This window comes from Lynx canadensis, chromosome E1 (assembly GCF_007474595.2).
Source record: "Lynx canadensis isolate LIC74 chromosome E1, mLynCan4.pri.v2, whole genome shotgun sequence".
NCBI classification, from domain to species: domain Eukaryota; kingdom Metazoa; phylum Chordata; class Mammalia; order Carnivora; family Felidae; genus Lynx; species Lynx canadensis.
This window is the reverse complement of record NC_044316.2, coordinates 23933952-24219645: the sequence shown is the minus strand read 5'-3', so window position 1 is coordinate 24219645 and position 285694 is coordinate 23933952. Positions and strand designations below refer to the sequence as shown.

At 46.6% G+C, this 285694-nt stretch overlaps 6 protein-coding genes across 19 annotated transcripts; 5 read left to right on the top strand and 1 right to left on the bottom strand.

Moving 5' to 3' along the window:
• The first annotated feature begins 45845 nt into the window (after positions 1-45845).
• On the top strand, positions 45846-63559 carry ZNHIT3 (zinc finger HIT-type containing 3). Of its 4 annotated transcripts, none has more exons than XR_003964534.1 (7): positions 45846-45968; positions 48077-48203; positions 49118-49196; positions 50651-50713; positions 51591-52527; positions 59245-59734; positions 63307-63559. XR_003964534.1 is itself a non-coding variant. In XM_030294871.1 (2 exons), the coding sequence occupies exons 1-2, from the start codon at positions 45883-45885 to the stop codon at positions 46278-46280; spliced, it is 270 nt and encodes an 89-aa protein (XP_030150731.1). In that variant the 5' UTR covers positions 45846-45882; the 3' UTR covers positions 46281-46298. The 4 variants fall into 4 exon arrangements, 1 of the variants encoding a protein (XP_030150731.1); XR_003964535.1 differs by lacking the exons at positions 59245-59734; positions 63307-63559 and adding an exon at positions 54493-54641 and having other exon boundaries at positions 51591-51648; positions 52493-52527; XR_003964536.1 differs by lacking the exons at positions 48077-48203; positions 49118-49196; positions 50651-50713; ... (1 more) ...; positions 59245-59734; positions 63307-63559 and adding an exon at positions 46305-46439.
• Positions 51296-83304, bottom strand: MYO19 (myosin XIX). Of its 6 annotated transcripts, none has more exons than XM_030294866.2 (26): positions 83145-83304; positions 82364-82502; positions 80983-81135; positions 77023-77161; positions 76420-76568; positions 74553-74666; positions 70326-70458; positions 69580-69649; positions 68923-69025; positions 68183-68279; positions 67965-68041; positions 66218-66308; positions 65628-65799; positions 63553-63626; positions 62749-62870; positions 62467-62580; positions 62031-62207; positions 61563-61715; positions 60405-60512; positions 59504-59574; positions 57615-57718; positions 55881-56047; positions 55625-55754; positions 53777-53862; positions 53015-53317; positions 51296-52083 (listed from the first exon to the last, which is right to left on the bottom strand). In XM_030294866.2, exons 3-26 carry the CDS (start codon positions 80992-80994, stop codon positions 51955-51957), a joined length of 2895 nt encoding a protein of 964 aa, XP_030150726.1. In that variant the 5' UTR covers positions 80995-81135; positions 82364-82502; positions 83145-83304; the 3' UTR covers positions 51296-51954. The 6 variants fall into 6 exon arrangements, with proteins under 6 accessions (XP_030150726.1, XP_030150724.1, XP_032447031.1 ...); XM_030294864.2 differs by having other exon boundaries at positions 66161-66308; positions 83145-83302; XM_032591140.1 differs by having other exon boundaries at positions 70326-70475; positions 83145-83299.
• Positions 83305-83323: 19 nt separating this feature from the next.
• On the top strand, positions 83324-87114 carry PIGW (phosphatidylinositol glycan anchor biosynthesis class W). Of its 2 annotated transcripts, none has more exons than XM_030294870.1 (2): positions 83324-83978; positions 85207-87114. In XM_030294870.1, exon 2 carries the CDS (start codon positions 85221-85223, stop codon positions 86724-86726), a length of 1506 nt encoding a protein of 501 aa, XP_030150730.1. In that variant the 5' UTR covers positions 83324-83978; positions 85207-85220; the 3' UTR covers positions 86727-87114. The 2 variants fall into 2 exon arrangements, with proteins under 2 accessions (XP_030150730.1, XP_030150729.1); XM_030294869.1 differs by having other exon boundaries at positions 83324-84163.
• Positions 87115-94229: 7115 nt separating this feature from the next.
• Positions 94230-128377, top strand: GGNBP2 (gametogenetin binding protein 2). Of its 3 annotated transcripts, XM_030294951.1 has the most exons (14): positions 94349-94418; positions 95691-95721; positions 103570-103650; positions 104895-105148; positions 108027-108125; positions 112125-112238; positions 119727-119936; positions 120992-121166; positions 122846-123040; positions 124835-124982; positions 125276-125401; positions 125484-125632; positions 126164-126412; positions 127732-128377. In XM_030294951.1, the coding sequence occupies exons 3-14, from the start codon at positions 103570-103572 to the stop codon at positions 127933-127935; spliced, it is 2004 nt and encodes a 667-aa protein (XP_030150811.1). In that variant the 5' UTR covers positions 94349-94418; positions 95691-95721; the 3' UTR covers positions 127936-128377. The 3 variants fall into 3 exon arrangements, with proteins under 3 accessions (XP_030150810.1, XP_030150809.1, XP_030150811.1); XM_030294950.1 differs by lacking the exon at positions 95691-95721 and having other exon boundaries at positions 94230-94418; positions 119727-119930; XM_030294949.1 differs by lacking the exon at positions 95691-95721 and having other exon boundaries at positions 94309-94418.
• A 1455-nt stretch (positions 128378-129832) lies between these two features.
• DHRS11 (dehydrogenase/reductase 11) lies at positions 129833-139004 on the top strand. Its single transcript, XM_032591186.1, is given in 7 exon segments — positions 129833-130634; positions 130637-130725; positions 133395-133604; positions 136626-136720; positions 137121-137250; positions 137873-137965; positions 138167-139004. Coding segments are annotated over 7 exon segments (981 nt in total). The 5' UTR covers positions 129833-130492; the 3' UTR covers positions 138389-139004.
• An 830-nt stretch (positions 139005-139834) lies between these two features.
• On the top strand, positions 139835-169956 carry MRM1 (mitochondrial rRNA methyltransferase 1). Of its 3 annotated transcripts, none has more exons than XM_030296290.1 (5): positions 139835-140615; positions 140839-140932; positions 142607-142739; positions 142841-142960; positions 169154-169956. In XM_030296290.1, the coding sequence occupies exons 1-5, from the start codon at positions 140053-140055 to the stop codon at positions 169174-169176; spliced, it is 933 nt and encodes a 310-aa protein (XP_030152150.1). In that variant the 5' UTR covers positions 139835-140052; the 3' UTR covers positions 169177-169956. The 3 variants fall into 3 exon arrangements, with proteins under 3 accessions (XP_030152150.1, XP_030152151.1, XP_030152149.1); XM_030296291.1 differs by lacking the exon at positions 169154-169956 and adding an exon at positions 158275-158649; XM_030296289.2 differs by lacking the exon at positions 169154-169956 and adding an exon at positions 143393-146381 and having other exon boundaries at positions 139836-140615.
• Positions 169957-285694: the final 115738 nt, after the last annotated feature.

Below are 285694 nucleotides of genomic sequence, written 5' to 3'. Positions count from 1 at the left end.
ATGCTTGTGCTTCCTACATTCTGAGATACTAACAGTTTGTCCATGCAAAGTCCATACCTTGAAGAGGTGAGGATAGAAAAACTCCATAACTAAAAGACCAGAGCCCATTTCCACAGATGTAGGTGTCAGCCAGGATCCAGACAAGAGCCCCCAAATCACCACTGCTCTATTCTTGAAGGAAAGCAATGGAAAATAGTGATAGCCCTTTTGCACACAGGGCTCCTAAGTGTAGGTAATGGATGTTCACCTTGGACCTGGCCCACTGATATTGATGCTGACACCAACCTTACCCACGGAAAAGTGTTGTGACTTCTTTTGAAGCTTTATACCATTTTTTTTTAATTTTTTTTAACGTTTATTTATTTTTGAGACAGAGAGAGACAGAGCATGAACGGGGGAGGGGCAGAGAGAGAGGGAGACAGAATCAGAAGCAGGCTCCAGGCTCTGAGCCGTCAGCCCAGAGCCCCACGCGGGGCTCGAACTCACGGATCGCGAGATCGTGACCTGAGCCGAAGTTTGATGCTTAACCGACTGAGCCACCCAGGCACCCCCCCTTTGCTCACTTTTTTAAGTAAGTCCCCACTGTGGAGAATTCAAGGTGAAACCTAAAAACAATGTCCCTTCATTTAAATTGGGGTGCCTGGCCAAGTTACCCTGACTCTGGCATCGGTTGGGCAAAAAGTCCCGTGCTGACTTGCCTTTTAGAAATATTTGACAATGAAAGACATAGGGCATTTGAAGTTTGCCAGACAAAATATTGGTGTGTAGGCAAAGCCAGAGGAATTGGGAGGAAGCACCTTCACTTCTGGAAAGAAAAGAAACAGAGCTTGTCACTTTCTTCTCAGTTTTATCACATTCTCTGCTGCCCATCATGTATCCATTCTTATCCCCTAATTGATTTTCTAATGAGGTCATGAGGCACATTGAAATGTGATAAGGTTTTCACTCACACAGCAAGTGCCTAGCGATTGGTGGACAGTTCCCACTCCGTTCCTATGCTAACCTAGAGCAATAAGTTTCTGTTATTCCCAGATAAAGATTAACTACCTGTTACTGAGCTTGTGGGGCTTGGCATGTTTGGGTAGGCACAGTGATGGATACCCAGTTTATTTCCCTCCCTTGGTTGCTTGAAATGACTTCCTACTGAAAAACAAATGGTTTCCAGATGCGTATTTAGTTCCCAGATCTGGTCAGTGTGTTGCCCAAAGAATACTTCTAAAGAGCCTGATTCTAAACACATAAGTGTCAAACCCATTACACTAAAACCACTAACGATGGTATCTGCTGTAGGTCAGGGTAAGAAATCCACTCAGTCCCAGAGGATTCTCATCCCTTTTTGAAGTCCCAATAAAGAATTCTTGCAAATCTGGTTCTCAGGGTAGCCAATAGAGGTTTTCTTTGCCCCAGCCAAGAGGTGTTCCTTATTCTCAAGATAGCCAGCTTTCCAAACGAGTGTCCTAGTTACTTTATTCTCAGATTTATCCCATTCTCATTTGATATGGAGAACTTGGGTGCTCCGTGTATCCATTTCCATCATTGATTTGCTCTTTTTCAAACTAGGTCTTCCCTGTGAAACATTCATGACCAGCATCCCAGAGAGATTTCCTCATCTTTTTACTGGACAGTCTTGTTGAGTTCACCATACCCAGGAATAGGTTGAGCAATGAGACTTGCCTTTCATAAATATGTTACGGAAGGTGCCCAGCACAGAATTTCTGCATATAGGCCAAGACCAGAGGAGCTGAAGGGAGCTGGTCTCACTTCTATGGCAAGAATAACCTTAGCTACTCATTTACTTCCCAGTCTTATGATATCCTCATCTGCAGTGAAGAACTTGGGCCATTGATGTATTCCTTCCCATCCCCTTGTCTTTTTCTACCTAGGCACTCACTGTGGGGATTCAGGGCCAGGATGTAAGAGCAATTTCTTCTCATATCAACTGGGGAGACAGGCCAAGTTCTCCCAACTAGGAGAAAAGTTGGGCAACATGGGCCAGCCCACAGGGCTTGCCTTTAAGTCTTACGTTGGTTACAAAAGACTTAGGGCATTTGAAGGATCCCAGCACCATATGTTTGCATGTAGGCAGAGACAGAAGAGTTGGATGGAGCCAGCCTCAGTTCTGCAGCAAGAGGAAATGAAGCTAGGCACCGCATTCTAAGTTATATAACATTCTCTCCTAAAATTAAGAACCCTGGCCCTCCATATGTTTCCATCTACTTGCGGATTTTCTAACGATTTCTTGAGTCACACTCAGGAGAAATAGGGTTGTCACTCACATAAAAAAGCACTCAGGGATAAATGGAGAACTCCCCTTCACCACCTGTGCTAACCAAAAGCAATTCATTTCTGATATACCAAAGGAAAATTGCTCTCCTTTTACTGGAAATGTGGTACTTGGCAGGCTGCAGGTGGTATGGTGATGTTTGCCTTGATTGTGTCCCTCAATTGGCTAATGGAGCTGCCTTCATTCTGAAAACCAGAAGTCTCCCACGTAGGCACTTTGCTCCAAGAGATGGACCAGAGCAGAAATAGCTAATTCAAGGACTCTTGCATCAGAGCCTGTTTCTAAATAGTTGAAGGTCAGCAAGGAGACTGACCCTGAAACACTGAATGAATGTTGCATCTAGAATTGATGGAAGGGTCAGGAAAAAGAAAAATGATCAGAAGAATTCCTGTCCTACTAAAGTTCTGGATGAACATTTCTTGCAATAGGTGCATCAGGTACACTCAGTGGATGTTTCTGTTAACCAAAACAATTGGTGTTTCTTACTCTTGAGTTTATGCTAGTCATTGGACTCTGGAATATGGGGCCTCTCACCATTGTTGTTAGAACTATGTACATCAGAAAGCTAGGGCATTTGAAGGTGTCCAAGAGAGAATGTTTCCATGCAGGCAGGCCCAGAAGAGTTGGGAGAAACCCAGTCCTGCTTCTGGAACAAGGAAACACTGAGCTGTATACATCTATATACATTCTTAGTTTTACCTTTTCTCATTTGAATTTCAGATGAAGGCTTCCTCTGGACTGGGCTCCCAGCTAGAACCAGTGGTGTTTTTCCCTTTCTTAGTACAGAGATGCTTCTTATGCTGAAGACAGTCAGCTTCATATAGATTATACTAGTTACTTTATTCTCAGCTTGATTCCACTTTCATAGGAAATGAAGAACTTTGGCCATCCATGTGTCCCTTCCCATTCCCTAGCTGTTCTTCTTTTTTAATATTTAACATTTATCTATTTTTGAGAGAGAGTGAGGCATAAAAAGGAAGACCATCTGTCTGTGAGTACAATGCTGTGAGTACAAAATTCGATGTGGGGCTTGAACTTACAACCGTGAGTTGCTTTACCAACTAAGCCACCCAGGCGTCACATCTCTTGATGTTTTTCTAATTATATCTTGGTTCCCACCAGGTACTGTGGGCCTCTCAATAACTCAGTGAAAAACCAGGGATTGGTGGAGAGCTCCCACTCTGCTCCCATGCTGAGAGCAATCATTTTCTGACATACAAAAGGATAGACTGACCTATCACTGACGACTTGGTACTTGAAAAGCTGGACATGGCATGGTAATAGATAGCATAACTCCAACCACTGGCTGCTACAGATGCCTTCATTCTGAAGAACAGGTAGTTCACCAATTTGCAGTATTCTTCAGGACCTGCTATGTACAGAAAGCCTGTTCAAGGACTAGTACACCAGAGCCACTTTCCAAATACTTGAGGATCAGCCACAAGCCAGAACCTGCTAACTGTGAATCATCACTGCCTCAAAGGATGGGGGGAGGGGCAATACCAGAAACTTTCCATCTCTTTCTGAAGAGCAATGCAGGAGGTTTTCATCTGTCCTAGCCCACACATTGTTCTTACTCCTAATACAACCATCTTGTCAGGAGATTGTGCTAGTAGCTTCAGTTTTTGATATATCACATCCTCTTCTGTAATAAAGAACTTTGGCCTTCTGTGTATCCTTCTCCATCCTGTTGCTCTTTTTCAAGCTACATTCTCCCTTTTGCCCATTCAGGGACAGTGTCTCAGAGCCATTTTATCTAATTTTAACTCAGGAGTCTGGCCAAGTTATCACTATGGGATATGTAGGTCCACAATTTCCCTCAAAAATTGACTTTCAGTACTATGCTCACAAAGGTAAGCACAGGGCAATTCAAGGTGCCCAGCAAGAATACTTGTGTATAGTTAGGGTCAGAGATATTGGGAGGGAGCTAGCCTCACTTATAGGATAAGAGGAACATGGAGCTAGGCATTTCATTCTCAACTTTATCCCATTCTCTGATGAAATGAAAAGCTTTGGCCCTGTGTATAGCCATTCCAATTCCCTGGCTGTATTGATAACTAAGTCTTGGGTCCCAGGCAAAGGCAATGATGCTGTCACTCACATAGTGAGTGCCCAGCCATTCCTAATGAGCTCTGACTCTGGTCTGTGCTAATCAAGACCAATCAGCTTCTGATATCCCAAAGGAAAGATTGCCTTCCAGTGAATACTTGGTGTTTGGCTGGCTGATACAAGAACAGATAGCCAATTTGTCTCTGTAGTTGGCCATTAAAGATGCTTTCAATCTGAAGACCAGTTGGTTGCCCCATGTGCAGTATTCTAGAAGCCCTGCTTGGCACAGAAATAGACCATTCAAGAAGTGCTGCACCACAGCCCAGTTCCAACCACTTGGGCGTTAGCCTGGAGAACAAACCCACTACCCTTGAATCACTGCTGCCTCTATCCACTGATAGGGGGAGGGAAATCAGTGAACTCCAGAAGCTTTCCCTCTCTTTCTGAGGGCTCCCACTATAGATGATGGAGGTGTCCTTTTGCCATAGCCCATAAGTATTTCTTATTCTTGAGACAGTCATGTTGCCAAGAGATTGTATTAGTCACTCCATCCTCAGATTTATCCCATTATCATCTCTCATAAGGGACATTGACACTCTGTATCTATTCCTATTCTTTTACTCATTTAAAAAAAGTTTATTTTTATTTTTGAGAGAGAGAGAGAAAGAGAGGGCATGAGTGAGCACAAACAGGGGAGGGGCCCCAAGAGAGGAACAGAGGATCCAAAGCAAACTTTGTGCTGAAATCAGAGAACCTGATACAGGGCTTGAACTTGCGAACCACAAGATCATGACCTGAGCCAAAATCAGATGATTTACTGACTGAGCCACACAGGCACCCCATCCTTTTACTCTGTAAAACTAGAATCTCCCATGGGACAACCAGGGCCAATGGTTCAGAGAAGTTCCCTCTGATTTCAATTGTGGTTTCTGGATGAGTTCTGTTGGCAGCAGTCACAGGAGACCTGTGGGCCACAGGAGACCTGGGAACTTGTCTTCCAGATCTTTATTGACAACATTAGATCAGTGGAAAGTTCCCAGCACAGAAAATTTGTGTGTCGGTAGGGCCAAAGGTGTTGGGAGGAAGCTGTCCTCACTTCTAGGGCAAGGGCAAATGGGATGAGATATTTAGCTCTCAGCTTTATTCCATTCTCTATAAAATAAAAACTTTGGCTCTCCATAGAGTCATACCCATCCCATTGCTATTTGCTTACTAGGACTTGGGTTCCAGGCTGGGGCAATGAGGCTGTCAATCACACAGTGAGCTCCCTGGGATTGATGGTGAGTTCTCACTCTGGTTCTCTGCTAACCAAGGGTCATTAGTTTCTGACAACTTAAAGGAAAATTTGTCCTGCTGTCAGAGAGCACTTAGTGCTTGGCTGGCTGGTATAAGAGTAGTGATGGTTAGACAGGTTTCCTTCCTCACCTGGCTGATTTAGATGACTTCATTATGAAGAGTGCACAATCTATGCATATGAGGTATGTTCTAGGACCTAGCAGCAGAAAGTGGCCATTCAAAAGCTAATGCGCCACAGGAAAGTTTCCAAACACTTGAGGAACAGCCTGGAGCATGGACCCAACCCCTGAATCCCTGCTGCCTCTATCCCCTGATGGGAAGGGCAGGAAAAACAGCTAAGGCCAGAAGCTTTCCTTCTCTTTCAGAAGGAAATATGCAGACCTCCTGCAGTCTAGGCTTTAAAGATGTTTCCCTTTTGAGGTTTATTTTGTCTCTGACCACAGGTATTTCTTACATCTTAGACAAGAACTTGCCAGGAAATTGTGCTAGACACTTCGTTCTAATCTTTGTTTCATTCTCAACTATAATGAAGGACTTTAGCCTTCTGCATTTCCATTTCAATACCTTTTTCTTTTTTTCAAAGTAGTTTCTCCCTCGGTGTCAGAGCCAAAGTCTCAGAGAAATATCCTTTCCTTTAAGTTGGGGAATCTGTCTAAATCCTCAAGTCTCTGGCATCAGTTAGGACAAAGATGCCTCATTATTTACCTTACAGAACTATGTTGACAATAAGAGGCATAGGGCACTTGAAGTTGCCCAGGAGAATGTCCATGTGTAGGTATGCCAGGGTTTGAGAAGGAGCTGGCCTTACTTCTGGTTGAAGAAGAAACTGTGAGACACTTAATTCCCAGCTTTATCCTAATCTCTGCAATGTAGAACCTTGGTCTTCCTTATAGCCCTTCCTTTCAATTTTCTGTTTACATAACTAGGTCGTGGATCCCCACAAGGACGAATTGATCTATCAGCCATGCACCCAACATTCAGGATTTGTGATGAACTACCACTCTGGTCAAAGAGGTTGTTTCCTGCTTTCTCCTCTAGGGTTTTGATGGTTTCCTGTTTCACATTTTGATCTTTCATTCATTTTGAGTTTATTTTTGTGCATGGTGTAAGAAAGTGGTCTAGTTTCATTCTTCTGCATATTGCTGTCCAGTTCTCCCAGCACCATTTGCTAAAGAGACTGTCTTTTTTCCATTGTATGTTCTTTCCCACTTTGTCAAAGATTAGTTGGCCATACATTTGTGGGTCCAATTCTGAGTTCTCTATTCTATTCCATTGGTCTATGCATCTGTTTTTGTGCTAATACCATACTGTATTGATGATTACAGCTTTGTAGTAGAGGCTAAAGTCTGGTATTGTGATGCCTCCCACTTTGTTTTCTTCTTCAATATTACTTTGGCTATTCAGGGTCTTTTGTGCTTCCATACAAATTTTAGGATTGTTTTTTTCTAGCTTTGAGAAGAATGCAGATACAATTTTGATTGGTATTGCATTGAATGTGTAGATTTCTTTGGGTAGAATTGACATTTTACCAATATTAATTCTTCCACTCCACAAGCCATGGAATGTTTTTCCATTTCTTTGTGTCTTCTTCAATTTCCTTCATAAGCTTTCTATAGTTTTCAGCATACAGATCTTTTACATCTTTGGTTAGGTTTATTCCTAGGTATTTTATGATTCTTGGTGAAATTGTAAATGGGATCAGTTTCTTTATTTCTCTTTCTGTTGCTTTATTATTGGTGTATAAAAATGAAGCTGATTTCTGTACATTGATTTTGTACCTGCGACTTTGCTGAATTCATGTATCAGTTCTAGCAGACTTTTGGTGGAGTCTTTCAGGTTTTCCATGTAGAGTATCATGTCATCTGTGAAAAGTGAAACTTTGACTTCTTCTTTGCTAGTTTTGATGCATTTTATTTCATCTTGTTGTCTGATTGCTGATGCTAGGACTTCCAACACTATGTTAAACCACAGTGGTGAGAGTGGACATCCCTGTAGTGTTCCTGGTCTCAGGGGGAAAGCTTTCAGTTTTTCCTCATTGAAAATGATATTAGCTGTGGACTTTTCATATACAGCTTTTACTATGTTTAAGGATATTCCTTCTATCCCAACTTTCTTGAGGGTTTTTATTAAGAAAGGATGCTGTATTTTGTCAAATGCTTTTTCTGCATCTATTGAGAGGATAATATGGTTCTTATCCTTTCTTTTATTAATGTGATTTATCACATTGATTGATTTGCGAATATTGAACCAGCCCTGCAGCACAGGAATGAATCCCACTTGATCATGGTGAATAATTCTTTTTATATGCTGTTGAATTTGATTTGCTAGTATCTTGTTGGGAATTTTTGCATCATTGTTCATCAGGGATATTGGCCTGTAACTCTCCTTTTTTGTGGGGTCTCTGTTTGGGATCAAAGTAATGTTGGCTTCATAGAATGAGTCTGGAAGTTTTCCTTCCATTTCTATTTTTTGGAATAGCTTGAGAAGGATAAGAATGAACTCTGCTTTAAATGTCTGGTAGAATTCCCCGGGGAAGCCATCTTGTCCAAGATTATTATTTGTTGGGAGATTTTTGATAACTGATTAAATTTCTTCACTAGTTATGGGTCTGTTCAAATTTTCTATTTCTTCCCATTTGAGTTTTGGTAGTGTGTGGGTGTCTAGGAATTTGTCCATTTTTTCCAGGTTTCCAGTTTTTGGCATATAATTTTTCATAGTATTCCCTGATAATTGCTTGCATTTCTAGGGATTGGTTGTGATAAATCCATTTTCATTCGTGATTTTATCTATTTGGGTCCTCTCTTTTTGAGGAGTCTGGCTAGGGGGTTATCAATTTTGTTTATTTTTTTCAAAAAACTAACCCCTTGTTTCATTGATATGTTCCACTGGTTTTTCCAGATTCTATATTGTTTATTTCTGTTCTGGTCTTTACTATTTATCTTCTTCTGCTGTGTTTGGGGTGTCTTTGCTGTTCTGCTTCTAGTTCCTTTAGGTGTGTGGTTAGATTTTGTATTTGGGATTTTTCTTGTTTCTGGAGATAGGCCTGGATTGCAATATGTTTTTTCCTCTTAGGACTGTCTTTGCTGCATCCCAAAGGGTTTGGATTGTTGTGTTTTCATTTTCACTTGTTTCCATATATTTTAAAGTTTCTTCTGTAATTGCCTGGTTGACCCATTTGTTCTTCAGTAAGATGTTCTTTAACCTCCATGCATTTGGAGGTTTTCCAAACTTTTTCCTGTGGTTGATTTGAAGTTTCATAGCATTGTGATCTGAAAGTGTGCATGGTATGATCTTGATTCTTTTGTTTATTGAAAGCTGTTTTGTGACCCAGTATGTCATCTACCTTGGAGTATGTTTCATGTGCACTCAAGAAGAATGTGTATTCTGCTGCTCTAGGATGAAAAGTTCTAAATATATCTGTCAAGTCCATCTGGTCCAGTGTATTGCTCAAGGCCATTTTTTCTTTACTGATTCTCTGTCTAGATGATCTGTCCATTGTTGTAAGTGGAGCATTGAAGTTCCCTGCAATGACCACATTATTACCAATAAAATTGGTTATGTTTGTGATTAATTGTTTTATATATTTGGGTTGTTCCGAATTTGGTGCACAAACATTTATAATTGTTAGCTCTTCTTGATGGATAGACCCCATAATTATGATATAATGCCCATATTCATCCTTGTTGCAGCCTTTAATTTAAAGTCTTGTTTGTCTGCTATAAGTATGGCTACTCCAGCTTTCTTTTGTCTTCCAGCAGCATGATAGATGGTTCTTCATCCTCTCACTTTCAATATGGTGTCCTCAGGTCTAAAATGAGTCTCTTATAGGCCTGGATTGCAATATATATAGACAGCACATAGATGGGTCTTGGGGGTTTTGTGTCCATTCTGATACCCTATGTCTTTTGATTAGAGCATTTAGTCAATTCCCCTTCAATGTTATTGAAAAATATGGGTTTAGAATTATTGTATTATCTGTAGGTTTCATGCTTGTAGTGATGTCTCTAGTCCTTTATTGTCTTTGCAACATTCCACTCTCAGAGTCCCCCTTAGGATCTCTTGTAGGGCTGGTTTAGTAGTGATGAATTCCTTCAGTTTTTGTGTGGGAAACCTTTATCTCTCCTTCTATTCTGGATGACAGAGTTGCTGGATAAAGGATTCTTGGCTGCATATTTTTTCTGTTCATCACATTGAAGATTTCTTGCCATTCCTTTCTGGCTTGCCAAGTTTCAGTAGATAGGTCTGCTACTACACTTATGTATCTACCCTTGTATATTAAGGCCTGTTGATCCCTAGCTTCTTTCAGAATTCTCTTTCTTTGTATTTTGCCAGGTTCTCTATGATATGTTGTGCAGAAGATTGATTCAAGTTATGTCTGAAGGGAGTTCTCTGTGCTTCCTGGATTTCAATGTGTGTTTCCTTCCCCAGATTAGGGAAGTTCTCAGCTTTGATTTGTTCAAGTACACCTTCAGCCCCTTTCTCTCTCTCTCTCTCTCTTATTCTTCTGAAACTCCTATGATATGGATATTGTTTCATTTCATTGAATCCCTTAGTTATCTAATTCTCCCCTCATGGTCCAGAATTTTCTGTATCTCTCTTTTTCTCAGCTTCATCTTTTTTCCATATTTTATCTTCTGTTTCACTTAATCTTCCCTCTGACTCTTCACTCCTCGCTGTCACCACCTCTACTTTATTTTGCACCTCATTTGCAGCAGTTTTTAATTCATCATGACTATTTTTTTAGTTCCTTGATCTCTGCAGCAATAGATTCACTGCTGTATTCTATGCTTTTTTCAAGACCAGGGATTAATCTCATGACTATTATTCTAAATTCTTGTTCAGTTATATTGTTCATATCTGTTTTGATCAATTTTTAACTGTCATTTCTTCCTGGAATTTCTTTTGAAGAGAATTCTCCCATTCCATCATTTTGGCTAGTTTTCTGTCCCTTATGTGTTTTTAAAAGCTTGTTATGTGCCCTTCACTGTGAGCACTACTATATTAAAAAAGAGTCATACACTGTCCAAGGCCTGGCCCTTCAGGAGGTTTTTGTTCTTCTTTTTAAAATTTTTTTTAATGTTTATTTATTTTTGAGAGAGAGAGAGAGAGAGATCAGGGGAGGTGCAGAGAGAGAAGGAGACACAGAATCTGAAGCAGGCTTCAGGCTCTGAGCTGTGAGCACAGAGTCCAATGAGGGGCTTGAACTCATGGACCATGAAATCATGACCTGAGCTGAAGTCGGATGCTCAAACTGACTGAGCCACCCAGGCGCCCCTTCTTCTTCTTTTTTTTTTTTTTTTGAGAATGTTACTTTCTCTCTGTTGTTGTCACTTTGGTTACTTTATCTCCCTACTCGTAGTGATGTTTTGGACCCTCCATCAGGTGTTCATTGATTTCTTTGTTGAAGTAGCCCTGGAAAGTAAAACAGAAAACAAGCAGAAACAAGCAGAAAACAAAAACATGCAAACACACAAAAACAAAAATGTAAAAACAGTAACACCAGCTACAAGTAAACAACAGGGTGGAGGCAGTGCTGATGGAAAAGACCTTATCCTACAGAAAGAGAGAAATGACAGGGGTGGGCAAAAAGATAAAATGAAAATTGACCGGACAGAGAAATTTTACGGCTTAATCCAGAGAGAGAGAGAAAGAGAGAGAGAAAGGAAAATAAAGATGGAGGTGGAAAAAAAGAAAAGAAAAGAAGTTGTCCAAACTATACAGCTTAATCCAGAGAAAGAGAAAGGAAAAATAAGGAGGTGTAGAACATGTATCAAGAGAATAGATTAAATATGTCTGCTTAAACAAACCAACAACCCCAGGAACCAGACTAGAGGAGGGAAGAGATAAGAAGGAGAAAAGGAAGGAAGAATATATTGATATAATAAGAATTGTCCAAGAATTAATTCGGGCAACACAATAATGCTGGTCTGGAGGAGGGGCTGTCTGGTTCATCAGTGTCAAACCCAATCCAGTAGGTACCGAGTTATCAGGCACAGAGTAGTGTGTTTTGCTGTAGGTGGGCCCCCCCTCCTGCTGTCTGTTCCCTGAAGCCCCACCTTCTTGGTGATGGGGAGAAAAATGGTAACACCCCAGTCTCTCATCCACAGACCAGGTGTCCCAAGCCACTGTTCAAGCCGTCCTCACTGTGCTGCGTGTGCAAATGAGATGGTTTGCGCTGTTCCACCAACTCCCATGCCTCCCTGGCCCTTGGCTGGGATTTAAATTCCTGTTCCATGTGTCCTAGTACTGGGGAAGTGCCCCTCCACACCGCCCAATATATGGTCTCTGGCTGTTGGGCACAGGCAGTCTTTGTCCTCGGAGCAGAATTATACCTTCTTCCCACAACACTCCAGGGAGGAAATCACTTTCTCCTTATGTGGGCCAAAACTCTGACCTAGTTACCAAGCCCAGGGCTGGCTCCCCTCCTCTCCAGGTGGGTGATCAGGGTGGCTGGCTCCAGTATGAAGAAAGCCCCTCAGTTAGAGATTGGATCTTTGTCCAGGTCCATGTTTTTTCTCTTGTCCATATACAGTCCTATGCTTCCCCAGCCTTTTTCTTCCCTTTGTCTCTCTGCAGAAGGGGATGCCTCCCCTCCATTCATTTTTCTCTCTCCCAGTTCAAAATCACGCACCTATGGCCTGTCAGTTTGTCCTTGTGGGTCCCTGGAAGCGACTCTGTCACTGTGCCTCCAGGACTCTTGGAGTTCAAAGTCCTTTGGCCTCAACACTGCTTTGTTTGAAAGATGAGGGAACTTCAGATCCCCCTACTTCTCCACTATGTTGCCCATCCATCCAAAGTTCTCGTTTTAGATAAGACTGGAAGAAAGCTGAGAGTTAAATGTCTCACTCCATTTGCTCTTGCCCCAGAAGTGAGGACACCTCCCTCCCAATGCCTTTGGCTGTGTGGCTTTCGGTACACACAAATATGCTGTACTTGATACCTTCCACTGACCTCCATCTAATGTTGTCAATATTGATCTAGAGGCAAGTTCCCAGGGCGTCTATAGCCCAACCTATTCTGTTGTTACCAGAACTCATCCAGAATCCCCAATTAAAATCAGAGGGAATGGCTCTGAACCATTGGACCTGATTGGTCCACGGGAGATGCTCATTTTACAAAGAGTAAAAGGATGGGGCACCTTGGTGGCTCAGTCGGTTAAGCATCTTATTTTGGCTTGGGTCATGATGTTATGGTTTGCAAGCTCGAGCCCCACATCGGGTTGTCTGCTTCAACACAGAGCCTGCTTTGGATCCTCTGTCCCTCTCTCTCTGTCACTCCCCTGCTTGCATTCACTCCCTCTCTCTTTCTTTTTCTCTCTCTCTCAAAAATAAAAATAAACATTAAAAAGAAGAATAAAAGGATGGAAATAGATACACAGAGGGACAATGTTACTAATGAGAGATGAGAATGGGATAAATCTGAGGATGAAATTACTAGTACAATCTCCTGGCAAGCTATCTCAGGAAAAAGAAGCACATATGGGCTAGGGCAAAGGAAAACCTCCATCATCTACAGTGGGAGCCCTCATGGCAACATGCCTGTATTCTTACTTTAGAAAGAGGGAGAAAGCTTCTGGAATTCACTGTTTTCCCTTCCCACTCTATCAGTGGAGTGATTCAAAGGTAGCAGGTTTGTGCTCCAGGCTAACACTCCAGTCTAACGGGACTGGGCTGTGGTGCAGTACTTCTTGAATGGTCTCTTTCTGTGCTAAGTAGTTTCTCAAGAATACTGCACGTGGGTGAACCAACTGCTCTTCAGAGTGAAAGCATCTTTAACAGCTAAGGAGGGAGACAAGTTGGCTAATCATTATTTCTTATATCAGTCAGCCAAACACCAACTACTCATATGAAGGCAATATTTCCTTTGGGATATCAGGAACTGATTGGTCTTCATTAGCACAGACCAGAGTCAGAGCTCATTAGTAATGGCTGGGCACTCACTATGTGAGTGATAGCATCATCGCCCTTGACTGGTATCCAAGACATAGTTATCAATACAGCCAGGGATTTGGAATGGTTACACACAGGGCCAAGTGTTTTCATTTCAGCTTAGAATGGGATAAAGCTGAGAATGAAATGTCTAGCTCCATGTTCCTCTTGTTCCATAAGTGAGGATAGCTCCTTCCCAATCTCTCTGACTCTGACTACACATTAACATTCGCTGGCCACTTGAAATGTCCTGGGATTACTTTTGTCAACATAATTACTGAAAAGCAATTATTGAGGGACTCTGTGGCTCAATGTATCCCAGAGTGACAAGAACATGGACAGACTCCCTAGTTAAAGGTAGAGACAATGGCTCTGAAACACTGTCTCTGAATGGGCAACAGGGAGAACTTAACTTGAAAAAGAGCAACAGGATAGAGGATACACAGAAGGCCAAAGTTCTTTATTACAGAAGAGAATAGGATATAGCAAAAAATGAAGTGACTGGCACAATCTCCTGGCAAGATGGTTGTCTCAGGAGTAAGAACAATCTGTGGGATAGAACAAAGGGAAACGTGCATTGTTCCTTCAGAAAGAGATGAAAATTTTCTGACATTGGTTTTTCCCCTGTCCTTTGAGGCATTAATGATTCATAGTTCACAGGCTCTGGTTTGTGGCTGACCTCAAGTATTTGGAAAGTGGCTCTGGTGCACTAATCCTTGAATAGGCTGTTTCTGTGCATAGCAGGTCCTGAAGAATACCGCAAACGGGTGAGCTGTCTGCTCTTCAGAATGAAGGCATCTGCAGCAGCCAGTGGTTGGAGTTCTGTTTAACTATTACCATGCCAATGCCAGTCTTTTAAGTACCAAGTCTTCAGTGACAAGAGGTCAATCGATCCTTTTGTATATCACAAACTGCTTTCAGTTAGTATGGGAGTAGAGTGGGAGCTCTCCACCAATCCCTGATTTTTCACTGAGTTATTGACAGTCCCACTCTGCCTGTGAGAACCAAGATATAGTTAGAAAAACAGCAATGGGTGGGGCGCCTGGGTGATTCAGTTGGTTAAGAGGCTGACTTAATTTTGGCTCAGATTATGATCTCACGGTCATGAGTTTAAGCCCCACATCAGTCATTGGGCTCACAGCATGGAGCCTGATTCAGATCCTCTGTCTCCCTCTTTCTGGCATTACTCCACTCATGCTCTCCCTCTCTTTCTTTCTCAAGAATAAATGTTAAAAATTTTAAGAAAAAGAAAAAGAAAAACAAAAACAACATGGGAATGGACCCATGGAGGGACAAAGTTCCTCCTTTCCTAGGAGAGTGGGATCAAGTTGAAAATAAAGCAACCAGTATAATCTATTTGAAGCTGCGCCTTCAGAATAAGAAGCACTTCTGCACTGGGGAAAGGGAAAAATACTACTGGTTCTACCTGGTAGCCCAGTACAGAGGAAACCTTCATCTGAAATTCAAATGAGAATGGGATAAAACTGAAAATGTATAGCTCAGTATTTTCTTGTTCCAGAGGCACGACTGGATTTCTCCCAACACCTCTGGGCCTGCTTACATGCAAACATTCTGTGTTGAGCAACTTCTAATGTCCTAGGTTTCCTGATGTACACATAGTTCTAAAACACAAGTGGTGAGAGGCCCCAAAGCCCAATGTATTCCAGAGTTGACCCAACTCCTCAGTTAAAATAAGAGTGAATTGGTCTTAAATTCTGACCATGAATGCCTACCAGAGTAAACCTAGTTTGAAAAAAAAAAAGATTGAAAATATGGACATGGATACACAGAGGCCCAAAGGTCTTTCTTACAGATCAGAAGAGTATAAATCAAAAAATAAAATGACTAGCATAATCTCAAGAGTAAGAAACAACAATGTTTTGAGTGAGGGGAAATGTCCATTGACTACTGCATGCCCCTACTGCAAGAAATGTTCATCCAGAACTTTAAGACAGGAATTATTCTGGCCATTGTTTGTTTTCCTGCCCTTACCATCAATTATAGATGCAATATTCATTTAGTGGTTCAGGGTCAGTCTCCCTGTTGACCTTCAAGTGTTTGGAACCAGGATCTGGTGCAGGAGTCCTTGAGTGGGTTCTTTTTGCACTGACCCATCTCTGGGAGAAAAATGCCCATCTGAGAGCCTTCTGGTTTTCAGAATGAAGGAAGCTCAATCAGCTGATTGAGGGACACAATCAGGATAAACATCACCATTCCACCTACAGCCTGCCAAGCACCACATTTCAGTAAAAAGAGAGCATCTCTCCCTTTGGGATATCAGAAGCTGATTGTTCTTGGTTAGCACAGGAAGTGAGGGGGAGCTCTTCATTAATCCTTGAGTGCTTTTCATGTGAATGACAACCCCCATTTCTTCTTAATGTGTAACCCAAGACTTCGTTAGAAAATCCACAAGGGGGTGGGAACACATGGAGAGCCAGAGTTAATTATTTTAGGAGAAAATGGGATATAACAGCTTTATTTCCCCTTGCTTCAGAACTGAGGCTGGCCCCATCCCACACTTCTGTCCCTGCCTACATGCAAAACATTCTGTGCTGGGCTCCTTCAAGTGCCCTACATCTTTTATAGCCAATGTAAGGCTGAGAGGCAAGCCCTGTGGGCCCGCGTTGCCCAACTTTTCTCAAAGTTGGAAGAACTTGGCTTGACTCCCCAGTTGACATGAGACGAAATTGCTCTTACATTCTGGCCCTGAATCCCCACACTGAGTGCCTAGGTAGAAAAAGTATAGAAGGGCCAAGATGGATGAACAGCATGGAAGTTTTTTGCATCTCTCATCCCTGAAGTGCAGCCAGATCAACAATAAACCATCTTGCATACCTAGGAAACTGCGTTGAGGATTAATACAACAATCTGCACAACCTGAACCACAGAACTTGGCAAGTATGCAGCATGGAGAGGTGAACCAGGGGAGAGAAAAGCCGTGGAGGGCAGAGAGCTGTTTCTGCTTGAGGAGAGAGGATGGAGATAGAGGGAGAGAAAGGGGGAAGCACTCAAAGCAGCGGGGGAGAAAAAGCCAGAGTGGAAACACCCACCAGAGAATGAAAAAAAAAAGAAAGGAAAAAGGAGAGGGCTTAATTTCATAAAGACTATACAAACAGGGGAGTGCAGTGTCTGAAACTCTGCAGCTCAATACCTGGTGGTGCTCTGGTGGGAAGGGCAAATCCCCAGGAGCAGAGAGCAAGGTCTGAGGGGTCCTTGGGCCACACGGGGAGAGGTGTTTCCCCTGTTGGGAGGACATTTGTTAGACAGTGCAGACCCCAGAGAATGGCCACATTCACTGGTGTTGAAGCAAGGACATTAAGGGTGAAGCCTGGTGCCAGATGTGTGTTGTGGTTTGTCATAATCCCTGAAATGCTGCAGTTACATGACCATGTGAACTTTTTCTGGGATTGGCTGGCACCCAGCTGCAGATTCTGGGCATCAACAGCAGCACAGTATCCCAAAAGTTCCTGGGGGTGGGCCAGCACCCAGCCATTGCTCAGCGAGACCATCACCCAGAGGGTTGGAACAGGTCAAACCCACAGTCCCTCAAAAGTGAGGGGTTGGATAACAGCCTCATCTGAGATAAAACTCAGGAGGGTGGTGCTGCCTGGAAGCTTGACAGCTTGGTCATAGTGTAGAAGCAGGGTGTGAATGGAAACCAGAAACAAAGGAGAGGTGCTTTATTGCTGGACTGGGAGAGCAGAGTTCTGATACTAGAGACTGGGTAGCTCGGTGATGCCATTTTCACCCCTCCCATGCATATACATACATGCCTAGGTGTGCCACAGCAATCCACCCCAGTAAGCTAAGCAGCGCCATCTAATGGAGTATGGAGCTGTCACGCTAAGCCCCGCCCAACTGGGCCAACCACATTCTTGAAGAACACCACAAGTGTCTCTGTCTGCTTGGTTAAAGGACTATAAAGTGCTACATACTTTGACTTCTAGGGGAAACCGAATGTAATTTCAATCATATTTGATTCTGTTCGCTGGTCCATCTATTCAATTTTTTTCTTTTCTTTTCTTATTCTTGAATACAGAAAGAGAAAAAAATTATTTTTACTTTCCATTTTTATTGAAAAGATTTTCTTTAAAATTTTTCTACTATATTTTTCATTTCTTTGTAAATTTTTTAAATTCTATTTTAATTCCATCAATTCATTTTATTCTATTTTATTGTATCCATTTTTTCAAATTTCCAACCATTTTCCTTTTTTTCCTTTTTTCCCTTTTAAAAATTTTCTTATCTTTACCTTTTTTTCCTCTAAGTTTTTTCAACAACCAGATAAAAACATGCCTGGGATCTAGCATCCTTTATTTGACTTTTTTTGTGTTTTTTTTAACTTTAATTTTTTTAATTTTATTAATTCCTTTTCTTTCTTCAAAATGATGAAACAAAGGAATTCATTCCAAAAGAAAGAACAGGAAGAAATGAAAGCCAGGGACTTAATCAACACAGATACAAACAAAATGTCTGGACCAGAATTTAGAGTCACAACAACAATACTAGCTGGGGTTGAAAATAGATTAGAATCCCTTTCTGTTTCTATAAGAGAAGTAAAAGCTAGTCAGGATGAAATTTTAAAAAATGCTATAACTGAGCTGCAATCTTGAATGGATGCCACAGCAGCAAGGATGGATGAAGCAGAGAAGCAAATCAGCAATATAGAGGACAAACTTATGGAGAATAATGAAGCAGAAAAAAAGAGGGAGACTAAGGTAAAAGAGCGTGATATAAGAATTAGAGAACTCAGTGACTCATTAAAAAGGAATAACATCAGAATCATAGGAGTCCCAAAAGATTAAGAAAGAAAAATGGGGAGAAGGTTTATGTGAGCAAATCATAGCAGAAAACTTTCCTAACCTGTGGAAAGACACAGACATCAAAATCTAGGAAGCACAGAGGACTCCCATTAGAATCAACAAAAACCAACCATCAACAAGGCATATCATAGTCAAATTCCCAAAATGCTCAGGCAAGGAAAGAATCATGAAAGCAGCAAGGGAAAAAAGTTCTTAACCTACAAGGGAAGACAGATCAGGTTCGCAGCAGACCTATCCACAGAAACTTAGCAGGCCAGAAAGGAGTGGCAGGATATATTCAATGTGCTGAACTGGAAATATATGCAGCCAAGAATTCTTTATCCAGCAAGGATATCATTTGAAATAGAAGGAGAGATTACAAAGTTTCCCAAACAAAAATTAAAGGAGTTCATGACCACTAAACTAGCCCTGCAAGAAATTTTAAGGGGGATTCTCTGAAGGGAAAACACACACACACACACACACACACACACACAAGACCAAAAGCAACGAAGACTAGAAAGGATCAGAGAACACCACCAGAAACTCCAACTCTACAGGCAACACAATGGCAATAAATTCTTATCTTTCAGTATTCACTCTAAACATCAATGGACTGAACACTCCAATCAAAAGACATAGAGTAACAGAATGGATAAGAAATAAAGACCCATCTATATGCTGTTTACAGGAGACTAATTTTCTAAAGACACCTTCAGATTGAAAATAGGGGTATGGATAACCATCTATCATTCTAATGGTCACCAAAAGAAAGCCAGAGTAGCCATACTTATATCGGACAATCTAGATTTTAAAACAAAAACTGTAACAAGAGATGAAGAAGTACATTATATCATAATTAAGGGGCTTATCCAACAAGAAGATCTAACAATTGTAAACATTATGCTCCAAACGTGATAGCACCCAAATATATAAATCAATTAATCACAAACATAAAGAAATTCATTGATGATAATACCATAATAGTAGGGGACTTCAACACTCCACTTACAACAGTAGACAGATCATCTAAACAGAAAATCAACAAGGAAACAATGGCTTTGAATAACACACTGGACCAGATGGGGTTAACAGATATCTACAGAACATTTCATCCTAAAGCGACAGAATACACATTCTTCTCCAGTGCACATGGAACATTCTACAGAATGGATCACATACTGGAACACAAATCAGCCCTTAACAAGTACAAAAAGATCGAGATGATACCATGCATATTTTCAGACCACAATGCTATGAAACTTGGAATCAATCACAAGAAAAAATTTGGAAAGATAACAAATACTTGGAGACTAAAGGACATCTTATTAAAGAATGAATGGTCTAACCAAGAAGTTAGGAAATTAAAAAGTACATGGAAGCCAATGAAAATAATACCACAGCCCCAAACCACTGGGACACAGCAAAGGTGGTCATAAGAGGGAAGTATATAGGAATCCAGGTCTTCCTAAAGAAGGAAGAAAGGTCTCAGGTACACAACCTAACCTAACCTCTTAAAGTTGGAAAAAAGGGCAGCAAATAAAACCCCAAACCAGCGGAAGATAGGAAATAAAAATCAGAGCAGAAATCAATGCTATCAGCCTCATGCCTCATGCCTCCTGAATTTGACCCTAGTCCTTGCTCTGGAAATGAGATCAGATCCTTCCCAACATCATCTGCCTCTGTGCACAGGCAAACCTCTTGTGCTGAACAGTTTCAAATGTCCTGGTGACTCCTTTTGCCAAGGTTTGTCTTGCAGCAGAGTTTCATGGACTCCTGTTGCCCAGCCTATCCCAGATTACTGGGAACTAGTCAAAACTCCATGATTAAAATCAGAAATGCTCCCAGATTATGTCTGTGAATGTCCCCTAATGAAATCTTCATTCATTAAAGAGCAAGGGAATCTGAAGGGATGTACTGAGGACCAAATGTCTTCCTTTCACATAAAAATGGTATAAAGCGGGGCGCCTGGGTGGCGCAGTCGGTTAAGCGTCCGACTTCAGCTCAGGTCTCTGTCTCTGTCTCAAAAATAAATAAATGTTAAAAAAAACTTTAAAAAAAGTGAGCAAAGGGATGGGGATGGATACACAGAAAGTCAAAATCTTCATTTCAGATGAGAATGGGATAATTCTAGGAATAAGCAAATAGCACAATCTCCTGGCAAGTTCACTGTTTTCTGAATGAACAAACACATATGTGTTGGGTAAATGGGAATCATCCATCTGCTAAACCTGAGAGCCCTGTCTGCAAGATCTGTGCATTCTTACCTCAGATAGGGCAAGGAGTCTTTTTGCCCTCACCTTTTTGTCCAGCCCTTTCCTTCAATGGATAATGGCAGTGGTAATTCGGTGATGGTGGTGTTGGCTCTCAGCTAACACTTAAGTGTGTTGAACTGGACGCTGGTCTTGTAAACTCCAATCCATCATTTTCTTTGTTGAATAAGCTCAAGGATTGCAATGAGCATGGGCAAAACTTCAGCTTCTAGGAATGCAGGCATTTCAGGCAGGTAAGGTCTTAGCAGGGTGACCATTCTCATGCCACCACAGCTTGCCAAGCACCATATGCTCAGTAAGAAGGTGACAGTGTATCCTCAGTGATATAAGAAACTGATTTGTCCAGGTTGGCACAGGAAGGGAGTAGGATCTTGCTGCCAATTGCTGGGAGATTGCTCGCTAGGTGACAGCTGCATTGCCCCTGACTCCTTACCACTGATATATTTACTTTGCGCTAGAAATAAGGCAGGCTGTTTTCAACGCTGCCCTTTTGTCCACAGGAAAACCTCTTGTGCTGAACACTTTCCAATGCCCTATGGCTCCTGTTTCCAGTGGGCAAAAGTAGTGGTGATCGGAGGGAAAAGTCTCAATACAGGCTAATGCCCCAGTCTGTGGGACTGGGCTCTTATTTTTTCAGTTTTTGAGTTTTCTACCTTCACCTGCTGGGGAAATGGACTGGGCATGCATAAACACTTAGAGTCTCAGAAAGCAGGATGCTTAGGCAGTCAATGTTGGGGGCAGAGAGCACAGTAATAGTAACTGCACAAACATAAGACTTCAATGCCCCAAGTTTTTAGAAGGGCAACATTTTTTCCCTTGATATCAGAAATTATTTATTGTGGGGGTAGAAAACAACCTTCATGTATACAATACTCAATGGGAATTAATCAGACCTATCTGTGTGACTTTTTTTTTCACTTCTGACTGTAGCCCTGAAGTCCACATCTCCATCAGCTTTTGCCACAGAAGTGAGACCAACTGTCTCCAGTATCACCTGCCCCAACCCACAAGCAACCAATCCTCTTGTGTGTAACACAATCAAGTCCCCAAAACCTCCTGTTCCCAAGTTAGATCTGGCAGACACTCCAGGGGCACCTGTTCCTCAAGCTATTCCAAATTTATGGGAGCTTGGCATGACTCCACAATTAAAATTGGAGAAAAGGCTGCCAGACTCTGGTATTGAATGTCTCACAGTGCACACACAGTTAGGGCAAGTGTAAGAGAATGAAAAAGATACACCCAGGGCTAAAGTTCTTCATTTCAGATGATAATATAATGAAGCTGTAGATAATGTTACGAGAGCAATTGCCTGGGCAAGTTTGGTGTCCAAGGAGTAAGAAAGACCTGTCGCCTAAAGGGAAGTGGAACATCCACTAGCTGTACCAGGGAGTTGTATAGGCAAAAGTTATGCACCCCAACTTCAAGAAGGTCTGGAATGTGCCAAGCCATCACCAGTGCCCAAGTGCTGCCTCTCTGTGGAAAGACACAGTTGTGACTTACAAGGTAGGATCTTGATCCTAGCAAGTCTGCAGAATCGGGCTCTGGTATTTTAGTCTTTGAGTATTTTTGTGCCCTCAACTGCTCAGTGAATGGACTTTACATGCACGAACCCTGAGTGTCTCAGGATTTCCTGAAAGGTATGGACAGAGAGCAGGGCAATGGTCCCATGCCAAGAGAAACACAGTTCTTACTGGCAGGAGGGAAACCTTTACTTTTTGATATCAGAAATTAATTGTTATGTGATGACACACAGTGTGAGTGAAGGCTCCCCAGGAATTACTGGGTGCTGTCTGAGTGACAGCCCTGTAGCTCCTGAATTTGGCCTAGGCCCTTGCTCCAGAAACGAGATCAAGTCCTTCCCAACATCATCTGCCCTTGTGAGCATGCAAACCTCCAGTACTGAACAGTTTCAAATGCCCTATGACTCCTTTTGCTAAGGTGGGTCTTGCAGAAGAGTTCCTTGGACTCCTGTTACCCAGCCTATCCCACATTACTGAGAACTAGTCACAATTCCTTGATTAAAATCATAAAATGCTCCCAGATTATGTCTGTGAATGCCCCATAATGAAATCCTCATTCATGAAAGAGCAAGGGAATCTGAAGGGATGCACTGAGGGCCAAATTTCTTCATCTGAAATGAAAATAGTATAAAGATTCAAATGAAGTCACTAGCACTTTTCCCTAGGCAAGGTTGGTGTCATCACTAACATCAGTGGGCCAGGTCTAAGGGGAACATCCACTATCTACCCTTAGGAGCCCTGTGTGCAAAAGGCCTATCACTATTTTCCATTCTCTTCCCTCAGTGATAGAGTAGTGGTGATTTGGGAGCTCTTGTCTGGTTCCTGGTTGACACCCAAGGCTGTGGAAATGGGCTCTGGTCTTTTGGTTATTGAGTTTATTTTTTCTATCCTCACCTCTTCAAAGTATGGACTTTGCATGGACAAACTGTTAGTATCTCAGAATGTAGGAAGCTCAGGAATTCCAGGAGGTTTGTAGAGAGTAGGTAGCAACCATCTGGGCCAACACACTCCTGGCAAGCACTGAATTCTCAGTAACAGGACAACCTTACTTCCCCAACATCCAAAAACTAATTGCTGTGTGATAGCATACCACCAGAATGGAGCACACCTAGAGTTTCTTGTCACTGTCTGAGGACAGACCAGTCACTCCTGATTCTGGCCCCTGATCTCAATCTCTTCTTGCTCCTTAAGTAATGCAGGCTCTTTCCAGAACCACCTGCATTGAAGTGCCTTTGGTTTCTATATTCCCTACTTTATTTAAAATCTAACCTGATTACAGCATGATACATTTCTTTGGATTGTATTAACATAGGGACACATCACTCTTTGTTTTTATGTCTTTGGCTATATGGACATTATAACACTTTTGACTAAAGCGGGAAGCCTTCCAGCTGTTGAGCTTTGAGTAATTCTGTGTGATCTCCAAACAGGTAACTGATATCTTTCACAAACACAGAAATATCTAAATTCAGTCTGTCATTCGTGGTTCGTGGATTTTGTCAAATTCTACTAAATAGCACCTTGGAATGATGAGATTGAATATTTTGAAACACTTCTGATTAGAATATGTCATAAAGAAACATTGAAACTTCATGATAACACATTCTGCTCTCATATTTTTTCTTTATTTATTCTAAATATTTTAGTAGAAAACATTTGATTTTATTCCACTACTGCTAAAATATAAGCATAAAGACAAAATAAAAACAAGCATTCTTGGGGGCGCCTGGGTGGCTCAGTCGGTTAAGCGTCCGACTTCGGCTCAGGTCATGATCTCGCGGTCCGTGAGTTCGAGCCCCGCATTGGGCTCCGTGCTGACTGCTCGGAGCCTGGAGCCTGTTTCGGATTCTGTGTCTCCCTCTCTCTCTGACCCTCCCCTGTTCATGCTCTGTCTTTCTCTGTCTCAAAAATAAATAAAATAAAATAAAAAAAAGAAGCATTCTTGGAATAAGTGAGTTGCTCAGAATAAATCATTAGGCATTTTTTTTAAAGTGCTCTTTGGAATATGTTCAACCATGATGCCTCCACCTTTGCTTTTCTTTTTCAGGATTACCTTGGCTATTTGGGGTCTTTTGTGATTCTATAGAAATTTTAGGATTGTTTATTCTACCTCTGTGAAAGATGTTGGTGGTATTTTTTTGTTTGTTTGTTTTTTTAAATTTTTTTTCAACGTTTATTTATTTTTGGGACAGAGAGAGACAGAGCATGAACGGGGGAGGGGCAGAGAGAGAGGGAGACACAGAATCGGAAACAGGCTCCAGGCTCCGAGCCATCAGCCCAGAGCCTGACGCGGGGCTCGAACTCACAGACCGCGAGATCGTGACCTGGCTGAAGTCGGACGCTTAACCGACTGCGCCACCCAGGCGCCCCTGTTGGTGGTATTTTTGATAGGGATTGCATTAAACGGGTAGGTTGCTTTGGGTAGTACAGACATTTTAACAATGTTTGTACTTCCAATCCATGAGCATGGAATGTTTTCCCGTTTCTTTGGTCACTTACATTTCCTTCATAAGTTTTCAGAGTACAGATCTTAGACCTCTTTGGTTAGGTTGATTTCTAGGTATCTTATGGTTTTTGGTGCAATTATAAATGGGATCAATTCATTGACTTATTTTTCTGGGCTAGATGGGTGATGGGTATTGAGGAGGGCACTTGTTATAAGCACTGGGTGTTGTATGTAAGTGATAAATCGCTGATTTCTTATCCTGAAACCAATATTACTCTGAATGCTAACTAATGAGAATTTAAATAAAAATTTGGGAAAACAAATAGAAAAAAAATGAGCAGATAATTTGGTCTTGCTATTTTTACACCTCCATTTTGACCCTGCTATCCTGACTCAGACATTTTATCTTAGAGAACATTGATCATACACACGAAAAATTTTGTTTTGGTTCTGTGCTTAATAAACATTGAAATAAATATACTAACATAGAATGTTTGTGGATAAAGTGTTTTTCAGGGAAAAAACAATAAAACATTTTAATTACTTGATCAATTTTTTAAAAATATAGCTCAGTGTATCAGTTCTAGTTTATCTGCATTTATTTTATACTTAATGAAATTTTTTCAGGACCAATTAATTTGTATGTAAATGACTTGATGTTCTATCCACACCATAGTGCATTAAGTATAGACTCGGCTTTTTTAAGTTTTTGAAAGGGAAAACATATACTAAGATATTAGAGCAGGGAGACCAATGATGTTATCTCCTATGGTGGGCAATCCATAATCAGTTATAGACTAGCCATGTCCAGGTTTTATTTATATGTAAAAGAAAAAACATCTGTATCCTGTTTGTGCCACTATTCCTTTGACATGGTGCCAAATATAACACTAACCAAAGCAAGAACTTTACCATTGGATCACTGCGTGACTTTGGAGAAGATCTACGTCCTTCTGAAGGCCAGATCTCTGTATGCTTAGCAGCAAGGGCAGGTGTGGAAGCAGACTGTATGATTCTGAGATATAGTGCTTCTGCCTGATTGATATCCAAGCCCTCTCTACTGGGAACAGTAGGTGGTAGTGGGGTGGGGTTATTGCTTCAGACCTCCTTCTTGAGCAGATTTTGCTACATTATCATGCCTCATAAGGAAGGGAGCACATTCATTCACTGTTGGGTTAGTGATGTCTTGCATATCCTGGTGGTGGACACAGATCTGATTTTTCTTCATTGCCTCCAAACATTTTCCTGTTTTATGAGTTTTTTATGCTTGTCTAAAGTAAACCGGTATCCTTTATACCTGCATAAAGTATATGGGTGCGGCTGAGCACTCCCCACTTGACACCCCATCCAGTGTTAGTGGAACCTAACATCACATCCTCTTGAGAACTTGCTTGTATAGTTATGTATCCAAACTCTCATTGTACAATGGGGTGACTAATCTGATCAAGAGAATAGGACTAGCCCAGGTCACAGGAGGTAGGAAGAGTCCAGTGGATAAGTCTCAGCTCTGCCTTTTTAGGCCATGGTTCAAACCCCTCCCATCATATTTGCTTTAGAAATGAGAGACTCTAATATTCTGGGAAGAATCATGCCTACTTGCTCTCCATTTGGGGTCATTTTACTATCCAAATTCCCACATATGCACTGGCACACACATACTGAAATCATGTGCAAGAAAGAGCGGACACTGGGAAGTGACAAGAGAGAAAAAAGAAAGAGGTTAGAGAGAGCTCTTCCATGGGGCAGCAACACCCATTTTCATAGTTGCATGCTTAAAGACCCGAAGATGGCCAAGAGATTCCTGAAGTTCATAGGTTTCTGCTAGACCCAGGCCATCCTTTGCCCAGTCTTCAGAGGAAAAGACTAGGGTATTGCAGTCCCAACTCTGTGGGCACCAAGATATGATGAGCTAACTCCCTTATTTTATACAATAGCTACAGAAGAAAAGGCTTCAGTGTTGTCCTGTATAAGGTTGTGTTACCAGTGGGTTTCTCCAGAGTTCCATATAACCATAAAGTGTCAATTGGCCTTGACTCTTTATCAATGACTCACTATGTTCTGAGATATTAGAGCAATGCTTTATACTTGCTGGAAGCTTTTTAGAGCCTAGAGAGGCTTGGTGACTTGGGATGGTGAGGACTTGGGATAGGGAAGGACATGTCAGAGCACTGTACACTAAGTCTGGAGTTTAAGTACAATACCAGTCCTTGTTGGACCCTGAGGGTCTTCATTTGGAAACGGGGGGTCAGGAAAAAACTGAGAGATTTTCCCCTAAGGTCAGGAACACGACAGGGATGTCCACTCTCACCACTGTTATTCAACATGGTATTGGAAGGCCTAGGCTCAGCAATCACACAACACAAAGAAATAAAAGGCATCCAAATTGGCAAGAAGGAAGTCAAACTTTCACTCTTCACAGATGACATGACACTCTATGGAAAACTCAAAAGATTTCACAAAAAAACTGCTAGAGCTGATCCATGAATTCAGCAAAGTCTCAGGATATGAAATCAATGCACAGAAATCAGTGGAATTTCTATGATCAATAATGAAGCAGCAGAAAGATAAATCAAGGAACTGATCCCATTTACAATTGCACATAAAACCATAAAATACCTAGGAATAAACCTAACCAAAGAGATGAAAAACATATACACTGAAAACTATAGAAAGCTCATGAAAAAAATTGAAGAAGACACAAAAAAATGGAAAAATATTCCACGCTCATGGATTGGAAGAACAAATTTTGTTAAAATGTTGATAGTACCCAAAACAATCTACATATTCAATGCAATCCGTATCAAAATAACACCAGCATTCTTCACAGAGCTAGAACAAACAATCCTAAAATTTATATGGAACCACAAAAGACCCCAAATAGCCAAAGCAATCCTGAAAAAGAAAACTAAAGCTGAGGCATCACAACTCTGGACTTCAAGATGTATTACAAAGCTGGATCATCAAGACAGTATGGTACTGGCACAAAAACAGACACACAGATCAATGGAACAGAATAGAGAACCCAGGAATAAACCCACAAACATATGGCCAACTAATCTTTGACAAAGCAGGAAAGACTATCCAATAGAATAAAGACAGCCTTTTCAGCTATTGGTGTTGGGAAAACTGGACAACAACATGCAGAAAAATGAACCTGGACCACTTTCTTACACCATACACACACAAAAAAAAACCTCAAAATGGTTGAAAGACCTAAACAGAAGACAGGAAGCCATCAAAATAATAGAGGAGAAAGCAAGAAAAAAATCTCTTTGACCTTGGCCGCAGCAACTTCTTACTCAACATGTCTATGTAGGCAAGGGAAACAAAAGCAAAAATGAACTATTGGGACCGGGTCAAAATAAAAAGTTTCTGCACAGTGAAGGAAACAATCAGCAAAACTAAAAGTCAACCAATGGAATGGGAGAAGATATTTGCAAAATACATATCAGATAAAGGGTTAGAATCCAAAATCCACAAAGAACTTATCAAACTCAACACCCAAAAAACAAAAAATCCAGTGAATAAATAGGCAAAAGACATGAACAGACACTTCTCCAAAGAAGACATCCAGATGGCCAGCCAACACATGAAAAAATGCTCAACATCACTTATCATCAGGGAAATACAAATCAAAACTGCAATGAGATACCACCTCACACCTGTCAGAATGGCTGAAATTAACTACTCGGGCAATGACAGATGTTGATGAGGATGTGGAGAAAGAGGAACCCTTTTGCACTGCTGTTGGGAATGCAAACTGGTGCAGTCACTCTGGAAAACACTGTGGATGTTCCTTAAAAAATTAAAAAATAGAACTACCTTACAACCCAGCAATTGCACTATTGCACTATTAGGTATTTATCCAAAGGATAAAGGTATGCTGTTTTAAAGGGGCATATGCACCCCAAAGTTTATAGCAGTGCTATCAATAATAGCCTAAGTATGGAAAGAGCCCAAATGTCCATCAACTGATGAATGGATAAAGAAGATGTGGTATATATCTACAATGGCGTATTACTCAGCAATCAAAAAGAATGAAATCTTGCCATCTGAAACAACATGGATGGAACTAGAATGTATTATGCTAAGGGAAATCAGTCAGTCAGGAAAGACAATTATCATATGACCTCACTTATATATAGAATTTAAGATACAAAACAGATAAGGGAAGGGAAGCAAAAACAATATAAAAACAGGAGGGGGACAAAACACAAGAGACTCTTAAATATAGAGAACAAACAGGGTTGCTGGAAGGGTTGTGGGTGGGGGGATAAGCTAAATGGGCAAGGAGCACTAAGGAGGACACTTGTTGATGGGGTGCCTGGGTGGCTCAGTCGGTTAAGTGTCTGACTTCAGCTCAGGTTATGATCTTGCGGTCCGTAGGTTCAAACCTCATATCAGGCTCTGTGCTGATAGCTCAGAGCTTGGAGCCTGCTGCAGATTCTGTGTCTCCCTCTCTTTATGCCCCTCCCCCACTCATTCTCTGTCTCTCTCCATCTCTCAAAAATGACTAAACGTTAAAAAATATTTTAAAAAGGACACTCATTGTGATGAGCACTAGGTCTATAAGTAGGGGATGAATCACTAGATTTTACCCCTGAAATCATTATTGCACTATATGCTAACTAACTGGGATGTAAATTAAAAAGCAAATTAAAAAAAAAGTCCTATTTAACAACCAAAAACAAAAACAAAAAACCAAAAGGAAATGGGGGGGGGCGTCATTTTCCTGGCTCACATGAGGATGCCTCATGAGCGAAAAATATACACTGGGGATGGACAGAGAAAGGAGAATGACAGAATCAGGAGCCTGTAGGTCCTGAGCTTTATCCTGGGACTTTAACAGGCCACTGCTTTCATATCAGCCACATAAAGGTCCTGATTGTGTTTGATGGTCTTCATGTCTGTGACTCCAGTGCGAGTGCTGGGCACCAGGGAACAGGCAGCCTCCTGTGTCAGTGTTGCCCACTGAGTTTTGCTGGAGGAACTGAACCAGGGAAAGGTCATGCAGTGGTCATTCTGGATTTCCCCTGCCTCAGATACAACATGAATGTCCTATTACTAGCAGTTATCACCACAGGATAAGCTGATCAAAATCTAAATGGAGTGTTCCACGGTCCTTCTATTTATTCATTCAGTAACTGCTCCAAGCACTCACCTTGTGCTAGGGGATCTGGTGGGCCTAAGTGCAAGGCTTACAGTGACAAAATGGTCCCTGCCTGCCAGGACTTCACAGTATGGAGGGGTGATGAACAAAGGTATGAAAGACAAGAAATGTGGGGGGGGGGGAGAGGCAAGAACTGTAATAGTGAAAAGAACGAGTGTGCTGTGAGGATAGGCTGGGGAGTCACTGGAGGATATAAGAGGCCTCACTGAGGTGACATTTACTGGGGCCAGAATGACAAAAGAGAACCACCTGTACATGTCTGCAGTGTGTCAGGGAGAAGATATTTCTGGTTCAGAGAATAGTAGACAGAATTGAGTTTGCCCAGAAAACATTAGAAAGGTGAAAAAATGTAGTGGTGGGATCCTGGGAGGGGAGAGGCAGAGAGGAAGCAGAGGATAGACCAGATGTTGGGACTAGTAGACTGTTAGTTATCCATTCCTCTCTGACAGCATTATCCACATACCTTGAATTATAAAACTACAAATATTTAATAGCTCACAATTTTTGTGGGAGAGGAATCCAGGCACAACATAGCTGGGTGACACTGCTTCAAAGTCTCTATGAAGCCAGGGCTGTGATCTCAATTGAGACTTAATGGGGTGATACTTTACTCCCAAGTTCACTCACATGGGCAATGTCAGAATTCAGTTTGAACTGAGAGCCTATTTCAATCTTTTGACCTGGTAACTTCTTTGTCTTTGTCCTACATAGAGTTTTCATATGGTAGCCCCTAACTTAAGTGCTTGATTCCCAGGGGTAGAGGAGAGACAGAGGGAGGACATGAGGACAGAGAGTGGGGAGAGAGAGAGAGAGAGTGAGAGAGAGAGAGAGAGGAGAGAGAGAGAGAGAGAGAAGGGACAGAATGGGGGGGTGAAAGAGGAGTGGAGAGATGTAGAGAGAGATGGAGAAAGTGAAGAATTTGTGTCATGAAACCTTGAAACTGACCTCCCATCACTCTGACTGTGTTCTGTTAGTTAGAAGCCAGTCACCAACAGCTTAGTGGCTCACTTAGTGGAGTGAAGTTTACTGACTGGACATGGATCACAGTCTGCATCCCCTGGGGAAGTCCAGGAGAGTGTGTTCAGCAGGATCACCCCAGAACTGAGAACGGTGGCTACATTTTGGAAATGGCTGTAAGTGATGAGCATCCAGCCTCACTCATCATTAGAAAAGTGAAAATAGGACAATGGATTTGGTGTCATTTCTCATCCACCAAACCAGTAAAAATATTTCACCAAACTCCTGAAACTAGAGGCCATGTTGTGCATTAGAGATAAAGGCAGTCATTTTTCAGTAGTGAGAGGGATCTCAGCTCTTTTACTGGAGCATGATTATTGCTGTGATTTCAGCTGCCATCACCTTTGATTCCAGGGGGGAGGAGTCTGCTTCTAGAAACCAAAGACAGTGATTAGAGATCTGCACAAAGAATTCACATAGACACGTGTCATCTCTGCTTTGACTCTAAGAGCCCTGAATGGGATACCTCCTTCTCAGATGGAGAGGATCTGTTTCCTCTGGTAGCAGGACATAATACAGCCATTTAAAATGATGGTGTCAGAGAGAGCGTCTCATACTGTTGTCAAAACCCTTTAATGGACCATGACCAAGTAAGTGGGCTGTTAAGATTTTTTTTCTTTGTTTAATTTAAATTTTAATTAGTTAACATATTGGTTTCAGAAGCAGAATTCAGTGATTCATCACTTCCATATAACACCTAGTGCTCATCACAATTGCCCTCCTTAATCCCCATCACCCATCTAGCCCATCTCTCACACACCTCCTTCCATCAACCCTCAGTTTGTTCTCTATCATTAAAAGTCTCTCTTTCTTCTCTTCGCCACCTTCCCATATGTTAAATTCCACATATGAGTGAAATTGTATATTTGTCTTTCTCAGATGGACTCATTTCGCTTGGCATAATACATTCTAGTTCCATCCACATAGTTGCAAAATGGCAAAACGCCATTATTTTTGATGGCTGAGTAATATTCTCTTCAAGATAAAAAGTATCTGCACAGTGAAGTAAACATCAACAAAATTAAAAGCATCCTACGGAATGGGAGAAGATACTTGCAAGTGACATATTTGATAAAGGGTTAGGATCCAAAATCTAGAAACGACTAATCAAAATCAACACCCCAAATTCAAACATCCCACTTATGAAATGGATAGAAGGCATGAATAGACACTTTTCCAAAAAAACAGACACATGAAAAGATGCTCAACATCACTCATCATTAGGGAATGCAAAGCAAAACCATGATGAGACACCACCTCACACCTGTTAGAATGACTAAAATTAACACAAGAAACAACAGTTGTTGCTGAAGATATGGAAAAAAAGGAACACGCTTGCACTGCTGGTCAGAATGCAAACTAGTGCAGCCACTCTGTTATGATTTTTTTAAAGGAAAATGTTGGAGAGCACTCCTTCTATGGTTACTTGTTCTCATTTCTGTGTACTATTTAGGGCACTGTCAGCAGGTGAAGTTTATTCCCTATTATGAGTATAGTAAAGAAATCTAACTGGACTTCACACCATCAGCCAAGCCCCTGCACTCTGACACTATGGCTGACCCTCAGCCTAACCCTCACCCTCAAATGACCTCCCCAGAGAGGGCATTGTGTCCTGCTGGTGGATCGGGCCCTTACTGTCTCGTGGGCCTTAACCCTAACCCTTCCCATGGATGTGGTCCTCCCAGGCCTACATTTCAAGCCTCAGAAAACAATGTATTTGGGATGCAAGACTGATTGAAGTTGATGTAACCAGGCACACAGTGGGAAACTGTGCCATTTGTCATAAGGATGGAGCTAGGAAGTACGATTTTGTGCAAAAACCTGACCGTAAGCCACACACCCTGCCTAGTTCCTGAGGCCAAAAACTAAGCTTCACCCTAACCCTTAGTGTTGCCCTCAGCTGAGCTCTCTGGGGAGGACTGGACACTGCTGGTGGATAGGCCCTCCTATCTCCCAGGCCCCAACCCTAACCCTAGCCAAGCTCTGTCCCTATCCAAGACACAGGAAGAAGGAAACAATGGATTTGGGACAAATGACTGATTCAAGATGGCTCAGCCAGATCCATAAGAAGAAATGGTGCCAGTTGCAAAGATCAGGATGGAACCAGAGAGTATGATATTGAGTGAAAACCTAAACCTAACCCACGCCATTAGACTTCCCCTGAAGCAGACCCCAAGGCTGACCCTCACACTGAAAGTAACCATCAGCTGAGCCCTCTGTGTACATCTTTGCACTGTCAGCAGATAATCCTTTACCATTTTCCTCACCCTAACCATAATCCTAGCCATGGCCCTGGCCCTACATGGGCCTGAATGCTTGGTCTGAGGAAAAAACAGATGTGGAACACATGACTGACCCAAGATTGCTCAGCCAGGTTCATAAGAGGAAATGGTATCATTTGCAAAGACCACGATGGAACCAAAGAGTATGATTCTGGGTGAAAACCTTACCTTAAACCACAGCCTGGCCCTTCACCCAAACCAAACCCTGATGGACATCTGGAAACTCCATCTCAACTGAGCCCTCTGTGTAGGTTTTTGCACTGCCAGCAGACAGGCCTTTACCATTTTCCACATCCTAATCCTAATCCTAGCCATTGCTCTGGCCCTGCTTGACCTGAGTGCTAGTTCTGAGGACACAACCAATTTGCAACACATGACTGATACAAGATGACTTGGCCAGGAACAAAGAAGGATACAATGCCATTTGCAAGGACCAGGATGCAGCCAAAGAGTAGGATTCTGAGAAAAATCCTAACTGTAGACCATATAATCAGCCTAGCCCTTGAACTGAAACCAAAGCCTGTTGTAAATCTTGACTTTTGCCTTCAACTCAGTCCTCCAGGGAGAGTTCTGCACTGCTGGTGAATTGACCCCCATAAACTGCTGGGCCCTAACCTGAATCATAGTCATTACTCTGTCCCTACATGGGCCCAAATCCCAGGTATGACCAAACAATGAATTTGGGACACAAGACTGGTGCACAACTACTCAGCCATGAATAGAAAAGGCAGTTGTGTGTTTGCAATGACTAGGATGGAGCTTGAGCATAGATTGTGGGCAAACACCCACCCTAACCCACAACATCACCCTAGAGGCCTAGGAAATACAATCCATAAGCCTCACTCTCACCTAACACTTGCCCTCAACTCAACCCTTTGGGGAGTGCTCCACATTACTGGCAAAGAGGTCACTACCATCTTCTGTTCCCTAATGCTAACCCTAGCCATGGCTCTGTTCCTACCCAAGCCAGAATACCAGGACTAAGGAAACAATGGATATGGGACACATGACTGATTCAACATTGCTCAGCCAGGCCTATAATACAAAATGGTGACATTTGGAAGATGGTGGTGTAGGAGAACGCTGGGATCACTGCGTCCTGCTGATCACTTAGATTCCACCCACACCAGCCTAAATAACCCAGGAAACCACCAGAAGACTAGCAGAATGGATTCTCCGGAGACAAGCATAGACGAGAGGCCCACGGAAGAGGGTAGGAAGGGCAGAGAGGCGGTATGTGCTACACAGACTGGCAGAAGGGAGCCAGGGCATTGGAGGGGCAGCCCGCCCAGCAAGACAGAGCCCCAGAGTCTGGTTTGCAAAAGCGGAGGGGCTGGATGTAGTGTGTTCTGACAGCCAGCGGGACTTAACATCTGGAATGTTAAGTCAACAGCTCTTCTCGGAGAGCGGGAGGGCTAGAGGACAACAGGAGGGAGAGGTGTTGAGCCCCGGAGGACAGAGTTCGGCTAGGTGGGGAACAAAGGCACTGGGAAGCCCCATCTACCTTGCCCATCCCCCAGCCAAAATCCCAAAGGGAACCAGTTCCCGTCACGGAACTTGCTTGCACTGCGCAAACACCCAACGCTGTGCTTCTGTGGATCCATCCCTCTGAAGGGTCTGCCTCCCTCCCAGTGCTGCAGGGCCTCTCCTGAAGCAGATCAACAAGGGCAAAGCGAGCTGAGGCTGCCCCTCGCGCCCCTGTGCACCTTGCGGATCCACCCCAGCTAATATGTCAGATCCCATCGACATATTGCAGTACCACAAGACTGGCAGTGTGCAAGTAGCCCAGACAGAGGCCACACCACTCCACAGCGAGTCCTGACCCTGGGAGAGGGGAAGATAAGGTACACACCAGTCTGACTGTGGCCCCAGCGGTGGGCTAAGGGCAGACATCAGGTCTGACTGTGGCCCCTCCCACCAACATAAGTTACTCCAGAAAGCACAGAGGAAGAGCCCTGCAGTTCTGCACCACTCCAGACTATCCAAAATGACGAAACGGAAGAATTCTCAAAAGAAACTCCAAGAGTTTTGAACTGATCAAAAACGATTTAAACAATATAACAGAAAATGATTTTAAAATAATAGTCATAAAATTAATCGCTGGGATTGAAAAAAGTATAGAGGACAGCAGAGAACCTATTGCTACAGAGATCAAGGGGCTAAGAAACAGTCAGAAGGAGCTAAAAAATGCTATAAATGAGCTGCAAAATAAAATGGAGGCAACCACAGCTCGGATTGAAGAGGCAGAGGAGAGAATAGGTGAATTAGAAGATAAAATTATGGAAAAAGAGGAAGCTGAGAAGAAGAGAGATAAAAAAAATCCAGGAGTATGAGGGGAGAATTAGAGAACTAGTGATGAGATAAAACGTAATAACATGCACATAATTGGGATTCCAGAGGAGGAAGAGAGAGAGAAAGGGGCTGAAGGTGTACTTGAAGAAATCATAGTTGAGAACTTCCCTGATCTGGGGAAGGAAAAAGGCATTGAAATCCAAGAGGCACAGAGAAGTCCCTTCAGATGTAACTTGAATCAACCTTCTGTATGACATATCATAGTGAAACTGGCAAAATACAAGGATAAAGAGAAAATTCTGAAAGCAGCTAGGGATAAACATGCTCTAACATATAAAGGGAGACCAATAAGACCAGTAATGGATCTATCTACTGAAACTTGGCAGGCCAGAAAGGAATGGCAGGAAATCTTCAATGTGATGAACAGAAAAAATATGCAGCCCAGAATCCTTTATCCAGCAAGTCTGTCATTTAGAATAGGAGAGATAAAGGTTTTCCCAAACAAACAAACAAACAAAAAAAACTGAAGGAATTCATCACCACTAAACCAGCCCTACAAGAGATCCTAAGGGGGATCCTGTGAGACAAATTACCAGAGACATCACTACAAGCATGAAACCTACAGACATCACAATGACTCTAAACCCATATCCTTCTAAAATAATACTGAATGTAAATGGACTAAATGCTCCAACCAAAAGACATAGGTTATCAGAATGGATAAAAAACCAAGACCCATCTATTTGCTGTCTACAAGAGACTCATTTTAGACCTGAGGACACCTTCAGGTTGAAAGTGAGGGGATGGAGAACTATCTATCATGCTACTGGAAGTCAAAAGAAAGCTGGAGTAGCCATGCTTATATCAGACAAACTAGACTTTAAATTAAAGGCTGTAACAAGAGATGAAGGAGGACATTATATAATAATTACAGGGTCTAGCCATCAGGAAGAGCTAACAATTATAAATGTCTATGCACCAAATACAGAAATCCCCAAATATATAAAACAATTATTCACAAACATAAGCAACCTTATTGATAAGAATGTGGTAATTGCAGGGCACTTTAATACTCCACTTACAGTAATGGATAGATCATCTAGACACAGGATCAATAAAGAAACAAGGGCCCTGAATGATACATTGGAACAGATGGACTTGAAAGATATATTTAGAACTCTGCATCCCAAAGAAACAGATATACTTTCTTCTTGAGTGCACATGGAATCTTCTCCAAGATAGATCACATACTGGGTCACAAAACAGCCCTTCATAAGTATACAAGAATTGATATCATACCATGCATACTTTCAGACCACAATGCTATGAAGCTTGAAATCAACCACAGGAAAAAGTCTGGAAAACCTCCAAAAGCATGGAGGTTAAAGAACACCTTACTAAAGAATTAATGGGTCAACCAGGCAATTAGAGAAGAAATTTAAAAATATATGGAAACAAATGAAAATGAAAATACAACAATCCAAACGCTTTGGGATGCAGTGAAGGCACTCCTGAGAGGAAAATACATTGCAATCCAGGCCCATCTCAAGACACAAGAAAAATCCCAAATACAAAATCTAACCACACACCTAAAGGAAATAGAAGCAGAACAGCAAAGACATCCCAAACCCAGCAGAAGAAGAGAAATAATAAAGATCAGAGCAGAAATAAACAATATAGAATCTAAAAAAACTGTAGAGCAGACCAACGAAACCAAGAGTTGGTTTTTTGAAAAAATAAACAAAATTGATAAACCTCCAGCCAGGCTTCTCAAAAAGAAAAGGGAGATGATCCAAACAGATAAAATCATGAATGAAAATGGAACTATTACAACCAATCCCTCAGAAATACAAGCAATTATCAGGGAATACTATGAAGAATTATATGCCAACAAACTGGACAACCTGGAAGAGTTCCTAAACACCCACACACTTCCAAACCTCAAACAGGAAGAAATAGAAAGCTTGAACAGACCCATAACCAGTGAAGAAATTGAATCAGTTATCAAAAATCTCCCAACAAATAAGAGTCCAGGACCAGATGGCTTCCCAGGGGAATTCTACCAGACATTTAAAGCAGAGATAATACCTATCCTTCTCAAGCTATTCCAAAAATAGAAAGAGAAGGAAAACTTCCAGACTCATTCTATGAAGCCAGTATTACTTTGATTCCTAAACCAGACAGAGACCCATTAAAAAAAGAGAACTACAGGCCAATATCCCTGATGAATATGGATGCAAAAATTCTCAGTAAGATACTAGCAAATCGAATTCAACAGCATATAAAAAGAATTATTCACCATGATCAAGTGGGATTCATTCCTGGGCTGCAGGGCTGGTTCAACATTCTCAAATCAATCAATGTGATACATCACATTAATAAAAGAAAAGATAAGAACTATATGATCCTGTCAATCAATGCAGAAAGAGCATTTGACAAAATTCAGCATCCTTTCTTAATAAAAAACCTCGAGAAAGTCAGGATAGAAGGAACATACTTAAACATTATAAAAGCCATTTATGAAAAGCTCACAGCTAATAACATCCTCAAATGGGGAAAAACTGAGAGCTTTCTCCCTGAGATCAGGAACATGACAGAGATGTCCACTCTCACCGCTGTTGTTTAACATAGTGTTGGAAGTTCTAGCATCAGCAATCAGACAACAAAAGGAAATCAAAGGCATCCAAATTGGCAAAGATGAAGTTAAGCTTTCACTTTTGCAGATGACATGATATTATACATGGAAAATCCGAGAGACTCCACCAAAAGTCTGCTAGAACTGATACATGAATTCAGCAAAGTCGCAGGATACAAAATCAGTGTACAGAAATCAGTTGCATTCTTATACACTAACAATGAAGCAACAGAAAGACAAATAAAGAAATTGATCCCATTCACAATTGCACCAAGAAGCATAAAATACCTAGGAATAAACCTAACCAAAGATGTAAAAGATCTGTATGCTGAAAACTATAGAAAGCTTATGAAGCAAACTGAAGAAGATATAAAGAAATGGAAAAACATTCCATGCTCATGGATTGGAAGAATAAATATTGTTAAAATGTCAATACTACCAAAGCTATCTGCACATTCAATGCAATCCCAATCAAAATTGCACCAGCAGTCTTCTCGAAGCTAGAACAAACAAAAAATTTGTATGGAACCACAAAAGGCCCCGAATAGCCAAAGTAATTTTGAAGAAGAAGACCAAAGCAGGAGGCATCACAATCCCAGACTTAAGCTTCTACTACAAAGCTGTAATCATCAAGACAGCATGGTATTGGCACAAAAACAGACACATAGACCAATGGAATAGAATAGAAACCCCAGAGCTAGACCAACAAAAGTATGGTCAGCTAATCTTTGACAAAGCAGGAAAGAATATCCAATGGAAAAAAGACAGTCTCTTTAACACATGGTGCTGGGAGAAATGGACAGCAACATGCAGAAGGATGAAACTATACCACTTTCTCACACCATTCACAAAAACAAACTCAAAATGGATAAAGCACCTGAATGTGAGACAGGAAACCATCAAAACCCTAGAGGAGAAAGCAGGAACAAACCTCTCTGACCTCATCCGCAGCAATTTCTTACTTGACACATCCCCAAAGGCAAGGGAATTAAAAGCAAAAATTAACTATTGGGACCTCATGAAGATAAAAACTTCTGCACTGCAAAGGAAACAGTCACCAAAACTAAAAGGCAACCAATGGAATGGGAAAAGATATTTGCAAATGACATCTCAGACAAAGGGCTAGTATCCAAAATCTATAAAGAGCTCACCAAACTCCACACCTGAAAAACAAATAATCCAGTGAAGAAATGGGAAGAAAACATGAATAGACACTTCTCTAAAGAAGACATCCAGATAGCCAACAGGCACATGAAAAGATGCTCAACGTCGCTCCTCATCAGGGAAATACAAATCAAAAACACACTCAAATACCACCTCACGCCAGTCAGAGTGGCTAAAATGAACAAATCAGGAGACTATAGATGCTGGTGAGGATGTGGAGAAACAGGAACCCTCTTGCACTGTTGGTGGGAATGCAAACTGGTGCAGCCGCTCTGGAAAACAGTGTGGAGGTTCCTCAAAAAATTAAAAATAGACCTACCCTATGACCCAGCAGTAGCACTGCTAGGAATTTACCCAAGGGATACAGGAGTGCTGATGCATAGGGGCACTTGCACCCCAATGTTTATAGCAGCACTCTCAACAATAGCCAAATTATGGGAAGAGCCTAAATGTCCATCAACTGATGAATGGATAAAGAAATTGTGGTTTATATACAGAATGGGATACTACGTGGCAATGAGAAAAAATGAAATATGGCCTTTTGTAGCAACGTGGATGGAACTGGAGAGTGTTATGCTAAGTGAAATAAGTCATACAGAGAAAGACAGATACCATATGTTTTCACTCTTACATGGATCCTGAGAAACTTAACAGAAGACCATGGGGGAGGAGAAGGGGGGAAAAAAGTCAAAGAGGGAGGGAGCCAAACCATAAGAGACTCTTAAAAACTGAGAACAAACTGAGGGTTGATGGGGGGTGGGAGGGAGGGGAGGGGGGGTGATGGGTATTGAGGAGGGCACCTTTTGGGATGATCACTGGGTGTTGCATGGAAACCAATTTGACAGTAAATTTCATATTTAAAAAAACAAAATGTTGACATTTGCTAAGACTGTTATGGAATCAGAGAGTATGATTCTGAGTGAAAACCTAATGCTAAGCGACATCATCAGCCTACCTCTAAAGTCTACCCTAATTCTGATTGACACTTTAAATGAGCCTTCCCTATAGATTTTTCAACTGCCATCAGATAGGCCTTTAATGTTTTCCTCACCCTAACCATAACTCTAGCCATGGCCCTGACCCTACTTGGGCATAAATGCTAGTTCTGAGGACACAATGTATTTGGGACACATGACTGATGCAAGATTACTCAGCCAGAAACAGAAAAGGATGTTGTGACATTTGCAATGACTGGGATAGAATTCAAGTGTAGGATTGTGGGCAAACACCTAATCATAACCCATTCTATCAGCCTAGTCCTGAACACAATCCATATGCCTATCCTAACACTTGCCCTCAACTCAACCCTTTGGTAGTGCTTCAAAGTACTGGTGGACAGGCCACTACCATCCCCTGGTCCCACTGCAAATGGCACAATTTCTGGGGATTTGGGCCCAGGTAGGGTCAGTGTCATGACTAGAATTAGGGTTAGCACCTAGTCAGATGGTAGTTGTCAATCCACAGGCAGTGCGGAACCCTCCACAGAGGGTTGAGTTGAGGGCAATGGTCAGGGTGAAGGTCAGGCTTAAGTCTAACTGAATAGCATTTGGGCCGTTCTTCCATTGTCCCAGTGTTTTTTGAAGAATAGAGCCTGGCTTCCACTGAGATGACTGATCCACATCAACCTCCTGGTCAAATGGTGACTTGGTCTCACCACTAGTGTCTCTTTTTTTGCAGTATGTGTAGGCTGAGAATCTTTAAGTTCTGCTCTTGTCTGCTCAGCAATTCCACCTTTAAGTCATTTTTTTTTCCCACATTTCACCATTAGCTATTAGGAGGAGCTGAGCCACACCTTCCACACTTTATTTAGAAATCTCTTCAGCTAGGGGAGCCTGGGTGGCTCAGTCAGTTGAGCCTCCAACTTCGGCTCAGGTCATGATCTCACAGTTTGTGGGTTCAAGCCCTGTGTTGGGCTCTGTGCTAACAGCTCAGAGCCTGGAGCCTGCTTCAGATTCTGTGTCTTCCTCTCTTCCTGACCCTCCCCTGCTTACGCTCTGTCTCTCCCTCTCTCTCTCTCTCAAAAAATGAATAAACATTTACAAATTTAAAGAAAAAGAAATTTCTTTAGCTAAACATCCAGTTTCATCACCTGCAAGGTCCACATTTCATGAAATATCAGTACACAAACACAATTCAGCCAAGTTCTTTGCCACTTTACAGCAAGGATCACTTTCCTTCAGCGTTCAACAACAAGCTCTTCATTTCTGTGTGCCATCACCAGAATGGCCTTCACTATCCATATATCTACCATTTATGACCACTAGGGGTTCTCTAAGAAGATGGAGGCTTTCTCTATAGCTCTCTTGTTTTCTTTCTGAACTCTTACCAGAATTATTTTTTAAAGGTTCATTTGTGGAAATGTAGGCATCTCATTTTCTAGCATGCATCTCAAAACTCTTCTAGCCTCAACCCATTGCCCGTTTCCAAAGCCACTTCCACATTTTTAGGTATTTATTACAGCAGTGTCCCATTTCTTGGTACCAATTCTGACTTAGTCTATTTGGGCTGCCATAGACTGGGTGGATTAAACAACAAATATTTCTTTCTTACAGGTCTGGAGAGTGGGAAGTCCAAGAACAAGGCACAGGCAGATTTTGTGTTTGCTGAGAACCCTTTTTCTGTTTCACAGACCGTCATCTTCTCACTGTGTCCTCACATGCAGAAAGACAGCAAGAGAACTCTCTGGGGTCTCTTTTACAAAGGCACAATCCCGTTCATGAAGGCTGTATCCTATGACCTTAACACTCCCCAAAGCCCTACCTCCCCATACCACCACGGGGTTAGGAATTCAACATATGAATTTGGAGGAACACAAACATTCAGACCATACCAGCCTCCTTGCCATCACTTGGTATTACCAGGCTTCTAAATTTTAGTCATTCTTCACAGTGTGTGGTGGTATCATATTATGATTTTAATTTCTATTTATATTATTTTAGTTTGCCCTGAATAACTTTCTTATTGTGCAGATCTGCTCGTGAAGAATTCTCATGGTTTTTGTTTGTCTGAAGTCTTCGTCTTTAGTTTTAAGAGAGGGGAAAGGTAATTTGGGGCCTCAGTTCCTCTTACCTACTTCTCACTAAGCAGAGCTCCTATGCATCTCTGCCACATGGTTAAGAAGTTTGTGCAAAGCCCCAGATGCACTCCCTGTCCTTAGAGGCTTCTTGGAGAATCTGGCTGGGAAGTCCTGATTCCTTTGATCTCTGTTTGTGTTAGTGAATATAAGGTGGGATCTATGTGGGTTTGCAAGTGGGAGAGGGTATGAAAAAAGAAAAGTGTGGAGTTTGGGTGGTAGGATGAGTGTGTTCATAAAACAACAGTGACTTCTTTTGTCTGTGCTCTCCTAATGGTTCTGGGACAGGGAATAATACAATTATTCTTTATCCCTTTTGTTTTGGGGTTTTCCTTGAAGTCTAATTATAGGTCAGACTGTTATTGTCTAGAATTGGGGAATGAATATCATTTCACTGTTATAAAATAACATGCAAAGAGCTGGAAACTGATTACTCCACCTGAACCTTAGGTCTCTTTTATTTGACTCCCACCGACAACCCTAATCACTTTAACAACTGAACTACTTCAATACCAGAGGAGAAATAAAGGGGAGCAGATGAGAACAAGGCAGTAGGTCACCTAAAAACACCAATCTCAGACACTTCTGGTGCTGGCCCTGGGACCCCATGCCCTGGGGAGGGAAAGAGGTGTTAGGGCTGCAGCAAGAAGCTGAGATTTGGCAAAGCAGCAGAGAGCCCAACCTTTATGAATCTCCCGCCTCTCACAATTGCAACACGTAGCTCATGTTGGGCGATTAGATCCCTCTGCCTGCCCCATCATGGCACTGGAGAAGGTGCAGGGCAGTGGCTCAGGCCCTAGTTAGTAACCCCACGCTCCCGAAGTACAGTTAAGCTTTCATCAGCTAATGTGGGTGGTCAGTTTGTAGCTGGAACTCCATCCACTAGGAATGCCAGGAAGCGCGGGGCAATAGGTATCCTGGAGTTGTCCCCGGAGAGCTAGTTGCCTTTGGGGCCCCCTGCGGATATGCACCTTGCTTTTGTGCAGGAGACACTCCCACCTCGCTCTACACGCTCTTTCCTGCCTCTTGGCGGTGTTCGATGTGCGGGCCAGCTTCTTGGGTTTACTTTTCCTGGCACTGCGAGACAGCCTTGTCTCCAACCAAGAATGGGGTGGAGTTTACTCCAATTCCGCTGAAGCACACCTACTCCAGGACCAGTCTGGGCCTGGAGCGCCCTCTGGCGGTGCTGGGTGCCGGGTCTGGACCTCTGCGCACAGCGCCAGCCTTTGGGTTTGGTCTTCTGAATGCGCTGGACAGCGCCTGCCCGATGGTGGAGCTCTGAAAACCTTTCTGCCTTGATTATTACCTCACCCCTCTCCAGGTCATACACGGGGAGGCGCGACGCAGCCTTAGACAGCTGCTAGGATGGGCGTGGTGGGCGTCCAGGGAGAACCAGCGTGCTGCTAAGCATAGCTTCGTCAGTGTGGACATGTAGTTGCTGGGCCTGGAGTCATACCTGTCATTTTTCTCTCAACTGACCACTGCCAAGAGGGCTTGCTTGACTTCTTGGTGTTCCCCAGCCTCATCACCATCATAGCTGAGTCACTTCTTTTCCTGGACATTGGAGCAGGAGGGGTGTGGCTGTCTGGGGGAGCTGGGGGGGGTCTCCCAGAGTAGAAGGCTATCTTTACTGCGAGAAGTGTGCATGGGAGAAATTCCAGAAACTTTCACTTTTTGCTGATGTCATAATCTCTGGACCCAAAGGTAGAGGAATCAGCATGGTTTGGATATGGGTGAGATGGGGTTGAGCCCTGAAAATTGTGGAGACTTTCCATGGTCTCAGCCTCCAAACACAACTCACAGGAAAAGTCTGGATTGGGCAGTGGTGATGTCCATACACAGAGAATTTCTACTGGGTGCCAGACAGGGCACAGGATTCAAGTGTGGCCGGGACAAATCACTGACCTTCTCTGGCCTTCCCAGGTATGCGTGGACCTTCTGGAATGGCTCTGGTATGTATGCCAGAGAATGCTTCTGAGTGTTGGGTCAGGGTAGACATGTCTTAGATTTCAGGCCAGTACTGGTCTACACAGGGGCAACTGCATGCCAAGGCAGGTAGGGACCCATGCTACTTCAACACTAAAGACTGGACAGCATCCTAGGGACAGTTTGGCAAAGCCAAGGGAGGGATGGATAACTGTTCTGCCCACCTGATTGTGGCCCATAGAGGCTGATGGCAGAACCCTTTTGGAGGGGACTGAGTTTTGGGACCCTGGCCTTGAGGGACCTGGGGCCTGACACCTGCACTTATAGGGTTCGGACCCAAGTTCCAGGAATTACAGACTCTGGATATCACATAAATAACCCTCTGTAGTGCTTCAAGTTACAAACATTTTTACACATGGTGTTCTCTCTGCTTCTCAACAACTCAGGAAGATAGACCTGAAAATCCACACTAACAGGTAAGGATCCTCAGAGAGGGTAAAAGTCACATAGCCAGGGAGAGGTTTGAACCAAGACTTAAACAGCTACCTTAGCCATAGCAGATTTATCCACAAAGACAACGACAGTCATGTGGGGCCCTTAGAGTAGTGGGATCCTGTGTGCTGATGGGCCAACACAAAGGAGGAGGCACTTAGGAGTGAGAATGACTTATGGCCCTAGGTGGGCACAATGTGGGGTGGGAGCCCTAGTTAGGCTGGGCAGTACTGAGGGCTTCAAGGAGACATAGGCTGTCAATAAAACACGACCGTCTATTCCTAAAGCCTGAGGTGCCACTCAAGGCCTATCACAATTCACCTATCCAGACTTATTAGGCCAGGTCCCCATCTTTGGGCCAGAGCTCACTCATCTGTTCCCTGACCAAGATATCCCACGCAGGGCTGTGACTTGGGTGAGTCAAGTGAAGAGTGTATGTTGTGAAATTTGAAGAGGCACTCTCTCAGGGCTGTGCAAGTGCAGGCTAACACCGGCAGGACCCTAAGACAGAGTCTCTTCTCTTTCACCTCTCTCTCCTGCCTTAGGTCTAAGCTTTGAACTCCCAGAGGGAAGAGGCTGTGGCTGCTACTGCCTGGGTGTCCCCAACCCAGCCTCTGGGCAGTGCAGTGATGTCACTTGGAGCTCAATAAACATTTGGCAGTTGTCAAGTCTCATCTTTCTTCCCTGAGAGAAAAAGGGCCTATGCTGGGAAAAGCACATGTACACCACTCGATCTAACCGATGGATCTAATTGGCCAGGGTCTGGACTTCTCATTTGCTAGACATAAGCAAATGAGATGTGGGGGGCCAGGGTAGGGGTGAGAACCCAGTGCCCTTGCAAGATTCAGAAAGTCCAAGCCAGAAGGTAAAGGACATTTAGTCCCACGTATTCTTTTTACATGTGGGGCAACAGAGCTGGAGAGTGACAGTGACTTGCTCCAAGCCACAGAGTACCTTAGAGACAGGGACAAGGCTACATAACAAGTTCTCCGACGACAACCGTGACCTAATCCTGGAAGCCAAAGCAGCTATTGGATGCACATCGAGTGTATCGACTGTCTACTTATCAGGACTGGAGCAATGAGCAGGATCGATCCATTGCTTTTGACTGCCAGTAAGTGCTGCTCGCCGATTGGTCCGGTTTAAGGAAACGGGGGGGGGGGGTGGGCGTGCACGTGGTACCCTCCGTCAGAGACTGGCGCTTTCGGGTGAGAGTGAGGCCGGGGAGCGACCATGGCGTCGCTGAATAGTAGCGCTGTCGTCTGCGTGATTTGCTTGGAGAAACCCAAATACCGCTGCCCCGCCTGCCGTGTGCCTTAGTAAGAGTGGGGGTCGTGGGGGAGGAGGCCGGGTGGGGCCTGCGGGGCGGCTCGGGGACCCGGCGGGGGCTGCGGGAGGGTCCGCGCGGCTTTCCGGGCCGACGAGGTCGTGGCCTCTGTTGTTGCAGCTGCTCCGTGGGATGCTTCCGGAAGCACAAGGTCAGGCCCTGCCCGCCCCCCCCCCCCCCCCCGAACTCCCGAGTGCTGGCAACCCCCGTCAAGCCCTGCCTCGCCCCAGGGGGAACCTCTACCTGTGAATGCTTCCTCGGGTTTCGAACAGTGAAAACTTTTGCTCTGCCTTTTCTTTCATAGACTTTTTTTTTTTTTTTTAAACAGTGAGTGGACTGCTTTGGCTGTCAGAGTCGACCCTGGTAGTTTCTTCATTTTAGTATTCTGACGCAGAAGCTGCTCTTGCTGAGGTTAACAAGAACGTTTTCTTTCCTTTAAAATGTTTTGTTAGTGGGATGCCTGGGTGGCTCGGTCGGTTAAGCGTCCGACTTCGGCTCAGGTCATGATCTCACGGTCCGTGAGTTCGAGCCCCGCGTCGGGCTCTGTGCTGACGGCTCAGAGCCTGGAGCCTGTTTCAGATTCTGTGTCTCCCTCTCTCTCTCTGCCCCTCCCCTGTTCATGCTCTGTCTCTCTCTGTCTCAAAAGTAAAAATAAAACGTTAAAAAAATTTTTTTTAAAATAAAATCTCCTTTAAAAAAAATAAAAAAATGTCTTGTTAGAAACGAGGTAGATCTGTTCACTGTAAAGAGTGATTAGTCTACATTTTAACTCCAATTCGGGGTCTCTTAGCCCTCAGGGACCCTTTCCAACGACCTTATGCTGGGTTGACTCTTTTGTTAAAGTTCCTCATTGGTTTCTTGCCTCTAGTGTCCTCCCTTCCAGACTCGGACTCAGTGGTCTTTTTCAAGCTGCTTCCCTCCCCGTTTTTGTTTTTTACCCCTAATGTCCCTGGAGCATTTTCAAAGGAAACTTTTTGGTTCAAGATAGACAGGAAAGAAGTAGAACTGCTTTGCTGGAAATACGGTTGTGGAGCCGGGATGGGTAGGCTTTGCTCTGGCTGTGCAGCCCAGGGTGGCCCAAGAACCCCTAAGGCAATCTGAGGTAATCTGGAGCTTTTAACTGTGTGGCCCTGCTGCTGCCAAGGTTTTCCTGAAGTGCACATTTGAGTAATTCATTCCCTTGAAAACTCCAGCCACTCTAGCAAAGGAAATTAGTTGGTGGTTCTTAACTTGGGTATTGCTCTCCCTAGGGAGATGCACTGTTACAATGTTTCTGTTTCACAGTAGCTGATGAGGGTTGGGGGCACTTCTGGCAATTGGTATTGACTCAGATAAACACCCTGTGGTGTGTGAGACTCACACCATTTCGGCCCTGAATACCACAGTGCCCTTGATGAGGGAGAGACACTGGTCTTGGGAAGAAAGGCCAGTCTTCTGTGTGGCATTCTTTTGTTCTTCCTCCACTTGTGTGGGCCCCAGCCTCCTGCCAGTCCTGCCCTCTCAATCAGCTGGTAGTTGCTTATCACCATGTCCTTGCACCTGACCCTATTCTTTCAGGGGTCTGGTCCAGCCATAGACCTTTCCCTCTGCCAGGAATGCTCTTTCCACCTGGCAGTGCCTCCTCTTTGTCTCCCAGCCCTCTCAGGTGACGTAGATCAGACTCTTCTCCATCTCTCTAGCCACCATCCCTAAGACTCAGCCCATTGAGGTGGGCCTGATGACTTCCATCTGTGTAATCCCAGTGGCACGTGGCACATGCAAATTTGGTATCTGAAACTGCTGAGAAAATAGTTTGGTAATTGAAGTCAGTGTGCCACTTGATCTTGGTGAAAGCCCTGTTAAGTTCAGCAGGGTAAGGAGTATGGGGATGGACCCTCGGGTGCATGAGGCCTATTTCCTCCACCCTCTGCCAAGCTCAGGGTTGCTTGTTTTCTGGATACTGCCCTTTGATTTGAACCCTCACTTCCTTTGCATCCATCCGTCTTCATCCCCACCCACATCCCTTACCTGGAACATACCTAGGTGCTGCTGGCTTGGTGGAGAGATGTGGCCTTGTCGTTAAAGTACGAGTGAGGTGCATCTGATTTGTGTCTCTTTCAGAGCAGTACAACTCTAAAACTCTTATTGAGAAAAAAAGATCAGCTGTTACTGCAAAAACTATAAAGCCTGCAGAAGACAAAGGTGGATTGGTTGATTTCAAACCAGCCAACCTAGGAAAAGGTTTCAGGTAAAAGAAGCCGAAAGGAAAGAGATGTGGGTTAGGGCAGGGAGTCAGGAATGATGGCACCTTCCTTAGCCTGGAGCACCAGGAGTGGGGCACCTGTTATGTATTATAGAGCAGCCTGAAGGTATTGTTAAGGACAAGAAACAAGGGGGGCAGAGGGGATAAATGCTGTAGCTGTAGTTTGGGAATGAGGGGTGGACCCTGCTGGCAGGATCCTTCTCCAGTCATGGCTTCAGTTCTCCCTCCACAGTCCTGGCTGGAGCTGTCAGTTCACCTGAGCTAGGCTCAGATGGGCGGCTGCCTTTGGCATAGGTCACCTTCCTGCTGCTGGGGGCTCCTTGGGATTTATTGGGAGAGTGGGCTGTCATCTCATCCATCTGTCCAGACTTCAGTATCTCCTGGGTGTCATGCCAGTCTTTGAAAGCAGTCCCTCCTGGTGCCTGAATATTCACAGCATGGGGATAGCCTGTTTCTGCCCTTTGAGAAACTTCTTTGTTGGGTTCAGGCAGTGCCAGAAATTTCTGGCCATGCTGAAAGCACAGGGCATTCATGTTAGCAGGTTTTTATAGAACACCTAGTTTTTTGGCCCCTGACAAGGCTGGAGCCATAGTGAGGGGAACTGGGTGATAGGAATTAGAAAATCAGGCTCCTGGCCTAAAGAACACAGAAACATGTAGAACAATATGTGAATACTAGGATGTATTTATTAAAGTCACTAATTCTTTGCTTTCACTTTCATTCCCTTTCTAAAAAGAGGAATGTTGGTACAGTTATAAATTCCAGAAAAAATTACTTTTGTCTACACCTACTTACTCCTGTCACTTGTGTGCACATTTTTAATCTACTGCAGTAGTTGTTAAAATCTGGCATCTAGGTTTTGTTTCTAGTCCTAATTAGTTGTGTTCTGTATTCCTTAGATGATGATGACTCTGTAGATGATTTTCTCAATAGTGATGAGGAAAAGGACAGTTTCTTTGCAGAATTTCAAGAATTTAGGTATGTCTGTTCTGTGTTTACTTCTTTGTCAACCACTGATATATTTAATCCAATGTGTAGAATGTGATTTTGTTATTAATAAGTAGTTGATCCTTGAACTGTGCAGGGGTTGCATGCCCCCCTCCCCCCCCAACTATCATGCAGTTGAAAATCTATATAACTTTTGACTCTCCTAGAATTTAACTACTAATAGCCTAGTGTTGACTGGAAGCCTTACCAATAACATAGTTGATTAACACATTTTGTATATGTATTATATGCTGTCTTCTTACAATAAATAGGAAAAGGAAATGTTAAGAAAATCATAAGGAAGAGAATACACTTACAGCACTGTATTTATGGGAAAAAAATCTGTATAAGTGGGCCTGTGCAGTTCAAGCCTGTTGTTCAGGGTCAGCTGCACTTGAGTATGGCATGCAGAGCCCTTCAGTTGCATGATTCTGTGAATATTTACTCAGGGCTTCAACACCTCCCAGCCTGCCTACAACTCTCTTGCCCTGGAATCCTACTGGGTTTGTGGGTTAGCAAAATTCTCTTCCTTCAAGCCTTGGTTCAGGTTACCCTTCCTTATCTAAACTTCACTTTTTGTCTTTCTCAGAAGTAAGCATTTTTTCACCTTTCCATGGGGCCTTGTAATGTACCACTTATTTTATAGTAATTTCTCTCTCCCACACTAATTTGTAGGGCAAGGGCCTGCATTTATTCCCATGTCCCCAGTGCTCCGTATATAGTCTAGCCATTAATGTGGACAGGGCAATCCCAGGATCTGGTTTTTCAGAGGGATGTGGGTGTTAACAGTGCCCAGCATTTGTGTAGGACTGTGCGGTCAGCCCTTATAGCAGTTCTGTGTGTGATTAGTGGACCAGTGTAATTCCTAAAGATAGATGGGAGTTTCATTGTTCTCATCGTAGGCTGACTCTGCTTGGCACCCACTCCCATGGTAGTGATTAGTTATACTGAGAGTGAAGCGGAGATATGAGGGTAGATATGAAAAGTTGTGTAAACTGCAAAAACACGCAGATATGAGTGTCCGTTCATTGCTACTGATCCTGCTTTGTGAGGATCAAGCACTTGCTTAAACAACATTCAGGGTATGTAATGTAACTGTCCTTACCCAGTGAGAACCTTCAGGCCTATGAAGAACAAAAACACGCCAACAGCTTAATGCTATTGTTTTCTGTATTTATCCCAGTAAGCTATTTTTTCCTAGTTGAAATGGCCTAAAGTTAAACTATTTACAGAGATGTCATGAACAAGAATCTGTGATGGCGTTTAACTTGGAAATCGTCTGATAGGCTGATCTCACCTTATTTATGTGAAGCATTGGTTCAGTTCTTGGTTTTAAAGGTTAAAGGGATACAGTTCTTGATATTTATTACATTAGATACATTTAGCTTTTAACTATCTCCATCTGTTCCACTGAACTCACATTGGCTTTCTTGTTCATTTTTAAGGGGAGTCTGCAGCATTAAGAAGCCTACTGTTCAGGGGCGCCTGGGTGGTTCAGTCGGTTAAGTGTAAGTGTCCGACTTCGACTCAGGTCATGATCTCGCAGTTTGTGAGTTCAAGCCCCACATCGGGCTCTGTGCTGACACCTCAGAGCCTGGAGCCTGCGCCTGCTTCAGATTCTGTGTCTCCTTCTCTCTCTGCCCCTCCCCCACTTGTGCTCTGTCTCTATCAAAAATAAATGTAAAAAAGAAGCCTACTGTTCAGTCCACACCTTAGACAGTTGATGGTCAGCCTCAATCAGGGGGACAAGGCAAAGCTCATGAGGGTCTACATGCAGGAGCCCTTGTTTGTGGAGTTTGCTGACTGCTGTTTATGGATTGTGGAACCATCCCAAGATAAGGATTCTTAAGATAGATTATTGTGTTGCTTGCTCAATCATGTGCATAGCACTCAGAACCTGCCCACTCCTCCTCCCAGGAGAACAGCTAGTGTGGGGCCCTGAGCAGGAGTGTGACTTCCAGGGTATAGGCCAACTGACCTAGGGTAGGCTGCACAAGTCTTTATCTCAAGTCCCATGGGCGTGGATTTCAGATAAGATGTGGATACTCAACATGGCAAACCCTTTATGGAGAGAGAACTTGACATTTGGGTGGTTGTCTTTAAATGTTTTAATTTGGGTACAGGTTAGACATAACATACGATACTGTTTGTCAAGTTTTATACCCATTTGAGTTAAAACTTGCTCACTGTTGCTAAATAAAATCAAGATATGGTTATTCTCTGGTAAATTGCATTGTTCATCCTTAGGTCATAAATGCTTGAAATTACATTAAATAAACCAACGTACTAAATAAGGTTTTGTTCTTTTTAAAGGAACTAAATGCAAATAACCCAGTCGAAATTTTGGGGTTAACTTCAAGCTGACATGGCCTGTTCTGTTTGCAGGGAATTGCAAGTGCCCCGGTGCAGTGATGAACCACACCAGTGAGTCGGATCTATGAAGGTAGTAAAATGTGGGAAGTTCTCTGTGGCCCTGAGGTTTCTTAGTCCTGGTTTGGTAACCAACCCATGACACCTGTCAGGGCTTGAGATGTAGATGGGAGCCCCATGCCACTGGTGGCTGTGGCAGCTCTAGGTTGCAGGCGGGAGCTGTCACTTGTTCACGTGTACTTAATGTTGCTGTGGGAGTAGTTTGGCAGCTTAGTGTTGATCGAATGTCTTTGGCAAGGCAGCTGGCAGGAAAAGGCCTTTTGGACACAAAGGCACTGAAGGATTGCTCAGCCTAGTGAGGCTAGGATGTCAGAATAACTCACATGTGGCCCAGGCTGTGTCTTTCCAGCAGAATCTGATTAAAGCCAGTAACACTGTGGAGTGAAGGTTCAGGGCAGATGTCAGCATAAGGCAGTGGAGACTTCCTGCAGTGGAACTTGATCGAGCCCTAGGGAGAGAGATACAGCTTACCTCTGGTTCCTAGGAGTGCCAGCTGTACGGGTGCCTAGAGCAAATGCTAGAAATGCAGGTATGGACAAGTACTGGTATCATTCAGTTAACGTTCTTTTCTCATTCTAAACCAGCGGCAAAGTCCAGAGTCCAAATATTTAATTTTATATTAAAATACAGAATTTCACATCCATTCTGTGTGATGCACAAGGGAGCTCTCCCCTACAAGGAGTATTTATTAACTGTCATACTCGTAAAACTGTTTACAACTGGAAGAGCAAACAGTTACACTTCTGTTTATACTCTGGCTAGCCTGCATGCTGTCATGGGAGATTTCATCCAGATTATGCCCTAGAGTAATTCCTCTGGTATGGAAATTCACTGTTTCCTTCTGTTTGCCTTGTCAGTGTCACTTAATCCTTGCTGTGACCCCATGTAATAGGTGAGTATTAGCCCATGTTCTACGCTGGCTGACTTTTACTCTGGCTGCCCATACTATAGAAACAGAGCTCTTGGACCACTGACTTACCTGCTTGTCATTTGCTCTGCTGGAACAGGAGATAAACCAAATGATAATTTGACAAAAGTGTTAAACCCAGTGCTATTTGAGGGAATAAGCTATCATCATAACCCAAATTTTTAAAAAGTGGGACTAATTAAGTGGAGATTCAGAGGAGATGCTAGAACACTCAGAGGCAGTTTTTAAAAAGTTGAAAGGGCTCTGGAAAATTCCTAGTTGTAATGATGGTAACAACCCGCCTGCAGCCAGCTGGGAAGCGCAGGCTTCTGGTTTCCTGAGCAGCATCAGGATGGCTCTGGTCCTAACATTAGTCCTGTTCCCACTGGGGACTCAAGGGCTTTGCCTCCTGCTTTCTACAAGGGACCCAGAGCCATGGTGGACAGGACCACCATCCTGTCACACAGCTTACCTGAGGCAGTGCTCGGATGGATGTGACACCAGCTTGTTCTTGTGCCGTCTGGACTGCGTAGCTACTGGGGTTGCCCATGGGGAGCTGGAGGCAGGCCCAAACCACCAGCTTCCTCTGAAAGCCACGTACACCCACAGCTGCATTGGCCAAGACCAGGCCCAGGGGCCAGAGGCGGATTATTGCTTCCAGGAGGCTGGTCTGTGCCTGGGGCAGCAGGAGGGAGCCCAAGGGAAGGGGAACTTGAGACACGTGTTTTTCTTGCACACCATCCAGTTCTTTAGAAGCAAGGAAGGCCATCCTGATCTTAAAAAAAAGAATGCCACTTTATAGCTTTCAATTGATTAGCTCTCTTAAGGGAAACCAAAACTATCTTTAATAAAACAGCTTAACAAGGTAAACTGAAGGGCACCTGGCTGGTGAACAGCTAGATACCTTCAACTAGACTGGCACCATGTGGCAGAACTTTACATCCAAGGCAGATGTACTTAGGTCTTACATGTGCTACTTTAAAAATAATAACCTTAAGATCTAATTGATATGCCACAAAATTCACCCCTTTAAAGTGTATATATAATTCCGTGGTTTTTAGTATATTTCCAGAGTTGCTTATGCCACTCTGTGTCCAAACCACCCTGCAGTGTCGGTGGTATTTTATACAAGAAAGCATACCAGTGTGCAGTGGCAGGGTCAGCATTCCACCCTGGGGCCACCTGATACCAGACTACCCACTGCCCGTCCTGACTGCTGGAGTCAGATACTCACCCTCCATTTCTGCCATGTGCGTTTGATGGCTGTGGCAGCTGCGTGCATTCTCTGGATGTGTTTCCGAGCTAACCAAGAACGAATGGCTAAGGTGTTTTGCCCAGAAACAAAGAAGTAAATGAAATGTTTAGAACTGTTAGTAGCCTGGCTCTGCAGCAACACCCAATCTGCTGAAGAAGTTTGGAATAGATACTTTTTCAATGAATGGCTACCTTGTGCCACTATGTAGGGTAAGGAGCTAATAAAGAGAATACCTCAAGAAAACCTGGCTCTGAAGAACACCCCTCACACTGTTTAGACTGGGAGAGACCCTACCTGCAAAGGCAGCTGGGAGGCTTACCTGCCTCAGGCTTTGGCTGGGGCAATGCCCAGGGGAGAAGAAGTGTCTCTTATCTGGGGAGTCTTCAGTTGAATTTGTTTGCTGGCTTTATGAATTCACAAATGGTGACCCCACCATGCACCCACATGTTGGTAAAGGTAATGACTACTGGATGGCAGACTGGTTGGCAATTTTTGTTTCCTTCTCTTGCAATTTCAGCATTTTCTGGTTCTTTATGGTACCATCATATTCAGAAAAAGGACCATTCCATTAAATATTAATATTTGGGTTCTAGAAAACTAAAAAGTTTAAAGACCAATCTAAATCTTGTTATTTCACCAACCCTGACGGTTCTATAATGTTTCCTTATGCAATTGTTTTATGCCTATACACACAGAAACACGCCTGAGGAAGGTGGCATCGCCCTTGACGTGTGGTTTGGCATCCTGGTTTGAACGGAATGCTAGAAGTAGTTTTGGTTAAATTTAAAATATTATTCAAGGGGCGCCTGGGTGGCTCAGTCAGTTGGGTGTCCGACTTCGGCTCAGGTCACGATCTCGCAGTCTGTGAGTTCGAGCCCCGCGTCAGGCTCTGTGCTGACAGCTCAGAGCCTGGAGCCTGTTTCCGATTCTGTGTCTCCCTCTCTCTTTGACCCTCCCCCGTTCATGCTCTGTCTCTGTCTCAAAAATAAATAAACGTTAAAAAAAAAAAATCTTAAAAAAAAAAATAATAAAATAAAATAAAATATTATTCAAAAAGACTTCTTAGCTGGGGCTCCTGGGTGGCTCAGTCTGTTAAGCATCTGACTTCAGTTCAGGTTATGATCTCGTGGTTCATGAGTTCGAGCTTCGCGTCAGGCTCTGGGCTGACAGCTCAGAGCCTGGAGCCTACTTCAGATTCTGTGTTTCCCTCTCTCTCTCTGCCCCTCCCCCACTCATGCTCTGTCTCTCTCTCAAAAATAAAAAACATTAAAAAAAAAAAAGATTTCTTAGCTGCATCATAAGAGCGGTCTATAATAACAGCTGTCAGATATTTGGGTTGTTATTCTAGTATTTTTATTTTCAAAATAAGACTGCTGTGAACATGGTTCCTATATCTCTTCCTTTAATGAATCAAAACTGAAGGTCAGTTTTACCTTCTTACACTCAGCAGGTAATGATTTATCATATAGGCAAAGGAAGACAGCATAAACTGCTCTCTAGGTCTGGGAAAGGGGAATTAAAGGCAAATTTTTAGCCTCTGCTGCCTACAGAGCACCCCACCCTTATTTGTGGTGTGACCTGGCTTCCATTAAACTGGAGAGACACTCTGGGTGAGGTGAATCAGGATTCAAGTCCCAGGGTACCATAGGCTTGTGCTGTCAAGGTCTTGACGCTGGGACACAGCTTTAGTATATGGGGGTTCAAGCAGCAGCATTTCAAAGGAAACCTGTAGTGTGCAAGGTCTGCAGCAGCTGACAGGGACTGCATCCAGGTCCGTCTGCTGGCCTGGAACCGTGGCTGTGTGCCCAAGAGCCCCACCCCTCCTACCTGCCTGGATGAGCGTGGCGGCCTGCCTCTGCCTCTCCTGCTTGCGGTGCCGGTGTCGCCTCCAGCTTCCCTGGATGCAGCAGGCACACTGCTCTAGCACCTGGGCACGCCCACATTCCAGAAGCTCCAACTGAGAGGAGGGGTATCCACTGAAGTCTGCAGCCTCTCCTCCCACTGCCCTGAGGTGAACCCACACTCTGTCCTGCTAAGCAGAGCATGCAGCTAGTGAACTACCCTCCTCATCACATCAGCTTACCATGGAGTCAGTCATAAACACTTTGGTCCTGCCACAATGCACTGGGACTGGTGTGGCCTCGGCTGGGTCACCAGGTGTGGCTGCTGCCTGAGTTAGAGCTGGAAGAGTATGGAGGATGTCCTGGAGAAGAGGTTGCAGTGTGGCTCCCTTGGTATGTGGAGACCATTCTATGGGATGGGAGACAGAGGTCTCATCAGCTCTTGGTCATCTACACGCTTCTGTGGACTTAAGAAACTGGTTCTGGTCTCCCCATACTCCATAGGCTTCTTTGCTGCTGTTCTTGCCTCTAACCACTTCCACCTTTTTTGGGGGCAGAAGTGACCCCTCTGTTGTTCTTCAGGCCCCTGGCTATTCTGAGGAATACCGGAAACCCCACTTGTGGCTGGCCCACAGCCTCCATTTCTGTGGGTCCCCCAGGCAAGCTGGCAAAGGGCAGCTGGTGCCTGGATTCCAACCTCCAACCAGCCAGCATCTGTTCCAAGGCCCCAAATATGCCGAGGGCCAAGCAGGGCAGGTGGACCACTCCCTAAGCCCCTCACCCCTTAACTCCCTGCCATGTATGGGAAAAGGGAGAACACCTCCCAGTCCCAGGGAGGCCCAGCAGGTCCCCATGTCACATTGTGCATAGCTGGCTCTTGCAGAGGGAGGATTTACCTGAGGGCTCTGACCACCTTTTGCTGCCCAGTGCCTCTCTGGAGACAGAGGCTGCCAAAGAAGACGCCGCAGACGAGAAATCCCAAAATCAACCAGGGGCGAATGGGGCTTTGGGCACAAGACACAGAGCAGTAGAGCAAATCATGAGAGGAGAAGGAAAGAGGTGGAGAAAAAGAATGAAAGGAAAGTGATAAAACTAAGCCCAAGAGAGGAAGGAAATCAGGACTGTCCCAGGCCTGACAAGCCCCAAGGTAAGGCTGTGTGGGTGCAAGCAGATGCTGCTGGGCTAGGGTCCTACTGGGCATTGGTCTCATACTCTGTCCTTGGCCTCTTCCTCCTCCACCTATGCCAGGGTCTTACCCTACATGCTGACAACCCCCAAACTGGGGCCAAGGTCCAGACCTTTCCTTTGATATTAGGGCTTGCTGAGTGCCTGGCAGACATTTCCACTGGATGACTGTAGGGACCTGGAGCTCAAGTCAGTCCTGCAGAGCTCAGCAGCTACCCCCAAGCCTCTCTACCTTCTCTCAACTCTAGTCAACCTAACAACCTCACTCCCAAGGCCTGCCATGGGCCCCCTAACAGTGGTCTCCAGAAAGCATATGGCTGACATCACTCCCTTCCTCCTCTGAGATGTCCTCATCTGCCCAGAGAATAGAGCTCTGCTCCTGTGACATGGCCTGCCTGTTACCCCAGTCTCACCTCCAACTGTTCTCTGCCTTTACAAGTTCTACACACACAGTGTTGTCTCCTGCCTGCAGGCCTCTGTTCAACTACCTGTCCCGTGGAATGCCCTTCACTTGGCTAATACCACTGGTCTTCAAACACCACTTCCTCCAGGAAGCCTTCCCTGATTCATACCTCCCCAGCACTACCCACAGCATTCTGTTCCTAGCTCTGCCTATCATCTTTCTCCACTGTCTTCTTTTAGTCTGTTTCCCCCAGTGAACCAAGAACCTCGAGGACAGGGCTGTGTTTTACTCCTCTCTGAATGTCCAACCCCCTAGCCCTGAGATGGCCCAGGACAGGTGCTCAGTAAACTGTGCTTGAACAAATGACTAGCAAATGGGCCCCACTCACCTGAATGTCTTTCATCAGGAGATGGGCTATGGGATCCAGGGGATGTGCGAGTACAGAGCCTTCTCAGTAATTCATATCGTTCCACGAAGTTCTGGTGAGGGATTCTAGAAGCCAGAGCAGGCAGAAGAAAACAATGAAGTGACAGCTGTGAGCCTGGGACAGCACTTGGGGCTAACGGGAGTTACTCTATTTAATCTACTCAACAACCGAGTGAGGTGCTACCATGACTGCCCACTGAATGGATGAGGTTGTGGTTGTGGAGAGACTACACAGTGGAGACCATTTTAAACTGGACCTGCTCTTCTACAGCCTTGGTCTACCTAAACAAAGCTTCTCACTCTTTTAGTAGGGGATTTTTGGCCTGCCTCCTTCCAAACGGGCTTGCTGGCTCCTCCCCAACTGGATCACTCATACAGTCAGCCACATCTGTTGCTTCTCTGACTCCACAGCATCCCCTGCTTCCTCCTGATTTTTCTGCTCCCCTTCACCTCAACACTTAAACAGCCGATGACACCCTGTATGTATTTATACCTCCTCCTCCCGAGTCTGGCTTCTGTCCCCAACACTGTTCCAGTGTGACTCTTGTTGCAGCCATCAGCAAACACCATGCCACCAAATCCAGCAACTGGCCTCTGGCAGGTGCCCGGCTGACCCCTGTCCCCATACAGCTCTCTCAGCCCCCAGGACCCCTGTGAGCTTGGCTTCCTCCTTCACCCACAACTCCCAAGTTGCTGGTGCTGGTTTCTCGTCATCTACCTACCCACTCTCTAAATGTGAATGTTGCTCAGTGAATGGCTTCAGACCCCTCTTCTCTCCCCACTGTGATTTCCTCCTTGCTCATGGTGTTACAACCCACCAAGGACAGATCCTCATGTACCCTCCAGTTCCTAAAGCTCTGGGCCCCAAGCCTGTCTTATAACCACTGCAAACCTGACAAGGCCACATTCCTGACTCCCCTCCTATCCCACCTCCAGCCTGTGCCTTCCCCAGACATCCTATCTCAGGGACAGGATTTCCTGATTCATCCACTTGCCTCAGATAGAAGCCTGGGAGTTATGTGTGCAACCTGGAAGCTGACTGCTCCCCTGCCCACATCCCATGATCAATCACCCTACAGTCCTGATTCTATCACAAACCACAGTCCAATTTAACCCATGTCTCTCCATTTTTCATGGTTGCCACCCTCTTGTGGCCACCATCTTGCCTATACACCTGCGCAATAGCCTCCTCACGCATCTTTTCCCTTCTCTTCTGACCCTGTGTCCAACGTCCACACGGTAGCCACAGAACATGAATGAGAGCACAGCACTCTCTCCTCACAATGTCCAGCAGCTTCCCAGCCCTCTGGAAAAACTGCCAAGTCCTCATGGGACTTCTGAGGCCCCTCTCCCCCCATTTCTCTATGTGCAGGCACTTTAGCATCTCGGTTCCTAAGCTCGAGCTTTGTGCTTGCTGTTTCCTCCCCCAAATCTTCCCAGGTTGGCCCCTTCCCTCCCCAGAGGCCTGAGCTGCTTAGAGGGGTCCATCCCCAACCAGCCCAAAGATCCTCTTCCCCATTAGTCTACCTAGCAGCACTTTGTCTCTTTCCTAGCACTGATTAACTTAATACTTCTTGTTCTTGACTCCACAGGAATGTAAGCCCCAAGAGGCAGAGGCTCACCTTCCTTTTTCACTGATGCTAGCAACAGTGCCTGGTGCAAAACAGTACACAGAAAGGGAATGGATAAATGAACAAGTGAAATCTCTTGAGTTCCAGGTTGACTTCTGCAGACCTGCCTCTTTCTCTTCACCTCCACATCCTGCTCTGGGCTGGGCAGGTCTTGTCACGCCAGAGTCCCAAGCTCCACCCCAACACTGGCCCTGCCCACTGTGGGGCCTGGCCCACTTACCGGATGGGGAAGCCAGCGGCACTGATGTGAATGGTCTCCACAAGGCCACAGGCCTCCAGCTGACTGAGGACCTGCATTGGTGAGGAGACAGGGTGGGCACCTGTGGTGTGGGACCAGCAGACCAGAAATACCACTCCTCCTGCCCTCTGAGGCTCTGGTCCGTGTGAACCTGCAGGCTGTCCTCATGCTTGACTGATGAGGGTATACTCTCCTGCTTCTGATACCGTGGAGGTAAGTGCTGGTCCTACTTCTGTCTCACCACTCCCAGCTGTGCAGAGACTCTGCCTTATGATGCAGCCTAACCCAATTTGTTTATTTATTTTTATATTTTGTGGGCAGTGGGGTAAATCATAGCTGAGGAGCAGGAGAGGTTAAATTGTAAAGATTAATTAGGACCTTAGTGGAGAAATCCTGGCCGTAAACCCTAAGGCCAGTTGACTGTGGGACACTCTCCAGCATCCAGCACTCATGCCTCATCCCCATCACAGCCCAGTACCCTGAACAAAGGGCAGCTGCTGGCCATCAACTTTTGTGCAAATTAGAAAAAAACTCTACCTCTGGTCAGAAGTGGCCACACTGTGCACAGACTGCAAGATGATTCAGACCCTTCAGCTAATCACCCAATCCTCCGGGCAGCTTCAGTCTCATCAGGGCACATGGACTGGTGAGCAGAATGTAAGATGCAGTGGAGGCTTCCTGGCTAGCTCACTGTGCCATGCACAGACCACAAGAACATACATGACTGCCCTGCCAAAGCAGGGGCGCAAGATGCCCTAGTGTCAAACTCAACCCAAGAGACTCGCTCTGGTCACTCCACTTGGGCCGAAGTTCTGCCTTTCGTCCCTTCAGGGCCTTGGCCAGATAGGGCTCCCTACAAAGCAGCTCTGGCCCAGTGAATTACCTCCTCCTGGAGAAAGGTGTGCGCCTGGCCCTGGCTGTTGGGCTTGATGCAGCGAATGTAGTGGGGCGTGGTGCTATGCAGAACCTGCAGAAGCTGCTCCAGGGAGGCCTGCAGCGGGGAGAATGAGGAGCCAGACAGATTGAGGCTGCCTGTGGGCATCAGTGGGGCCCTGGTTAGTGACGGCATCAAACATCCCCTGGCAGTCTTCACAGCCCTGAGACGGATATCCTCCCAGGCCCTGGGATGATTATGGGAGGTGCTCACTGAGTCCATGCGCCCTCCTTGCCTGAGCTCCCAATGCCCCTCACCTCCACTTCTAGGGACCTTCCTCCTTCCTGACCTGTGATCTGTACCTGGTTGGTCTCCACTCCCCACAACTACCCCCCCCCCCCTCCGCTCACCAGAACAATCTTCCTGGAAGAGAACAATCTCAGAAGCCATTCATTCAGGCAACAATTGTTCTCATTAAGCCCAGACATAGTCAGTCTGCTGCTCAGAGCCCAGGGTCTGATGGGGTCACACGAATGTGTGTCGTGCACCCCCTCAGTAGCGTGTCTGAGGCTAGGCAGGAAAGAGCTAACCAAACCTGGGCTCCACCAAGTGGTTCCACTAGGAGGTAATGATTAGGCTGAAATTTGAAGGACTAGAAGGAATCAACTAAGACAGGAGGTGTGGAGGGTGGGAGTCTGGGATGGGGCTGGGGATGGGGTGGGGAGTGGTACAGGCAAGGGAGGGGCATCCCAGGAAGGTGGAGCAGAATGTCAAGGGTTGAGGGCAGAAAGCATAAGGTGCTGGAGGAGGTTGACAAATCTGCAAGCCAAGGACAGGGCTTGAGCAGGAAGCCGGAGAGCTAGGAATGGACTGGGACACAGAGGTTCATGTAACTATTGTTCCTCCATGACCACCCTATTGGCCGTGGGTGAGAGGCCCACTGTGCCACCCATTAAGCCCCTAGGCTTCCTGTCATGTCAGTTATGTCTATTTGTTGGTTTTCTGTTTTGGTCTTCCTCATGAGGCTACCAACTCCGTGCAGACTGGGACTATGTCTACTCACTTGTCAACGTTCCCCAGCAAACCACCAATCCTGGGAGGTGCTTGGTAAATATTTGAGATTGATGAGTGAATCAAGCACATTCTATCAGCACCCCCAGCACCCACCTTGAACTTGGACACCACAGTCAAAACAGGGGCTCTGCTCTGGCCAGAGGGCTCTTCCTGGGACTTCTCTTCAGGGTCCATAGGAAATAGCACCTTGAGTAGGGGGTCCTGGGATTGCTGTAGGAGCCTGGTCAGCTCAGGGGGGACAGGGTCCTATTAGGAAAGGACAAGGACAGCAGGTAAGGGCAGGTGGAGTGCTACCAGGGTTGTCCCCAGGTTTGCCAGCCCTGCTCACCCAAGCCCCAGAAGAAGGGATTCTACGGGAGACCCACTGTGACATGGGTCATTTCTGGGCAGCTTATGCCTGATTAGCAGAGATGTCAGGCAGGTAGGCCAAAGAGGTGACTTGGATTCTGGGAGGATATTCAGGAGAGAGAGAATGCAAGACAAGAATCTTCCATGTATATGCAGCAATGACTCAACACCTCATTTCACGCAGGCCCCCACAGGCTGTGGTTCAGCCCCCACCTTGTTCTTCTCCACCAGACCTGCCGTGTGGTACTGCACAGGCCCTGCATAATGCACCACGATGAAGCTGGGCTCCCGGCTGAGCTTGTTGTGGCCCAGGCAGGGACTGCCTGCCAGGGCACTCTCGATGCGTGTCTGGAGCTGGGCTGCACTGCTTGGCCGATTAAGGCGGCATTCCTGCATGGGATGCAATGGACACTCAGCCACAAATATGAGACAGGCTCGCCACAACCATCATGGATCCCCCCCGCCCCCCACCAGCAGCATAGCTGTCACATAGGCATCATAGTGACCCTGAGAGGGAAGGAACATAGGGATTAGCAAACCCATTTGGCAGATGGGAAGAGAGAGACACAGAGAGGGCCTAGTATGGTCTCTGAAGCCCCAGAAAAGCCCAGAGACCAACTCTGGTGCTTAGCATACTAGTTGACCCTACCTCATTTATGAGGGAGCAGATACTGATGGGGCTTCCCTCAATGAGATCCAAACAGGCCTGGTTGTCCTGGTAGTTGACAAAGGACCAGTCCAGGCCCTCAACTGCATATTCCTCCTAGGGGACCAAAGGTGGCAGTTGGGTGGCAGGAGAAAGCATCTGTGATCTGAGGCCCAGATAGGTCATCCATGGCTGGCCTCAGTACCACAGGATATTCCAGAACAGCATCAAATAAGGAACTAAAGGCTCTGGGTCAGACCCTGGAAGGAGCACTCCACTTCTCACCTGCTGAGCCCTCAGGTAGTGAGCCACAAAGTGCTGTTGTAGCTTCTCGTTGGCATAGTTGATGCACAACTGTTCCAGACTGTTATTGGGAAATGATTCAAATCCATATACATCCAGCAGGCCTGAGAGGATGGGGCAGAACCCATGGGGCCACTGCAGGGAGCAGGGGCAGGGGTACTACAGGAGTCCAGGGTGAAACCTCATACTTGGTACCCTGGAGAGGTTGAGTGAGCAGGACACCCAGCAGTGGGCACAGTAAACACAATGCCCTGGGATGGGTCGCATCTCCACTTCATGGCCCCTCAGAATTCAAAGCAGGAAGAAAGGCTGAATAAGGTGTGAGGGGCAGCCTAGGGAACATTTCGTGTCCAATCCAATTTAGAGGGCTTTGATCTCACCAGCCCTGTTGGTATCTAGAATTCCACTGTCTCTTGAGCAAACCTCACATCTTTGAGCTTTACTTCCTCCTCCACCTGACTACCCCACCCCAGTTCCAACCATGTTACCATGTCCCCCAAAATCCCTTCTAATCTAGCCATTGTGCCTATCCCCTCACAGTTCTCCTGAGGCTGGAGCTGTTTCAGGGGAGAGGAGGGGCCCTCACAGACAAAACACCATCTGAGTCTGCCTGGAGAGCTACAGATGGCTCAGATGTGGGCACCGAGAACACACAGACACCCTTGCCCAGACACTGGTGGACGAGGAGATGGGGGTGCAGAGAAGGGAAAAGAGCTGCCTGGAGTTGCACACTGGACTGGACTGTTTTTTCGAAGGAGTGCTCCTAAAAGGGTGAGCCCCTGCTACCTATGAAAGTGGTCCAGGAGTCAGGGTCTGCACAGATGCTGCTATTGATCACGGATACCAGCCAGTCAAACAGCCTGTTGGGGTGGGGGTGGAGGGAGAGAGGACTCTGGTGAGAGGTCAGGTAAGCCTGAGGGATAGCAAAACTGCTCCTCCAGCCAGGATGCCACACTCTGAAGGGCCTGTATTCCCAGCCAGACAGGCCAAAGGATCAAACCCTTTCCTCCCATTTGCTGCCCATCCCATTTTGCCCCACTACGAATGCAGGCTTGTGGTCATGCATGTTCCTAGGATGCACAAACCCGGCCTGTCCTCCCAACAAGACTGAACACACGACCGGTAGACTCTGGGGCTAGACAGGGAATGGGACTCCATCAGTCACTTGGCCGGACACCCAGCTATTGTCTTAACTGGAAGGGAAGGGGTGAACGGGAAGGCCTAGGTGGAGTTTGCAAAGAACTGAGTTCACTGGACACCCCTGAAAACTGGACCTGTGGCACCTAGAGCTCAAGACCCTGCCACATCTCTTAGTCCTGCATAAGCAGGCCCCGAGTCACCTGAGGCCAAGGGGTACTCTGCACTCTGGAGCACCCCACCCTGAGACGGTGAGGCAGTTACTATGCTGGTGACATGTACAATACTATTAAGGAATTTCTTTCTTACGATTTTTCTTAAAGTGACTGCTCTGCAGTTTATTGCAATTCAGTCAGTTAAGGGTTTCTGCTTTTGTACCAGGGGCTCCAAGTACCTGTCTGAGGCACTGAAAACAAGTGACCTAGTGTTACAATGATCTGATGTTTATTATGTATGAAGTGCTCTATGGTTAGAGGTTCACACGATCTATGATCATCATATTTTATTTTACCGATTTTACAGTGACTTGACACAGGCTTTAAAAGTCTTTGGCATGGGGGCGCCTGGGTGGCGCAGTCGGTTAAGCGTCCGACTTCAGCCAGGTCACGATCTCGCGGTCCGTGAGTTCGAGCCCCGCGTCTGGCTCTGGGCTGATGGCTCAGAGCCTGGAGCCTGTTTCCGATTCTGTGTCTCCCTCTCTCTCTGCCCCTCCCCCGTTCATGCTCTGTCTCTCTCTGTCCCAAAAATAAATAAACGTTGAAAAAAAAAATTTTTTAAAAATAAATAAATAAATAAATAAAAAAAAAAAAAAAGTCTTTGGCATGAAATTAGCTTCAAGGCAATGGGAAAAGAGTCTCTTCCTGAATTGGGATCTGTCTGAGCCAAGCTGCCCTAGGCAATGTTCAACTCAGCAGATCTTCCCTCAGTAATGCTTCTCAAGCTCTTGACTCTTCAAGAAGTTCATGAACATGGGGGGGACCCTCTCCCCAGGTGCCCAGGTTCCCATGAGCACACACGCATGCACACGCGCACACACACGCACACACATACACATACACACGTGTTCTGACCCATGGTTCTGGAGGATTCTGGGTCCCCTGACTCCTTACTTGGTACCCAAGGCTCCCTTACTTAGAACCCAGGGTGAGAAACCACCCTTAACCACATGGCCAGAATGTGGAGCTGCTCAAATAACCCACCAGGAAAAGGCCAGGACCCCCACCTTCACCCTGTTGTGGACTCCCATTTGCTGCACACTGTGTTGTCTGAGACTGTGGGCCACACTACTGGCCCTACCATCTATCAATTTCCCCAGGTAACATGAAGAGATGAAGTATAAGGTCACGTGGAGATTGAGGACCCTATTCACCCATAGGTCTAAACCTGGAACTCTGAGAACCCCAGATCAGCTTGGAGGCCTGATGTGCCCATGAAGACCTAAGCAGGCTTTCCTCACCCATGGCCAAGGGCAGGGCAGGCTCCTATACTTTATTAATGAGCTGAATCTAGCCCAGAATGTGGCAACTTCCCCATGCAGAGTACTCTGGAATTAAGGTCAAAGGCCATGCCCGGGGAAAACCCAGAAGCCATTCGTTCCCTGCTGTCCATTCATATGCTTTATCTGGAAGCCCTCACCATGGGCCTGGGCCTATTGCATGATGGTGTCTGATCCAACTCCAGAGAGGGGGAGAACTTGGAAGGAGGGCAGGGCCCAGAGTGCTTACCGTGCGTAGACTAGTTTAGCCAGACAGTCTCTGCGAGTGTCACACTCGGCTCGGGAGCAGGGCTTCTGGAATACCTGCTGCTGCCTGCCTGCCCTGATGGTTCTAATCTGCAGTGTCTCCAGCAGTGGGTCTTCTGGAAGCTGCAGCAGTGAGGCTGATGTCCTGATAGAGCCTGAGAGGGACAAATCACCCTCCATCCAAAAAGGCCTCTTTACAAGACACTGTGAAGTCACCCAACTGGACAGAATAAACCTAGGTTCTGGTGCATGAGGACACTTGCCCAAAGCAGAGACTGGACTTGAACCCAGGACTTATATGTCCCGGTCCACACTGCCATATGTGGGGCAAATCACTTTATAAACCCTCTCTTGTTTTCTCACCTGTAAAACAGAGATGATGCTGTTTGCCTCACCAGAGATGGGGTAAGTAGTAACTTCCATGGTTTCATCAAGGGCATCCTCACATTCCAAATTTCACCCTCTGGCCTCCCACCAGGTCCCACCAGTGTTGGCCCTTTTCCAGACAGGGCATACCCTGCTCCCTGGGTGTGTGACCAAAGCTGATACACAGACCCCCATCCTTGTTCTCACACTTGGCATCGTCCATCAGCTGGCAGGACTGGGCTTCATCCTTAGAGTCAGCAAACCAGATGTTTCCGAGATGCAGCAGTCCAGCCAGGACCTGAGCAGACAGGAGACGACATGACAGGAGCACCTTCTCAAGGGCTGAAGCCTAGCCTGGGAGAGGCCCCTCTCCTGATGAATATAATCATGAGAACAAAATAGTAACAGAAACTCCCAATTGATGCCCATGACAGAAATGACACAGGGAAATGTTAAATTACAAACCTATAGGGATTTCTGGCTGGCTCAGTGGAGCATGTGCCTCTTAATCTTGGGGTTGTAAATTCAAGCCCCACGGTGAGTGTAGAGATTACTTAAAAAAATAAAATCTTTAAATCACAAGCCTATAGGCAACAGACGTGGTAAAAGAGAAAGGCAGGATGAGAATCCATGTAGTCTGACTTCAGATGTCTCCCAGGGCAGCCAGTGGGCTCCTATGTCACCCACTGTCTGTCCTTGTGCCTCCCCTCCTCCAGGAGCAAACTGTGAGAACACCACTCCTGTTACTTGTGGACCAGGCTCTTTCTGTGTGGCTGGTGGGGGTTTGGCCCTGGTTCCCTTTGGTCCTTTCTCAGCACTGCTAGGCAGCTGACAGCACAGTTCAGGATAGGATCTGTGATCTTGGTCTCCTAATAGTGGGTGCTCCCTTGCCTGTACACATGCCATAAGGATGAGTCTCCAGGGGCTATAGAGAGGAGACTCATATGTCCAGCAGCTGGGGAACCCTTAGACCCTTATGGGGAGAGCAGAGCCTCTCCTACCATCCCTGTCTGGTCCCAGGCAGGGTATCTCCACATGATACCAGCTTTCAGGCCACAATCTACCTTGGAAGAAGACTGCTGTGCCCAATGGGTAGAGGGTCATGATACTGTTAAGCCAACACTCCTGTCCAGACCCCTGGTGTTGTCCACTTGTCCTGGGCTTGTTCCCATGTGCTGTCCCTGTGGCCAAACCTGATGGTGCCCATACTGGCCATGATCCCCTCCCTGCCTCAGCAGCCCCAATCCAGAGGTAGAGGTCAGTTTCCACTGTACTGCCATCTCCCTGCAGGGGTTTCTCTGTATCTGCTGCCAGCCTATCCTATGTATCCCCCAAGATGGCAGAGGGAGGTAGTGAGCCCAGTTAGCAAAGACAGAAGGGAGAAGAGAGGCCACTAGTGGGATGAGAGGCGCCCAGGTCACATGGGTCAGCACTCCATCCAAGAGGAGGGAAAGAAAGCAGAAGTCAGAATTACTACACCTGGTACAAACTGCCCTATGGTGATGTCTGACCTTGGGGAGGTTACTTTACCTCTCTAGTTTTCTCAAGCACAAAATGGGAAAAATCTCCATATACACAGGACTGTTAAAAAAAAAACAAATAACTAAGAGGTATGAGGATGATTTTAAAATCTGAATACACTGGATGAACATGTGGTGGCATCACTTCTCTATTTGGTCACTGCAGTGATAACTGACCCAGGCACCTCGTCCTGTCCCCCGGGCCACTGTGCTAGATTTTATAATACAGTACTGTGCACTTCATCACTGTCCTCTATGCTCTGTCCACCCTGACTCCCTGTCCAGGCTCAGGTGCACAGAGGATAGTTGACTCCTTAGAAATTACACAGTGGGGCCTAAAGTCCTAGATCCTCAGAGTTCAGAGAAGGGCCTATGAAAGGGGCTGCCCATCCATCACATCTACCAAACGTAAGAGGTATGCCTTTTCTTCTCACCTGAAAGATGTTGTTCTGAGTGGGGATGTCAATGCCCAAATGAAGCATGGCCTCTCTGGTCACCTGGAAACAATCCTCTGAAAAAGAATCCAAATCACAGCCCAGTGTCAGCACCCGAGGTCAACAGGGGCTTCAAGGAGTGAAGAAGGCAGGCCCTATGCAGAATGTGAGTGGGTACTGATGGGCTAGCCCAGGGTGCTAGGCAAGACTCCCCCTACCTTCCAAGGTCCTCTCTGGGTTAGGTAGCCAAGAGAAGGATGCTCCCTCGGGGAGGTGCCACTGGAGCCTCTCATCCACGCTGGCTCCTTTACAGATCTGTGGGGAGGGGTGGGAGGGTGGCTGAGGTGGGGGTGTGAGGAAGACCAGGCCTGCATAAGCCTGGGGTTGTGATGAGGAGAAATGCTTCGACATTACAAGGCTGAGACGTCAGGGCACAGAACCCAGGGCAGGCCCAGGGGCAAAAGCCGCAGTAAATATTCTAAATATCTCTGATGCAAAAAAGCCTGCTGAGGCCTGTGGTCTGATGAGGAAAGCACTCCTGTCTAGAGAGCCCCCAGTCCCCATCTGAGAGCAGGGAGATGTACTATCCATGTTCTAGGGAACCCCCAGTCTGATGGAAGACACATCAGACACAGTTCTAGGGAAGCCCTCATTCTGTTGGAAACAGTTGCCATTCTAGGAGTCCTCAGTTTGGTGAGGGTGACACAGTCCCAGTCTCAAGGACCTTTTGGTCTGACAGAGAAAGCAAATGCATCTCCATGTCAAAACCATCCTGGGAGTGGAGGTCCAACATGAGGCAGAAGTGTTGCATAAAACTTCCAGGAATAAGGGGTGGCATCACTGAAAGCCAGGTAATGAGGCAGGCCTGGAGCATAGTGGGGGTGGAGGGGAGGGTTTGGACACTCAGACCCATCTCCATTCTACATCTGGGCAGCTGTGGGCCCAGCCTGACACAAACCTGGTAGAAGATGTGGAAGTTCCTCTCACTGGAGGCCTGGCAGGTCACTCGAGTTTTCTCTAGGAGGTACGTCTGGACTGCAGCTCCAGTCATCTGCTGGGCACTGGGCACAAGCAGGCCAGAGCCCATTAGTGGTCTGTTCATTCCATAGCCATTTATTAGGTACTATCTTGTCCCAGAATGCAATCTAGCCACTCCCCCCAAAGCTCTTTCACTTAAAGTGGGTGTTGAGGACAAGGACCACTCAGCAGGTCCTTAGCTGTTCTGGAACTTTCCCCTGCGACCAGCTCAGTGGACAGGACCAAGCCCTCTATATGTCATTTTGTCCCATCCCAAACCAAGAACAGAAGCCCCAGTTTCAAGTGTAGGGGTGTAGTCCAGAAAGGTGGTAGTTTAACTCAAAGCCCCCGAGCAAGGGTGAAGCCGGGAGGAACTCACAGGCCATGACAAGAATACTGCCTCTGGGTCCCTGAGGCTGGAGTAGCTAGAAGTCTCTAGGTTCAAAGATCACCCTCAGGCTCATTTAGCCCACAAACATTACATGCCAAGAGGAGCAGGGTTCTGCCCATAAGGGTAGCCCAGGCTGGAGACTGCCCCCGTCACTTGCAAACTCCCCACCCCAGTCCTCCCATCAGCCAGAGTGGCAGCAGCCATTACCTGTTCAGCTGTAGCTGGATGAACTTCCCAAAGCGACTGCTGTTGTTATTCCTCAGTGTGCACGCATTCCCTACAGATCACACCTATGTTTATAACACTCCCCCGCGTTTATAGGGTCCTCATGGGCCAAGGTGGGGGCCATCTCTACCTGCAAGTCACCTGAAGGCCCCTTTGTGGGTTTCCAGGTCACAGGGGACTGGACTAGAGAATGGGCACTCGGGCTTCAGCAAGTGTGTTTCAGGAGAGTTAGAACTTCCTAGCAATGAACTAGAATGAGCAAATCTCAGTGGTCGGGGACTGTCTTCTTTGAAGGGAAAGGACCAAAATCAACAAGCTGTCACTACTGAGTTAGGTAACATCTAGGTACAACAAACCTATCTCCACCCTACATCTGGGCAGCTGTAGGCCCAGCCTGACACATCTAGGCTCGAGTCCCAACATGGACAATAACTGATGAGCATTCTTAGACAAGTCCCCTTCTTCCCTGAAGCATCAGGAAACTGTATGTAAGAACAGGATTTGAACTAGGAGAGCCACAAAGTCCTCTCCAGCATACTGTTACATCTACCTAGGCTAGAGGAGAGGATGACTCTAGTGGAAGGAGGCCAAGGGTACCTGGAAGGAGGTTGAGGGTCCAAGGCAGTGAGTGATACACTCTCCCCTCAAAGCACTACCCCTCTCCCTGGGAGATGGCAAATCCCAGAAGAAATGGAACCGAGGTACTATGCACAGGACACCAAGCTCACCAAAAGCTTCCATGACAGGGTTGGAGTTTAAGATGCGCTGTTCAATTCTCTCTGCAATTTTGTGACTCTCCAAAGATGTGGGTGAGGCAGCCACCACAGCGTAGAACTTCATCAGGCAGCGGGATGTCCATGTCTGCAGCAGAAACAACCCTGTGGGAGACGAGTCCATGTTCCCTCCCACCAGACCTCAGGATATGGTGCCCACTAGAGCCCTCTTCTCCACCAGACATGTTGCTGACCAAATGGGGGAATAGTGAATTTAACTATGTCCTTGGACAAGGCACTTCACCCATCTGTGAAATGGGAGGGTTGCTCACTTCTGCTGCTTCTAGTTCCAGAGGACACCTTTAAGAAATGAAGGAAGAGGCACCTGGGTGGCTCAGTCAGTTAAACGTCTGACTTCGGCTCAGGTCATATCTCATAGCTCATGAGTTCGAGTCCTGCATTCGGCTCTGTACTGACAGCTCAGAGCCTGGAGCTTGCTTCAGATTCTGTCGCCCTCTCTCACTGCCCCTCCCCCACTTGCGCTAGTGTGAGCTCTCTCTCTCAAAAATAAACAAACAAAAAAGGTATTTAAAAAAAAAAAGAACTGTTAGAATTAACCTTTTTTCAACACAATTGCAAAATTCAAATGAACTGTAAGGTAGAGAATAGCTCCCAGAAGGTAGAACAAAATATTAAGAGATGGAAGAGTAAGTGAGAAAAATAAGACTATTAAACAATTACTCAAACTTCCTACTAACAGAGAAGTTAAAGAAAGAAAAAACAGAAGGAGGAAATTATTAAATTATTAGCATAATACAAATTTCCCCAAAGAAAAGAACATGAGTTTTCAGGTTAAAAAGACCCACACAAAATATCCAGCACAATAAATGAAAAACAAAAAACAAAAAACAAAAACCATACCAAGATAAAGACTGAGTTTTTAACACCTATGGATAAAAACGAAGATTCTAAAGGCTTTTAGAAAGAAAAAACAAATCACCATTATGGACTGGGACTCTCTATCACAACACTCAAAAAATATAGAAGAAAAAAACCTTATAAATTTGGAAAGAAAATGATTTCCAACCTGGAATTATATAATCCAGCCAACATATCAAGTTTGAGGCAAAATAAATATTTTCAGATCTGCAACTCAAAAATTTGCCCTCCACACACTTTTTTCAGGAAGCTACTGAAGAATGTGCTCCATAAAAACAAGGCTGTTAAAGAAGTTGAAAGCCATGGGTTCCAGCAAGGGGGTTTGTCATAGGACAGAGGGCAACTGGGGAATCCCCAGAGCGAGGCAGAGAAGTTCCCAGGTAGTAATTGCATGGCAACAGCCCTTGGCAGTCCAGGCCTCCCACCAGTCCAGGTCGGAGCAGGAGATCTGGGAGCTCCAAAAGAATACCCCCATGACAAAAAAAAAAAAAAAAAAAAAAAAAAAAAACCTGATATACTTGCCATCAGGTGAGTCCAGCTTTGGTGACAAGTTTAGTAATAATAATAGGTATACAGAAACTAAACAAGTGAAAAAAAAAGGGCAATCATTAAGTAGAGGGAAAGTAAAAATTATATAAGAAAGGATAGTATATTATACGGTTCTGCTGTGAACAATACATACATGGCTGTAATACTGCATATTAATTAAAAATCATGAGAGGCGCCTGGGTGGCTCAGTCGGTTGAGCATCCAACTTTGGCTCAGGTGGTGATCTCATGGTTCCTGGGTTGAGCCCCGCATCGGGCTCTGTGCTGACAGCTCAGAGCCTGGAGCCTGCTTCAGATTCTGTCTCCGTCTCTCTCTGCCCCTCCCCTGCTCACACACAGTCTCTGTCTCTGTCTCTCTCAAACATAAATAAACATTAAAAATAAAATCATGACATAATTACTTATGTATTTGGGGGCAGAGAAATAGGGCTAAGTCTTTTTTTTTTTTTTAATTCTTTTCATGTTTATTTATTTTTGAGAGAGAGAGAGTGTATAAATAGGGGAGGGGCAGAGACAGAGGGAGACACAGAATCCGAAGCGGGCTCCAGGCTGTCAGCACAGAGCCCAATGTGGGGCTCGATCCCACAAACCATGAGATCATGACCCAAGCCAAAGTTGGATACTTAACCGACTGAACCACCCAGGCACCTTAATCATAGTAGGAAGTGAACAGATAAGGTCAAAAACTGAAAAATTAACAATATAAGCATATTGTTTAGAAATACAGATGCAAACACCCAAATAAACTGCTAGAAGATGTGAAAGTAGTTGCCTCTGGAGAGAGGGAATAGTCTTGAGAGATATGGGGTGGGGTTGCTATTTTTCTTTGTAAGCCTTGCAGTACACTTGATTTTTGAACTATGTAACTATGCTACTACTTATTAAAAATAAATGAAAAAAAACATACAGACCCAGCACATGAACATAGTGGCTGCTCAATAAAGGGCTACAGTACTTTGGTTGCATGGGTTTCAGGCCAGGTACAGCCTCAGCGCCCCACAATTGCTCTGGAGGACAATGAGCTTTCTCTAGGAGCTGGGTATGAGCTATTGTACTGGCTACCTTGATGGAGCTCTTAAAGATCCTCTCCACATCCAAGTCCAAGCTGCCTTCCCTGCAGCTTACTGTCTTCACCTGTTTCCTTGCCTATCTTTCCCAGTGGACTGAGCCCTCTAAAAGCTATATTTTGCATTTTCCATCTCTTTCCTCCCCCTGCCACTCTTCAGTGGCTAGCCCACGGCCTAGAAGCTGCCAGGTACTCAGTACTCAGCAATTCTCTCATATGTGAGTATAGGCAGAAGCAGTTTATGTTCTAAAGAATTCTTTGTGGGGATGCTTGGGTGGCTCAGTTGGTTAAGCATCCAACTTGATTTCAGCTCAGGTCATGATCTCACAGTTCATGGGATCAAGCCCTGTGTTGGGCTCTGTACTGACAGCATGAATTCTCTTTCCCTCTCTGCCCCACCCCCGTTCATGCTTTGTCTCTCAAAAATAAACAAAAAAAAAAAAAAAGAATCTCTTGTGAGGGTAAAAGCATTGTGGAAAGGGTGGGGTGGCTAGGTGAGGCTTGGCAAGAAGGTGGTGAGGCCTGGCCCATTGGCCTTCTCTGACCAGCTGTGCAACTCCTTAACCATCCCTGTGCAACATTCTGTCTCATTTGTGGTTCTGCCACCTAGGGGGCCAGTTGATCATATCAAATGCTTCTGTCCTTCGCCACAACTGGCCTGATGCACTGCCCTTGCCATCATGGGGGACCCGAGGATGCAAGTGGGCTCCTCCAATAAACCCTTTCCCACAAGTCACCCCAGCTACTTTAGAGGAGTTCTGCCATGTGCCAAACATGCCACCAAGTGCCGATGTGCACTTGTTCATTTAACTGTCATTGGAGTCCCAGGAGTTAGGTGTTGGTCCTCCTGTCCTTATCATTTTACAAGTGAAAGAACTGAGGTTTGCAGAAGTTAAATTCCTTTCTAATGTGCTCTTAACCACTATTCTGGAATCCCAATAGCTGACCTCTGTTTCCAATGGTGTCAGAGAGGAGACCTTTTTTTTGTTTTTAACATTTTTGAAGTTTTATTTATTTTTGAGAGAGAGAGAGAGGCAGAGAGAGAGGGGTACAGAGAATCCAAAGCAGGCACTGTGTGGACAGCAGAGAGCCCAATGTGGGGCTTGAACTCACAAACCATGAGATCATGACCTGAGCCGAAGGCAGATGCTTAACCAACTGAGCCACCCAGGTGCCCCAGAGCTGAGACTTTTTTTTTTGTTTTGTAATTTTTTTTTAACATTTATTTTTGAGAGAGAGACAGAGTGCCAGCAGGTGAGGGGCAGAGAGAGAGAGAGAGAGAGAGAGAGAGAGAGAGAGAGAGACAGAATCTGAAGCAGGTTCCAGGTTCTGAGCTATTAGCACAGAGCCCAACATGGGGCTTGGACCCACGAATCATGAGATCATAACCTGAGCCGAAATCAGATGCGTAACCAACTGAAACACCCAGGAACCCCAAGGGCTGAGACATTTGATAAGAAAAGGAAGACTGAGAAAGAAAGTATCTTACCCAGGGTTACATGGAAGAGCCTGGACTAGAACCCTGTCTCCTGACTTCCTGCCCAGTGCTTGCCCACCGCTGCACAGTGACTTTCTGTTTGAGCCAGACTATCTGCCTATCTGGACTAGGCAGCAAACAACTCCACTCCTTCCTTTCTACCACCCCCACCAGTCACGAAATTGAGAGGGTGGGAAAGAGGCCCTCCTTACCTTTCCAGCACCACTCTCTCCGCTGACAATGATAGACTGGTTGACTGGTTCGATCAGGCTCTGGACATTCCTATAGGTCTGTTCACCCACAGCAAAGATGTGAGGCCTCAGTTTCTAGAACATCAAGGAGTAAAAGGTCACATGAGGGAATGACTGTCTCCAAATAGTGGCTGATCCAATGATGGCTGAAATGGGGAGGCTGCCAACAGCAGTACAAGGAGGCTTCCTCTAGAAAAACTTCCTGGCTGTAACAGTGTTAGACCAAACTATGGGACCCCTATGCTGGCTATAATTACCCATCTTCTCTCAGACTGGAAGCAGTGCTGGCCTTGACCAGTCTATGACCTTAACACTCTGTCCTCCCATCTTATCTTAATAGTCTTTTTCTGCTATTTATTATTTTATGTTATTGTACTTTGTAGCATGCAAAGAATTTTCCTACAAGTTACTGCCTAAAAAATCTATGCATTAGGGGCACCTGGATGGCTCAGTCGGTTAAGCATCCAACCCCAGCTCAGGTCACGAGCCTGCAATTCATGGGCTCCAGCCTCACGTCATGCCCTGTGCTGTCAGCTCAGTCTGAAGCCTGCTTCGGATTCTGGGTATCCCTCTTTCTCTGCCCCTCCCCTGCTCGCACTCATCTCTCTCTCTCTCTCTCTGTCTCTCTCTCTCTCAAAAAGAAAAAAAGCATTAAAAATTTTTTTAAAAAATCTGTGCATTAGTTACATAGCTAATCCTATTGTATAAATGAGAAATCTGAGGTTTGGAGGGGCTAAATAACCTTTCCAAGGTCTCTCAGCAAGTAAATACAACCATGTGATTTAAATTCCAAGGCCACTGTTCTTTCCATCAACAGGTATTTAATTATCCTCAATGTGCTGGGCATTACACCAGGCACTGGGGAAATAGGTAACCATGACATGGCTTTTGCCTTTGAAGAAGGAGTCAGTCAGTGAGATATGGGCTCTCAGAGCAGACTTCCCAAGGAGTCCACTTAACCACACTTGGACACTTGGACACTTAACCACACACGAGCTTCAGGAGGGCGATGCCATCTGCATGATGCCTAGCCAGCCCACCACTGCCCGCCTAGCAATTACCACCTACCCACAGCTTCCTGAAGGGAAAAGGCACCATTCTGGATGGTGTCAGTGCCATCCCTCTGCACCTGCCCCTGCCACCTCTTGCCTGAACTGTTAAAAGCTTCCAACTGTTCTCCCTATATCCTGTTTTACTTTCCTGAACCTAACTCCTCCAGCTCTAGTCAGTCCCTGGGGACAAAGCACTGTAGATTCACTCTGCCTGCTTCAGACCCTTCTTATCTCATCTCCCATCTCATCTACTACTTCTCTCCTTGACAGCAGCCCTCCTGCCAGCACATTTGCTCTTGCCTCTCCCTGAACACATCATGCACTTAAACACCAACTAGCAAATTCCCTGCCTGTACCACCTCCATCCCATCAGCATTTACTCCTCTCATTTTTCTCAGCGAAGAGGAACACATGCAGAGTTTTCTAGGGCAGTCCTAATCACATGTAATTTTCTTCTTTTCAAAAATGTGGTTTATTAAATACACAAATATACCTTTGTAAATTCTTTCCTATTAATAAAGTCACACATAAGACAAAAATCTATTATCCCATACTCTTATTTTAGGTTCCAAACTCAGTTAAACAAGTATTTATCTCCCACTTTGCACCTACTGTCATGTGTCCAAAATTCAATCTCCTGGTGGGCAGGGCCATGGCACCAGCAGACTCTGAACTACTGCATGGCTGGTGAATAGGTGGATAACGATGAAGATGCTATAAGGAGGCCCAGGGGGACATGGCAGAGCCCTGAGGCCCAGGAAGTGGCTGAGGCTTACCTGGGGCTGAGGAGCAGCATGGTACTCTCTCATCAGTGCTGGTGAGTAGAGCTGAGGGACAGGCTTGAAGGGGTTCAGAGCCACCAAGGTGCAGCCAGCACTGGTGTAGAACATGTCCGCTGCGTACCGAGCCTGCAAACACCTCAGGACTGAAGCAGAGGCACCTTTAGCAAACTGTGGCTCAAATACAAACATAGACAAACACTAGCCTAACAGCGCTACCTTTGCAATTAGCCAAGTGCCTTTAGATTCCAGCAGCTCCCTGATGAATAGGTCCAAGATCTAATTAAGATGAGACCCAAATCCAGAGCAAAGTCTGCCCTGGGGAGCCTGGGTGCAGCTGCCAGACAGAGGTCTGGAGCAGCCCATTTGGCTCCAGGTCAGGAGTCCTGTCTGCCTTGTTCTGACCAGGGGAAGCTGGCTGAATCCCCACATCACATCTCCACCCTCTTGGAGAGGGCACTTTTTTTTTTTTTAAGATTTTATTTTTAAGTAATCTCTACGCCCAACATGGGGCTTGACATCAAGAGTCATATGCTCCACTGACTGAGTCAACCAGGCACCCCTTAGAGATGGCACTCTTAAGGACAGGGAGGCCCATACCTGTCTCCAGCGTCACAGGATTCACCTTGGTGAGGTCATCCAGCTCGTGCAACAGGGCCTCCCCGCCCAGGAACTCCTGTAGGTCTTCTCTGAGGGATTTTCCTCCTTGGGCATCAGAGCCTGACCTGTGGCCATTAACCTGAGAGGCCATGAGAAGAGGGCCATGAAAGCTGGGACTGAGACCAGCTGGCAGCAATGTAGGGGTAGGGGCCTATATAGCAGCAAGAGAACAGGCTTCTAGTTCTACTACCTCAGACGCTAATAACATAGGCTGGCTGGGGTTCATATTTCAGGTCTCCCACTTACTAAGCCTATGAACCTGGGTAAGCTACTTAACTTCACTGAGCCACAGCTTCTTCATTTGTAAATAAAAGAAAATAAAACCACTTCACTCACAGGGCTACTGGACAGAAAAAAAGGAAGAGATAAGGGCACCTGGGTGGCTCAGTCAGTTGAGCGTCCAACTCTTAATTTTGCCTCAGGTCATGATCCCAGGATTGTGTGTTGGGATCTGCGCTGACAGCGTGGAGCCTGCTTAGGATTCTCTCTCCCTCTGCCCCTTTCCCCAGCTTGCACACTCTCTCTAAAAATAATAATAATTTAAAAAAAGAAGAGATACACAAAGCATTTAGTGCCTGGCACATAGTGTGTACTCAATAAATGAATAAATTCTATCCCCTCTCCTCTGGATGAGCTCCAGCTTTCAGGCTGGCCAGCTACCAGCCTTACTAGGCCTGGCAGGGGTGGGGCCCAAGGTTGGGGGCTACTGTAGGGGGACACACAAAAAAAGAATCATGGTTTGGGCCTTTTTTGAAAGAGACCATTTAGCTTGTGATAAAAAATCAGCTGTGAGGTAGCCCCACACCTTCATCACCTGGCTCTTGGGGCTTAAATTTAGCCTGGCTATTTAATTAGTTTCCTCTGCCCTAGGTCTTTTTGAGAGGGAGACTGGCTTGGAAGTTGGATGAGGTTAAGAATAGGTACCAAGAGGAAAAGGCCCTTTCTCCTTCACCCTTGCTCATCCTTTATGCCTACACTTTCCACATGTTTTCTCTTTCCATTTTCCTCTCATGGTCCCATTTCTCCTCCTATCTCTCTGAAGACTGCAGGAAAGATGGGGTGGAGAATATAAGGTAGTAGCACCTGGCTGAAATCTGCTTTTGGAGAAAGGAGTACATGATATGACCTGTGTAGGTTTCCAATGAGATTAGTGAACATTAAAAGTTCAACCCCCTCTAGCCAAGGTGGCAAGTGTCATCTGAGAGGCCCAGCAACAAGTTTCCTTCCAAAGATATTGCCTGTTTTCTGAATTTGGGCCCACCATAATCCACAAAGTAGGCTCTTGGCCTCCAGGATAAATGCTGAGGTCAGAGCATGGCTGGATCCATGCAAATCCCTCTGTTCTAGACGGGTAAAAATCACAATCTGAGCCATCATTTATGATCAGCTCTGATCCAACCAAGGAAGTAGCTAAGTATAACGGTCAAGAGCCTGGACCTGAAAGCTAGATTGCCTGGATCTGAATCCAGATTCTACCACTGCCTAGTTGTACAATGTTATGTAAGTTCCTTAATCTCTCTGTCCCTCAATTTTCCTCATCTGTAAAATGGGAATGGTGGTAGCACCTACCTCAGACACTAATAAGCACATCAAGATTTAGAGAAGGCACCTGGCATATGCCCCAAAAGTTAGCTATTATTATTCTTTTAAAAGCAGCTCTTCTTTAATTAGGCAATAATATGTCAAGGCCTAAAAACTACACATGCCTCTTAAGCCTGCAATTCTGCTTTTAGAAAACGATCCTATGTAAAGGCCATAAGAAGATTCAGTATATATTCAGCTATTTGTAATTGTAAAGCAAACTGAAAACAACCCAAATGACCAAATGGTAGACAATTTATAGTAAATCCTTACAATGAAGTAAAATAGGTTACAAAAAAGTATGATAGCTTCAGATGTTTTAAATATATACATTTAGGGAAAAAATACAGGATATTTTCTAAAATGTTATCTCTGGGTAGTAAAATTATGGGTAATCTTAAGGTTTATTTAGAGAGCGAGAGAGCAAGAGCACATGCATGCATGAGTGGGGAAGGGGCACAGAGAGACTCCCAAGCAGGCTCTGCGCTGTCAGTGCGAAATGAAGCCCAATGCGGGGCTTGAACCCATGAACTATGAGATTACGACCTGAGCCGAAATCAGAAGTTGGACACTTAACCAACTGAGCCACCCAGCCACCCCAATTAAAATTTAATGTTCTTTTTGCTTATATTTTCTACACCGCTTATAGTGAATGTGACCTTGAATAAGTCACTTAACCTCTCTGAGCCTTATCTCCAAAATGGGGATACAGTAGCACTGTACATATAACATTGTAACTTGTTTGAGGACTAAACAAGATTATACATGTAAGATGCTTAGCATACTATCCACTACATAGCAAGGGCTCAACACAGAGCAGCTTGCTAGTATGGTTGTGATGAACATTACTGCTTTAAAAAAAAAACAAAAATGTTTATATATTTTGAAAGAGAGAGTATGGGGGCGCCTGGGTGGCGCAGTCGGTTGAGCGTCCGACTTCAGCCAGGTCACGATCTCACGGTCCGTGAGTTCGAGCCCCGCATCGGGCTCTGGGCTGATGGCTCAGAGCCTGGAGCCTGTTTCCAATTCTGTGTCTCCCTCTCTCTCTGCCCCTCCCCCGTTCATGCTCTGTCTCTCTCTGTCCCAAAAATAAATAAACGTTGAAAAAAAAAATTTAAAAAAAAAAAAAAAAAAAGAAAGAGAGAGTATGCTCGAGAGCTGGGGAGGGGCAGAGAGAGAGGGATAGAGAATCCCAATGCTGTCAACACAGAGCCCAACCTGGGACTTAATCCCACAAACTGTGAGATCATGAGCTGAGCCAAAATCAAGAGCTGGACGCTTAACCAACTGAGCTACCCAGGCACCCCATTACTACTTTCTTAATAAGAAAAAAAAATAAAAGTTAAAAACAAACAGAAAAAGCCCAGAGCAGACAACTGTCTCACCGACTTCTCTGCAGTCTCAAGCCCATTTCATGACACAAAAGTCTGGAAGATGATCAAGTAGTAGTGTCTATTAGGGCTCCCTTGAGGCTTGCCTGGCTTCACACTTGGTTATCCTGATTAAGTCTCAGGCACTCACCTGCCTAGGAGTCCACTAGACTGTGAGCTCCTAGAGAGCAGGTATCACCTTAAACATCTGCCTCAGCCCAGTGCCTGGCAACATTTTGTAAAAACTCAGCGAATATCTACTGGCATTCTCTGGACAGAGAGGTGCATAGGAAGGATGATATGGACAGGAGATGGGTGATTTGGAATCCTGCAAGGCTGAGGCCATAGTAGCCTTTTTAAAGAGGCAGAGGCCTGGAGTAAGGGCAGGTTTCATGTCACAATAGCAACCCCTCACTCATGATCCATTCATCAGAATTCTTCTATATTTCCACACAGACATCTTCACCCACATTTTTGCACAAGCTGACCTCTTTGCCTGGACTACTTATTTCCCTTCTCCCCCGTCTACTTCCTACATATTCTTTAAGGTTCGGCTTCAAAGAACACCTCCTCTTGGAAGCCCCAGGCTTTCATTGTACCTCAACAGTTCAGGCTGGCAGGGACATTTCTCAGGACTCCCTCACTGGTTCAGGCTTATGAAATCATCAAAGTGCCCTCAGGATTCCCCTACCAATCCCATCTTACCATTCCCAGGAAAAAGAGCTAAAGACCATAATAAGAGAGATTCAAATTAGGTATCAGGAAAAGATTCTCAACGACAAATGAAAAGTGACTGGAGTGACTACATGAAAAGAGAAAAGAAGAAAAAACCTCTAAGGGATCTTTCCCTTCCAGGTCAGGGCAAGTGGAAATTTCACTCAGCCAAGTGACAGATGGGAAGGTGCCTTAGGTGCTTCAGGGCCTAGGTTACCTAAAGGTGAGGTTTTACCTGCTGGAGCATCCTGCTTCAATGTGGTCAGCCAGGGTTCTGGGTCATAGACACAAGGAGTTCTATCCACCTGGTCATGGGGGCACAGGCTGGAGCATGGGTCCAGCAAAGGGCTTAGTTCCAGAGGAATCTGAGAAGAGTCACCCCCAGAGCCTATGACATGAGAGAGAAAACAAGGGCCACACACAGGTAAGGGCTTCTCCAGAGTGACTCACTCTTGCTCCTCCCACCAAGCATGAGGAACTGCAATGAGAACCAGGGCAAGCCTGGGCAAAGAGGAAAAGTCTGTCCTATCCCTTGCCAATTAGGGAACAGGGAAAACTTTTATGAGAACCTCGAGAGGCTCCCGGGGCTCCTTCAGGGCCAGTTTTACTACAGGGGTTTGAGGTAGGGCTACGTATGTTCTGAGTCAGTGTGCCAGATGAAGACACTAGGAGACAGAGAAGTCTCATGTCCTATCCTCTCCACATCCTATTTTAGTATAGTCAGTAACTGATAGAGCAGGGAGGCTGGAGTCAATTCCTGATCCTCTAGGAAAGTTGTTGTAAGGGAGCAAAATCACAGCTCAGTCATTCATAGAACAGCCACATCACCTTCGTGGCCCACCTTGATCCCTCATCTTGAAAATGGGGATAGTAAAGTCTACCTTACAAGGTAACCTTCAGGTGGGTTGTGAAGGTCATTGATGTCATGGGAGTACAAATGTGAATATTCACTCACAGGGGGAATATTGTTAGTACTACTCAAGACAGATAATCCATTTGGGGACACTAATCAGGTAGAACAGTCCAGTGTCAACGTTAAGAAGGCAAGGATTTCAGAGGAAAATCTGTCTCAGAGACAGAGCGTTGTGAGGCTGTACCCAGGCCAATTTCTGAAAAATTGTAAATGACCCTCAGACTCAGAATTTCCCAGATCTCACACCTCCCTAGCAAGAAGGGATGAGGATGAGGGGTGTCTGTAATGAATTAACCCTGGCAGAGGCTTTTTTGAGGCTCTGAATACATCCAGCATTTGAAAGAACTCAGGGATAAGGACTTCACGGAAACTGGAAAAAGGAGAGAGGGCATCAGAAATGTGTTGGGCACATTCACCTTGGACACTAACCATATGCTGTCCAAGAGAGAGCCATGAGGAGGCCAACCAAGACTCAAGGAGAACAAAGCTCCCTCAACTCGAAGCTCATTTTAAGAGAGGATCAAAGGGGGAGCATAATAGGTTGTGTGGAGTTAGAAACGAAAGACCACAACTCCTGCAAGGCAGATCACACTAGCTCTCTAAACCTTATTCCACTTACTCGTTGGCAAAAAGGAATACAACACCTTTGAGGTGTAATATCTACACCTCAAAATGCTGAGTTAAGGATCAAATGGGCTAGTACCTCAGAAGAAGCTTTGCAAAAGTTGTTTATTACGATGCAGCGTTCGTTCACAGCCAGAATCAAGTCAGATGAGAGCGGTTTTCTCCAGTTCTCCCAGTTCTTGCTCTCTCCAGTTTTCGCGGTTACCAGCCTAGAATTTCTGGAAAGGGTGTGACCACCGTGGGTAGAACAGCGATGGTAATGAACAGATGAAACACAAGGCAAGAAGCAACCTGATCACTAGGCTCCTCCTCCCCAGCCTCAGGTTCCTCCTGGGCTTAGAGGGCAGTGGGAGGGCAGACGAGAAAATCTGGGTGAGGGTCCTGGGAACCCAAGGGGGGCCATCCCCAGGTTCACGGCGGGAACCAGGACTTCCTCTCTGGACGAGGTGCCGCTCCGGAAGCACCTGGCACGGGGAGAGTACGTCCTTCCCAGGAAGGTGGATGTGACCCTAGCCAAGGGCGCGGCTACCTTGACGCTTCCCGGTACCAGCCGCCCCTTCCCTGTCCCTAGGAGGACGAGGAGAGGGGCAGGAGCCGGGACTCAGCCTACCAGCTGAGACCTTTCCCCTACTTCGGGCTGCCTCCTGCCAACAAGGTGGAGAGGTGGAGGGTGACCATGGAAGGTTCTTGTTCTTGGCAGGGGCCAGGAGCTGGGCTGCCCTCTCCTGAGATAAGAGACGGTCAAAAAGGAAATGGGAAAAGGGAGAGGAAGACGCCCCCTGTTCCTCAGCGCTCCATGGACAAACCTGCCCCTTCGGGGTCGCAAAGCGCTTCGGATCTGGGCTGGGGGTGACACTCACCGGTCCCACGGCTTGAGCCGCCAAGCCGACTGCGAAGGCGGGCGGGCCGGGAGAGGCGGCGGGAAGAGCCTGGGAATGAAAGGGAAGAGGAAAGGGCGGGAGCGAGCCGGGGTGGAGAGGAAGCCTGGGCGGCCGGAGCGCACGAGCTGGCTGCTGCAATGACACAGTGGCCGGAGCGGGCCGGCTCCTCCCCCGAGGCGGGGCGCGCACCGGCGGCGCGGGGCGCACGTGGCCCGCTGGGGATGCCGGGGTCTGAGTTAGGGCTTCAGGTGGGACAAACTATTTTGAGAAGCTGGGGTAAGATGGGGATGAGCCGCAGGCCTCCCGTGTTCTGGCGGGAGAAGCAGGGCTTCCGGGGCCTCACAGGGCCGTGGGGTCCTTCAGTAGAGGACGCCGTGGTTGAACACTGAGCCGGGGCCTCAGACCCCACCACTCCGACAGAGCCCCGTCAAAGGGTTCGAGAGGGTGCGGTGAGACGCGTGACGCGCCTGCTCCGCTCGGGGCTCCTCTGACGGACCGGGACGCAGCAAGCCCACCACCGGAAAGAACAGGCATGGGGAGACGTCGGGGCCGGGAAACTGGCTCCAGTCCTGGGGGCGGGGCGCGCGCGCAGAATCCACCCGCCGGGAAGCGCAGGCGCCCCACGTTGGCCGGAAGCCGGGCTCGGGAGGCGGAAGCGGGTTGCTCCCAGGGGGCTGTGCGGCTGCGGTGGGAGCCTGGCAGCGGGGCTCATAGAGGGCTAAACTGCCAGGGCGCCGAGACACCGAAGGCACGTGAAGTGTAAGGGCCGCCACAGCCGTGTCAGACGGGGAAAGGACTCCTTTATTTTTAAAGGCCAGTTTTTAAAAATTTTTTAATTTGAGAAAGCAAGAGAAAGTGCACGTGAGAGGGTGGGGGGACAAAGGCAGAGAGACTCTCAAGCTGGTAGAGTGGAGCCAGCCACAGGGCTCGATCCCACCACCCTGGGATCATGACCGGCCTGGAAATCGAGTCCGAGCTCAACTGACTGAGCCACCCAGGTGCGCGCCCCCACTAGTATCGGTTTGTTACAGTGAGATATTGTTGTTGGCTCAGACCATCAGGCATGTATGCATTCATTTGTTCAACATGGTTCTGGTTTAGTCAACAAACTTCTTCCTGTGTGCCACTTTTCAGACACTGATACATGACAGAAAGGTGTTTTACATCCCTTTGAACCACTAACACTAGTGTGTGCCATACACCCATGCCTCCCTGCCCTCGCCCCTTTCCCCAGTATTAGCATCCATTCTACCTATCTACACCTTAACCTGAAAACTGGTTAAAACTGACTGTAGGGGCGCCCAGGTGGCTTTATCGGTTGGGCAGTCAACTTCGACTCAGGTCGTGAGCTCGCAGCTTGGGAGTTCCAGCCCCACATTGGGCTTTCTGCTGTCAGAGTGGAGCCTGCTTCAGATCCTGTCTCCTTCTCTCTCTTCCCCTCCCTTGCTCGTGCTCTAAAAAAAAAAAAAAAAAAAAAAAGTATGTAAATGAGGTAGGGAGACTCCTGGAGCTCTGGATGTCACTGGAGAACTAGTATTTTGTACTGGAGGCAATGGGTTCAGAGAGGCTGTTCACACAAACCGAAGTACTCCAAGGTGTACTTAAATGCCTTCTCTCCCTGTCCCTCTTGGCTTTGACTTGAAGTCATTAGTTAGGTGTATTCAATTTGTATTACAAAATCTTAATGACTTATCCTATACTTTGTAATAGGAATTCCTAGCTGACTGCTAACATTTTCAGGGGTTATATCCGAAATTGCCTTTTGAGTCTGCCTTATACTGAGAATAGCTAAAGGTTTTTAACCAATAATTTCATACTAGTAGTATGACATTCTTTTCCTGATGTGTTAGTGTTAGGTTTCTTCCCACAATCTTTGGAAGGAAAATCACAAATTCTAGTTTCTGCTCTGATTTGAAATCATTACAGCCTAAAGTTCTGCTCTGAAACCTAAGAATAAGGGTAAAATCCAGTAAGGTTCATATATATGTCAATTCCACAAGAACTTTGCTTTTCCAATGCATCCCTTTGCTCATTTTCACAGGAAGAAGGAAAAAAATGTCTCAGAAGCAGATGAAGGAAGCTTTTGTCAGTGACCACAATGGAACCAGCGTGCTGGAAGTCACCCAGGGCTTGTGTTTGCCTGCACTCTGTATCGTGTGCAGAGGGCTCCTGATCATTCTCTCACAGCACTTGTGTTCTTCACATACCTGGAGAACTAGATTCTTCATTGACTTTGTTTCCCTAATAATTCCCCTGGTGGCCACTTTGACCATTTTGTCTTCATTTGTCCTCCTTGAGCACCTTGCTGTAATTATCTGTGGGGCAGGGCTTTTCTATCAAATATACTGCAGGAGAACTTGTGCCAGAATGCCTGTCCAGAAAATGCTTGAAAAATTCTTGAAAATCAGTCTAGAATCTGAATACATTCCAGCCATCTCTTGTTTCCGTGTAATTAACAGTGCATTTACTGCTATTGCCATTTTGGCTGTGGACTTTCCACTTTTTCCCAGAAGATTTGCCAAAACTGAGCTCTATGGGACAGGAGCGATGGATTTTGGAGTAGGAGGTTTTATTTTTGGGACTGCAATGGTTTGTCCAGAAGTTAGGAAAAAATACACAGAAGAGTCCAGATTTTATTATCTTACAAAGTCATTGTACTCTGTTTGGCCATTAGTCTTCCTAGGAATAGGACGATTAGTCATTATAAAAGCCATAGGCTATCAGGAACATTTGACTGAGTATGGAGTTCATTGGAACTTTTTCTTTACCTTAATCGTTGTGAAACTGATAACATCATTGCTTTTGATTATTTTTCCTCTCAATAAATCCTGGATTGTGGCAATCAGCATTATTGTGTTATACCAGCTGGCCCTTGACTTTACCCCACTGAAAAGGTTAATTTTGTATGGCACTGATGGTAGTGGCACAAGGGTTGGTTTATTAAATGCCAACCGAGAAGGAATAATTTCTACCTTGGGGTATGTGGCAATTCATATGGCTGGCGTGCAAACAGGGTCATATATGCTTAAAAAAAGATCACATGTCAAAGACTGGATAAAAGGAGCCCACTGTATTTTGCTGACAGCTATTAGTCTCTTCATATCTCTCTACATAGTTCAGGTAAATGTAGAAGTAGTATCTCGGAGAATGGCCAATTTAGCCTTTTGTATTTGGATAGTTGCTTCTAGCCTGATCCTTCTTAGTAGTTTATTACTGGGTGATATAATTTTGAGTTTTGCCAAATTTCTAATTAAAGAGGCTGTGGTACCATGTTCTTGGAAACTGATCCATTCGTCTGTCACAAATAAAAAACATTTAGAATCTCTGGTCTCTGAAGCTGAAAGAAAGGAACCCAGTCTTTGTTTAATCACAGCTATGAACAGAAACCAGTTAATTTTTTTCTTGCTGTCAAATATAACTACTGGTCTGATCAACCTGTTGATAGATACATTACACAGCAGTACTTTGTGGGCCTTATTTGTGCTCAATCTCTATATGTTTACCAACTGTTTAATTATATATGTGCTACACTTGCAAGATAAGACAATAAAATTTTGGTGATCAGTATGGGTAGGAAGTACCTGTGTTAGAGCAATATTTTAATGAGGAAGAATATTAAATGTGAAGAAAATGGGCTTTTGGCAACCCAGTGTTAACCATATTTTTTTCAACCCTCTATAAATGATGCTTAATGTTTTAATGTGTCTCAACACTATACAAAACAAACCAATAGAGAAACAAGTCTTGTGAGTCGTTAGAATATTTATTAAATTTCAGTATTTTAAAGAAACTGCAGTTGTGACACTGAAAGATTGGAGGGTGAGGGGGATTTTTACTTTCTATCTTCTTACATACCATTCTGTATTTATTGTATGACATAACATTTACATGAAAACATCTCAATGTGAATTTATTGTATGACTTTTATAATAAAATTTACGTGAAAACATCTCAGTGTGAATTGTGGAATTGTCAACACTTCTTTACTTGCTCAGTTTTAACCTTTTAAAAAAGCCTAAGTATGTGAAAGCAAGTGTTTATAATCAAATACTTAAATACTACAAAGTCAGAAAACAGTTAAATGCTCCAAATGGAATGAATTGTATGATGCAGTTTACATGCCTAGTAATTATGAGACAATAGTTTTACTTTGGGACTGATTATTTTTTTAGCCAACTCTATGCTAGGAATGATAAGCAGGTTTCCTGATATCTTGGAGCTTGCAGTCTAGTGGGGAAACAGACACTGAACAACAATTATAAACTGTGTTAAGTCATGAAGTATGGGTTGCCAAGAGTGTCAAACCAAGAACTGACCTAGTAGAGTCAAAGTTTTTCCCACAGATGGTATTTCTTTAAAGATTTCATTTTTAAGTAGTCTCTACACCCAATATGGGGCTCTAACAACCCTGAGATCAAGGGTTGTGTGCTCTACAGACTAAGCCAGTTAGGTGCTCCTAGATGGTATTTTTTTGAACTAGAGTTGATGGATGGTCTGAGGACCATGTTTGTGGTTAAGGGAAGGGGTAAACAGTATTCTAGGTAGAATGTATCCTTCAGCAAAGGTCCTGAGTTGGGAGGATAACTAGTACATCTTGAAACTTAAGGCTGGAGTTCAGAAAACAGGAGAAAGTAATAAGCTAGAGAGGCAGGCAGGGGCCTTATCTACTATGTTAAAGGGAAAGAGAACCAGTGAGAAAATCATGTACTAGGCTGATTTAATACAACTAAGCTATATTAAAGTTTAATATCCTACTGAGAATTTGAGTCATTTAAAAACTCTTAAGTAGATATTTGAACCAGCTGTTCAAAATGTTAAGATTTTAAAAATATAAAATTCTTAGTTTCTGATTATAATGTTCCCTCTATATTGTTTAAAGTGGGGGGGGAAAGGGGCGCCTGGATGGCTTGGTTGGTTGAACGTCTGACTTCGGCTCAGGTCACGATCTCAGTTCATGGGTTCGATCCCTGTGTCGGGCGCTGCGCTGACAGCTCAGAGTCTGGAGTCTGCTTCACATTCTGTGTCTTCCTCTCTCTCTCTGCACCTCCCCTGCTTGCACTCTCTCAACAATAAATAAATGCTAAAAAAAAAAAAAAAAAATTTAAGTGGAAAAAAAAGAACTAAAATCTGCCTATTGTTTTCTATTTTCAAGTAGAAATCTAATCATTATAGAAATAGGCAAGGGTCAGAATGCTCAAGTTAGTTTTATATTTGGTAAGCAACCTGGATTATTTTTGTAGTATGGGTGGAACCTCCTCTAACATTAAATTTTCAATTTTCTGTTTTGATCAGCTGCCTCTAAATTAGTTAAAAATTTATTCCTTAAGTCGTTAAATATGACTATTACACTAATTGGTTTACTTCAATTTATTATGTTAATGGCTAATTTAGTATTTATGTGGCATTTTTGCTAACTATAATCAATGATATTTGGAATTAATCTATTATTTTTTTTAACTTTTTAATGTTTATTTTTGAGAGAAAGAGAGAGACAGAACACAAGCAGGGGAGGGGCAGAGAGAGAGGGAGACCCAGAATCTGAAATAGGCTCCAGTCTCCAAGCTGGAGAGCTGAGGAGACTCTAACAATATTGTTCTCTCATTAAAAAAAAAAAGTAATTTAAATTATTTGATGACGGGGCGCCTGGGTGGCGCAGTCGGTTAGGCGTCCGACTTCAGCCAGGTCACGATCTCGCGGTCCGTGAGTTCGAGCCCCGCGTCGGGCTCTGGGCTGATGGCTCGGAGCCTGGAGCCTGTTTCCGATTCTGTGTCTCCCTCTCTCTCTGCCCCTCCCCGTTCATGCTCTGTCTCTCTCTGTCCCAAAAATAAATAAACGTTGAAAAAAAATTAAAAAAAAAAATTATTTGATGACTAAATGATCACGTTGTCTAACTGGTCTGCTGCTTCTTGTCAGTAACTGCTCCTTCATTCTTTTCCGGGTCTTAAATATCTCTCAAGTTTATGTCTCACAATTACAGATAATGAATCATAACTTAAAAGAACAAAGTGTACTCTATGTTTTTTCCACCTCTAATTATGAAAGTCATGTAAGAGAAAGCTAATGAAATAGCTTAATAAAAACAAAACAATTAGTAAGAAAAGACCATGCTGACTTGGTTCTAGTTTATAGAAGAGAAAGAGATCGTTCATTTATTGAGCTCCAATGTACCAGGTATAGATACAGGGGAAACGAAAAGTAAGACAAAGTCCCTGCCTTCGAGGGGCTTATATTTTAACTTGTAGACATTATTTTCCCTTTAAAAAAATTTAAGTGGAGGAAATGTGTCTTTTTTTTTTAAATTTTATTTATTTTTGAGAGAGAGAGAATGTGTGCGAGCAGGGGAGGGGCAGAAAGAGAGGGTAACAGAGGATCCAAAGGAGTCTCCACCCTGACAGAGAGCCTGGTGGGGAGCTGGAACTCATGAACCGCAAGATCATTACCTGCATAGAAGCCAGACAATTAACTGACTGAGCCACCCAGGCTCCTTGTGTGTCTCTATTTTCAACAGACACAACAAAACTTCCCACTGTCAGCTCATGAAAAAGAAAACCAAATTCACAGATCCTCAGATTTGGACAACCACGGCAATTTAAATAAATTTACATTCTGCTATTGATTTTACTACCACATAAAACAATGTGGTTATTATCACGAAAACAACGATAAGTTATTCTAATTAGCTAATTTTAAAGTCAATTTTTTTGAATATTTTTAAGTAATCTCTATACCCAACATGTGGCTTGAACTCACAAACCCAAGATCAAGAGTCCCATGCTCCACCAACTGAGCCAGCTAGGTGACCCTCAACTATCAATTTGTGGAGACAGAGAAGGAAGGGGGAAAAAGAAGAGTATAATGTGGTCTAGGACCTTATTCTATCGATGATCTTAAGGAATTGACTCATTCCCATGACTTTATTTTTTTTTTTTTCAACGTTTATTTATTTTTGGGACAGAGAGACAGAGCATGAACGGGGGAGGGGCAGAGAGAGAGGGAGACACAGAATCGGAAACAGGCTCCAGGCTCTGAGCCATCAGCCCAGACTCATTCCCATGACTTTAAATTACCCAACTTAAACTGGAGATACCTACCAATATGTATCCATAGCTAGCTTGTGTTTGGAAGATAGCAACCAGTTTTATTTTTATTGAGCATTGATGTCCAATATGATGCATAAATCATACAAAGTTTTATTTTGCTCCCCAGGAATTTATGTGTGGTCTATGAAGATAAGAAATAATATAAGGAAAAATTAGGTCCTCTTCTTTCTCTTAAACCTAAGTAGCTTGGCAAATAGTCATATCTCATTCATGCTTGAGTTTTGGGGCTGGCTCTCACACATTAGGGACCAAATAAGAAAAAGAATGGTATTTTGTTGATGATTTATCACCTCTCCATCACTCCAACTGTTACTAGGTACCAGCAAAATGTCCTCTGCTGTTGACTGCCTACTTTCCTGGCCTTTCCAATCCTTCAACCTTGTATTTCACAATGCCTATATTGAAATTTTAAAATAGGCAACAAATGGCTTTTTTATGTAATAACTTATTTTGTCAGAGTTAAGTTCTCTAAAGGTTCTTAGGTTCTAAAGGCTCTCTAAATTCTCTAAAGGCTCTCTTCATGACTTAAGTCATGAAATATTTGCTGCAGCAGTATTGGTTTTAGCTGAAGCTAGACCAATAGTGAAAATGAGTGCCTGCTCTAAAATTAAGAAGATACATAGTTAAAACTTTTTTATTAAAATTTTTTAATGTTAATCATTTTAGAGAGAAAGAGCATGAGTGGGGGAGGGGAGAGAGAGAGGGAGACAGAATCCCAAGCAGGTTCAAGGCTCTGAGCTGTCAGCACAGAGCCGGAAGCAGGGCTTGAACTCACAGACTGTGAGATCATGACCTGAGCTGAAGTTGGACGCTTAACCCACTGAGCCACCCAGGCGCCCCCCCAATAGATAAAACTTCTAAAAATTGTTTTCCAGTGAAATAATTTTTAATTTTGTAAATGTTATTTTATTATTTTTGAGAGACAGCGCACATGCACGCATGAGTGGAGGAGGAGCAAAGAGAGAGAGGGAGACAGAGAATCCGAAGCAGGCTCCAGGCTCCGAGCTGTCAGCACAGAGCCCAACACAGGGCCCGAACCCACGAACCATAAGATCATGACCTGAGCTGAAGTCAGATGCCCTACCAACTGAACCACCCAGGTGCTCCCAGTGAAATAATTTTCTAAGCATTTCCCCTCAAATATTGATTTTATCATATTTGGAGCACCCAGGCTATATCACCTTACTTGCTTGAGAAAGAACAACTTATCTAGCAAATTATCTACCTTTTTAACCTTATAGTAAGTATTCACTGACTACCTAAAAGTATGTGAAACACTGTCCAAAGATACTAAGCAGTGTGTTTAGTGGATTTAAAAGACAAACCCAGGAGCACCTGGATGGCTCAGTCAGTAGAGCATGGGACTTTTGATCTCAGGGTTGTGAGTTTGATCCATGTTGGATGCAGAGATTAGTTAATAAAAGACAAATCCAAATCAGGGAAAGTAATCGCAGATGGAAAGAGACTGTTGTGGTCTCATCATGTTTTATATTTGGGTTTTAATGCCTTTTTAAGATTTAAATCCCCAGGGTGAATACTCAGTTCTTTGCTAGTACCCAGTGTGTGCTCAATAATGAAAGTAATTAAAATCAGCACCTATATATTGAGCTTGTCATCTTCAATGTCCTTTACTAACTACAATCCAAAGGAAGCTTAAAAGGTATAAAGCCGGTGGGGGGGGCAGGCACCTGGGTGGCTCAGTAGGTTAAGCATCCGACTCTTGGTTTCGGCTCTAGTCATGATCTCTCGCTTTGTGAGATCAAGCCTGAAATCAGGTTCTGCGCTGACAGCACACAACTTGCTAGGGATTCTCTCTCTCCCTCTCTCTTTGCCCCTCCCCCACTTGTGCTTTTTCTCTCTCAAAATAAATAAATAAATAAAACGAGGTATAAAGTAGGTACATTAATTTAGTCTTTATAAGAGCACCTTTAGATCTTAAAACCCACAGTATTTTTTCCTAAGAGGAATGTTTTTACATGAAACATCCAAAAGTCCAGATTTTGGCTATGTAATCTAACCTGTCAAAAGGTGCACGCACTTCCTATTTGTCTATCGGATCCAAGCTATCATATTGTTCTGCTCTCCCAACATGGCCAAAAGACATAAATAATACTCACTGAATAATCACACCTTTGGGACTGAACAATGATTCTTTCCGTTTATTATGTCACCTACCCTAACAGTGACAACACAATGTCATAAGTCAACATGGCTAAAGATGCACTGTGGGGTTTTTTGTTGTGAGTCTCTAAGATTTCAGGTGATGACCAAAATACTTTTTAAAGATCAGTATCACTGCTCTAGCATACTCTACCAGGAAATATAGATCTGTCATCAGTATTAGTTTTAAGAGCAGCAAATGGATTTATCCTTAAAATCGTCAAGACTTTAATAGGCAAAATACTTCCCAACAACTATTTTGGTTTTACAACAGGCCTCCAAAGCCTTCAAGGTAGAAAATGAGTACGTGGTGGCACGCAGAGTGTAGATGAATCGTCTTTACAACGGATCTGCTTCTCAGAAGAGGGTCGGGGGAAGGGCCTTTGGCCGGTACCAGTACTTTGCCCAAGGGAATCCGTGTCCTGAGTCCCTGTTAATATTAACCGGGCCCAAGAAGTTTCTCTGGCCAGGCTGCACACAGGCCACTTTCCAGATAGTCTCCTAGTTGCCTCTAGTGTAGCAACTAGAGCACTAACCTATCAGCACTCTAATAGTTTCCCTCAGTGGGATCTTGACGCAGTCTCAATCAGGGAAGCAGTGATGCGGCAGGCCCCTGGTCAATCAGGGTGTCAGGGAAAGCGGCGTCAAGTGCCTGGAAACCAAGCTCAGAGTTTGTCTCTTACTGTCCAGACGCTCGTCTCCCCTTCCCTCACTCTCGCTTATCTGCTACCGCTGACTGCGAAAGCCTCAGCTCCTCCCCACTTACCGAAGTCCTCCCAGGGCCTCGACCCTTGGGTCGGCCCTGAGTCAGCTCGGTTCGGCTCCTTTCGGCCCTCGGGAGAGCCGTTCCCAGGCCCCTGCGGCCAGGGACAGAGGTTTGGGCCTACTCACTCCTGGCAACCCTACTTCGGATTTATTCGGGTAGCTAGACTCGGGGGAAAGGGTCGGTAACACGTTCTAGGTACCCTGGGGAGCACCCCACCCCCTCCACCAGAATTTCGAAAGGGGCGACCCGGGAGCGTCGGTCTACAGTATCGCGAGAGGAGGCGGGGCTCCGCCCAGCGTTCTCGGCCCCTCCCTGCCCCACCCTCCCCACGTCCCCCGCCCTCCCTCCCCCACTCCCCGTGGCGCGAGCGGCTGACTGAGCCTGGAGAGGAAACGGCATTCGGAGCCGCGCTCCCGCCAAGGCCGGCCCTGACGCGGGCCTCGTCAGCCGGTAACGGGGAGCAGAGGTGGGGGTCAGGGAGGCGACCAGGAAAACGGTGAAGGTCAGAACCGAGAGGTCTCTTCCGAGGAGGGTGAGGAAGGGGTCTGCGCCTCCCTCTACAGACTCCGCAGAGCTGAGGCGGGGTCGACCCCTCCCAGGGGCGGGGTCGTGCCGGGCAACTGCAGCCCTGGGGACTGATTGGGCGGGGCGCTCCAAGAAAGGGGAGGAAGGGGTCCCCGGCGGCGGAAAGCAGGAGGTGGGCTGTGGTGCTGAGGCCGTGGGTGGGGTCCTAGAGCTGGGACTCCGGTGACGGGCTGGGGAAGCCCCGGGGCCGATGGGTCCCTTCCGCCTCTCCTTTGGACCCTGACTGGAGGCCGGCGGGGGTGGGGGCTGGGGAAGGCGAGAGGCACGAGGGGGCGGGTCCCGGCACTGCTCGGCGCTGATTGGCTGAGCGCGTGTGGAATCGGGTGATGGGAAACGCAGTCCCGCTTTCCCGTGCCCTCCTGCTCTTCTCCCCCGCCCCCCCCCCCCCGTGGCGAAAGTGCTGCGCGGCGGCGGGTGCTTACGCTCGCGGGGTTTGGCTGTTGCAGGCAGGAGCTGGGAGGAGGCGGCAGCGGCAGCAGCAGGAGCAGCAGCAGCGGCGGCGGCAGCTGGGAGGAGGTGGTGACGGTGGCAACGGCAGCGTCGGGAACGATGGCGCGACTGGTGGCAGTGTGCAGGGACGGGGAGGAGGAGTTCCCCTTCGAGAGGAGACAGATTCCTCTCTACATAGACGACACTCTCACGGTGAGCGGGCCGGGCCGGGCCGGGCTCGCAGCTCCCCTGGCAGCTGTTTCCCCTCCTCCCCCTCCCCCAGGCCGAGCGCTGCGCACTGGAGAAAGAGTGTGTTGCAACTCCTAGGCGAGGCCTTCTCTCCGGCAGGCCCCACAAACTCGCCTTTGCAGTGTGTCGCACGGTAACCTCTGCGGGCTCCTAGCCCAGCGCTCCGTAAGCATTTCGAGCCTCTCTCGCCAGGTTTTCCTTCCTTTTTGAACCCTCTTCCTTTCCCCTGCCCCTTTATGAGACGCTGCTTTTGCCAAAGCATGCGTCTCGGAGAGGGGTTGAAGGATCCTGGGCGTTTAGGGCCTGTCCTTTACAGAATCCACCTACCCTCGGGGAGTCTTAATTATCTGGAAATGTCGCAGCTGCACTGCTACCTGTATATTTTCTGTCTCAATACTGTATGTAGCTCACTACAGAAGCATAATTACTGAGGGCAGAGTGACATGCTCTTGTACAGTAAAGATTCCACTAAAATGATTTGGTTTCATTGCAAATAGTCTCATATCGCCCAGTATATTAAAACTCTTTGAAATGATTGTATTGCTAAGCCGTGACTCTTCAAAATGGGTTTTCTTGGCAATAGTTATTTTTTAGTTTACAAGTAATCTTTTCTCCTTTTGTTAATGAAGCAAAATTATTGAATGTGTAAGAGCATTATAAAAAGCTGATTGCTCATCTTGAGTGTCAAAACCCACTCAGGGTAGTTTTGTTTTTTAGAGTTGATGATAGTAGAGCATTACTGACCCTCTGCCCTGTGTTGCTGTACTATTTCCTCTGAAAGGAAATGGCAGAAATTTGAATTGAATCAGAACAGGAAATGAGTGCAGTTGCCACTATTTCTTAAGAAATGAAATGAACCTTTTCTAAATATTTTTGAAATCTGCATTTTGATGCTGCTGAAGCTTTGTATTATACATTTGCCTGTTTTGATAGGTGTAACTCAGTCTTTTCATATTATCACATTTGCCTTATTAACTGTACCTTTCTGTTTTTCAGAGGTAGTTCTGTTTTGTTGTTGAATTTTTTGGGCAAATATCGAAGTTTTTTCAAATTTTATATAAAATGCAAGTCATTGTAGAGCTGCCACTCTATGCCTTTCTGTTTGCCAGTCTCAATTAAAATTTGATTGAGCTGCAGTACTTTTAAAAGGATTAGAAGGATTCAATGACTTGATTTGTTAGAACTTTTTAAGTGAAAGCATCTATACTTACCCACGTATATATATTTTTTTCATAGAAAAAGGTAGAATGATTTGGCCTGACATAAGGTAAATAGAATTTGTGTTGGTGCATTTGAAAGTGCTTGTATATCTTGGTTATGATTTCTGCATTTTTTGCATTAACAGTGTAACGGAATTGTATTTTAAGTTAGGAAAAAAAACAAGCACTCTGATCAAATGAAGTGATGGAATTTTTCAATTTGAAAAATAATAGATGTTCATTTGTTACTTTTTTCTCTTCCAACTCTAACACAAACACTTTTTCTAGAGCACCATAGTTTGGTATCAACCTTCTATGATTATTGTCCCAGAAAGTCTTTGATGTTTAAAAAAAATCTTACGGGTTTAGACATAAGATTACTTTTGAGTGTATGATATCAAAACATAGGGGAAACCAACATAAATTTGAGTTTTTATAGACACTGATTCTCTCCTTATGTCACATAACCACCTTTTGTGTGAATGCAGCTTTGATACATCTGTCATATAGAACTTTAAAGCAGTGGGTGTTTTTATATTCTCTGTACAGTGGTATTAATTTCTAAAATTTTCCATAGAAAAAGATGGAACCTTGCACTGTGGTATATTATTGTACTTATTTCTCCAGAGAAGTTGGGATTGGATTGAACCTGGTAGTTGAGTTTTGCTTTTATTGTATTGTGGACTTGTGGCCAAAGCAAATAAAATTTAGGATTATTTAATTTAAATATCTTACAATAGCATTAATTTAGCAAGAGGTACAGTTTTTCTTGGCTTTAGATTGGTTTTTGTCACTAGGAATGAGTGGGACTATTAATTGTTTTGTCTCAGAACTTGTGCATAGTCCCTGAATGGTGGTTAGTGAAAATTCTTGTCAAGAATGCATTATATTTAAGAAAATAAGTTTCTTTCAGAACTGTTCTACCAAATACTACTTAAAAGAAGAATGCAGAGCAAACACCTGTTGGGGAAGAAGGAGGGAAGATGCCTGTAGCAGAAGTTTATGCTCTCACTGGTCCACTGATAGTTTGATGGCAGTGTATCCCTGAAGTTAACGTTTGGTCTGGTCTTTGTTCTTAGGGTCCGTAGGTATTGAAAAAACATTGTGTGGTCTTTAAAGTGGTTTTAGAATTTTGTTAGGACCTAGGTGTTAAGCCTGGTTACAACTTTCACAATTCAGTTACAGATGTCGTATTGTTTTGGTAACAGAAGCTGAAACTTCTGTCCTTAGTTCAACCTGTGATTTTACCTTAGGATTTGTAAAATAAAATCGAGAAGCTTGTATATGAGGAAGTAGCCTCCTCTTATGTGGCATGTTGAATCCACATTTAAGACTCGTTTTGTAATTTTGTGGTTTGAATACTAGAGTACAGTGCTGATATAAGTGTATTTAAGAAAATACCAAATAAGTAAGCTAGTGGAATATTTATAAAAGTGGTATGCTATATGGCCAAAATTCTTTTTGTGTTACTAGAATTATAAAATAGCAAATGGACAGATTACAGATTTTATTTTAGAGACATTTTTGAAGAATTATAGTTTTCAAGTGAGTAGTTTTTAAAAGAATAGTCAAAATTTATATCCTTACAAAGTAGTCTTTAAAAATTACCATATAACAAAAAAATTCTCCTTAATTCTGCTTCCCAGAGATAACTAAGGATATAGCAGCATTTGCTGTAATTCTAGTCAAAGACACATAGATACAGAGTTGAGATGTATTGTCTACTAGAACACTTTATATCTCGCTTTTTTTGCTGAATGTAATACTGAGGACATTTGCTCTTCTCATTCTTAAGCACCCTTTTTTTTTCTCCAATGTTTGCTTATTTTGAGGGAGAGCAGGCATGAGCAGGGGAGGTATGGAGAGAAAGGGAGAGAGAGAAAATCCCAAGCAGGCCCCACACTGTTAGCAAGGACCCCAGTGCAGGGCTCCATCTCACTGCCTGAGGTCATGACCTGAGCTGAAATCAAGAGTGAGATGCTCAACCAACTGAGCCACCCAGGCACCCCCAAGTAGCTTTACTGACCATGTAGTAGTTTGTTGTGTAACATTCCATAATTTAATCATTTTTCCTTTGTGGATATAGGGATGATTCTATTTTTTACTATGAATAATGCTATAGGGATATAAATAAGGCATAAATTTCTCCACTAAAGTTTTTTTTTCCTCAGGCTTTGGAACTACAGTTACTGGATCAAAGGATAAGAACCTTTTATAAAGTTCTTGACACATGCTGTCAAATTGCTACAATATTGCTGGGATGCAGTTTACTCTCCTAATTCAAATAATCTAAGTGGACTAAAGACTTAGATAATATTTTTTTAAGCTTATTTATTTTTAGAGAGAGAGCATGGGGGGGGGAGGGGAGGAGAGAGAATGAATGAATCCCAAGAAGGCTCCACACTGGCAATGCAGAGCCCTACGTGGGGCTCGAACCATGAGATCATGACCTGAGCCGAAATCAAGAGATGGACGCTTAATGGACTGAGCCACCCAGACACCCCTGATAATTTTTTTAAGTATATTTATTTATTTTGAGAGAAAGGGAGAGCAAGCAGGGGAGGTGCAGAGAGAGGTGGAGAATCCCAAGCAGGATCTGTTCTGTCAGTGCAGAGTCCTGCATGGGGCTCGTTCTCAAGAATTGTGAGATAGTGACCTGAGCCAAGATGAAGAGTGGGATGCTTAACCAACTGAGCCATCAGGTGTGACCTTGATAATGGTTTTTAACAAAGACATTAAAACATAATAAATGGTGGCATATCCACTTGGGGATTAGGTGTTTAGCATTTGTTAAATTTAGTACTTAGTGTTTTCTTACAACTCTTAGGTGTTTAATTGATTTTACCAGAGGCAATAGATGTTATAAATATCTGTGAGGATGAAGTAAAAAAGTAAAGCTAAATAATAAATAAAAATTTAATAATGTTGGTTAGAGCTTGTGAAAATATGCTAAAAACAGATTATTTATGGTCAGGACAGATAATTCAAGAGTGAAAGTGGGTAATGGATTCAATAAACTTTATAAGACAGTAATTGCAGGACAGTGACTGGTTCTATTTTTGGCTAGCTAGGGATAGGCAACCTCATCATGAAGCAGAACACTAATGATGCCTCTGTGAAACCACACCTGAAATATTTTACATGACTGTCTTCCTCTAGGTAACCTAGAAACTGAATATTAAGTCAAGGAAGTGGTTTTAAAGAATGGGGAAAAATAGTGCTACTATCCTCTTTGCCTTCTCTTTTTCCTTTTTTCTTACTGTCTTCTCTCAACATTAAAGAGCATGTAGTGATTGGCCAGAAAACAGCAAGGTAAAAAGCCATTACTGTAAGTTTGAAAGGCAAGGACACTTAAAATATTAAGTGCAGAGTTTGTAACCAGGGTGGTATAGATTAAGTACAAGAGAAAATTTAGTATTATCCAAGCCAGTGAAACACAGGAAAAACACGGTAATAGACCCAGTCTTGACATTTATCTTTACTAGTTTGATGAAAATGAAATGATCTGAAATGCGCATTAAGAAATTTTTTTTCACCCTGTCCATTGTTGTACCTTTTAGAAAGGATTCCCAATGCAGGTATTATCCCATTAAATAATACATATTTTTATTTAAAGTTTATTTGGAGAGGGGGTGGGCAGAGAGGGAGAGAGAGAATCCCAAGCAGGCTCTGCACCATTACCACAGAGCCCGATGTAGGGCTCCATATCATGAACCGGGAGATCATGATCTGAGCTGGAGTTAAGAGTTGGATGCTTAACTGACTGAGCCACCCAGACACCCCTACACTATATATATTTTAAAGGTCAGCTGGTAGGGCTCAATATGTTAGATTTGTTCTTTGATCTCTGCCTTAATTATTAAAACAATAAAACATAGTTGATAAGAATAAAAATAATTCATTTATACGGAGAATTTAGGATTTCATCTATGAACCAAACAGGAGAGACCTTGATTTGGTTAAATAAGAGGCATTCTTTGTTCCTTAAATTGGCCGCTTTGATCTTAATTTTCTTTTTTATGGTGGCAATAGATATGTAATTGTTTGATACATTTGTACCAAACCGGTGAGAATGCAAATCAAGGTGTTAGTTGCTTACATGGTAGATTTTGAGTGTCCTGCAGTGTTCTGTTAAGTTACATGACTTTGAAAGTTTATCCTACACCTTGACTTGACAGTTCAGTTTGTTTGTGTTTTAAACCGTGTAGTGATTCCAGATAACATAATGTGAGTTAACTGTTCAGTACTATTAACTATTTTTTATCTTCTACCAGTTTTCATGGATCTAATAATTGGGATTATTAATTTTTTTAATTTAACTTTTTAAATTTACATTCAAATTATCATATAGTGGAACAGTGATTTCAGGAGTAGATTCCTTAATGCCCCTTACCCATTTAGCCCATCCCCCCCTCCTACAACCCCTCCGGTAACCCTCGTTTGTTCTCCAAATTTAAGAGTCTCTTATATTTTGTTCCCCTCCCTGTTTTTATATTATTTTTGCTTCCCTTCCTTTATGTTCATTTGCATTGTACCTCTAATTTCGCTTAGCATAATACCCTCTAGTTCCTTCCATGTAGTTGCAAATGGCAAGATTTCATTCTTTTTGATTGCTGAGTAATACTCCATTGTATGTAGATACCACATCTGTATCCATTCATCCATCAATGGAAATTTGGGCTCTTTCCATACTTTGGCTGTTGTCGTAGTGCTGCTCTAAACATTGGGGTGCGTGTGTCCCTTCAAAACAGCATACCTGTATCCCTTGGATAAATACCTAGGAATGCAATTGCTGGGTCATAGGGTAGTTCTATTTTTAACTTTTTGAGAAACCTCCATACTGTTTTCCAGAGTGGCTGCACCAGTTTGCATTCCCACCAATAGTGCAAAAGAGATCGTCTTTCTCCGCATCCTCGCCAACATCTGTTGTTGCCTGAGTTGTTGATGTTAGGCATTCTTACAGGTGTGAGGTGGTATCTCACTGGTTTTCATTTGTATTTCCCTGATGGTGAATGATGTTGAGCATTTTTCATATGTCGGTTGGCCATCTGGATGTCTTCTTTGGAGAAGTGTCTATTCATGTTGTTTGCCCATTTCTTCACTGGATTGTTTTTTGGGTATTGAGTTTGATAAGTTCTTTATAGATTTTGGATACTAACCATTTATCTGATATGTCATTTGCAAATATTTTCTCCCATTCTGTCGGTTGCCTTTTAGTTTCACTGATTGTTTCCTTCACTGTGCAGAAGCTTTTTATCTTGATGAGGTCCCAATAGTTCATTTTTGCTTTGGTTTTCCCTTGCCTCCAGAGACGTGTTGAGTAAGAAGTTGCTGCGGTCAGGATCAAAGAGGCTTTTGCCTGCTTTCTCCTCGAGGATTTTGATGGCTTCCTATCTTACGTTTAGGTCTTTCATCCATTTTGAGTTTATTTTTGTGTATGGTGTTAAGAAAGTGGTCCAGGTTCATTTTTCTGCATGTTGCTGTTCAGTTTTTCCAGCTCCGCTTGCTGAAGAGACTGTCTTTATTCCATTGGATAGTCTTTCCTGCTTTGTCAAAGATTAGCTGGTCATACATTTGTGGGTCCATTTCTGGGTTCTCTATTCTGTCCCATTGATCTTAATGTCTGTTTTTTGTGCCAATACCATACTGTCTTGATGATTACAGCTTTGTAATTCAGCTGGAAGTCTGGGGATTATTAATTTTTTTTTAATTTGAGTAAACACTGCTAAATATAATAGTATGGATCATTAGACTTTTTTGCCCATTTATTTCTGTCATTCTCACCAATTCATTTAGGGCCACCTAAAGCAGACCAGTGACCAGTTTTACTTAGTACTGTTGGTAAAGTTAACATATGAAAGTGCTTAGAACAATACCCAGTGTAAATGAAGCTATGCTAAATGGCTTCCCCTCTTACTACTACTCTTTGGAGATATTAATAGTAATTAATTAACACTCTTGGAGACATTAATAAGACTATGAGAGGGAAAACTAGAGAGAAGTCGATAAACCTGAAATTCGATAATTGATCCTTGAACCTATGAGATTTGGATATATAATCTATATGAGGGAAGAAACTTCCAGAACAGTAAAAGCTATTGAGATGGAAGCATGTCTCTTGAGTACAGTATAATGAATATAGAATTGGAAGCAAGGAACACTAATTTTTCTCCTCGATAATAAACAGTATATGTGCATTGTAATAAATTTGGGAAAGGTAGGAACACATAAAGGAAAAAGTCCTCTATCTTTTCGCTGCCTAGAGATAGGTCACATCTAATATATCATGTATTTTCTTTTTCTGTAAGAAAATGCACACATACAGTCATTTGAATCATATTGTACCTGGAGTTTTTCGTTTTGTGAAATATAGTGGAGTCCTGGAGTGTTGAGTTGTTGCTTGCATCATTGTCCATCCTTCGTATCCGGTTGTCTCTACTTCACATATCCTGTACTTCCCCCCCCCCCCCCTTATCAAGTCAAGAAAAGATCAATCTATTGCTTACACTTGTCTTTGTTGTTCAGTCTTTAGTTTATTGTTAGAACAAGCATGTTTTAGGGCTCTCATGTCTAACGTGGAGGAAAAAGAATGGTTACCACTATTAAAAAAGCAGGTCTTTGTGGTGCTGGTTGGTGCAGGAGGAATTAGTTTTAAGATCATGTTCAACTGGTTGGGGTATTTGTAGTGTTTTGTTTTTGTCTCAAATGGGTCTTTTATCATGACTTCACTCTGTGAGTATGTAGGAGTTTGTGGTCCTTGTCATCTAGAAATAGAAGTTTGTCCTAGCACAGTATGTTTGATACCTTTAACAATGTTTTAGTTAAGATATAAATGTGTTACTTTATTTCATTGTTTTGAAAGGCATACTTTATTTGCCCCCACATTTTAATATCTCTGAAATTGGATGTTTCTTTCATTTGCTGACAGCTAACAGTTATAATGGCTCTTTCTCAGTGGTATGTGACTATGGTACTTCTCATAATCAGTGGTATCAGAGATCAAGTGACATGTGCTAATTAGTAATTCTCCATGATCTTCCTCTGGTAGGGAATTTTGACATTTGAATAAATACCTTATATCCTTTTTGTTCATAATCAGAGCAGACATTTAGTATGTCCCCGGTACTGTTCTGAGTATTTCATATATTGTGTGTATGGTTATTTACATTATAAAAAAAACAATTTTTTTTTTTAGTGTTTATTTATTTTTGAGACAGAGAGCCTGAGCGGGGGAGGGGCAGAGAGAGAGGCAGACATAGAATCTGAAGCAGGCTTCAGGCTCTGAGCTGTCAGCACAGAGCCCGACGCTGGGCTTGAACTCATGAACCCGTGAGATCATGACCTGAGCTGAAGTCAGACGCTTAACCGATTGAGCCACCCAGGTGCCCCATGATCATTTACATTATAAAATTTACCCTATTTTGTAGTTAAAAGAAATAGCTAAAAATATGCTTGTCTAATGTAAGATATCAGGTTATTTTACTTATTAAGTGTTATTATTGGGCACTGCAACAAACACTTTTAAATGTAATTTAATCCTCACAACCTACTCTATGAGATCTTAAACATTATTCCTTAAACTCATTTTACAAATGAGGAAGCTTAGAATCAAACAGGTTAAGTAACTTGCCAGAGTTACAACCTAGATTGTAAGTGGTAGAGCTGGGAGTTGAACTCTTGTTTGCCTGACTTTGGTGTCCTTGCTTCTAATTACTATACCATTTCTGGCTTTAGAAATGTGGATAACTTGAGTTTTTGTTTTGTTTTGTTTCTAACTTTTTTTTGACAGGGGGCAGGACCGGGATATGCAAATCCTGCTTTAGGGGTATATTTCTGTCCTAGGAGTTTATAAAATAGTTTGTAGCATGTGTTCAAAGAAGATAAAATAATTGATTTTCATTCTTTTGCATATTAAGATGGTGATGGAATTTCCTGACAACGTACTAAATCTCGATGGGCATCAAAATAATGGTGCACAACTAAAGCAGTTTATTCAGGTAATTAATGTTTTAAATGGTGTATGTGTGTGTTTTGAAGAGTCATTTAAAATTTTAGCTTTAAGTATTAATACCTAGGACTCTCTAGGCCTTAAGATTGCACTGAAATTGCTTTCTTTCACTAGTGCAACAATGAATATATTTATGTTGCTGTTATGTGAAAGAGATTTGGTGATGTTATCATTTTCTGTGTCCCTAAGGCCTTAGTTTCACCAAGCCATCTTTGCTTGTTTTTGAAAGGTAAAGTATATAACTTTTCATTGAGAACTTGTTGTTTTTCTTCTGTAGTGATTGATTGTTTGTTCAAGTAAAAAAAAGAAAAAAATCCTGTGCTGCAAATTTTATGATTTTTATTTAATTTTTTTGATTTCTATTTAATTTTTAAACTGTGATATTTTATAAAACCCTGTATGTAATCAAGATAATGGAAGGTAAATTGTTACTTCAAAATTCTTTTTCTACTTTGGAAAATGAAAGGTTGATGGTAACTGTGAGAAAATTCTTAGGAGTATCTTACTTTCCCATCCTTTTTTGGTAAAGCTGGAAGCATTATTTGTAGTATAACTAACTCCATCCAGGTAAAAGTTATTTACTAGAGTTTTGCCCGTTTCTCTACAGCTGTGGTGAGATTCTCAGTCATTTTTCTACCTTGTCATAACCAACAGATAACATTCATATGCTGCACCAGCATTTTAGTTACTCACTGTAGGCTCCTACATGGGTAAAATAGGCCTTGTTCTTTCCTACTAATCCATAAAACACCTGCCCATACCTCCAGGTTGAGAATTGCTGCTGTACATGATCATCATCCTAACCTGATTCCTGTAGCTAAACATAGTGTGTTGTTAAAAGTTGAGAGGAAGACATGGCAAAGCTGTGTTGTTCCTTTATTTTCTGCCTTTTAAAATTTTTATTTCAAGTGAGCGTACTAAGCTTAATACTCAGTGAACAAACACTAAATTTCCAGATCCAGGGCTGCTTTTCACCATGCTGGGGCACATACTGTTTAGTCCTGACAGGCTAAGCAGAGTTTTTTATACCTTAATTGCCAAAACAGGAGCTTTGTGGAGCAAATTCAGTACACCATGGGGAAAGCCGACTTATTTTTCTGACTCCGTTGCAGATAGAGATCACAAGCCCTTTCCAGGTTGTACTTACTACACAAAAATAGGAACCAGAAGTAGTCAAGAGAAATTTTATGTCTCAAGGACTGTTCTTCAATTTTCTTTCTTTCTCTCTTTCAGCGACATAGTATGCTTAAGCAGCAAGATCTAAGTATTGCCATGGTGGTGACATCACGGGAAGTATTGAGTGCACTTTCTCAGCTTGTCCCATGTGTTGGTTGTCGTCGCAGTGTGGAGCGCCTCTTTTCCCAGCTTGTAGAGTCTGGAAATCCTGCCCTTGAACCCCTGACAGTAGGCCCCAAGGGAGTCCTGTCTGTAACTCGAAGCTGCATGACTGATGCAAAGAAGCTTTATACCTTATTTTATGTACATGGGTAAGTATAATCAATGTGGGGAAGATGACTTTGTTGGTAACACTGGTAGCTTTTTTACTAAATTTGGTAGGGGCAAAGGTTTGAGCTCAACTTGAACAATTTATTGAGTATCTTTTGTGTGCCAATGACTATATGGTTTTTGTTCTCTTATGAAGAAAGGCAGGCAGTAAGCAAATATATGATCTGTCAGGTAAGTTACAAGTAGAGGAGATGGGTGGTTGGATGGATTTAATACGGAGGATGATCAGGGAAGACCTCTCTAATAAAATGACATTGAATGTAGACTTGAATGAAATGAGTAAGTAAACCATGTAGATATCCAGGGGAAGGAAGAGAAGGAGCCAGCAATTGTAAGGGTTCAGAGGTTGAAGTTTTCCTGGCCTGTTTGAAGAACAGTAAGGAAGCCATTGTGGCTGGAGCCAGATGAATGAAGGGAACAGTAATAAAAGACGAGACCGGGGTCACCTGGGTGGCTCAGTTGGTTAAGCGTCCAACTTTGGCTCAGGCCGTGATCTCACCATTTGTGAGTTCGAGCTCTGCATTGGCTGCCTGCTGTCAGCACAGAGCCGGCTTCAGATTCTCTGTCTCCCTCTCTCTGTGCCCCTCCTCCGCTCGCACATGTGCACACGTGTTCTCTCTCAAAAATAAACATAAAAGGGTGAGCTCAGAGGAATAATAAAAAGCCTACTTATGTAGTGCCATCCTGAGTTTTTGTTGTTGTTGCTTTTTTAATGTTTGAGAGGGAGAGGTGGGGTGGGGGAGGGGAAGAGAGAGAGGAGAGAGAATCCTAATCAGGTTCTGTGTTGCCAGCACAGAGCCTATCTTGGGGCTTGATCCCATGGACCATGAGTTCATGATCTGAGCCGAAACCAAAAGTGGGACAGTTAACCAACTGAGCCACCCAGGTGCCCCTTTTATTGTTTTTCACTCTAAGTAAGACTGGAAGATTTGGGAGTGTTTTGAGTAGAGGAGTAATATGGTCTGACTTGAATTTTGGTTTACTTTGATCTCTGTGTCAAGAATAAGTGGAAGGGTGGTTGAAGGGCAGAGAAATAAAAGCTGTTTAATAGTCCATGCAAGAGATAATGATGACCAGTATGGTGGTCACAGAGGTAATAAGAAATGGTTGGATCCTGGATATATTTTGAGGAATGAGCCAGTAGGATTTTTTGGATAGAGTGGATATGGAGGAAGGCATCAAGGATGATTCTCAGATTTGGGATCTAACGAATAGGACTGGGGTGCATCGGTGGCTTCGTGGGTTAAGCATCCAACCCTTGATCTCAGCCTCAGGTCTTGATCTCAGGATCAAGAATAAAGAACAGGACAAATGGTTTCCATTACTGAGAAGGGTAAGACTAGGAGGAGCAATTTTGCAGAGCTCACTTTTGGACATGTTAAGTTTGAGATACCAATTGGACATCCAGGTAGAGTTTAGAGAGGTCTGCTCTAGAGATAAAAACGGTGTCATCAGCGTATGTATATCATATTTAAACTATACATACAGTATTTGAGCTATATGTATGCATACGTACATAATTTAAACCCATAAGATCAGATGGTCACCAAAGTGTGAGTATAAATAGGAAAAGAGAAGAGGTCTGAAGACCAAACTCTGTTTAGAGGTAGTGGTAGAGACTTTGGAATTTTACTCTGCCTCAGAAAAGCGTTGGGACAGAGAAGCGTTTTTGAACAGAGAAGTAACATACTGTGATTTTTGTTTTGAAAACATCACTCCAGCTACTAAGCCTCGAATGTAAAGGCAAAAGGTGGAAGCAAGGAGACCATTTGGGAGGCCAGCTGTTGCAGTTGGCTGGGTGAGAGAGACGAGTTGGACCAGAGTGGTAATGGTGGAGGTGATAAGTGATTTGATTCTGGATATATTCAAAAGTTAGAGTTGACAGGCTTTGCTGATTGGTTGCATGCAGGGTGTGGATATTAGCTGTACGCATTTCTATATTTGCACAAAATTTTTGTTGATGGCTTTTCTTTTTTTTTTTTTTTTTTTTTTTTAGAATTTTTTAAATTTTTTATTCATTTTTGAGAGAGAGAGAGAGAGAGACAAGAGTATGAGCAGGAGAGGAGCAGAGGAAGAGGAAGACACAGATTCCGAAGTAGGCTCCAGGTTCTGAGCTGTCGGCACAGAGCCCGATTTGGGGCTCCAACTCTTGAACTGTGAGGTCATGACGTGAGCTGAAGTCGGATGCCCAACCCACTGAGCCACCCAGGCGCCCCCTATTGATAGTTTTTTTCTTATCAAGGATAGTGCTTATTTAGATAATGTTTGCACAGGGGAAGATGGTTGAGAAATAGCAATCAGTCATAAAATATTTGAGTGTTAGGCACACTGCTGGATTCAGTGCAGATGCAGGGGTGAATGAGACAGATACAGTCTAGGGGAGTGAGTACATTGAATAGGACAGGTCTCTTCCAACATACTGACAGCCTGGGAATGGAATGGAGAGGACAAGTATACAGACTCTTCTGGGTTAGCATTTGTTTGATGAGAAATTTTCAAGGTAAGGGATATGTCTACAATACTTCAAATATACTTCTCACTAAAAGGTAGTAAGTAGAAGGGGTGCCTGGGTGGCTCAGTCGGTTAAGCATCCGACTTCAGCTCAGGTCATGATCTCGCAGTCCATGAGTTCGAGCCCCACATCAGGCTCTGTGCTGACAGCTCAGAGCCTGGAGCCTGCTTAAGATTCTATGTCTCACTCTCTCTCTGCTTCTCCCCCGCTCATGCCCTGTCTCTCTGCGTCTCTCAAAAATAAGTAAACGTTAAAAAAAATTTTTTTAAAGGTAGTAAGTAGAGATTTTGAAAATTCTAAAGACAAATGAATGTTAATCAGACTTTTAATGATTTATTTTTGATTAGGTCCAAACTAAACGACATGATAGATGCTATTCCAAAAAGTAAAAAGAACAAGAGATGTCAGTTGCACTCCTTAGATACACACAAACCAAAACCTTTGGGGTAAGTAGAATCAACTATTAAGACGCTTTGTGATTGTTAAGATTGTAAATGTTGATCGCATTTAGTAGAAAGAAAAAATATTCAACTAGTTTATTAGTTACACTATAACATAGGTTAAAATAAATCTGTCTTCTAATTCTATACAGCCTTTTTGCATTGAGACTGTGTAGGGTAGGGTCTCAATATAGGTCTGATTTTTTTCTTTTGAAGTTTTTTTTTTCCTTCTGTTAAATATATTACAGAGGAAGGAGGTTGGAGATCTTTATGGAAATTTATTTAGTTAATACTTTTTTCAAAGTAGTGATATATCATTTTTTGATCTATATGATAGTCATAATGTGTAAATTATTTTTCTTGTCTTTCTTATCTCTAGGTCTCCCTAATAATTTATCAAGGATTAAAAAAAAGCCTTGGATTAGTTATAATCATATGTATTTATGCAATTTGCAGTTTTCTTCTTTTCTACAATGCCCAGGGCTGCTTTTGCCCCCATCTCCCAGCACGTTGTCACATTTACTGCTTACAAAATTGCTTGAGGTTGAGAGTAGTGAAAGCCATGAAATTTGAAGGAGGTTTCTAAGAAGGAACTTTTGTTTTGAAGTGAATGGGATGGTATGAAAACTGTATTTCTGAATTACTTAAAAAAAAATTAGTTTTTTAATATCTTGTTGGTATTGTTGATATCACTGTTGTGTAGATATTTTTCTTCCTGATAAAAAGACCTGAAAGACCAGGTAGTGGTATGTTAATAATCTATTAAGAATTTTTTTCCCCTATACTCAGAAACAAATTTTTTAAAAATTTTATTATGAAAACTGCCAAACATATAGGAAAGTAGAGAGACTATTTAAGAACCGCTGCCCCCACTTCCCAGATATCTTCACCCAGATTCAGTAGTGTTAATCAAGATTTGTCACATTTGTTTTATTTATCCATCTTTTTCTTTGCAGAAGTATTTTAAAGTAAGTCCCAGGCATCATGCTATTTTACTCCTACATATTTCTACATCCATCTCTAAACACGTGGACATTTTTTTGGTAATGACAGTGCCATTATAACACTTAACAAAATTAACTATAATAATCTAATACCCAGTTTAGATTTTCCCAGCTGTCTCTAAAAATGTCTTCTTACGTGGATTTGTTAGAATCAGGATCCTGACAAGAATCACCAAGTGCATGATATCTCTGTGAGAGTTCTCTGAACTCAGGAAAGCTCTGTACAACCTAAAGTGGTTATCTAAAGAAAATTGTTATTTTATGTACCTTGTTTACCAATATCTTCATAGAGATTTCCTGACTCTTTGAAAGTAAAATTCAGTCTAATTTTCTCATGAGACAGTAACCTTTACCTGAATGTCTTGTTAGCCAAAGCCACAGAGTTGTATTGTATTATAAAAAGACTGTCTTCTGGGTTTTTTTGTTATGAATATTCTTCATTGAGGAACCAAAGATCAATAGACATCTCAATATCTTACATATCTGCTCATTGCCACCTTCCTTCAAAGATCAGTTCTTCTTTTGCTCTGGATTCCATCTCCTCTTGTTCTCAATGACTTTGCTTTATCATTAAGTTTATTATTAAGTTACCTACTTTTGTTAAATTGGCATACAACTATGTTTTCCTGTCGTTTGGTTTAAAACAAAAACCAAACCTCCACAAACTTCCTCACATTCTCCTTGAGCTATCACCCTGCTACATCAGAAGCCAAATGTTTTAGAAGGTGGTTATGGAATCACTATGAGTTGATCTTGAGCAGTGTCTCCTAAGGTAGCTTCAGTTATTCCCAGAAGTATGGATAGCAGGCCAGGGAGTACAATGTACTTAGCCAAGACTCCCTCTCCTCCACTTTGGATGGTTCCGCCATTGTATGCTACCGTGACTCCATTTTACATGTTTGCATTGTTACCCACCCCCCCTCTTTCTGTTAGACTTTCTCCAGGGAAGTGTTAACAGTTGATTAGGTTATAACCTAATCAGTGGCAACAATCCAGCTCAGCCTTCCGGAGAATGTTCTTGTATCCATGCAAGTAACCCCAAGTTATTGTCTGGCTGGGAGTAAGTTTGAGATCCAAAGGAAAAGTTTAGGCTACACTTGTAGGCCTGTAGCTGATGACTGAAGATTATCTTAGCGGTATTTATAAAATCTACCTATAGAGAGAGTAGAGTAAGAGAGAAAAATGCTGAGGAATTTAGTTTATTGGTAGAAAAGAAGCCAGTAAAGAAACTTGAGAAAGAGTAGCCATAGAGGTAGGAGGAAGCCAGAGGAAAAGAGTGTTTCAGGGGGACTCTGGTCAGTTGTATTGAGTGCTGCTGAGTCATCAAGGACCCAGAAGTGTCCATTGGATATAGCAACACCGTAATAATTGGTGATCTTGATGAGCAGATCTGCAGTTGAATGAAAACAATCCAGATCAGAATGGGCAGAACAGTGAATGCAGTCTAAGGTGTAATGGATTAATCTGTGAGTGGAAAGTGTAGGAGTGCAAAGATTTCTTTCTCAGAAAGCTTGATCTTGAAAGGAAGAAGTGATATAAAGACATTAAGCTGAGAGAGACTGTGGATAAAATTTTGATTTGAGCTGTGGCATTTTTAAAAAGTATTTTTTAGATTAATGCTTTCATGTTCTAATATAATAGTCATTCCCCAGCCTCTGATTTCATGAGCCTTTTTCTCAACTGTGAGAACTTGAGTTTGAGGGTTAATCAGTTTTAGGAGATTATGGGTCACTCAAGCACAATTAGAAAAAGAGGAAATATGGAAGTCAAGAGTGGAAGGATGGAACATGGAAGGCAGAGCAGTGGTTGAGGTTTTTGTTTCAAGTTACATTGCTGAACCTTGCCTGAGCCCTTGTGACAGGGAATAGGGAGCTGCATTGTACATACGACCTTAGATGGTGGGCAGGGAGTTGAGAAATACCTATTTAGCTATATAGAGTAGGTTAAGTAAAGATTCAGAGGTTTTTCCATCTCAGGCATCCAAGGTAATGAATTCCTAGGACTGTAGTGAGACCTGCAGAACAGGCAGGAGCCAGTTGTTCAGAATCATGAAATACCAAGAAGACTGTCATTGAATGGAATATAGACACACATTTCTCCTGGACTGTGCGTCTGTAACAAAGCAAAATGCATGACCAGCACTATACTGAAACCTGTGGGGGAAGGAGAGTCTGGGAAATTTTTAGTAATTTTTAAATTATTTGTATAGTATTTACTGATACAAGTTGTATAAAGTGGTCATCTTCGTGTGCTATCTTTATTTTAGTATATGTAAAAATTTGTTTACTGTAATTAGATTAATCTGTGATTTTTTTTTTACCCCCAGCTACTTATAAATGTGAAGGTAGATAAGAGTTTTGTTGCCATGGGTTAGCTATAAAATCACATTAAGTAGATCAAAACTTGTTAGAATTTATAATTTTTGGAAGATTGATCCATTTTATAGGTGAAAATGTAATATTTTCTTAGCCCTGTTGACTTTAAAGCATTCCAAGTAGATTTGCTCATAAAATGCTTAGTATCGTAATGAGATGTATCTTGATAAATGTAAATGTTAAGTTGTGTCAGATAAATTTAATAGTTGAGCAAAAATTTATATATAAAGATATGAGCATATGTTTAAATAACATTTTAATTTGGTTAAAATTAATATATAATTATATACAAATTTGCAAACTTAATCTAATAAGTATTAAAGAGTTCTTGATTTTAATTTAGACTATAGAAATTATTCCTTCAGATTATCTCAGTGTCACTAAGCTTTGTACTATACTGTACTACAGTGAAGGGAGCAGTAGCAGTGTCAGTTCAGAGAAGTTAAGTACAGATAAGAGAAGTAGTGAAGACCACAGGAAGGACAGCAAGTGTAGGATCATTTTCCATTATGGACCTTTCCAGGGAACAGCCAGGTAAAATCAAGCAATCCTTTACTCTGCCTTTTTTTTTAATGTTTTACCCTTATATATTCCTCCTTTTCACTAATACTTGTTTCTTTCTGCAGAGGTTGTTGGATGGACGTCTGGGAACTAATGTCCCAAGAATGCAGGGATGAAGTAGTTTTAATTGACTCTAGTTGTCTCTTAGAAACACTAGAAACGTACCTGCGAAAACACAGGTAAGTCTTGACCTTTAGGTCATCACAGTATAGTTGGAAGGTGCTTTAATGCCCTCTTGGTCATCCAAATTGACCTGTCGCCTCTTCATATAATATCACTTCAGTCTTCCCATTAATACGTGGTACTAAGCAGAGCTTAATGTTAGGGTAAGCAGTTCCTTTATGGGATGCCTCTTAGTGTTATGTTACCCTTCTTATGTTGAACCAGCATCTCCTCTTTCTGTAATTTTTACTTTTAAATTTTATTGGCCTGTTAGTTCCAAGCCAGTAAAGTGTGCCTAATTGAGTAAAGTGTACTTAATCACTTTGGAAACTCTAGTATTCCTTGTTTTTATGATAGAAGCATTTCATGTTGTCATTTTAAAAATCAAAGTTTAATTTAGCAGCTTTCATTTAGTAATATTTTGAATTATTTCTTCTATAATTATTTGTCAAGACCTAAAAGTAGAGCTGGAATTTGTGTGCTTCATGTACTAAAAAAGTAACTTCAGATTTTTCTTTTTAGAATACTACTTTACACGGGGCACCTGGGTGGCGCAGTCGGTTAAGCGTCCGACTTCAGCCAGGTCACGATCTCACGGTCCGTGAGTTCGAGCCCCGCGTCGGGCTCTGGGCTGATGGCTCAGAGCCTGGAGCCTGTTTCCAATTCTGTGTCTCCCTCTCTCTCTGCCCCTCCCCCGTTCATGCTCTGTCTCTCTCTGTCCCCAAAATAAATAAACGTTAAAAAAAAAAAAAAAAAATAGAATACTACTTTACAAAGGAATTTTCTAAGTGTCATTAACATTTGGAAATTCATAGGGAGGGAGAGTGCAGTAGGAAAGGAAACTGGTAAGGGAACCATCTAGAGATGGTGTTCTTGGGGGGAGTTGTACTCTTTTTAGATAAATTTGTCACATGTATGGTGTATGGTTGTGTGTTTTTTGACATGAGATATATATATATATATATATATACACATATAATTAAATGTAAATGATAAAAAACTGGCATTTATCAAGACTGGTGTTTATATGGCAATGAGGTAATGACTTAACCTACATACTAAGGTGTTTTTTCACTTACAATATTTCTTGTGAATTTGCCTTTTTGCTTGATTATACCCAAGAGAGTAGAGAATATGTCAAATATTTGGAGTTTTGTAGGAGAGGGATTATAGAGACACAAAACATACTTAAATATATAGGTCCATATTAGAGTCTTTCTTTCACTATGAATTGATCATTAAATATTAATTGGTCCATCCAAAAGATAGCTTTTTGGGGTAGTATATTACTAGTTATTAGAACTAATCTTTTGGAGTTTCCTGTAATGGTTGTATATGTTTCCTGTATCTGGATGGCAGTGTTTTGTCTAGAAGAAGGTGGAGTCTGTTTTATAAATATCTGAAGGGTGGGGAAAAGTACAATTAAGAGAGATTGCTTTGAATCCTGGGTTATACTGATTATAACTTTGTACAAGTTACTTGACTTTTCTGTACCTCAGTTTTTTTCTTAAGACAAAAATAATGATAGTACTTAATTAATTGTAGGATTAAATTTGTCATGGGGACAGATGATACATAGTCAGGCTTACTTAGAACAGTATCTGGTACATAGTGTAAGCACATTAGTGAATGTTTGCATGCAAGATTTGCAAGTTCTTATTCCTCTGTATTTAGTTCTTGTTTTAGGTACAGTTTGAGTTTTTGAGATGTGTAGAATCAGTTGAGAATGATTTCTAAATGTCTAAATAATGTACTTTTTTTGGCAGTTCTATTTAGTGGACTTTTCTGAACACTATAACGTGCTCAGAAGATTTGGTAACGCAGAAGATTTGATAAGATTTGATAACACTAGCCATTTAGGTATTAGGGTAGCATGTTATTAGAAATGAGGTGTTAAGAAACTGTGAAACCTCTGCCTTAAAATGTTTTTTACATTTATGTGCAAGGTTACTTTTGAAAACGGGAAAAGTCACTTTCATTCTTACAGCTACCATATAGTATTTTTAAATTGCTCTTTGCTTGTATTAACTATGGTTATATGCATACATACATTAATCAACTATGAGAATTTAAAGCAGTAAAATATGGGAGAAATATTTCAAGTTTTATTATTGCTGCTGAATGACATTTAATCATTTATTTACCTGAAAAACCATTCATTTACCTGAAAATCTTTTATAACCTGAAAACATGGAAGTGTTTGTTATTTCTGCATTTAAGTCTATTCTCTCCCTCAAGGGGAAGACTTTTTAATTGTGGTTAAAAAAAAAAAAACATCACAAATTGACTTCTTAAACAGTTTTTAAGTGAACATTAAGTGGCATTTAGGTTGTTGCCCCTGTATCTTAGCTATTTCTAATAATGATACAATGAACATGAGTGTAGAAATATCTCTTTGAGATCTTGTTTTCAGTTCTTTTGGATATATACTCAAAAATGGGATTACCAGGTCATATGATACTTCTGTTTTTAATTTTTTGAGGAAATGCTATACTGTTTGCTATTATTGACAGCACTATTTTACAATTTCAGCAGCAGTGTAGTGTGCAAGGGTTCCAGTGTCTCCACATCTTTGCTAACACATGTTTCTTATTTTTTGGAGTGGCCATACTAATGGGTGTAAGGTAGTATTGTGTGGTTGTGATTTGCATTTCCCTAATGATTAGTGATGTTGAACAACTTTTCATGTGCTTGTTAGCCATTTGTATATCAGGAGAAATGTCTATTCATGTCTTTTGCCCAGTATTTAATTTTTTTGTTGTTATTATTGAGTTGTAGGAGTTCCTTATACATTCTAGATATTCCCCCCTTATCCAGTATGTGGTTTGGAAATATTTTCTAAAAAAATTTCTTTTAGTGTTTATTTTTGAGACAGAGAGAGACAGAGCATGAGCGGGGGAGGGGCAGAGAGAGGGAGACAAAGAATCTGAAGCAGGCTCCAGGCTCTGAGCTGTCAGCACAGAGCCTGACATGAGCTCGAACTCACAAACCGTGAGATCATGACCTGAGCGAAGTCAGACATTTAACCGACTGAGCCACCCAGGCGCCCTGTTTGCAAATACTTTCTCTGTGGTTGTCTTTGACTCTCTTGTTTCCTTTGCTACACAGAAGCTTTTAAGTTGGATATAGTCTCATTTGTCTGTTTGCTGTGCTTTTGATGTCATCTCCAAAAAATCATCACCTATTCAATATGAAATTTGGGGGTGGGGCATCTGTGTGGTTTAGTCCGTTAAGTGCCCGACTCTTGATTTTGGCTCAGTTCATGATCTCACAGTTCGTGAAACAAGCTTCATGTCCAACTCTGCGCTGACAGTGTGGACAGAGCCTGCTTGGATTCTCTCCCTCTCTCCTCCTCCCCCACTCGCACATGCTCTCTCTTGCTCGCTCTCTCGCTCTCTCTCACACATTCTCTCTCTCTCTCTCTCTCTCAAAATAAATGAACATTAAAAAAAAATTTTTTCCAGGGCGCCTGGGTGGCTCAATCGGTTGAGCATCTGGCTTCAGCTCAGGTCATGATCTCACAGTCCATGAGTTCAAGCCCCACGTCGGGCTCTGTGCTGACAGCTCAAAGCCTGGAGCCTGCTTCGGATTCTGTGTCTCTTCTCTCTGCACCTCCCCTGCTCACACTCTCTCTCTCAAAAATAAACATTTAAAAAAATTAAAAAAAAATTTTTTTTTCTTCCTGTGTTTTCTTCTAGGAGTTTTGTAATTTCAGATCTTAGTATTTAGGTTATAGTCTATTTTGTGTTAATTTTTGTATATTTCAGTGTTTTTGGAGCATTAATGAAAGTGCGATTTGACTTGTCAACATTATTGCCTGTGTTTACTAAGTGGACTTAGAGGGGTGCCTGGGTGGCGCAGTCGGTTAAGCATCCGACTTCAGCCAGGTCACGATCTCGCGGTCCGTGAGTTCGAGCCCCGCGTCAGGCTCTGGGCTGATGGCTCAGAGCCTGGAGCCTGTTTCCAATTCTGTGTCTCCCTCTCTCTCTGCCCCTCCCCGTTCATGCTCTGTCTCTCTCTGTCCCAAAAATAAATAAACGTTGAAAAAAAAAATAAGTGGACTTAGAGCTTCTATTTTAACATCTATTCATTTCAAGAAGCATACTTAGAAAGATGTGTGTATCAAACAACTGCATGGCAGTGTGAGGGTAAATACAGTAAGAAGAATAAATCACAAATATGGGAACACAGAGGAAGGCTAATTCTAGTTATGGGAATTACAGAGGGCTTCTTTAAGGATGGACATGATTTAGGCAAATGGAGAAGGATGTGGAGAGGAGTGGGGAGGAAGCAGAAGAAAAAAAGACTAAACACATAAGCTATGTTCAAAAGTAGTCCATTGTCTGTACAGTATGTACAGAAAGGCAGGGTAGACTGGGAGAAGCATGAGGGAGATGGGAGTCTTGGGAAATAAGTCTGGAAATAGGTGGGGTAAGAGAGGAAGTCACTGAAGGGCTTAATAAGGAGTTGGAACTTTATTTATAGACGGGAGGGGTCTTGAAGCTGAGAGTGAGATAATCAGATTTGTTTTAAAAATTTTGTTACGAGAGATGCATTGGAGCTAGAAAAAATGCAAGCAGGGAAGTCAGGAAGCTTTTTAAAAAATTATCTAGGCAGTTTAAAACAGGGCAGGGGCGATCAGAAAGAAGGGGCTGATGAGAGATGTAAGAAATAATACTGGTGTGCCTGGGTGGCTCAGTTAAGTGCCACTCTTGACTTCCGCTTGGGTCATGATCTCATGGTTTGTGAGTTTGAGCCCCAGGTCAGGCTCTGCTCTTGGGATTCCCTTTCTCTCCCTCTCTCTGCCCCTCCCCTACCTGCAATCTCTCTCAAAATAAATTAACATTTTTAAAAATACTAAAAATAATAATAATACTTGATGCCATTTTGGCTCCACCCCTAAAAGAGGACCTGAGGAGAAGTTGGTAGTTAACTAAGGTTTTCTTCCTGGGTGACTGAATGGTGGTGTTCTCAACAAGTTTAGAAGGGAACAGTGTCGCCCTTAGTATCGGACAGGGAGTTTAACTTGTTGCCTATTACATATCTGTGATGTCCCCCCTTTTTCAGTATGAGTTTGGCCCTGAGGCAAGGGCAGAGACTTGAACAAGAGCTGTAGAGGTGAGAGGCACACATGTTGGCTGAAGCCATGGGAATAGAAGTCACCTAGGGAGATGAATTTAAATTAAAGAGATCAAAATTTCTTCATTCCACTACAGCTGATCTTCCCAGAGAGGCAACTATTTAATATTATGAGCCTGGCTTTTTTTTTTTTTTTTTTTTTTTTTTTTTTTTTTTAACCGGACCAAGTTCTTTCTTATTCAGGAAATCAAAGATAAAGAAACCAGAAATATGTCATCATCTTCTACATTCACACTCTCTTGTACACCTTTTTTTTTTCTCTTCTATACTTTTGCCACATTATAAACACTTAAGTTTGGACCACATTTTATTTTATTTTATTTTTTTAACGTTTTATTTATTTTTGAGACAGAGAGAGACAGAGCATGAACGGGGGAGGGGCAGAGAGAGAGGGACACACAGAATCGGAAGCAGGCTCCAGGCTCTGAGCCATCAGCCCAGAGCCTGACGCGGGGCTCGAACTCACAGACCGCGAGATCGTGACCTGAGCTGAAGTCGGCCGCTTAACCGACTGAGCCACCCAGGTGCCCCTTAGACCACATTTTAAATAAATGTTTATTTGTTTATTGGGGTGGGGGAATCCCAAGCAGGCTCCATGTTCAACATAGAGTTCAATCTCAAATGCACAGGATCACGACTTGTGCCAATATCAGGAGTCAGACACTCAACCAACTGAGCCACTTAGGTGCGTGCCCCTAAACCACATTTTTATGTATATGTTGTCAATATTATGATTGTGTATTAAGAACATACTTTTTTCTTCAGAAATATGGGTGGCTCAGTCTGTTGAGTGTCTGACTCTTGATTTTGACTCAGGTCAGCTCTGTGCTGACAGCATGCAGCTTGCTTTGTATCCTCTCTCTCTGCCCCTCTCCTTCTCGTGCTCTTTCTGTCTCTATCAGAATAAATAAGTTTTTAAAAAAAAGAAGGAAATGGGGTGCCTGGGTGGCTCAGTCAGTTAAGTGTCTGACTTTGGCTAAGGTCTTGATCTCGCAGTTTGTGAGTTTGAGCCCCGCATTGGGCTCTGTACTGACAGCTCAGAGCCTGGACCCTGCTTCAATTCTGTGTCTCCCTCTGTCTCTGCCCCTCCCCTGCTCACACTCTGTCTCTCTCAAAAATAAATAAACATGAAAAAATTAAAAAAAAAAAGAAGGAATTTGACCTTTTGGAAATTATTAGTAACTAAAACTCCATGTGCCACTTTCCTATTCTTTTTGCCCCCCCCCTCTTCCCAATGCTTATTAGCTAGTGAGGTGTTAAAATGTTGTAGCAGAATTTCAAATCAAGTTTTACTGACTGAAGATAGCAACTATTTTCAGAGGCTGAAGGGAGAGTGATTCTTTGAGTCATTGGTTTGTAGCTTCTTGTTTTATTTCTGACCTGTATGAATTGCTCTTGAGGAAGTGATATGCTAGTCCTTGGCAACTATTTTCTGGAAATGTATGTTATGAACAGTGTATATCTGCCTCATTCTTTTAGGTCCGTGTGTCTCTTGTTTAAAAATCATTTGCAGGGCACCTGGGTGGCTCAGTCGGTTGAGCACCTGACTTCAGCTCAGGTCATGATCTTACAATCTGTGGGTTTGACAGCTCAGAGCCTGGAGCCTGCTTCCATTCTGTGTCTCCCTCTCTCTCTGTCCCTCCCCTGCTTGCGCTGTATCTCTCTCTAAAATAAATAAACATTAAAAAAAACTTTAAAAAATCATTTGCAAACGGGTGCCTGGGTGGCTCAGTCGGTTAAGCATCAGACTCTTTATTTCAGCTCAGCTCATGATCTAAGGGTTTGTGAGTTAAAGCCCCATGTTGGGCTCTGCACTGACAGTGTGGAGCATGCTCGAGATTCTCTCTCCCTCTCTGCCCCTCCCTCCCTCCTTCTCTCTCTCTCTCTCTCTCTTTCTCCCTCTCAAAAATAAATAAGTATTTAAAAAAATCATTTGCAAGGGTGCCTGGGTGACTCAGTCGGTTAAGCATCTGACTCTTGATTTTGGCTCAGGTCTTGATCTTGAGGTTTGTGATGTGAGATTGAGCCCCACATTGGACTCTGTGCTGACAGTTTGAAGCCTGTTTGGGATTCTTTTTCCCCCCTCTCTCTGCCCCTCCCCTGCTCATGTCTGTCTTTTCCTCCCTCCCCCCCCTTCAAAATAGACATTTAAAAAAATAAAAATCATTTGCAAATGGAAATCTAGCTGTACTCTTGTAATCCCTAAAATTGTATATATCTTACATGTGTATGTTTTAAATGTGTGTTTGGAGGATTTTTTTTAATGCGCCATATGGGAGGGAGTGTTATTGTCTAGTACACTGTTACATGCTTTACGGAATAATTATGCAGCCTTTTCTTAATTTTGAAGTATTTCTTTTCAACAGGTTTTGCACTGATTGCAAAAATAAAGTTCTCCGAGCATACAATATCCTTATTGGTGAACTTGATTGCAGCAAAGAGAAGGGCTACTGTGCTGCACTTTATGAAGGTTTGCGGTGCTGTCCACATGAACGGCACATACATGTTTGCTGTGAAACAGACTTCATTGCACATCTTTTGGGTCGTGCTGAGCCAGAGTTCGCAGGAGGGTATGAGTATGTAATTTGCTAGAATGGGCTATCTAGCGCTTTGCTTCATTTTATTACTGAAAGTTTTATTTCCATCACCTTTTGCATTAGTACATATATATGTATAAATTCAGGTGTGCTTGTAAAGAGTTTGCTTTCTTTAAAATATGCATTTCTTAATTGACTGAATAAAAATAGAAAGTGATCTGTGGTGTTCATTTCAGTCCTCTGCTCCTTGTTGCTTGAAGTAGACAGGCTTTTTTTTTTTTTTTTTGGCTTTCATTATTATAGATTATCATTTTCACTTGAAAATGATTCGAGGGATTTTTTTCCCCCCTCCATCCATGCATTTCCATATCTAAATTTTGTTCATTATGATGGTTTTTGCATAGGAAGAGGTCTTTGCAGCAAAGTGTTAAATATTTTACTGAATGTAATTAATGAATTGTGTATATTATCACTGAATTATATAGGAACCTAAAATTTTATCTCTGGCTTTTTTGTGAAAATAAAATCAGAAAAGATTCATAGAATAAAATGAACCCATTTTGTTTTGTGTTTTGTGTATCAGCTCTCATTTGAGTGCCTATTTTGTGCTAGGCACATAGAACACAAAGACTTACCAGTGAAGTTCTGTGAACCCTACTACTGAAAACTAGCCTAGAGGGCTTTTGTCCATGATTGAATCACTTTCGCACTGCCTTTATCCATTACTCCTCAAAAAAAAGAAACCTACAAAACCCAAATAGGCATTTGTTAATAATTGGAAGGTGAAGGAGCTATCATGCCTCCTATGAGCTGGACACGTTATATTAGACTTCTTGTGCCCAAAAACCATCTCTTTAGAGCCCCAGTTCCTGAATTATCTTATTTTTAGCAATATTAGGACTGAGTTCTGCCTGCATGTGTATTTCTCATTGGTTATGTACATGTATGCTTGTGTGTTTTTATGTACATTTAATTTGAATGTATAACTGGCTTCTTCAGGTATGCAAATTGTGTTTAAACCCTGAACCCTCTTATCTGTCTTTTACTCTTTCAGCAAAGGGTACTAGGAATTATGTGTGATTTATTCTTTACAGACGAAGAGAAAGGCATGCTAAGACAATAGATATAGCTCAAGAAGAAGTTCTGACCTGCTTGGGAATTCATCTTTATGAAAGACTGCATCGAATCTGGCAAAAACTACGAGCAGAAGAGCAAACATGGCAGATGCTTTTCTATCTTGGTGTTGATGCTTTGCGCAAGAGTTTTGAGGTAAGAATAGTGACCTGCTTCATTGTCTGAGATTGCTTGGTTAGGTTATTGGACTGAATGTTAATATAAGCTAGCAGTCTGATTTTGTCTCAGAGGGCTGTGATTCACTGATACTGGCATGGATTTGGGGGTGGATTTAGGGGAAGGGAATTAGAATTTAAGTTTGTGGATTTTGGGGGTGCCTGGGTGGCTCAGTCAGTTAAGATTCCGACTTTGGCTCAGGTCATCATCTCGCGGTCCATGAGTTTGAGCCCTGCGTCGGGCCCTATGCTGACAGCTCAGAGTCTGGAGCCTGCTTCGGATTCTGTGTCTCCCTCCCTCTCTCTCTGCCCCTCCCCTGCTTATGCTGTGCTTCTCTCTCTCAAAAATGAATAAACGTTAAAAAACATAAAAAAAAAAATTTTGTGGATTTTCTTTGATTTTAATCCTGTTATTCTGCCAGCTTTGATATTTAGACTTTCTCAGAGTGGAAAACTGAAGTTGATTATTTAGCAGCATGTTGCTATGAAGTATAGCTAATGAAAAGGTAAAAGCAACCCAGAGTAAATTTGAGACTTAATTCGTGAGTCTCAGTTTGTCTGCTGATATCCAGTAGCCTCTTTATAGTGCTGGTTTTGGGTTTAGTGCTTGTGACCTTCTCCCCCCCCCCCCCAAGTTCTCTGTAGCACATAAAATTTTGGCTAGTGAACATTTTGTTATATTCTGAGGCATGGTTGTAACCCTTTAACTGGGTCACAGATCCCTTTTGTGAATTATATGAAAGCTATAAACCTTTTTTTTCAGAAGCCCATCTGTGAACTTTAAACATTGTTCTGGGGAGTCTGAGGAGATTTGTACTAGTTCTTGCTGAACGCTTTTTTTTTCTTTTCTTTTTATATGTTTGTGACTTCAGAAACTAGATCATCTAATCAGGTTAAATAGTCTTCTGTTGTGTTAAGAAATGAATGTTTGCTGTGTTGGAATTGAAATTTGAAACTAGAATATTGCTGGTTTGGAAGAGGAGTGTGTGTAATAAGTCTGCCTTCTCTGTAGGGATTGGTGGTATATTCACTTCCTGTAGATTTTAAGTTGTCATCATTTAAAGTGTTAAAATTTAGGGGCATCTAGGTGGCTCGATCAGTTAAGCGTCAGACTCTTGATTTCTGCTCAGGTCGTGATCTCACAGTTTGTGGGTTCGAGCCCTGCATCGGGCTCCGTGCTGATGGCGCAGAACCTGCTTGGGATTCTCTCTCTCTCCCTCTCTCTGCCCTCCCCCTGTTCATGCTCTCTCTCTTTCTCAAAATAAATAAACTTAAAAAAATAAAGTATTAAAATTTAGGGACACCTGGGTGGTTCATTCGGTTAAGCATCCAACTCTTGATTTGTCTCAGGTCATGATTTCGTGGGGTCATGGGATCAAGCCCCATGTTGGGCTTTGTGCAAATGGCACAGAGACTGCGTGGGATTTTCTCTGTCTTCTCTCTCTGCCCCTCCCCTGCTTGTGCTCACTCATGCTCTCTCAAATAAATAAACATTAAATAAAGCATTAAAATTTAAGATTCTTTGTAGGAATGCTCTGGTAAATTGCAACATGAATTATTTGTGTGTGTGGTATCATGTAAAATTAGCAATTGAGAATTTCCAAGGAAAGTAAAGGTAGTTTTGACCAGTATTCATTCTCAACTTTGTTTTTATAATAGATGACTGTGGAAAAAGTACAGGGTATTAGCCGATTGGAACAACTTTGTGAAGAGTTTTCAGAGGAGGAACGAGTAAGAGAACTCAAGCAAGAAAAGAAACGCCAGAAACGGAAGAACAGACGAAAAAATAAATGTGTATGTGATATTCCTACTCCTTTACAAGCAGCAGATGAAAAGGAAGTAAGCCAAGAGAAGGTAGTATTCCTTAATTTTGATTCATAAATATGTAGTATTGCTTTTTGCTAGATTTTTGGCATTTTTACTATGCTTTTCCAGAATATGAGGAGCTGCAGCTTGTATATTGGCTTTTTTCCTACTATAATTGGTACAGCCAAAAATTTTAATGTCTTGTGTTTGTTTTATAATATTCAATGATTATCTTTTTACCTGATCTTAGTATGTTGTTAGATCAAAGTCCAAATATGGAAAGTTAAGTCCATGTATGACCTAGAGCAGGTCTTCTTGGTCTCAGGACCCCTTGGAATTTTTAAAAATTACAGTGCTCGGTGTGCTTTTTGTTCATGTAGATTATACATACAACATTTATTGTATTAGAAATTAAAATGGAGAAATTTTAAATCGTTAATTCTTTTTAAAAAATAATAAGCCCATTATATGTTAATATGAGTAACTTTTTTGAAAACTGTTCCAAAACAAAAAGAAGTGAGAAAGGTGGCATTATTTTATATTTTTGCAGATCTTCTAAATATTTGGTTTAAAAGGAATCAGATGGATTCTCATATCTGCTTCTGCATTCAGTCTATTTCCATATGTTGCTTGGTTGAAACATTTGAAGAAAGTCTGGCCTCACACAAAAAAGGAAGGAGTATTTTAATATAAACTTTTTCAGATAGTTGTGGATATTCTTTGGCATTACAGTTCAACAAGTGGTAGTTTCTTAAAGATTAGTTACAATGTGGAACCTGGCACCTGTGAATGACCTTTTCGTAACTTAGTTAAATTAAAATCCACTAGTCAGTCTTGCACTTTGAATGGATCTTTAACTCATGCATGATTTTGTAACATCATGAATTGGTCATTTGAAAGTTACTGGTTTACTGAGTTATGCAGACCTTGCCAGATACTGACATTTCATTATATATATTATCACATAATCGTGTTAAAACCACTACTGATCTCATCAGAAGGGTCTTTAAGTATTGGGAAGCTTCAGGCACATTCTGCTTGTTTATACAAGTTTTCAAAATTCTGATTGTAGTTTGAAAGTTTGAGTTTTATCACAACAAATACCGTCCATTGTTTTCCTTGAGGTGATGGGCTGACTTCTTTTCTGAGAGAATGGCTTTTAAATATCCCAAGTCTGAATAACCAAAGTTTGTCTCTTCTTTCAAGCAAAATTTATGTTCCAGGATAAAAAACAGCTAGTTCAGCTTGTAACTCAAACAAGCTTCAAGTGCTTTTCCTTGAGACAGCCATTGTATTTTGGTATGCAGCAAAAGTGCTTTAAGCATCCTTCCTATTTGTCAGACATCTACTCATGAGCTGATACTTAAAAAATATTTTTACTGCTTCATCGAAGACTTTCATAAGTGAAGTATCTATTTCCTGAAAGTGCTTGACAAGTAAAAAATACACTGTTAGTACAGTGTGATTGCCACTGCTGTGATTTGTGCGAAAGTACCAGCAACTTTTCCCACCATTGCTTTCGTATCATCAGTGTAAGTGTCAATATATGAAAAAGGCAAGTGACATATTAGTATTCTGATGAAAATAGTTTTGATCTAGGGAATCCCTGGGGTCAGCAAACTACACTTTGGGAACTTCCCTCCTAAATTTTCCTGATACGATTAACTCTTAATTTGCTTTTAGTTGTTTCATAGTCTTAATGTGGGTTAGTGATTTTTCATGAGAATAATTTTTTCAGTTGGTAACCTCCTAACTCCTATTTAATTGGTTGATGTTAAGGAAAGTAAATGTAACCATATGAAGGTAAGACTTTTTACCGTCTCTCAATGTTGACCCTTAAAGGAAACAGACTTCATAGAAAACAGCTGCAAAGCCTGTGGCAGCACCGAAGATGGTAATAGTTGTGTAGAAGTAATTGTTACCAACGAAAACACATCATGTACCTGTCCTAGCAGCGGCAATCTTTTGGGGTCCCCTAAAATAAAGAAAGGTAACTAAATACAGTTTTTTCTTAAAATTAAGTCTTAAGTTTATTCTTTTTTCCTCTTAAATGGAAGAGGTTTTAGAGATCCTGTAACTTTGACACTTAATACTTCTTTTTTCTTTATGGTATTTGTTATTATTTGACAAAAACAAAAAACTATAAACCCCTCATCATATTTTCATTATTTAGTTTACTTTCTACTTTTAGTAAGCTATCAATTTTGAAATTTTTATGTTGTCTCCAGTTGGTTCCTTCTTTGTTGGTATGTTAACTATAAGTCTCAACCGATTTATTTTCAGGCTTATCACCACACTGTAATGGTAGTGATTGTGGATATTCATCTAGTATGGAAGGGAGTGAAACAGGTTCTCGGGAGGGTTCGGATGTTGCTTGCACTGAAGGCATTTGTAATCACGATGAACACGGTAGGTTCAGATTAAGCTTCCCAATTATTTCTACTACATGGCTGATTAAAGCACATAAGTAAGAGATTATTGATTTCTTCAGGTGATGACTCCTGTGTTCATCACTGTGAAGACAAAGAAGATGATGGTGATAGTTGTGTTGAATGTTGGGCAAATTCTGAAGAGAACAACACCAAAGGAAAAAATAAAAAGAAGAAAAAGAAAAGTAAGATGTTGAAATGTGATGAACATGTAAGTATCAGAGTTCTTAAACCTTTGCAGTTGAGGGGAGAACAACCTATTTTCTTTGGAGTGGCAAGTCTGCAGCTTAGTTTCTGGTATTTATTATTTTAGAATGAGTACCTTTAGAATGCAGTTCTGTTAGCTGCTCATCTTGTGATTTGTGTGTGTGTGTGTGTCTGTCTGATGTGGTCACTTGTCCAGTCATCTATGTGAGTCATAAATCCAGTTCATTCTTTTCATAATACTTTTAAATGAATTAGCTGTGTAATCTTGAGCAGTTTGCTTGATCTTAGTTTTCCCATCTGGAAGGAAATTAATAGTCCCTATCAGATTAAGTTCTGTGAAGATGAAAGAGATTATATCGATGGGTTAACACAGCATCTGGTGTGTAGTAAGTGCCTACTAAGTGCCAGTTGCTGCTGTTGTTCAGTATTCCTTCTAAAAACTTAACACACTATCAGGGCCTTTTTTTCTTTCTCTAAAGAATAATTGCTCTTATTCCCTGCCTTTTTACCTGGGTAATCCTTTGCTTGGTTTCAGATCCAAAAGCTTGGAAGCTGTATTACAGATCCAGGTAATCGAGAGACCTCAGGAAATACCGTGCACACAGTGTTTCACCGCGACAAGACCAAAGATGCACATCCTGAAAGCTGTTGCAGTCCTGAAAAGGGTGGGCAGCCACTGCCTTGGTTTGAGCATAGGAAAAATGTACCACAGTTTGCAGAACCTATAGAGCCATCATTTGGTCCTGATTGTGGAAAAGGTGCCAAGAGCTTAGTTGAACTCCTTGTAAGTAAGGATATCTTATTGATTGGTAGATGTGGGAGGGGACAATATTTGAGAATTTAAAGCTAGGAGTTGGGGAAGCTTTTAAGAAATTAAGGTCAGTCTTTCATTATTTTTGGTCTTTTCATTTCTGCTCTTCCACACATGGTTTATGCAACTGCTCTACAGCACATTTCCTTGTCCTCCTTTGTAGAAGAGAAGAGAATAGTTGGGAAAAAGGGATAGAGTTAGCATTGTGTCCAGGAGTCTGCCTCCTTGAAGAGGGTTATTGTAAGCAAACTGCCTTTCTGAGTGGCAGCTTATGGTGTCCAGCCTTCCATACCAGGAAAAAATGTAGAATCTGAACTAGAGCCCACTTTTTACTTCCTTTAGGTTCATGTAGGATAAAAGCATAACTAAACTTGCAAAATCTTTTAAGATTGACTGTAAGTCTTGGTACTTTACACGAATTATGCCTGATTCCAAGCAACCCAGTACATAGTTTGTGTGGGGGCTTAGAGGAGGGGGAAGGAAAGAGAAGGGTGGTATATTCTCTTTAATAGTTAGGCTCCCAGTGGAAACAAATCCTTTAGAATAGTTTTTTTTGTTCTGTTTTTTATGTGGTGGTTAAGTTTCTTAAATTTTAAAAAGGTTTTATTTTACTTAATTTGTAGAGATAAAAGTTTCAACACAGGACCATCCAGTTAATAATCACATCAGTCTGGTTAAAGTTTGGTAACTAGTTGTAACCATCTCTAGTTAGTCGTTTGTTTTGCTGTAATCAGAAACATTGTTATTTTTTTAATTTTAAGTTTCTATTATTTTTTTAAAGTTTATTTTTTTGAGAGAGCGCGAGCAGAGGGAGGGTCAGGGAGAGAGGGAAACACAGAATCCGAAGCAGGCTCCAGGCTCTGAGCTGTCAGCATAGAGCCCAACGTGGGGCTCAAACTCACAAACCACAAGATCATCACCTGAGCTGAAATCGGATGCTTAGCCTTAAGACTGAGCCACCCAGGTGCCCCTCAAGTTTTTATTTAAAGTCTAGTTATCTAATTAGTCATTTTCTAAGGCAAAGGTTGGGAGTCTCTTAGGCTCATAGGTCTTCTAAGACAAATTATAGATCCAGAGTTTCAAACTGAGTTAAGTTGGATTTTATTCTTACTTTGTACTTTCTAAGATGGAGTGACATTATGCTTGTTCTGTAAACAGTTCAATGAAAGACTTCATGTGACTGAATTGAAATTAAAAGGCTAGTTTGCCTGAGTTTTTAGCTGTCCTCCATCAGCATAGCATTTTGCATTCTTAATTTAAGTCATAATCTTAACTACTGCTTTAATTTGCAGGATGAGTCTGAATGTACTTCAGATGAGGAAATCTTTATCTCACAAGATGAAATACAGTCATTTATGGCTAATAACCAGTCTTTCTACAGCAATAGAGAACAATACCGACAGCATCTGAAGGAGAAATTTAATAAATACTGCCGCTTAAATGATCACAAGAGGCCCATCTGTAGTGGCTGGTTGACAACGGCTGGAGCAAATTAAATAAATAAAATAGCTCTGTCTTTCAATGAAACACTCAAGATGACTACTGCGCCTTCTCTTTCAAAAAAAAAAAAAAACTCTTAATTTAGTGACTTATGGCAAAATTTTAAATCAATGTGATTCTTTCTTGTTTTGGGAGACGGTGGAGGTAACCTCATTAGTTCTTTCTTCAGGCTTGTGTCTTTAGTTGCGTGGCTGCGCAGGCCTGCCATATGATTTAAGCCATCTCTTTTCATTAAATGTTTCTCTTCCTGTGAGACTTACTAAAGCAACTTAGTGGCAAAAAGTAATGTTGTACTTATACTTCTGTACAGAAATGACAATGAGCTGAATATATGGTTTTACAAAGTAGACATCCACTTGCAAAATGTTTGGATGTAATGTTAAAGCGCAATGTGCAAAATTTAAAATAAAGAATATTTATTAATATGCATAGTAAAAATTGGTGTACATGTTTCTACTTAATGTGTGGCAGTATTTTCATATTTGCCACTTCTGAACTTGGTATTTGACCAGTGTTGATGTTAGGATGAAGAGCAAATGAGGATAGAGATACAAATTGTTGAGGACAAAACTCTTCCCTTGACTAGAGCTGAGAAAAGCAGTTTTCAATCTTTTGTTTTGAAAGAATAAATTCGCTGCAATACCCTTAAATACTGGCTAGCATCTTTCTCATGAGATTAATTGCTATTATTTAAAATTCCGTGGTATCACTTAACATAAAGTGCCTTAAATTCAGAGATTCATACTGAACTGGAAGAATGAAAACAGAACTTGGCAGAATTTCAACCAAGGGTTGTCTGAAAAGTAATTACTTTAGCATGTAGACCTGGGACCAAAAGACTGCGCCTAGAGCTAACCACGTTGCAGTCCATAAGTGCATGCTCCTTATCTGGTTTCCAACAATAAAGTCACTGGCATTACAGTTTACTGCTTTCATGAACTGTGAGTACTGAAGGAGAGAAGAGATTCCCCCAGGAATAGCACTTGGCTGCCATTTAAAAGGTTGAGTCAATAGTTCGATAAACATGTGCTCAGAGCTTTGTGTCTCAATGTTGGTAATATTGGTGGGCAGCAGGCAAGTAGTGGGACAGTCAATACCTCTGTGCAGTGGGGATGCAGTGAATTTTATGGGCTGTGTACCACTTAATCAGATTTCAGGTGGGCAACAGCAAAAGCTTAGATTTAATTTTTATAGTTGGTGGCATTTCTTTGATACACCTCTTCAGTTGTCTTTTCAAATCTAAGTGTTGCATAGGGATGGGGCAGAGGTAAAAATGAGTCATGACTCCTCTCTGGCCTTTGTTTACTTTCATCCTGGAATCCATAAAAAATGACTAAGGGCCCCCCAGAGCCCTTGGCTCTGAGCTCAAACCTTTCTTAACCACTTGTTGTCAAGTTTTCTCCTGAGATCCCTAAAAGCAAGGACTGGTTTTATTTTGTTTTAATCTTTATCCTTGGGCCAAACACATGAGTACTTGGTGAATGAATAAACCAGCCTCACATACTGCTTATGCCATTGCTTGCAGTGGAGGGATCCCAGTAGTTATGCAGAGATGTATTTTTCTTTGGAAGATAGCTATATTAAGGATGCAGATGTAAGGCAGTTTTCAGAGTTTTGATGGAACATCCTGAGTGGTCAGAGAGCAAAACCAACAACCCAAGAAGAGACAAAAGGCAGAATGGATTGAAGGCAGTTTAGGAGCACATCCCCTGGACCTAAGACTGCATGGCTTAAAGTCCAAACCATGCTTTACCCCTTTCTGTCTCAGTCACTTACAAAATGAAGCCTAATACGTAGTATCTTAAAGAGTTTATGTGCATATGCTAATATATTTAAAGTGCTTAGAAGTGCCAATTACACAGCATTCAGTAAATGTTAGCTTTTGCTTTTAATCTTTGGTACACAGTGATATATTTTTTCACTGGGAGTGGGAGGGTCTAGGACAGTTGGAGACAGTAGGCCAGTAGGGATACAATCCCCTAACACACGTGTACTGGAGGGTGTTTCCATTTTTAACCTTGAGTTGTCATTCTAGTAAAGCCAAGGGATCAGGTAGGGTTGAGAGGGTAACTCAGGGATGACAGCTGAGGCACTCAGCCTTTTCTAGGCTGAATCCTTCGCATCAGCCAGAGGGCGGGCGTTGGAGTCACCTTAAGAGCCCGTAATTTCTCCTTCTTGCCATAGGGGTCAGGAACTGGGAGGGGAGACTGAACAAGGGGGCAAGAATACGAACGGCCTCGGGCCTGGAGCAAGCCCCCCCTAAACCTCGGTTTCCCTGCCCCTAAGGGAAGAGCTCACCAAAGCAGGACCACAGGCCACCCGGGAACCCTCTGCACCCGCCGGCACAGAGGAAAGCACAGTTTCCCACCTCCCGTCAGGCATGGGGCGGGGCCGGAAGAGGCGGGAAGGCCGCGACTGATCCCCGCTAGATGTGGTCGGTCGCGGAGAAGCGGTGGGTGGAGCCCCAGCCCGGGCCGGGCAGAATGGAGGCAGGTTCAGGCGCGGCTCCGAGGGGGGGGCAGATCGGCAACGGCGGCCGCGGTGGTGACCAAAATGCGTCCGAGCCCTTGCGACCCGGGGAGGAGCTCCGCGATCCAAATGTCCGTATCGCGGAGCGAGGTGGGCGGGCGGCTGGGGACCATGGCCAGGACCGGCATGGAGCAGTGGCGTGACCGGCTGGCACTGGTGACAGGAGCTTCGGGGGCATCGGCGCGGCTGTGGCCCGGGCCCTCGTCCAGCAGGGACTGAAGGTAGTGAGTTGGGCCCGCCCCGTGAGCAACATCGAGGTAAGTCCCCGCCGGGGAGAGGGACCTTCTGGGAGGCGTTGTTTCCGCTGGTGTACGGTCCGGGAGGCGCAGTGGTCTGACCTAGGCTGCGACGCTGCCCCCACTTGCTGCTCCCCCAAGGCCATTTGCAACCGGATCAGACTATGAGGGATGAGATGCCTAGTAGGGCAGGCCTCTACCTTCCCTTTCATGAAGTCCCTTCTTTTAAGGAGACCCTACTCCTAACAGCCTCTACTCCAGTGTACCAACTCCTTGGCATATTTCTCCGTGCCTATCTGCCTGCCCAGGTCGGCTGAGGAAAAGGGAAGCCAGAGATCAGGGCTAGCTAGGCAGCCAGGGAGAAGGAAAGAAAGCTTTCTGGCCTCAGTGGCTAAATTGGCTACTAGATTGTTTCCTCTAGTCCCCAGACTAAGTCCACAAAGCCAACCAAAGTGGCTGGCCAGCCAGATGAACAGGAACTAGAGGTTTTGATCATGATAATTTTTTACCCAGCACTGAGGGTGGGGTTGGGGTGGGAATAGAGCTTTTCAGAAGAAACTCACCCTCTCCTTCCCCAACCCCCAATTTGAGGGTTAACCCTTACCAAATGGGCCTAACAGACCAATGGGATATTTACAGATCGACCTTTCTCCAATTGCACTGTCTTGGGTGGGACTGAGGGGTGAAATAGAGCATTGACTATGTAAGCCCTGAGGGGACAAAGCAATATGGAACTGGAACTACTGGTTTTTCTCTTAAACTAGGGTTGGGAGCCCCAAGTTGTGAGCAACAAGAGCTCAAAGAAAAATGAAGTTTGCCATGTTGTAACAGGAAGGAAGAAGATGGGAAATTTTCATCATAGGTCATCTTTGGATTTGCACCTGACAAGATCACTCTCAGGGTTTGGGCTAGCGATTAGCTGCAGGGCTTTATCTCCACCATTGTTCAAAATCCCTACACCAGGAGGCTTTGAGTGGGGACAGAGGGAGAAGGTGTACCAGAAGGAGGGCTTTCCCCTCCCCTTCTGCTGACCAAAGGTACACTTTATAGCCACCTAGATAGTCCCAAGGTCACCCAGCTGTACCACTGCCCTACTCTCCTCCTCCCTTTCTCCTATTCTGAGGAGTTCAGGGCCCAACCCTAGCCTTGGAGCCTAGAGGATCAGACCAGGGCTTAGACCACTGGATTCCTTAAGTCTAAAGTCACTCTTGCCTTCTCTTCCTACTACCCCAAACCAGCCAGGAAAGGGGGTCCCTGAGCTTCAAGGGGGATCCTCAGGCTGTTCACTCAGCCCCAAGATGACTCTTTTAATGAGGGGGAAATGCCTGTTCTGTGAGGGGACTGACATGGTTTCAAGTCATTTCTGAAGATAGATGAGGACAGGTGGGACAAAGAGAAGGCAGCGACAGGGAGAAAGATGTCCCCAGGCCCTTCATTCTGGCTTTCTTGCAGGGATTTGAGTCTGGAGGTGGAAGGGACAAGTTGCCTGCCAGGGAAGGGGAGAATCCCAGGCTTCCTTGTGCCTAGTTTGCTTTTATTAATTGATACTAAAACAGAGTTTGAGTTCTGGCCTCCGACAGAGAGAAGCCCTATTTCCTGAGGTGGTTGTGAATAGGTGAAATTGGGTAAAGGGGGCCTTCTAAGTCCCAGAGGACCATACCTTTTGAACTCTTGGAAAGTTAAAGCAGAAAAGAGTTTCCTAGGTCACCTGAGCCAGCCCTTTATTCCCATCTTGACTTGGCAGGGAGGGAAGGGTTCCAGGCCAAGGCAACTGGCCCAAGCTGGCCTTTCTCTAGGGCACCCCCTACCACCCAACTCTCTCCCTCCTATACATGTACAGTCACCTTTATGAGGCTCAGATGCCCACTCACTGGCCTCTAAGGCCACGGAGCTTGGTTTCTTTCTGCTTCTGAATGTCTGCATCCCTCACAACCACCTCCCAGTGGCTCTGTATTCTCAGGTCTTTCCATCTCAGGGCTCCTCCGTGTGCTGAGGTCCCTGTCGATACACTAGGGCTTCCCAGTGTCACCTGCCACCTAACTTGCTTCATCGTATCTCAAGAAATTTTGGGGTAGAGTATGGTACACTGTGGGACAGAGAGAAAGAATCTGTCCTGACTTCCTGACCTTTCCTATAGGTAGGGCAAGGGGAGACTGGCAGTTGGGCCCAATCTGAGAGCCAACTGGCTGCATTCTGTGGAGGGAGGGTGACTGTTCAGACATAAGCCCTCTGGAAGGAGCTAGATGAGGCAAGGGGAGGGGAGAGAATCCTGGCATAATCAGCTCAGTGATTCCTGGTGCTGGTAGAAGAAGCAGGGGGTGGGGTGAGAGGTGTAGCTTACCTATAAGCAGAGAAGGGGTTCCTGTTGGAGGAGAGGCAGAAGAGATGGAGATCATGCTATGCCTTGGACCACTGGCTCCCTACTCTCTTCTCAGAAATGAAGATTCAAGTTTATTGTGAGAGTCTTCCATTGACGATTTCAACTCCATTCCCATACTCCCCTCACTCAGGGAGTGCTCTTATCCCCTAGACTTTGATCAAAGAGGACAAGTAGTCCCAACAACTATATGGCTGGAAGGTAACTGTCAAAGGAGAGAGTTCTCTGAGTGGTGACAGCAGAAGAAGACTGTCTCTGGGTGGGAAGGTGTGGGAGCCGCTCACCCCAGTTAGCCCCTTGTTGGGTTTCATAGGAGCTGGCTGCCAAATGTAAGAGTATAGGCTACCCCAGGACTTTGATCCCCCACAGATGTGATCTGTCCAGTGAGGAGGACATCCTCTCCACGTTCTTGGCTGTCTGCTCTCAGCACAGTGGTGTGGACATCTGCATCAACAATGCTGGCTTGGCCTGGCCTGACACTCTGCTCTCAGGCAACACCAGCAGCTGGAAGGACATGTTCAATGTAAGGGCTGCAGACCTGGAGTGGGGGGTTGGTTGGAGAATGGGGAGCCAGGGCTTTGTGAACCAGAGGGCTGCTCAGGATAGGACATGTAACAGGAGGGAACTTTGGCTTCATAACTGGGGCACCTTGACTCTCCCCTTGCTTCTTTCCCTACCAGAGGCATAGTGAGTAGATGAATGGCCATATCTTTTCCATTCTTCTTTCCTCTGAGTCCCTTAAAGGGGCAGTTCTTAAAGTCCAGGCTGATTTCCTTCTACTGGAAGAAAGACTGGTAGGGAAGAGAACTGCTATTTGTTGAATGTTCCCATGTGCTGGCACTGTGCTGAGTGCTTGAGAACATGGTCTTACAAGAAAAGGAACCAAGAGACAGGAGATGAGGTTCTCACCCAGCCCTGCCAGTCATGGTGTGGCTCCAGGCAGGTGGTTATTCTCTATCAGCCTTGTCACATTTAATTGGGGTGAATACACATCAATATCTGGGGCCACAAACCCCAGTATCCCCTGGGGCCAGGTAAATAGCTAAATGAGTGAGGTGAGTCAGGGGAGTCTGCAGTAAGTGGGAGAGCACATGGCCAAGTACAAGGGTGGCTGCTGAAATCCAGCATCCCTGCTGTGGAGCACTGTGGGTCCAGTGTGGCCAGATCTTATCATTTCTTTGAGAGGAGTGGAGAGCCTGGGTTTTTATGTGACATCCTACCCCTCCCATTTACCAAAACCTCAGCTCCACAAGGGCAAGGATTTTTGTCTGGTTTATTCTCTGTTATGGCCTCAGCCCATAAACACTCAATAGATATTTTTTGAGGGAATGAAAGCTTCCAATGCACATTGGGAGTGAATTACAAATGTTTTAAAACTTTGTACAGACCAAACACAGCCTTCAGGACATGGGTTTTCAACTTCTAGACTATATTATGGGGCAATATTAGGGTATAAAAGTATCCTGAGAAGTTGAAAACAGTGTGTACATGGGATGGATCTTTTTCCCACAATCGATTTAGCACCTAAAAGTTGCTTGGGCCTAGAAATGAACAATGAACATTGAAACAGTGAACAGTGAAAATGAAGCACTATCCCTGCCCTCAGACAGCCTTCTGGGAGATCTGAGATCTTGCACATCTGTAAAATGAGGGACATATATTGAGTCCCTAAGGCCCTTTCCAGCTTCAACACTATGTAATTCTATTAGGATCGTCTTCTGAGACATCTCCACCCTCCACCCCACCAGCCTTAGGAGAATCACTCCCCTGGTCTCAGGGACCTGTTCCTCTTATTCCATCTGTCCTCAGAGTTGAGTTTTCTGCCTCATAAATACACATTGCTAAGCGGGCCAGAAAAAGGTCCTCGTGTCCTTCTGCTATGAATGCTGAGGCAGGTTCATGGCGAGGGTGTTCTGTCCTGATGCCTGGCTCTGACACCTGATAAAGAGAAACATCTAATATCCTGGCTGGTCTTGTCTCTTCTCAGGAGGAGAGACTTGAGGACCTGCTGAAAGCTTTATCTGTGCTTGTCCTCATGGGGCAGGGGTGTGGCTTGGCAGGAGCTTTGGAGCTGAGATACTTCTTCAGGCCTTTGTTCGATGAAGGGTGGGGATTTTGGGTCACCTCTGGCAGAGGCCAAGGAAGGCAGAAAGCCCCCATGTGCTTAGGAGGTCCCCTGCCATCTTCTGACCAGCTACCCCACCCCCATAAAGAGTCTCTGTGCCTAATCTTGTAGATGGAACAGAGTCTAGAGGAAGGCATGGAAGGAAGGAAGGTCAGGCCTTCTCTACTTATAGTCTTAAGGGAGGAGATAGGAAAGGAGCAGAGAGTAGCTGGGTAAGGCAGAGAGAGGCTAGGGTCTATACTTGAGGAGAGAGATTTTTTTAATTAATTTATTTATTTATTTAAAGGTTTCTTTCTTTTTTTTTTTAAGCTTATTTATTAGGGGAGAGAGAGAGAGCGAGAGAGAGCGTGCTCGCATGAGTGAGGGAGGGGCAGAGAGAGAGAGACAGAGAGACAATCCCAAGCAGGCCCCGAGAGCTGTCAGCACCCACCCCAGTGTGAGGCTGGAACTCATGAAACATGAGACCATGACCTGAGTCAAAACCAAGAATCAGACCCTTAACTGACTGAGCCACTATTTATTTATTTTTTTTAAATGTTTATTTTGAGAGAGAGAGAACACAGGCAAGCAGGGGAGGGAGGAGGGGCAGAGAGAGAGGGAGACAGAGAATCCCAAGCAGGCCCTGCACTGTCAGTGCAGAGCCCCACATGGGGCTTGAACACACAAACTGTGAGATCATGACCTGAGCTGAAATCAAGAGTCAGATGTTTAACCTACTGAGCCACGCAGGCATACCAAGGAGAGAGATTTTTAAAGCCATTTTGGAAGGATTTTAGGCTTTTTATCTTTATTTTAATTTTTTTATTATTTTTGAGAGAGAGAGAGACACAGAGCGTGAGTGGGGGAGGGGCAAAGAGAGAGGGAGACCCAGAATCTGAAGCAGGCTCCAGGCTCTGAGCTGTCAGTGCAGTCCCCCATGCAGGGCTCGAACCCACAAACCACTAGATCATGACCTGAGCTGAAGTCAGACGCTTAACTGACTGAGCCACCCAGGCGCCCTGGATTTTAGGCTTTTTAGAGAGCAAGGCCAGGGAAGCTGACCCAGATAAGAAAGGAGAGGGTATTTGAGGAAGAAAAGGAGATAGTTCTCTAAGGCAGAGGTTCTGTTGTTTGTAGAGGAGACATCCAAGACAGGGAGGGTTCCTGGGTCATGGATGAGTTTGGGAGTTTCCCACTGCTGTTTGCAGAATCCTGGAGGTGGGGGTTACCTGGGGAGAGGAATTAGCACTGCTCTCAGCTGGGGCTGGTGGCTTTAGGGGGAGAGGCACCTAAGGCAAGTTACCCTGGAACCATTGTTGGTCTCAGGTAGGACCTGGACACTGTTTTGGAATGCCACTCCCCTGGACGGGCTCTGTGGCTCTATTACCTGCTCAGATGGGCCCAAGCTAGAGATACCCCACTGCCCTCCCTGGCCTGCAGGTGAACATGCTGGCCCTCAGCATCTGCACACGGGAAGCCTACCAGTCCATGAAGGAATGGAAGGTGGATGACGGGCACATCATTAATATCAACAGGTGAGGCAGGTGGACAAGGGCTAAAGCTCAGATCATCACTCACCCTCCAAGCTGAGTGATCTGTTGCAGTTCATTTGACCTCTTTGGACATCAGTTTCATTGGTGGTGAAATAGGGACTTAATACCCAGTTAACAGCCAAATGGCACAATTATGGCGAGAGAAAGAATAGTGTATATCAAGTGCCAGCCCCTAGTTGGACTTCTAGGAAGAGCAGGACTTACAGGAGCTGCTTGAATAGCTGGAGCTACATCAGTGGGCCACCAGGATGGCCTGTAAAGAGGTCCCCTTGAGAAGGCTTTCCTGCAGCATCTAGGTGGTGGGGCTGACTGGTCCAGCAGGGGGCACTGCTGGTCCATCAGCAGCTTCACTCTCTTCTTTCCCCTCCTTTCCTCCACCCAGCATGTCTGGTCACCAAGTGTCACCCCACTCCGTGATCCATTTCTATAGTGCTACCAAGTATGCCATCACCACACTGACAGAGGGACTGAGGCAAGAGCTTCAGGAGGCCCAGACCCACATTTGAGCCACAGTGAGGGTGAGGCCTGGCCCTGGTGGGGACAGGGTAGGCACAGGCCTTCTGCACCCCACACTCATACTGTTCAGGATGCCCTGCTGGGAGTGTGAGGGGCACAGAGCTCCTGGGCTCTGTTGCTGCTGGCATGACCCTGAGTAGCCCTTTGAGCTTCATGTCACTGACTTTGAGATGGGAGGGGGCTGACCAGAAGGGAACACAGTAGGTGAGACTGAAGGAGAGCAGGGGCTGTGGGAAACCGTGGCTGTAAACCCAGACTCTGGGCTCTTCCCTGAAAGGCCACATGACCTTGGGCAACTCACTTAACCCCTCCAAGCCTCAGCCTTACTCATTTGTAAAATGGAGATGGTGATACCAACCCAGTGATGAAGTCTTAAGGGACACCATTTTGTAAAACACTTACCTGAGAAGGGCTCCATAGGTGATAGGTGTCATTGTGATCATTGCTAGTGGCAGCTTTGGGAGGAGGAGGTGGCTGCTGGACATTGGGCAGCCATCACTGTGAAGCAGGGTGGGGGAGCCGTGTTTTCCATCCTGTCTCTCCCCTAAGCCTAGCTTCTGACTGGGATGGAGGCAGGGCTCAGCTCAGCTCCTGAGCAGGCCTTCTCTGTTGGTCCAGTGCATCTCTCCAGAAGTGGCAGAGACACAATTCTCCTTCAAACTCCACAACAAGGACCCTGAGAAGGCAGCTGCCATCTATGAATGCATAAAGGTGAGGCCTCACTCTGAGGCCAGTGAGCCACTCACTCCCTAAGTGAATGCAGAGGGAACCCTGGCCTTTAGACCACACTCTTCTAGCCAGCCTGTCGCCCCTCCTGGAGGGTTGGGGTGAGGATGAAGATGTTGGAGAGGACATCAGAGGTGGGAGGTTCACTCTGCCCTCACCATCCCTCTTTCCTCCCATACTCTCCAGTGTCTCAAACCTGAAGATGTGGCTGAGGCTGTCATCTATGTCCTCAAGCACCCTTCCACGTGTCCAGGTGAGTCTGGCCTTGACTGTCCATCCCCTGGAAGAGCCCAGCCATCCCAGAGGAGGACAGCAGGGAGGCCTAGCGGGTGGGGAGAGCATCCTGTCTGCCTCAAGCCTTGTGCCTTCCAGCAGATTGGAGACATCCAGATGAGGCCCACGGAGTAGGTGATCTAGTTTCCTATGGGGAGTTCTGTCTTCCATCCCCACGCCTCACGGCTTAGCTCCTGCCTCTGGATTTTAGGTGTTGATTTCCAGACTCCTGGATTCTGCTTCCTCTCTCCAACCCACCAGGGGCTACAAATTTTTGGAAGTTTTTATGTCTTATCAAATTACGTCCACCACAAATATGAACAGTGGGCTGGGGAGAGGTTAGGTGTCCCTGATTGTTTTACCTGTTAACTCATTATTGGTCTGCTTCTTAGTCTCCTTGGCCTTTGTGTGCTCTCTTTGGTCTCTTCCTTTTGACCTAGGGAAGGAACTGTGGCCAAAAGGGGGGCTTCCCCCTATCTTCTTGTACCCCAACCCCTGTCCCTCAAGGAGGAGGTGGCAGAGAGAAGCCCTGACCTCCTATCTGAATAGCTTTCCAAGGCCCTAGGCTTCCTCCTCTCCCTGCCCTACTGCCCCCATTGCCTCTTCTCTTCACCCACCCCTGTTCTCCAGCCCAGGCTTGGCTTCTCTGCTCCCAGTGGGGTCATCACTCCACACTGACTATGGCAGCTGAATATCAGGCCCTGCCTCCCAACTGGGTTTCACTGTGATAATTAAAAAAGAAAAATTGCAACAACCTACCTTGGCTTCAGGAGTATCTTTCTGTTCTTTCTCCTTTTCTGTGATCAGGGGTGGTTGTGCCTCAGAATTTCTTCCAGGTGAGTGGGAAGGTGGGCGCTTTGGGGCATCACTCCTGGAGTGTGGATTACCTTAGGTAGCAGATGTGGGTTTGGGTTGAGTCTTGAAAATGGGTAGGAGTTTGCCAGCCAGGAAAGAGGACAACAGTGGATACAAGGCCGGGAGGCCAAAAAAGCAGGCAATGTCATGGGAACAGCACAGAATGTAGTGCAGGAGTGAGATGGGGCCGAAAAGGAAGCTGCTGCCTGGATCACCAGAGGTCTGTGTGCTGAGCAAAGAGTCTGGTGATTACCTATGGGCCAAGGACATCAGTTGGCTTGTCAGCAGGTGCAGGAGAGGCACAGAGCTGTCACTTGGAGAATCAGCCGCCACGGGATAGGAAGTTACTGCTGGCGTCCTGTTGACTGATGCTGAGGGTTTGACAAGGCAGTGGAGGTGCAGAGGAGGGGCTGGATGCAGAAGCTTCTGAAGAAAATCCCCAACACCTGGTGGTGGACTGGATGTCGGGGGGGCGAGGGGGAATCACCACGACTGACCTGGTTGGAACACATCCCTTTTCAAGTGGCTTTTGCCGGTGTCTGGGTGAATGTGGCCCTCCAGCCTTCTGGGACCTCGAAAGGCACAGAATGATGCCGGTAGTAGGGGGCAGCCCAGCAGGTCGCGGTACAGAGAAGGCTGCGGCTCAGCTAGTCCTGCAGGAGGCGCTGTGGGCACCGCCTGGCGGTCGGGCATGCGCAGTGCGTCAGCGGGCAGGGGGCGGGCCGCCCGAACCCGGAAGCAGAGTAGCCCACGTGGGAGCCGGGGAGGGGCGGCCTTGGTTAGGCTACCTGGTTGTGGGTAGTCTAAGTCGAGAATCCAGGCTATTCGTACTCTGAGGGGGCGAGGTAGAGACGGCCATCGGGTCTCCTTCGCCAATGTTGGGGACCCGGAGCGGTCCGCGGCGGGAGTGACCAATCCTGATGACGTAGCAGGGGGCATCGACCATGGCACTGCTCTGGGCCGTCAGGGACGCGACCTCGCGGTTTTCGGGTCGCCTGCTCGCGCGTCATTCCTCTCAAGCGGCGAGGCGTGGGGAGCGGCCCGGCGGGGAGGAGCTGAGCCGCCTGCTACTGGATGACCTGGCGCCGACCCCGCGATCTGCGGAGGGACTGGAGCGTCTGTTTGGCCTGTCCCCTTGTCTCCTGGCTCTGCGAGCTGCTCGTCGCCGCGTGGCCAGGCTTCTGCTCCAGGCCGGCAGGTCAGGGTTGCAAGGGGAGCGGGCCGAGCTGCTCCGGGCGGCAGAGGCGCGTGACATACCAGTTCTGCGGCCCAGACGGCAGAAGCTGGACGCCCTGTGCCGCTACCAGGTCCACCAGGGCGTCTGCATGGAGGTGAGCCCGCTTCAGCCTCGGCCTTGGACTGAGGTCGGGGAGGCGAGGCCAGGCGACGACCCCCGGCAGCTGTGGCTTGTCCTCGAAGGGCTCCAGGATCCCCGGAACCTTGGGGGCGTGCTGCGTTCTGCTCATTTTCTCGGAGTGGATAAAGTCATCACCAGCGGGAGAAACAGGCATGGACATCCCTTAATCCCCATGTGCCCCGCTTTGGGGCACAACCGAGTTTCTAAGCACCTTGACCCTTGATCCCTCGCCCCATCGTCAGAATTCTCACCCTTAACCCTTGGGGGCCGGGGCCAGGGCCAGGGAGGCGGGGCGGGGAGGTGGGGGTTGGCTAGGGCAAAGCACCGGGTTTGAGATTACCCAGTTTAATGCAGGGCATGGGGAAATTTGCAGCTGCCCACTCACTCCAGTAGTCAGCAAAGCCAGCGCGGGGGCTATGGAGGTGATGGACCTGTTCTCCACTGATGACCTGGCCGGTTTTTTACAGGTAATGGCGGGGAGGCGGACGGTGGGTAGAGAAGAAACGAGACAAACTCAGTCTCTCCAAGGGCACTCATCCAGCAGTTGATGAAAGAAGGGGAGAGAAAGGGGAATGTTGGCATCGTTTCCTACGTCCTTCTAAATCCCTTTTGGAAGGGAAGGATTCTGGAATTTTCAAAACCATAAGTAGGGCAGAATCTGAAGTTAAAGACTTCCTAGCTTCATTCCCTTTACTGTACTCCTTCTCCAGGCATACCTCTTTGCCTTGGAGGCTAGTATACCTCAGATCCTCGCTGCCTACTAAGTAGGTTTTCAGTAAATGGTGTGATGGACTGTGAGAAGCTGGTTGGCAGGAGTCATGCATTCTGAGTGGGGGCACAGCCTGAAAGGCTCTTTGAACAAAGACAGATTCACTTATGCCTTTCTCCCGCCCACCCCCCCAACCCTACAGAAAACCAAAACCCAAACAAACCACCACCACCACCACCACCAACTTTGATATCCAGGAAGGGGTAGACCTAAGTAAAGAAACCCCTTTCCTGGTCCAGGTTTCTGTCTTCAGTTGTGCTTCTACTGATGGACACAAGGGGGCAGTCTTGCCTTGCATTTGACTGCTCCCATGACCATCTGCCCCCCTAGGTCTCCCAGGCCCAGTCCTTGGATCTCTGTTCTGTATGTGTTCATTTCTTGGTTTCATCCAGTCTCAGGGCATTAAATACCACCTATGCTTGGCTGCCTCCCAAATGTATATGCTAGCCTGGATCTGACTTCTCAACCCCAGATTCATATTATCAAGTTGCTTACTCAACAGCTTCTTTTGTGGTCTGAGGGGCATTTCAAACTTCACATTTTCGAAGCCAAGCACTTCCTTCTGTAGACTTTGCCCAACTCGATCGATGGCATCCGCATCCCTTTATTTAGGCCCAGTGCTGTGGTGGCCTTGATTCTTCCTGCTTGCCATGGCCCACCCTATCCACAAATTCTTTTGGTTTTACCATGAAGGTATTTTTGTATTCCCACCAATCCTCCCCATCTCTGCAGCTCCCACTCTGGCGCAGGCCTCCATCATCTCTTGCCTGCATTATTGTGGGAATGTCCCATCTCTTGCTATTGGCTCTCAACCCAGCAGGCAGAGTGATTCTGTTGAAACATGTTACTTCTCTGCTCAGAACTTTTCAAAGCCTTCACATCTCTCTCAGAGAGCAAAAGCCAAAGTCCTTCTAGTGGCCTTTGAGGTCCTACCTTATGTGGCTCTTTGTTCCCTCTCCTGTCTCCCTCTCGTCCTCCCTCCCCACCCGCCACCACCTTGCCACTCCACTGTTCCTCCCATGTGTCACATAAGTGCCAGCCTCAGCCTTTGCACTTAACTCATTTCTGCCTAATCTGCCCCCAGATGTATGCTTGGTACTCCTTCATCTCGTTCAGGTCTCCACTCCAGTATTGCCTCAGTGAGGCCTTCCCTGATCACTCTTCCACTGGGTAGCTGGGATTTGGGCCCATTTTGTTCTCTGCCTTGTCCCCATCACTTAGAACAGAGCCTGCCCATTCTAGAGGCTTAATAACCGTTGATGAATTGAATGGATCAGCAAGGGAATGACTATATGCGCAAGACCAGCTCCTCAGCTGGGGCTTGAATGAAGGTTTCGTGACCTAGAACTTGATTTCTTCTTCCTCCTTTCAGGCCAGAGCCCGGGAGGGCTGGCTTGTAGCTGGCACAGTGGGCTGCCTGGGGCCTGAGATTTCCTCGTTCTCTGAGATCCCTGTCACTAGCTGCTTGGAGTTCCTCTGGGACCGGCCTACTGTCCTAGTGCTGGGTAGGTAGATGTCCCCACTTTTCCTTGTTCAGATGTGCATGTCCAGAGTGCCCATGTGTCCAACTGGGGCATCCTTAACCCTCTGCCTCTATGCCCTGCAGGTAATGAGGGCTCTGGTCTGTCCAAGGAGGTACAGGCCTCCTGCCAGCTTCTCCTTACAATCCTGCCTGGCCGGCAGCTGCCCTCTGGACTTGACTCCTTGAATGTCTCCGTGGCTGCAGGTGAGTCTACTGTTGCCTGACTTCTTGCCCTCTGACCACACATGTGTAGGTGTTTTACCCTCAACAATTTTCCCTGTCTTTCTGTGCCTCAGTCACTTTATGTGCCAGATGGGGAAAATGCATCTTTTTAAAAAAAATTTTTTTATGTTTGTCTTTGAGACAGAGACAGAATGTCAGCAGGGGAGGGGCAGAGAGAGAGGGAGACACAGAATCTGAAGCAGGCTCCAGGCTGTCAGCTTAGAGCCTGATGTGGGGCTTGAACTCATGAGACATGAGATCATGACCTGAGTTGAAGTCAGATGCTCAACCGACTGAGCCACCCAGGTGCCCCAAATGCATCCTTTGAGGATGAGAAGAGGGAGTGCTGACACGTGGTCCTTCCTCTTCTCCATCCTCTCTCTTCCCCTTTTGTCCTTTTGTCTGTCGGTGCAGGAATTCTTCTTCACTCCATTTGCAGCCAGAGGAAGGGTTTCTCTGCAGAGAAGAGAGAGCAACTTCTCTAAGACCCGCAAGGAACCTCAGCCACATCAGCAGGGCCCAGAGTGGCTCAGCACCCAGGACTGTCCTCAGAACCAGAACAAGAGAGGCATAATGGGGGCTGACTTGGACTGTCTGAGGTGTGTGTGCTAGAGGGCACACACATCCACATGATCGAATATTACTGGAGTCTCTTGCCTGAGAGTGCACCCAGGCCCCTGTTTACTAGGCACTATCTTGTAGGGCAGGAAGCTCTGCGATGGAGACCAAAGGAAAGTTCAGTTTCCTGTTTTGATTTTGGACTTGCGGTTGGAAGTGGCAGCTTGTTAGTCTCCAAGATTGTGCTGGGATAGAGGGTCTCTTTCCTCCTGGGCCCTGCCTGGAAGTCAAGACATACAAAGGGAATTGGGCAGCCTAGTCCAGGTGTCCTATTCCTCTTGAACCAGTGTGAGAATGTAGAGGAAGGCCTCGTTCCTCTTGTGGACTAGACGGGTACAGATCCAGGCTCCAACCCTGCCTGCCCCAGTGGGGGCCTTGAGCACGAGGCTTCATCCTGCTGTCCCTCACAGGGCTCTTTGTGAGGATCCAATAAAATGTCACCTGGGCCATTCTGTCCCATTCTTCCACTAGATGGCAGCCTTGCTCTTTGATCCGTAGTCTCTTCTGGAAGTTTTTGCAGCCACCTCTGGAGATTCCTGGCTGCGGCCCCCAGAGAGGCAAGGGAAAGATTAGCAAACACCTCTCACCTTACTGGCCTTCCAGACCTCCTCACCAGTGACTCATCAGTCAGTGCACCTCTGAGAAAGGAACCAATGAACCAGAGCCCTGGCCTTTGGTTCTGTGGAGTGGTGGGGTCAGTGTTGCTGTTTATTGTACAACCCACATGGATTTGGGGCTCCTCCCACAGGGTCCCACAAATGGAGCAGAAGCCCCCGGTATAAGTAGTTTAGAGCAGTCTTGGCTACCCATTGGAACCACCTGGCAATCTTTCAAAAACAACTCACACTGGGGACCCACCCCCAGAGAATCTGATGTAATTGGTCAGGGGGCAACCTGGGTATCAGGAGTTTGAAAGCCCCCCCCCCTCCTGCCCCCAAATGAGTCTAATGTGTAGCCCAGGCTGAGAACCACTGGAGTAGGGGCTCCAGGACCTCAGCAGTATTGACATTCTGGGCCAGATAACTCTTTGTTGGATGGCTTGTCCTGTGCCTCATAGGATGTTCAACAACATCCCTGGCTTCTACCCACTGGATGCCAGGAGCACCTCCTGCCCCCCCAGTGTGACAACCAAAAATGTCTCCAGACGTTGCCACATGTCCCCTGGAGGACACAATCGCCCTCGTTGAGAACCACTGCTCTGGAGTATGGATCCTGGAGGACAGCAACCTAAGTTAAAGTCCTAATTGCTCTGTCACCTTGAACAAGTTCCCTTCCCACCCGAGCCTCAGTCTCCTCATTGGTGAAGGGGGATCACGAGCTCAGTGCCTTCCACACAGTAGTGCTCAGTAAGAGGTACCACTCTTTTCTCTTTGGAATGAAATTATCTTGGGATTCCCATTTAAAAAGACATTTGAATTTGTTTTAAAAGGGCCCAAGATTGCACGGGCGCCTTGGTGGCTCGGTTGGTTAAGCATCTGACTCTTTACTTCTGCTCAGGTCATGATCGCATCGTTCGTGAGATTGAGCCCCACATCAGGCTCTGTGCTGACAGTGCGGTGCGTGCTTGGGATTCTCTCTCCCTGTCTTTCTGCCTGTCCCCCCACTTGCTCGCTCCCTCTCAAAATAAATAAATAATAAAATAAAAGGGCCTAAGATTGCTTTAAAGTCAAAGTTTTTCCTCTCAAGAAAGAAGAAGAACCTTTTCATAAAACTCCATAGAGATCTCTACCACATTGGTACCCTTGAGCTGTCTGTCCCCAACTGCCACACAGATTCTGACCCTGGCATGTGTCAGCCTTGGGCATATCACACTGCCTCCCCTATCTATGCTGCACTCTTAGCCAAGATCCTAATGTGGTTTTGAACCTTGGCTACACCTTAGGTGGGGTTGGGGGTATGTGTGGTGGTGCGGAGGGGGACAGCTTTAATATTCCAGCTGCCCAGAGGCATCAGAATGATTAGATCAGAATCTCTGCGGCAGGAGCCAGGTCCCATGTTTTTTAGAGCTCCCGGTTGATGCTAGTATGCTGCCAGATCTGAGAATCACTGGTCTTCAAGCCACCTTCTCATGTCCAAGAAACTGCTTCCAAATCATTCATACCTGTACTTTTGAGTGCATGCCTAAAAGTTTGGGCCAGTCGGCCTTTCATCTGTCCCTAGGTTCAGAAGATGGTGGGTCGAGCCCTGACTCTATTGGCTTCTTACCTGGATGCCTTCTCAGCCTCCTCATCTATAAAATGGGGATAGTGCCTTCAGTACCTGCTCCAGCCAACCCCTCCCCAACAAAGATTTGTAAAAACAAAATGAGAGAGTATCAGTAAAAAGCATTCTGTAAACCTAGGCACTGTGCACCCCAGGACTAGCACATGATAGTACAGACATGGATATAATGGCTCAGTTTATGTATCAAGTTGCCTGGGCCACAGAATGCCCAGATAGTTGGTCAAACCTTATACTCAGTGTTTCTGTGAGGGTGTTTTTGTATGAGATTGACATCTAAATTTGTAGACTGAGTAAGCCAAAGTGCCCTTTCCAGTGTGGGTGGACCTCATCCAATCAGTTGAAGACCTGAATAGAGAGAGGGAAAAAAAAAAAAAAAAAAAAGCTTCTCCCCTAAGAATTCTTCCTGCCTTTTGGAACTGAAACATGGGCTTTTTCTGGTCTCAAGCCTGCTGGCCTTTAGATGGGAACTGCGTCATCAGCTCTCCAAGGTCTCCAGCTTGCTGTTCTCTGCAGAACCTGGACTTGCCAGCCTCATAACCACATGAGCCAAGTTCTCATAATAAATAAGCATTATATGTGTGTATATAGATAAGTATACAGATATATATATCACCTGTTGGTTCTGTTTCTCTGGAGAATCCCAACTAATAGACTTGATGGAAATGAACTGAGATGTCCTGGTGTTCCCTCCATGTGGCAGTAGAGAATCGAGCTCTGCTCTCTGGGAACAAACCCATCATGGAACCTAGAAGTTGGGGTTTGGGGTACTCGGGGTTCAGAGCCTGCTTTCCTGCCCATGGACTCCTATGTCATGTCTGTAACCTTATCTAACTTGCTTTGGGCATGTTGTTCAGTTTTCTGGGTCCCAGTAGTCCGAGCCATCTAGAGGGCCACTCTCGGTGCTAAAAGCCAGGCACAGGGGCTCCTCCCTGCTTCATCCTATGGGCAGCAAGTCAGCTGACCTCTGGGAAGGCAGGCTCACTTGAACTAAAAGGTATTGAGGCCGTAATTACCTGTCATGCACACAGGTATGTAGTTAGGTCGTGCAAACCAGGCATTTCCAAAACGAAGCACCTGAGGCCCTAAGGCAAAGGATGAGGTCTGAATTTCTTTGTGGTGGCCTGATGCATACAGGCTGCTCAGCAAGTATGGTTAAATACACAGGAGCTGGGGCAGCTGTGGCTGTGGGTATGAAGGCAGAGGCAAGGTGGAGGTCCATCCTCTGCAGGGCAGGGTAAGGATGACCCTGAAGAGCCACATTTAAGAACGTGAGACTGACTGTTAAGTAGCTCTTGCTTTGAGTTCCAATTCTGACTTGCTGGTAGTGTAAATATGGACATATCCCTTAACTTTTCCAACAGCCTCCACTTCAGAGGATCAGAGTGCGGATTAAATGAGCTCACTCATGTAAAGCCCTCAGCCCAATCCTGGAGGAGCATGGCAGCTGTTTTTGCAGCACCTGAGCTGCATGGGCTCTGCTGTCCTGCCACCCTGGCCTCAATTTCCCCATAGACTCTAAGACATATTTCAGCTGCAATACACAAGGAGATGTACTCCTGAGAGCAGCTGGAGGGGGTTGGAGAGGGGAGGGGGTTGGAATGACATTGGCAAGATCCTCCTTTGTCAGGCCTCCCCAGCCAAGAGGGAAAGGGTCTCAGAAGGTTGGTATTCCAGAACAGCTGAATTGTGGCCAGCACCCCAGTCCCTTGCAGGGCTGGAAATTTGTTTGTTTGGTTGGGTTTTGGCAGGAGGGGAAATTGCCAGCTCCTTTCCCGAGGCTGAGGTCCTAAACTAGACCCTCCCCCATCACTCTTGCAGGGCCAGGCGCCAGGGATCCCCACAGTTTGTAAATGTAATCAACCTTGAGGTCTCCGGCTTCCACAGGTGTAATTAGCATGCCCATCTGCTAATCCCTGATTAATGATGTTTACAAACATGGGACTCCACTCACAGAGTTGCTCAGCCCCTCCCTCTAGGACCTGGAGGCAGGGCTCTTCCTAACACACACCCCTCCGTAAACACACATACTCTTTCAGGGCTGTGCTCCTCTCCCTCCCCTTTCCCAGGCAGGGGGCAGAGCTGGAGTCCCTCCTTGGAGTCACCTGGCCCAACTCTCATTGCACCCATGGAAAGAAGACCCAGAGAGAGCACACAGGGAGACCATGAGGTTTGGTGGTAGGGCTAGGCTCCTGTTCTTCCCTCTTTCTTACCCGTTCTGGAACCTCTGGGTACATGGGTGGGCCCGCTGCCTTTATTCACCACACCGGCTCCAGCTCTGGGGCTACACGTACATGTCTCTCTGCATGGAGGGTCCCAAGGGTTGGGATCCTCTACCTGTTCCCAGACAGAGGAACATTCCCACTCCGCCCACCTTCCCGCTGAGGACTCTTGCGGGCCCACGCCAAAAAGCACAGTAGCAAAAATATTAAGAATGCAGACTTCTGAGTCAAGAAGGTCCTGCCTCCAAATGTTGGCTCTACCTCAGGCCAGTCACTTAATCCAATTGAGCCTCAGTTTTGTCACCTATAAAATGGAGATAAGGATAGTAGGTACTACTACTACAAACATAGTTTGTGATGATTCATTACTGGATTTAGGAAATTGACTTGGCATAGTGCACGGGACATAGTAGGTGCTTAATAATACAAGCTTTTTATTGTAGGGAAGATGATGATGATGATGAAAATGAACAGAAGCATCTGAAGCTACAAAGATGCCCAGGGACTTCCTCTTCTCCCCTCACCCTCCTCTCTGGGGAGAAGGGCAGGTCCCAGCTCATTACTGGTGGGGGCTAGGGTGGAAGTGTCAGATTGGAATCACTCCTGGGTCTGTTCACAGCTTCCCTGTTTCATTAACACCTCCCTGGTGGTCTTCAGCTCATCCTCCTGGGGGAGGTGCTCCAGAAAGTTCTCACTACCCCCTACTCAGCCAGAGCTCAATGTGCCCCATTCCTAGGTCTGGAATCAGATGCACATAGAGAAGGTTTTATGTGGCAGAGAGGTGGCCACTGGCCAGGAGGCTGTCACTATCCCCTCCCCTCAGGGTCCTGGAGGCCTGGTCAGGAGACATAGTACCTGGGGCTGCCTCTTTCTTTTTCCTCCCCATCAATCTCTCATCAGTAAATTCTAGTCACCCAGCCCCACTGCATCCCAATCTGGACACTTCTTCCTTTCAAATCTGTGACTTGATGTGAGCAGCACCAGCTTGGGTTCTAATCCTGGTTCACCTTTTCCCAGCTGGATGACCTAAGGAAAATCATTTATTTTCCAGGACATTCAGTTGCTTCTGTAAAAACAGGGACACCATACCTATAGCAGGGTAGCACAGGGCTCAGAAAATTGTAAATTCTCAATAATGCAGCCATTGTTATTTTGCAGGCACAACAACTAATCTCTGAATTATATTTTTAAATCACAGAGCTCTGTTTAGCCAACCGGGGTGGGTGGGGGAGCAGAGCCATGTTTAGAGAAGCTCCAGTTAATTGTCCCAGTTTCTTCCCCAGACTGGGAAAAAGGAGTGGGGCTGGGCAATGAATTAGGACCAGGAGATTACTATCTTGGGCTCTGGGAAGGCTGCTTCTAAACAATGTTCCTCTCCAGACACTCCAAGAAGGATTCTGATGGAAATACTATGCCCTCTCTGTCACAATATTCCATTTCAGAGGAGACCCTTCACCAGCTGTGGGCCAGGAAGGAGGGGCTGGGCCCAGCTGCCCCCTGCCCCAACCCTGCAGCTGGCTGAACTTGGTGGCCCTGCTTTCTCCTGCCACCTCTGTACTTCCTCTTCCCTTCAGGCTCCCAGCTCTTTTGCTGAGGTTTGTGGGTGTCAGAAGAGAGACTCCATGAGAAGTGTCACCTTTTGTGGTTGATCTGTAGTCTCAAAAAAAATGTCAGTTGACTGAGCAGTTTCCTCCAGAAAGAAGAAACCAAGGCACAAGTCTGCATATAAGGGAGGCGGCAAGACAGTGGGCTTTGTCCCTTCTTGCAAGTAACCCCCAAGCCCCCACAGGCCTCTGTGGAGCAGACATGAAAGTCCCTCCCACCTCTAGGAATCCCCACTCCTGTCTTTTACATAATCAAGGCAGGAGTTGGCTTCACTCCTTTTATATTCCCAGGTCTCAGCCCAGGGCCAGGCACATACTGGGTATTTAAAAATCACAGATAAGCACATAAATGGGTCCTGAGGTTGGAGACTAACTGCCTCTCCCTCCTTTTCCCTATTGTGGGTTGGAGGCAAATAGCTCAATTCCAGCTGGCCCTCCCCTTCCACTTTTGGAGAAGACAAGACACAAATGATTCCCTAGCCACAGCTGCTCTTGATTCTCTGCAACAAAGGAGCTAATCGAGAGTGAGGGGATGCTCTGTAGAACCCTTCAGCCCTCGACCCTGCTGAGACCCATCTGTATCCAGGCCCTGCACAGATGCCCTTCCCATAGATGGGGGGACTAGCTGGGGGTCAGGCACAGCAAGGGGCAGGATCTTGTTTGAATCAGAGCCCTGATACCAACACACATACTTAGAACAGTCTCACTGCAGTGGGTATGGGACCTTGAAGCCATGTGCACAGCAGGGTGATGGGTGATGATGATGATGGTGATGATACTAACATTTATTATGTACTTACCATGTGCTAACGGTTTTATGTGCCTTGTCTCATTTAGTCCTCATGATGCTTTGGGGTAGGCACTGTTATTACCTTTCGTTTATAGATAGGAAACTGGGGCCCAGAAAGGTTAAGTAACTTACCTAAGGTCATGCTGTGACAATCAGAAGGGTTTGTAGGGGGTGGGGGATGGAAGGTGGGGAGCTGAGCTTAGAAGGAGAGAACTTCCAGCTCAAGCATCAGCTATGAGGCCTTCAGTTGAGGAGGCCAAATCTGCACACAGCCACCCTCCCCCCACCCCCACAGCACTAAACCCTCCCCCATGTAATACCCCTAGCCCCTCTCTCCACTCCACTTCTCCTGAACCATCCTGACAATCTCTAAGTGGGGCATCCTGCAGAGGGGGGTGGGGACCATGTCCTTCAGCTTGCCACGTGGCTGTGGGTGGTATGCCCAGGCTGGAGGTCAGAATACACAGCTCGAGCTACTGTGGGGTGCAGTAAAGAGCCTGGACTCCCAGAGACACCCAGATTTAGGTTTAAGTCCTGGCCCTGCTCCCAAACCAAGGCTCAGGCCTTGGTCCAGTTTCTTAACCTCTGAGCTTCATTTTCTTTCTGTAAAATGGCACCAGTAATCTTTCTCCCAGGGTTGTGCTGGGGCCTGAAAAAAGGTGCTCACAGCACATGGTAGGCCTTCAAGAACTCTTCCCAGCCTGCCTCTTCCTTCTTTCTCGGGGCTTCCGTCTGTGTCTGTCTCCTTGCCTTCCTAGCTTGGGGTCTGGTGCCTCCCCTCTCTCAGCTCTGCCTGTTTTTTGATGATCTCTGTCATGTCTGCCTGTCACTGGGGGCTCCCTGTTGCTGCTCCCTTTCTAGGGCTCTGTCTCTATACCCTTTCTGCCCCTCTCCTCTCCTCTCCCTTGGCTCCTGATACCCTGGGGGCTGATCGATGGCAGCCGCTGGTTATCGATTGGAGTGGGCGTCCAAGTGTGGCTGCTGGAGGCCGGTATTGATGGACAGGATTGGTGCCCAGGCTGGGCGGAGTGGCAGTTGGGGAGCCTGGGGCTGCAGGGGAAGTGGGGCTCCCCCTCCCCTGCCAGGACCTGGGATGGGAGTCCTTAAAGCTGCAGACCCTGCCACTAGCATGGGGGTAGAGGATGGGACAGAAGGTCTCTGAGGACAGAAGGCCAAGGCTTGGCTCATGCTGTCACTTAACAAGATTTACTGAGCACCTACTATGTGCCAGCTGGGGATATTAGCAGTAAGCAAGTCAAAAATCAATAAGTAAAATTATGTAATGTGTTATGCAAGAAATAGAGCAGAAGGAAAAGGGTATGGAAGTGCAGTGGTTGGGAGAAGGTGCTGTTTTAAATGGTGTAGTGAGGGAGCGGCCTCCTTGAAAAGGTGACCTTTTAAGTAAAGACCTGAGGAGAGTGAAGGTGCAAGCCATTTGAGAGCATTCTGAGCAGTAGAAACACCAAATAAGTGCAAAGACCCCCTGTCGGGGGCCATGCTACATATGCTCTAGGCTGGGGGTATGGTGTGCCTGGAGTGGGGTGAGGGATAAGGAGAGCAGGAGGAAATGGGTAGGAGAGGGAATGAGGGCAGGGGCCCTATAGGGCTTGGAGTGGACAGTCAGTCCGGGGATGACAGTTGTCCCAACTCCAGTCTGAGAGGCCTGAGCAGCTTCCACCAACGGTAGCTTCCAGAACATGGTTCTGCTGCTTCTGAAACTCCATGTGTGGAGTTTCACACCAATATCCCAGGCCCTTCACTGCTTGGTCAATGAGATAAATGCTCACAGGTTGGATTCTGTGGTTGAGTTGAGAACTCAGAGACATTTGGCAACTTGCCCCAGGTCATGAAGGAAATAGCAGAGCTGGGACTCAAATCCAGTTCTGTCTGACTCCAAAACCATTGCTTTTTCCTTCTTTCCTGGTTACCATCTTAACCATTTTTAAGTGGATAATTCAGTAGTTAAGTTTACTCACATTGTAGTACAGTAGACCTGCAGATCTTTTCCATCTGAAACTGAACCAAAACTCTGTACCCATTAAATAAGAACTCCCCACTCCTCTTGCCCCAGCCCCTGACAACCATCACTGTATTTTCTATGTATCTATGTATGTGACCTTTTTTTTTTTAATGTTTATTTTTGAGAAACAGACTGCAAGAAAGGAAAGGGCAGAGTCGGGGGGACACACAGAATCTGAAGCAGGCTCCACATTTTGTTTATCCATTTATTGGTTGACTGACACTTGGGTTGCTTCCATGTCTTGCCTATGGTGAAAAATGCTGCAATGAACATGGACGTACACATATCTCTTTGAGATCCTGTTTTCAGTTCTTTTGAATATATACCTAAAAGTGGGGTTGCTGGATCATATGGTAGTTCTATCTTTATTTTTTTGAGGAACCTACATACTGTTTTCCATAGCATCTGTAACCATTTTACCCTCCCAGCAACAGTGCCCAAGGGTTCCAACTTCTTCACATCCTCACCAACACTTGTTATTTTGTTTTGTTTTTTGATAGTAGTCATCCTAATGGGTGTGAGGTGATATCTCATTACTGGTTTAATTTCCTTAATGACTGATGATGCTGAGCATATTTTCCTATGCTTATTGGCCAAGTGTATATCATCCTTGGTGAAATGTATATTCATGTCCTTTGCCCAAGTTTTAATTAGGTTATTTGTTGTTGCTGTTGTTTGTTGTTGAGTTGTAGGAATTCTTTATATTTTTTGGATATTAACCCCTCATCAGATGATGATTTGCAAATATTTTCTCCTATTCTGTAGATTACCTTATCACTCTGTTCATTGTGTCCTCTGATGTACAGAAGTTTTAAATTTTGATTTAGTCCTATTTATCTATTTTTTCTTTTGTTGCCTGTGCTTTTGCTATCATACCCAAGAAACCATCACTGAGTCCATCCAAAATTATTGTTTTTAACTACTTCTCTCCACTGTCAGGAATTCTGCCAACACCTTTAGGTCAAATTGGGTAGGCAGTGACCCAGAGGGCAGGGCTGGAACCAGTGGGAAGCTCAGGGAGACAGCAGCTCAAGCTAACAGAATTCCAGAGGCTGAATGGGGTACTTTGGAGGTAGTGAGGTCCCTGTCACTGGAGGAATATAAGCACTCAGATGACCATTCAGGTAGGATGTTGCACAGAAACTTCAGGTAGAGGACGTTAAGGTTGGGTTGATGGCCTCTGATCTCTTGTAGAATTCAGCAAGGAAGGAGGGGGAGCTCAAAGCTTGCCAGTGAAGTGGGGTGGGGTGGGCAGGATGGCAGCTGACAAGTGTACCATCCTCTGTGCCTGGGGAAGTCTTGTATTGGGATCTATGTGTGGAGGAGATTCCCTGAGTTCTTGTCATGCTGGAGCCTAAACCCAAGCTCTGACCCCAGATGGCCCAAGGATCTTGGACCCCTGGGCTGGAAGATAAGAGAGATGAAGATGTGACTCCTTCATCACCTATGAGGGGCTGCTTGTGAGCCAAATGGATGAAACAAGGACTTAAGAGCCTGGTAGACCTTGATTCAGGTACTGCCTGAGGCACTCACTGGCTGGATGAATTTGGGCAGTCTCTTTGACTTCTCTGATCCTCATCCTCATCTGAGCAAGGGGCTGCCACCTCTCTTATAGGGTTTTTTGCAGAATGACAATAACAGGTGGCTGGAGCCTGACACATCCTCAGTCAACTCCAGTGATCACATTTAAGCACTCATAATTGCCTCTCAGCACCCTCCAAAGCCAATAACCCTGAATGGGCTATATATTCCCTACCCTCTGGTGACCACTTCCCACTGTTCTTGGCCCTGGCCAGCCCCTCATTCCTTTTGAGGGCAGGGAAATCCAGACTCCTGGATCCAGAACCCAGCTCAGCCATGACAGATACCTGAGCTGGACCAGGGGCCCTCTCTGGGCCTTGTGGGAAGTGCTGGATGGCAGTCTGATATCCTGTCTGTTGGTCCTCTGTCTCTGCCTGTCCCTGTGGCTACTAGGCCTGGAGCTTCCTCACTCTGGTTGTGCAGTCTTTCCCAGCCAGCCCTGCATTCTGTGACCTGACTCATCTCCCACGTTGCACCCAGAAATTTCCCCCACATTACCCCCAGCCCAGCCCATCATGGAGAAAAATCAAATCTCATTAAAGGCCATTGATTTTCCTCCAAATTTGCTGTGAGTACACTTCGAGGCTTCTCAGTATTACTGTCGGTTCCCATCTTCAACCCCTCAACCACCAACATAGCTTCCTCAGGGAAACTGAGGAGCATTGGGCTGGCAGGCAATAGGGAGTGTGAGAGGTTGTAGATACTGTCTGCTGGAGCCTCCAGCCCACTCTGGCCCTTCAGCGTGGCAAGACCCTGAATATGGCACTGATTTATTTCTCTGCCTGGTTACCCCCATCTTAGGCAGAGGGGTATGTGTTTCTGCGTGTGTATGTCTGTCCTTGTGTGTTGGTGTGTGATTTTGTGTCTGCATGTGTGTCTGTGGGTGTCAGCACTGTGTCTCTGTGCACCTGTGTCTATTTCTATATCTGTGTGTGTGTCTATAAGTGCGTGTGTGTATCTGCATGAATGCAGTGTGGAGTGGAGGTCTTGGCTTGCAGTTGAACTCTGAATGCTGTGCTGCCCATGAAACAGCCAGCCTGAAGAAGGGACTTGACTTGGGATAAACCCAAGATATGGTTCTCTTCCTAGGGGTCAAGGACTAGGTAGGGCTCTGGAGGAGGAGGGGGCACAGGCTTCTCTGCCCTCTCGCATTCACCCCTGCTGTCCCTTTGTCATCTTGGAAATGGGGCACCTTGCTGACTTTGTTGCAGTATTAGGTTTGGGGTTTGGGGGCTGGTGGGAAAGATTCCCAACCTAATGTTGGAGGCGGGCACGAATTCTTCCCCTCCTCCAATCTGAACTAAGAGTCCCAGGTGGGCATGTTTAAGTCAAATGGCCACATATTCACCTGGTGAGTCTGGAGAGAGTAGGTTAGGAGAGAAGATGGGCAGTGAGGGTGCCAGGGAGGCTTTGTGACATGGAAGGCATTGCTGTCTGCCCAGGTCATGTTCCTAGCATAAAGTCAAACATCAAGGCCAGCCTTAATGGGGAAAAAAGTCATAAACAGGGCCCTTTGGCTTTTGGAGGGTGAAGTGACTTTCAGCTTGGCCGGGCCACTTGCCTCTAGCCCACCTGCCAGGGCCTAGAGGTCAGCCATGGTGCTGGACTGGCCTTCTAAACCCTAGGACACGGCTGAGCTACCGCAAGGAGCAGCCTCAATGGGGCCTCCTATAAATTTGGGGGTGGAATGGTCCCTGGTTATGCGTCCTCAATGAAGCCTCACCCACTACCCATACCCCAACCCTGTGCAAGACATGTCAAGTTCATGACTGTGAATGCATGTTCTCCCAGAGGCCTCCGCCAGGGAGCTGGGAGCAGCACTCTGGGTTCTGGGGACAGGCCAGATTTATGGCACTGGGAGAAATATTTAGGCCTGAGACAGTTTGGTTGTGTTAATTATGGAAATCTAAAGATAATCTATATTTAATGCTGAATTTTGTCAAATTTGCTAAAGAATTAGGGGAGCGTGTGCAAACAGTGACACTTCAATGAAGAACAAGGTGCAATTAAACTCTGAAATTTACAGTGGAATAATTGGAGAGCATGACAAATATAGTTATCAGCAGCAACTAATTAGGGGTCTGCTCGAGGTTTCTGGGCTTGATTAATCTCGCCTGGATGCTAATAAGTTATGCTGGGCAGCTGATACTATTTGTCGCCTCCTACTTTCCACCCTCTCTCCAGAGCTCTTGGGGATTGGGGATGTGACCCATTCGGTCCTTCCCTCTGTACAGCCTGGCCTAAAGGGGGAGAATAAGGTCACCAGAGCTCCTATGCTGAGACCCCCTTCTCCAACTAAGGATGGCATGGACACCTTGAGTGGCATGCCCCTGACCAGGCATCCTGGGGTCTTACTTGAGACTTGTTGGGAGTGGGGGAAAGAGGGTTGGGGCTGAGTTTTGGGGTCTAGCTGGGCTTCAGTGGGTCATATTTCTTCCCTCCCTGTTGACATGGCTCAGCCTGAGTCCCACCTCTGTCTTTTACTCTACACCTCATGGGAAGGGTCAATGAAAGCCCCTGACTCTGACTCAAGAGAGATCCATACAACCGTTCCTTGGCCAAACACCCACCTCCTCTTTCCCTGCCAGGTCTCTGCTAATCTTCCTTACTGCTGATTGTGGCCAAGCCTTAGATCCACTGACTAAAGCTTAAGCCTGTGCTGGAACTGTTATCTAGCTGGAGTGTGGCCAGTACCCTGGGCATTGCTGCCAGGTCCAGCTGTGAAGCTAAAGCCATCCCCTTCCTCTCTCTGTCTCTCATCTTGTCTCTGATTCTCTCTGCCTCATGACCCAGAAACTTCCCTGGTCTCTGTGTGACTAGTCGGGAGTCACCCCTCAAGAACTCTCTTCTCCATTGCCCACCTTTCCCTCAGAAGTTCTCCTGTCAGGTCCCCCACCTGGGGTCCCCCAGGGCCATATGCATGCTGAACAGTCCCCCTTTCATCTCCTGCCTTTGCTCAATGTTGTCTGGTACAGGATGGGAACTCCAACTGGCAGCCTCAGAGGAGGTGAGTGAATCTAAAATGGGAAGTTGGATGAATGGCTTCTTTGTGGATGTCTTCAGTATGCCAGAACTCTCCAAGCGTGAGCGTGAGTGTGTGTGTCATAGGAGACTGGGACCCTGATATGGCTGGTGGAGAAGATAGCTGGGAGAAGGTGCAGGAGGAGGACAGGGGCCTCCAGAATGCCTCCCTCTGGTATCTGGGCCAGAGTGGTCCTACTCCTGGGAGAAGGAGCCATTGCTTCCTTGAGACCTCCGTTTCTCTTTCTGCTTGTGATCTGAAGAGTTTTGAGGTCAGACGCCCCTGGGCATGTGTCCCCGCCTTAGGGGTCCTGGGCTGTTCCTAACCATGTCAAGTCTTGATTTCCTTCTTGTGGAACAGGGATAATTACTTCAGGGCACTTGTCCCCAGGGTTACCAGGATCTCCAGAAAAGGGCGAGGAGCTGAGCAGGCCCTCAGTAAATGGGGCTCCCTCCCCGCTGCCTCTCTTCTTCCTTCTATCCCTCCCCTCCCCCAAATCTGAATTCCCTGAGGCTTGCACGGTTGTCCCTGTGGCTGTCAGACTCCTCCACCAGAGGGCGATAGGTGCTGCGGGCACAAGCAAAATGGACCCCAGTATAGGCTGCATCCACAATGGGCCTGCCTTGCCTGTGCTGTCTCCTGAACTTCAGGGCCGGAAGATTTGAGGTCAGGGAGTATTTTGTTCCCTTCTATGCACAGCTAACACACTCTAAGATTTGGGCGAAAATTAGAGAACAAGCTTCTTAACGTTTGTACACTGCAGCAAGTTTACCAGTCACCACTGATGTCCTGAGTCTCTGGGGCAAGGCTTAGTTGGCCCATTTTACAGATGAGGAAATATGAATTGGTCATTACTTACGTTTGCAGAGACTGGCAAGTCACAAGTGCAGAATGCCTTGGATAAACCAAGGCTCAGAGCAAATTTGCTGAGGGTGAAGTGGCTTGTAAGAGGGGAGTTGGGACTCAAACCTGGGCTTCCCTGACTTCTAAGTTAGCAACTTTTCCTCTGACCCAGTTTTTCTGATCAATCAAGACTCTGGTCTAATCCCTCCTTGTCCTGTCACAACCCCTGCTTCTGAGGCAACTGGAAATGGTGCCTTAGGCTTCAGACTCCAGCCTCTAAATCCTAGGGGCTGTGTGTCCGTGGATAGATCACTAGCTCCTCTGAGCCACAGCTTTCTGTAAAATGGTCAGGTGATGCTTATTCTCTTCTTTGCAGGGTATTATGGGATGAAATGAGATGATGGACACAGAGACCCCTCTCCCCTAGGATGGGCTCCCTGTGAACCTGGGCTGGACGTTCCCCCAGGGACTCTTGGTACAGACCACTTGGAGCTGAGAGGAGGAATGCAATACCCGCAGGTCGCCTTCAGCCTTTCTCTGGGGGAAGAAGAGAGATGGGGTGGGGAGGGCTCCTTTCTCAGGAACCTCCAGCTCTTGCAGCTGCTAGAAGTGATCGGGCTCCGTTGCTATGGCAACGAGGGCCAGCCGCCTGCAGAGCCTTCCCGTGCCAGCCGCCTTGACCTCACTTAGGATGATTACCTTTCGGCAAATAAAATAATTGTGTTAATAAAGAGGCTGTTCGCCCCCTCATCCCCCACCCCGCTTGGCCTGTTCCCCATCCCCACCCCGGGGAGAAAGAGAGGCTTCCCCCACCCAATTACCCCTGGCCTGTGGGATGCCTTACTCTTAAATAAGTTGTTGACAGAGATCCTGGCTGGGTTTTAATTTTTGCTGATTTTAACCACCTCCCATCCTCCCCATCTTGCTTTCTGCCTTCTTGCCCCTACGTCTTTGTTGAAGTTGTACAGTTGAGTTAATATGACTCTTCTGTCTTCCTTCCATGGGGCTTTGAGCACCCACTGGGCCTCCCAAGCTATTACAATAATAAATTCTACTTACTGTGGGCCTGCTGTGTGTTATAGCCTTTACAAGTGCTTTCACACATGTCCTCTCCTCAATCCCTACAACGGCTGTGCAAGTCACGAACTTCAATACCACTTTATAGAGGAGAAGACCGGGGCTCTGGGAGAGAATATGTTTTGTTTTTTAATTTTAACTTATTTTTATTTTTTGAAGTCTATTTATTTATTCCGGGAGGGAGAGAGAGTGAGTGGGAGAGGGGCAGAGAGAGGGAGAGAGAGAGAATCCCAAGCAGGCTCCATGCTGTCAACGTGGAGTCCAATTTGGGGCTCAAACTCACAAACCGTGAGATCATGACCTGAGCTGAAACCAAGGGTTGGCCGCTTAACTGACTGAGCCACCTAGATGCCCCTATTTATTTATTTTTAAATTGAAGTATCATTGACACACGATAGGACATTAGTTTCGGGCGTACAGCGTGGTGATTCGACATCTCTGTGTGTTATGCTGTGCTCACCAGAAGTATGTCTACCATCTGTCACCGAACAACGCTATTACAATACCATTGACTATATTCCCTGTGCAGTACCTTTCATCCCTGTGACTTATTCATTCCATAACTGGAAGCCTATAGAAAATGTGTGTTTTGACAGGGCCAGGAACTTGGTCAGAACTCTGGATTGGAGAACAAGTTCTCCTAACAGGATATGGCCATTTAGCCTGGGAACGTTCGGTTCAGTCACTGGCAGACACACACTGGTCACTGGGCTGGGCTTCCAGAGGTTCAGGGAGAAGAGATGGGCCTATCCACAGAACATGCAAGATGCAGTGTAGCCAGTGCTCAGAGAGAAAGAAAATGATGGAGCCCCAGCTCAAAGTGCTGTGGAAGCAGACATCATGACAGATGCCCTGAGGGGGACAGGGAGGACAAGACTGGCAGTGGTGGAGATTCTGGTAAGTGGCTGACACTTTGCTCAGTGCCTCATGTTTGTTATCCCACATGATGTTCATTACAATCCCATTTTACAGATGAGAAAATAAGGTTCAGAAGGCTTAGGTGAATTTTTCAAGGCCACACAGCTGGTAAAAAGCAAGGATTCAAACCCAGATTTGCTTGACCTCCCTGCCCATGCTCAGTGCTTGTTTATCACCCTTCCTGCCAAGTCTGGGAACGAGAGGGAGAAGGCAAGGTGGGGCAGGAGAGGGGACACAAAACAGGCTTGGTGAGGCATGGAGCACAGTCTCCATATATGGATGGGTCTCTTGGACATCTAATGATGCTTTGGCCACTGTTTATTATTTTAGGCTTTTGTTAAAAATACTTGCCAAGGGGTGCCTGAATGGCTCAGTCGGTTAAGTGTCTGACTTCTGCTCAGGTTTCTCTCAAGGTTTGTGGGTTTGCACCCTGCATGGGGTTCTGTGCTGATGGCTTGGAGCCTGGAGCCTGCTTTGCATTCTGTGTGTCCCCTCTCTCTCTCTGCCCCTCCCCTGCTCGTGCTCGGTCTCCCTCTCTCAAAAATAAACATTAAAAATTTTTTAATTTTTTTTAAAGAAAAAGAATACTTGCCAAAGAGGGGTTAACAAATTTGTAGCCAGGATTAGTATCAGCAGTCTGGACTTGAGGCCCTTTGTAAGTGTGAGGCCCAGGCCAGAAACCCTTCCTCTTCTTCAGCTCCCTACCCCCCAGAGGCCCTGCCCCAAAGTGACTGGGCAGGGGCAGGCAGGGGATAGGGCGTGTGCTGGGCACACTAGGTGGCGCTCTGATATTGGTCAATCCTCTGAGCGACTGGCAGTGCAGTGGCTGGAGGACTGGGCAGGAGAAGTCCCTCTTCCTGGACCTGACACCGGGAGCTAGGGCTGGGTAAAGAGGCCCTGGAGATGTCAGAAGCTGGGGATGGAGGGGGGGCGGTGGTCAGGAGCACTGTTCCAGTCATAGCTCCTAGTCATTCATGGGGCCCCAAACAGTGGGGCTGAAAGTGGAAGGGGGGCTGTGGAGGAGGGCTTGGGGATACAGGTAAGGGGGTGAGGGAGGAGATGCCCAGCGGTGTGTGGGTGACCCTGAGTGGTGGAGGGCATCGGGAATGCTGTCCTCTCGTTGATCACTACAGCCCAGGCTTCTAAACCCAGCTGCCCCTGGAGGTGGGACTGGCCTACCTCACCTGCCCTTGGAAACCTAGGACAGGTAAGAGGCTGGGAAGGTGAGGTATGTGTAAGCCTCCAGCTACTATTGAAGGAAGCCTTGGGAGATGTTGGCAAGACACAACAGGCACAGGCCCCAAAGACCTGGATTCCTGTCCCTGTTTAGCTGTGTCCTGGCTATGTGACCATGGGCAAGTCTAAGATACCTGCTCATTCTTTGTGACACGGGGAGAATTCTCCAAGTTGGGGGCACTTGAATGAGGTCACCCACAGAGGTGCTCAGTGCACCTAGCATGGGGCTTCTCTCTTGTCCCATCAGTTTACAGAAGTGGCATCTTGGTCTCTTCGTTGCCTGCAGGCCTGGAAAATCCTCAGTGATGTTGACTGGTTAATGCCTGGGGTGAAGGCAGCTGGAGCTGCTAATGTTCCAGAGCGGGCCTTCAAAACTTCACCCTGCAGGGGACCATCCTCCAGAGACCCCTGCCCTCAGAGTTTAGCCTTTCCCCTGCTTAGAAATGTGCACCTTAGAGCTGGGCCTGACCACTCCCCTGTCTCCCCCTGTAGGACCCTCTCTGCATATTTGGGGTTCTGTGGGATCTGCAGAGAAGGGGATCCCCAGAAACTCCTGGGGGGAAGGAAGTAGAAGGGCAGACTTGCCTCCGGGCCTCTTTTCCAGTCATCTGCTTGCCTACTTCCCTCATATCTGGTATAGGTGGGGAAACTGAGGCAAGAGGGAACCATGGAGACAAACCACAAATCCCCGAATTCTGGTAGGTGTGGAAGCAAGGTGGTGAACTGACTTCCCAGCCCCTTTGGGGAACTCTGGTGGCGGGGTGCGGTGGAACTCTCAGGAAAGAGGTGTCAGATGGTTGGCTGGAGACCGAAGGAGCTGGGAGAAAAGGACAGGAGCAGTCTGGGATGAGTAAGTCGAGGGTAAGGGGACAGATTTATTCAGTGGACAAACGTTCTGCAAATGTTTAGTGAGACACCTTATGTGGGCCAGGCACTCCTATAGGTGCTTAGGATTCAGGGGACCCAGAGGGACAAAGTCCCCACCCTGGGGGAGCGTCCATGGAATCAGGCTGCTTGAGGCTTGACTCCAGGTAGCTTCCCCCAACCACCTAACATCCCTGAGTCCCTATTTCATCATCTGTAAAATGGAGGTAAAATGTCTACCTCGCAGAACTATTGTGAATGTTGGATGCGTGGAAGGTGCTTAGCACCGGGGTTGGCATTTAATGACTGAACTGCTGTGGGTTTTGTCAGTGTTATGGTGGTCACTAGCTCCCGAGAGTGTGACCTTGAGTAGCTGCTCACCTTCCGTGAACGTTGGGTTCCTCATCTAAGAGAAGGGTTTATAATTTCTACCCTCCCCACCTCACAGGACCCTGTTGTGGGGCTTAAACCAATTGAGATAATGCATGGGAAAGATCCACGTAAATTGTGTGTGTATCAAAGACCTTAGCATTTGTGCTCCATCTATCCTTCAGGCTGCCCGAGCTGGGGAGTGTCAGTTGTGTGGTGCCCTGGCAGTTCATGTCAGGATGTTTGTTCCTAGACCTCCGGGGCTGGAACTGAGGTGCTGGTGGAAGTGTGGAGATGAGAGCCAGCCTTGAGGATTGCAGCATTTTCCCAAAGGCCTAGGGAAGTCAGTACATAAATCTCAGAGATTGAGATGGGATCAACCCTTCCCCCCACCCCAACTCCAGGCTAGAAGCTGGGCAGGGCTGTCTGCTGAAATCAAGGGTCCTCTCTCCTCTCTGTGAGTATCCTTTTTTCTGTGAACCCTTCCCTGCCAGGCCTAATTCCTGCTGCCCAGCTACAGAACAACCCAAGGAAAAATAATACAATGGGCTTTACCCTAGAGGTTTTTGATGTCTGCCTCCCAGCATCTCATACAGAGGAGGAGAAGGTGCCTGTCACCTCCATGAGTGTTTATTAGTGCTTGGGGCTCCCTGACCCCAACTGCTCAACCAGCTGGCTGAGTGGTGCTGGCCAGGGTTCAGTTTGGACTCAAACCGCAAGAGGAGACTCCCATCTGGGAGCGTTAGGATTGGGGGCAACCCTCCTCCCCTGGGAAATGAGCTGTAGGAGGCAGTGTGGTAGAATAGGAAGTGCATGGGTATTGGGATCAGCTGGCCTGGGTTCCAGTCTCTAGTGCTGGGGGTGTCTCGGACAAGATGGGATGGTAATAGGACTCACTCTGGAGGGTGAATACACAACTTGCATGAGATCACCTGTGCAATGTACCTTAAACTGAATTCAAGCCTTGCTGTCCAGAGGGTCACTTAACTGGAATTTTGGCAGTTTTGTGGCTTCCCAACCCCCTACCCCCACTGCTTTTCTCAGTTCATTGATTGATCCATTAAGTGAAAGGCATCATAGGGAATGAGTAAGGTGCCATCCAGTTGGGGGATAGGACGTGAGCAGAAAATCCCAGAGTATACTTCCTTTCCAGGAGGACAGCAGAGAAGAAAAAGAGCTTTTCTGGCTGGGCGATACCAAGAAGGTCTCATAAAACAAGGAGTATTTCTCAGATGGCTCCAACTGCCTGACAGGTGGAGAAGAAAAGGGGTGCCTGGTAGAAGGCATGGAATGGGCAAAGGCTGGAGGTGGAAAACCTGAGGACACAGCCACAAAACTGCAAATAGATTGCTTTCCTAGAGCAAAGGGTAAGTGACATGAAACTGAAAGGGAGTTGTCCCAAATTCCTGGATTATCACAAAAATGCGCTATGTCAGGGAAGAGCATAGGAGGCTAAATTATTTGGATAATTACTGAAATGTTCTTTCAAATCCCTGGATCTGTTCTGCTCCCTTAAGGTGGCCCACCTCGTTTCTCCTTCCCCTCCAGAATGACAGGCTTCAAGAAATAACAGTGAAGGGAAATATCCCCCAAAGGACATCCCTTTCCCTTCTTCCTCCTCTCCCTCAGCTTCCCATTGTGTCCTTGACACCATTCCCACCCCTCCAAGAAAGAAGGTTGTGTAGGAGGAACATGCAGGGGATGGTGGGGGGTTGGGGGGGGGCAGAGGCAGAGATAGGTGGTCTGCAAAGTGTCCTTGGATAACCAGGAGGGATGGCCTTGTGTTGGAGATGTCGGGGCCATGTTTCATGCTTGTGTCCCGGAAGGCAGATACACGTGGGGGAAGAATCCTGTTCTCTGCCAGAAATACTCGTGTCGAGTGATTAACATTAAAGTGGGCTCACAACTCTTCATTCTTTCCATTATACCAAAAGAAGGGGATGGAGTTTGGGTAGAGGTGGAAGAAGGAGGGGGAGAGAGGAGGGAGAGGAGGCAGAGCTGCCTGCTTTATTTTTCTTATTCCTGGAGCAGGCTGGCAGAGCCTGTCCCTAACAGACAGCAGGCAGCAGGCGAGAACACAGGCTAAATGAAAAGACAACTTGGGCTTTCCCTCCCTGCTTCTGGCTCACTCTCTGTCTTTCTGTCTCTCTATCTCTGATTCAGGAGACAAATCCCGGGGGACTCCTAGGGCCTGCTGTGCTTCCCGTGAGTTTCATGGGGTGGGTATGATTTTGTTTCTTCTCATTTTAGACTGAGCTTGGGCTCTCTCATGCCCAGTTACTGAGTGTGCCTTTGGTTCTCTTTGGGGCACCCGGGGTGAGTAGAGAGCCCACATTTCTCTCTCATTCTTCCAGAGTCCAGCTAGTGTTCGATGGGCTGCCAGTCCTCTGTGGGGAATCTTCAAAGGGCCAGGGCCCCTCCTCCCAACCATGTCCAAAAGGATCCAAATAACTTTAATTTCTACATGTTCACCTTCCTATCAGTTCTTTCTGGAGTATCATTGTCTTCAGGGGCATTTTTGTTACCGAGTAGCTGAAAGTTCCTGGGCCCTGTGACCTGATGTAGCCTTTTTGCCACAGTGGGATGAGGGCCGTTGATCTCCCTTTACAAATGGAATCACTAAGGCTCACGAACAGTGTTAACAGCCAAGTCTGGATTTGTACACAGTTCGTGCCTTCTCTGGTGTGGGGCTCTTTCCCAGGGGCTGCATGCCCTGCCTGCCCTTCCTCTGGGTTTCTTGCTTTCCCCTAACATCCACTCACATGGACATTTTCAGGCTTCAAGCCCACTGTCTTGTGATCTTAATGGCCACATGATGTCCCATTATGTTGCTGGACTGCCACTTTGGTCCCTCTTTCATTGTTGGGTAAGTGAGAGGCATCTAATTTCTTATATAATAAATGCAACTACTATTCATTTTCAAATTACATCCATTGTCTTTTTCATCCCCAGTATGTTCCAGGAGTAGATTCAGGATTGGCAGGTGGGCTCTGCCTCTCAACCAGGGTTGGGGTGGTGGTCAGTGCTTGGTATCTTGACCCGGAGTGTGATCAATGCACTTTAGGAGGGGAATGGTGTCAAGGACACAATGGGAAGCTGAAGGAGAGGAGGGAGAAGAAGGGAAAGGGATGTCTTTTGGGGGATATTTCCCTTCACTGTCATTTCTTTAAGCCTGTCATTCTGGAGGGGAAGGAAAAACGAGGTGTGCCTCCACCCAGAAGAGGTTACAACCACCACTTTAGGAGCTGGCATGCTGGTGCAGTGTATATTCTGTGTGTGTTCTACCAGGTAGAGCCTAGACCCACGTCACTGATAACAGCACAGCTCAGCTCAGCTCGGCATTTCTCTGAGCCACCACCACATTAAAAACCCAAGGGCTGAAGTGACCCAGAGTATAAATCTCCCTCAAACATTGGCCAGGAAATTTAACATTAGCTGAATGGCCAATGTATCAATAGCTGGCTTAACACGGAACTACTAATGCATTTCCCAAAACAGGTAACAAGATTTAGAGACTGAACATGGTTAAAAGGGATAACCATAAAGTTCAGTCTTTAGCCATAACACATCTGTTTGGTGTAAAGCATACATTTTATGAACAGGGTGGGTAATTTGAGAAAAGGGATCAACTTTAGGAAGAGACCCTTATTTCAGTCCAGTTGAAGAGAGTCTTGTGGTTCAGGTGGCAGATGGGGATGGGAACGCGTCTGGGGTGTGAGGCTCTTATGAGGTGGCAAAGGAGGGAAGCAGAGGACACTGGTCACTGTGGAGGGATGAGGAAGGGGCAGATCCTCCCAATCCAGGGGAAAGTGAAGGCACAGAGCAGGAAGGGACATGCCTGGGGTCAGGATTGGATTCCTGTGGAGTTCCAAGGATCTGAGCCAAGCTGCCTCCTGGTTTTGCAAAGCATGGATATTAATAAGGGTGATTAGTAATCATGACGTGTGAATAATAAGGGGATGGTTAATTGTCCTGGTTATGATGAACAGCAGTCACTGGGAGACGGTGGGGGAGTTGGGACCCCCCAACACACACATAGTCACATGTGAACTGTTCTTGGCTGCTGCTTATAAGTCCACAAAGCCGGCAATGTAAAGGGGTATCAGTATTTTTTAAAAATGGAACCTAATAAGGCAGAATTTTAAAATTCATTTGTAATTTCCTCCTATATAATATGAAAGCATATGTTCCCAGCAGAAAATTTAGAAAATACGGAAATACCAAGGAAGAAAACAAAAACCAGTATAAATACCTTGATGGATATATCTTCTTCGTCTTCTGTGTGTATATAAACATAAACTATTTTTCAAAATAGAACAAAACACAATTAGGATTATATTCTGCATGGTATTTGGTAACTTGATTTTTTTTTTTTAACTTACAAACATTCATGTGTACTTCTCCATGGGATTATCTTTGAGAATATGATCTTTGTTTTATGAGGGGAACAATATTTTGGGCAAGGAGGAGCCCATTCAAAAAGAAGTGCATCCTTTCCTGTCTCCTCTGGGTGGAGAGGCGGGGGATCATCTTTAGGACTATGGGAGGGAAGTACCATGGGGCAGGCTAGCTCAGTGGACCCCTGTGGATCAGGAAATGGGCAAGGAAGGGGGCAGTGCAGTGACAGACCCTGAGCATGGAGGAGGAAAGTACCTTCTGAAAACATACAGTTTTTTTTTTCATACTCAGTTGAAAATAGACAAAGCCAGATCCTTCATTGGGCAGAACTAGGGCCCAGTGCCAATGTTAGTACATGGTCTTGCAGAAATCCTGAGCCTCAGTTTTTCCATCTGAATGTAGAAGAAACAGTGCCTACCTCTGGCCCACCTCCTGGAGGTCTTTCATCAAGGACTGAGACAAGACTCCCCTTAAGAATTTGAAGATCATTGAGCCTGGAGCTCCCATGAAAGGGAAAGAAAGCCAATTTCTGGGTTCTAGGGAGGGGACATCTGCGAGAAGGTGCATCCTCTTTAGGGGGATGACTTTCCTCATGTAGGCTGTGGAGCTGCACTTGGCAGGGTCTGGTATCCTTCCAGTTCTGAACTCCAACTTCCTCTAATAAGCCACATTGGGCCTTGCTATAGGGAGCTTCCAGACACCTGGCTTGTTCCAGGGTGAGGGAGGATCAATAATGCTGCTGCTTCAGGGGTCCTGTTCTTGAGAAGAAGCTTACAGGTGGAGCCACAGACTGTCCCATGGTTGGACCACTGTGGAAAGAGCATTTTCTGGTTTGACCGAAATGAGGGATTGTTATTTCACCCTTCCTAAAAATGGGAAAGCGCATGACAATGATCGTTGGCCTGACCTCAAGGGCTTTCTCACTGACACCATTCTGCTCAGCTCCACAGAGCTCTGAGGCATCTACCTCTACCTCTGCATTGCTTGGCACCCACCTCCCCAGCATTTGTGGACTGAATGAGAGGGACACCATAGGACCACTCCTATACATACTTGGCACTTTGTTATTATTCCTATGCAATTGTCATTCATTATTCATCCACCTTATGAATGAGATTTATCCACTATCTATTTCATGAATAGCATTCCCACTACCTGCTGGCTCTGTGGCCACCCACAAGGTGCTTCACCTCTTAGTCCTCAATGTCCTCATCTGTAAAATGAGGCTACTATAATGGTACCTATCTTGTAATATTGATGGCAGGAATAAAATGAAATAGTAAATGTATATCATCATCACTGCTACTTCTGTCCTGTGTCAGGCACTGTGGATAAAGAGGTGACTAAGATGCTGGCTCAGTTGGTAGAGCATGCGACTCTTGATCCCTGGGTTGTGAGTTCAAGCCCTACGTTGGGTGTAAAAGATTACTTTAATAAAGAATCTCAGAGAGAGAGAGACAGATGACTAAGAGGCCTAAAACACCAATCCTGCTCTCAGGGAGCACAAAATCAGCTGCAGAAGAGCCCTCAGGTCTGGGAACACAAAGAAGAGTGCCTCCTTCCAGGTGAGTAGGATTTTGACAGGCAGCCCCCATCCCCACCCTGTGCTTGCTCCCAGCTATGGCTCCCCAGGACCCCACCCAGTGTGCAGTTTTCTCCAGTCTTTAAAAAGCTAAGCCAGCCCCTGCCCCAGTTCCCCTCTGCTGGCAGCAGCGTGGAGGCTGTTTGGAGAGGTGACAAAAAATTAAAATTAAAGCTAAATTAAAAAGAAGATTCCCATTTCCTCTCCCCATCGCACTTTCCACCTTAATTTTATCGCATCTTCCTTCTCGTTTTATTGACTTTTAGAAGCATTGCCACAAGATTTAGTGTGGAGCAGGAGGGGAGGTAATAAATGTGTACTTCTCTAGCCTCCAATTAATGCTGCCAGGGGGTGGGGCCTGGGGGAGAAGAAGGGGGCCGCCTCTGGGTGTGAAGCCCCTAGGGACAAGGAAAATCCAAGACCACAGAGGTAGGGGAGAAACACCCCCCTAAGGTGGGGGCAGTTGTTGCTTTGGGCTTTTGTCCCCTCCCTGGGCCCGTTTCCTGGTGACCTAGAGAATCAGTCCGAACTGTTCTAATCCGTGCAGGAAACAGAAATCAGAATTTACAGTCTCCCTGGGCTGGCTTTACAAACAACTCCAGAAGTCTCCCCTCCCTCAAACTCCACCCATATTTCCTAGGACGAAGATTCCCCACCCACCAAACAGATCTTTATTTAATTTAATTTTATTTCATGCTCTGTTGCTGCAAGGCAGTTTTTCCTCTCCTTTCTCCACCCTCCCTCTTTTCTTCCTCTATTTTTTTTGCTGCCCCCCCCCCAATCACTAATATCATTTTTCACCCACCCACAGCGACGCTGCGTATTTTCTTCTGACCTTAATGGCCCCGGTTTCCCCTCAGTATTTAAGCGGAACAAGACAGAGGTAAGTGGCAAATAAACAGCGGTTCCTATTTACGCTGGCAATTTCTGTTGATCGTGGAGAGGCTGCCTTGAAATTAACTCTGCGGCTGTCTGCTGCGGAGGAATGTCTGCCACGCACTGAGGGCCACCGGCTCACTGCCGCCCATTACAGCCCCTCCCGGTTATCCGCCTGGGTTACAATGGAGTGGGTGGGTGGGTGCGGTCAGCTGGTGCCCCAAGGTGTTCCTTCTTTCTTTTTTTTAAAAAAACAGGCCCCTTCACCTTCTTGGCCTTGGCCTTTAGCCTCTAGAGACCCGTGGTTGTCCCAGTGTGGTCTTGGCCAGCAGTATCAGCGTCCTTCACCAGGGAACTTGGTAGAAATTCAAATTCTCCAACCATCATGTCCCAGAAAACTCTGGGGGTAGGATCCAGCAATCTGTTATTTTTTTTTTTAACTTTATTGAGGTATAATTCACATACCATAAAGTTTACCTGTTTTAAGCATACTGTTCGATGACTTTTGAATAAGTTTATTGAGTTAGGCAACAATCCTCTGAACCCAGTTGTAGAACATTTCTATAACCCCACTAAAATCCCTAGTGTCTGTTTACAGTTAATCCCTTACCCACCCCAGCCCTAGGCAACCACTAATCTACTTTGTGTCTCCATAGATTTGTTCTGGAGGATCTTTTGAATCTGGCTTCTTTTACTTAGCATAATGTTTTGTTAATTGTTAACAGCTTTATTGAGATATAATCCACATTACCATACAACTCATCCATTTAAAGTGTACAATTCAATGGCTTTTTAGTACATTCACAGTTGTGCAACCATCACCGCTATCAATTTTAGAACATTTTCGTTACCCCAAAAAGAAACCCCATACTCCTTAGTTGTCACCTCCAAATCCCCCCATCCCTTCACCCAAGGCAATCGATAATCTACTTTCTGTTTCTAATACATTTGTCTATTTTGGATATTTTATATAAATAGAATCATATAAAGCGTGGCCCTTTGTGACTGGCTTCTTTTACCTAGCATAATGTTTTCAAGGTTCATCCACATTGTAGCAGGTGCCAGTACCTTTGTCCTTTTTATTGCAAATAGCATTCCAGTGCATGAATAGGCCACATTTTGTTTATCCATTCACCACTTCATGGACTTTTGGGTTGTTTCCAGTTTTTGGCTCTCATAACAATGCTGTGAAAATTCAGTACATAAAATCCGGTACGCGTGAACATAAGAAATCTGTATTTTAATCTGATATTGCTGAACTTGAGAACCACTGCTCTAGGCCTCATCCCCCATCTCTCTTCTAGATCTTTCCTTAACTCTCCCATCTTCCAACATCAAGTGCCCTCCTTCCAGTGGTTTCCTTCTTTCATCCCCTGAACAAACATTCATATAGCACTTACTGTGTGCCCGGTTTAGGTTAGGGTGGGCTGGTGGCTAAAGGAGCAGAGAGTATTGGTCATTCCCAACTTCCTGAAGAGCAGGCTTGGGACTCCTGGGCAGTCACTTAGTGAGAAGCCCCTCCAGCACCCCAGCTCTGTCCATCCACCCCTATCCCTTTCACAGCTCCTCAGATAAGTCAAGCAGGCCTACAGGCCCCATGACTGTGGAGTGTCACACACGCAGGCTCATCTACTGGCAGAAGTGACTGTGTATATTTCCTTAACCTCTGCTGCCTCAGTGTTCTCAGCTGGTAAAGTGGGTGTGCTAGTGCTGACCGGCAGGAATGCCCGGGTCATCACGGATTCATGTGCAGATTCTGACTACTGTTCCGGACCCTCAACCCCACTTTTCCACTGAAAGTAGGTCACTGGGTCGACTTCAAACTCCTCCCGTTCCTACGTCCTGCCTTGTCACCTACTCCTAGTCCTTGAGCACCCCCCCTCCCCCCAGCGTTCCTTCCCCGGAGCACACTGCCACCTCCTCCCCTCTCCCTACCGCAGCCCCCTCCAGTACTGCCCTGTTCCCCACCACTGCGCCAGAAGGCTCCAGGCTCTCCTTCCCCCTCTCACCAGGAGTGAAGCCCTGCCTGGGCGCCTGAGGCCTTGAGCTACCTTCAGAAACCTTTGAAAACGCAAGGTCTTTTGGAGCCACCGGGTCCAATCCAGACCATGCCCGCGCGGAATGCTTCTCAGCCTGGGGGAGGGGGTGGGGGGGTGGCTTGTGTACCTCCACTCCCCGGTGTTTCGGGAGCCCCTGCTCGATGTCCCGAAGCCCGCCCCGAATGTGAGGGTGTCCCGTTCTCTCTGCCAGGTGTGAAAGCAGCCCGCGGGCCGCCCGCCGGGGACGGCGTCTCCATCAACCCGCTCCGCTACCTGGGGGCCTTCGCTCTCACCCCGAGCCCCTCGATCTCGGTCTCTCCCCTTCTTCGACCCCTCTCGGGGAACGCTCCTTTTCCTTCCAGGCACTCCCGGGCGGCGAGCGGAGCGCGCGCGGCCGCACCTCCCGCCCGGCGGTAAAGCTCCTCATTAGCGTGTTTGTTTTTATTGGACGCACAATCGCCGTAATGGGCGCCGGGCGCGCTCTCTAATTACAGCTATGAATATTCATAGCGGGGGGGGGGTGCTCCGGACAGGGGGAAGCCGGGGCGGGGGCCGGGGGTGGGCAGCGCACCCGGCCTGGGCTCCCGGAGAGGCGGGTGGGGTCGGGTGGGGTCGGGTGGGGGGGGAGGCGTTGGTCTCTGGGGGCCCGGAGCGCCGCGCTGGGTTCCGCGCAGGGTGGGTGGGATCACCGCCCTGGCCTGGGTCAGGCGTTCCCCGGAGCCCTCAAACCAAAGCGCCAACTTCCTCCCGCGCTCTTTTTTTTTTTTTTTTTTTCTTTTAATTTTTCATTTCCTTTCACCTTGGCTGCTTGGCATGGGTGATTTGGGATCTAGAGATGGTCCCACCGCACAGTGCGAACTCTAGCGCTTCCTACTTCCCTGGCCTCCGCCTTGGTCTTCTTGGAGGGCTCTCTCATTTTGGCTGGGCTCGGTAAAGGGGAAGCGGGTGCCTTGTGAGTTAAGAGATTTAGTCACTTGTGGAATGACTTTATTTTATAGCGACTTCCTCCCCGACTGAGTGATGTTGCATGCATTGGTTGTATTTATAACTTAATAGCTTTTCTCAATTTTATTATACTTTTTATGATACTTGTGGCTTTATGGGACTTCATAATTTTTCTCAGATTCATTAAATTCAGCTGAGGGTGGAGCTAATGACAGGAGCAGGTACCGGATTACAAGATGGCAGGCTAGCAGGTAGGGTGCCGCCCTCCCCAGGCATTCGGCCTTTGACTGACTGGTGGTGGTGATGGTGATGGGTCTCTGAGGTGATCTTGGCTTCGTTTTCTCATGTGGGGCCTGGGGGTTCAAAGAGAGCCTGCCTGACAGAACCCTGTCCAGAGTTATCCCACCTTTGCTCATGGACTGCATCTGACTTGGGTCCTCTCATTCTCTCCAACAGAAATTCCCACAGCCAGAGACACTTCCAGCCCAGATGGCCAAACTTCCCATTTTACAAATGGGAAAACTGAGGCTTGGAGAGAGGCTGTTACAGAAGTAGGAACAGCAGACCCATGTCTCCTTAACTCCCAGCCCAGGCCTCTTTCTCCTGGTCTCTGCTGATTCAGCAGTGGCTTCAAATACTTTAGCTTAGCCCCCAATTTCCCTCCTCCCCCCAAATTGCATGTCCTGTTAAGAGCTTCAGAGGGAGAGTACATTCATAATAGTTAACCGTATGGAGCACATGCCTTATGTCCTTCAATTTTCACAGCAGTCCTGCTAGAGTAGCTACTAGTATTTATTTCCATTTTACAGATGAGGCAGCAGAGGCACAATGAAATTAGAGCATTTGCTCAAGGCAATGCTGAGGTAAAGAGGGTCAAGTCTTCTGTACTTGGCAGTGACCACATCTATGCAAAGCTCAGATTATTTGCAAATTTTCCGGATGACTCTTCTCTCCAGGAAATCTCTTTTTGTTAGGAGGAGGTGGGTAGGAAGAGCAAATAGTCTGGAGGACAATCAGAGTGAGAGCTCTTAATTCCTGAGCTGTGATCTTGGTTGAGGAAGAGGTGGGTCAACTGTGGGTGGAAATGATGGTGGGTGGCAGTGCCATAGACTCTGTCTCTGTCACCCTGGGAAACCTCTGGCATCTAGGAGGGTAGCAGCTCCTCTTACGTGGATGACTTTAATTGAGTTCTAGTCCCCTGTCCTACTCAGAGTCTCCCAGGGGCCTGTAAGCCTCTTCTATTTCTGAGGCTCCAATGCATTTAAAAATGAAGAAATACCAAACATGGTTGCAAAAGTGTCATCTGATTTACATTCCACAAGTTAACACTTTTAACTCACAAAAAGACGATGCATGTAAGTGTGCCTCTCACAAAGTCATTTCATGACTCAGAAAATTATGAAGATAAGATAAGCTCCATGACAGCAGGCTGTCTGTGCCCTGGTTTGTTCCTGGCCCTAGCTCCAGCACGTGGAGCAGTATATGGCACACAGTAAGAGCTCCAGCGTCTTTGCTGCTCTTCTGATGCATGAATGGTGCACTCCTGGCAGTGCAGGCCAGGTGAGACTCCAGGTTAACACTGGAAGAGAAACACCGTCTTCTTTCAGCCCTGTTGGGGAGTCCCTGTGGCTGTCAACATAACCCCATTTGGAGATCATGACAAAGGTGTGAGTTGAGACCTTCGGTGGCTATGGGACCAGAGCACAGTGGCCATCCTGCTCTGTTCCCTCCCTGCCTCTTGCCCCTCATCGGCTTTAGTGCTGCCACACTGCTTTCCTTCCCTGCTCTTCTCAGGATCTGCCTCCCTCAGGGAGTCTTCCTGGGCTGACCTTGCCAACCCATTTCCTCATGGTCAGGTTGCTCAGACCATCTCAGTCAGAGGCTCTGGACCCTTGAACTATGGACCTTGGTGGGGGAAGGAGCCCTGGAGTTCTTGCAAAGGGGTCTGCTGATTTCCATTTGTGCCTACTATTGCTGCCAACAGAGATTCTCTCTTGTTTATGTCTGTGTTTTAACTTTTTTCCCCAAGAATGTGGTGATGAGTATAATTAAAATTCCTTTAAAAGTGTGCCTGGATGGGGGCGCCAGGGTGGCTCAGTCGGTTAAGCATCCGACTGTTGATTTTGGATCAGGTCATGATCTCACGGTTCATACATTCAAGTTCATTGGGCTCTGCACTGACAGCACGGAATCTGCTTGGGATTCTCTTTCTCTCTCTTTTTGCCCCTCCCCCACTCACACTCTATCTCTCTCTCTTTCTCAAAATAAAAAAAATAAACATTAAAAAAAAGTGTGCCTGTATTTATTATAGCTTTGGGCCATTAGGCACTTCTTCAACTTACGGTATTTACAGGTAGAGCCACTAGTGTGCTTGTGAGTGCATGGCTGGTGGGGTGGTGAGTAACTTTTGGATGCTAAGAAGATCGTAGGAATCTGGAGAAGTGGACAGTCCTGTTTCAGAGGATGCTATCTTGTTCTGTTCACAACCTGTCTGGTTCACCCCTCATGGGGCATGGCCATGTTGTGATGTGCATATACTTAGAAAGTGTGTTCAGTTTCTTGGATGAAACTGGCAGGAATAAGCCCCTGGGGAGGGCAGTGGTAGAAAGGGTGTGGAGTCAGGGGGCCTGGGTTTGTATCCTTGCTCTACCTGTTAACTAGTGAGTCATCTTGAGCCAAATCACAGCCTCTCCAAGCTTTGGTTTCCTCATGTAAAATGAGTGGAAGAAAACCCAGCTCACTCAAGGGGTGGTGATGACCAGGAAAAATCTTATAAATTATAAAGTGCCAAATTAGCTATCATGTGGTAACCATCACCCTTTGAATTCTTTACATGCATGCCAGGGGCACTCCGCAGGTCTGCTGGATGAAATAAGAGACACAGAACAACCAGCCAAATGGAAAATGAACTGGAGTCTGTCCCTCCCTACCCCCCGCCCACCCCAGCTCCCACCTTGAAGCTCCTGTGGCTTGAGCGAGAGCTGTGCCCCAAGCCCAACCCTGCTCGGTGCCTCCATTACAGACCTCGGGTACATGGCCCTCAAGATGCATTTGTAATTTTTATTGTTATATCTTTTAATTTTATTTTGCTCTCCCTGCTGTCTTGAGCAGGGGAGATAGGGAGCTGGTATTTATGGCTGCTCCCGCGACCTACCTCTTAGAATGTATGTATCAGTTAATTTAATCTCCCCTAGTCTTATTTAAACTGTTTTCCTGATTCACTCTCTTCATTCTCCATCCACAACCCCTCCTCCCCTCCCATCCCAGCCTCTTTGCTGTGGCTGTTTCTGGGCTCTGTCCCTTTCCCCCTCCTCTTCCCCCTTCCCCTTACCCCTCCCCTTTCTCCTCCTCCCCCTCCCTCTCCCCTTCTCCCCCTCCCCCGTCTCCTCCCCCTCCTCCTCCTCCCCCCTCCCCCTCCTCCTCCTCCTCCTCCTCCTCCTCCTCCTCCTCTCCTTCCCCTCCCCTCCCCTGCCTTTCTCCCATTGCATCCTTCTCTTCTCTCTCCTGCCTTGTCTCTGGCCTGGGCCTTTCCAGCCCTGGGTTCTGGAGGATGAAGAGGCCTCCTACACTGAGGTTGCTACAGTATTTTTCTGGTTTTTCTGTCTCGGTCTCTCCCTCTCTCTCTCTCTGCCCCGGTGCCTGATTGACATTTACAAATTACCCAGCTGAAAGTGTTCAATCCCTGACCCGCCTGTTTCTGTTCAGCAATGAGTGAGATTTGCAAGCATTTTGTCATATAATTACTGCAAATCCCTTGAAAATTTCCACAACAAGGCCAGATGAATGGTAATTTGGGGGCCTCCAGCCCCCAGTCGCCTTGCCAGACCACAACGGTCTGAGGCCAGAAATGCAAACCAGCCCGTCTGTGTGTGTGTGTGTGTGTGTGTGTGTGTGTATGTATGTATGTATGTATGTATGTAAGTATGTATGTATTGGGGGGGCTTGGAAGGGCTTACTGGTCATTTTGTTTATTTCCCCTAGAGATTACTGGGAAAAAACTTGAACAGTGCAGACATACACACTTCTCCACTTTCCTCCTTGTGGTGTACATGCTGTAAAATATTTGGATTGGGAGATTTATTTGCTTTACACGGGTGTATTTGTGCTGATTTTATTGTATTGACTGGGTGCATTTTTTCTGCGTTCCACTACAGTTTTATTGTGTGCCAGTCTCGGGCATACATCACCTGCATTGTTTTCTGCAAAAATTACGCCCCGTTTCACTGTGTCTTGATAGGACTTACTACATTAGTACCTAAGTGGGGAGATTTGCTATTGCCATAGCTGTCTCACTGCCTCCTCCCCCCTTCATCTGGACAGCACCAGGCACTTTGGGCCAGAGACTTAGGCACCTGGGTTTCTGTGGCCACCCTTGTGGCCCTTGGACCTAGGGAGAGGGCTGGACGATGGAGGAGGTGATTGAATTGGCCAGAGGGTTATGTGGTCATGGGATTTAGGGTGGTAGAAACCACACTGGGCAGTAGGATGAAGAGGCGATGAGGTCCTCAAAGAGGAGGGCCCTCTTAATTTGTCTGCTTTTTGCCAGCATTTGCTGGATTCATCTGTGGAGAGCATTCATGGGCCTTACATGGTATTTCCTGGGGATTAATGAACGAAATGGAGACCACGAGTTTCACACTTAACATAGGCTGGGGTTTGGCTGATATCTTTTGGAATAGTTGTTCTCCCTATTTTACAGATGGGGAAACAGTAGCATGGAGAGACATGGTCACTTGCCCTAGATCACACACTTAGCGAATGGTGCGTGGAGATTGGAGCCCATGACTGCTTGACACCAGGGTCTGCTTCTTACCCCTCAGGGAAGCCAGGAGGAAGGAGGCATGTACTTGGGATGGTGATTTAAAGCAGGGATGCTTCAGGCTGGAAAGGGTCTTACAAACCATCTAAGCTACCTCCTTGAAAGATGGGGAAACTGAGGCCTGGGGAGGTCACCAACTTTCCCAAACCCAAGCAGTCTGTTGGTGATTAAATGGAGGAGCCTTATTTTCCTTCTTCTCCTGGGACTGTTTATAGGTCTGGGGTCTGACTTTTGGGTGTCTGTCTGGCCTGCCTGGCCCCTCCATGGTCTGAGTGTGAGTGTGTGTGTGTGTGTGTGTGTGTGTGCATGTCAGGCAGAGGGCAGGAGGAGCATGCTATAGTCTGATTCAGTAGGTGAGATGGGTCACTGAGGTGGACCTAGGCCCCCTCATGGTAGTGGACTTGACCCGTAGCCTCTCCTCTTGGTTCCTCTACTCCATTCCTGAAGCCACCTCCTCTGTGACAGTGTTTTAGGGGTGCTCATGGATAGATTTGGGTCGGACTTGTTCCTAGAATTTTCACAGATGTCTTCTCATTTATACCCTCTAATCTTGGTGGTCAGTAAGTACAAAGGAAATGCAAAGGATTGATTTCAAAATCTCAGCCCCTCCCCCCACCCCATACCACTTAAAAAAAAAAAACAAAGATTATACAATCAAATTAAAAGAAAATATGTCTTCTAATAAACTGTATTTCCTCATGGTAAAGTCCCATTTTTGAGGCAAGGTTGTAATATCATATCTAGAAATGTTTTCCTTTGGGTATGAGCCGTCTCTTCCAATTAATTGTTTCCACCATTATATCAGGAGCTTGTAAGAACAGCTTCACCTCCAGGAGGGTCCTTTGGAAGGAAGCTGCTGAACGGCAGAGGTTGGGGCTTGTCTGAGGGTAGGAGTCTGGCTCCGGGGACAGCCCTTAGAGATGCTCTTGACACAGGGACCCCTGCAGGTGAGGCTATGGAGGCCTCTGCTCCTCAACCCGTAGGCAGTGGCACATGCCCTGCCCTCCTGCACATATGCCTATGCATGTGACCTAGCCCCATATGCCTAGACATGCTCATACCCACAAACATCACAAACATGTAGGCAGACGAATGCCAGTTTTAGGTACTGACTCAATTATGTGAACAAATGCATGCAGACTCTTGCACGTAGTGGGCACTGCTTGCACATGTGGGTGTATATGTGTGTGTGTGTGTGTATACACATATAAGATATATATCTTTCCATCAAGTTGAAGTCAGCCCATGACTTTGGAGTCAAGAGACCAGGGTCTAGCTTTCTTCTATCGGCTGTGACTCTCTGTGACCTAATGCAATTCCTTTTCCTCTCTGGGCTCAGTTCTCTCTCAGTAAAGAATTTACTAGTCCCAACTCCCTGTGAACCCTCCTCTCTTCCGGGTTGTTTGCTTATCTCTTGCTCAGGGTTTCTCAGAAGGAGGCAGGAGGTGTCTCTTCCCCTTCCTGACCTCAAGCCCCTGCTCTGTCTTGTGGCCCTCAAGGTCTCTATACTTCCTCTGACCACTCTGTGTCCCAAAGGCCTTTCCTCCCAATGCCAAGAACCCTATGGTGTCCAGAGGAGAGCCCAGGGCAGCCATGAGCATGGGGAAGTAGGCATCAGGTGAACTGACCATGACTCTTCCTTCTTCTCAATAGCTGCCAAGGGCATGATCAGACAGACCTGAAATTTGAGTTTGGCTGGGTAGCTGTAAGGGGTCTCCTGGGTGTCCCCACTCCAGTCCTGAACCTCCTTTCTCTGTGGATCTCCATACAGAAGAATGGTAAATATGGCTCATCCCATCAACTTGGAGCAGAATCAGCAAAAACCCCAGAGGTGGCAGAAAAACAGACACAGGACAGAGGCCTGAGGCTCTGGAGGAGGCAGGGCCAGTCGGGACTGTTGGCATTCTCAGCCCAAGGGTTACTTGTGCTTCCCCCAGGGGGAGGTTCTTGCTCAGTTTCTCTTGACAATGCCAGGAATGGAAGTATGGAAGTTTTGAGGGGCAGGTATTGGCATTTGTGTACTAGATGGATTTATACAGCATCTCCTTCTTTACTCCCCCTAAATAACACCCTCAATGGTGTGGGGGAGGAAGGGGGAGAACAGGGTGGTAACCAGGGGCAACCCTCCTCTCCCTCCCTCATCCTGAGCTAGTGCCCCTGAAGAGCTCTCCAGGGCCAGCGAATCACCCACATAATTATCCCTGGAGGTAATGGGCTTGGAGAGGTGGGGGTGGTGGGGGCGGGCTAGGGTGGGAGGGAGCTCGGGATGAGGGGTTTGTTGAGGCTGAGGGAGCAGAACGATCTCCCCCTCCATGGGAGGTGGACAAGGACAGGATATGGGTGCTGGGCAGGTGTGGATCCCAGCTGCTAACCTCTCCATCCCCTACTCCATGTCTGCTTTTCCCATAAGAATCAGATTTGAGGGCCAAGTTTGTTTTGTTGTCTGGTTTGAAACCTGGTGTGTGTGTGAGAGAGAGAGAGAGAGAGAGAGAGAACAAAATAGAGGGTTGGGCCAAAATCAGCTACAAACATTTCAGGTTCTGCTTCTCTTGTTCAAACAGAAGTTGTTTCCTTAGAGAAAGTGTTGAGAGGGGGCAGTGTGGGGTCAGACTCATTCCCTTCCTGGATTTAGGAGGAAAACTATAATCAAGGCTTACAGCTTGTCACCCTCACCCCCATGACACATTTCTGTTTAGAGCTTAGAGGGTGTGTGTGTGTGTATTTGTGTGAGACAGACAGACACACAAAGAGAGACAGACAGGTAGTGAAGGGTTAAACTGAACAGGGCTTTCCAGGGTGGTGTGGAGGGGGTGATCTTTGAGGATAGAGCTAACTTCTAAGCACAGGCCCCAGATTACAAGGCGAGACTGAGACTGGGGAGCTGGGTCCAATGGCTGGTCTGTCAGCGTCTGGATGCTTCTCTGCCTCCCGCCAACCCATCCCAGCTCCAGCACAAATTTGCATTTAAATAGAGATTTTTTTTTTTTAATGAGAAGGACCCAAGGGAGCCCCCAGACTATTAAGTTTTCTTCTGGGGGCTGTGTGGAGCCTTCTTCATTTGCCCCTCCACCCCAGTCTCCCACCCCTCCTCCCTGAACTGTCATATTATTGTGTGGCCATATATTCTGAGGGCCAGATGAGGCCCTGGCTCTGACAATCTAAGGGCACTTGTGGGGACAATGGGGCCGGTGCTCTTGGGAAGATAGAGAATGCATAGTGCTCGACCCCGATACCCCTTCCTCTTTGTCTGCTGAGGACTGAGCACCCCATCCTTTAATCTTTCTCTACTGGCCCTGGGGGGTGAAGGGGTCTGGACTGGGGGTCCTGCCACTGGTTCTGGGCCGTCGGTGGTGGTGGCAGAATCCATGTTGCCATCATAATGGGCAAGGTACATTAATTAGGAGGCCGGAGACCTGGTTTGAGTCCTGGCTCTGCCATTTCCATGCTGTGTAACCTTGTGTAAGTCACTCAACCTCTCTGAGTTTCAGTTTCCTCATCTTTAGAATGGGGATAATAATAGAAGCATCCTTAGGGGTGAATGTGCGGTTGGATGAGCGAATGTGGTAACTGGTTCAGCCCGGTGCCTAGCACAGAGCGTGCCTCAGATGATCAGATTGAAGGCATTGGCTGGAGTGAGATTTCAAGGAACAAGTCTGACGCTGTACAGAAAGAGCAGGATTTGAAGTCGAGAGACCAGGGTTTCTTTTCCTGCAGCTCTAGTTATAAACTGTGAAGCTTTCCCTGCTATGGTTGAGATTTCCTCATCGGTAAATTGGAGATTCTGAGTTAAAACTCACCCAAAAGGGTTCTTGTGAATGTCAGGAGATAGGTACTGCCAGGGCTCAGAGCCCTAGGCACCCAGTAGGTTCCCAGTAACAGTTACCTCTCCTCCACTTTCCCTTCCACAGGGTGGGCAAGATAGAAAGGTGTTCCAGGCCCTTGGGAAATGTTTGGGAGGATTGGGGCCAGGGCAGGCCCTCAGACATCTGAACCTCAAGGCAAGAGGCTGTGGGTGCCCCCTTGGGTGCCCATCTCTGGAGCTTGGGGCTCAAAAGCCCCAGATGAGCCCTAGATGTTCCTCCCAGGGACAGCCCCTGTTGGGTGGTGACATGGCTTTGTGTGTTTAGGGGGGTCATGGGAAATGAGGAACTTGGGAGGGAAATCGAGGGAGAAAAGGTCAGCTTGAGCAGACTTCCCCCGCCCCCAGCTTCCATCACTAGTTCTGGGGGGAAGGAAATGAGACATGACAGGTCTCTGGCCACCTGGAATGGGCTGAGAAGGGACACAGGGTGGGCATGGCAGGGGAAGTGTGTGTGTATCACCTGTTAATCCTGATTTACCCCTCACCCCCAACCCCAGATGCTGGTGGGCCCAGATCAGTCGTGGCATCTCAACTAGCAGAGTGACAGTGACAAGTTCTGTGATTAGAAAAGCCTCCAAGGATGATCCCCCCCCCCACAGGCTCCTCCTCTCCCTCTTCCTCTCCTTTCATTTTTTCTTTTCTTCCCTCCCTCTTTCTCTTCCTCCTTTTCCTCTGTCTCAGTTTCTATTTCCTTTCCTTTCTTTTTTTTTTATTTGTAAGGAAATAATGTCTCACAGACAGAGCTGAAGAGCCCCTCTGTCAGCCTGGCCAGCTCAGAATGTGCCTCTGTAAGAATCCAGAAGAGGCGATCCTCTGAGGGGACCCAGCCCTGCGGGTACAGTGTGTGCTGGTTGAGGGTGCTTTCTGTGAACAAGGCAACCTCCCACCTGATGGACACAGCCTCATGCCAGGCGATGGCTTGGCCAGGGAAGGGAAGGCTGGACTTTAGCCCATACTTGCCCCCTTGGGCAGTGAACAGCCTCCATCCAACCCTAGCCCTGCTCCCCCTCCCACTAGGGGCCACCTCTGTCCTCATGCAGTTGCACATCCTTCACACCCACGGTTTTCTATCTGCTCCCTTCTCTTCCTCCCTCTTTGGTTCCTTTCTCTTCTTTCACCTCCTTCTTCTCTTCTCAGAGCTCATCTCTTCCCAGAACAAGTCTTACACTTGTCTTTTGAATGTCTGTGTGGCTTGGTGCGGCACATATAGTGTGTGTGTACATTGTTATCTCCTCTTGGGAGGAGTGTCTTCAAGTCTTTCTCTTAGGGCTTGGCATATATTAGGTGCCCAAGATCGTGTGACTGGTGTGTGTGTCCATGCGTGTCTCAGCTCTCTGGACCCCCAACCATTCCCTCACTTGAGCTTGTAGGGGAGAGGAGATTCGAAGGGGCCCCCACCAGGTTGAGGCCCTGTGACCTGCCATCACCCTCTCAGTCCCTTCCTGGCCTGTTAGCTCCTCCTCCAAGATACTCAGTCTTCCCCAGAGCCCCCGAGAAGTGCAAACTGAGGGCCAGTTTTGTGCTGCCTGCCTTGGCCTCCAGGTGGGTCTCCCTCTACTTCCCTCCCTGGGGCCTCCCAAGGCCTCCCAGACCAGAGATGCTAGGGCAGGGGCAGGGGAGGGGGCGGAGAGGAGGAGGTGAGGGAGCCCAAGGAACCGGGGCAGGGGCTGGCGGCCCCTGGGACCCCTTTCCACAAGGACAGAGGCGGCACCAGCTGCTCCACAGAAGAAATATTCCCCAAAGTCAGAGTGGTCGTCTCGTATTTTAAGTGGCCCTTATTTATCACCGTCCTCCTGGGCTCCCTTTCGTGGCAAATGATGATAAAAGACAGCAGTGAGGGGGGCGCGGGGGGCTGTTCCCGGCTGGCCCTGCAGCTGTCGGAGGTGGCAGCACCAGAGGAGGTGCAGATGGGCACAGCACCACACACACACATGCAGACACAGACACACGGTACCACACATGCCAACAGTGCGCGCGCACACACACACACGCGCCCACGTGCAGTGACACGTATGCACACAAATTCAGCCACAACAATGACATGCCCATGAAAGCTGAACACACACACATGTACGCCCAGTGACACTCAGAGCTGTGAACATCTGGGCACACATATACCAATATGCACGTGCGGTGACAGACACACGCCAGCACATGCTCATGTGACACATACATGTACACTGACCAAAATAAGCATTCGTACACATGCCCATCCTGGGTATTCACCCACTCCTCACACCCCCTGTGCAGATGTATTCTGAACCTTCCATGTGTCTCTGTGTGTGGGGGTGTGTGCCTTAGACGGCCTCCGCATGTGCACCCCCACTTTCTCTGCACGGCAGCCAGCAGACATGTGGACATACATGTAGTCTCACGTGTGGACATGTGCATGCACTCATAGTCCAAAAAAAAAAAAAGAATGAACACCAAGTCTCACCTCACACCATGCACCGAAGGTAACTCAAAATGGAACATAGACCTAAATGCAAGATGGAAAAATAGGAAAACTTCCGGAAGAAAACATGGAAGAAGGCCTTGGCAAGCTTAGGATATGCACAGCTTTCTTAGGTAGAACACAATGATAGCTGGAGATGTATAGTTTTTTGTTTTTTTTTTTAATTTTTTTTTTCAACGTTTATTTATTTTTTGGGACAGAGAGAGACAGAGCATGAATGGGGGAGGGGCAGAGAGAGAGGGAGACACAGAATCGGAAACAGGCTCCAGGCTCCGAGCCATCAGCCCAGAGCCTGACGCGGGGCTCGAACTCACGGACCGCGAGATCGTGACCTGGCTGAAGTCGGACGCTTAACCGACTGCGCCACCCAGGCGCCCCTGGAGATGTATAGTTTTAAGCATGAGCTTTGAAATCAGAAAACCTCTCATTGATTCCTGTTTTATTACGTAACAGGCCGCGTCAACCTGGGTAAGTTAGTTACTTGCTTGCTCTGAGTCAGATGCCTAATGTATACTGAAGGTATTAATACTACCTACCTCTCCGGATGCCCACAAAGCCCAGGGAACTAATACAAGTGAAAATTAAAAGCCGTGACCTGCCACACAAAGGTTGGCTAAATAGAAAAAAATCGGTTTTGTGTGTTGTAATTATTCACACACATCTCCCTAGGTACAGCTCCTAATGGCAGTCCAGCACCCACACACCTTCCATCCCAGGTCAGGGGGTGGGGGTGGAGTGGGCAGGATGACCTTCCCCCCTACCTAAGGAAGTCCCTTTCACGTCCCACACCCTTCTCCACATTAGCCACCCAGTTGCCAATCAACCTCCCTCCCCAGCCTCAGCCCATTAGTACAGCTCCCTGGGGGAATCTATTTTTTAAAGGTTATTAGCAGATTATTGGTTCTTTATCAACCTCAGGGCCCCAATCTCCAATCTCCCAATGAAGCCATTGTCGCCTAATAAGATGCACTTGATGATCTCGGAGTGCAGGTAGTAGAGGGCCCGGTGGGGGTGGGGCAGCTGGAAGGAGGGAAGGGTTAACAGCACCGCCCCAGCCCCCCACCCCCTTGGTCCTCAAATAGCTGAACTACTGTATGTTGTAGTTTTCAACTGCAAATCATCTTTAATAGCAGACATCACGGGATGGCTCATTACATTAAGCTATTTTTCATGCTATCTGCTGTAATATCCTCTAATCCAATGCGTTTCAAATCACCTCGGGCTAAAATAAGAGACATAGCGATGTAATAGCCTAGTGTATTAGTGGGTTAATTGCCCTGTTGTACTCTTTCTAGTAGCTATCTCTGGAATGACTTCTATATTAATTGTAAATTGCTTAATACATTTAACTCCTTGCCATCGCCCCGTCCCCTAACGAAGGAGGCTACTACCCAGTTGCTTGATGGGAGGGTGTGTGTGTGTATTTTCTGGGTGCTCCTGTCCAACCCTGGCCCACCTCTGTCTTCTCAGCCTCAGCTGGCAGAGCAGCTTGGAACATACTTCCCAGACTAATGAGGGGAAAGGAATGAGACAGCATTTACTGAACACCTGCTATATGCCAGGCCCTGTGCTAGGCCCTTTCACCACATGCAGTCTCCTTGGAGCCTCATAAGCCCCTGAGCAGTGGCATCATCCTCTCCAGAGGTCATGTGACTTGTTCAAGGTCACAGGGCTGAGACCTGATGAAGGTGGATTTGTGCCCAGACTTGAGGGCTTCTAGGACTATAGTGCTCGGGAGTGGGATAGGACCCTAGGAGGGCTGTGAACACTAGGTCAGCTGTGGTCAGTAGGGTCCTGGAGAGGACTTTCTGATCTGGAGGAGAGACACACAGCCCTTAACTTGAGGGGGTCCTCCATTTGATGGGGGAGACAGAAGCCTCTATTCTGGGGACACAGTCCCTGTTCTTGGGAGCACCCAATCTGATGGGAGGGATACAATCTCTTCCCTGGGGGGTGGATTCTCCAGAATGATGAGGAAAGTAATTTCTGTCCCCAGGGGGAACCCACACTAAGGGAGGGGGGTACCAGTCCCACTCATCCACACAGAGGAAGCAGAGATAAGGTACAAATGATCTGGGTCTGAGACAGAGTGAATGGTCACTGCAAATAGTGTGCTCAGGATGAGGGCAGAACTCAGCCCCTTGGTATACCCAGCACCTCAGATCCAGACCAGGGAGGGGGGCTGGGGGGACGTATGTGTCTCAGCTCAGTACCTTCTCTCCCTTCCAGCACAGGTGTTCTCTTCACTTCCCTCTGAGCTGACCCCCTCTCAGGGCTGACTGGTGGGTGTGGGCACCTCAGGCCACCGCAGGGGTGGAGACCTCCTCCTGACCAGGTTCTGGTTCTAGGTGCCAGCAACCCTCCCTCCCCCCTCCCCTTCTCCACAGGGGCCTCAGGTGTCTCTCCTGTATCCACGCCCCCTTGTCCTCTCTGGATGGAGGAACAGTGGAGACCCCTGAGGAGGAGGAAAGAGAAAGATCAGGGGGAGAAAAGGGTGAAGGAAGGGAGCAGGGCTAATGAAGCCATGTCAAAACAGTCACTGAGATGGGTTAAATGTTCACCGTTAGCAGATTAGCACTTTAAGGACACGCATACTCGCTGCCTTGTAAGTGACATTCACGAGGTAGTTACCGGAACAAAACCTATTCACGTTGGGTGTACTCCAGGCACATGGCTGGGCAGAGGGACCCAAATGTAAAGTTGCCGCTGCACATTGAGCACCTCGTTCCCCGCAAGCCCGGGTGTCCTTACAACCTCACTCTGGGCTGGAACCTAAACTTGAGGCTCTTGGTGAGTTTGGAGCGGGCACTGTGGCCGCCTGGTCCCGGAGATAGGTCTCTGGGACAACAAAAAGAGAGAATGAAAAGGAGGCAGGGGAAGGGGGGCAGGGAGGAAGGCAGGGGCGCAGCAGAGGGGCCGCGAGCGTCCCCTCCTCTCGGGCCTTCCCGGCGGCGGCGGCGGGGGGCCGGCGGCGGCTTTGTTGGCGGCCGCTCGGGAGCAACCTTGAGCGCGGGCGCTGCGACAGTGATTTAGGTGCTGGCATTGGAGCGTGAAGGTAAATGGCCACATTTCACCGTCAGAAGGTGAGCCGGCGGCGCCCGCCCCTGCCCTTCCCCCAAGGCCCCGGCGGGGTGCGGGTGGGCACTCCTCCCCTCCCTCCCTGGACCCGGGCCCCAATCCCCGGACTGGCGGAGGAGGACTCTCTGCCGCCCCAGCCCCTCCGCCCTAGCCCGCCTCGGTGGGAGGCTGAATGCGCTGGGAACGCCGAGGAGGGTCCCGCGGTACAGCCTCCTCGCCCGAGCTGCTCGGGGAGAGAGTTTTAGAAGGTTTACAGCGGAGGCACTTCGGGGCTGTCTGCTTCTGTCGGGGGAGGGGTGAGTGGGAGGCACCTCCTTGGTGCTGGTTGACGTGCAGGGCGCTCAAATACCCCATCTTAACTCCCCACGGGGGTCCCGAGGCAGGGCCTGCCTTCTGTCCACAGTGCAGATGTGGAAACTGAGGCTCAGAAGGTTAAGGGACTTGTTGAAGGCCACACAGCTGGGAAGGGGTGAGGAGGCTGGCCACGCAGGTCCGGGGGATTTCTGAGTCCGTGTTGAGCACTCTCTCCCCTGATTTATTGCCTTCAAGAACCCTGGGATCTGAAGGAGGGTGCAGGAAATGAGGCATCCAGCAAACCTCCTGCTGATTCCGGGTGTGGCTATAAAAATAACACATGTTCTTGATAGCTAAAAAAAAAAAAATCCAGAAATGTGGGTGTGATTAGGTAACCCTTTATTCTGACCACTCTACCCCTTCCTCCTTTTGACCCAACTTCCTTGCCTGAGTCCCCTGCCCCTCCCCCATGGTACTGCCCCTTGAACCTACCAATTCTGAGTCAAGCACATGTGAGTGCAATGCTGCGATGAGTAATTTAATTCATCTCATTCATTTGCTGAGAAAGAGGACCAAGCTGGGGCCTGTGTGCATTGCTTGAGTAGGGGCATGACATGGCAAGAGAGCCCCCAGCCCATCACTTTCCAGACTTGGGTCAGGGCTATAGAGTGAAAGGCAGAGTAGGGAGGAGGTGGGGGAAGAGTAAAGCCAGGGCTCAAGGTCTTGGCCAAGGGCGACTTCTTGCACTGCCCACCTATGCAGAGGTCTCAAGCCAGTGGAAGGGAAACAGCTTCCTGGCTCCACATTATTATTCATAGTAGCTGATTTTCACTGGGCCCCTACTGTGAGTTAGATATACCTTTCATCATCCCAGCAACCCTGTGTGAAGTGGCTGTTGTTATCCCCATTTTGTAGATGAGAATACTGAGGCCCAGGGCCTGGCTCCTGGAAGCCCTCAGCAGACACAGCTCTTACTATTCTTGGCTTTAAGTGGGTGAAGGCATCAGGATGGCACCACCTCACCTTTCAGCCTATTATTTCTGTACTCAGCTCTGAGCACCAGGGATCCAACTTCCTAGCTGGGGTTTCAAGGTACACCTCTCCCTCCCAACTTCTTCTTAATCAGCCTTTGTGCGTCCGTCAAAAATGGCCTTGGATCTGGGGAGATGTGTGTGGGAGCATGTGTGTGCGTGTAAACATGCCAGAGAGGGAGTGGATAGCTTCAGAGATGTCGCTTGTCCTGTGAAGAAGTTCAGGCAGAGTGCAGGGATGGGTGTTCCAGAAAAGCCCTTCCCAGGACAGGGTCTGATCCTAGGTCCAGGATTTTCCTAGCTTCCACCAGAATGGGGAGCTTCAGGACCCCCAAACCCACCAACCACCATTTCTGATCTGGGAAAGTCACATGCATGGAGGTGGGCTGTGTCGGGCTAACCTCTTTTCCTTTCACTGGTCTTCACATTGGTGGCAAGACCAGGAGTCTGTTCTCTTTCTGGGTCCTCAGTTCTCTGCTGTGCCCACCCTGGTGCTTTGGTTTGCCCAGTGCCACGCTTGGTAGGGATCCAGACTGCAGCTGGTCCAACCCCGTCTTTTGAGAGATAAGGAGAGGGAGGCAAAGAAAAGGGAAGTGACTTGCACAAGGTCACACAGCGAGTTAGCAGCAGGCCTCCCCATGATGCTAGGGATGGCAGCCAGATGAGAATCTAATAGTTTTGGAGGGGTCTTAAGTATTGAGGGGTGCCCCTCCCTTCTCTTTCCTGGGGTGTTGTCAGCTTGAGCACTGGCCACCCCCTCCCCATCCCCACATACCAGGCAGAATTGTCTTAATGCAGCAAATTGTTCATATGCGTGTAAGCAAATATCTCCTGAAATTATCTCTTATCACCAAATAGCCTGCGATGCTCACCGGCTGGAGGGCTGGGGTTGTCTTTCAATCCACTGACGCTGGGGAGGGAGCAGGGGAGGGGGGCTGGCTGACACCAAAAATAAACCGGCGGAGCGGGGATGGTTGTCGCGAGGGGCAGAGCGAAGTTGTCAGGCGGCGAGAGCGTGTGAGGCGGCAGGACGATAATGTGGCATGACACTTCTGAAATGAGCGGCCCGTTGCCATGGTGAGCAGCCAGGAGGGACCGGCTCTCCCGAGGCTGAAATAAAACACGCTTTAAATGATGTTTGATTAGAATTTAGATCATGTAACCGAATACCTCAGTCCTTCTCTTCTCTGTGCTTTTTCTGCTTTTCTTCTCAGTTCTCCCTTTCTTCCCTCCATCCCCCCCCTCCCTACCCCAGGGCAGACAGAGACACACACACACTCAGATGGGCTCACACCCACATACACGCACACACATGCAATGTGTACACACATGCACGCGCATGCCCTTCTCCTTCCCCTCTTCTCCCCAGTTGTTCCATGCCTTGGTGGACCTTGTTTCAGAAAATCCAGCTCAGAGCAGAAGCCAAGGACCCCTTGCTGGGGTTGGGGGCGGTCACAATACTGGTCTCAGGGTCATGGGTTTGAGTCTCTGTTCTTCTGCTCTAATAACAATGATACTGAAACAATTCAAATGGTCTGAGCCTCTTGTCTGTGCAGCCCTTTATGCTCCACAAAGCTCTTCCAAATGCAAGCTCATATTTTATTCTCATCACAGCCCTTTGCCTAGTTATGGTCATACCCATTTTCTAGATGAGGAAGCTGAGGCTTGAAGAGGCCAAATGTCTTTTTGGGGATGTGAGTCCAGTGCTTCTGTAGGCTGCCCTTTAGGCTCTTAGGAGAAGCCTGTCTAGGAGGAAGGAAGCACAGCCAGCTCTCTGTCCTCTGGGCCGTCAGACTTTTACTTGTGCAATGCCTTTGGTATTGGTTCTTGCCTGTGTGAACCATCGACAGGATGAGCAGGAGGCCCTGACCTGCTTCTAGAGGAATTTGTGATTTTCTGGCTATATGCCCCACTTTTTTGTTTGGCAACAGACTTGTATTATATTTGTAGTGGTTTTTCCAGGGCATGCTGCCCACAAGGGGCAGACAGCCAATCCTGAGGCTTGAGGGCACTGCTGCTGATTACCCAGAGTAGGTAACAGAGAGCAGGCTGGCATGTATGGACAGGGCAAGCAGGGGTGCTCCTCAGAACCCCCATTATCTTGCACCCCGGACCTTCTCTGAGGCTCTGGGGAGGTTATCAGCTTCCTATTTATGTGTCAAAGAGACATGGCTTGACCCAGTGTCCATTTTCCCTAGCAGACTAATATGTCCAGATTGTCTCTCATATCAGCCAGTCTGTCCATCCATTCAGTCACTTAGCCATCACATACTTGTTCATCACCAGCCAGGACTCTTACTGGGCCTGGTTTCCACCCTCGCAAATGTGGGGCTTTGGGGGCTAGGGGCAGGTATGTGGAGACAGACACCCAAACATACACAAGAGTGTGTGTGTGTATACACACACACACACACACACACACACACACACAGAATCTCCTTCAGTGGGAAGTATGAAGTGTTCTGATGGAGGAGGGAGCAAAATGCTCTGGGAGACTCTCTGTGTCTGCTGGGGATCAAGGAAAGCTTCTCAGAAGAGGTAATATTTGAAAGAAAAGTAGGAGTTCTCTAAGTGGTCAGACAGGAAGGGGCAGCCCAGGAGGAGAGACCTTGATGTGCAGAGATTCACTCTTCCCCAGCAGGCTAGAAGCTCCCTGGAGGGATTGTGTCTCTTCCAGAAGACTCTAAGCTTTTGAAAGGTAGAGTCTAGGAGCCTCTGTACACTTCTCCCAGACTGGGAGGGAGGATCTCCTGAGGGTAAGGTGGTATCTTCTATTTCTTTTGCTTATTGCTCCAAAGAAAAAGGCATTTATATTTTATTAAAAATTTTTTTTCAAAGTTTATTTATTTCTGAGAGGGGAGAGGGGCAGAGAGAGAGGGGGACAGAGGATCTGAAGTAGGCTCTGAGCTGATCAGCAGAGAGCCCGAACCATGAGATCATGACCTGAGCAGAAGTCAGACACCTAACCAACTGAGCCACCCAGGTGCCCCCAGAAAAAGGCATTTATATCTTTGCATAGCCTGTTGGCTCTGCAAAAGCCGGGACCCTGCCTTATATGTATATGTATATGGCCTGCTCCTAGCCTACCTTTCTGACCTTGGTGTCTCTCAACCTGTCCCGTTCCAGACCAGTCAATTCTTGGTGCCCTTTCTTTTCCACAGCTGTGCAGACTCAGAGTGCCCTCCAGGAGTGCTCTCGCTCATCCTCTAGCCACAAATTTACTCATCCTTTTTTTTTTGGGGGGGTGCGCTTAGCTCAAGTTTTCCCCACTTTGCAACACCCTTCCTCACCTGAAGGTATATGTCTTAGCTCAAATTGCCTTACAGAATATCATAAACTGGGTGGCTTGAACAACAGGAATTTATTTCTCACAGTTCTGGGAAGTCCAAGGTCAAGGCACTAGCTGATTCGGTTCCCTGGTGAGTGCCCACTTCCCGGCTTGCAGAGGGCTGCCTTCTTGCTGCAGTCTCACATGGTGGAGAGAGAGCTCTGGTATGCCTTTGTTGTCTTCAAATGGCATTAATCCCTTCATGGGGCCATACCCTCGTGACCCCATTAAAGCCAATTACCTCCCCAAAGCGCCACCTCCAAATACCATCACACTGGGGATTAGGACTTCGACATATGGATTTTGGGTGGACACAGATTTTCAGCCCACACAGCACGTATGTCTGTTATACGTAATTCAGATTTCCATGTTGTCTAGTTGTTTCAGGCATTTCTTCAACTTGACTGTAAGCTCCTCGAGGAGCAAACTGTAGATGGCAGTAATCGTGTGTTGACATACCTGGTGGTAACAACTACCTATTACAGGACCAAAACAGAGTTTACCCCCAAGGATCCCCAGCCTTTACCCTTCCTCTGCCACCAACAGAGTTTCTGTGGGCCTCTTTGGGCCCCAGCTGCTCTGTCAGGGGTAGTGGGTTGGAAGGGAAATTTGAAAGAAGCCCAAAAATCTCAGATTAACTTCCTTCAGAAGAGGCAGAGCATCCCTCCTGGGTGAAGGGGTGGAAGAGGATAAAAGGCAGAGAGGAGAGCAAGGAAAGCGGGGCGCCTGCAGGGGCTGGGTTTGGTGAACACTAGGGGAGACCGAGGCACCATGGCCCAGCTGTGGGAGGTGGTGGGCGATGGAGGAACAAGACTCCAGGGAGCACTACCTTGTTTTGGGATTCTGAATGCCCTTTGAGATGCTTGGTAAGAACTGGAGCTGCATTTCCATGTTGTGGTGGCGATGGACTGATGTTTCCCCTGAATGCAGCACCATGCAGAGCTGGCTGCAGGGCAGCCCAATGTTAGCTGCGTTACGCTGTCTTTTGGGGACCACCTGCCCTGGGGCCAGGAGCTACATTTACCTGAATTGTTTCCAGTTCTCGTAGCAACACAGCAAGTTCAGTGGTAGGAAAAGTCAGTTTACCAATGAGAAAACTGAAACACTGAGTTGGGGTGGGGAGAGAAGGGCTCTGGCCCTGACTTAGACCTCTAACCCTTGACCTCTAGCCCCAGAGCTCTAGCTTAGGCTGGGGCCACCATAGCCATTAAGCTCTGTTTTGTGGGAGATGTAGTAGGCTCATTAGGCTAGAAAATGATTCTATCAGCTCCACTCTGTCCATGGGGTCAAAGGTGGGCCAGGCCCAGGTCTCTGTGGCCATCAGAGCCCAGATGATGTGTGTGATTTGTTAGCAGGGGAAAGCCCTCCTGTGAAGGCTGAAATGGGAAGGAATGGTGGGGGTGTTCTGGAAGATATACAGAGAGAGGGGCTGGTAACTGGATTACTGATCATGAGGCCTTGTGCCCATGGGCAATCTCGACTGCACAGCCTGTGTATCAGCAAACTTCACCTGTTAGTGTGTGGGGCCCCTTTGGTGAGGGGAAACCTTACAACTAAAAATAACTTTATTTGAGGGTGAGAGCGAGGGCTTGGTTCAGCTCAGTATGGGAAGAATGGCCAGGGCTTGGAGGTCAGAAGATCTAGGTTCTGGCCCCCAAATTTGACTGTAGGAGATCTCCTAAATTTTGCCGTCTGCCTCAGTTTCTCCACTGATAAGTTGTGGATGCAAGAACCCCTTTTGCTCACCTCAGAGGATGCCACAGAAGCGATGGTGATTTGAGAAGTCAAGTCCACTGTTCTCATGCGAGCTTGGTGGAGTTTGGGGTCACAGTAACTCTTTAGAGGACCAGCCCATCACAGCTCACCCTGGGCATTTACAGCCCCATCAGGGTGGGTGTCATTAATGAGATCTCCAAGGGACAGGAAGGGGACCAGGCATGGTTGGAATCTGGGGAAAGACAGAGCTAGAAGAGGGGATCCTGGCTGATACAGGCTGTCATCCCTGCTATTCAGGACCCTGTGGGAGAAAGAATTCTTTGTCACCCCCTCCCCCTCTTTCAACTGACTTGGAAGCCCATAGTGAACAGTAATAGTAAAAAAAGAAACAAAAAACCAGCAGTGTACCTTATTGAGGGCTTATCGTATGTCAATCACTATTCTAAGCACTTTACCTGGATTGGCCCATTTCTTCCTCAGAACAATCTTATGTAGAGGATACTATTTGTAACCCCACTTTATGGATGCAGGAACCAGAGCAGAGTCAGAGCTTGTAAGTGGTGGAGTCATGACTCAGTCTTGGATGGTCCAGGGCATGTATGAGTTATGCTGTCAGGAAGTAATCCTGAATCCTTTATACCTCAGAAGCATTGGCTTTTCAGCTGAAGGGATCTCATTTCCCCCTACATGCTAACACGAAGAAGAGGTCCTTTCTCTCTCCCAAACAGAAGACCCAGATTTGAGTTCCTTCTGGCTGCTTATGTGTTTCTTGGGCAAGTTAGTCCTTCTGTAAATGGGGGAGAAACAACATGTGTTGAGTGTCTATTATGTGCTACATTTAATTTAAGCCTCACCACCTTTTGAGATTGGCATTACTTCCTCCAATTTATAGCCGGGGAAGTTGAGGCACAGAGGGATTAAGCAAATTACCAAGGCCACATGAAACAGACTGAAATCGAACTTTGTCTGACTCTGGAGCTTATGCTTTTTCTGCTTCTCTTCATTCCCTCAAAGTGTGATCCACAAGGCCTCAATTCTGGGGTTGTCTATAAGTGTTAGAAAGAAAGAAAGAAAGAAAGAAAGAAAGAAAGAAAGAAAGAAAGAAAGAAAGAAAGAAAGAAAAGAGAAGAAAAGAAATGAAACGAAAAGAAAAGAAAAGAAACGTAAAGAAAAGAAAAGAAAAGAAAAGAAAAGAAAAGAAAAGAAAAGAAAGAAAGACAAGAAAAAAAAGAAAAGGGTTCTATGATCAACTGTGTTTTAGGGAAGGCTATTTTCTTCTTTCATTCTTTCTTTGTTTTTTAAGTAGGCTCCATGTCGGATGTGAGCCTTGAACTCACACCCCTGAGATCAAGAGTGGCATGCTCTACTGACCGAGCCAGTAGGAAAGACGATTCCAAAAGTTAAGTAGATTCCTTGCTGCAAGACTTCTCAGAGCCTTATTATGCTGGTATGTATTGGGTAGTTCCAAGAGGAGAGCCTTGATAGTATCGACTACTTTGCTGTGAAAATTTTTGTTGAGAAGAATCTTGTGGGAGAAATGTTCCCTGGAGTTCACTTTGGGAAATGCTATGCCTCACCCTGTTACTTCCCCAATAACAATAGTGCCGACAACAGCATTAACAGTAACACTATGAAAGAGGTCATCACTATCGTGTTAGCTTTGTCTCAACTGCAATGATATTTTTCTGTCCATAATATTTTGGAGCTTCTTCAGAAAATGGCCCTTCTCGTTGTCCTTGCATCTAAGCACCCTACTTCCTTTCTTGAGCTCAGGCAGTTCAAGCCTGGGGGGCACATTGATCTTTGTGCTTGCAGCTCTTCTCACCTCTAAGCCTTTGCCTGGGCTGTGCCTGTCTGTTGTCCTCCCTTCCTCTACATCCCTGCCTTGTTCATGCGGAAAATGAGAAAGGCATGGAGAGGGAAGTGATATGGCCAGGGGCACGTGGTGAGACAGGGATCCTGCGTCTCCTGCCACTCTTCCACAGCTCACCTCCATGGGAGGTGGAGGACCAAGCACAAGGCTGCTCTGGGTCTCTCTCTGTCCTGTGATACCTGGTTTCTGTTATATACCGTGGAAAGCCAAGGAAGGGCTTTCTTTTGGCGTACCATATTTATTTTTTCAAAAATAGGTGTGTTGAGGGGCGCCTCGGTGGCTCAGTTGGTTAAGCATCTGACTCTTGACTTCAGCTCAGGTCATGATTTCTCGGTCCGTCCCACATCAGCTCTGTGCTGACAGTGTGGAGCCTGCTTGGGATTCTCTCTCCCTCTCTTTCTGCCCCTCCCCCGCTTGCTTTGTCTCTCTCTGTCTCTCTCTCAAACTAAATTAAAAAAAAAAGCAAGACTTCTCCCTTACTTTTAAAAAAATTAGGTTTTATTGAGGTGTAATATATATACCATGATATTCACCCATTATTATATTCATTTTTATTTTTATTTATTAATTTTTCTATGTTTATTTTTTATTTTTTTTTTAAATTTTTTTTTAACGTTTATTTATTTTTGGGACAGAGAGAGACAGAGCATGAACGGGGGAGGGGCAGAGAGAGAGGAAGACACAGAATCGGAAGCAGGCCCCAGGCTCTGAGCCATCAGCCCAGAGCCTGATGCGGGGCTCGAACTCATGCAGGGCTCGAACTCACGGACCGCGAGATCGTGACCTGAGCTGAAGTCGGACGCTTAACCCACTGAGCCACCCAGGCGCCCCTCTATGTTTATTTTTTAGAGACAGCACGTGTGTGTATGTGAGTGGGCGGGGGAGCAGAGAGAGAGAGTGAGAATCCCAATCAGGGAGCCCAATGCGGGGCTCAATCTCATGATCTCATGACCTCATGACTGAGATCATGACCTAAACAGAAATCGAGTCTGCCGCTTAACTGACTAAGCCACTCAGGCGCCCCTCATACTCATTTTGAAATTATTAATTAGAAAAATTTTTTACATAAGGAGCACAAATCAACACACTAAACACCTGTGCAATCACCAACCACCTCAGAAGCAGAACATTTCCAGTGTCCAGGACTTCTGATCGTTAGACATGCTCCCGACTTCTAACCCCACAGAGGTTTATTTTTCAAAACTCGCCAACCTTTTCTTTCCTGCTTTCCTTCCTTTTCCTCTTCTTTCCTTCTTCCCTCCCTCCTTCCCTTCCTGTCTTTCCCTCCTTCCTCTCCCCCTTCACTTCCTTCTTCCTTTCTTAGTGGAGCTACTTCCAACTAGTTTATTTGAGGTTTAGAATAAGATGCACAGTAAGAGAGAATGTGAAAGCCTTCAACACGGTGCCTAGGGAGGCAGTGAGAGGTGGGATCAGGAGGAGAGAGGCCTGACCCCTAGATTGACCACTGACAGCCATGAGGCCCGGTGCCTGTGACTGAACCTCTCCAGGCCTCAGTTTCCTTCTCTGGGAAATGGGAATAATGACTGACTTCAAAGGGTGTTGGGAAAATTACATAAGATATTTTTACCTTATGCCTAGGAAGTGTTCACAGGGCGCCTGCATGTAGGAAGTGTCAGTAAGTTTCTGCCACATAACTACATTTCTTATTAAGATGAGACTTTGTGGACATGAGGTCTGCTGCCATTATTGAGCACCTACTGTGTGTTAGGGCTTTGCCTCTCATCTGCACGGCAATCTTGCAAGGAGAGATTTTTCTCCACTTTGCAGATGAGGAAATGAGGCCTGAAGAGGTAAATCTTGAAGACATAGATTTGGTAAGTGTTGGAGCTAGAGCTTGAACCCAAGGAGTTTGGCTGAGTGCCCGTGACCCTAACAACGGGGCCAGCCTTATATTCATGTCTCCTGGGCCACGGCCTTCCAAAGCCTCCTCAGGGCTGGTCTGTACCTGTGAGCCGAGTACCATCTTTTGCTGTGGAATCTTTTGTCCACGGGGTTGCCCCTCTTGACAGGCAGAGCAGTCCTCCTGGGGTCAGAGGTGGGGTTCCGGGGATAGGATGAGTTTCCCAGAGCGGGGTATTCAGAGGGCTGCTTGGTAGTGGAGGGTTCAGACTGCCCTGGATGTAGGTAGTACTGGGGCATCCTGGAAGCATGACCTTCAGCTCAGGGAAGACTCAGCGTACCGGGCAGGGGATGGCCCTGTGGGGTGGCCATATCTCACTAGCCTGGGGCATTGGGGAAGAGCAGCCCACACCCAGCAGCCTCTCCTTGTAGGGCCTCACAAGGTCGGGAGTGTGGAGGAGGGCCAGAAAGCCTAAAGACTCCTTTAGGTGGGGTGGGACCAAGGTGCTGTGATTTGTCCGCCACCCCTGCTGAACACTCAGTAAACACTGGGTCACAGGCGGGATTCCTGCTATGTCCCTTCCAACAGAGGGAGGGCTGGCCGGTCAGGGTCTGTGTCCTCTCCATCAGATGAGTTCCCTAGGCTGGTCCTGGGGCCCTGAGGCCTCCTTCCCACCCAACTCCTAGAACTCATGTCCCCTGGTGTGGCATCCCCAGCTGGTGTGTCAGCCAGCCCCCAACTTCTCGGTGGGCCTGGTGGGAGTGCTGACGTCGCCTGCCCTCTTGCTGGCCCTGACCGTCCCTGCCCTGACCTCTGGGTTCCCCGGGGCCAGCCTGGACATCTGTATCCATCTTGCCCCAAACTCTGGAGATTCTGACACATTTCCTTTCATTGCTTCCAGCCATGTTATTTAAAGTAATTAACCTTAATTTATAAATTTTTATATCAAACTGCCTTTTAACTTTTAGAACTGGCAGGAGCGGCCTTATCCCTGGGCTCCTAATAGTTCTCCATTTAATCAAAATTCATCCATCAGGTTCCAGTGTTAAATCATCTTTTAATTGGGAGTTACATTCTGGTTAATAGTTTTATAATTCGCCTCCTCTAATAGTTTTTACCACAGGGATCTCTACTCCATTTTTCCTCACTCTATTATTGCTGCACACGGTTCTGCGGGGACGGCTTAGCCGGGCCCCGCCTCTCTGGCCTCTGCTGGCCGCCTCTTTTGTTCTTGGTGGTCTCATTAATTCCCGAGAAGAGTTCTCTTGCCTTCTCATTACGAGGGCACAAACTGCTCTCCTCGAGAGGTGCAGCTCTCTCACTGCCGTAGCTCTTGGAGCTGTGGCCCCCGCTGCCTCTCTCCAAGAGAAAGCCAGAGAGACGCAGAACCGGAGAGTGGGAGACAGAGACAGAAAGTCTGGGAATACCACAGAGAGACAATATGGAGAGGAAGGAGGGTTCTGGAGGCCGGAAGGTCAGGCCCACAGCAGACAGGCAGTTGATGGAGGAGAGACTAGCAAAGGAGTTTGCAAATGGACGCGGCCCCCCTGCACTGACTCTTTCCTGGCTCCTGCCCACCTCCCCTCAGCCATGCCCCCTTCCATCTGGGAGTCATGATGGAAGAAGGAAAGTGGCTCTGCCTGAGACCCCAGAGTGGCTGGGGCTGCGGGATTCCTGAAGGCAGGCATGGAAGTCTAGGGCCATTCCCCATTCCCTCTGGGCTGTTTCTATTGCTGCTCCTTGAAAATATTCGCAGAGAAGCCACCAGGCCTGCTGCTAGGAGGGCAGGAGGGAAAGGGGGAAAGGGCACGGAGACCACACAATGGGGTGGGAGTAGAATCAGGGAGGAGGGGAGTCTAGAGCAAGAAAAGAAAGGAGAGAAAAGAGAAAGAGGGGAGAGAAAAGGAAAGAAAGGAGGACAGACAGACAGAGCAGGGGTGTGGAGAAGGTAGACTGCGGTGCTCCTGTCAGGGACCCCTGGACTGCAAGCAGACATAGCTGGTGGGCAAATGCACATACACAGTGTGCACACACACATGCCCTGCAAACCCACATACTTGCAACAGTCCTGAAACAGACCTAGAAGACACTAGTGAGGGGCACTGCTGGGCTGGGGGCCGGGCCTGGGGCCTGTGGGTGGGGGTCTCTGAGAAGGTCTGTTGGGAGAGGGTGGCCAGAAAGGGTGAGGGAGGGGTCAGGGAGAGCTGGAAGCTGGGTACCCAGGGCCCAGGCTGAGGCCACAGATGTGGGTTTCCCTGGGGAGGGGACTTGGAGGCTGGTTCAACCATGAAGTCATGTCCTACTGAGTGTCTCTCCCCAAGCCCCTCTAGTTAGTGACTTTCCATCTCAGTGGGTCTCAGCCCTGACTGCATGCTGGAGTCACCCAGGGAGTGTTTAAAATCCCAATGTCCCGGCCCCACCTCCCACACTGTGTTGGTTTTAAAATATTTCCACAACAGGGCGGCTGAGTGGCTCAGTTGGTTAAGTGTCTGATTCTTGAGGTCATGATCTCACGGTTTGTGAGTTTGAGCCCCACATCAGGCTCTGTGCTGACAGCGTGGAGCCTGTTTGGCATTCTCTCTCATTCTCTCTCTGCCCCTACCCAACTCATACTCTCTCTCTCTCTCTCTCTCTCAAAATAAAAAAACTTAAAAAAATTTTTAAATATTTTCACAATTCCTTTGCTACTTCTCCCATCTAAAGATGAAATCAAGCTAGAATGTGGGCTCCTTCTAAGAAACAAAAAAAAGCAGAAGTGACAGTGTGCTTTAGGAGTTAGGGCATAAAAAGCACTGCGGTTTTCTCTTTGCCCTCCTTTGAATCACTCACTCAGAGAGAAGCCAGCTGCCATGTCACAGGGATGTGTAAGCAGCCCTATGGAGAGGCCCATGCGGCAAGAAACTGAAGCCTTCTGCTGCCAGCCAGGGGAGTGAGCCATCTCGAAAGCGGATCATCCAGCCACAGGCAAGCCTTCAGATGCCTGCAGCCCTGGTGGCCATCGAAACTACAACCTTGCGAGAGATCCTGAGTCAGGACCACCTGACCAGCTGCTCCCTCAAAATGCATGTGAGAGAAGAAACGTTGTTTCAAGGGGCTACATTTGGTGTGGAGGGAGGGGGGATTTGTTATGCAGCAATAGGCAACTAACACACGCTCACTCCTTCAGCTTCCCTGGCAGTGGGGCTGGACCCTGGTGTGTTTAAAATCTCCCCAGGTACCCCAGTGTGCACCCAGAGCTGAGAACCACTGCCCTAAGACCTGTGTGTGCTTCTGAGAGTGTATGTGCTGGCTGTGTGCACATGCCATGTGCATGTGTATGGGGGAGGCATTGTGTTACACACATTTGTCAGGATGTATAAGGGCCAGCACCCCTCCAGGGTGACCCCCTCTCAAAGTGAGTCAGTGCATGTGCCCCAGGTACCTGTGTCAGAGCCTGGCTCAAGAAGGTCTGGGGCATGGAAAGAGCCTTAGAGGTCTTGTGGCTGGACCCATATGGGTCATTCACTGCTTCCTCTCTGTGAACCTTTGCTGAACCTCAGTTTCCCCATTTGGGGAATGGGAGCATATAGATCACCATTCTGCCCAGTCCTTGGAGGAGGCAGTATTTGTGCTGGCTGTATGCCTCCTGGCCTTGAATTGGCAATATTTTGGTAGCACCAGGACTTTTGCTGTAATGGTTCTTGGTGTAATGAAATCTGACCTGCAGCCACACAGACATGAAATCAATCCAATGTGAGGCTTCTCTGTAGGGCTGGACCTGAAGGGGGAACATTCCTAAGAGGGGGACAATTTTAGTCATGGCTGCTTTAGGCTTTGGGATCTGAGACTAACAGTCTTGACCTCCTAAATGCCAACTGGCTCCAATCGGCAGGATGAGGAGCTGGTCTTCACGTGCCAGAGAGTGAAGATGTTGCTTCTGAAGCAGGAAGCAGAATAGTTTATTTCTTTTCAGCCGAGGTAGGCTGGCAGTTCCAGCTGAGTCTAGACCTCCCCTGGCTTTGTGTCCTTTGCTGAGCTTCTTACCCTTGCTAGGCTTCCGTTTTCTCATCTTTGAAGTGTGGAGGAGCAATATTCTCCCACCTTGTACATGTGACATACCGTGTCTCTTCCCTGGGGTGAAGAGCCTGTGAGGTTGGGAGAGGGGAGACTTTGCCTTGAGGAAGCCCCCCAGGGCTCCCAACAGTCTGTATACAGAACTGATTCCCAATACTGGCTGTTACTTGCTCTGTGACTTTAGGCAAGCCACTGCCGCTCTCTGGGCCTTGGTCATCATAGATAGGTAATAATGCATGCCTCATGGGGGTGTGAAGATGGAATAAGATGCTGTGTGGAGTGTGCCTTGCATGGTGTCTATAGCATCCAATAAAGGGCAGATTCGCTTTTTACAAGCCTCAGTCAAACTTTTTCAGGAGGAAATGGAAAACATGCTTTCTTTTCCATGGAAAATGGCTTCCCATTTCCACGGGGGGCAGGGGGAGGAAGGGGAGAAGGAGGAGGAGAGCAGCATCTGTGGTGAGCCCACCATAGGCCCCAGGAGGGCTGTGCTCAGACTTCCAGCCCATTGTGGCATTTAAACCTCATGACCATGAGGATGATTGATCTCATTTTGCCGATGAGGAAACTGAGGTTCAGGAAGGTTAAGCAACTTCCTAGCTCAGTGTCATACTGTTAAGGAATATGGAACCAGGGCTGGGGCCTAGGCCCAGTGACTGCAAAGTCTGGGCTTTTTCATGGGTACTTGAGGGCTGGGAAAAGTCAAGGCTGTGGCCCTACCTGCTCCCAATGGGGCCTTTGACCTCATTTCTTGCTCTTTCCAGAGGCTGTCACCAAGGTAGAGGTGGGTAGGTGGAAGTGATGGTGGAAGAGTCAGTGAGAGGTGTCCAGGAGTGCCCTGGAGCTTGAAGGATTTAGGCTAGACTTTCAGGAAGAATACAGGTACTGAATGCTCAGGGTGGCTGCAAGGAGCCTATGGGGACTTCTCCCAGGGGCACTCAGAGACTATGAGGAGTTAGGCTCCCCTCACACACAGTCAGCCTGAGCTTGGGAGGAGAACAAAGGTTGGTTCTTTGGGGAGGCAGAGGTGTCGTTAGGTTGGCCTCTGCAGGGACCTGCCAGCCAATATTGGATGGACAGGCCACCTCTGATTTTGCTGGTGCAACTAGCTGGTCAAGTTCACAGGTTCCATACACCATTTGTAAGCAGAGTGACTTTGGACAAGCCACCTAACTCCCTGTGCCTCAGTTTTCTTATCTGTTAAAATAGGGAGAAGAAAATCTGTTTCATAGGTGGTGTGAGCATTAAATGAGATAAATCCTTTATAGCGTTTAGTCAACTGCTTAACACGAGAAAAATCACCCAGTACATGGTAATCACTGTTACGAATTGTCTGAGAAGGCAAGAGGAAACAGCACACTTTTTCAACCTGGAGTCCCACCTGGCAGTGCTGAGTGGCCTATCTTTTTTTTTTTTTTAATCTTTTATTTTTATTTTTGAGAGAGACAAAGCATGAGCAGGGAAGGGGCAGAGAGAGAGGGAGACACAGGATCCGAAGCAGGCTCCAGTCTCTGTGGTCAGCACAGAGCCCGATGCAGGGCTTGAACCCACGAACTGTGAGAGCATGACCTGAGCCAAATGCCAAAGTCGGACGCTCAACCGACTGAGCCACCCAGGCACCCCTTGAGTGGCCTTAGTCCTGCCTCTCCCCTTCTGTGAGATCTTGAAAAAATCCACAAAACGTCTCTAGGCATCAGTTTCTTTAACTACCAGATAGGATCTCAGTCCTGCTCTTCTGGGGGCAGAGAGACATCAATGGCCAGAAATGTGTTATATATGCTCTGCGTTGGAGCAGACAGAGTCCATCCTTCATCCTATTCACATGGCATCCCTTATGGGGCTCCCCATAATAATCTTTGTCCTCACCCCCATAATAAATTGAAAAAACATTAATTGAACCCTCCTCTGGTGCTGGGCTCTGTGCCCATGTTACCAGTAGTACTTGTTGGGCACTAGCTCTGTGTTCTTAATGCTGCAGGACCATCCATAACCTGCACAAACCTGGGAGCAAGGACAATTATTGCTCCCCCTGTATAGATGAGGACGATGCAAGCTTTGGGCTCTTAGGTAACTTGTCCAAGATCACAGAGGAATACAGGCATCCAGCTATAACTCAAACACACCCCCTTATGCCTCCAAAGCTGCATTTCTCACTCCCTCCATTCTGTTACTTCCTGCTGGATCCACAGGGCACTCCTGGGAACTCAGGGTTATTGTCATTTCTACAAATGAGCAGCCAAGATTCCCAGAAGTTTAATGTCTTGTCCAATGCCCTTCCCCTGGCAGGTGGCCCAATCCAGGTATCTCTGACCCTGCGACCCTGCTCCCTCCTGCCCTAGTGATACCTCACCCCTGTGGGACACAGATGCCTTTGGTTCTAGGATCTGTTTTCCTATTTTCTTTGCTACCCTCTGTATCCCTGAGCAAGCCTTTGATTTCCAGTGATTCTGCGAGCTGGGGAGCTTTGTAACTTATAGAGTTGCTGAGGAAAGAGTTCTTGCCTGGGCCACGATCCCAGAACTGAGCTCTATGCGGTGACATCCAAGGATTGTTGAAGGAGTCACAGTCCCCACGGCACATTATCCGATGCTGGCCCTTACCTTTGACAAGTAAACTCTCACTGAGCCCATTTCACAGATGAAACAGCTGTTGCTCAGAGAGCCTGAGTTGGACCTTGTCATCGAGGAGCTGGAGCAGCTGAGACTTGGCTGACTTGGCCAATGGACCTGACTGGCTCCAGTCTCTGGCAGAACAAGAGGTGAGTGCAGGGACAGAGAAAGAGTGGGGGAGTGGGGGAAGCGAAGTTCTAAGCAGAGCTGGCCCCTGGGGGTTTCAGGAGCCCCTTCGTGCTTGTGGGGGTCTGAAGAAGGGGACAGAGAGATCTGTTGGCACTTTCAGTGTCCTCAGCTGCTGGCGCCTCTCGGTGCCAGTGGGATTGGTTGCTGATTAGCCTCTTGGCCCACTCTGCTACCTTCCCAGTAGGGCTGTCCCTGAGCCCAGGGGTGATGGAACAACTGAGGTGATCAAGGGGGACCCAGCAGCAGAAGCGGAGCAGGGCAGAGAGGTTGTTCTCTTGAAATCTCAGGGCTTCTATCTCTGTCAGTTCGGGTGCGGTGCGGGAGGTGGGTGTTAGGGCCCCTCCAGCCCTTATAGAATGAAGTGTTTATTTTCCCCAGTGGGTAAAGCAGGCAGTGGAGGGTGGGGAAAGAGGAGAGGCAGAAGGAGTGGAAACTTGGAGAAACCCAGGGATGGAAGGAAAGAGACCATGGAGGCCCAGTGGCAGCCTGAAAGGGGGCTGCAGATTGTGACTGGAAGGAGAGCTTGTGTCTCTGGAGTGCTGGTGAGGCTCCAGGGTCTCCATCTCTGTGGAGAAAAAATTGGAGTCTATTGCACAGGGAGAAGGCCCAGCTTTCTCTCAAATCCCTTTTGGGGACAGAGTGGGGGAGCAGGCAGGGCTTCTCCAGGCCAGGGACCCTCCCCTTCTCCTAGTTCAGATCCAGAGGCTCTCACTCCCTACCCCAGCACCTCCCACCTTCTGGCTTTGCACCTAGGAGAAGCCTCAGGTTCCTAGAACATGATTCTCAGGATAATGGGCTACCAGGCTTCAGCCTCACATCCAGATGGGGAAACTGAGTCCCTGGCAGGTTTGATTAGATGAGGTTGGGTTCATCTGAATTGCGGTTGAGTAGTGGCGCAATCTAGAGTCCAGTGATGCCAAGTCCTGGCTGAGTTTTGGTCCTTATTATCCTTCTAAGAGGATGGAGGGACATATCCAAGCCCCTTTTTATCCCAACACCACACAGGGGACTTTCTGGGGGGAGTGAGTGAGCCTAAGAGGCAATGGGGGAGTGGAGGAAGGGCAGGATGCATTTATCAGGGGCCTCCGGGGGGGCGGGCATTTTATATACCTGCCCTTTTGACTCATCACCATCTGTGGGGCAGAAATTATGACTCCCATTTTACATGGGAGGACAGCCAGACTTGGAAAGGTTAATTAAATGGCTCATGGTCGCTCAACCAGTGAGTGATAGCAATTAGGATTCGAATCCAGGTCTGGCCCCAAACCTGGATGCTTCCCATGCTGCTGTGTGCATGGGATTAGGAGTGGACATGGAGGGAGAGCAGCTGCCTTCAAACTGGGGCACAGGCCGGGAGTGGGGGGATTGCTGGTGTCCAACACAGCAGGGTGGGCAGATCCCTTGTGCACTCAGACCTGGAAAGCCTCAGCTAGAATCCTGGCTTTGTCGCTCCTCACCTGTGTTTGGATGGCTGAGACCCTTCTCTTCTCTGAGCCACTCGAAGGAAGATGGGGCCCTGAGGTGTCTCCGGGTTGTTTGGTAAGCAAATGAATGAAAAAGCAACTCAAAGTGTGAGGAGGAAGCCCATTTATTCTAACTTGGGTCTAAGGCTGAAGTGCCACCTTTGACTGGGGACAGCATCCCTGCAGGGACCCTACCCTGAATCTCTGTCCCTCTCAACCCACCTAAATGGGGTCCCCCAGCCCTCCCTGCACATCATGTGGACACCAAGAGACCCAGCTGATAGGCAGTGGGTGGGGGTGCACATACTGGTGGCCCCAATTCTGGGGGCTGTTTGTCACACTATGGCATCTCCTTCCCTATGAAGTCACCCTGAGATCTCTCTTTCTGCGCTAGGTTAGTTGCTGTTAATTAAACCAATTGTTGGACTTAATGCCCATCCCATTAACATGTCTCCTAGACCCATTAATCACCCACCAGTGGAAGAAGAGGGTGGGAGGTGTGGGTGGGGGCAGAGGGAGGATCCTGAAAATCGAGCCTGGCAAGCCTCAGGAAGAAAAGGGGCCTGAGAGACTCAAGCCCATCCCTTGTTCCCTTTGGGGAGTCTTGGAAGCTTCACTCCAGCCTCAGAATTCCCAAAGCCTGCTGCTGCTACATCCTGTGAGGTTCAACTGTGGCCTTTTGGCTGCCATGACCCTCGGGACCTCTTTACCATTCAGCTTCCCTGGGGCCTCCGGGGCAGGACTAGTGACAGCAGAGGTGACTGCATGGCTTCAAGGGTGGGGGTGCTAAGAGCTCATTCTGGGGGTCGGGAAGGCAGGCTGGATGGGATGAGGGTTCCTGCTGGAGAGCCAGAGTTATCCCCTCTCACCCATGCACATCCGTCCCAGTCCTGTTCCCTCTGCTGCTCCTTGGGGCCAGGTGGGGCTCCCCCAACACCTCGCCTCTCTGCTCAGGCTTTCCTGGGGCGGGTGGACCTAGAGGCAGATTCTGGGCCCGCAGGGGGATGCTCAGACCTCTGCTGGGCCTCCCCTTGGTGACTTCTTCCTTCCTGCCTCCCTCCTGGCAGACCTGCCCCCTCCTGGCAGTGTCAGGGGCCAGCTGGGGCAGGGAGGGAGCTAGGGTGGGGCCAGCAGAAGGTGCATAAATCATTATTGGCGAAGACCTCAGCCCTGAGCCGCCGGGTGGAGGCTGCTGCTCACGGTTCAGGCCAGGGCATAAATCATAATTCCCCTACAATAGATCCTTTTGCAGCCGCCATCAGGAAAACTGTGTTGGTTTTATCGATTTTTTGACACGGGGGCCTAGGCAGCGGGCGGCTCCTGAATCATTATGAAATGAAACTGATTAGGAATTCATGGAATACTAAATAAACTTTACGAGCCCGTTGTAAGTTTTTTGATGCATGGGGAGCGGAAAATGAAAACTAATGATATAAAAATTACACAGCGTGCTGAGTATTATTATACCGCTATTGATTTGTTTCAAACTGTACATCAAAATCGAAGAGGGCTAGGGCAGCTCCTGCAGCGATGCTGGGGGTGTTTGGACTCACTGGGGCTAGAAGACTTTTTTCCCTGTTTTTATTTATTTTTTTCTTTCTCCTTCCTCTATCCACCCTGCTCTGAAATCTGACTCCTTTCTCCCTCCCTCTGTTCTTCCAGAGAAGGCCCCAAGGGGTCACCTAGCCACCCACCCACTGAGCAGCCTCCCCCTCAGCTTGGAACCTGGACCCTGGCTCAACTTGAATTCCTGGCCTCCACTGGTCTTTTTCTCTGGAGCTGCATTTTCAGTCTGTGAGTTTTTCCTTTTCCCTTCTGCCTTTCCTTTGTCTCTCTAGGGGAGGACAGTGTGATTTGGGGAAAAGAGCTGAAGATCTGTTAGCATCTTGCTATGTGACCTTGGGCATGCCACTTTACCTCTCTGGATATCAAAGAGATTGGACTCATTAGATTGGGTTTCTCAAAGTATGGTCTGTTGACAGTCCACATGTCATCTTCAGGGCTTGTCAAAAATACTCATCTCTGGGCCCCTCCTTAGATGAAATGGCTCTGAATCTTGGGAAGGGGATCTGGGAATCTGCATTTTACTAAATACCCCACGTGATTCCCATGCATGTTTGATGTGTACAATGAGTACAGTGACATGTCTGACCCACTTATCCCTTGGGGTTATCAGAAGTGGCCTTAAAACTGTGAACATCACCCTCTGTGTTAGGCAGCTTTTGCTAGTTTATGATGCAGTAACAAACAATCCTCAAGTCTCACTGGCTTATAGGAACAAAGTTAATTTTTTGCTTACAGCCCATGACATTTGTGGCTCAGCTCTATGTATCTTCATTCTGGGTTTTAGACCGAAAAAGCAGTCCCAATCAAAGACATGTAATTCCAGGGGCACCTGGGTGGCTCAGTCAGTTGAGCGTCCAACTTCAGCTCAGGTCACGGTCTCACGATTTGTGGGTTCGAGCCCCGCGTTGGGCTCTGTGCCGACAGCTCAGAGCCTGGAGTGTGCTTCAGATTCTGTGTCCCCCTCTCTCTCTGCCCACCCTTACTTGTGCTCTGTCTCTCTCTGTCTTTCAAAAATGAATGAACATAAAAAGAAAAAAAGACATGTTATTCCAGTGGCAGAGAGAAAAGAGCAAGAAAGATGGTGGAAATACGTGGCATTGTTGAAGTTTTTGCTTGGATATGGCATATGTCACTTCTGCTCCTACTCCATTTGCCGAAAGGAGTCATATCCTCAAGTCCAATGTCAATGGAGCAGAAAGTACACTTCTTCCAATGGAGGGTGGGCACCAGGGAGAGGCCCCATAGGGATAAGTTGGGAGAGAAGGCTGTGGATATTGTAATATATGATACCACACCCTCCTGGTTTGGTCTTGGGTCCAGGCTTTGCCAGGATTTGGGGCCCAGCATCTTATTTGGATGGACTGGTGGGATTTGACCCAGTGCAATTAGGAATGGTGCTGGTGCTTTACAGGTGTGCCCATGCTACACAATCATGTGTCTCTGTGACGGTTGTCGACGGACTTCTTCTGCCTGCTCTGATTCTGGCCTTTCTCTCAGGGCTCCTCTGTGGGCATGCTTCAGCCCTTTGTCTCTCTTTGTTTCCTTCAATTCTGCTTCCCTGCTGGAGAGGCCTGTAAACACCCACCCTGGCTCCTCAATGGAACTGCTGTAACAATTAAAATCCTCTTGTAAGAAATGTCCTTTAACCTCTAAGTTCAGAATATAAATTTAGGTTTTGTGTATTGGATTTTCTTAAAGTGGAACACACACAGTAGCTTTCTTTTTAGCAAGTGCCTGACTTTTTCACAAGAGAAAAAGGAAGTTATCTCTTTTGCTCATTGTTCTTGTTAGGTTCAACTTCATATCAGCCTGAGTCTCAGAAAGGTTGAACTCTCGCCCTGGACACATAGTGTATCATTCCCAGAATCACATTATTGCCCATCTCTGGGCATCCCCATATATACCTGATGTACAGGGATCACTTGTGGCAGGGTGGGGGGTACTGTATTGATTTGGGTCCAGGAGATGTCAAAGATGTGAATGGCACAAGTCCTTGGGGACCTCAGTATCTCTCTGAGGACACAGAAACGTACACACACATACACTCACTACATATACACTTTGCATACAAACCTTTTTACAACTAGACAAAATGGATCACACAATGGTCCAGAAAGAACACAGGAGTAAGAGTCTTAAGGTTTGAGTTCAAATTTCAGTTCTGCTCCTAACTATCTCAGAGGCTTTGGATAAATCATTTTTTTTCTTCTTCTTTTTTTTAATCGCCTGAGTAACATTTTTTTAAAGATGTTTGTTTATTTTTGAGAGAATCAGTGTGAGTGAGGGAGGGGCAGAGGCAGGGACAGATGATCTGAAGCAGGCTCTGTGCTGACAGCAGAGAGCCCGATGCAGGCTTGAATTCACAAACCAAGAGATCATGACCTGAGCCAAAGTCGGATGCTTGACCAACTGAGCCACCCAGGCGCCCACTTTTTTTTTTTTTTTAATCTGTGATTCAGTTTTCTCCCCTGCCAAAGATGGATTTGGACTCAATCCATTTGAGGTTCCTTCCAGAAGATTAGAGTGGGCAGAGATTAACACAGTGGCACAAACCCCATAAGATACTGATACCTGTATCAGTCCCAACTCTTTTCAGTTTGGGGAAAGAGGCTGGTGGAAACCTAAACTCAAAACTGGCTTAAGCATTAAGGAGGTTATTGACTACTCAAGAGTCCAAAGGATTCTTCAGGCGCAGTGTGGTCCAGAAGTTCAGACCATATTATCAAATCTCTTTCTTTTCTCAGATCCTCTCGCCTTTCTCTAGGCTGTTTTCTTTCTCAGGCATGCTTTCTACTCATGGTGACAAAATGGCTGCCAGTAGCACTAGGCCCACATTCTAATGGTTCAACAAAGGAAGTTTCTTCTTCCCAACAGTAACAGTAAGATTCTTAAGACTGGGGGCGCCTGGGTGGCGCAGTCGGTTAAGCGTCCGACTTCAGCCAGGTCACGATCTCGCGGTCCGTGAGTTCGAGCCCCGCGTCGGGCTCTGGGCTGATGGCTCAGAGCCTGGAGCCTGTTTCCGATTCTGTGTCTCCCTCTCTCTCTGCCCCTCCCCCGTTCATGCTCTGTCTCTCTCTGTCCCAAAAATAAATAAACGTTGAAAAAAAAAAAAAAGACTGAATTTCATTGGCCCAGCTTAGGTCACATGCCCGCTTATACACCAGTCACTAGTCATTGTAGGAGACAAATGCAGGCTCCCTAGAAAGCTTGAGGTACAGTTTCAAAAAAGAGAGCTTCTGGGCAGACAAATGCCACACATGTCCATTGAAGTCCCCAAGGGAAGTAACAGTGGCGTGGGTGGAGTGGGGGCAGAATAGGTGAGGCTCTTCTGGCCCTATATCATGTCTGGAACTTTGGAGACAGGATAAAGCCCAAAGCTGGGGCTGAGGAGTTCTTCTTGTGTCAGGGGAGCTTGGAGCCAGCAGTACAGCATGGAAGCTGTCCTGGAGAAAGGGAAAGAGCACCCCATCTTCACCAGCACCATCCTCATTTCTATAAAAGCATGGTTGCTGAGTCATGAACAATGCTGGGCTCTAAAGTTCCACACCTGTATTCACATCCAACTTTACTTCTTCCCAGCTGTGTGACCCTCAGCCAATCCCCAACTCTTTGGAGCCCTGTTTCTGAGGATTGAGTGAGAAAATGTAAGTCCTGGCCCCATCCTGGCTCCTGGAAGCTGCTCAGGTAAGACTCTCTTGCCCTCTGGCTCTAGATCTTGCCCCAGATTCCTCCCAGGTTCTGAATTGATTTGTCTGCTGTTCTCCTCTCTGGTTTTTGACTGAAGCCAGGACCACATCACATACACGCTTGTTGCCAGCCTTGGCACCCTGCCTGGCGCATGGTCTCAGCCCACAGAAGGCTGTGGAATACCATAACAAGGAGCATCGGATTGGGTGATCCCCCACGTGTGGAGCCTGAATGCAGCTGGGCCCACGTCAGCCTCCTCTGTATCCCTCTGCTCGCGCTGTAGCACGTATCACAGGTGTATCCAATACCCAGCGCGCAGGCAAACAGAGTGGATTTACTGCAGTTTTCATGTGAAGACAGGGGCACAGTTGGCATCACACGCCATACCCCAAACTCATCATACCACCCACGGGTCTTCTCTGTCCTCTTCTTCCAGATACCACTCTTCCCTTCCCCTCCCATCTCAGTTTTTTTTTTTTTAATTTTTTTTAACGTTTATTTATTTTTGAGACAGAGAGAGACACAGCATGAATGGGCGAGGGGCAGAGAGAGAGGGAGACACAGAATTGGAAGCAGGCACCAGGCTCTGAGCCATCAGCCCAGAGCCTGACGCGGGGCTCGAACTCGCGGACCGCGAGATCGTGACCTGAGCTGAAGTCGGACGCTTAACCGACTGAGCCACCCAGGCGCCCCTCAGTTTTTTTTTTAATGTTTATTTATTTTTGAGAGTGAGAGAGAAGAAAGAGAGAGCGAGCAGTGGAGGGGCAGAGAGAGAGGAAGGAGAATCCCGAGCAGCCTCCACAATGTCAGCACAGAGCCTGACTCAAGGCTTGATCCCACGAACTGTGAGCTCATGCCTGGAGCCGAAATCAAGAGTCGGACACTTAAACAACTGAACCACCCAGGCGCCCCTCCAATCTCAGTTTCTTAAACAAACACAAAATTCAAATACTTATTTTGTATGCACACGGCAAAAGAAAAGCCTGATAGGACACAGACCACCTAGCCCCATTCAACCTGCTTCACCCCCTTGTTTTCACTGTGGGCAACCACCAGGCCTCTGTGTTCCTGCATGCCCAATAGCCTCTCAAGCTGTCCCCCATGTTGATTCCCTGAGGCTCAGAGAGGGGATGTGACTTGCCCCATGTCACCCAGTCCTTATGCAGGGTTCCTCCCACTGTGCCCCAGGTTGCATTGGGGGGGGGGGGTCTGGGCTTGGCCCCCCTCCCATACCCATTTGCCCCTGTGCATGGAGATGTGGGATGGGGCAGGATTGCTCCTGGCTGGCTCCCTTTGTGGTGTTTGGGGTGATACACACACTGAATTTAGATGTGGCTCTGAGCGGGTCGTTCATTCATTCCTGACCATATCGACTGCAGAATTGAGTGCTACAAGTAAGAAGGAGTTTAGCTATTATTCTCCTACTGATTTGATTTAATGTTTGGTTTATTCCTGTCCCTCCCCACCTTCTCCTCATCAGTTTGACATTTGCATAGTGTTTCCCTGCAGTTTTGTCGAACACACGGTTTTTCCGGTAACTCCCTGCTTTGGCTTCAGTGGTTTTTTTGCGGGGGAGTTCGGAGCCCACTGAGGCCTCTTCTTGCTTCACTACCCTGAACTTTCCCTTTCCACCCGCTGTGGGGAGGGGCACATAAATAACCAGATTTCTCTGGTTCTTGCCCCTTTGTGAGCCTCTAAGATTCCCACAGCCTAGTAGCCTTCAAGTGTTTGAGTGTCCTGCGTGGGTGGGGGTGGGGATGTCTAAGAGTGCTCCTAAAGAAGTCTGCCCCCCACACTGGGGAACCTCGGCCCCTTTCACCAGACACCTCTGCCAATGCCTTGAAACCCTTAGGGTGACAGAGCTGCCCAGTGGTGAGGTGGTGTGTTCTGTCCCTAGTAACCCTCGATGCTGCTTTCTGTGAGAGGCGTCCCACCCTGTCAGGCCTCAGGGCTTATGGAAACCATGGTTGTCTTCATTCAGCATCGCCCAGAAGCAGACCCCACGACAAGGATCAATGGAGGTGAAAGGGATATTGGGGAGTGGGTGGGATGTGCAACAGGGAAGGATACCCCCATGGGCAGTTGAGCTTAATCCCACCCAGCTCTCCAAGTTGCCTAACATGCCTAAACTGCTGGGGTGAGTACCCCAGGGATGAGGGAGGGTACAGGTGGGAGCCCCCCTCCCCACTAGAAGGCTGTTGAGCTGAGAAAGGACCCAGTAGGGACAGGGAGGTCTTGGACAGAAATCTGCAGATTCCAGAGTTCCAACTCCTGTGCCTGGACTCCTCTCTTCAGCTGGCCCTAGAGCAGAGCCAGAACCAGTGGGGTGAGGTTGCAGAGAAGCAGCTAGATGCTCAAGAGGAGGCCAGCACATAGGCAAATTCGTCAGCAATAGGATGATTAAAAGTGATCAGGCAGAGGTTGAAGGATCACCTACCCAGGGAAGCCATTGGCAGAAAGCAGGGAGCTGGCATGCATTAGACACCTACTGTGTATCAGCCCTGGATATATGGGGGTAGAGTGCAAGCTCCTTAAAGGCTGGGGTCCATGCCATGTTTTATTTCTCCTTATATTCTCAGTGCTTAACATTGTGCTTGGCTTCTGGTCAGAATCCCTGGAATAACAGAAAAAAATAGCTACCATTCACCTACCAGGTACTAAGTGCCTTATATTCACTGTAGTGAATCCTAATGACAATCACGTTTGGTAGATACTATTATTCCCATTTTACAGATAAGGAAACTGAGGCACAATGGGGTTAAATGATTTGCCTGGGGTCAAACAGCTAAGTGAAAAATCAGGATTTGAACTCAGGTCCGTCTGCCTTTTAAGTGCCTGATTTTCACCCTCCTTTGTGGTATGTTCCTGCGCTGGAAGGTAAGTCAGACTACAGATGTCCTTGGAAGGTCCTCCAACCTCTGAGGTTCTGTCTTGTTAGCTGCCATCCCCCTCAGCCCCCCACCAACTGCAAAGAAAAGGAAAAGTCCTTTCCTCCCCCTCAGGTGGCTTGTGGCGGATTACTTAGCGCTTGACACGGCGTGTCTCTGTGTCACTGTTCCCGGGCGGAATTAAATCAGGACAGGAAAATATTAATTTGGAGTTGGGGATGGAGGCCGCTCCTTTCCAATTACTCTCCACCCCGTCAGGCTTATCCTGGCGCAAACAAGGAAGGAGGCTGGATTAATTGCTTTGGACTCTGCCCCACTCCAGTCCCAATTACTGGGCCGGCTTGGCTCCCAGCATTATGAAGCGCACTGCTGTGCGGGAAATTGTGTGAAATTTTAACGGATTTTCAGGCGCAATAATGGAGCACAGGATTCGGGGCCAGCATTCGCCGGGCGGCGGGGCCCTCTGTTCCTCGGCTGAGGTTAAGCTGTTTAGGTTTCTTTGTGTATTAAAGGATCATCTGGTTAACCCCAAAGCCCAGGGCCACCAGAATGGTTCAGACCCTGACCCTGCAGAGGTGGGGTGGGCCCCAGGAGGACGAAGCCCACTGCCTTGATAATAATACCACTTTCTGAGCTGTACCTGTGCCAGGTGCTTAGCTACAACATCTGTAAGCTTCATCCTCTAAAGTGCGTTTTTTCTCCTCATCTTACAAAGGAAGAAAAGGGGATGCAGAGAGGTTCAGTAATTTGCATAAGGTTACCTTGAGACTTAGTGACAAAGTCAACATCTGAACCCAGGTCTGTCTCCAAAGTTACCCTGCTTTCTGGCACCTCTTCCATCCCTCGCCTTCTATCCCTTCTTCTTCAGGATGCATTATACATGTGTCTCTCCCACCACACTTGAGCTTCAAGTGTACATCGTCCTTTCTTATTCTGTCTCTGCAACTTCAGCCACTGTCAGGGGACCTGGCACACAACAGGTGCTCACGGGAGGTTTACTGAACTGCACTGAACTTGGCCAAGCTCCTCAACTCCAGCATTTGTTAATGGAATGAAGGGAGTGGGCTGATGCAACCGGAGACATCTCCAAGTCAGTGAGAACTAGCCCCATTTGAGCCCATCCGGAACCCGCAGGAGGGAGTGCGTCTCCAACCCTACCGTGTACAGGTGCTAAGTGTCTCTCATGTAGAGTTTCTGTTAATCCTCACCATGACCTTAAGAGATAGGTGGCGTCACTCACATCTGAGAGATGTAAAAATGAGGCTCAGAGAGGTGAGTGGACTTGTCTGATAAAGCTAGTAAAGGATGGCCTGATGTGCCTAAGTCTGGAGCCCCGTGGCTTTGATTAGCCAGAGCTGGAAAGGCTGGGGCATGGGTTTCCAGCTTCAGGGTTTCCACATCTTTTACAGCCGTGGCACCTGTGGTTTAAACAGTAAACAGAATTCCACCTGCAGGTTTACTAAGTCAAGCTAGTAAAAGTGGAAATGCTCTGGGAAAAGAGGGACACTGGGACCCTGTATGGCAGCAGAGCAGTTGGGGGATAAGGACAGAGCTGGCAAGAGGGATGACACTTGGAAGAAGGGATGGTGGATTGGAGCCTGGGGACATAAGTGCTATGTAGCTCACAAATCAGACTCTGGTGGGGTCCCCACTTGGAAAGAGACTCCGACTTGAGTGGCGGGGGCCCAAAGAGGAGAACCCTGCAGACAAGGAGGGTGGTGGGGGAGTGAGGGCCGGGCACGCTGTGCTCATCATTAGCTGTCCGATTCTCACCTGCCCCTTTTAGCAAAAGAAGAATTAATTATGTGCAGGGGATGCCCCCTTAATGGCTATCATTTAGTTTAATTTAAGAAACAGGCCTCCCTGCAACACCCCCTCAGCCAGCAGCACCACCAATGGCAGCTGCATTGATTAATAGCCTCCTGGATACAGGAGAGCAGTGGTTCTCAAACTGGAGCGTGCCTCAGAATCTCTTGGAGGGCTCATTAAAACATGGTTCACTCGGCCCCACCCCTGGGTGGTGTGCAATAATCTGCATTTTTAACAAGTTCCCAGGTAATGCTGTTGTCACTGGGCTGGGGAACACACTTTGGAAATCACTGTAATGGAGACAGGGTTTCTTGTAGTGCCATTCAAGCACTTGAGAACTCTGTGCCTCCCCTGCCCCTGCCCCCAGGGGCCATCTAATCTAATGGGTGAGGGACATAGCTGTCTTTGCCATTTTGCACCCCTCAAGTGTACCCTTTCCTCCAAAGATGTGTTAAGACAAGTGCATTTTCTCAGCATCGCCACGGCCCCTACCCTGGGCGTTTCTGTTCCACAGAAGAATGGAGGAATGCCAAGGGCTTGATTCTCTGACCAATCCGCCTAGATGCAGCCCCTCTTAGGCTGGATTTGGGGGGCTTAAGAAAGATCACTTTCCCGAGGGAAGCTAGGCCCTGTTCTGCAGGCCCTGGGCTCCTGCCCATCAGGTGAGAGAGGTCAGGCAGTGGCAGGAGAGGGCCTATGATTGGAGGCTTAATTGTGGCTTCAGGACACTCCTACCCCACCCCCAACCCCATGGATCTGGCTCTGCAGGCTTTGCCAGGACTACAATCCAGAGAGCCTGTTTGTACCTGTGTCAAGGCGAGCTCAGGAAACCTAATTAGCTGGTTTGGTGCTTTATAATTAGGTCCTTTAAAAGAATTCATAGGTGGTGATAATAGGCCATTTAGAAATCTGTTAAGTTTCAGGGGAAGTTTAAGGGAAACCTTGTAACCATGTGCACATTTGCTTTCTCTTTCCCTCCATGCCACTTCCTTCTACTTTTCTCTGTTCTTCCTGATTCTTCCTTCCGCCCTCTTTCCCCATCTGCATCCTCAGAGTTAGTCTGACTCCTCCGCTGTGCTAAATGCTGAGACCTTTTGATTGCCACTCCAGTCAGGCAGTGGCACACACTGATTCCATTAATCCTCCCTGCAGCCCTTGGAGCAGGGTACTGTCATTATCCCCATTTGACAGGCGAGGGCAAAAAGGTGGGACAACTCCTCCGAATCTACACGCCCTTAAGTAGCTGAACTAGAAGTTGACTTCGGACAGTCTTGGCTCTTAATCCCTCACCGAGCCTCACTTTCCTCAGCCAGCATCACCCTGTCCATCCACGGCCCCCATCCTCCTTGCTCTAGTGCTTCCCGCCAGGCTGGCTGAGCTGAAGTTTTACAAATCACATTCCTGTTTTCTCAGAGAATTGGTGCCAGGGTTTCAGAGCTAACTTCAGATGAGTCTGTAATGGACAATGGCTTCTAATACATTTTGCTTCCCTAGCAACTCTTCTCACTTGGATTCCTGCCAAGGTAGGGGGGTGGAAGGAGCAGGTTGAATGCTTCTCTCCGCCTGCCTCCTCCATCCTTCCTCCCTCCTTCCTTCTTCCTCCTCCCTCCCTTCCTTTCTTCCTACCATCCTCCTTTCCTTCCTTCCCTATGCTGGGCCTAAGGAGCTAAAGATGAAGTCAGCCAGTTTCTAGCTGAGGAGCCTCCATATCTGCGTTAGACACCCCACCTCTGTCCCATCACCCTGTGTGTTTCCTTCAGAGCACTTGTCATCACATGAAATTCTTTCCAAGATTTGCTCACTTCTTCATTTACTTGTTTATTACCTATCTCTCCCCATCAGAATGCAAGGGCCATCGGGGGGGGCAATGACAGGTCTATATGTATCTGATTCCCTGGGGCCTAACACAGAGCAGGACTCAATTCATAGTATTGAACCTGATCTTCAGTTTCCTTATCTATAAAATGGGGATAAAAATGTCTCCTCTACAGGGCAGTGAAGTGCCTGGCACACAACAAGTGATTTGCAAATGTCAGTGCCCTCACTCCGGTCTCCTGTTCCCCTGCAGGTAAGCACTGCAGTGCCCAGAGAAGTTCTGGTACTTTAAGAACCCTTTGATGACTCCCCTTTTTTTTTTTTTAGTAATACAAAGAATTTTTCTGTAAAGCAAATGAGTCCTCCTAGATTTATCTACTTTGGAAATTGGGTGTTTTTGTTTGTTTTGGGCTTTCTTAAAGTGGGCCAACTGAGTGTGTATAACTATAGAAACATATAAATGTGTATATTAGTACCTTGTTACAGTAGTTCATGATTATGCAGATTCTAAGAGAGCAGGCTCAAATTATGCCTCCTTGAAGCATAACCATGACTGCAGAGATATAAAAGTCGGATACAGAACTGCTGCTCTGGAGCATGGCTGGCAGAGAACTTGCACTGAGACAGAGCTGAGATCCTCCACTTAGTAGCTGCATGACCAGTGGGCAAGTTACTGAATCTCTCCAAGACTAAGTTTTCTCTTCTGTAAACTGAAGAGGGGGGTAATATTTATATCTACCTTATAGCACAACAACCATAGTAAATGAGGCCGTGAAATCAATCATTTATTGAATGAAAGCTTATTGAACAATCCTTTAATGTTTATTTATTTTTGAGAGAGAGAGAGAGAGACAGAGAGAGAGAGAGAGAGAGAGTGGGGGAGGAGCAGAGAGAGAAGGAGACAGAAGGTGTGGAGCTGGCTCTAGGCTGAGAGTGGGGCTTGAACTCACAAACTGAGAGATCATGACCTGAGCCAAAGTCAGATTCTTAACTGACTGAGCCACCCAGGCGCCCCACTGAACAATTTCTATATGCCCAGCACTGTTCTGAGCTTTTGTGATTCAGCAGTAAGAAAGACATTCACTGCCCCATGGGGCTTACATTCTAGTGGGAATAATGCATGTGAAGCCAGCTCAGTGAGCACTGGCCGGTAAGGTGACTGTGTTCAGAGTGGTTCTACAGTGACATGGCTTACAGATGCAGGTCTACATCTCCCCTTTCTCTGGGAGAAGAGGTACATGTGGCTGGATACATCTCTCTGTAATTGACCTATGGTGGGAGATGGCCTTGCTCCTCTCTTTCATAAGGCTTGGATTCTTTGTGTGTGTATTTTGGGAATGAGTGGTTGTGGGAGAATGTGTGGCATTCAGTAGACAGGTCTCAATCTTGTTTTTCCTAGCCCCTGTTCATATACAACTTATTTCTCTCTCTCTTATGCACGCTTCACCTTCCATGCTCTGCTTTGGCTTGCTCTGTTCCCTACTCCCAGACCACTTTCTTCCTGACTCTGTAAACTCCACCCACCCTTCAAGATCCTCCCTCATGAAGTTGTCCCTGCATCCTCAGCTGGGAGAAATCCCTTCCTTGACTCTCCATCTTCCTCCTTTCCATGGCTTGTGTCTCTTTCCTCCCAATATCCCTTGGCTTGTTTCTGTTCCCTTTGTGGGCTGTGAACTCCTTCAGGACTAGACCCTGTTCTGTTCATCTCTGTGTCCTCTGTACTGCATTGCCTTACTTGAAATAGATTCCCAACAAACATTTCTTAGGCAATTAAACAAGTGTATGGCTCAGCAGATTTATTTAGCATCATCAGACTTTACTTTTTCTGAGGGTGGGAGATCTGAGGCAGGGGCCTTATGTGAAGCAATAACAACCTTTTTTTTTTTTTTTTTTTTTTTTTGCCTGTGTGCAGAAGCACCCTTAGGTATGCTACAACTTGCTTCTCTGTGCACTCTTCACACGCATCCACAGAGCCTGGGCAGTTGTCTTGGGTGTGTATGTGTGTGGGGGGGTATGGTGGCAGCCCAGTGCCCAGTGATGGATGAGGGGGGTGGAGGTGACTTTCCCAGGGGAAGATTAGCGCCTGGCAGCTATGATTTGTCTCATGCCCTCCTGTCCTTTTGCTGGGCCCCACTGCAGAGTCATTCATTACAGAGACTGCTGTCACAGGGCTGGGGGCAGGGGCTGAAGCAATGTGTGTGTGTGTGTGGGGGGGGTGGCCGGTTGGACCCCTCTCCCAGACTCTCATGTCAGAGACCAGAGCCCTCTCTGTGGCCACACAGCAATCCCCTGGAGGTGTAAAGAAGAGGAACAAGTTGCAATTCGCCTTTTAGAACATACCCCTGCACCCGAGGGGCGGCACTGTGTGATGGGGTGGGGAGGAGTGCTCATTCATTCATTCATTCACTTGGCAAATAATTTCACAAAGTGCCCACCAGAACTTCAAGGAACTCACCATTTCTGGAGGAAGGCAGGAATGTAAACAGATAGTGTGAGGAGGGCAATAGTCTGCTGAGTCAGGTGTTCTCCACCCTGGGGGACCTAAGGGCAAGGGAGAAGGTGCAAAGAGCATTGAACGTGGAGGATGAAAATTTAGTCCTGAGTCTTGGCTTTATTACTTACTAGTGTTATGGCCTTGGATGAATCACTTCAAACCTGCTTCAAGCCTCAGTGCCTGCATCTATAAAATGGGGCCAATAATATGTCCTCCATCCATAAGGCTGTTTTAAAAGTGAAAATGCTGTCAAAGTCCTTTTTAAATTGGAAGGTGCCATATAGCTGTGTGAGATCATTGCTTCCTCCATTCTGCTGCTGGGATGGCGGTAGGGGTGGGGAGGAGCAGGGGGTAGGTACAGGGCAGCCAGATGAGACTACAAGAAAAAATAATACAGTGCCCCCATGTATTTATACAGCCCTCTACAGTTTACAACACAGTTTTACACTCTTATATTTCTTGGTCCTTACAAAAACCTTGCAAGCCAGGTCAAGGCAGGCATTATTAACTCCCATTTTGCAGGGCAGGAAGAAACTCTGAGGATAAATGGACCTTTGCTCAAGGTCCCTCAGTTAGTAGGTGGATGAGCTAGGACTGGAATCCTGTTCTTTCTGATACTCAGGCCTCTGTGCTTTTTCCCTGTTTCTACACACCAGAGTTTCTCCTCTTTGGTAACAGCCTCCATTCATCTCTGCTTCAGTCTGGGTGGCATTACCCCCACCCTCTAAGACCCTCCTCCCATGAATTAGTACAGCGACTTCCCTATTCCCCACACCTGCATTGTGCCAACTCATGACCACTTCTGGACACAATGGTGCCAGGGAATGGGGGATGAGTGGAGAAGGATCTGTAGGTTTGAGCGTTAGAGGAGAAGAGGACAAGCTGAGATTTTCCAAAATCTCTCATCCAAATCTGGCATGCTGACTGCTAAATTAGTATGGTAGGGGGAGAAGGAGAAAGCTGAGGAGAGAAGGAGGAAAGAAAAGGCAGGAAAGAAAAAAGAAAGGAAAGGAAAGGAAAGGAAAGGAAAGGAAAGGAAAGGAAAGGAAAGGAAAGGAAAGGAAAGGAAAGGAAAGGGAAAAGGAAGTTGGGTTGGAGAGCATGAAGAGGGAATAAGGGGAGGGAGAAAATACAAGAGAATGGGGAATGAGACCGAAAGGAATATGGGAGAGTGAGGAGGCAAGGGGAGAAAGGGGGAAGGGCTGAGGCCTAGGAGGCTGGGAGGGCGTTGGGGGAGGGCCAGCTCCACTCTGGCAAGGGGTGGGAGATTGAAGGCTGAATCTCAGCAGGCTGTGGAGGAGAGGAATAAGTCATAAACGCTGCGGGAGCAAAGGTCAAATATAGACTGATGGCTCCATTGTTTCCCAGCCTGTGAGGAGGACCCTGTTGGGGGTTGCTAAGATGCTTAACCCTTCCCTGTCCTGATTTTTGATGGTGAGCCTGGCATTGGGATGCAGATTGAGAAAAGTACCTGTGTGTCAGGGGTGAAGATTGTGGGGTTAGAATTAGGGTGGGACAGAGACCCCACAGGTTTGGGACTGGATCTTGGGAGAAGAGACTCAAGGGCCCTCTCCACTTCAATTCATAAGAGGTAAATAAAACCATACCACTTCTCTTTTTCTACTCATGATAGTTCTCTTTTGCATGCCTGTGGGGGCAGATTTCCTAGGAGAGAAGGAAGTTACTGCAAAATGATTCTTGAGTAACACAACAACAACAACAGCAACAAAAACAACAACAATAATAAATAGTATTAACACTAAAAAATAAATATTTACTATACTAGATCATAAAAACAAAACTAGCATCAATTAGTATTTATCATGAACACATTAATGTGTTATTATATGTGCAGTGTTTATGGTTTCCACTAACTTTAACAAACATACTATTATTCAAATCTAACAATCCTGTGTGATTGGCCTTATCATTACTGTTTGCCACTAAAGGAATTGATGCTTGGACTTTTATCCACATTCTGCCAGTTAGCAGCTTTTCAAATACTAATCCGCAATCTTTCTGCTATCCACAACTTTCCTTGGGCAGTATCTTAGCCACTATAGAGGGGGAAAAGAGGGACTTTGAGGACATATTTGGTTACGAAATATCTCTCACTCGTTGGGAAAGCCAAAGAGTGGGGAGAGAGGATAATGTCCATCTATGGGACAGGACTTCAGCACCACTGACAGTTCCAAGACTTAGGTGCCCTGGCCCCTCTCGCCAGTCAGCTTTGCATAACCCGCCTTCTTCCAAGGAGGGGTCCATCCCCAGACCCCTTGGGCCCTCCCCAGGGAAGAGCTGGGGGCTGGATGTCAACTCCTCAAGCGCTGTAACCACCCCCAGCCCCCCCACTCGCGCACCAATGATGTATAGACTGACAAAGGACTTAATGCTGTGAATACATAAAGCGGCGGAGGCTTGGGCGGTGGAGGGTGACAGCTGCCCTTTAATGCTTGGCTTTTTAAAGATCATGGTAGAGTTCAGAAAGTATAGTCATGAGGTTTAATGATTTAATGGGGACGACTGGGGAGCAAAAATAGTTACTGCGCCCTCGGGAAAAGTGACTCCTCATACATATTACTTTAGCCTAATGGCCTATAACGCCCTCCCCCCCGTGCCCACAGGGGGAGTCACGCTACATAGCCGCTGTAATACCGAATGGCCTGATTAAATGCATATTAAACAATACTAAATTGGGGAAAAAAAAGGCAGAGGCGGTGCTAAATGTATTTATTCCGTTCTGGGGTGGGGGGAGGATGTGGCTTCTCCTCTGGTGTTGGGTGGAAGAGGTCCTCCTTCTAACCTGCTTCTCGAAAGATGTGGTGCCCCAGTGGGATCCTGAGGGAGGTGGGAACCTTGGTTCTCTGGGAGGAGTTTATGGAGGGAAACACCTCCAAAAATGGGGGGACATATGAGGTTTCGAGGGTCCGAAATGCCAGGAGTAAGAAGGGCGAGCCAGACCCACCATCCCAAGAGAGACTATATGGTTCCCAGCTTGGAGACTTGTCCACAGAAATGTGGTTTGATTCTAACCAGTTGTTTTTGAGAGGCTGCTTTTCTGTAGGTTCTGGGGGTACTCTGTGGGGAGCCCAATGGGATGGCCTCTTAACCTGTAAACCATTTCCCCACAACCTTCCAACCATGATCACCAGTTTCTAAGATCTCTGGTTAGGCTAGAATGAGAATACAGCCTCAGTTCTCCAATGTACCTGCGTTCTAGAGACCATAAATGTGGATTAGAGTCACTTGGGGAGGTTAAAATGCCAGGGTCTTGGGGTTATATCTCAAGAGATTCTGATTTAATTGGCCCTGATGCAGCCCAAGTGTTGGTATTTTATAAAAGCTATCCAGGTGATTCCAATGTGCATCCAAAGTTGAGAATCACTTCAGTGGAGTGTCAGAGCTGGGAGATTCTTTGGAAAACACCTGGTTAAAGTTCTTTATTCACAAATGAGGAGTTGATGCTCAGAGAAGCCATGACTTTTCCAAGGTCCATAGGAATGGACTAGGCTCTTGTTTGCCAGCCCAATGCTCCCTTCCTTTCTTATGGTAGGATGAAAAGGGCCAGTGTCAGGAGCAGTGACTATGAAAAGTCAGCATCCTGGCTCTGTAACTGTCTGCCCCTGACAGGACAAAGCCAAATATGAGCCAGGTAGACCTAAGACAGCATCTCCTCCACTGGGCTCAAGGAAGAGGGATTCTTTGTTTGGTCACTCAGCCCTGTCTGAGATGCTAACACACATGGGTCTTCTGATCCCAAGAACCTTCCAGATTACCTATCTGGCCTCAGGTACCCTATGTCCTGCTGACCTATTGGCATGAAGAACATGGACCGTGGAGCCAAGCTGCTTAGATATAAATCTTGGACCTGCCATTTATTATTGGTGCAGCTTTGGGCAAGCTAATCCGTATGTGCTTCAGTTTTCTCATCTACAAAATGGGATATGAAAGTACTGACCTCATAAGGTTGGTGTAAGGATTAAATAAGTTAATACATGTAAAAGTACTTAGAACAGTGTCTGGCATACAGCAACTGTTATGTAAGTGATAGCTATTGTTGATTTAACATTTTATTTATTTATGTATTAAAAAAATTTTGTTTTCAACGTTTATTCATTTTTTTTGGGACAGAGAGAGACAGAGCATGAACGGGGGAGGGGCAGAGAGAGAGGGAGACACAGAATTGGAAACAGGCTCCAGGCTCTGAGCCATCAGCCCAGAGCCCGACGCGGGGCTCGAACTCACGGACCGCGAGATCATGACCTGGCTGAAGTCGGACGCTTAACCGACTGCGCCACCCAGGAACCCCTGATTTAACATTTTACATGTGTCTCCCTTGAGGCCCCTATCATACACTGAAATTCATTAAATTGTTTGTGTACTTATATATGCTATTAAAATTTCTCAAGGATGGATTCTAGGGTCTGTACCTCAGGGATTTTTTTTTCTCTTAGGTCCTGAGTGGCTCAGGTCCTGGTCAGGACCCAGGTAAGATCAGATGTTGCCTTTCCCCGAAGAGGAGAAGAAAAACTTTGAAGCTTGGATGACGATGGGGTAAGAAGGCCAGGAATGTAAAAACCCAGTTCTAGGCAGCATGCCAGGATGAAGGCTCTGCCTGTCCTGTTAGAGTGTTTGAGACACTTCAGAGTACCAACATAGATGGTGATGACTGCTAGACTTAAAAAAGCCCACTGGTGAGTGAGTATTAAATCAAGCCCTGCCGGTTAAGCGTCCGACTTAGACTCAGGTCATGATCTCGCAGTCCGTGAGTTTGAGCCCCGCGTCGGGCTCTGGGCTGATGGCTCGGAGCCTGGAGCCTGCTTCCAATTCTGTGTCTCCCTCTCTCTCTGCCCCTCCCCTGTTCATGCTCTATCTCTCTCTGTCTCAAAAATAAATAAACATTAAAATTTTTTTTTTTTTTAATTTTTAAATAGAGCCCTGCTTCTGGCTTCCTGGTGGTAATACAGAGGAATGGGTTGTGCATGAGTGTGCATTCATCTTTTTACTTGCCTATAGCCTAACTTTGTTGAGATACAATAGTATTTCCAACCAGGCTGCTGGGTGCAGGGATACGGGCCCAGAAACCATCCAAGGCATGGGCTACAGTCCACAGTGCTCTTCACCTGCTCCTGGCAATCACCTGCCCCTTGTGCCTTGGGGAGAATGACTGCGGGGAAGACACAATCTTCTCAGACTAGCTTCTCTACTTTGGGTTGTGTGATATACAGAACTCTCTCAGAGTGGCCTTTCCTGCCTCATCTCTAGTAATGACCCTTTCCAAGACTTCTGTCCTGAACAGCAGAACACTGTCCCTCATTGGTGTTTCCCTTAGATACCTCTAATCTCGGGGCACCTGGCTGGATCAGAATCATGTGATTCTTGATCTCAGGGTTGTGAGTTTGAGCCCCATGTTGGGTGTAGAGATTACTTAAAAATAAAATATTTTTTCTTATTTTTTAATTTATTTTTATTATTTTTTAATATGAAATTTATTGTCAAATTGGTTTCCATACAACACACAGTGCTCACCCCAACAGGTGCCCTCCTCAATACCCATCACCCACACTCCCCTCCCTCCCACTCCCATCAACCCTCAGATTGTTCTCAGTTTTTAAGAGTCTTTTATGGTTTGGCTCCCAAAAATAAAATATTTTTGAAAAAGTTACCTCTAGTCTTGGCTCATCAAATTCTGCCTACCCTGCAAAGCCTAGGTTGAATACCGTTACCTATAGCAAGTGTCCCCTAATGGAATGGGCTTTCTCTGTCTTAACCACTTTATAGTGTTTATACTTCCGCCTCTGACTGCTCTTATCACAAACTGCATTGTACCATAGTTACCTGGGCTCTTCCTGGCTCAGCCGTATACTATACTATACTCTATGCTTCTGGAGGGCATGGGGCCTTGCCTAACCAATCTGTGTGTACCCCACTCTGTAAAATCGAATGCAGAATTTATCCCAGAATTAGCATATATTGTTAGATGTATGAAGGGTTGAGTGAATGAGTGAGTCTTCTTACTTATCAAACCTCACATTAAGTAAGAATGCATGAGGGGTGCCTGGGAGTTAGCATCTAACTCCTGGTTTTGGCTCAGGTTATGATCTCATGGTTTGTGGGATCTCATGGTTTGTGGGATCTCTCTCTCTCTCTCTCTCCCCCTCTCCCCCCACCACTCAAAATAAATAAATAAACTTTTTTAAAGAAAAAAAAAGTAAGGATGCATGAATTAGCTTTCCTAGACCTGGTCAGAAAGGCTTGGAAGGGGTGGAAAACATCCTACCAGGGCAGTAAGTGGCAGAAAGCCCTCAGTTCCAACCCTAGACCATGCCTTTGGGGGAGGAAAGGGGAAAGGAAAATTGATTGATTCCTCCTTCTTATTCCACAGACACTCCTCCACACACTCACACACTGTCACACATACAGACCTCACTACCTGCCTTCCTACCTTTTTCCTCCCTCAACTGCATTTTAAATAAATGCCCATTAAAAAAAATCCTCCTCTTCCCATCACTACATGAGCCAGACCCTCCCACCCCCAGGTCCCTGACGCTCTTAGATTTTCCTGCTGCCACGTTCCACCCTGAGCCATGTCTTCTAGTATTTTGCTTTCAAATTGTGTCTCCTGCCATTTGTGCCACATTTAAAATGCTAACAGTACAGAATGTCATTTACAGAACCGGGGCGTTTGCTCCGGAAAATTAATTTGACTTATTCCTTCTGCCTGTTCCTATCTCCAGGCCAATATTATGCTACTCATTCTACAAGAGTAATACTTAATGAATAGGACTATTAATAATGTCAAGGTCCGCGGGGGCCTGGCGGCTAACGGATAGGCGTAGACGGAAGGAACCCATCACCTGACTCCTGGTTTAATGTCCCATGAAAATATCAGGCACTGCAGTGTAATTATGGAGCAGGGAGAGGCGAGTGGATGACGACCCAGAGTTTCTTAAATATTTTTCAAATTAGTTGATGCTTTCCTTTTGGGGTGGAGGATGCTTGTCTTCCCCCACCCCCACCCATTTTTAGTTCTGGTATAGAAGAGGAGGTGGACTTGTTTTTATTAAACACACATACACACACACACACACACACACACACACACACAGAAAACAATGTAAAATACAGAGATGCTAATAGCTGTTCTCACCCCAACACGTTGAGACACTTGGGTACGAGAGGGAGAAGGATGGCTTAGGTTTTCATTTATTGAAAAAAAAAAAAGAAAAGTAGAATGAGATAATCTGATTTACAAAGAGAACCCCAATGATCCTTCTTTCTTCTATTCACCTCCCCCTTCCCCAGTACATGCAGAGTCACAGAGCTAACAGGGGCTTCTAGAGAGAATGTGAGTCCCCTGCAGGCCTAGACTCCCCTCCCCATCCCCATTAGCCACAGTCCTAAATACACATGGAGAGGGAAGGACATCCCTTGGTATACTACTTCTTCTTTGCTTGAAGCCTGATTTCTTTCAAGCCCCGAGATTGTGGTGCACATGGCCACTTTTATAGAAATGGATCAGCAGTGTTGGGCAGGAGTGTGGGGCAAGGGAGGGACGGGGGGGACAGGACTGGGGGTGAGGGACTTGGGGTGTCAGTCTCACCTCATGTGTAGAAAGGGGATGAGAATATCTGTCATTCAGGATAGCGGTGAGGCCATGAGATAATGGGCATGAAGGGCCTGGGGCTGTGGCTGGCACATGAAGGGGGCTGATAATGTTAGTTTTTTTGTCCAGTTCACAGATGGCACAGTCAGTCTCAAACAGGCAGGAACCAAGCATCTCTCCTTGGTGCAGGGGTGAACAAAGGATACATACGTCTTGCCTGGGGAAGACTAATGTATGGGAGCTTTCAGTGTAGTATGGGAACCCCTGCCCTTTAGGGGTCCCCATACTCCTATGAAGAAGTCATAACTCCTGAGTCTTAGTCAGGCCCTTAGTCTTGTGGGACAGACTCAGCCTCTGACCTGAGAGACTTCTGGTTTGTTGGAAGAACACCTGTTCTTGAGGGGATTCCAAGGAACCATAGCACCTATTGTGGGTGTGTGTGTGTGTGGGGGGGGAAGTCTTATGAGAGAGCTCCAGCCTCTTACCAGAGGGGAATAGAGAAACCCAGGTTCTGATTAGGGTGGAGGCCTTTGAATCTGGTCAGGGAAGCTGAGCTCCTACTCTTGAGGAAACCCTAGTCTGATAGAGGAGACATAGACTCTTGGTGGGGGGCTCCCTGTTTGATGGTGGAGACAATTCTCACCCAGGGAGCTCTAAATCTGGTGATACATGTCTAATCCTGACATAGTAAAATCCCAGTCTAATGGGGGAGACAAAGTACCTCTTGGAGAGATTTCAGTCTGATGAGACCAAAGAAGGCCCCTCTGATGGGAGGTACCAGAAACCATCTTCAGACCATCACAGACCTCTTGGCTTTAGGGAGTGCCAATATGATCAAGAAGACGCTTTTTTTCTGCAGTGACAGATCTCCCAGTCTTATTGAAGAGACATAGAACCCACTCTGGGACAGCTTTACCCTGACAGGGATGGTGGGGCAAGTAAAGGCAGGCAAACTGCTGAAATCCCAAAGGAGAATCACACACCATTCAGCTTAGTTGGGGGGAAATCAACCCAAGCCCATCAACATGGTAGATACCCTGGGAAGCTGAGCCTGCCAAACTGGAAACCTGGCCGGTTGGCTGCTTTCCTCAGTGCCTGGAGCCTCCCTTTTCAGCACCACGGCCAGAGGCTGTGCACCATGGCGCTGCTCTCGCGCTGGGTGGGCTTCATGACCCGGCCAGTCTGCGTGTCTCTCCGCCCACAGGGACCCCAGGCTTGAAGGGCAGGCGTCCAGGGTGAGTGAGAGGCTATGGGGCGCCTCCCTCGCGCCTCTCTCCGTGAGTATCTGTCTCCCCCATGCGTCCACAGCTCCTAACAGAGGCGTCAGGAGTGCGTGTCAGCATCTCCCTCCTGCGCGTCTGGGCCAGCTCCTGATCCCACGAAAATGAGGGGACATTTACCCCATCTCCTCTCCCACTGCAGGGTTAGAAAAGGTCAAGCCTTCCTCTTGGTGTCAGAAGGACTGGTCTCTCTGAAGGCCTAGGGGTGTGTGTGTGTGTGTGTGTGTGTATGTGTAAGGGTGTTGCTTTGAACAGTCATCTTACTATTCATGTCTTCTTGGGACACTTGCAGGGCTGACTGGGAGAGGAACAGCCTCCTGAGCTCTGCTTGCCCTGCCTGCACACAGGGTCGATATCAAGCCTGAGTCTACCTCTGATCTCAAATGCTCCCCATACCCCCCAATCTGGAACTGTGTGGGGGAAGAGTCTTAGGAGAATCCTGTGCAAGAACCCTGAGGGGCTCATCCCATGCCAACTTAAGATCAGGAGATCAGGGCCTCTATAGTTACTCTGTGTCCAGGCTTTCCTCCTCATTTTGTCTCCATCACATGGCCCTTACCATCTTCCACAAAAGACATGTTCATGTCCCCTGCTGCTTTCTGCACCTGAATCTTAAGAGATCCAAGTGGTCCAACTAGACCCCTATTATTTCACTACTCATCCCCCAGCCTCTCAGAAGAAAGGTAAAACGCTGATGGACCTGGACATAGACACCCCATCTCCACTCCTGCCTCCATCCTCATAAAAGGCAAATATAGAATCAGCAAAAAGAAAAAAGAAGGCCAAATAAAAAGTAATAAAGTAATCCAATTAATAATTATTCTGATGGACTCATCAGAATTCACAGCTTGGCCAAGGAAAGAGTAGAAGGAGGGGGTCAGGGAGGACAAACGTGGGGGGCGCCTTCTTGTCCCTCACCCTCAGGTGAGAGTAAAAGAGCCTCCTGCCAAGTTCTCGTTTTCTCGCTTGCTCCTTTTTTTTTATTTTTTTTATGGGGCATCCTGAGTGTAAAAAATATGACTTGCCTTTATGGTGCTCCAACAGGAATGAAGCTATAAAATTATGAACAGTTTTTATGACGGCTATTCGGGGGATGCTTTTATATTGATGGTATACAGCCTGAATCTGTCTTTTTTGCATCCCACCCCCCTTCCCTGGGTGGGGAGGGGAAGTCTGTGTAACTATTTTTCATGCATTTAATATATTAATTATCCGGTAAATGCTCCCCAGGCTGTGCTCGGGACATTGGAGAGTGACAGGTTCTCAGCGAGCCTCCAAAGGCAGCGCATCAGCCTGCAGTGTATTATGTCGGCGAGGTCAGGGTGGGGTTAATGTAACTTTTTATTTGCTGATTTTTCATAGGCGGGAGCAAAGCTGGGATGGAGGGAGGGAGGGAGAGGGAGGGAGAGAGGAAGGAGGGGAGGGAGGAGAAGGTGCCAGGAGAGCAGAGATAATGGTGAGGCAGATCTCTCCACCCCCAGTTCACCTCTGTCAATGCCAGGAGGTTTGATTAGGTAGGAAAGGAGCAGTGGCCTCTCCTGGCTGGCTCTGTCTCCCAATGACACACATCCCTGGTGACACTTTTGAGTGCTCATTGCTGCTGCTTTCACTCTATGCTATGGGCTCAGTTTCACTATTTGACTCCTCCCTACTCTGTGAAACCAAAACCCAGGATCTTGAGCCTGGAAAAAACCTATAAGGTTACATGGGGAGTGTCTGGCTGACTTTGGCTTGCAGCTCTCAGATGGGTACTTGTACACAGACACTTGCACACTGCCATGTGGACTTGTGCACACACATGGCTTTGTCATATGGTTCGCACTGTCCCTCATGCTCTCACACATCAAATTCTCACATAGACCCCTTATCTATTCACAAAGTACAGCTTCTGTTGATTAAATAAGGGGAGCAAGAAATGGGTCCCACTGGCCACAGTTTCTTATCTCTGTCATGACACCAGCTGCCTTGTGTCTAGAGCTGAGACCCCATCCACCCTGCAAGAAAGAAAAACCGCAAGACAATCAGCACAATTACCGCCAGGGTAAGGGGTGGTCCACAGTGCCAAATGCCAAGGTCCTCCCTGAGTCTGTGTGTGTTCCAGGTCTCGTGAGGGTGAAGGTTGTTGCTTGGACCAAAAGGGGACCTCTCTATCCTTGGCCTCCTGCCCCTGGCCCTCCATCTGCCAGCCCCAAGAGGGCAGCACAGCTGGGTCTTCTCTGCTTTTACTAGTCTGTGATCCTGAGTACCTGACTCCTGGTCCCCCAATATTTGGAGCCTCTATTTTTGCTTTTGTACATTTTTAAATATAAAAATTTCTAATCACTCATAAAAGTATAGATATTGTTATTATTATTTTGTTGGTATAGATACTTTTGTGTGTCAAGGCAGCACAAGGGCTGCTCTTGCTGAACCAGGAGTCCAGATGCTGGGGTTCAGGGCCTCAGCTCTGCTTAGAGGTGTTGTGTGATGTCCCCTTTTTCCTTCACCAAAGATGGTAGGAAGGGTGAATACTTCTGAGACCCCGCAGACCTAGCCATCCTTGTCCCGGGTGGCACTGAAGCCAGTGTGTGTGTATGTATGTACGTAGGAATGAGCCCTACCCCTTTCCATGGAGAGAAGTTACGAGTTTGAGTCCTAGAGATATAGATATGAGTCTGAGTTCAGGTTCTTGCGTTGCTATTTCCTGCTTTATGATCTGGGGAGAGTTTCTTCACTGCTTTCAGGCTCAGTCTTCCCATCTGTTTATTGGGGAGTAATTATATTGGGAGTGAAACCTTATAGGAATGTTGTAAAGAATGAAGAAGTTAATACGTGTAAGGTGCTTTGCTCAGTGCCTCTTATAGACACTTTTGCTATTGTTATCATGATTATTATTTAGATTCTACTCATTTCCACCTACCCATATTATCTACAACCCAACCTCTATGAGACACCTACCCCTCCAAAGATTTGCAAATTCTTCATTGCAAGTGACTATTTCCTCTTAGGCACTTGGTCTGAGTTGTGGCATATTGTGAATAGGTATATATGGTGATATCCAGTTATGGTCCAAACATCCCAGCAGGCTTAGCACGCATCTGCCTTTGTTATTTATTTATTTATTTATTTATTTATTTATTTATTTAAATTTATTTATTTTTGAGAGAGAGAGAGAGAGGGAGAGGGAGAAGCAGAGAGAGAGAGAGAGAGACAGAGGAAACAAGAGGGGGAGGGGCAGAGAGAGGGGAACAGAGGATCCAAAGCAGGTTCCGTGCTGACAGCAGAGAACTCGACACAGGGCTCGAACTTGTGAACTGCAAGATCATGACCTGAGATGCTTTAACCAATTGATCCATCCAGGCACCCCTGCCTTTGTTATTTTAATAAGCTAGCATAGGGTGGAGAATGAAAGAGCCACCATCACTGGCACCTGTTGAGAGCTGAGGGTGTCATGTGTATTACCTGCTTAATTTTTCCCAGTGACCACAGAAGTATATAATATTATTAAACTATCTCACTGGTGAGGGGCCTGAGGATCAGGGACATTCAGTCAATGACATGCCAGCTTGAGGTCACCCAGCTGGTAAGAACTATGGTCAGGATTCAAGGACACCCTACTCTGAAGCTCATATTCTTCCCATTCCCTCAGGCTGCCTCTCACTCTGTTTTTAAAATGATACATCAAACAAAAGCAGTGATAACAATTCGGCAAGTATATGTGCCTACAATCTGGTGGGCACTGGTGAGGGGCTTATAAGAAAGAGATGTTGTTGGAGGAGATGTTGTTGGACTCCTCCTGGTGGAGTCTGGAGGACTTCAGGGAGATAAGACATTTATTTTATTTTATTTTATTTTATTTTATTTTATTTTATTTTATTTTATTTTATTTTATTTTATTTTATATTTTATTTTAACATTTGTTTATTTTGAGAGAGACAGAGACAGTGTGAATGAGGGAGGGGCAGAGAGGTAGGGAGAGAGAGAGAATCCCAAGCAGGCTCCATGTTGTCAGCACAGAGCCCAACGTAGGGCTCAAACCCATGAAACTGAAACCATGAGGTCATGACCTGAGCCAAAACCAAGAGTCAGATGCTTAACTGACTGAGCCACCCAGGTGCCCCAATAAGACATTTGGTAATAGAAATAGTTGTGGTACCCCTATTACTACTGTGCTACTAATAACAGTGTCAGCAACAACCAGAATAATTCTTGTGTAGTCTGTGGTGGGCATTTCTCCCAGAACATTATCCCACAAAGACTCATTTTATCCTTATACCCTCACAAGATAGGTACTGTTATTACCTACTGGTCTATAGATGAGGAAACTGGAGGGCAGAGAAGTGAAGGTGCAGAGAGCTTGCCCAACTAGCAAGTGGAAGATTCTGGAACCAAGACAGCCTGACCCCAGAGGTGAAACTCTTAAGCTTGTAACCTGTCATGTGCCAGAGACCTGTCTTTTCATAGGTCCCTCACCAGTTTGGGATCCTTATTCCCATTTAAGTGTATATATATTTTGAGCCCTTAAAAATTTGTTTTATCTGGGTGCAAGTATTTAATAAAGTATTTTAAGTGTCATGTTTCTCATAATAATGGTTCTAAGAATAGTAGTTAACATTTGAGGATCTACTATGTCCCAGGCATTGTGTCAAAGGTTTTACCCTACATTACCTCATTTAAAAAAAAAGTTTGTTTGTTTATTTTGAGAGAAAGAGCACGTGTGCATGTGCACATGTGAGTGGGGAAGGGGCAGAGAGAGAGAGAGAGAAGGAGAGAGAGTATCCCAAGCAGGCTCTGCACTGTCAGTACAGAGCCTGGCATGGGGCTGAATCTCACAAACAGTGAGATCACAACCTGTGCCAAAATCAAGAGTGGGACCTTTAAGTGAGCCACCCAGGCACCCCTACATTACCTCATTTAATTTTCTCAACAACCTCATGAGGTGGGTACTGTGATTTTCCCCATTTTGCAGATGAGAAACTGAGGTTTTGAAGAGGTTAAGCAATTCGCCCAAAGTTACACAACAGGTGGTGGAACCAAAACTTAAGCACAGGCAGTCTGTCTCCAGAAGCTTGAGCTAATAATTCAAAGCTCCTAATAATAAGGAAGAAGCTTGTAGAGTCAAAGGCATCAGTCAGGTGCCTGTTGCCTCTCTCCATCCCAATTGCACACTCCCCCACTTCCTCTCTCCTCCTGAGAGAGCTATGAGGTAGGGTTTTCCCAGAAACATAAATATACATACGGATTTTTTTCCCATGAATGTGATCATTTTGTTGTATTATTCTATAGGTTACTTTCCCCTCCCCCTCATTTGATGTCAGTATATGTAGAGCCATTTTATTCTTTCGACTTCTAATATTACCCAAATTCTCCCATTGATGGACATGTGGGTTGTTTCCAATTTTTAAATATTGAATGTAATGAGCAGTGCTTCTCGGAGCATTCTAATACAGACGTTTTATGTCCATGTGCTCAATACCTACAAGTGGAACTGTTGAATGGAACAGAATGTGCCTTTAAAATGCTTATAGTTGTTGCCAAACTGTCCTCCAAAACAGCTATATGCTCTCCATCCCAAGCATGAGATGATGACCATCACCTTATAGCCTTGCCACTAATAGCTATTATACCTCTTTTATTCCTCATTTTTCTTTAGCTGACAATATGAAAAAAAACTTTGTTGTTTTAGTTTCCTTGATTACTACTGAGATTGGGGAACTTAATATTTATTTGCTATTTTTTCTATCTTCTTTGCCCCTTTTACATCTCATCTATGCATAGCCTTTGCCCATCTTTTTATTGGGTTGGGGACTTAAAGTTTTTTATAACATTATTTTTCTGAGTATGAAGGTAACACATTCTAAAGAAGAACATTAGAAACAGACAATCATAAAGGAAAAATAGATATCACATATAAGCTCACCACCCTGAGATACCACTTGACAACATATTGATGCATTTTTGCCACTTTTTTTCCTATGCACATATACGTGCTTCTTACCCTCACTCTTAGCATAGCATGGTATATACAATCTTGTACTCTTTTTCCCACTTGACATCATAAAGGGCACATTTCCCTGTGTTGTTAAATATTTTAAACACAATTTTCATGTTTGCTAGTATTGATCAGATTGACATGTCAAAATTTACTGAACCATTATTCTAATTGCTATATAGGTTGCTTCCAGTTTTTCACTATTATAAATAATGCTATAGTGAACATCTTTATACATAAATCTCTGCCCCCAGCTCTGATTATTTCCTTAGGATAGATGCCTTGAAGTGGAATTACTGGGTCAAAGGGTATAAATTTTTAAAGATTTTTGATCCATATTGCCAAATTGCTTTCTAGAAGGGTTATATCGATTTACATCCCCACTAGCCATGTAGGAGACATACATTTGAGTGCACACATTATAATTAAAAAACAAACTTTTCAATTGGGAGGTAATTGTATCTCATTATTGTCTTTATCATCATTGTCTCTTGCAGTGACATTAAACATATTTTCTATACCTCTCAGCCATGAATTGTCCATGTTCTTTGCCCACTTTCTATTGGACTTATTTTCCCCATTTTTTTAGACAAAGAAACTGACGCTCTGAGTAGTCAAGTAACCTTCCCACAATTACACAGCTGGCAAGAGGCAGAGCCAGAATCCAAACCTCTCCTACTCCAAATCCCCAGCTCTTGTACCATGCTCTTTCTCCTTTGCTCTAGAGCAAGAGAATGCAAACCACTGCTCAGCCTGCTGTTTTTGTAAATGAAATTATTGGAAACCAGCCATGCCCATATATGTACTATCATCTGTGGCTGCTTTTGCGCTACAATGGCAGAGTCTCATAGTTCATATGTGGGGCCATATGGCCCACAAAGGCTAAAGTATTTACTATCTGGTTTTACAGAAATGTTTCACAGAAGATATTTGCCGACCCCTGATCCAGAGCAACACCGTATGCCACATTTAGTAACAGCCACAGTTTAAAAAGAAATAGGTGAGGGGCTCCTAGGAGGCTTAGTTGAGCATCTGCCCTTGATTTCAGCTCAGGTCATGCTCCCAGAGTCATGGGATCGAGCCCTGCGTTGGGGTCCATGCTGAGCGTGGGGCCTGCTTGGGATTCTTTCTCCCTTGCCTCTCTCCCCCACTCATGCACTCTCTGTCTCTCTCTCTCTCTCTCTCAAAAAAAAAAAAAAAAAGAAAGAAAGAAAAGAAAAAAAACAGGTGAAACTGATTTTTAGTATACTTTGCTTACTATAATGAAGATATTATCATTTCAACATGCAATCAACATAAAAATTAATGAGATATTTTACAATTTTTTGTACTGTCTTTGAAATCTGTTTTGTATTTTGTACTTAGAACACATCTCCATGCAGACTAGCCAAATTTCAAGTTTTCAGTAGCTACTTATGACTAGTAGCTTACCATATGGGACAGCGCAGCTTGAAAGCCCCAATTTTTTTCATCTGTGAAATAGAAACAATGCTAATATCATTCACTTCACAGGGTTGTTGCAAGACTTGAATGAAAGGCTATATGTGCGCGCAGTTTGTAAGGCACTGCATACATGCAATGGGCTATGATTATAATCATGGGGGATCCAGGGATGATTTGTCTTACTTGCTGAAGGATGGGTAGGAATTTGATAGGCAGTGAAGGTAGTTGTTGCCAAGGATAGTTCAGATGATCACACACATACACACATACCCCACATTTTTGTTTCTTCCCTTCACCGGCTCAGTGTCTCCTGCATAGTAATTGGCTTCAAGAGGGCGACAGTTATGCTCCCTGAGTCCAGGAGAGACTCTTCCATTAATTTCTTATTAATTCCTTATATGCTCCATCATTTCCTGTGGGCTGTGCCCATAGCCACTGGAGGTATCTGCCTCTGAATCACCCTGCTTGCTCTCCAGCAGAATTAAAATCTGGCTTTTTAAAATTTACTACTTCATTCATTCATCAGACATTTATTGAATACCTATTGTCTACCAGCTTCTGCGGTGAGAATTCTTATTTTATAAAGGATTTTCTCAAAAGAGACATTTGCAAACAAAGTCATGGAGATTGAAATGGAAAAACAATGAAGAGGAAAATGTGTTTAGGCATAGAGCTGATGTAACATGAAATTATGCTCTGAGCTTCTCGGCAACCAGGGCAAAAAGGGAAATATATCGGATTACATCATTTCCAATCTGGGAGGCTGGGATTTTATCTGGAGAAAGAAATTGGCTGAACCAATTTTATCTGGGAGAAAAAAAAGTACGCCACTGTTTTTCAAGAGAAACAAACTGTTCCCTGGTACTACATTCAAACAGGCAGGCATCACCCGAGGCACTGCTCGGGGACTTGGAGCAGCATAATGAACAAAGCCCTTCCACTGCAAATTTACAGCAGGTGCAGCCCTGATCTTCATGTGGCTGTTTCTTGTATCTGCCCTCAATAAAAGCCGAGGGCACAATGTGAAAGCTCAGACTCAATGAAGGCGATCCTGCAAGAGACTAACCTAATGTGGTCCAGGTATGTGGTTTTCTAGGGATTTAGTTGGAAGAAGGAAAGGGTTTAGAAAGCACACTGGAGCATATGCCCCTGCTGTCAGATCCAGTCCATCCTATTCTTTTCCTGGGGTGGGTCCTCGTCATTTCCTGCCTCCTCCCTGGTCTGCCTCCAGACTCTCCTCCACCTGGCAGCCTGTGATCTTTTTAATACATAGACCCTATCATCACCCCCATAGTCCACAGGCTTAAAATCCATCAATGACCCAAGTGGTAGGATTTGGGGTGGATTTGTTTGCTCTCAGCTCGGAATTTTTAGTCATTGTTTGAATTTTTTATAACAAGTGTGGATAATGCTTGTAAAAACAATAGAAAAAAAATCTGGGTCAAGATACCCAAATGTGCCAAGATTCTAATAGTGGTTAATTCTGGATGGGGTAGGGGGGAAGGGGACTGTGGTTGTTGTCTTTGTTCTCTATACTTAAGTATATTTTTAAAGTAAAGAAAAAAATGACGAATGCTTCCTTGTTGCTTTCACGTTGCCTGGCACCCACCCGTTTCTCTTCTGTGCTCTGACAGTTTCCTTTGCATAGAAACCACATTTATTAGGCACCTACTCTGTGCTAAGCACTGTTGCTAGGCACTTTAGAAAAATACAAATATTACTGCATTTACTATATCACATGTTGGATCCATCTCATGGATGAAGAAACTACAGTTGTGGGGTCACAGGCTGGAAGTGACAAAAGTATGATTAGAACCTGGGCAGTGTGAAGCCAGAGTCTGAGTTTTCCTTTACATCACTGTCTCCTCTTTAGTACATTGGATCTTTTCCCTCTTTCTTTACCATAACATAGTACTTGGCATATTCCGGGTGCTTAATAAAATCTCTATTATTGAATGAAGGTATTTCCTAAATATCACTTCTGTGTTAGGATATTTCTGAAATGTTTATTGATTTTTTTTCTCCCCTCCTAGCTGCCCCTCCTTCTGCCCCTCAATAGCATTGCCTCCATGGAGGGATGGGGCAGGGCAGAGGGTGGGAATCATGAGGTTTGGACTTCGGTCTTCAAAGCCTCAGGCCCTCAAGGGAATGGATCGAATTTCCTGGTTGAGAGTTGAGGCTTTGCTCTACCTCAGAAGATGAGGCCTGAGCCCAGGAAGACCCCTGAGAACTAAGAGGGCTTGGCTGAGAGGTGGGTCCAGGAAGCTGGTATCTAGATGACTTCGTGGAGAATCCCATGCCCAGATAAGAGGAATGGAGTCACTTAATATGCCTTCCATCATGGCCTGAAAGAGCACAGAACTGAAGGTGCTACTTGGGCAAGAAAGAGTGTCCTCTTAGGGGCTGTCTGGGTGGACTGATACCGTGGTGGATTGCCTGGCTCCTCCTTGGTCTTGGCACTTCGTAAGGCCCCTGTGACTTAGAAGTAAGTCTACGATAAGGACAAGAGCTGGAGAAAACCCAGAAATGCCTGAGACTGAATGAGGAATGAGGATTCAGAATGGAAATGAAATCGCATTAAAGAAAAAGTTTTATCTTAATACTTTTTTTTAAAAGTAAACTCTATGCCACACGGGGCTTGAACTCATCACCCCAAGATCAAGAGTGGCATGCTCTACCGACTGAGTCAGCCAGGCATTCCATTTTTATCTTACACTTGAGACTGAGTCTTTGGACTGAGATGTTTACTGACTGCCCTCAGCTGGGCATTTGCTCTGGGCTGGAGAAATACATTCCCAAGGCCTCACTTCCTCTGTGCAGAAGGAGGCCTTGAATTTCAATTCATACATTGAGGATGGGGGTGGTTCTCAGGCTTTGGAACCCAGAAGAGTGGAAGACATCCTAAGACAAAAGTTAAGGAGATGGATCAACCTTCTCCTCACCTGGAAGGTCTCCCCTCCTGTGTGTGCAGGTGGACCAGAGGGCCCCCTTGTGGGCAAACTCAGGGTTTCCCCTCAAGATAGGGCTTTTTTGTACCCATCATGCTCACAAACAGGAACTTGATTTAGACCTGCAATTCCACGCTATCGACCATGATAAGAATGATCTTGGCCTGAAAAACTTTCAGAGCAGATATGACTGGTTGCCCATATCTGCATCATTAGTGCCCCCGTGGACCGTCTCCTTCTGAGCAGCACTGCTCCCTGGGGACCTTCAAGATGAGTGAGCCGTGAAATGGCCACCCAGAGGATAAAAAAGTGGGGGGGGGGGCTGCTGAATGAAGTTACTTACCAGTGACCCTTTGCATTTGAGCCTATACCTGTCAAGAACGATGAATTTGGCCTTGCCATGGTAAATGCTGTCAGAGCTTGGGCTGTGGGGGAAGGAAGGACACCACCAGTGGGCCAACAGGGTGGCTGCAGTGTGGTGAGAATATCGCTTAGCTCTGGTTCAAGTTTCAACTCTGCTCCTGCCAGCTTGGGTTAGGCCACCACTTCCCCTTTCCGAGCTTAGGTGCCCTTATCTGTTGGAAATGCCTACCTTACGTGATTGTGGAGAGGGCACTTGGGAAGCTCCCCGTGGCTTCAGCTAAGGATCTCTCATCCTATTTTATTACAGCAGCCTCATCCAGTCTTAGCGGCAACCCCGTGTCATACATGGAAATCCCCTTATCCCATGAAAATGGTGTGATTCAATGCAATTAGAATAAGGAGGGACTTGGGGGCAGCCACTAGTGGTTTTGCTGCAGCTGGAAAGCAAGTGGCCTCTTTACTACCAGGAAGCCCTGGGTGTCTCCCAGCCTAGCTGCTCACCAGGCTGGTGCTGCATCTTCTGTTTGAACCTACGCCTTCTACCAAACTAAATATTCCATACTTTGGGCTCTTCACCTGGGGTGTGGGGAGGTTGATGTTAGTTGTGGGCCCATTCAGAACAAATTAGCTTTGAGCCTGGGATCTTTTGTCTTAGTTGGAATTTTCACAGCAAGAAACCCACTGGGGTGACAGCCTTTCCTGTACATTATCTCATTCAATCCCCAGGACACTCTGATGATGTAAGCCAAGTAGGCATTATTTTACCTTTTAAATATCTCTCTATCCTGTCCACATCTCTCCAGTGCCTCTGCCTCCTTCCTGGTCCAAGCCACTGTCAATTCTTCTTAATCAGCTTTTTTGAGGCATAACATATTTAGTAAAGTGTGAGAACCATAAATGTGCAGTTTGATGAGTTTTTACACCAGTGTGACCACCATCCAGATGGAGATATAGAATGTTCCCAACAGGTTTCCTTCTCCTCCCTCACAGTCATTATTCTGCCCAAGGATGACAATGACTCTGACCACCCTTCTTAGAGAATCCCTTTGCTCATTTTTGAACTTCATGTAAGTATCAGCTCCTATCATGTAAATAGGCACAGACAGTATGTCTTCTCTTCCATTGTGAGATCATCCATGTGGTTGTATCAGTAGATCGTTCTTTTTTTCATTGCTGTATAATGTTCCAGTGTGTGGCTATACCACAATTTGCCCATTCTGCGGTTGTTGGACATCTGGGTTGTTCTCAGCTTCTCACTGTTACAAATAAAGCTCATGTCTTTTGGTGGACCTTATTCTGGGCCATAGGGCATACCCATATTTAACTTTAATAGCTATTACCAAATGTTTTTTCCAAAGTGGTTGTACTAATTTACATTCCCACCGGCAGCGTGTGGGGGTTCCAGTCACTTCACACCCTTACTCACCCTTGGAATTGTCACTCTTTTAAATTCCAGCCATTCTGATGGGTGTGTAGCAGACTCTCATGGTTGTACTTAGTGTTTCTTCGGTGATTAATGATGTCGGGCATCCATTCATTTGCTTGTTGCAAGCCACAGTTAACGCTCTCACAGAGCATTGGGAAGGACCTAGCTGACCTTTCTACTTTGGGCCTCTCTAATCTTGTCTGCCCAGTACATCTGCAGCAAGTGGTATTCCTAACATGTAAGTTGGATCTTGCTACTGTCTTGCTTAAAACCCATCATTCTCTTGCCCTTTGGATCAAGGGCCAATCCTTGACCTGTCTCTACCTGCCCAGAACCCCTGCCCATCTCTTCAGCTTCATCTAGACCATTCTCCCTTCTTGTGCTCCAGCCATACTGGCCACCTTTGGGTATGTGAGTTGTTCCTGGTTTTGGGCTATTAAAAATAAGCTCATATCTTTCTCCTTCTCCGCATTCAACACGTTCTATAGTTACATACTGATGTGACTACTTGATTGATGGCTGTCTCTGCCACAAGACTGTGAGCTTCATAGGAGAAAGCCTTATACTTGTCTCACTCATTATCGTATCTCTGGTACCTAACGTAGTGCCCAACATATAGTAACTCCTCAATTAATAATTGTTGAATGAATAAATATGGCCTTAGTTTACAGAGGAAACAGTTGAGGCTCCAAGAGGAGAGGTACCTTTATTTGCATACATGGGGCTAGAAGCCAGATTTCCTGATTCTTCACTGCTCTATGTGCTGCTGGGCCCCACTGCCTCTGATAAAGCACTCTGCTGTCACTTTTGCACAATTCTAGTGTAAGGAGTGTACTATGTTATGATTATTGTCATATGATTATTGTTGTTGTTATCAGCTCCCCAGGACAGCTCCCAGAAGGCGGCGATGGGGTCTGTTTCATTCACTTTTGGATCCTCAGCGCTCAGTACAGTGCCTGGAATATCAGAGATGGTTAACATCGGTTAGCTTGCTAGTTCACTATTGGTTGAATTGAAGCATTATTAGTATGGACGAGTACAAGGAAAAATGTCAGCTCCTGCTAAAAGCAGATGCTGTGGGACTGTCCACATGGTTTTATTTTGCCTGGATTTTATGGGACTGATTATTGCTCAAATTAGGAAACTTGGCGACAGGTACCTGGAAATCTGTCACAGTGCTAAATGGCATTCACTCGGACCTCAATAACTAACACTTCCTTGGGTTGCACCTAGGCAAGTCGGCTTTCATTTGCCCTCTTGGGAAAAGAGTTGGCTTGAACCAGGAAGCTGGAAACAAGAGGACACTCTAAAGGCCACAAGGCACCTACCAAAGAGAATTAGGACTTTGCTCATTGTTGGCAAGCAAATTGATGCTGCTCATTGCAAATGGATCTTATTTGCTCACCATCAAGTCTTATCTGTTCATCCAAGCAGGTCTTGCTGCTGCGCTGCTTGGCAGCAGATGGGTTCCAGGGATGGCGGTTCCATGGAAGTAATAAAGTGGCGTTTCGTTTCCAATTGTCTCTTATTGAGACCTCTCGGTAATTCGGATTGATTGTCCTGTAGTCCAACGCAGGGACTGACTGAGTGAGGTTTGTCTGGATTTTTGTCACTGTCTCAGGAACTGAGTGATACATACAGTGAGGGGGTCCTGAGCTGCCCAGGGGACCCTGTCCTTTCCAGCCAGGGGCCAAGGCGTGTGAGTGATGTGAGGGGACACTGGAAGTAGCTTCCGGACTCCTGATGCATCCCCAGGAACAGGTCTGGAACAGTACCCATCTCCTTGCCTCTGCTGTGACCATGGTCCTCAGAATTCCCAGTGGCTTCTGGCTTTGTGTACAATGGCAATGGCTCATCCATTCTCTATGAACCACCCAACTGGGAGTCCCAATGTGCTTCCAGTGGTGCAGCTCCCACGTTCTTGCTGTGGTCTGGCCTGAGCTTGGGGTGCTCGCCTCTGGCAGAGCAGGTGGAGAAGCAATAGCTTCTTAGTCCTGAGCTGTGTTATTTGTAGAGCAGGGAGAGGCAGAGGTTCTGGGATGCCGAGGGCGAAGCTGGGGTCTAGCAGGGTACTGCGTACCCCTCACACCAGTAGCTGAGCCACCAGCCAGAGTCTCTGCTCAGCTCAGAACCCTCCGGCAAGTCCTGTGTTTAAAGGCCCAGGGCCCTGCCCCTGGGAGGGAGGTCAGCCTTGTGCCCCCTCATCCCCTTCCCTTTCCATTTCTGTGTGTTTTTAGTTCTCCTCTCGGCCCTGTCTCTTCTCTCACCTCCCTTCCACAGCCCCATCCCCTCAGACCCATCTACCCCTCAACCCCATCCGACTGCCAATTGAAAAGGCCTGGAAATAATGTGAAATAATATAGTTTATCACCCAGAGGCTGCTGACAGGCAGTGCGGCCACCTCTGAAAACAGGCAGGGAGGCTGGGAGGGCGAGGAAATTATAGGCTGCACAAAGGAGAAAAAGTTAAAGTGAGAGCTCCATAAAAGAAAGTGGAACTATTATACTGCAAAATGCCAACTCATTACAAAGCGGCCAAATAAGAGAGAAATACGGCGCTGCCTGTAATAGCAGTTTACAAGGGAACATTGTACAGCAACAGAAGAGACGCTGCTATAATTTGCTCTAACAACTCCAATTATCCCTTTTATTGATTTGGCAACACATTTAATAGGAGTAGCCACACCTCTTCTGTTACAAATCATTAAAGGTGTTGAACGGTGTAATTTTAAAATTGTCCTCCTACGGCTGTCAGTATGACAGCATAATTCCCCCTGATTTCGGCTATGTAAACACCGAGGCACGGTCATTTCCCCCCTTACAAGGCCGGAGATGTTGTCAGCCTGGGGTTTTTGTGCAGAAACATCCATTTAATACATATCTTTTTCCCCCAGCCGGCTCTCCTAATTGCATTGAGGTTTGGTTTAGTTGTTTGTTTTTTTCCCCCTTCTCTCTCACTCTTTCCCTCTTCTTGTGATGGGGATAGTAGAATAGTAGAAAGAGCGAAATAAACAGGCTGTTTGGCCTTCTCTTTCTTCCCCGGCAGCCTTAATCGCTACATAAGTCTGCCGCCCCCGCCCCCGCACTTAATATCCGGACGGCAGGCCCTGCGCGCCGAGCACAGCATCCTGAGGCCACGGCGCGCCCCTCCGCCCGTGCACCCCAGGAAGCGGACGTCGCGCACGCGCCTTGGGCAGAACTGGCGCGCGCGAGGCTGCAGAGCCTAGCGGCCAGAGGGGCGGGGGGAGGCCGGGCTGGCCCGCGCCGGGTTGACGTGGGGGTCGGGGTCGGGGTCAGGTCGGGGTCGGGGTCCGGGTCTGGGTGGGCGAAAGGCCCGCGGGGTGCGCGGGTTATCGCAGCATCGGAACAGCTGGAGCGAGGAATGCCCAAGGCTGGGCGGTAGCGGGGAGGAGAGGGCAGCGCGGCAGGGCGGGGACAGGTGGCTGGAGAAGCCCTGACAAGGGTGGAGGGGAGGGTGTGCCCTGATGGAGTCCTTTGTGGGGTGTTTACCCGAGGTGGGCCCCCCTCGCCCACCTACTAGCTCCTTGGGGGAGTTTTGTGGGTTTTGTCACAGCTGTAACCCAGTGCTTAGCTGGGTAAGGAGGCCCTCGGTTTGTTGAGGGGACAGGGAAACTCGGTTCTTAAGAGAAGCCTGAGGAAATGAGGTGACCCGAGGGCTGCTCAGGTAGTGGGAGGGAGGGAGCAGGGGCAGGGTGGCTGTTGGGTGTCTGATCCTATGCCATGAGGTGGGGCTGTGTGGGGTGGCTGGGGCAGGCTTATGTCCCCCTTCTCTCCCCTAAGACCACACCCAAACCCGTTCTGGTCCCCTGGGGTGGGGGGGGGGCTGCGTTCAGGTATGCCAGGGGCCACCTGCTCCTACTAGGAGCCATTGGCCAGGTGCTGGGAGGAAGGGGGTGTGTTTTGAGGAGTCAGGACCGCTTTCCAGGTCCACGTCTGAGAAATCTTTGGGGAAGTTTCCCTACCCTCACTCTTACTCTGTATGATAGAGCTGGGCCTGGAGCCTCTCTGAGGGGATGTTACTTCAGGTGACTGTCGCTGGGCCAGCTTCTGGGCGGGTGATCAGAATGAAGCAGACAGCCTGCACACACCCGCTCTGTGGCCTTGAGCTCCTGCACGCGACCACTGGTATTGGACCTACGCTGCAGTACAAGGGATTTAAGTTAGACCCAAAGAATGTTAGCTCTAAGGGCTCCATGGTTCCAGACTAGGTGACTGGGGACTTTCTTAAGGTGAGGAGAGCCCCTGACTCTGCACTGGTCCAACTGAAGGGCTCTTGATTTGGGGAAGCTGATGCTGACTCAAGCATGGCCATCATGGAGAATCTGCAGGAGCTGGGCCCTTGGCTCCCAGGACAGCTGAAGAATGGGAGGCAGGCCCAGCACCTGCCGTCTCCGTATCATCTACCCACACACATCTGCGGACGGAGGTTGTTTGCCTTTACCAGGTCCTGGCTCTTCCCCCACCTGAGCCTGCTGCTCCCCTGAAGGAGAAAGCTTAGCTATCCCTAATCCCCACTCCCACATCCTCACAGGAGAAAGCTTTGGGTCTGCAGTCTGTACTCCTGGCAGGCAAGGGCGGTGGCGTGTGTGTGCACATATGTGTCCATGAGTGCACACCTGTGGATGCCTCTTTCTCATGCTCTCTCTAAGCACTTCTGTGTCTCTTGGCTTCTGCCTTCCTCTTTCTCAGCACCTCTGGGTTTCTCTTTGTGTCTTTTTCTCTCCAGCTGCCTTTTTGTGCTTCTCTGGGCTGCTTCTTTTCATCTTTGTGGTTTTTGCTCACTGTATTGTCATTGCCATTTTCATGCTTGCTCTCTCCCACCAGATCATGAGCTCTGCGGAGGCAAAGACTATCTTTTATCTCCCTGTGCCTGTGCATAGTAGGTGCCTAATACATTTCTGTGGAATAAGTGGGTGGATATCTGACTCTGCCCCCAAATCCCTTTTTGTCTGCCTACACCTTTCTGCATCTGTGAATCTCTCAGAAGCTAGTTTTGTGGCTCTGTGTATAACAGTACCTGGTTTATTCTCAGGCGTATGTGTATTTCGTGGGGGTACTTTCTCTGACCTTGTCTAGGTCTTTAGGTCTGCTGGTCTGCCTAAATGTCTCTCTGCAGGTAGCCCCACGCCTCTCCCCATGTCTGCTGATCTCCAACATGGAGCACAAAGGGTGCTGTGTGCAAAGCAGGTGTCCTCTCTGGGTGTTCCTGGTGGGGAACTGGACTTCCAAGTCTGCTCCTCTCTTCACCTGAGTGAGCTCCTCTCAGACTCTTCATCACAAGAGGCTGTGAGCACCTGAAACTGCTCACCTCCTTCTCAGCCTCAGCTTGGGTGAGCTGTGCTCCTCTCTATCTCCTCTCACGATGACCCCAATCACAGCACCTGCCCTTCTCTAATTGGCCCATGTCAGCGGAAGGGGGGAGGGAAAGCTGATGTCCAAGGAGGAAATCCCATTAGAGGAGCCAGAGCCAAGTTATTAGTGGTTAAGATGTAATTGGAGTTAGTGAATAATCTCATTCGATTCATCACATGTTTATGGCGCACCCAGCTGTGTGACCTTGGGTGAGGTGCTTCACCTCTCTGATGAAATAAGACCTCCGTGTTTGCCAAGGACCTCCGGATTTCTGGCATTCTGAGTCCCTGAAGCTGGAAGGAATCTCTCTCCACTGAGCTCTGATAACTTGCTGCTGCCTCTCTCCTGGGATGCACGCATACCTTGTCTCTGAATTATTTGTGCAGTTGTCCAAGTTCCCCTCCAAAACTCTGCACTTCTCTGCACTCCTTATTCCCTACCGCTAAGTGCCTTGCACCCAGTGGGTGGTTTATCGGTGTTCTGAATGGGTGACTGAATGATTGAATGCCAGGCACTGTGATTAATAACAAAGAAATAGAATTCCAAGACTTTGCACAATTGTGGCCCACAATTGGGTGGTAGGGAGGGGGGAGATGACCCTGCCCCTTGGTAGCTTTGTGAACTGAATTCCTCAGCCTCTTTGTGTCTGTATCTTCTCATTAATAATAGGCAACTAATAATGGCTACCACCCAAGGAGGGTTTTGTGAGAGATCATGTGTAGAGTTAACTCCCTGATGCAGTGATTGGCACTTAATAGATTTTTTAAAAAATATTTTTGAAGTTTATTTATTTTGAGAGAGAGAAACAGCAGGGGAGGGGCAGAGAGAGAAGGAGAGGGAGGATCCTAAGCAGGTTCCATGCTGTCAGCACAGAGCCTGATATGGGGCTCATACCCACAAAACGTGAGTTCATTACCTGAGCTGAAACCAAGAGTCAGTCGCCTAACCAACTGAGTCACCCCCGTGCCCCAGCACTTAGTAGATTCTTAATATGTATTCTTGCCTGTTCCTAAGTGGAGAAGGGGCACTAATCCTACAGATATCAGTAGGAGAGACATCAGTGCTGGGTAGGTTTTTGGACTAAGGCTGGGGAGTGGCGAATCTGTATTGGCAGGGTAGATCTTACTTTCTTGTGTGCCCTATGGGCTTTATGGCTTCTTTTTGTCCTCCTTTCCGCAACACACATAAAAATAGCAGGGGCTCAGAAAGTATTTGCTGAATTAATGAGTAAATGAAACCTATTTGTGTGTGTGTGTGTGTGTGTGTGTGTGTGTGTGTTTTGGGGGTGTGTGTGTGGCTTAAAGACAGCAGACCCTGAATTAGGCTTCTCATTGGAATCACTTGGGGTCTTTAAAAAATCTACTTTCCCACCCCCAGCTTCCCAAACCGCCCTCCCCATATTGATTTAGCATCCCTAGGCTTGGGCTCAGAATCCAGTATTTTTTAAAGCTGCCGAAGTGATTCTGACATATGGACAATTTGGGATACCCTGGCTTAGGACACTACCAAGATTATATATATTTAATGTACATTTATAATGTACAAATGTAATGTAAAAATGTAATGTTTGTAATGTACATAAAACAAATATATCTGGTTAAGATATAAGCACTAAACATTATTATTTGAACATTGTTTATAAAAATCTATATTCACACCCTATGTTCTACTCCCATGTCTCTTCAGCTACACTGAGGGTCATTTTCAGGGTAGCACTGGGGTCAGGGTGAGGAAAGATGAGTATTTAAGTGAGGCTTGGCATTGGGACTAGAGGGACAGTTTAGTCCAGGTAACAGACATGAAGAGGGTGAAAGGGAAAGCGAGCAGGCTGGAGGTTCTTTGCAAAGCTGTAGACCTTGGAGCAAGTTACTAGCCCCCACCTCCTAGAGCCTCCAAAGAGCTTCTCCTGAGCACCCCCTCACCAGTCTTGGAAGGGGTCACAGGAGCTGGAGAAAGCAGCATTATCCCCTACAGCATGGCTGGGCTAAGGTAAAGGGTAAAGATAAGATGAAGAACTTAAAAAAAATAAGTGAAAGCTTCTTTGTGGAGATTTGAGATGTTTTTGTGTTTTTGGCATCCTTGGTTTATTGTGTTTGTTATGCTTGTCATTACAAGGCATTGCTTCTTCTACTCAAGAGTGACTAATACATGATGGGCTCCTACTGTGCGCTAACCCAACCCTGTAAGGTATACAGGTCATTATTGTTTCCATTAAACAGATGGGGACTGATGCTCAGAGACATTGACCTACTGAGTTTACACAGCCAACAAGGTCACCTCTCAGCTCTAGATGGTGATCCTAGATCTTCTGACCCTAAGGCCCATGCTTTTCCTTCATGCCCTCCTGGAAAAGGCCCCAAGCCAAGGGGTGGGAGAATTCTCTCAGTGTGGCTAAGCTCCAACAGCAATGCAACTGGCTGAGTCCTGATCACTGCCTTGGTTCCCTTCGTTGACTAAGTGGCTTCGGCTGGTGGAGCCTGGGGACAGAGTACCAGCTCTTGGGCCACACCCCATTTTTCTTCTGGGCCCTCATACCTCCATCCCTCTCCTGAGTCACCCCTCTTCAAGTGTGTGTCTGGTGCCCACAGAATGTCTTCTCTTCCCTCACCCTCTTCCTCCTTCCCTGTTCCACTTGACTTCCTTCCTTCCTTCATTCATTCACTCATCTCTCCACCCACTGAAACTCTCAGCAAACATTTGCCCAGCTTGACTAGGTGCGTGCTGGCATGGGCATCCAGAGCTAGGGAAGACCTGGCCCTGGCCCTGGCCCTTTAGGAGCTCTCAAGCAAGAGAGGGCAGTGAATTCAATGCCAATACACTGGGATTGGCACCCTGCAGGAGGGACGTGGGCAGAGAAGGAGGAAACAGCTTCCAACTTGGCCCCATGAAAACTGTTTTTTTCATGTTGTATATGACAAGGGTCCAGCTGGAATGGCTAGAAGTGACCACAGTGTGGCACTTGGGGGACACTGACTGGATTGCCTTGAGGATGCCCCCTGGTCAGTTGAATGGACCTCTGGTCTCCCTGGCTTGCAGGGATTCCACCTCCCCTAATCTATGCCTAGTGCCTTTCAAGAAGGCTTCTTTTTTCTGCCTTCTTTTCAGGCCCCTCAAAATGATCTGTCCTTTGAGAAGGGCTTCTCCTCCTTCTAGACTGTGTTCTTCCCTAGAATTCTGTTCTCCTGGTGTGTACACTGGTGCGTGCACACATGTGTGCCTGCGTGTGTGTGTGTGTGTGTGTATGTGTGTATGTGAGAGAGAGAGCAGGAGGGAGAGAGAAGGAGCATGTCTGTTACATTCCATTTCCGCCTCTCTCTATCACTGGTCTTAGGTAGTAGATGAAGAGCTGGGGCCCCCATTCTAGGCCCAGAGCCCCATCCCTGCCCTGTGCAGGAGCACAATGGTACAGTAGCCACAGTAATCCTTTCTTCTGCGCAGGAGCTTGCAGCCTGGAGGGGAAGAGAAGACATGCTCATTTTGCATGACTTGAGAGCTCTCATCAGAGCCTAGAAGGAGCCAGGGGGAGGAGAGGCAGGAAGTGGAGGCGGTATCAGGTATAAGGCTATGGGAAGACCAGGGGAAGAAGCATGGGGTGAAAGACCAACAGCTGTCACCTCCTTGGAAGACAAGGACCAGGGACCTTTGGCAGGAGCCAGACTCCACCCACCTACCCCTAATGGCTGAGCCTCCAGTCCTGGGGGTGAGCTGAACTAGACCAGGTCTAGGCTGTGTCCCCCATGGGGGCAGTAGGGGTGTGGGGGAGTTCTGAAGTCTCAAGGCCAAGGGGTTAAGCCAGCAGCAGCAAAGTTTGTGGTGTCAGCCCTTTCCTATCTGCCTCTCCCTCGTCCTGTGCCCCCCTCTCCAGCCCCCACCCCAATCCTCCTCCTGTCCTGCTCCTCCTCCCTTTTCCATTTGGAAGAAGGAGGCTTGCTGTCTTTGTATTTTAACTGTAGCAAAAAGATTAAATTGTTTACGAGCCGGGAGCCTCGGCTGGCTGGATGAGCCGGAAGAGACAAAGATAGACATTCTAATTCTCCCCTGTTCTCCGGGCCTCCGTCCCCCTGGCTGCTGCTAATTCTTTTATCTGCCCCCAACACTCCAGGCATTATGTGCATTCATAAAAAAGGGGGGGGAGTGGAGAGAGCCCTCGCCGAAGCCAGCAAAATTACTGTTCTCTGCGCGGATTCTCCGATAGCAATCTCTTGAATGCTGATTACTTTTTTTCCCCTCTCCTGTGCCCCCTCCCCCCTTCCCCAGCACCCAACATAAGTTGGTCTTTAACCCTTTATCTTTAGCAAGCAGAAAGACACGGAAAACATCTCACTCAGTGGGTGGAAAAAAAAAAGCAAGGAAGGGGGAGGGAGAGGAAAAAAAAAAAAAACCCAGCACGGAGAAGAATTACTGTTATCTCCCCACCAGAAGAGGAACAGCAGAGATAAGGGAGGCCTGAAGAATTAGAAGAAACGTAGCGTTGGGGGCTCTAAATTCACGCCGAAGCTGGTTGTATTTGTCTGTCACGGGGGTTCATAATTTTCCGAGGTTGTTTTGATAGACTTATTGTGCGGACTGCATAGAAAACTCATCAGCATTTGTTGCCTCTGAGCATTATTGTCAGAGGTAACTGCGTGTCTATAGACTGGGGGAGATAATGGCTGAAGTAGAAAGCAGATAAAGCCTGGGCCCTTCTCATTAAGGACTATCTCTGCCTCCGCAGACCGGCTGGGATTGAGTGACTGGGGCAGCAGCACAGGGCATACATTATGCCAGCGAAAGCGAAAGGCGGCGTCAGGACTGCGGGCAGCCCAGTGTGAATGGCCGAGAGGGGCTCTGTCATCAGGGCCCCCAGCCCGGGTGCTCGGACGGCACCCTCAGCGTGAGAGGGTGGCCCCAGGGCTCTTGAGCCACAATGTGGCATGGCAGTGTGGCTGGTGCAGGCAGTTCTTTGGTTCAGTTCCACATGGCACAGACGAGGTCCAGAGTAGGGAATGGGCATGCTTGAGGCCCCCCCAGTGAGGGAGGCTTCTGATTCTGGTGCCTTCCGCCTTGGTCTGTGCCTCACATGGGGAGTCGTTGAGAGGCAAGTTTCCCATAACCCAGACCACTGTCCACATGGAAGTGTGGAGGCTTATATTCTCTTAGCACCTAGGACCTGTGGGTCCCTCTTTCCTCCTTCTCTCCTCCCTTCCTCTAGCACATTCTTCTGGAGTGCCCCTGAGGAGCCAGGTGCCGTGGAATGCTGCCAGTATGTTTGTGTGTAAACCCGCTGACTATCCCTCCATCTACCATGGAACCACCCTCCTTCTACCTTTCTCTTTCCCAAAAAAAGCTGGCAAAAGGGAGGAGACACATCTAGGCAGAGAGGCTCACAGATGTCCTCAAACCAAGCCCTTCTAAAGCCAGGCTGGGGTCAAGCTGTGTACTGAAATTGGAGGCCGGATTCAGCAGAACAGGGCTCTGTGTAACCTGGGATGGGGACCCTCTCTCTGGCCCTTCTATCTGTGAAATGTGTATAATAATGTAGCCCATTTCATAGCATGGTTGTAAGGACTGATGAAATCATTTATTTAGGGAAGTCTGTTAGCACAATTACTGGACATACTAAGTGCTCAGCAAACCTGTTATTATCTTTACAATTACTGTCCGTCTTGCGGTCCTTAGGGCCTTCTGTACACCCAGTGCCTTCTCCATCTGAACAAGTGACATGGGGCTCTGGAGAAAGGCGTCTCAGCTGTAGATGAGTGCTTTATCCTTGTCTCCTACTCCCATAAAAGTGAGGCCTTGGTGTTTCCTGAGCCCATCCTTCTCAGCTGGCTGATGAGAGATAGGCCCAGAGAAGGAAGGGACTGGCCCAGGGCACACAGCAGGTCCCAGGCAAAGCTGGACAAAGGACAGTGTCTCACAGCTCTTGGGGAGTTGCTTCCTTTTGCGACATCCTTGCCTGTTTCTGCCTGGCAGGCTGGCCAGGCAGGAGAGAGCACTGGTGCTTGTAGAGAGGCCATATCTGAGGCCATTCTGGTCTGCAGCTTGTGTAGAATGACCTGGGCCAGGCTTAGGAATGTGAACACTTTTAGCAGTTGATCTCCTGCATTTGGTTGTCTCAGGCCAACTGAGAAGGGACATTATTATCGGCATAGGGATTTAGTGATGGGGGCGGGGGTGGGGGATGCAGTCAGGTTAGGAGGAGGGTCCCCAGACAGAGTACCCTCATGGGGGAATGTGGTCACCTCAGGGTCGCTGGCCACAGAGTCTGCAGTGTGGACAATGGAGAGCCACCAGACATGGCTTCTCCTGGTATAACGAAGCCCCAGCATTGCCCCACTCATCCCTCCTGGGCACTTGGCCAAAGTCTGAAACTGGGCAGGGGGAAGGTTAAGGGACTCAGCATCTGTTGAGCACTGTCTACATGTCACAAGTTGTATTCTTCTTCTATCATCCTTACAACCTCCTGAGAGGAGGGCATTACCATCCCCAGTTTACAGCAAGAAAACTAAGACCCAGAGAGACATAGTTAGCAGGTTTAAGATCACAAAAATTAGTAAATCAGAATTGGGACTTCAACCCAGGACTCCCTGACTCCAGAGTTGGGATTTATCACACCTACATCTGCCCCATATCTTCCTTCTAGGACCAACTGGTTCACAGTCCTTTCCTCCCTCCCTCCTCCCTTCTCCTCCCTTCCTCCCTTCCTTCCTTCTTCCAGTATGCAACACTTATCTGGCTCCTATCATGCCCTAGTCACGGTGTTGGGTGGGTAACAGGCTGCCTGGCCTTCTAGGACTAGTGGGAAGATTGCCAACGTAAATTAGGAGAGGGAGCCAACACTGTCAAGGTAGGGAATAGGGAGGGGCACCTGGGTGGCGCAGTCGGTTAAGCGTCCGACTTCAGCCAGGTCACGATCTCGCGGTCCGTGAGTTCGAGCCCCGAGTCAGGCTCTGGGCTGATGGCTTGGAGCCTGGAGCCTGTTTCCGATTCTGTGTCTCCCTCTCTCTCTGCCCCTCCCCCGTTCATGCTCTGTCTCTCTCTGTCCCAAAAATAAAAAACAAAAACAAAACAAAAAAAACGTTGAAAAAAAGGTAGGGAATAGGGAAAGGAGGGTCCAGGGGACAGGTGAATCAAGCCTTAAAGATCAGAAGGCAGACAATGTGGGTAAGGACATTCCATGCTGAGGGAACAGCCTGTACAGAGACCTGGAGGCAGGGAAGGAGTATGGAATGGATGTTGAGTCAGGAGTTGGGTGTTGGGAGTGGGCAGGTTGGACTGGGCCTCAAATGTCCAGGGGAAGGAGACGGGCCTTATCTAGTGCATCACTGGAACCCCCAAGGGTTCCAAATAGCTTGAAACTCTCACCTCCTGGAAAGTTGGGCTCTGCCAGTGACCACTACCCTCATCAACCCTGCCCTCCTCAACTGTCCACTAGTTCAGTGAAAGGCTGACTCCTGATGGCAGAATTTGGTAGGAGCAGCAGAATGCTGAGTGGAAAGAACACAGACTCTGGAATGCCTGAATCTCATGCACTGAGATTCAAATTTCTACTTCAAGTTGTGTGGCCTTGGGGGTCAGGAATGTAATCTCCCTAGATTCAGTTTTCTAATCTATAAAGTGGGGACAACCTCTATCTCACAGAATTACTACAAGACTTTCCTGAGGACGGTGTGAGGAGCCTGGCATGTTGCAGCCTTGAAACAAATGCCATTTCTCCCTTTCTCTCCCCCAACCCTGTGTGCTGCCAGCACTCTTGTTGGGGCCAGGGTACTGTGGTGCCTCTGCCCTTGCCCTTCTCAAGTGAGCTCACCTGCAGGGCTCCCAGCTTGAGGCTCCAGGGAGCTCTTCTGTGGTTTGAGTCAGTCATTGTCTCCCTGTGTCCAGGAACTCCTGCCCTTTCTTGCTTTTTCTCACAATGACATCCTGGCATCCATCCCAGCCTGCCCTCCTTGGCAGGACACCTGGCATTTGCATCCCATCCCTACTCCCCAGCAGAAATACCTGTCAGCCCAGCCCTACTGTGGCCAACATCCCTGGACAGAGCTCCACCTGCCTAGACCCTCCTGTTTCCTAGACCCTCCCTCCTGCCTCTCCCGGCCAGACCTGTCCCTTGTCCACATTTCAATTTTGCTCCCTGTAACAGAGCTAGTTTCCCGACAGTCATGGCCCCTGGAAGGCCTCAGAGTCATCTTCCAGGTAAGATGGGATGGAGAGGTAGAATTAGCCATCCTGGTGGCCAGTGGACTGGCTCTAAATGAGGAAAATGGCAGGGACAGTTCAACCTATCAGGGAGAGTTCTGGCTAAGGATCGGGAGACTTGAGTGAGTCCTGGCTAACTGGCTGTGTGTCTGTGTTAAATCAGTGGCTCTCTCTGGGCCTCAGATTATTAACCTATAATTGGAGATGATCCATCTCTAAAGCCTGATCTGGCTCTAACGGTCTGGGATTCTAGCCCAGAAGGGCCAGAGGCCACAACAAAGGTTGCAAACTCCTTCCTCTGTGGCAGTGCAGGGGCAGGAGGGAAGCCACCCCCGCCCCCAGCTCAGCTTCGCCCCGCCCCTGCCTCCTGGACCGCTCCCTCTGCAGGATTTACAATGGGCTGAATTCATTTGCATGACAAAATTGGCTCGGGTATCCAAGTGTTGCAGGAAGACAAGTGTAACATTACGCAGAACAAGCAGCCGGGAGGAAGGTTACCGCTGCCGACAATGAGGGAACAAGCCGCCCGCCCACCCGCTGCTTCTGCCAACCTTTCATCCACTGGAGGAGTGGGGGGCTGCCCCAAGGCGGTGTCAGGGGCGGGGGTGGGGGAGGGGAGGAGATGGCACCTGCCCAAGGATCTGGGGTGGGGGGACTCCTGCTCTCAGGGTCTTCCCACCATTAAGGTGAGGAGGTTTCTTCGCTATTTTTAAATGCCTATACCCTTTAAGTGGTTGAAGGTTAGTTTCCCCACTCTCAGGACTTGATAACACCAGCATTTTCTGAACCCCCATCCGTGTCCTTGTCCACTCATCCACCCATCCACTCACTCATTCATCCATTCACTCACTGAACCACACATCCACCATCTATCCATCCATTGACCCACCCACCCACCTACTCATCCATCCATCCATCCATCCATCCATGCATCCACCCAATCATCCATTCATTTTTCCACATGTCCACCCACCCCTATCGACTCACCTATACACTCACTCATTTACCAATCTGTCTGTCCATCCATATGCACCTATCCTACCCACCCTTTTTAATACACCCATCGATCCACCCACTCATCCATCCTTCCATCTATTCTTCCAACAATCCATTCATCCATCCATCCACTAATCAGTTCACCCATCCACCTACCTACCTATCCATCCATCCATTCATCTATCCATCCATTCATCCACCCATCCATCCATCGATTCATCCTTCCACTCACCCCTTCATCCTTACACATGCCCACTCACCCTTACCCACTCATACACTTACCCATTTACCAATCTGTCTGCCCATCCATCCACCCATTCATCTACCAATCCACTCATTAACTCACCTATCCTTCCTTCCATGTCTCTAACAAAAACAGATATTGGACACTTTCTATGTGCCAGGTATAGTTCCAGACATTGCTCAGTGTCTCAGCTTCCTCCCTTATAAAATAGGAATAATAATAGTATCTACCTCACAGGGTTGATCCTGGCCCAGAGTAAGAGCTATGTAAGTGTTTTCTACTATTAATCTTATTAGGCACTGGGGACCTAAAAGTAAATAAAACATAGTTGCTGTCCCAGAAAAAATCAGAGTCTTTGGTGGGGAAAGGAGATACACGAAAATTGGAGATACACGAAAATTACAGTCCTATGTGCTCTATTATAGGGAAGTATAAGGGACTTGGGGAGTCAGAGCTGTGGCATCTTGCCTTATTTGAGACTCTGCTTGAGAGGTACGTAGGGACAGGAAGTATTGTTATCAGCCTTCCTATGTTACAAATGAGGAAACTGAGGCTTAGGATGGCTAGCGGACTGCCCATGACCACACTCTGCAGAGTCACTAGGACTGAACCCTGTGTAGGACTGAACCCTGTGTCTTCTGATTTGGGGACATCCCAGTGGCCTGGGCCATGCTCCCCCTGTCCCCTTCAGGCAGCCAGATGAGGCTCCCAAATGCTACCTGACTCCCAGCACATGAGCAGCACCATGCAGTCCAGATCTTGGAGGAAGAGGATGGCTGAGCTCTAAGGGGCCACCCAGAGTCCCCAACCCATTTGGAGCCCCTCACGTAAGGTAAAGAGGGACAGTGCGCAGATGAGATGGGTCAGCTCAGGGGACCAGAATGGGGGAGGGGAAGGCGGACATCCATTTGGTCTTTGGAATCAAGGCCTGAGCAGTGAGTTCCTGGCTATGCTATGGGAAGCAATCCCAACGGTAGATGAGGCTCAACCCATGAAAGCTACAGAAAGAGCACATTTGATCATTTGTCATTACAACACTCAGATCCTCACTAGCAGAGCTGCCCCTGGTGAGGTGGTCATTTCCTTCTCACTAAAAGTCTGAAAATATTAGAGATGGCAGAATGTGGTAGAAGGAGGGTGGCTTTTGGAGTGTTTCAGGCCTGGGTTTGAATCCTGGGTCACCTAACATTATCTGTATGATCTCAGGCAAGTCATTGAACTTCTCTGAGGCTGGTCTGAAAAATGAGACAAATAAACCTCCATCCCAACGTTTTGTGACAATTAAGTACTAATCACCAATGCTTATAATGTGCTTAGTAAGTCTTTCTCACAACAAATTCATAAGATGGTCTTTTAATTTTTGTAAATCAACTTTTTCTTTTGGAGTAATTTTGGATTTACAGGAACATTACAAAAATAGTACAGGGAGCTCCTGTAAGTCCCTCACCCAGTCTCCCCTATTGTTAACATTTTATGTAACCATGGTACGTTTGTCAAAACCAACATTGGCACGTTAGGTCCTTTACTTTTTATTTGTCTCCATCTTACAAATGAGGTTGGGGAGCCACAGAGAGGCTGAGTTTGCAGCCCAAGATCACGCTGCATTATGATACAGAAAATGAAGTAGAGTGCATGAAAGACCTATTAGAATGTCTGGCGTCAATCCCTCTCCCATTCCAGAAAAACTGGGTTGGTCCTGGGCTCCACCCTCTCTTACTAAATGGCCCTGGCAGGCTGGATCCCATCCTCTGCATCTATGTCCCTCTTCCTTGCAGGGTCATAGCAAGGAGCCACCAGAGAGTATTATATAAAGAGCAGAGATTGATAGAGCAGTCATAGATTACTACAATTCTGTCGAGGCTGGCTGCCTTGCCAGTGCTTATCAGCAGGCACACCGTAGGTGCTCACTAAGAATTTGTTGAATAAACAAATGAGTGAATGAATGAAGTACAGGGCATTCTGCTCTGCATAGAAGATTGAATTCAGGCACTTCTAGGAGCTTTTCAAAACCTAAATTCTGGAATTTTAAAATGTCCAGTCTCTTCCCTGGCCAGGCTCCCTTTTCCCTTGAGAACTGGGAATCACCAATCTGTGTCTTGCATACAGTAGGTGCTCAGTGGATGATACCAGTGCTGAGCCCTGATCTCTCCATGCACATTTTCCCTGGGTCTTAATGTCATCTCCACCTACTTAAATTTTATTTTACCTTATTGTATGTTTCTTCCAAGCTGCTTCAAATCCTTGAGGGGTGTGTGTGTGTGTGTGTGTGTGTGTGTGTGTATGTGTGTGGTGTGTGGTGGTACACAAAGAACCCCAAAGTTAATCAATCACTGATGGTAATGATGGTGGCATGTGTTGAAGGCGAGGTGGGTGGGTGGTCACCACCTCAAGATTCTTGGGGCCCCACGGCACCTGGGTGACTCAGTGGATTGAGTGTCTGGCTCTTGGTTTTGACTCAGGTCGTGATCCCAGGGTCGTGGGACTGAGCCCTGTGTCGGGTTCCATGGAGTGTGGAGCTTGCTTAAGATTCTCTCTCTTTCTCCCTCTGCCCCTCTCTCACATTCTCTCTCTCTAAAAAAAAAAAAAAAAAAAAAAAAAAAAAAAAAAAAGATTCTCAGAGCCTCTCTCCTTACAGATTTGTTTTGTCCATTTGGTCACTGAGCCAACACACATGTTGAGCACCCACTATTTGCCAGCCTTATCCTGAAGATGCTCTGCTCTCAGCAGCTCAGCGCCCAGTGGAGCGGTCAGCAGAGGCCACAGCCAGCGACATCAGGTGTGGTAAGGGTCTCTTGGGACCTGGCCTGGGGAGCTCCAGAGGAAGATCCTTCCTGCATGCACCCTCCACAATCAAGCATTTGGGGCTCAGTTTGGAATGTCCTCCCCACTTCTCTCCTCTGAAGTCCTCATCATTCAAGGCTAACCCCTAGTCACCCCTGACCCTCCCTCATCTCCTTCTTGATTTTGTCCCCTCAGCAGCCCCAGGCACTCTCTGCCCCACAGTGTGTATTAAGCCTAAGCTGCCAGCCACCCTCAGGCTGTGTGAATCTGTCTTCTCCCCCAACAAGACTCCAAGAACCCCTGAAACAGGAACGAGGCTCCTCACCCAGCATAATTGCCAGCATGTGGGAAGCACACAAACGATGTCCTGCTCTCTCTAGCACTTGGTGTTCCGGAACATGTCGGAGATCAATCCCTACTGGCCAGCAGCCAGCACTGGTCTCAGATTCTTGGTTATAGGGTGGGCACACCAGATGGCTGGCCCCGGAGGATAGGCCAGAGCTGAGAGGGTCAGATCAGGGGACACTACTGCTCTCCCCTCTTCCATGGTGACCCAAAGAGCCCTGAGAGTAGGTTGAATTGTGTCACTCTGAAAAGATGTGTCCAAAATCTAACCTCCAGTACCTGTGAATGTGGCCTTATTGGGAAATAGAATCTTTGCAGATGTAATTAATTTAAGGATTAATTTAAGGATCTTGGATGAGGTCATCTGTAGGGTAGCCCTAAATCCAATGACTTGTGTCTTTACAAGAGAAAGAATGAGATCTGAGACAGAGAGAAGCAAAGAGGTAGAGGTTGGAGTGAGGCAGCTCCAAGCCAAGGGTGGCTGTCAGCCGCTAGAAGGTAAGGAGAGAGGCATGGAGCAGATTCTCCTTCAGAGCTTCCAGAAGGAACCAACCCTGCTGATAACCTGGATTTCAGACCTCTAGACTCTAGAATCGTGAGAGGACACTGCCTGCTGTGTGAGGCACCGAGCTGGTGGGGATTTGTAGCGGGAGCCCTGGGACACTAATACAACCCATTTCTCCCTCACTCCGCCTGCCTCCAGCATGATTTTCTGCAGCCTCTTAGAACAAAGAGAGGACATCACCCATCCTTGCCCCTCAACCTAGAGACTTCAGGGAAATCTCACAAGCAATATTGGGAAATCTCACAAGCAATATTGCCACCCAGATGCTCACGATTCCCGGCATGCCTTTCTCTGGGCCTCTCTCATGGAGAGTTGGACAGGTTGATTTCTAAGACACTTTCTAGCTTTGAGAGTCCATATATCTAAAAGTAAATCTTTTTCTTTTAACGTTTCTGTTTCCAGAACTTGGGGTGGGGGTAATGCAGAGAGGGCACCAGACCCTTCCCTAATGGTGGTTCTGTGCTCTGCCTCCTCTCCAACCCAGACTGTGACTAGGGATCCTATGAAATGCTGTGGTCCATTCCAATCCCATGGGCAACCCTGTCATGATGCCGTTTCTGCAACTACTTCCTTAGGCAAAAATGGGAGGCAAGGACAATGTGGGGGAGCTGCCTCAGTGTCTAGGGGCTGCAGGGATGGGTGATGCTTAACAATGAATTTAACTGGAGGCCCTTGCCTCTGCTGAGCCTCCATGCTTTCCCATATCCCCTCCCCCCGCCCCATGACTTACCCACTCTTTACATGCCCCCATCATCCCTTCCTTTCTGTGTTTCCTGACTGTGGGTGGGTGAGTGATGGCTATAGGTCAGATTGTGTCCCCAGCAGCCTGTTCCACCATAACCTTCCCTGTGAGCCCTGGACATCTCTGCTCATACCTGTGGGACAGTGTTTATTCCAGCAGTGATTCTCAACCCCCAGCTGCATGTCAGAATCTCCTGGGGATTTAACACATACCCATACATATCGTAACCCAGAAATCCTGGGTTAATTGCCAGGGTATTGCCTGGGCATGGGACTCCCAGGAGATTCTAATGTGCGTTCCACAGTGAGGACCACCGGAGCTGGTTGTCTCCACGTTGCTCTGTGTGTAAGGTGGGGTCCCTCCTTGCTTGAATGCTTGTTTCTCTCTTCTGCCAAGTGTGGGGTCTGAGGGTAGGGCCTTATCCAACATCATAGCCAGACCTGGCACAGGACCTGATGCATGAGCCTGGGACCCAGGGGCCCAAGCCTTCAGGGAGGGGTGGGAGAAGAGTGCCAGGATTTTACAACAGCCCTGTGAATTAGGGGGCAATACCCCAGTTTTACAAGTGAGGAAATCAGGTGGTTGCAGGGATGGCCAGGGTCAAGGATGCTGCAGAAGTGGGGAAATCCCGCTGTATGCCATCCAGCTAGGTGGACAGGGCAGGGTGGGGGCACAGTGTTAGTGAAGATGAGAGATTGCCATATAAGGAACTGAAACTCTGTCAAATCTGTGTAAGGGAAAAGGAAGGAAGAAAGGAGAAAAGGAGGAAAGAAAGAGGGCATGGGGAGATTGATGGGAGGATTCAGGGGCTCTGACTCAGGCTCCCCAGTCCTCGGACCCCACCCCACCCCTGAGTCAGATGCCCTGATTCTCTGCAGGCCCCGACCTGGGCGGGGACACTCTGGAGACATGAGACTGGGGAGGCGATGGCAGGCACCCACTGGGACCGGGATGACTTCAGTAAGGAGCTTCCTCTCTCGGAACCTCACTTCTCTCTTCTGCCAAGTGAGGGGGTCCAGCTCTCAGGCTGAGCTTGTCTGTGCTCCTCTGATAACAACAGTGGCACCACTTTCTGGCACTGCATCGTGGCCCAGCAGTTAAAGCAGAGCCAAGATGCCTGGGTTCTAATCCCCACTTTTTAATCTCTATGGCTTGAATGGGTTTCTCAGTGCTTCCTCAATTTTCCCATATGTGAAATGGGGATGTTAACTTTATCTCACTCACAAACTTTGCACGGATGAGCTAAGTTTGTGAATCAGAAAGGAGCTGGGGACACACAGTAAGCTCTCTATTCAGGCAGTGTTGGCCTTCATCAGCTTCCTGGTTTTGTTATTACTCTTCCTACTATGATGTCAACAGCATACCAAGCACTGCCCTAAATGTTTTATTATCCCTTAAACCTCACAGCCATCCAGAGATGAGAGGACCAAGGCTCTGAGAGATCACGTGACTGCTTAGGTCAGGTGGTTCATCAGCGGCAGAGCCCAGAGTCACCTGCCAGACTGTGTGACTTCCAACTTAACTTGAATCCAGAACAGCTTTCCAAAGACAGGGCCACCTGGGATCACCAGGAGGAAAGAACAAGCATTAATTGAGCACCTACTGTGTTCCTGTGATCAAATTTAACATTTACAACTGGCATAGCTAGTTGGTCCAATTATTCCTAATGTAAAGATGAGAAAACCAGGGCTCAGTGAGGATCATCAGCTTGCCTATTATACCTGGTAGAGGAGGATTGCTACACTGGGGTGATTATACCTGGCAGCAGAGCCAGAACCTTCCCAGACTGGAGATACTTTCTGTGTGTGTGTGTGTGTGTGTGTGTGTGTGTGTGTGTTGGGGGTGGAAGGGATTTTACTGCTCACACCTGCCAGGTTGTGTGAGTCTGTGAGTGTGTGGATGAGTGTGTGGATGAGTGTGGGAGCAGATATTTGCCTCTTCTTCCCACTAAACCCAGAGCAGCTCTGCTCAGATCTGAGCAGCTGAGGGGAGCAGGCAGGCCATGTGTGTGTGTGTGTGTGTGTGTGTGTGTGTGTGTATTTCAACAGGGATATGGGCCCTTTGTCTCCTGGGCTCTGTACACCAGGGAGATGGAGGGAGGCGTGGGGGCCACCTTGGAAGGCCTGAGAGCTGGGAGTGGGGAGGAGGGCAGGGTAGTCCATTAATGCTGCCCTCCTGGTGGGGGTGCAGATAAGTGGCCCCAGGGGGCTGTGCTGAGGACCCTCTAACTAGCTTGTTGCCATGGGGACACTGGCTATGAATACAGGCCAGGAAGTCCAGCTTGAGCCTTCCAGCCCCTCCCCTGCCTGGCAGGTGGAGACCCCCAGCTGGGGTGTGTTTGTCTGGGAAGGGGACTAAAGGGCCATACCATCCATCCCCTCTGTTATTTAAAGCAAAGGCCTCCATTCCTTCTGCTGCCCATCTAGGAGAGCTCTCCTCGGTCAAGGGAGGAAAGGATTTTCTCCAACTTCCTGGGGAACAGTGGCCCTTGGGATTCAGGGTTGGTTTCCTGCTTCCTCAGGTCTTACTGGCAGGTGACCAGAGCAGGAAGAGAAATACATGTGGTCACACAGCTACATGTGCATTCCAGACAACACAGCTAGCTCCACCAGGAGACCAGACCCCTGCTTGCCCTGGGGACAATGAGGGCTATGGGACTTGTCCCAATTTATCTGAGAACCACCAACTCTCCTATCATGGGGTCTGGAATCAGAATCCTTGCGGCGGGGGTTGGGGGGAGGGGGATTGTTAACGTTTTTATTTTGAAACATTTTAAACATTAAAAACTAGAGAGTAGTTTCATGAATCCTAAGTTCCTATCACTCAGTTACAATAATCATCAGCCTTGCCCATCCTGTTTCATCTGTCCCTTCCTTTTTTTTTTGCTGGGGTAGTTGAAAGCAAATCCCAGATAGCAGGCCATTTCATGTGGAAATACTTCAGTATGTATTTCTCACTGATAACTGACCATGCCATGACCACATCTAACAAATGAACAGTAATTCCAGTGATGAATATTATGTGAATCTCGGTCTAACCTCAAATCCACTGTTAAATATGTGGACCCATGCTCCAAAGGTGAATAGAGGCCATGTGGCAGGGGTGGCTCTGTGCTATAGCTTTGGAGCCACCAGAGAGTGATGGGTGAGTGCCTGTGGCTTTGGGGGAGTTATTTTGTTTTATGGGGCCTCAGTTTCCTCCTATGCCGGAAGAATTTACCTCTTCCAAGGCTGTTGGGAGGATTGAATGAGATTATATGTGTACAGTACTGAGTGTGCAGGGGGGACTTGGTGATCATAATGGTTCTAGAGGAAACAAGTTCAGAGGGTGACTTGTCCAAGGTTACACAGCTCAGAGTTGTGAGTCTGGGATGGAAGCATAGGTCTTCTAAGTGTGCTAGGATGTCTATTTAACACAGCCCCTCTTCCCCATTCTGAGGCTGCCCCTGCTCACTACCACCTCACCCTACATATAGAAATGACACTGGGAGTGATTTCAACAGGTCCCTTTTTTTCTTGACAACCAGTGGGTCAGTCATGGTGGCATAGGCTGAGCAGATGATGGGACACCAGCAGACCTAGCTCCAAGACACCTAGAACAAGACCCTTCCCACCCCTGGGCCTCAGTTTCACTATCTACACCAGGAGGTCACTGAGCTCTGCATGGTCTCCATGACGTCTTTCAGTTCTGCATTGTTCCCATCAGGATTAGTAACCCTGGGAATGTGGGGGATATTTGAGATTGAAGGGGGCATTCACAGCAGTCCAAGACCCCAGGCTATAGGACAGTGTGGAGGAGGTGAGAGAGAACATCCTGTATTGGTGAGTAGAAGTGGGGTGGCTCAGCTCAGTAGAATTGAAGCTCCCCCCTCTTCCTGGGTTGTAGGTCCCTGAAACTGTGTCTGTGACTTGCAGATTGTAAGTAGCACATAGGTGAGATACAAAATTCCACTAAAGTAATTGATAGAACTAGATAGAAGGTCAGCAAGGAAACAGAAGACTTGGAAAATCCTCTAAACCAACCAGGCCTAACAGACATAATTGTCTTTTTTTAAAGTTATTTATTTTTTTGAGAGGAGAGAGAGAAAGAGAGAGAGAGCAGGGGAGGAGCAGAGAGAGGGGGAGAGAATCCTAAGCAGTCTCTGCAATGTCAGCAGAGAGCCCAATGTGGGGTTCAGTCCCATGAACCATGAAATCATGACCTGAGGTGAAATCAAGAGTCAGATGCTGGGGTGCCTGGGTGGCTTAGTCGGTTAAACATCTCACCTAGACTCAGGTCTGCACTGACAGTGTGGAGCCTGCTTGGGATTCTCTCTCTCTCTCTCTCTCTCTCTCTCTCTCTCTCTCTCCCTCTCTCTGCCCCTAACCTACTTGTGTTTTCTCTCTCTCTCTCTCTCTCTCTCTTTCTCTCTCAGAAATAAATAAATAAACTTAAAAAAAAGTAAGAGTCAGATGTTTCACTGACTAGACCACCCTGGCACCCCAACACTACTTTATAATAGTGATCTACTAGAATATTTCAGTCACCAACTACAGAGTACACATTCCCAAATGCTCATGGAATGTTTTCCAGGAAAGAGCATATCTTGGGCCACAAACCAAGTTTCAATGTTTATAAAGATTTAAATCATATAAGGTATGTTCTTGGACAACAGTGGAATAAAATTAGAAATCAAGAACGGAAGGAGGTTGAAACTAGACCACTTTCTCACACCATTTACAAAAATAAACTCAAAATGGATAAAGGACCTAAATGTGAGACAGGAAACCATCAAAACCTTAGAGGAGAAAGCAGGAAAAGACCTCTCTGACCTCAGCCGTAGCAATCTCTTACTCGACACATCCCCAAAGGCAAGGGAATTAAAAGCAAAAGTGAATTACTGGGACCTTATGAAGATAAAAAGCTTCTGCACAGCAAAGGAAACAACCAACAAAACTAAAAGGCAACCAACGGAATGGGAAAAGATATTTGCAAATGACATATCGGACAAAGGGCTAGTATCTAAAATCTATAAAGAGCTCACCAAACTCCACACCCGAAAAACAAATAACCCAGTGAAGAAATGGGCAGAAAACATGAATAGACACTTCTCTAAAGAAGACATCCAGATGGCCAACAGGCACATGAAAAGATGTTCAGCGTCGCTCCTTATCAGGGAAATACAAATCAAAACCACACTCAGGTATCACCTCACGCCAGTCAGAGTGGCCAAAATGAACAAATCAGGAGACTATAGATGCTGGAGAGGATGTGGAGAAACGGGAACCCTCTTGCACTGTTGGTGGGAATGCAAATTGGTGCAGCCACTCTGGAAAGCAGTGTGGAGGTTCCTCAGAAAATTAAAAATAGACCTACCCTATGACCCAGCAATAGCGCTGCTAGGAATTTATCCAAGGGATACAGGAGTACTGATGCATAGGGGCACTTGTACCCCAATGTTCATAGCAGCACTGTCAACAATAGCCAAATTATGGAAAGAGCCTAAATGTCCATCAACAGATGAATGGATAAAGAAATTGTGGTTTATATACACAATGGAATACTACGTGGCAATGAGAAAAAATGAAATATGGCCTTTGGTAGCAACGTGGATGGAACTGGAGAGTGTTATGCTAAGTGAAATAAGCCATACAGAGAAAGACAGATACCATATGGTTTCACTCTTATGTGGATCCTGAGAAACTTAACAGGAACCCATGGGGGAGGGGAAGGAAAAAAAAAAAAAAAGAGGTTAGAGTGGGAGAGAGCCAAAAGCATAAGAGACTGTTAAAAACTGAGAACAAACTGAGGGTTGATGGGGGGTGGGAGGGAGGGAAGGGTGGGTGATGGGTATTGAGGAGGGCACCTTTTGGGATGAGCACTGGGTGTTGTATGGAAACCAATTTGTCAATAAATTTCATATATATAAAAAAAAATAAATGATCACCCTATAGTTCTCCAATTAATAAAAACGGAAATGGTCAATTAAAAAAAAAAGAACGGAAGGAAATTTGGAAAATTCACAAATATGTGGAAATTAAACACTCCTACATAACCAATAGGTCAAAGAAGAAATCACAAGGGAAATGAAAAAATACTTTGAGATGAATGAAAACAAAAACATAACATACCAAAGTTTATGAGATGCAGGAAAAGAAGTCCTAAGAGGGAAAATTTATAGCTATAAACACCTACAGTAAAATAGGAGATCTCAAATCAATGACCTAAGCTTTCACCCTATCAGAAAAAGAAGAGCAAACCCAAAGCAAGGAGAAGGATGGAAATCATAAAGATTGGAGTGGCAATAAATGAAATAGGGAATTAAAAAAAATAGAGAAAATCAATAAAACCAAAAGTTGATTCTCTGAAAAGATCAACAAAATTGACAAACGTTCAGCAAGAATGGCCAAGAAAAAAAGTGAGAAGACCCCAATTATTAAAATCAGTAATAGAGGCAGAGACATTACTACTGAACTTACAGAGGTAAAAAGAATTGTTAACATTTTTTTGCTAAAGAGGTTGAAAAGAAGCTCCACAACCTTTCTAGAGCTGTGGAGAGAACAACCAGGAATGGTTACCAGTAGTTGCCTTCAGGGGACAGGAGGGGGGAGGAAGGGCATTTGCTTTTCATTGTAAGCCCTTATGGACATTTTTTGTTTTATTGTAAAATATAACATCTATACAGAAAGGTGAATAAAAAGAGAAGCAGTCTGCTCAGAAATTTATCACCAGTGGAACACCCATGGAACCACCACCCAGGCAAGAATTAGAACATTGCCAGCTGCTGGTATGTCCTCCTCCCCTCTTCACCTAACCTCTCCTCCCCAAAGGATAGCCACCATTCTGACTTTTTTTTAAGTTTATTTATTTATCTTTAGAGAGAGAGAGAGTGGAAGAGGGGCAGGGAGAGAGAGAATCCCAAGCAGGCACTGCACTGTCAGCACAGAGCCTGGTACGGGGCTCGAACCCATGAACCGCGAGATCTTGACCTGAACCAAAACCAAGAGTCTGGCACTTAACTGAGCCACCCAGGCACCCCACTGCCATCCTTACTTTTATGGAGAGTACTTCTTTGCTTTCCTCGGTAGTTTTGCTATCTCTAAACACTACAGTTTGGTTTAGTTCATGCTTTGGGCTTTATATAAATCAAATCATACAGCAGGTCCTCTTTTGGGTCTGGCTTCTTGCATTTAACATTATGTGTGTGAGATCCACCCACGTTGTTGCATGCAGTAGTGTGTTCATTTTCTTTGCTGTGTTGTATTCCATTTTATGCATACACCACCATTTACATGTCCATTCAACTACTAATGGAATGGGCTTCTTGGAAAACCATGTACATGAAAATAAATTGATAAAAATATTTTCAATAAAATACACATTAAAAATGGAACTCCGCGAATGTGAGTTTGATTTCATTTCTAAGACTTTCACTTTCTTTTTCTGCTCTAATCATTCATGAGACCAACGTGGGAACCAGAGAAAATAGGCCACTTAGGCAGGAGCCCAGAGGGACGAGGTCTGAAAGATATCACACGCCCATGGGAACCTCTCAGCAGCCCTCCTCCCCAATTTTCAGCTTCAGATGTGAGGAAGGTCACACAGATGGAGCACAGATCACTCAGTCCCTTCCACCCAAAGTCTACAGCTTCCTGGCACACCTAGGTGTGGGTCCAGGCAGCTGGGCAGGAGCATGTGCACACGTGTGCACACATGCACGTCCTGGAGCTGGCAGTGCCTGTAGGCACCTGACCAGCGGGCGAGGTCTTTGCATGGAGTACTTGGTGGAAGAAGAGGAGGAGGAGGGGGGGAAAAATCCCCTCATTTCTGAAGAAATGTCCCAGATTAGATTTGTAAATCAAAAACCAATATATAACATGCAAGAATTGATCTGTTTTATATTCCTCAGTTACATTTTTGTGAAGCACATTTAGAAGATTTAGAACGTATTTGCGCCTGCTGGTTGGGCCATTATATGCTTGAGTTCATACATCTATTTGTGAGGCTATAAAACAGGCATCGACTACCATGTAAATTGTGTTCTCCACAATAAATTATATGCATACTTGCAAAAATACATAACTGCCGTGGCTGGGCCAACGCGGCCAGAATACTAATGAGGGCAAAAGTTGCTTTGTCCCTCTCCTCCGGCCTAATTTAGCCTCTACATCAAAAATTATGTAGGAAAAATCACTTTATCCTCTCACTGAGAAATAAAATAGCACTCACGGGCACCCTCATCTCTTCCCACCCCCCTTCCTTTTAACCGAACACTACCATTTTCGTACTAATTTTAGCTGCTCTAGGTTTACTGGGAAGAAACCTGGCTGAACCGAAGCCAGGGAGTCACTGGGCTTTCTGCATGCACGAGAGGGCTGTCGGAGCTGGCACACACGCGTGCACACACATACACATGTGTGTGCACACACATGCACATTCCCTCCTTGCAATTTAGATTCACTCATGCCAGGGCATGTTCACAACATGCAGACAGACCAACGCGCAAACATGGAGATTTGCCCCAGACACGCATGCACCAACACTCCATAAGCACTCACCCACGTGCCATATATCCATTCCCTCTCCCTGGTACAGACTTGTATGTGTAGCGACTCACCAGAAGAAAATCAATCCAGTTCGGCTGAATTCAATTCCAATCAGTTTAGTCCAGCAAATGTTGATTGAGCACCTACTATACATCATGAACTGCATTTGGCACTGGGAATGTTGAAATTAAAAAAAAAAAAGACAAAACTGCAGGTCACAGTTCAGGGAAGTAAGGCAGCCTTTCCAGCAAATGCAGCAAGTCAGTGTGGTGAGGGCTGCAGCACATGTAGCGAGCCTCATGTGCACGCACTTGCACTCGCACTCACACCCTGGTTAGTAGCCATACATGTACTCCAATAGCCACATGGACACATACACATATCTCTGCACACACACACACAAACACCACCCACATAGGTTCTTGTGTGCACACACACCACACCTACACACCAATGGGTGCATGCAAGCATCAGCATAGCCACCTTCTCGCTCTTAGTGCTGTGTGCTGATACCTGCCTGGCTTCTGTCTTCTCCGTGAGCCTGAGTTAACCCATGCCCTGTCTGGCTTGCCCAATTCTTTGGGTTTGGCTACAGTCGACACTGGAAACAGCAACTTCCAACACTAGGTTGGCTAACATTGTTCCCACTTCTCCCAGAGGCCTCCCCCAAGGCTCCATCCTGGGGGTCTACCAGGGGACTACAGAGGAAGGAGAAGATACAAGGCAGATCTCACTTCCATGATCTCATGACAGTCGTTGGCTCATCCTAGGCCTCAGTTTACCCTTTTTAAAATTTTGGGTCTTGGATAGTCTCTGAGGTCATCAACCTCCTTCCTGATGTCCACAGTTTATTGGTGAAGGTTGGGCCTCTGGCCAGGTCAGAGAGTGGAGAACAACTACAGAGCCAGCCTGAAACCAGAGAGAGCTCAGTGCAGCTCTGAGCTCCCAGGGGGCAAGACTGAGGTGGCAGCCTCGTGAGAGCACATCCTTGAGAAAAAGAGTGGCAGTATGTGGTGGGGGAGAGAAGTCTTGGTGGGGCTGGGATCCAATGTGACCCAGCTCAGGTATTTATAGGTGCCAGACATGGTTCTAGTGGCATTTCATTCTATAGAAGGGTGCCAGTGGGCAGAGGAAGGGACTTGTGGGTGACCCAGTTGGTAGAGCTGTCATAATGGGAAAGGGAGTAGAGGCTCCAATGTATTTAGTTCAAATAATGATCAATGTGATTTCTGTGTGCGTGTGTGTGTGTGCACATGTGCACACGTGCATGTGTGAATGTGTGTGTGTGTGTGGGGGGGTGGGTGTGAATCCTCCTATTGCATTTGTGGTTTCCCTGCAGCCCTTTATCTTATCTACTCCCCTCTATCTCACCCTATTTCTTTTTCTTACCATACAATTTCCTTTTTATCTTAGCCTGCTCTTTGAGTAGCAAATACTTTCTTTTTAAAAAGTAAATAGTATTTCTATTGTGAAAAAGTACTACATGCACATGACGAAAAATTCAAATTTGTCAAAGGTGTATAGTGAAAAGGAAGTCTTTCCACCTGCCCTGACTCCCCAATTTCATAGCCATCCAGTTCCCCCTCCAGAAACAATCACTGTTACCAATTTTCATGTTTTCTTTCAGAAATATAATGTGTAGGCAAGCATATCTCTCTATCATTTATATCATCTATCTATCCATCTATCTATCATCTATCTTTCTCATCCCTTTTAACACAAATGGGGGCATACTCTATGATCTAACACCTCCCCATCCCACCCCTCAACTACGTAGCTTAGAAACTGTGTCTAAGAAAAAGTTTTCCATCCACGCAGTGTCCAGCAATGGAATGCATTACGAGTTCCCCAACAATGGAGATGTGGGAGCACAGGCTAGGTGACCACTTAGAGAAAGGAAAAGAGAGAGCAGAGTCTTTGGGGGAGGTTAGATTCATGCCCTTTAGGGCTCTATCCATCAACCAGTTTCTTGAATACAAAGAGAAAAGCCCTTGATCTCACTCCACCCTTTCTCCTCACCCCTTGAAGTGCCCCCCACCCTGACCCTGCAAGCTGGCCACGGTCACCAGTGTCTAAAACTGCCCAACCATGGTTTCCAGCCCTCCTGTAATTGACAAGAACCCCCCAGAGATAGCCTCTCTGTGCCAGCCACATGCCACTAAACTCCAAATTAAGAGGCCCAGCTGAGATTTCTGTCTTATTCCACCCATACCCCTGGGGCCAATCCTCTCTCATTTCAGGAGGGGAATGGAACTACAAGTTTGGATTTGGGAAGGGGGGCAAAGGGGGCTCACCACCAAAGCTGGTGCCTCTATGCTCCAGAGAGATGTGCGTGTCCTACCATGCAGCTTAAGACTTCTCCAAAACACCGTCCCCCCCCAAATCCAATAAAATTGCAAATTTCACTGTATTTCACAATATCCTAAATAAACATGAACAGCATGCGTTTCTCTTCCTTGCATCAAATATTAATCTGCCCGTGGCCAGCGCCCGTTCCCCCGCGTGTGTGCGCACGCTGGGTAAACACTGGGGAGATTGTGATGCCAGACCTTCCCTTCTCTTCCCCAAGTCGAGAGCATGACAAATTTTTCTCCTAATTACACCTGCCACTGTTTGCCTTCTAATACTGTAAATCCTCCATCACATAGTTTTTCAGATTCGGGATTAGGTTCTCTTCCTGTCGTACAAATGATTGGAGGGGGCAGGGATAGGGGAATAGGTGGGGGGCAGTGTGGGCTTTGTGGCATTGCTTTTCATGATTTCTCCATGGAGGGGGTCCCCAAATCAGGCAGAGGCAGTGTTCCTGGGCTCCCGACCCTCTGTGGGGTGCACAGGAGATTTCAAGGGAGAGGGCAGAGGAGATAATGGAGAAAAGACACCTGCCCAGGTGTGCAGAACCTGCTCACCTGAGCTTCATTAGCTCCCTAGTTACCCCCCAAATCCCAGGCATAATAAAAATCCCATCACAAAGGGAGAGGATGAATGAAAAGTGCCCAGGGTAGGGGCCAGCACATAGTAGGTGATCAATAAACCATAGTTCCCTCCCCCTTTGCTCTATCTCCTGACTGAAGCCATAATCTCTCTCCTGGATCATGAAACCTGCCTCCTCAATGGTTTCCCATCTCGCCTTAGCCCTCTCCAATGAAGCCATTGTCCCCCCAGCTTCCAGAGTGCTTTTTGCAAAGCCCAAGTTCAGGTCCTCTCTTAAAACCCCCATCACTTTCTACCATAATTGAATTATGTCCAGATCTGGCAAATAAGGCCCTCTGCTGCTGGGCTCAGGCTTGATTCTCTGGCCTCACTCCCAGCCCTCTCATGGCACCTGTGTATCTGCCCTAGATCATGGCCACCCTGCTTGCCAACTCACCATTCCCCACATGTGCTATGTAACTTGCCACCTCCATTCCTTCATTCAAGCTTTACCTTAGCCTGTTGAAATTTTGGCTTTCTGTCCAGCTCTTCACCCCTGAAGACAGCCCTTCCTTGAGTCTTTTTTCATTTCCCAATCCTTATAAATCATGACTTCCTTTGCACTCCCATAGGGCTTTGCAGCCACCATCTTTTAGCTTAGAGCTTTAGCTTGTCACTGGTATAAGAGGGCCTGTGGGTACGTTCGAGATAGGCACCAGATCTTAAGCAACTTTTGTCACCTCAAGGTCTCTCTTGTTTCCAAGTCTTGATGCTGCAAAGGGTGATACTTGGTGTGCAGTTGTGGGGAAGGGGCTTCCTGAGGCCCTAAACCTCATGACCAAGTCAACTGCTGGCCCCACGTATGGGTAAGAATGGGCTCCCCAGGACCAGCCCCTCCCTGCCTCTAGGAGCAGCTGCCTAGCCCACTGAAGATAGCATGGAGGCCCCACCAACACAAGAGGTTGAACCCCTCAAGGCCACTGTGGTGGAGGGGGAAGGAGGCTGAAGACCCTCTCCTCTCCCCACTCCTGTGACTAGACTCCCCTCTCTGATTTCCCTCCTGAGCCTGGGTTGGTTTGATAGAGTGCCCTCCCATGTAACTGTGTGTCTGGAGTGCTCAAGCTGTGCAAATGACACCCAAATCATTCTTGTGGGGCTTTGGCATAAGCGTATCATTGGCTGCTTCTATTTGGTGAGGTAGTGCAAGTAACAGCTTTGCCCTTCTTATTCTACTTGGTTCCTAGAGGTCCTTCTGACTCTAGAGATGCCCCAGCCTATCAGCTAAGGAGGGAACCCCACCCTCTGGGTCTAGAGGCCTAGAGCTGGGCTAAGGAGGGCAGTCTTAGGCATGCTCAGATCTACCCTGGTCAAATCTCCAACCTTCCAAAGCTCCCTAGAGTTGTTCTTGAAGACTTCTCTCAGAGTTGCCTTGTTCAGCTTGAATAATAACTGTCCCTGGCCCTGTCCCCTCCCCATACATTTCACCTTCAAAGGGCTGGGAGAAATTTCCCTAATTAATTAACTCCTCTGCAGCCTGCCCTCCATGTCATTGGGTGATTAATTGTCACTGTGCCTTTAAATCCAGAGGTGGAGGAAAGGTGGGTTGAGTTGGCAGTGGTGGATGCCAGAAGCAGGCATGCTGGGGTGAGGGTAGCCTCAGGCCATTTCCTGGGGTTGAAGGACCCCTACCTCCACCCCAATTCCTGTCCTTGCCCAGGGCCTGATAGGCCCCAGAGCCAGACCACAAATGCATCCATCAATAATTAATCAATGAGTCTCAAATATGAGACTGTGGGATCTGGGGCATTCTGGGAGAGGCAGGGTGGCTGGTGCATATCCTAAAGTCTGCAAAACAGGGTAGCAGTTCAGGGCATGGGCTTTGGAGTCAAGAAGAGCTGAGTTATAATCCTGCCTCTGCCTCTTTCCAGTCATGTGATCTTGTGCAGGTCACTTTGCCTTCCTGAGCCTCAGTGATCTCACCTACAAAGTGGGGGCTGGTAACAGGATCTACCTCCCAGGAGAGCTGGGAGGCTGAAACAAGATTAATGTGTGTGAAACTCAGCATGGTTCAGGGTATACAGCCAGTGTTCAATAATGGTGACAGTAATCGTGCTGCAACTGCTGTATCATGAAGGTGCTGTATGGCCTCACCAGTCATCACCAGTGCCCAGCTAGGAGCTTCCCACTCCCAACTCTGTTCTCCTTGAAAGTGCTCCCCCAGGCCTCCCACCCGCATGGGACATCTCTGTGTGGAGTCACCTGGCCTAATCTCAGCTATAGCACTCACCTGCTGTGTGACCCTTGGCAAGGCACTTACTTTTCTACATCTTCATTTCCTGATCCAGAAAACCCTATCTTCGTGTGTGCAAGGCACTGGGACACAAACAGAGATAAGGTGTCACCCTTCCTCCAAGAAGTTCCACGCAGGAAAGACAGACAGGAAAACAAATCATTGTGAATACGGTATGAGCTGTGACAGAGGAGCATGCGCATTCAGCAAGGAGGCAGGCAATGGCATCAAGGGCCCAGAGTGCAAAAGGAGACAACTCGGCGCATAAAAGCTGCTCAACAGAGCTCTGTTCCCTTCTCCAGCCTTCCCCTTCCTCTCATGGCCTTACTTTTTAGACTCAGCTGCTTTTCACCCTAAAGCCCCCATTTCTGTCCTTTCTGCTGAAACTGCAAAGTCTGGAAAGGGGCAAAAGGTGGATCCACTAGGGAAGCCCCCTCCTCCTCAGCTTTACCCCATCACCCTGTGACATTTATTATGTTGCCAGGTTCTGGGCAGGTGTTTGAAATAGCGCCATTTGACAGTCAAGGAGACTGAACCAGAACCTAAAGGAGACAGACTGAGGAATAAACCCAGACAGGGTTAGCCTGGAGCTGCGGAAACGAAGAACCGGGAAGGTGGGTGTGGCCAAAGAAGGGTGGTCCATTCAGAAGAGGCAAGTGACCAGCCCATAGTCTCCAGGCAAAACCTAGCTGACACCTGTGGTTTTCAGGTGTATTCACTTCATCACTCCTTTAACGAAGCTTCATTGACCTCGATCTCTGTTGCAGGAAGGAGTCCGGCAAGCCTAGCCCCCATCTCCTCCCATGGCTCTGTCCCCAGGAGCTTAGCAAAGCCCCACCCCTGATGGGAGCCACGGAAGGGTGAGTGTTCTTTGGGTGTGGAGAGGGCGGGTGCCTGGGGCTCAGAGCAGACCCAGAGGGATCTATGAGATATCCTAATGCAGCCCCCGCGCTTAGCAATGAGAAAGTGTGTGCTGAGGGGATGTAGAGGGGGCAGGAACTTGCTCAAGGTCACATGAGTTCTTGGTAATAGAACCCAGACCCCTGGGCTAGAGTTTTCCATAACAGAATCCCCAGTGGGAGTGGGTAGAGGGAGGGAGGAGTGCGGTCGTTGCCTTAGGTGGAGAAGGGGGGAGGGAATTGTCTGAAACAGCATTTCAGGGGTGGGGGAGGGGGGGCAACCGTATTCAGGAAGTGAAGATACCAAAAGTTACCCAGCACAGGGTGAATCCAACAGGTTTTGGAGCAGACATACCACAATTTTCTTCCTTTTCCAAGCTGTGTGACTCTGGGCAAGTTACTTCACCTTTCTGAGCATCAATCCCCTAAGCAGGCAGTGCTCAGCACACAGAAAGGCTAAGACAAATGTCAGGTGTTTTTGTTTTTGTTTTTGTTTTTGTTTTTGTTTTTTCTCCCTCTACTTGCCTCTTCCCTGGGAGCTTCATCCTCATGCCTGATTCCTGGTAGACTCATTTGTTGTTTGACAGAGGACTGACTAGGTACAAGAACTGTTCTAAGCACTGGAGATAAAAAGTGAACAAAAATGACTACCCTCCTGGAGCTTACACTCTAGCGGAGGGAGAAAGACAGTGAGCCACATCAAGTGGTGATAAATGCTATGGATAAAAAGAAAGAGGAAAGGGGGCACAGAGGGTACTGTGGAAGTGAAGGAGGGCTTCATGGAAGAGGTAACAGCTGAGCAAAGATCTGATCTCCATCAGCTGCATGGAGTTCTGGGAGAAGAGACTTCTGGGCAGAGAGAACAGCTGTGCAAAAGCCCTGAGACCAATTTGGGTGCATTCAAGGAGAGGCAGGGGGGCCAGTGAAGTCAGTGGAATGAGAGAGGGAGAGAATGGTGGGACATGAGGTCCGAAAGGGGAGGGCAAAAGACCAGATAAAGTAGTCCTTGTGGGTCATTGCAACGACTTTGAGGGAAGTAGGGAGCCATAGCAGGGTTTGATCACAGGGGGGATTTGATCTGACTCTGGCTTAGTGAGGTCCCTCTGGCTATTCTGTTGACCATAGGCGTAGGGGGACAAGAACGGGAGCCAGATGCCCATGTCAGGGTGATGAGACCAGAAGGGCATCGGGGCAGGGTGCTCCTGAGCGTGTTGAAAGTGACCTGGTGGTTTTCCTCTATATGGAACATGCTCAGGTCTCTGTCCACCAATAGCTTACATTCTCCAGTCCCCTTCTTTTTTTCTGTCCCACTGAGGGGACCTACCAGGGGAGCTCCAAGATACTGTTCTATGGGATTGGACTCAGGTCCTCCTTCCTGCTGAAGCAGAATTAAGAAACTTCAGGTCAAGGAACTGAAGCCCTGCAGTACATCTGAGCCTTGGTGTATGCATCTGAGAAATGGGGACAAAGACTGTGGAAGAACCCTGGGCTGAGTAAGGGCCATGTAGGTTGGGAGCTAGAATGTCTGCATGTTGTTACAGTGAGGCCGGGGGAGAAGTCGAGGGTGTTAAGGTTCCTGGGAGTGGGGGGCACTGATACAGAGGGAGCTGAGTTTTGAGGTGTGAGGAATGGGGCTGCGGACATGAGAGGTGGGTCTGGCAGCAGAAGAGGTGTTTGGTAGGTACCGGGGCGTGGCAGGTTATGGCTGGCTGCATGATGAACACCCCAGGTGTTCATGGCTGTATCTGATTGGGCCTCGGCATCTCACCTACCCCTCCCCTCTGCTCCTTCGGCACCAGCACCAGATCTGCTCGTGCCTCAGGGCCTTTGCTTGTGGTCTCCTCTACCTGGCATGCCGCCTCCCACCCTCCGATATCCACATGTTCCCTCACCTCCTTCGCATCTTTGCCAGAAGGCCCTCTCCCAGTGAGGTCCTCTCTGACCACCTTATTTAATGCTGTAGCTCTCTTTCCTCTCACTTAATTTTTTTTTTTTAAATTTTTTTTAACGTTTTTATTTATTTTTGAGACAGAGAGAGACAGAGCATGAACGGGGGAGGGGCAGAGAGAGGGGGAGACACAGAATCGGAAGCAGGCTCCAGGCTCTGAGCCATCAGCCCAGAGTCCGACGCGGGGCTCGAACTCACGGACCGCGAGATCGTGACCTGAGCTGAAGTCGGACGCTCAACCGACTGAGCCACCCAGGCGCCCCCTCACTTAATTTCTTTACTTAGCACTTTGTCACCATTTTTTATATATTTTACTTATTTTGTTGATTGTCTCCTTCCTTTAGAGTCTAAGCTCCATGAGGGCTGGGACTTCTCTTTTATTATTATTATTTTTTTACTGTAGTAAAAATACCTACATTATATTTATCATTTTAATCACTTGTAAGTTTACAAGTCAGTAGCATTAGGTACACTCGCAGTGTTCTATAACCATCACCACTATCTGTATCCTATACTTTTTCTTTTTTAAAATCCCAATATAATTAACATACAGTGTTATGTTAGTGTCAGGTGTACAATATAGTAACTCAGCAATTCTCTGCATTACTCAGTCCTCATCATATAGGTTTACCCTTAATCCCCTTCTATATTCTATATTTTTTACCCCAACATAAACTCCATACCCATTAAACAGCAATTCCCCATTTCTTCCTCCCCCAACTCCTGGTAACCCATATTCTACATTCTGTCTCTGAATCTGCCTGATCTAGGTACCCCATATAAGTAGAGCCAGGCAATATATGTCCTTCCATGGCTGGCTTATTTCACTTAGCATAATGTTTTCAAGGTCCATGTATGTTGTGGCATATATCACAATCTCTTTCCTCTTTATGGCCAAATAATATTCCACTGTACATATATGCCACATTTTGCCTATAGCTGTGTGTTCGTGCCTGGCATGGCACCTGGCTCATAGTGCTTGATAAATATTTGTTGAATGAGTGAATGAGTGATTAAATGAATGGGTGGCAGGAGTGATGAACCTTTGTGGTTTTGCTTTTGTTTTTTAATGTTTATTTTTGAGAGAGACAGAAGGAGAGAGAGTAGGAGGGGGAGGGGCAGAAAGAGAGTGAGAGAGAGAGAGAGAGAGAGAGAGAAAGAGAGAAAGAGAGAAAGAGCCCGATGTGGGGCTCAAACTCATGAACTGGGAGATCATGACCTGAGCCGACTTTCGACGCTTAACCAACCAACACCTGTTCCAGGCGCCCCTCGCTTTTATTTTAGAACCATTGTGTTTGAGATCCTAGAGGAGCATTCAAATAAGGATGACAGTATCCCTGGGTGTTGAGGATGAAGGGGGCTAAACAGTAAATGGGCCACTGGGGAGACGAGTGAGGTACAGAGCCAGGCTCCTTCCCACTCTGGGCAAAGCACCTCCACCCTTGCTTCCTCATTCCGGAGAAGACTAAGTGAGGGTAGGGGGGGGGGTGGTCTTTGGTGGGGATGCAGTTTAAAGCTCCCTGATGCTAGCCTGATCTGGATTTTCTTCTCCCTTTGGGGTGCTCAGAGTGTGCATGAGGTGCTCTGTGCCTGTGAAGGGGATTTGGGGCTGGCACACTAGAGATGGTGTCCCTGCCAGGTGACTAGCAGCCTGAGTGTGCTGAGGGTCTGAACTCACCCTGAGAGGGTCCAGATGTCCAGCCTCATCCTTGCTAATTAGCGCAATTAATTAACAAATGGCTTTGTGGCTCTGGGAGTCCTGGACTCCTTTGGCGTACTCCATCAGGGGGCAGCACTGTAAACAGGTGGTGGGGGCCTATGAGGGGTGGCAAAGGAGCCAGGATTCCAGGCTGACCCTGCCCTGGGCAGAGAGCATCCCCTCCCTGAGTGACTGCAGTAGTCTCAGTCTCTCTCTCTCTCTCTCTCTCTCTCTCTCTCTCTCTCTCTCTCTCTCTCTCTCTCCTGTCCTGCTGGTCCCAGGAGAGCTACAGCTGGGAAAAGGTGAGATCCAGGGCGCCTAGATGGGGGGGAGGTGCAGCCAAGCCCCACTAGAGGAGAACCAAGTGCCATGGACAGAGCTATGGAAGGAACAGGAAACATGGTATTACCTGTTCCAGGTTGGTGGAGGAGACGTGGGTGCTGCCAGGAGGATCCCCTGGGCTGACAGGGAGACGCAGCCTCTGGCAGGAGGTCGCCCTGGTCTTATGCTGGAGATGGACCCTATCCTGGGAGAGTTTTCTGATTTGATGGTGGAGTCACAGCTGCTGCCCTGGGGGAGCTCCTAGTCTGATGGTCCTAGCCCCTAGCCCCTGGTCTAGTGGGGGAATGAAATAGAGCCCTATAGGTGATGTAGGATAAGTACCCAAGGAGGGTGTTCAGAGAAAAGAGGGCAGTCCAGGTCCTGGGAGAAGAGGCTGCTTGCTGCCCTTGAAGGACTAGACAGGGGTTAGGACACATGAGCCAATTCTGTCAGGGTGCCCTTGACACCTCCTGGGGACAGTGAATTGCACACTGAATTGGGATATGGGCAGCCTGGCATAAGGCAGAGGACTTGTGTGAAGAACATGGCCACAGCTGGGTAGAGACCTGGGAGGTGGCAGCCTTGGAGCTTCAAGCCTGAGATGGTGAGGACCCACTCGGGGACACCTGCCACCCGCCCACAGGGATAGGGGCTGGAGAGGTGGTAGGCTGGCTCGAATGGTAGAATCAGAAGAACAGAGGATGTTCCTGGAGAATGTCGTTGCGACAGCTGGCCTTGGACAGGAGAGAGAGGGTGGCCAGAGAGAATAAGTCTGGAGAGAGGCGTTCGGGATGAGGTGATGAATCTTTTCAGTTTACCATTTGTTGTGACTTTTAGAACCACTGAGTTTGAGGTCTGGGAGGAGCATTCAGAGAGAGATGGTGAGTCACTAGGAGGGTGGCTGAGGCAAGTCAGACAGAGGTCAGGATTCAAGGCAGCCTTAACACCTGTGCCTGCTACGGGTTTGGTGTTAATAAGTAAGCCACTGTTCCTCCAAGTGTGGGCCCTGGACCAGTAGCAGCACCTGCAGCTGGTCACAACTGCAGGCTCTCAGGCCTTGCCCTGGGCAAAATTAATGAGGATTTGTGTCTAAACAGGATCCTCAGTGATCCACGGTGCATATAGTGAAATTGCAGCAGCCACGCTCCAGGTGCATTATCAGTCTCTGAATTTTGAGGTTGAGGAAACAGGCTCAGAAGTCGGGAGAAGGTGGTGAGGCATTGGCTGGTTGTGTGGGGAGTTCAGGTGCCTAATGTATCTGGGCTTGAGGCCCTCACGAGGCATAAGGTCTCCAGCCGGAGCAGGGAACAAGTGCAGTTGTGTGCCAGTGAGTGTTTAACAGCTGGCTTTCTGGGGAAGAAAAGTCCTGACTTGTATCGTTCACTAGTTTCCATGGTGTAAATACTCCTACCGTAGTGGGTTTTGGGCTGTCAAGGGGAGATCACCGAACACGGACTTGGAAAGAGATGAGCGCCATTGTTCCTTGTGGGGGAGGGGCTGGCTCGTGTGTACATTTCTTGGCCTGGGAAAAATATCAGACAAAACAGGACCAACCCCTCTGCCACTGACCTTAACCTCTGCCCCCCCACTCCCTCTAGGTGTGGACAGGTGGCCAGAAAGTCTGATGGACAGATGGCACCGTGGTAGTGCTTCTGCATGTTGTTGGCCATAGGTGCTGCACATATAATGTCCTCTCCTCGGGGACAGGATCAGTGATATGGTGGCCTCTGCCCCCTGTCCTACCTGAATGTCACCCCCAACTAGCCTGCATTCCAGTGAGTTCTCTCCAGAGCATGAGCATGGGGAGCGTGGAGCCTGGGCAGCCATCAGAGGCTGGACCTGCCCACTTTACTCTTCTCACCTGAAGAACCTGATTTCTGCTTCGACTCAGATCACGGTGTGGGATCAGCCTGAGCAAGCAGTCCAGCACCAGCTGTGGCCTGTTTATCGCATGCCTCCTGAACCCCCTGATCTGAGCTGCCGCTCCCTCTTTTCTGGAAAGCTGTGAGTAATCGAGAGCCTGGGCAGAGAGACCAAAGCTCTGGGTTCTAGTCTTACCATTGCTACTGCTTCACAGTGACCCTGGGAACTCATCTGTGCCATTTACACATTTGTGTAGCGTGCTTTTGCATTCACAGAGTTGCCTGGGAGTGAGTGTACAGGTGTGTCACAGAGTGTGAGAATAAGGGTGCATATGTGAATGAGTGTATATTGGGGGAAAGCAGCATAATGGGATGGGTTGACGTCTGTCTGTCCAGTTCTTCTAGGACTCCCACACTGTGGTCCCTGCGGCCACTCCACAAAGGATTTATGGGGGTTTTAGAGCTGACCCAGCCCCTGGCTGCCCCCTCACTGAAGGCCAGGAACCCCTCCAGGCTCCGAGCGGGTGGCCATGGCCCCTTTCCAGTAGGCTGGTGCCCACAACGGGTGCTGGATTAGCGGATGAGTGATACAATGGGCACATATGGTCCCGAGTGCCGGGTGCGGCCCAGGGCCCCTTACTCAGCGCCACTAGGATTAGACCTAATGAATTGGAAGGAGTTAACAATGCTTCGGGGCCCAGCAGAGCCCCAGGAGGCCTGCATAGGCCCTGCGTTGTGGCCGCCTTTCACCACTGAGGTGTAATCCGCTTTGAAATCAAAGGTGGTACAAAGTATGAATTTAAATTTGACATTTACAGCTCCGGTGAGATGACGTATTCTGGAAAGGTCTCTTCTTTAAGGGGGCTGGGATGGGGAGAGAGGAAAGAGTAGAGAAGAGTGAGGCCATCTGCTCTCACAGGAAGCCCAGGCTGGCTCAGTCCGAGCCAACTTTCCCCCCATGCCTTGGGCTGGGAGAGGGGGTGGGGGACTTGGGGACAGTTGGAAAGAAGGAGAGTGGAGAGTACAATTCATTCTCCCACCCTTAATTCAGAGGGTCAACCCAGTGCGGGGCTCGCTTGGTCTTAGAGCTGTCCCAAGAAGACCTTTAAAGCAGAATTCTTGCCCAAAGAGGTACTTGGTCTGATTTGTTTTCCGGTTGGGTTTTTTTAAGTTTTTAAAAAATTTTGGTAAAATATATACAACATAAAATTTCCCATTGTAACCATTTTTTAAAGTGCACAAGTCAGTGGCATTAAAGTTACAATATTGCACAACCATCACCACTCTCTATTTCTAAAACTTCTACATCACCCCAAGCAGAAACCATGTGCCCATTAAGCAGTAACTTCCCATTTTCCACTCTCTGCAGCCCCCAGTCACCTCTGCTCTACTTCCTGTCTCTATGCATTTGCCTATCCTAGATATTTCATATAAATGGAATTGGACAATAGTTATCCTTTCACTCAGCCTAATGTCTTCAAGGTTCATCCATGTTGTAGCATGAATCAGAACTTCACTCCTTTTTATGGCTGAATAATATTCTGTTGCATGTACATCCCACATTGTATTTATCCAATCATCTGTTGGTGAACTCTTGAGTTGTTTCCATCTTTTTAGCTTGTGTGAATAAAGCTGCAGTGAATATTGGCATACGAGTTTCTGTTTGAGTCCCTGTTTTTAATTCTTTGAGGTATATACCTAGGAGTGGAATTGTTGGGTCATATGGTAATTTTATGTTTAACTTTTTTTTTTTTTTAGAGCAAAAGAGATCACATGCACATGTGCGTGCTAGGGGTAGGGCAGAATGGGGTGGGAGGGGCAGAGAGAGAATCTTAAGCAGGCTCCCTGCCCAGTGCAGAGCCCAACACAGGGCTGGATCCCACAACGCTGGGATCATGACCTGAGCTGAATTCAGGAGTCAGATGCTCAACTGCCTTGACCACCCAGGCGCCCCTATGTTTAACTTTTTGAAGAACCTCCATACTATTTTCCACAGTGGTTGTACCATTTTACGTTCCCACCAGCAATGCATGAAGGTTCCAGTCATCTTTGACAACATTTATTTTGGGTTTATTTAAAAAAAATTTTAATGTTTATTTATTTTTAAGTGCACAAAAAGAGAGAGAGACAGAGACAGAGCACGAGTGAGGAAGGGACAGAGAGAGAGGGAGACACAGAATCCAAAGCAGGCTCCAGGTCCTGAGCTGTCAGCACAGAGCCCAATGCGGGGCTCAAACTCACTAATCATTAGATCATGACCTGAACTGAAGTTGGATGCTCAACTGACTGAGCCACCCAGGTGCCACTGGGTTTATTTTAAATTATAACTATCTTACTAGGGCAAAATGATATCTCCATTTTCCTAATGACTAATGATATTGAATATCTTTTCATATACTTATTTTCCATTTGTGTATCTTCTTTGGAATCTGACCCCATTTTATAGATAAAGAAGCTGAGGCTCTAAACTCCCTAGTGTGGTTGGCATTCTAGGCCCCAGCACTTTCAGGCTCTCTACCCTCATAACCCCCCAGCCACAAGGGACTCCTACAGTCCCCAGGCACCTCTGAAACTCCGCTGAGCTCTGGGCTAGATGGAAGGAAAAGGTGGGGCGTGTCTACTCTGTGCCAGCACTGGGCTAGACTCTTTCCCTCTGGCCTGAGTCCCCTTCCTTCCATGTCCCACCATGATGATTTCCAACCCAGGTCAGACAGCATCTCCTCTGGGCAGAACTCCTCCTCCCCTGGGTTCCCAGAGAACTCCATCCCTGTTTCCAACACTGAGCTCCTCACAGCAGAATGTAAGTGTTGGGTTAGGTCTATTTTCAGGGACCATCTCCGACAACAGGATCCATGCCCCCTCCCCCAGGGCCCTCAGCATGGAGTCCTGGATCAAGTAGGTGCCCCACCTGCTTTATTTTCTCCCACTACACCACGTCTCAATAAGCATTTGTTTGGGAGAGGAAGAGGGAATCGGAGAACACCAATACTTTCTCACATTTATTGAGCATGTATGCCAAGACATATGCCAAACTGTATGCCACACCGTATATGCTAAGCCCTTTACGTATATAATTTGTCTCAACATCACAATAATCCCACAAGGTGGGTACTTTTATTATGTCCTTCTTACAGCAGGATTCAAGTCCTCAGAGGTGGGCCCAAGGGGGCCTGTTCCCTGTTGTCCTCACATCTTTGATGGCTGGCCTCCACTCTTCACCCCCAGGCTTCCCTACTCTGGCAGAGCCCTCCTGGCTCCCCCTACCATTTCATTCCATGTGTGTCAAGCCCTGGATTTGCTTGGGGCTGATCACCAGACCTGGTGATAGAATGTAATATCTGAGCCCTTATCCAAGTATAGGGCTTAAGGCTTCCTTGGCTCTTTTTGGCAAGTAAGGTGGGGGTTATTCTCCCTTTGTTACAGATGAGGAAACTGAGGCACAGAGAAATTAAGTAACTTGTCTGGTATTGCACTAATAGTGGGAATGGAAGTTGGCCTCAGTTTCAGATCTTTTGTCCTCAAATCCAGGGCTCTTTTCTCTAAAGAGTTCCATCTTTAGATCCAAGAACTGGTCTCATCAACCTGTAACAGGCATTTGAAAACACAGCCCCAGCCTGACATCAACTTTCCTCCAGCCCTCAATGTTCCCTTCCCTAAAATGGGAATATGAAAACCTACTTCTCACAGCTGCATGAAGAGGTTAGAATGAATGAAGAGCATCTAGCACAATGCCTGGCACGTGGTAGGTGCTCCATGATTACTTTCCCTTCACTCTTTGGGCACATACCACCCTTTTCTTGGGGGGTCTGCTGCAGTGGGAAATGAGAATTTCTGGGTTGGGGGGTAGTCAACCGCGTTTGAAGTGACAGTGACAGATGGGTGCGGTGTCTCTCCCAGGCGCCCGGCCAGCCCTGCGGTGCGTGTCCACCAGTCCCCGGACATTTCCTCCCTCCTCCTGGCCACGATGAGGTGTCATTTGCCGCCTGTCCCTTCTCGTCATCGATTTCCAAGTCGTTAATTAACGGGGCTTGTCAGCTGGGAAGATGAATTCTGTCCTCGGCTCTCGGGGCCTTTTGTTTTGGGATTGTAAATGTTATAGATCTCCCATGATGGAAGGCCATGGGGTCAGGGGGCACTGGGTTGCCCAGTGGGGGTGGCAGTCAGGGAGAGGAGCTTGTGGGCCTGGCTGGGCTCCGCTTGCCTGGGACAGGCCCCCAGTGCCCCCTCACAGTGGCCTCTCTGGCTTGGCTCTCTGAGGTTGGAGTCGGAAGGACGGGAGTTTTTCTGTCATCCAAAACTTCATTCTGGGAGAAGCTGCCTTGTGCCAAATGGTGTATATTTGGCTGTGCCCAGGATGGGGACTGGCTGGAGGGGGATACAGACCCTACTCAGTCTGATGGGGAGATAGTGTTATCCTCAGGGAGTAGCTAGTCTGATGGGGGAGACATACTGTTGTCTTTGAGAATATACAGTCTGATGAGGGAGCTCTGGCTTGGGAAAGCCCTCAGTCTGATGGGGGAGACACAATTCCTATCCTGGGTGCACCCCCAGTCACATGGGAGAGACCAGGATCTACCTTGGGAATCCTGAGTCTGAAGGAAAAAAGCAGACCCTGCCCTGGGGGAGTTTAAGCTTTGGGAAAAAAAAAATTGCAGACAAAGAGCTACTCAGAGCTTGACTCAACTGGGTTTGGATCCTGTTTTCCAGTATCCTGAGGCAAACCACACTCTGGGCCGGGCAGGCCCCCTGCCTTCTGTGTGAGGTCTCAAGGCAAGCAAACTGTTTTACCAACAGCTGAGCTGAATTCCAGGTGGGCAAAACGGATGCCTCAGAACACAGGCGGATATAAAAATAAAAGCTACACATTTGGTTTTTGATGATAAGAGGCATGGGAATTTGGGAAGAGCTTATAGACCACTGACCAACAGCCCCGGAGCAGCACTGACATTGAGGAGATCTCTCCCAAGGAGAGGTGGAGGGCACTGAGGAGGGGGCAGGGGTGCTCTGTCCCGGGGCTCACCAGGACTGGCTGAATATGGACTGGAGCTCAGGGTTGGCCCTTAAAAGACCGAGTTTGAGCAACAAGATTGCCTCCATCTTTCTGTGTGGCCTTGGGGGATTTCTCCTGTCTCTGGGTCTCTCCCACAAGAGGAAGAGCACAGACCTGTTACTCCCTCTAATGCTCAGGATGGCGGGTGGAATTCAGGCTTCTCACCAGACTCCCGGGATTTGAATCTGGCCCTGGTCCCTTACATTGGCCAAGCAGTTCAACCCATTTGAACTTCATTTCCTTCTCCCTAAATTGGGGATTCTTAGGGATGGCTGTGTTGGTTAGACAAGCTGTTACTTAGAACAGTGCTTGGCTTGGTAAACGTAGCCATTGTTATCTGCCCATGAGATACTACAGAGGGAGCTAGGCACTGTGCCCAGCCCCCTGAGCATTTGTGGTAACTGCAATGGTTGCCCCTCCTCCTTCTGATCCCTGGGGCCCTGATATAGGGGACTTCTCTAGTGTCCACCTGCTGCTGGGCATGGACAGAGGAGTTTCACCAACCCAGACCTTTCAGAAGCTCCCGGCTCCCTGGTTCCTGCTTAGAGCCTGGTTGGGGCAGCCCTGCTGGGGTGGGGGTGGGGTGGGCACAAGGGGCCCCAGATGGTGACTTCAACCTCTGGGCGACTTTGAGAAGGAGCCAGAAATGTCTTATTGGTGGGGACTTCCAAGAGCCTGTGCGTTTAGGCTGAGGTGAGAGGGGGCCCTTTGTCTTGGTGACAGCCTGGGTGGGGAGGGCGTGAGGGGGAAACATAAGCAGCAGCTGCCCCCCCCCTCTACCTTCCAAATAGGTCCAGGATGGCAGCCCCACCCTCAGATTCCCCCCAGAATTGGA

Excerpts from the sequence above, each read along its gene's own strand:
- PIGW (XM_030294870.1), top strand. The coding sequence starts at position 85,221 with ATGTCTCAGAAGCAGATGAAGGAAGCTTTTGTCAGTGACCACAATGGA.
- GGNBP2 (XM_030294949.1), top strand. The coding sequence starts at position 94,326 with ATGGCGCGACTGGTGGCAGTGTGCAGGGACGGGGAGGAGGAGTTCCCC. Across the intron at positions 112,239-119,726 it reads ACGTACCTGCGAAAACACAG|GTTTTGCACTGATTGCAAAA; the intron begins GTAAGTCTTGAC and ends TCTTTTCAACAG. Across the intron at positions 121,167-122,845 it reads CTTTGCGCAAGAGTTTTGAG|ATGACTGTGGAAAAAGTACA; the intron begins GTAAGAATAGTG and ends TTTTTATAATAG.
- ZNHIT3 (XM_030294871.1), top strand. The coding sequence starts at position 45,883 with ATGGCGTCGCTGAATAGTAGCGCTGTCGTCTGCGTGATTTGCTTGGAG. Across the intron at positions 45,969-46,096 it reads CCCGCCTGCCGTGTGCCTTA|CTGCTCCGTGGGATGCTTCC; the intron begins GTAAGAGTGGGG and ends CTGTTGTTGCAG.
- MRM1 (XM_030296289.2), top strand. The coding sequence starts at position 140,053 with ATGGCACTGCTCTGGGCCGTCAGGGACGCGACCTCGCGGTTTTCGGGT. Across the intron at positions 140,616-140,838 it reads ATCACCAGCGGGAGAAACAG|CTGCCCACTCACTCCAGTAG; the intron begins GCATGGACATCC and ends GGAAATTTGCAG. Across the intron at positions 142,961-143,392 it reads GAATGTCTCCGTGGCTGCAG|GAATTCTTCTTCACTCCATT; the intron begins GTGAGTCTACTG and ends CTGTCGGTGCAG.
- MYO19 (XM_030294864.2), bottom strand. Across the intron at positions 61,716-62,030 it reads GTCTGGTGGAGAAGAACAAG|GACCCTGTCCCCCCTGAGCT; the intron begins GTGGGGGCTGAA and ends CTTTCCTAATAG. Across the intron at positions 59,575-60,404 it reads ACACCTTTCTCCAGGAGGAG|GTCCTCAGTCAGCTGGAGGC; the intron begins GTAATTCACTGG and ends TCACCAATGCAG.